This window comes from Neodiprion lecontei, chromosome 2 (assembly GCF_021901455.1).
Source record: "Neodiprion lecontei isolate iyNeoLeco1 chromosome 2, iyNeoLeco1.1, whole genome shotgun sequence".
Lineage (NCBI taxonomy): Eukaryota > Metazoa > Arthropoda > Insecta > Hymenoptera > Diprionidae > Neodiprion > Neodiprion lecontei.
The window spans coordinates 29224886-29513243 of record NC_060261.1 but is presented as its reverse complement, the minus strand read 5'-3'; the positions used below and the strand labels follow the sequence as shown (position 1 = coordinate 29513243).

Sequence of the window (288358 nt, the reverse complement as noted above, 5' to 3'; positions counted from 1 at the left end):
ATACTGAATTGAAATACGAAACAATTTTTTGAATTTATTCTTTTTAAATGAAAGAGTTGAAATGATTTGTTTTTTGGGGCTTTGCATATACAGGACTGGAAATATCAACACAAGAAAGTGTTTCATTTGTAAGTTTTTTGAGTATGTAGATTGGAATGAATTTTATATTTGAATAATTCAGACATTTTTGCACACAAAATGTATCAGGTGTTATTTCTTTCCCCCACGACCAGAAGTGCTAAAAATTCGTGACAAGGTTTCAATTTGAAAAGCATGATAAAGTTGATCAGCTTGTTTCTTATAAATAGTAATGCGTGAAAACCAAAAAATTGAAGTATTTCCACATTTCAGTGTACACTATAAAAAATCCGAATTGCAGTCAGATCAAAATGTTGAGCTTCAAAAAAAAAGAAAAAAAATTCTACCCGCAAGTTGGCGGATCGGCCCACATAACATCTACGTTACGGGATCATTCACAGTAGGATCTTGCGACATATTCCGTTTTTCTTTCCCAATATCTCAATGCCCACGCATATTGTTAAAAATCCGCGAGATGTCGTTGCAGACATTCGAATTGCAGGATCGTGATTAGCAGTGAATTGTGGATGCAGGTCGCGTCTCAAGATTCGGCAACAGTGGAATGGTGGGTGTACGGTAGGGGGGAGGCCCCTCAAATTATTGAGAGATTTGCTTTATTGTTAGTCTCAGAGTTGGCCTCTCTGCTTCTTCGCTCGCTGCAAGCCTCTATTATACATACGTATGCTACGCGTATTTTTGCACATACGTATGTACACTCGGGGCAATGAATCTGAGACGGCTAGTTTTTTACACTAGACAGTTATGTTGGCAACACAGAGACACCTACAGCGCCACAGTCGGCCGAGCGGAAACAAACTCAATCTCAATAATTGAGAATAAACAAAACATAACTCATGACCGTCGAATCTATCCTCAGAATACCGCGGGTATAATGACTTATAAGATTGTCAGAACATCAATCTAAGGTTAGATTCGACGGTCATGGGTTATGTTACGTTTATTGAGATTGCGTTAGTTTCGCGCTCAGCTGACTGTGGCGCTGTAGGATTCTCTGTGTTACCAACGTAACTGTCTAGTGTAAAAAATTAGCAGTCTCAGATTCATTGTCCCCAAGTGTACGTACAGTATTCCCAGCTAATGCCTACTCGCTCGGTCGTTTCGCCGCGGCCGCGGCCGCAAGTCAAGTCGAGTCGTACATGCACACAAGTCAGAAGCAACAACTTGTACACGTGTGTTTTCATACACGGTTAATGTCCGCCGTGTATATAAGTATAAATGCGCGCGTGTACGTGCATGAGGTACACGTACGTGAAAACGACCCTGAACTTGCCCCACCTAACAGACGGCTGTATATGTATACCATACGCGTTCATTATGTTATTATGTATAAACGCATGCCATTTCGTGGTCAGGCAATGCGTCACGACGATAAGACAACGATCAGAGTCCCGAAATCACTGAGTTTTTGCTATCTATTTTATACATACACACGCACGCATACATTTGTACGTTTGGAATTTTTTACATGCATGGATTAATTATTATTAAAGCTGTGTGCACAATAAATGGAAGGTGATAAAAATAACAATAACGAATCGATAATACTCTGGGCACTGAAGTTGCAGATATGGAAATTATCGTCCGAGCATGAAATTTTTTCATTTATTTTTTTACACTCACCGTCATAGGATGTATGTCTGAATAATTATACATTTTCGGGTAGATGGAAAATACAAATTGTTGATCGAACCTGCGTGATAAGCTGTTCAATTTCGCCGCAAAAAACAAGTAACACCCGCAGTGTGATTTGCCTAATGTACCAGTTATTTTTTTTCTTTTGATTTTTTCGCGACACACACTTAAAAATACTCTAAAAGCTTCGTCTCTCCTGAAGTTTGCTCTATATCGATAACCCCGCAAGCGCTTTTACAAATATCCGATTCAAATCTGATTGTAGTAATAAGTATCTTTCACACTACCGTCATGATATAACGCATTTAAAATAGCCCGATTTCTAAACAGATTCGTTCGCCCGGCATTGGAAACAACTTGTGTAAATTTCGAATCATTACCGTACGTTCAGATCGTTGTGTTGAAAATTAGCATGTCGTTTTAAAGTTGATTCTATACGTGTCATACGTCTCCGTGTAAATACTCTGAAACGTCTGTTGAACGGCAAATTTAACAGAAGCTTGATAAATTCAGCACGATTATGATCAGGTGTAGACAGACTTTTCACACATTCCGAATAAAAATTTCAAGTTTCTGTGTTATTTTATTGCGAAGCAACGGAAGATGTGCAAGTCATGCAAGAAAAGACACGTGATTACTGTCTTGACTTTACCTCGCGTTAAACTTTGCGGTAAATACATACGCGAGAAATTTTTAGGGGGCAGTCTTTATTGGTGTGTATTTTTAGACACCTCAGGTTCGCTAGTATATTTATAGAACGTATCGACAGCCTTTCACCAATATTTAATAGTATGAAATATGTATCACAGTTCCAACTAGAAAGTAGTAAGCATATAATTCATAACGATATTACAAACAACAGGAAAAAAAGAAAAAAAACAACAAACAATCCAGCCGCGACACTTTCTTATTTACAATCATTTCCCCAATCGTTATCATCGGCAGCCGTTATGCGTAATTATGCTTAATCATTTTTAATCATCGTAACACGTAGAAGTACAGTAAAATAAAAACGAAAGTATCAGCTTATAAAATGCGAACTTGTTCGCTCACCTTTGAGACTCGGCTTGTTCGCATCATCGCGCCGAAGCGGTGCTTTGCTAGATGGCAAACGACGAGGAAATGCGAACATGGCGACGCTGGCCAACAGTAGCATCGCCGAAACGAGTACCAAACCTGTAGAGGATGAAAACGTGCCGTCGTTAATCGTCGATATTACGTGTTTCGTATTATCTAGATAATTTTATTTAACAAATACCATAATCGTAAATAAATTCAATCTATCTCTTATGTAATAGAAATAACATCGGTCGAGTTCAACTTTCATATTCACTTAGGTTAATCTGATATTTGTCTTTACCTTTATTTACGGTATAAAAATTAGATAAAGTGCTCGCTGAAACGTAGGCGGCGCTAATCGGAGTCAAGATACTAATGTAATTATTTAAAAATAAATAGTTTCAGAAGAACATGTTTCCGAAAGGAACTACGTTGAAACAAAGGATCGGTGAAAGATATTTCCTCAAGGTGAATAAATATTATTTAATCTCACGGAAGATTTAAAGGTTTTAACACACCTACAATTTCAGGGTGATTCAACGAAAGCTTGAATAGATTCGACAAGGAAATTTTTTTTTCGCCTTCAATAAGAAAATACCTTGCTAAAACATCCCGTTTCTCTTATTAAAATCTCCCGTTTTTACGTTTATATTTTTGATCATGTAAATTAAACTAATGATAATGTTATATTTTACCAGAGAAATTATTTTACACGTTACCTAAACTCAATTTGTATAATGGAAAATCTCATTTTTATATAGCAAATAATAGCCGTAACTTTGTACAACTCTGTCGATAAATTACTAGGAAACTTGCGAAACTTTCGCTGTATCATTAAAATCAAATACTTGGAGTTAAGAACAGAGAAAACTTTCGTATTTTTACCTATATATACATGCAGTACTTTACGAAGCATTCGCATTATATACTATATACTTAAATGAATATAAGAAGGCGAGGAATTGTTCGCTGAAACGCTAAATGCAGCTCGTAATAAAAGAGGAATAAACTTACCGAGCCACCAGGCACCCACCCATCGAGGATCTGAAGGCGTAATTTCCGGAGTTACGGACAAATCTGCGTACAACATTGTGCAGAGCGATCCAAGTATAAAACCGAGAGCTGGTCCGAGTATTCTCACGCCGATTGTAATTGCTGCAATTTTAGTAGAAAATCATAAACTTTACCTTTTGAAAATTAGTAAAAAAAGACACGTGACAAAAATTTGCAAATCAAGAGACACTCGCTGACACTGAAACGTATATTACAATTACATACTACAAATACATATAAATCTTCTGCGTGACAAGAGAAACAATTTTCAGACAATATTCGACAATCTTGAGGTAAAATAATGATGAACAATAAGGATACAAATAATTAAAGAAGCAAAAAGGGGTGTCAAATTACCAAAATAGAGAGGACTCTCTCTGCTAGCAACGTTGTCGTCAATATAAGGAATCCCAAGAGTGTAAACGGCCGTCTGGCCCATTCCAACACCGAGTAAAGAGACGAAGAATATAGCCAAAACTATCGTTGTGATTTTGCTCTGTATCCTCCGTTCCTCTAAGAAAGCTTCCTTGCAGTAAGTTGAGGACAGATTCCGCAACACAGGCGTGGTATCCCTCGTCCTGCGAACGTGTAATTATTTTAGTATAAATATAAAATGATCACTTTTTTTGTTTCAATGTTTCTAAGCGGTGCCGTTGCGCTAGTTTTTAATTAAAATTCGGAATCCTTTGCGATGGAAGAAAAGTTGAAAATCAAAGATCACAAGGCAATTAGAACTTGGATGACAGTTACACGTGGAGGTATATCCATACGTGCGCACGTATAAAACATCCACAGTTATAACTGCGAGGGTCGGAAATATTAATTAAAATTAGAAGCCAGACGGTCGGTCAAAGGACGGTCAAATAATGGTCAGACGGGTGTATTATTAACTGTTATGCTTAAACGACGTATTAAATGTACCTTATACACAGACATAATATGTATACAAGCGAGGTCAGAATTGTTCAGAATGCGCATCCCGGGCAGCATTTCTGCATATCTTTTATACCCGTCTCCGTGTTTGTCTTACTACATGGGTAAACTTTTATCAATCGTTTCATTGTATATTATATGTAAATATATACCAAAATATATTCCACACTATTATTATTCATACGGTAAAAGTTCGTTGTTAATAAAGTTGACGCTCGTCTTCACGATTCGACTTGCAGTTAATTGCATAACATATTTGTCAATTTTTGTTTCTCTTGCATATTATATATAAACAGATTATCGTACTAGTTTGCCTCATTTTCGTATTTTACTCCGATAATCTTAACGTAATGATCTCATGCCGTAAAAATGTTGTCCGGGATTACGAGAAAAATATCTAATGACTTGTATCTCTTTTTCCACTTTGCATCACGTAGAAAAAAAAAAAAATATCAAATATGCTTAAAACAATAACACATACATGTATATTTACGTCAGTTATTCTAGGAGGAAAAGTATGAATGACGTTCTTTCCGTATTTTACTCACGTGTTTGTATCCCATGGCTCCTCAAGCTTGCACAAGTTTGGTGGAACGGGGCCGGTCGTGTGAAGCATTTCATTTTGCCGCATGAGTTTATCGCCGAATATGAAGTGCGGCATGGAACAGGAGAAGGAACTTACAGCGAACAAGATCATCCCCCACGCTATCCATTTAGGCCTGTGACCTTGACCCCCGTAATAGGTCAGAAGAAGCGACGAACCGATTTGCCCGATCTCGGTTGCCGACATTATTATACCCGTAGTTTTCGACTGTATTTGGAACAACTTCTCTATTGTCGTTATTACAGATACGAAGTAGGTGTAATACATACCCTGGAGGACCTGAAAATTTTACAATTACACCGATTTTAGATAGTTGAGAAAATCGAAGGTCGACATTTTTTCCTCAAACTTCGCTTGCGCATCTCTTTTTACCAATTTAAATATGAATTGGTAAACATAAGTTCAAAATCGTATTTTCGTTCGGCTCGTTGATTGGTTGAAACAATTTAGAATTTTTTAAGAGAAATCGACATCATTGTTTATGTAAATATTATACTGACAATTCATACCATCAAAAATCAATTTGCCCAAGAACAGAACGTAACGAATGTAATGAAATAATATTTAGTCAGACCGTACAATGCTTCCAGGATGCTAAATATACCCAACTTATCCTCGTATAATTTTCAACACAGAAGCTTCTATATACGTATACGTATGTGGTTCAAGTTTGACCCGAATAACTTTTTCGTTAAAGGCTGCTGAACTTTCTAAATCACTATTATTTCACAATTTTTTCTGTTTCGCAATTGCGTTGAGATTGAAAGGTCACATGTAGCAACTTTTTGAGTATATTGACAAATGTCAATGAACCTGCGTTTTGATTATGCAGGCAACACGAAATAGGATTCATGACACAAGATCGGCTTTAAGGTTGCGTGTTTGCTATCCGGTTTCTTAAGATGTCAACATATTTCATCTATTCAATAACCGCCTTCCTGCGTAAGGGTACCCGATGTTCATATTCCCTTTCAAAACCCTAATTTTCAATATCATTCCAACAATCATAACCAATGATTGGAAATTTTGAAACACAATTCGTCGCGTTTAAAAGCAGAACGTAACAAAAACAATTGGTCAACATATTACACAGACGTCTTTGTCTACGTCTAAGGGTACAGTAAGAGAAAAAACAAGCCCAAAACTTTTGAAAATTGCATCATGCGACATATTAAAACCTCAGCAATTAACCCCTAGTTTCTGTGAATTCAATACAGTAAAAAGCGTGGTCTAAATTTGTTTTAATTTCTCCAATTTTTACTATCACCGATGTTACATTAATGCCATTACGCTTACCCAGGTGATACAAAAGATGACTAAGAATGCTTGTTTCGAAGCGAAGCACTGCATCCACTTAGGTGTAACGAGACTTCCCCATCCGCAGCTGACATCTTCGTCAGAAAATTCTACGGTGTTTGTGCCATTTGAATTTTTATCACCAGCCTCTGGTTTGCCGTTAGAAACAATTTCGATCGGTTTTCCATTCGGCATAAGTCCGTTGTTGTTGTGCTTCGGTATCGCGTTGCATATAACACCGTTACCCGGTCCACTCAACAGTTTTGAACTCGGTGATATTATCGTCAGCGAATCCACCGCCTCGTTCCCCAGTATCTGCCCGTCCCCGACCGCCATTTTCGTTATCCCCTTTTGTAAAATTTTGCTTTTCTTTTCTTCTTTCGTTCCTCTCCTTATTCTCCTTCCCCCTTCTCTTCTCTTCGCCTGTCTCAACTACGGATCTTGGTAAGGGTCCACACGCTAACCGGCTCGTCTCTTCAGTCTGCAAAAGATAAAAAAAAAAAGATTGCAGATGTTAAGAATTTATCAACCGCCACATGGTCGTACAATCAATAAAAACATTTTACAGGTCTCGTATGCTAGAGAGGTTGTAAAATTGCGTTTGAATATTTTAATATAAAGAGAAAAACAATTGAAGTGAACTGAACAAAGATGAATAAAAAAAAAAAATTGCAAATATCCACCAGTACAAGAATCACTCTTCCGGATCTCTGTGTTTGTGTCGCGAAGATAAACCGTAAGAAAGGACGCGATGGGAAACCAGTTCACTTTCATTACTACGGGTAAGAATGACCACTTTCCTGTTTTCTACGCAGCGAAACTCTATATCACATACATACGCATCGATCGGATAGATCATGGAACAGGACTGCCTGCAATTGGAAAAGATAGCAATTTTACGCATTCACATTACGTGTAATGCAGGGGAAAAAACCGAAATTAGTTTGAATAAATTTAATTGCTATTAACAGTAAAACAAAAAAAAAACAGTCATCGATTTATACTATTTTCAGTACACGATACATGCACGTCAATTTATTCAAAAGCATTACTGACAGTTCGTTCCAATTTTTCGTATTACCGCGTTTTCGTTACATCTGTATACCCTTAGGGGAGTCTTTTTTGCATCAAGGAGGGGAGATAGAGAAAAAAAAAAAAATGGTAAAAGAAATCGGCAGGAACTAATTCCGTAACGGTGTAACAGGTCGTATTGTCATCGTCGTTATTCCATCAGCTGTAAGCCAAGTGGTGTAAGTATGCAGAGTAAAAAGCGCAGGCAGCGAACGTCCATCTGTCTCTCTGGAAACAGTCTGAAAGAGTTGGTCTAGGTCGCTCCTTTCACTGTCCTACTAGCGTCTCCTGGTTAGCGGCAGCAACAGCAATAGCAACAGCTGGTTACCCTGCCTCGTGTACCGTCGCTGATCCCCTCCCCCGCACCAAACGTCCCGATTCTATGAGTTTATACTATCAATTAATAGGAATCGATCCCCGTAGTTGGATTCTGTATTGATTGGTAAGTGATTGGATTGTTTATCGGGGGAATCTGATATTGTTGAGTAGCAAAATCAAGATGTCAGCACCAAAAGTGTGAAAACAACAAACCGTGAGAATTTATTCCCCTGAAGAACAGCTTTGTCGTGAAGAGGAAACTTCGAAAGTGGTTATGCGTGTGGAAAGGTGGTTTGACTGGAGAAATTAACGATTATTGTAATTGAAAACATGACAGGGGTTATAGAAAATCTAATTACGCGCAGATATTTGTTGCGGATAACGTGAAAAACGGTTTTGAATGGTTTCGGACGGTTTTAAATCCACCTCGAACTACTTCTAACTGATTTCAAGGAAGTTAAAAACGATTCCGAATGGTTTCAAGGGGATTTCAAACGATTTCAAGCGGTTTGAAAATTAATCAAAGCTGTTTGAAACTGTTTCAAGCAGTTTCAAACGATTTTGAATTGATTCCCAGTGGTTTTAATTGGTTTCAAATCAATCTCAAAAGATTTTAAATTGGTTTCAAATGATTCCAAACGGTTTCGCGTGATTTCAAACGGTTTCAAGCAGTTTGAAAATTATTCGAAGCTGCTGTAAACTATTTCAAGAAGTTTCAAGCGATTTTGAATTGATTTTGAGAAATTCCAACCGTTTCATGTGATTTCCGAGAGATTTTAATTAACATTGATTCTCGAATTCAACGGACGAACAACTTCTCGGGTAATTCTAGTCAACTCACCTCGCGTTTTGTCAAATTCTTAACTCCTTCGTCCGAAGGAAGATCCTAATTTTTCTAACAGATCACTCAGCCTAGTTTCCTATAGATTAGTTTCCGACCTCGTAACTTTCGCGAGAATTTTATAACATAATGCAACCCTACGAAAATGAATGAAAACATAAGGGAATAAATATGGCGTCCACCTGATATCCGGTATATCGCAGCCTAATACAGCGAACCTGCAACTCTGCAAAATTGTGTGTCAAGTGATCGCCAAGTAGGAGTACAAGTAGCGCCGCAGAGCGAAGGCGAAGGCGAAAAACGTGCGCGGTAAAAGTCCATAGTTCAAAGATAGGAGGAGGCTAGCTCATGCAGCTGCTGGGTCGTTCGCATACGTAACTGCAGTAGCAACGACAACTAATAACATCGCGGTGGGGCAAGGGTGACCCAGTTAGTAGTGCAGAGAAGAAAATTCCTACTCGTAAATGGTATAAACGATCATACGTTTTAAACGACGACAATCGCTACGGTAGAAGTATTACGAAATGGAATGTGATCGAGTAACAACATATTAATCGGCCGCATTCGTAGCTGCCGAAATGTATCGTTCAGCCGAGTCGTATTTGACGCGTATTTTTTCTTTTTTCGATTCAACGTTTGTTAGCAAAGATATAGCCAGTCGAATTTTCACGACGTCACAATGTCCACGTTGTAGTATAACTATATCTATAAAAAGAAAAAATACGTCTCAATTGTTTTCCGACACTTGGTCCGACGGACCTGACGGAGAATTTTTGATTCAACAAGTCATTTTGCAGGTTAAAAAAGATTTAAAAAAAAAATTACCCAAATTTCCCGGTTATTGCAAAAAAAAAAAAATAATCCCTGACCTTTTCACAACTTTTGTTTACGTGTAAAGAAATTCCCTGATTGTTTCATGATTGCCAGGTCACGCAATAAACTCTGATAAACAGAGCAGAGTTCAATGTTTTCGGCATGATATTGAAAATTTCAAGTTGCCCCCTCCAAAAAAAAAAAAAAATAAATAAATAAATGAATAAATAAATAAAAAACCTTGCGACGAGCGACTGGTACTAAACCGAATATAGAGAAACGGTAAAGGAACCTCTTGCGTTGCATCGTTGCTTGGTTAAAAAAAAAAAATAAAAAAATAAACAAAAAAAAACATATACAACCGCACCCACACAACATGTGAAAGCAATTATTATTATTCCTCTCGAAGATGGTTCGGCCAGAGAGGGCTGAATAATCGTAGAGAACAGCATTGGTAGTAATTTTCAACTAAATCTGCAAATAGCTCCAAGTCACGGCCTATAAAATTGTCCTTTAAATAACCTGCATAGCTTGCTGTGCAGCAGCATCAGTAGTGGCGGCAGCAGCAGCAACGGCATCAGCGAAAGCTTCCAGTCGTCTTTTAGCTACGCCGTTTGCAGATGCAACGCTCGCCTCGTCGACCGAACTCGGAGACGGTCGGTCTGCCTCCCCTCGCCCCTCCCCCCCGACCCTCTTTTCGTCGCCACCGGATCGACGAGCAGCTTCGGTTTCGACCTGCCGCAGCTCGTCGTGTGGTGCACATCGCCACATACGCACGTGGGGCACGTGTGCATCGCGACGGTATGAATGTGAACGGAAGAGAGATTGAACTGGGTCAACGAGACACGCTGCCGGCGCTTTTACGTACATATCTGACGGTATGAAATGCATTTATACAAGACGCGCGTGCGTAACAAGCCTGACAATTATATGCGTGGGTGTTTGAATAATCATATCGTATACGCATACCCTATATTTAAATATGAAACGAGTGAAAAAAAAATAACTCGCCATACGCGTAGGTTCGATTCAATGCCCAACTAGTTATTTAAATCATTCTTATTGTTGTAGGTATAGGTTAAATACGAGAATCGTAAACAGAGTTTCGGTATTCGGTGGTTCACCCTGCCGCCGATAGGCGGTTCGCTCTCTCGCGGTCGAATCGAGTTGACGAGAGGCTGGGTTAGACTGAATTCTGGCTCTTTACAGTCGGTAACTTACCGACGCATTTCATCAAACGGAGCGAGATGTGAAAACAGATTTTTGAGACGACTTTGTAAGATGTACGTTTTGAGAGTTCGAGACCAGACTGAGAAATGCGAAACCTTTTTGGTGATTAAAGAATCCGTGGTTTATTAGTTTACTGATCATGTCAGATGGGTTATAATGGTATAATACGATTGAGGAATGGATTTATGATTCTTCATGATTAGCTATAACAAGAGCGAAACGATTTATTTCTAAACGCAAACGAATCTTCGCTATTTTCTTTTCTTTCGTTTTAATCTTTACCGAATCGCAACATCCACCAACATAAGGCAAAATAAATTTTTCATCAACTCGCCCGAACTCGACGAGTATAATAAAATTATAAATACATAAACAATTGAAAATTGTACGTATCAGTTGATCGTGTGACCACAATACACTAAGAAACTTCAGCACATCGTAATTTGTACCTGTCGCGAGCGTGTTGAAATTATCTAATTAAACAGCTGCCCGGTGATATAACAATCGAACAAATTCGAAGGTCTTTAAACCTCCAACAGCAGTTACACAGTTCTGGCGAATCACGGAAGTAGCAATATCGGGGTCCCGACTCGTGTGACGAGGCGGATTTACAGAGTGTGCAAGCCAGTTTTTCGACCGAGCTAAGACAACGAAAATAAAAAAAAAAAAAAAAAAAAGAGCAACGAACAAAACCAAAACGACCAAAGAGAATTGGAAAGAAAAGGATCTCGCAAAAATTTGGCACCCGGGGGGGGGGGGGCTCTCTTACAGCTTTGCAGATAGTCATCGAATAATGATTCCGGTTGCTTTCATACACACACATACCGGCCCAGAGGTAGACAAAAAATTGCCTGCAGTCATCACGCATGCAGTGAATAAATATATCTGTATACGTGTTTTACAACAGACATGTATTATACACGTAAATACGTATTACGTTATACACATACCTATGCATACGTATATTCGGCAAGAGCGTTTTTACTTTTGACGGGAGGATGACTAACAACAGAGCCTTGGGCGTTTGCCATTTTTCTGTCTAGTCACCGGTCGCCTCGCCGCCTTCTTGCTGCACGCTCCGATGGGTTATAATACATACGTATATGTACGTATAACAGCCTCCGATCTCTGAAAATTGGCCAGGTGTTCCGCTCTGTTCGAAACCGGGTGACCCTGATTATGGTCGGTGAATAAAAGAGGTAAAAGTAAATTGAGAATTGAAGAGAGAACCAAAAAGACAACGTAGTTTTAATGCTTTTATTTTCTTGTCTTTTTTTCGCATTTTTTTTTTTTTTTTAATTTTTTTAATTTTTTTATTTGCTTATTTTTATTTTCATTTATTTATTTTTTTTCTTACCCCACTCAACTCCCCTTCTCAACTCGGTTCGCGCCCGCATGATCGACGCGAAACAAATAACTACACACATGCACGTTACATGGGAATATGTGCGCACAGTATTTTACAGTGTTTCGTGAGTGTATTGTACATATAGATATTATAGACGCGAGAGTGTTAAAATCCGCCATTTTTAAACCGCGAGAAGAAAGTTTCGTATTTCACGATATATGTGGTATACTATACGCTGCATGTAGGTACGATATATAACCTATATGTTATTGATGAGGCGAGAAAAATAAGAGATAAGAACAGGAGGAAAAAGATTTATAAGAAAAAAAAAAAAAAAAAAATACATGTCGTTCTGCCGTCTCCGTACCAAAATAGGTAACTACATACCCACACACGACGATTCGTCGCGCGATTGAGAGTCATCAGTTTTTAACCGGCCGTATCCAGATATGAAAGATTTTTATTTTCATTTTTTATTATCTTCTTTTTACACCGAGTCCGCCCGACCGATCGGGGCTGCGGTCCTCGATCTGCAAAACTTTTAGCCGCAAGCCTTTTTTTTTTTTTTTTTTTCATTTGTTCATTCTTTCGCGATCCGAGAAATATTCGCAACGCACCGCGGAATTCGCCACATTATGCATACACTGAGAAAAGTTTAATTAATTACGAGTTATTAGAAAATTGTAGTAAAATCTATACCGTTACAATAAATCGTTTGAAACGTGTGGTCAGAATTATCGTAAAATATTGTACGAGCGGTTAAAAAAATTTGTTCTCCACTTTGTATCCAGAATTATGTTATTCGGTTACGGTATAAAAAAAAAAAGGAAATATTCAAGTACCGTTGAAGTTAAAATCAAATGTATACAACTTTTTTTTCCTCGCGATTCGTATGTTACAAGTAAAGTTTACCCACACTACCCATAAAAATTAGATAGTGCAACAAGTACAAATAAGAATAACACACGTGCAGTTAGTATAACCCGAAAAAAATAACGCGTAATAGAGTTGATGTGGAAATTTTTATCTATCTGTATCAAATCGAATGACGAAACGCTCGTAGTAGCCTCGGGGTGATCGAATACCGCTATAGACACCCGGTACACCTAAGACGATCAACGGAACGGAGAAAGTACGAAAGTGTATCGCCGTCGTCGTCATCGTTTGTTGTTTTATCGGCACGTAGAGTATGTACCGGGAGCACGTGAAGTTGCAGCCGACGGACGACTTATCTCGTATCTTGTTATTAATACGGACCTACGCATATAAATATTCTTGTTTCGATTTTAAACGGTTCTTCGTATCCCGTTACAGGGTTCGTACGGTCGTTTGGTATCTGAAATACCCTGAATTTTCCAAGATTTTTCCAGTAACTTTCCAAAGAATATGCAGAGGCTGATTAGTGACACTATTATCAATACGTTTAATATTATCTAGTAACTATCGTACCGTCTGATTATCGATTTACAAACAATAGCCTGTGATTGCCTTTTTTTTTTTTTTCTTTTCGTTAAGATCGACGGTACTTTTGTAAAAACGAGTTCACTTCTACGACAGACCCAAAATTCCAGTCTTACGTTTGAAATTCCCTGACTTTTCTCGTTTTTTCAGATTTTCCCTGTGCGCACGAACCCTGCAGTGATTACAACTCTGTCCGACCATCGTCAATTGTTTTCAACAATTTCGGTCTCACTTACCGATCGATCGTTTTATTCATCGTCCAACGATACGCTTTGCCGCGTATACGTTTTATACACCATCGGCTGAACATTGATTCCCTGAATATAGACCTCAGTGTTGATTAGTTTCGATCGATCGAACTTTATTATTATAGAGTTCCATTTACTCATCAAAAACGTATCGTTAAATCTTTTAATATTAACAGGGTAAACCGAGTTATTGACAATGCTCGATCGATAGGAGCTTGAGGTGAATAGTTCTAGTCTCTGTATACTCGTAAAATGATGATTCTTGACAGTATGATTTTAGCAGTTGCACGTATAGTCAAGAAATTTCGCCATATGAGATGCAGCTGCAGTTTGTTAAGAGGTACGGTCATTTTTTTTCATTTCTTCTTCTTCTTCTTCTTCTTCTTCTTCTTCTTCTTCTTATTATTATTATTATTATTATTCCCTCAGTTAGCAACACAGTAAATATAAAGTGGCGAGTCGGGTTTGCGCCGTTGCGCGTTCATTGCCGTACATGCATCGGCGTTGTCGCACGTCGGTGTAAAAACAGCCGGTCTTTTCCTAACGCTTCGCAGCATCTTCGCGACAGTTGCCCTTGTCGGTATAGACAGATGCATATAATCTCTCGAAGTCGTTGCTCCGCCGACGCGAGATGAGATAGAAGCGAGTGACGTGTGTAGGTAAACGTAATAAATGTGTGGGTGCGAATGTAGGTTTAACAAATAATAGTGGCTCGGCACACGAGATAGATTAAGATAGTGCCGGCGGTGCGCGTACGTTACGAAACTTTAAGGGCAGAGCCGAGTATCGAGGCGAGAGCGAGGAGTAGGAACGTGATATATTTTCGGTGGCAGCCGGGCGATTTCACAATGTTTATCAAAACGTTGTGGATATGTTCCGATTAACGAGCTGATCTATTGATTGGGAGAACTGAAAGTGTGGAGTACAATTAATACCACGTCGTTAAAGAAGCTGGTACAAGTGAGCAATCGATACATCTTTTTCGCTAATTTCATTGCGAAATAGTCGGATCTCGAGGATTCATCGGATTAATCGTTAGCAACAACCTTACCACATCTAGAAATAATATGTTTTGGAATCTGGTAACCGGAGGAAAAAAAGAAGAATTTTGTTGGATATTCGGTACGTCACAGTACATATCCTCCGGATCAAAATTCTTACGGACGCAAGTCTCAAAAATTAGTAGTTTCCGAGATACAGGCTTCGAAGGAAAGGAGTCCAGATTTTTTCGTGACTTTCATGAATTGTAAAGCATCAAGGGGATTCGAAATCAAAAAAATCACTCAACAAACCGCACGTTTGATTCTCGAGAACAGGCAGGAAGCTGTCTGTGATCGATTCCATCCGTGAACTCGCCGTTTTATCGAAAGAAGGATCAACGTGAGATTTCGTGTAATAATCGACTAGTCTTGTTTTTCACGCGTGTGCGGAGTCTGCGAATCGTTTGTGCTGTGAAAATAGGATAGAAAATATATCTATCGGGACACAATCCAACGATCGAACCGTGTTCGCACACTCTTACACATGGGGGAAAAACGAAGGGGTATAAATAAACGGAAACCGCATTATTGACAGAGTATCACCCTCGTGGCTGTTGCAGTATTGAATGAACTTGCTTGCATGGCCGAGTATGAGAAAGTTCGTTGGACGAACAGAGTTTATACAAGAGTAGACGGGTTGTAAATGTTTCATTACACTTGTGCTTGTATTTTGGTCCGTTGAAAGCTTCGGAGACACTAAAAAAAAAAAAAAAAGAATAAGAATAACTCTAATAAAGAAAGAAGATTCAGAAAAAACACTATTAGTCACAGGTATTATTTTTGTCACCCGTACTGCACATATTATTTTGATAATACAAAATCGCTATCCTGCGATAGCTTTCAGGCATGCAGCGCAATGCAGTGATCGAGTCATGTTGCGGGGGGCAGGCGGGGTTATCGTAATGTAAACAAAATTCTAGAGATACGGTGGCCGATGATACGAGAAGGATAAAATAACGAGCGTGCACAACCGCGTGATTTTGTTATTAAGGCCACGTAGTATTCCTACCTTTACCGACCGAGCAAACTCACCCTCACGATTCGTTTGTCGAGTAAACAAATCAACGAGATCGGTTTAAATTCCGACAATGCATCGTTATTTCGCGGTAGAATTTAAAAAAAGTTACTCGTGTTCCAAAAATTATGAAAAAAATGTCACGTTTTCTGACAGGTATCGCTATTTTCGCATTTTTCGGGAGATAATGTACACGGAAGCGAAATCACGTAACTGTAATACGTTCCTGGACGAACTGCCGTCAGTCGCCGGATATAAGTTACCGAAGTGCTACTTTGTGCTGCGGCAACTGAGTGAAGTAAGGAACAAGCTAGCCGAGCATATTTTGTTAGCTAAATTATTGTAAATAGTATTTCTCGTTTGCTGTACTGAAATATTGCATAAAAATATTCGCACGATGGCTAATTGTACTCTCGGTTGTTTTCAGAATTACGAAAATTCGCTCGACCGTGAACTTCGTGGCCCCAGATATGCGGGAAACGCAAATACAGTAAGACGTGGTCAGAAAACCACAAATCGTTTTGTTGATTTTTGGTATATCAGTAACGTTACCGAGTTCTGTTATAACAGAGCGCTGCACTGTCAATATTTGAACCGATTCCGCCCATTTATTTATTTATTGATTAAACGAAAAATAAGTTTACTCGGTCGATAAGAGTAGGAGTAATTCATGGCCTTAACAACAATTCTTATTTTGGACAGGCTTTGAAGAAGAGAAGAATTAAGAAATGTGTGCACGCACCGCTGCCGAAAACAATTTACCGTGTGAGCACGAACCATATTTAGGCTTTTGATAAATCTTCCAAGATTTTTATCTCAACTTTAACCCGTGCCGACAACAGGGTGAATTTTCCCCGTTTGAAATACACATGTTTCGGACACGTTATAAAAGTAAAAAGCTTCAAAAAATAATCTACACTGAGAGAAATTTTTAGTTCCGGTTACCGCTCAGTCCTTAACAACTTTCATTTCTTACCACAATCGAAAAATACAGTTCTAAGTACAAAATGAAAATTAGTTTTCTAGCTGTTACCGGAAAGTCTAGTATCCGTTGCTGTTCTTTCTCGTTACGATCACTGTTACTAGATTTTCCTGCAACCGTTGCGAAAATTTAATACTCGTCCAACAACAAATTGACGTTAAGGCCTCGTTTAACTAAAAAAGTAGAGCAAACCGGAGTAACTGATTTTGCGTTGCAATTACCAAAAAAGGATCGATAATACCTCGTTTTTCGTAATTCCAACAATATTCAAACAGTTTTTTTAACGATACCTGTTTTACTGAATTTTTCTAGTTACTGTAACAAATGAAATTTTTCTCCGTGTACCTTGTTTTATTTTTTCTACAATTCATACCACCATCATCATCATCATACCATGGAATCTCCGTTAAGAAATAAATTAAAAAAAAAAAAGTTAAAATAAAAAAAAATAAATAACAATCGATATTAGGACTGTACGATAACGACAAATAAGAAGATTCCGCGCCTGTGCCAAGTGCCGAGGAGCAAGGTGACGGACATGAGCACCGCTCAAGTAGGTATAGTCAGTAAGGATCAGCTGTTTCCACGCATCGTCGGCGAACGATGGAGGGCGAAAGTAGTCTTAATTGTAAGTTATAGTGGTAAAACGACACCGCGGCGTGTTATATAGTTACCAGCAGAAAACACGCGCTCTATTGCGCACGCCTTTAAAGGTATAATCCAAAAACGGAGACTCCAATGCGAGAAGAAAGGAACGATCGCCGATATAAGATACATGACGTATCCCTTTCGTCGTTTCGTCTAGTTTTTCTTTTTTTTTTTTTCTTTTATCCCCCTTCTCGCTCTTCTCAAGCTTCTTTTGTACATTTTTCACCGCAGTTGCTGTGTGTTGCTCCGTTTAAATCGCGATCGATTATATATTGTTATGTAGATATGTACACACGCACGCACGCACGCCCTTTCTATCAGAAAAGAAATCACCTCAAGGGCCGGTGCCGATAGTGAAAGTTATAAAAAAAAAAACAGCCAACCGAAATAATAATTATCAACATCAATTCGTGGTACAATAACACTTTTTGACATCATAAGGATTTTCTACTTGACTTTCAACTTTCAAACGATTTCTTCCTGTTTATTATAATGTGTATTATACATATCGCGTGTCTAATGGCATAAGGTGGTAACCTTATTTTGTGACCATTTTAGTTGCCAAAGGATGTATAATTCTTTTTTTCTCGACAATCGCTTTGAAAATGATCAAAACTTACGATTAAATCGAAATCAATGATTTGAACATACAAAGGCAAAAGGTCGTATGTTAGGCAGATACAACCGTTTTCTATCAATAAGTAGATGAAAAAAAAGATGAAAACAGAAGATCGTAACGACTATGATTTTTTTTATTTATACAATCGTTCTAGAAACCATTGAAATGCATAGATGAATCGAAATCTGCAAAGATTCAAAAATAATAATAATAAAAAAAAATAATAATATAAAAAACCAGAACATAAAAACAGAAAGTTGTAACCGCCAATTTCGTTTCTTTTTTTTTTTTGGTAGGCACAACTTGATGGAATTAATCGACTCAGGTTTTTATGGTTGAATCGGTAGCAGAATGTAGTATTTACCAGTACATACGACCTTTTGCTATTAATTAAGCTGTTGTTTAATTTCACCGTTTCTGATCGTGTTTTCACGATTTAAGCTTAGATGCGATAAAATAAAATATTCACGCCTTTTCGGTTTTTTTAAAAGTAAAAGGTCGTAAGGCGGCGCTTACGACCTTACGCCATTAGACACACGATACAGTTAATCGTATGATAATTCTGCATGCCTGTATCGTAATTGTCCGAAATTGTCTGTCGACCATCGCGGTACAGGCATGGTCTTAAAATAAACTCTATTAAAAAATCCGCACGCACAACAACTGTTGTCAGGGATAAATATAATACCAGACAAAGGTAGTTACGACAGTAAGAAATACAAGAATGCAAAACGATACACTCGAGGATACAACAGTTTTTGCATATTGTAATTGTTGTCTATAAGACAAAATCGGGTAATTTATATTTCATCATTTCATTCTCAATTCCATAAAAAGAACGCAGGCCATAATTAAAATGTTAATAAGATCGCGACGCGTGTTCGCTCTCATCCGATTCGCGAGTTCCGATATCTTTATACTCGAGACAAAATATACCTAGGTATTTTTCATTGTCATTCGAAGCAATTTCGAAAGTTCCTTTTACAATTTTTCGCAATTCAAACGCCAAACTTTCGGAAAACTATTATAAAAAACTGGTAATCTTCATCTGTTTTCGCTGTCACATACATTTCAAAAATTTTCATTCAAAATTCGACAGAAAACAAAACGCGAATCGCGAATAAAACGAAAACAAAAGAAGCGGACACCGGAACAAACCCTCGGTTTTATCTAAAATATCATCACGGTTCAAAGATTCCCGTATTATATGCGTTGTAGGCATCACCTGCATATGCGCACGTATAGATACAGTATACATGCGTACATATCCGGTGTAAATGGATCCCGAGAGAGGCACAAGTCAGATGCAGCTGTCCGTATGATAATCCTTTTCGTTTTGTCGAATGGGTAAATTCTCAAAAACTGGTTTACTGGTTGCAGGAGTCGAGCCATTTAATACTCTCCGAGGTCTTACACATCTTTGACCCTTTCAAGTCCGATCCACGAAACTTCTCGGATCCCCCGATAATTTACTATATCTAAGTAAGTGTGCGTGTATATATATATACTTCGCGTGTAGAGAAAGAGAGGGAGATCTAGAATCAAATTTCAAAAATTAAAGATAGTGGATCCAATATGGCGGACGAAAATTTCAAATCAGATCGAAGCCGGTGAAAAAAAAACCCTATGCAGGGATTTTCGGGGTCACTGATTGGATTCGCTGTACTGAATTTTCAAAATCTAATATCAGATTCGTAATCAGCGACCCCAAAAGCCTCCGGACGGAATTTCATCTCCGGATTCGATCGAATTTGAAATTTTCATCCGCCATATTGGGTCCACCATTTCGAATTTTTTAACATCCGATTTCAGGTCCGTGATCAGCGACCCCAAGAATTTACAATTTATGTAAAACATGTATGATATATATGTGTGTAGAGGGTTAACTTTTTCGGAAATGAATTATTCCTCCGATATTCACGTTATTTTTCAATCAATTTGTTTCTAGCAATAATAATTCACATTATATCGCGACAAACGCTCTCGAGTATTGAAAACCTATTATCTATACTGTCAGAAATAGCAAAAATTCGCAAAAAAGTATGCCGAAAAGTTCTCTAATATAAAAAAAAAAAAAATTAATTAAATAAAAAATAATTTAACAAGGCGTTATAAATTGATACGCATATAACACAGTTTCTCTTACGGGAATTACATAATAAGGATGTTGAACTTGGTTTTTTTTTTTTTTTTCCAGACCACAGATCTGACGCAAATAGGTGTAATAACGTATTCCACTACGTCGAGAGGAATCAAATACGAAGATAATCATTCCGCCGGTGATTTGAAAGTTGCTAGTTAAGTTTTGTCGCCTCTTAAACACGCATACTTATATATTATACCTTCTACACCGTACATCCGTACGATACGTGTGACACCACCTAAGAATAAACCTATGTTAACGCATACACGGAGGTCTATGAGAATAAATTAGTCATCGGAGGATGGATACGCGCATCGTTGGGACTGCCTCTCATTCATGGTTTTCTCTTCGTTTCTTCGCCGCTCCGAACAAACAGTCATAAGCACATGCGACGTAGCGAGGAACTTGTACAATTGTACCTTGGGCAACAGCAGCGCCTTCGTAAAATCTGTGGGCGGACCGGCGATTTAGTTGAACTGGCGAGGATGACGCGCGGAGGAAGGAGAAAGATGAAGGAGAAGGAGATGGGAGATAATGCGCGTGTTTGTGCGACTGTATGTTTGTTCGAAGAGACAACCGTTTCTGTAATGTAAATGTACACGGATAGTTATTTGAACTAGATTTTGTCATCGCGGTGTAAGTAACGCGTTCCTATTAACGATGACAAAATGTTTCTGGTATATTTGATAGCCAAGTCGTGTTGAAACAGCCTATCACAGAATGGAATGAACAAATTGTCGTTGCAATCATCGGATGATATAATCGATCAAACGACGAGGTAGAAATTCGTAACGTTGATGTAACGATGCGTTTTTCGCGGAGTTAAAAAAATTAAAAACATTTTAGGATTGCATGAAATTTAGTTAACCGTATTACAGCATCAACGTACTCATATTTCGCAAAATCTTAACAGTTCTTTCATAATTATTCTCAAGCAGACTAAAATGTGAGGAGCAACTTTACAAAAATACTGCTTTCGGCAAAAGAAAATGAATTAATAATCATTTACATTAAATGTTCAAGTAACTTCGATTAATTACTGTGAAAAAATATTTCTTGATAAAGGTATATTATGTATGTATACATTATGGTGGTCCTTATTTGGGGGTCGGAAAAATTTTCTATGGCCCACAGATCTGTTCCAAACCATTAAAAAAAATCTGTGCAAAGTTTCAAGCCCCTGCTTCAACTAGAACACTTGCTTCTAGTCTCCGCAAGTTTAAATGTAAGATGCAAGTAGTTTTTACAACGAGTTGTTTCGTTCGGTATGACTTTGGTATAAATCAAGGGACCGATTTGAAACTTGGCAGGGTTGTTGCTTATATGATGATAGAGAGAAGCCGAAGAAATTAAAAAATTTCATCATAATTTTATAATGTATTTATTTTTCCACACGATGTCATTATAAGCAATAATCTGCGAAGTTTCAAATCCGGTCATTAATTTATACCAAAGTCCGACAAAACGAAATAACTGATTTAATGTAAATATATTATACATTGTATATAATACGTATAATTGTATGTATGTAATTGTTGGATAAATAGCACGGGTGTGAAATAAAATATTCTAGTTGAAACAGATACGTTCTGTAGTAGTAATTTTGACCGAAGACGACTTCTTCTTCTTTCAATCTACGACAAGTGTCCGTAACTTAATATTGCTAGTTTAACAAGTTTTACAATTAGTCGTTAGACTTAGCGCATATATTCTTGCATTTAGCTTTCTGACGCTTGTTTTGAGAATTTCATTACGAGGTGTACTCAATTTATTGAAAATTGACGGTTGTTAGAGCGTGTAGAGAAACGGGGCGAAGATAATCGCATCGCTGAAACGTATGTGTCGTAGATATACGAGTACATCGCATTAACGCTGCGCAATTGGGTAGTTTGAAAAGAAGTAAGAGAAAAAAATTTGTTCAAAGTGCTTGAAAATTGTCTGACGAGTCAATGACCTGGCAAATATTATGTTTCTCTCTTTTTGTTTTTTTTTTTCATCTCGTTAGGTCAATTTAGATTTGCGGTGAACGGGCGTTACACGCGATGCTGCGACGACGAACGACGTGCACAAATCTACAGAGGTGAATTACGGGTAATTTTGTAGATTCAAAAATTGGTCTAGCCGCTTTATATATACATCGTCTATGATACGTAGACACTTGAGCGAAATGAAATAACTTTCCATAGCCGGAGTAGGTATGATATGTAACGCTTGCTCGAATATTCTACAAGTTCCCGCCATTTGTAGTGCTTGAAAGTAACTTGCGATGAAAATTTTATAAGATCTAATAATTTTCGAATCGGTTTAAAAAATTAGAAAGTCAATTAAAATATGCATTAAGAGTCTTTCGATTCTTGAATAAATTCCATTCCTCGGTTTTCAGGGTCGCTGATCGTGAACTTTACGCCCAAAATAATTCCGAAGGTAGTATAACTTCCGGAATGGTTAAAACTTCGTTCAGATAGATAGGTCCATTGAATTTCATTTCAAACGGTTCTCTCTCCCGTCTCATTGTCTCACGTCTGAGATAGGCGTTTTCTAAATTGCACATTTATCCCTACCTCTACAATTTTTTATTCAAAATTCGATCATCACCACGTATCATCGTGCTATTTGCCACGCCAATAAGGAGACACGTTTTCGTAGAATAAGAAAAGTGACGGATGTAAGTCATAAGCCAGACTGAGGAGTAGCGGATTTTTCCAATCAATCTTTCTCTCTCTCTCTCTCTCTCTCTCTTTGTCTCACTGCAAAATACTGTTGTTTTAGGCACGATTGTAAAGCTGAGTGCCTATTAGATTTGTCACGAGGAAAAATGTGTCTTCGAAGAAACGAATAAAACAAATAAATAAAAATTCTCTTCGTCAACTTGCAAACATGTTTCCACCGCCACGGACCGCACACTTGTTTGCTTTCTAGCGCATTATTTCAGACATTCGTAGAGTCGGTTGATTTACATCGCTTGAGAATTCTGTGAATATGAAACTTGACAAACTTCCAAAATCTCGGGTTTCTCGTCTTTCACTTACATACGTTAAACTTCTGGTTTGTCACGGCGATACGGAACTATCTAAAGATCGATAATTTCCAATGTGTATATTTACAAAAATGGATCTTGGTAAAAGCATTCGGTATCGATTTAGTATGACGTTAAAGCTTATACCGTTAATCAGGAGATTGGTGAGTTTCAAAACCAATACTTTTTCGTTCATTTTATTACGAGATATCAAATTCATTTATTCAATTTATCAACTTCCCATATTCGTAGGCTGAAAAGAATTTCTTAAAAATCGAAGAAAAAGAATACCAGAATTATATAAAACAGTCTAGATATCGACTTTTCATTTTAAATCACTTTGAAATATTGTTTTATTACTTTGGTATTGGTGAATAGTTAATTTTCTTCATAATTGTACCGATATTGATTTTACACAGCGATATTGAAATTACTATTTTCAGATAGAGACTAATCTGTTTCAGTGAGTGTGTAAAAAAAAAAAATCATCAGCCCAACTAACTAAATCGCTGTGGGATGAAATTAGATAATGAACCATTTTAAAACGATTTAAAATGAAACATCAATATCCAAGCTTCGTTATACAATTTCATTGTAATTTTTCTTCAATTCTGAGAAAATTCATTTTAGATTACGATCATATAAATATAATGAGTTCCTAAGGTTTGCCCATCTCGTAATCAAATTAACGAATAGTTATTTCAGGATTGTCTGATATTCGATAAACCATAAAATGCTATTCAAGTATAAATGCTATTTAATACTATTTAAGTGATATGAGTTAGTTTTGTAGCATTTATAAATTAATAACATCATTATTTCAAACGGTTCGATGTTTGAGGGACACTCGGAAGATTTTTCAATGTTCTTCGAGAAAAAAAAAAAAATAGTCGGTTTTTTTGAAACACTCCAATATATACTTGTATTTTACAATGTCGAGTAGTTACATACACCGAGAAAATAAATTTTCAAAATGAGCCAATAGTTTCAAACATACATTGCGTCGTAATGCTGTTAAAAATTCGGAAAATAAAAATGACGTGTACCTTAACACTAGTTGCGGTAGAAAGCAAAACTTTTGTAGACCAGCGAATATTACATAATATTTAAGAATCGCCGTTCCAGCCACGCGCACACGCGAAATTCGATCGTCTCCTACAAGTGGTTCGTACATGTTTCAAATATTTTTCATCCAATTTTCATCGGCAGGTGTTTTTTTTTTTTCGCGCGTATTAAAACAAAGCCAAGATATGAAATGCGCGCGCATGCGCAGCTGGCGAATCGGGATCAGCACACATCGGACGTCGCGCGGCGATTTCGCGCCTAAATAACAAACGACGGAGGTACAAACAAACGACGAGGTGGATGCAGACACGCACACCTGGTTCTCAGCCGCCGTTTGTTAAAAAAAATACGAATCGTAAGACGTGAAAGAAGGAACGATTTGAACATACCCACGTTATACGTAGGCAGATACTACGTGCACACGATGCGCGGCGACGAGAAATAGATGCACGCGTGCGTTCGTGAAACCGCGGAGTGTCGAGCTAAGCGGCCGTAGCCGCAGCGAGACTATTACAGAGTTTAAAAAACAAGCGAGATCACCTTGAGACGCCTTTCTAAAAATGTCAGGACGGGTCATCGCGCGCGCGCCCGCCGTCGGAATCGCTCTCACGTGTGTTTGCAATATAACGTGTGTGTCGGTGGGTCCAAAGGTGTAATAAAGAGAGCCGAACGACAAACGCCCCCCGATTCGCATCGTCGGCATGCGGCGACAAAATTTCAATCTGCGCGCACCTTTCGACGAAGCAAGTACGAAGAACGGAGGGAGGAAATTCGAAACAAAATTCGATCCCGCCGTTCGATTCTCCCTCACGTGTCTTCGATTCGGGAGTTCCCCCGCAGACGCAGGCGAAATATGCAATCGCTCCTCGCTTGTTTCGGGGAATATCTTGAGATATACGCGTCAACGAACACGCGTGTTTCGTTGTTACCATCCACCGGTAACGTCGGTCCGAAAGGGTTGACCGTAATGACAATTCGTTGCATCCGGTAAAACAACTTTCGGTTTTTGTTTACCGTCCGGCTGCGCGTGAGATGCAACGAAATTTCAACTTACTTGACATATCGTCGTATTCATATGCATACCTTTGGCGTACATGAGCTATGTGGACACACACACCAATTGTACGAAATTGGATTGTTTTCCTCCCGTCCCGCGTCGCAATTTATTACAACCGTCCAGATTGTTCCTCGCGTATTATTAACACAACGGATAACGTTTCTCTCTTTCTTTTCTCGTTGATCTCACTTGCTGCTCACTTTGCGTTGCCCATACCCTTTACATTAATGCATATGTGATAACACTTGACACACACACACACACATACACATCACAGACACAATTACGCACTGTTCACTGCGGTAAAAGCGTAGACAAGCACCTATTTACGATATTAAACTCTCCGCCTTACTGTTGTTTTACATACGCATGTACGTACTGACCGAACGAGAGCTCGTTGTAATTAAGTACACGATTAGAGAATCGATTCCGGAAAACGAACAAAATCTTCGAAATACGATAACCAACGACCTATTGAATCGCTACCTTCTCGCATCAGTGTTAACCGAACAAATAAATTCCATGCAAGTTTCCAACGGAACGAGATTTCAGTTCGTGCTACGCAGAACGGAATAACGTGGCTCTCGTCGCCCTTCGCGGAGTACGTCCACCCCCGTCGATTCGCGGTGAAAATGACGGTGTTGTTATTATTATTATTATTACTACCTTAATACTCCTTTCTGACGTGGTAGAAACGCGGTTAATCAATTTTTCATCAATACAACATAAAGAGTCACAGATTTGTAGACGAATGCAATACCCGCAGGCACATGTTTGTTAACAAGTTTTGTTTTCAAACGAAATTGCAACGAAACCGAAGCAAGCAAAAACGGCAATTCAACGATTAAAAAAACTAATAGAAAGACGGCACGAAGAGTGCGAGAGTGTAACAGCAAAGATCTCGAGCAGCGTAGGAACCCTCGCTTTTTCTATTCTGGCATCGGTCAGTCGTACGTAGATTAAAAACTCTCGCTTGTCGTCTTTCGGGTCGAGGGATAGCAGAACGAGAGGCCGCGAAAGCGCGGGCAGAAAAGCAGATACTCTCCGTTCCGCGGTCCGCGCGCGACTGCTCGATCGGCTCGATGCGATCAACGATGCGCCTCGGGAGTCGAGACTCGAGTCGGAGGCGTCGCGACGCAGTTCGCGGCTTGCCGCTCCGAATTCCCGACAACGAGACTCCGCCGCGGCTATGCGGGCCACTCTTCGAACCTCGGGGATTGACGTCTGCCGCTGCCGCTGCATCGTTGGCCCATCGGCGGCGCCCACAGCTGACCTCACTCACTGGAACCAGAGGCTTCTTCTTCGAGTCGACGCATTTGCCTCCCTCGTCGTTTTCTTTCCATTCTCGCGTACACTTGGTACCGGTGATTCGACCGGTCGGTTGCGTTGGCAACGCGGAATTAGCCCGCGGCGACACCGCCGGCGAGTCGCGGAAAAGGGTCGATCTCTTGTAAACGTAACATTACCCACGGACGTAGAATGTAAATTGAGAATACGAAGTTCGTGAGTCACGGGTTGTGTCGTGTTTACAAAGATTGAGCCTGTTCGAACCACTGATCTCTGTACCAACTGGATGGGTGGACTCCTATGCTTCCGGCACACGGAAGATTGTGCCGACTAGAAAGCCCATAAATCGACACTAGCGCTGCAATACCCGAAGTCAAACTGACTGGTTACGTGGGTGATAGCTTATCGGCAAAAGATTTAGTCACGTTAACCAATTACGTACACAGTGAACCACGTGATTAGTTAGATCCAGTCGGGCTATCGGAGCGCTGGTGCCAATTTCGTCTGCTTCTGATCGACTCGCGCCAAGGATACCGAGGATATCAGTAGTTTGAACCCATGACCATTAAATCTAACCAGAAAAAAAATAAAAAATATATGAAACTCTACCGTCGTCGGTTGTGTAACGTTCGTAAAGATGAGGCAGTTTCGCGGTCGGCCGGCGCTGCTGCTGCGGCTTGATTTTACGTTGCCAAACTTACCGAGTGATTGAAAAAAATATCTATCTCGGAATCACTGCGACCTAGTGTACGTATTAAATATACGTACAAGCTTGTCGTGTGCTCACGAGTAATGATGTACGTTAGCGCGTTTCACTTCCGGTTTTGCCCGAGAAATTTTTATTTTATTTAATTTTTTCTTACTTTCAAGATAACAACTCGAGCGTGATTCAATGGCCTCTCGAGTCTCGTGTAGGTACGAAGAAAACGGATTGACGGATTTTTACCTACGGAGTATGGTACCGCACAAGTATTGTTAGATATTTGCAGCCTTTCGAGGTTTTTTTTTTTTTTTTTTAATTTTGATTTTAGAAGAAAAGCCGGAAGTTGGCGGTAGAGTTAATTGTACAGGCGCAAAGATTCGTTCACTTTTTTCGACCTACAGTTTCGGCCGGAACTGAACTGCAGTGGGTTTCTTATTTATAGCCTAACGTGTCGAATGCATTTCGTACCCGTTATCCTTTTACGCAATCTTCCAGTGCATACGGTGCATACCGTAGTTACATATTTCAATGGCTCAAGTTTATTGTAGACTTTCTGCAATTTTCTGTTCAGTTGACGTTACACCATAATTTTACGTTGGTAATTTTTTTTTTTTTTTTTTCAATTTTATTTTTCGACGTACGAATTTCTCTCACGTTTCGACGGATGCTACGACGTGACGGTGCGGTAAAAATCCCAAATCACGCTATAAATGATGGATACACCTCTTTTATTGACAAAAAGTCGAAAGTGATATTAACTATAGAATGCGAAATAAATAAATAAAAAAGCGTCACAAACAATAACCACGTATCAATTTATTCACTTTCAATACAATTTCAAAGTCTCCGTTTATTCATTTCTTCATATAAATACACACACACACGCACACAATTTTTACGCAAAAATCAAAAACAAAAACAGCAAAATGAAATACACAACACAATATCGTCAAGAACATATGCATATATACAAGAAACCTATTTACGATGATTATTGTTCCTAGTATTTGTTATGCCTATCTGTATGGACATGCACAATAAAGAGAATATTGATCGTAAATATTTGTCGTTTTACTATTTTTTCATCCGTTTATTTTTGTTTGTCTTTGTTATCAGTGATAACAGTTAAACAATTCGACAAATCTCATACACTTTGTGCCAACAATTTTATCTCGAAGATTGTTAGACCATTGTAAAGAAAGTTATCCTACAACAAATTTCCCAATTTTCAACGATCTTTGATCTGTCAATAAGACGACCAATATTATACCTTAATACATGGTAGAAAAACAACTTTTACTTCGAATGCACGCAGATATACATATGTGTAAATTTCAAGCCACGTATAATGTACATGTATACATATATACATATAATGTATAACCGACGAATTGATTTAACATCAGCACATAAACGAAACTGCGTTTATCAAAGAGAGGGGGAGAGAGAGAGAGAGAGAGAGACAAATAAAAAAAAAAGAAAAAATTTTCTCAAGATAAACCAGTCCTTCGAATATACGTGTATAATACCTTCGGATAAAAACCGGTTATTAGGGCAATTGAATTTACACGGTGTAGAGACGGACGCGTTCTCCGCTACGCAGTTACATATGTGCATACATGCATACATACATATATGCATAGATATAACGTTCACGTACGTGCCTAACAGATGGCGCGGTTGCGTGAACTGATCGATCGCAGTTTGTCGATTTTTTCTTACTTTTTCGCCTCGTTTTCTTTTCTTTTTTTCTTTTTTTTTTTTTATTTCCCCACGTCTTTCGTCAATTATTATTAATGCATCGAAGCTGCGAGACAGGCAACGTTGTGCTATATAACATACGTAAGACCCGTGTTGCAGGTATAGGAATCGTTTGCACAACAGGTGCGGGTGGGCAAATTGATGTTTAATCAAAGCGGGTGGCGCGGAAACGAGCAGAACATTGACTCGGATTATTATTACGAAAGATGAGAAGGGGATTCGAATAAATCACGAGGCGTCTTGCGTGACTTTTCAACACCGCGGCGAAACAATTTTGTTCTCCTCGTCTTTCGACTTTTTCTCATACCGATAAACCGCGTCGTTTTGAATTTCTTCCTCGCCAAATTCATGCTAGAAATTTCAACCTCCTGGACAGAATTGATACCCTGATTTGCATGAAGTTTTTTTTTTTTTTTTTTTTTTTTTTTTATTTTCGACTGTTTTACAGTTCAATCAAATGCAACGCACTAGTTACCATCACTAAACGTACAACAATCGAATACTTAATATACCCGTTTCAAAATGACGGAAACAAAAAAATTCTTCCAACAGCTAAGATGAGTCTGTTTTTAGTGAAAAGCTTCTTCAGGCTTGAGAGTATCATACACGTTATAACTCTTGAACTTTGGAAGATAAGGGCAAAAAAAAAGTTGCAGTATCAAGGCCAGCTATACGATCTTATTCCAAAAAAAAACCTAATTTTAAGGTTATGCTGACCTCTCCTGACTATTATAATTGTTGAGGAAATTTTTGGCAGCACCGTTTCATCTCTATCTCAAAACCGTAAAACTTTCATCCGTAACAAATTTTCCTGTGAAACCTGTAAAATTTACCGAAACATTCAACGATTTGACTCAAAACGGTACACCCTGAACATATACCAGCTGTGTATGTCATGTTTGTACTAGCAAACCGTCGCTGCTCCGCCCGCATCCAAATTTGACGTAATAAAATCGAAATTCTATTCAGATAAAACAATCTTACTTAACGATGAGAATATTTGAATGTAAATTGACATCACCTAACCTAACCTAACCTAACTTAACCTAACATAACGTAACCTAACATAACCTAACTCAACCCTCTATCTGTAAGAGTTCCAAGTTGGGTTAAAAACATCGTTACATTTCCAAAATCATTGTTCCGATTGTGATGAAATAAAGTCCAAGCTCTGGACATACGTTGTAGCTATCCACAGAAATAAGAATAATCAAAATCGGTTCGGTAGTTTTGATGTTATAAGCTAACATACGTGAGAAGAACATCGGGGGTTTATGTACATATATCGCACCCCCGGAACAATACCGAATTAAGTCTAAGAATCCCAAAATATGACCGTGTTTGCGGTATATGCGGAAAAAAATTCTCTATTGAACTGAATAAAAAAGTCGATTTTGGGATTTTTAGACTTAATTCAGTATTGTTCCGGGAGTGCGATACGTAGAGGTGGACATGTATCGTGGAAACTATTAAGACGCCGGTTTTAGGTATTGATCGGGGCGTAAAATAACGCGTGTACGACACCGCGGAGAAGGTAGTCGGTAGGTGGTGGGTGGGTGAGGTTGCGTAGGGGAAAGGCTATGCGATTTTCCCGGTCAGGTAGTAGCTGCTGCTGTTGTAAACTACGTTTATAGATATTCCGTAGCCGCTCGTCGGGCGTTTATAATGTGGTTATACCGCCTTCCTCGTTCGCTGTCACGACTCGACGACGTAAGTAAGTAAGCAAGTAAGTATTATACGGGCCGAGTCGAAGCTCGGACTTGGGAGCCAGGACACGTGCTGTGTCGAACATCCTAGTACACGTTTCACCTCCGCAAACCTCCGACGAGCCGAAGAGCCACGCCTACAGGTGTCGCGATCAGCGCCGAGCGAACTTTGGATGAATGAGCTTACACCGTCCGAATAGAAAGTTGGAACGCGGGAACGGAACCGATTGAAGAAGCAAAGCAATGTCTGATCTGCGCTGATTGAAGCAAAAATTTGAAAAAATTGTGGTTTTTAAAAATTTTTTTTTTTCATGAGAACGTGCTAAATAATTCAACTCTGGTGATTTTTTATTCTTTCCTATCAAATCAGAATGTTTTCACCGCTCATTTCTTCTCTCTATGCCAAATCCCCACAATTTATTTGACAATCGTTCAACGAAACTTGCAATTACATATCGGAGATGTTGATTCATTCGCGTTCATCGTCACTGGCGTGGGTATAAAATGGAGTGGAGATTTTTTCAACGGTTTCTCATCTTCTCCTAACTTTTGATACGGACGGTCCAGCCGATTGATCGGCCTTAACGCGTGTCGCATGCCTGCGAATATGCAGACGTACTTTCTTTCGCACACTTAAATGTATCCACCGCGACCCGCGAACTTGCGACGTTCGCGAATTCAGTTTCGCGGCGATGTGAGCTTCATGTCAATGTTCTACAGTAGAAGCTCGGCGGCTCTCCGCCCTACGGAATAATACGGAGACGGGAATTCTTGGGAATCGTTTCATGCACGAAACGGACTCGATCGATGTGATCGAGGTTCCGAACGTTCGTAAGTTAAACGATAAATCAAACAAATTCCAGGACAAAATTTTCTTCAACAAACTTTGCACAAATTGATCTACGTACGAATTTAACGATTCGTACTAATTTTGTACAAAATTATCTTACATGGTATTGGCATCTTATATATATATATATAGTCTATGAAAATTACAAGTGAATTTATTGTTGTTTTATTCAGTCAGTGCCGAAGAAAAAAAAATTTTCTTTTTTCAAAATTCAAAAATTTATATCTTTTGAAAGAAAAAAAACCCCATCTCAAAAATTTCAGATTCTTTTGAGATCAGTTAGAGGTACTCCAGAAAAAAATTGGCGGGAAAAATTTAATGGCGGTCATCGATTTTTACAATGTTGTAAATTTCAAAATTCTGCAAAAAAAACGATTTTTTGAAACATTTTTTCAAAAAAATTTTTTTTGGTAGCTTCGAGTATCCCTTTGAAAATCTATCTCAGATCATTGGAGTAATTATAATAGTTTCTGAGATCTTTGAAATATAAGTTTAAAAAACAGGAAAAATAGTGGAATTTTAAAAGTTGCATAACTTTTGAAAAAAAATTTTTAATTTTTTTCCTTTGGCAGAGCTTCTTTGTATGATGAATGAAAACTTGTGACCAAATTTCATCCAAAACAAGAGGGGTCGAGTACAACCATTGGTCGATTTGACATGGACTGACCCATATATATAGCATATCGCGATCGAACTTCGAACAAAAGGATCGCTTGAAAAGTTTTTCGTGATAAGATTAACGAGTTTTCCGTTCTAGAACAATATTCGAGAAGTTTAGGCGCCGGATGCTGACGGAACGCATGCCGTAATTAAGATAATGATATAATCGATTAAATTATCATGGTTGCTGGATTTCAGATCACTGTAGAAAATGCTGATGAAACGTAATTTTCCATCGTAATTCAACAATTTAGATACCTACCGTATAATTACGCTTCTCAAGTACATTATTTAGAACAATTACCAACAAGTTACTTTTTTTTATTATTTTACCGAGAGTAGCGAGCAATGTTTGTCAAACTATGATCAATTTCTGTTTAGAGCTTCGGGTTATTTTATAATCCGTAAGTAATTTCCGAATGCATGCAGGTACAAAATCACTTCGTTACATACGAGTTAACACGAGCATAGATCCACACTTTAATGTTTGTGGTGTATACCTATAAGCAATATCTATTCGTAAGTGCGATAGATTTCTTCAACAAATATTAGTAACAAAGATTAAGATTTTTATACAAACGATTAAATTTCTTTTCAAAAAGTTGAATGACCGAAGAAACCAAAAAAAAAAAAAAAATTAATAATTAAAAATTGCGAGAAAAGAAGGTAAGTATTGTCTTTCAAGAAAGAGAAAGAAAAAAAAGGTAGATCACGTTCGTAAAAGTTGGATATATGGTTGAATTTCAGTCCGCTACAAAAGTGCAATATACATATACATTACATATATATATGTATACGTGTGTATCAAGATATAATACATAAGACCCGATTGCGCGTCACACGTCTCATTAATTAAACATATATGCGGACCGCATACGATAGGTTCATACATAGAACATATCATATGCGAGCGATTTACTGCATCAATCAGCACATGTGTATAAAGGTATGTATCTAAACTGTATGTATACATACGTATATACGCAGGTATACATAGCTGGAGCATTAAGCGTATTTGCCAGAGTCCCGTTACGGTACAGGTTCACCGTCAGAATGTTCTATTGACCGAACGGTAGATTAGAATACGTACCTATCGCGTGCAAGAGTGTATTTTACACGCATGTCGAGCTGTACCCGCAGCGTGACACACGCGGAGAGAGAGAGAGAGAGAGAGAATTAAAATGGAGCAATATGCCCCCTAAGGACAACACAAATGCGCTGACTATGTGCGGCTCTCGGTGAAAGAAGAAAAATAAATAAAATAAAATGAAATAAAATAAAAATAAAATAAAATGAAATAAGAATAAAATAAAATAAAAATAAAAATAAAAAATAAACATATTGCAATATATAAAAAATATTTAAATTAAATCTGCGCTTGTTAAATAGACTACGCTAATCAGAGGAACCTTACCAAAACTAGTCAGCTAAAAGCTAATCCTACAAAGCATATATATATACATATATATATATATATATATATTATATATATATATGTATGAGTTATGCATTAAGTATCAACATATTAAATTACATTAAATTAGGCAAAGGTGGCATCAGTTAGCAATTAAACAGTATTGCTGGCCAAATATTCCCTAAGTTTTAGCCTAAAGACATTCACGGAAGATGATTCGCGAATTGAGGTAGGCAATGAGTTCCAGAGGACACAAGCCGATACAAGAAACGATCTTTGGTATACGGTTGTTTGGTGTAAAGGAACAAAGAGAGAGAGAGAGAGTGAAGCTGGATGGCGTCTGTTTCTCAATGCAACGGTGTCTGGGAAAATCGATCGATCCCCGGGACACGTACGTGACTACATACCGACGGAGTTTGCCCCCATAACTCATCCCCCATTCCCGAAAGACGAGGACTCTGCGACGACGCGTTTCAACCCCAGTAGCAGAGCCTGTTTTCCCGGCAACGAAGGACCGAGCTTCTAACTCTGGGACACATTGAAGTGGATTGGAGAGATGGGCAGAAAAAAAAAACGTGCTGGGAAGAAAAACGAGAAAAGAGTAAGAAAACGAGAAGTATAGTCCCAGGGAGAGACAAAGAGAGGTAGAGAGAGAGAGAGGGAGGGTGGCTGCGCGTATTAGAGGAGAAATTTGATAGGGTGAAGTACAAATGGAAAAACGTTTCGATGGAAAAAAGAAAAAAGAAAAAAGAAAAAAAAAAATAAATAAATAACAAAAGAAAAAACGAATAGAAGAATACGAAAATGTGTCGGGTGAATCTCGAGAATGGTAAAGAAGACGACGAGGTCTGATATCTAGTATGCGTATGCGCGGCATGGGAATAAAATAGAAAGAGAAACGACCAAGTATTCCGACCTGCACCAACAACTCGACTCGACTCGACTCGACTCTCGTCCACATTCAAGCAGCGGTACAGACAGGCGGTAGGGATGATGCTTGGGCTGAAATTAATGTCATTATAACCCTTCTTTCTCTTTCCGTTCTCGCTGCGTCGCCATTCAAACTTCTCTCTTTTGTTCGAATCCAAAACACCAGTCCTATGTTATGATGTATTAACGATATCTAGACATTCTTGCATGCACGTATGTATGTACATATACTTACACCTACATAAGGAACGGGAACGGTGCAGCTGGGTTGCATACGTCAAGAGAGAAAGAGATAAGAAAACTTGGTAATGAAAGGAAGAGAAAAAAATAAAAAAATACAGAGAAAGTGAAGAAGAAGAAGAAAAACAAAGCAGAGAAAGCAATTAGAACACGTAAATCCCGATGACGAAATTTTGAAGGATGATACTTCAGGAAAGTTGAACAGTTGTTGGAACTTCACTAATTCATTATCGTACGAAGAGAGAAAAATGGGCGGTTGGGCGATTTTATGACGTTATAGGAGAACGTTTTACCCGTAAGACGGAGGTGATGCTGGTTCGAAGTCGCGCAGCGAACTGACAGCCGAGCTTCCCCCACCCCGTCGACACTCGCTTACCCCCACCGCCCGCTTTCCCAATTGCATTGAATCACGAAGCGCTTTACTCTGTGCAACGAGAGAAAGTTTCCGAAAAACCGACCACAAAATGTAAACATTCCGACTCCATGTCGGAACCCATTTTTACACTATGCATTTATATTCATTTCGAGAGAATAAAATATCGAATATATCGAACGCAAAAACGTTCCCGAGTGATAAGAGATTCTGTTTTGAAATATACAACTGACTTGAACGAACAAACAAAAATCGCACAATTTATCTTCCTTTATTCTTCATTGAAACGTATAGCCCATTCAATTTTCGTCCTATATATAATACAGCATTGAACGAACAACGCTATTGTTGGAAAAAAGAAAGTACATGCACAATACGATATACGATATAGAGAATACGGCTGACGGTTGATTGCCAACTATTTTGTTATCGAGTATAATTAAGTCTAATCAAATCCTCTCTGCAAACGCCGCGTTTATTAAATTGGTAATAATAAGGCTCTCTCTTAGGCACTCGGCAAGTTCATGCACATCTGTATACTATTATACGTTTGTACAACACGTGCACGAGTACTTTTGCATACGTACAGGGTGATCTGGATGTTTCGATCGCAGAAATTTCAAACCCGATATGAATATGTGAAATGTATTTTGCGTGACGCAGAAAGAACCAAAGGCACGAAGAAAAGAGACGAGATTGAAGCGGAAAAAAAAAGAAACGATATGCAAGAGAGAACACTGCGATATTTTAATAATTGACTAGTTATATACGAAACGAGTATTAAAGGAAATATGCTTTGTATACGAACCGATCGAGATAAACGACGGGATATAGACCCCGAGACATTCCTGCAGCTAACCCGGTTTTATCGCTGCTTCACGGCCGCTGAAACAGTGTAATTTAGACAGAGTGTAAAAACAGTTAGCAAATTGCAGTAAAAATTGAATGCAGCATGCATGTGTGAAAATATGACAGAGAAATGAATTGACAGAGTAGAAAATGGAATAAACTGATATTGGCACAAATTTAACGTTTTGTTTAGTCTCTTTGTTTCGAATGGTGACACATGTACGTATATATTTGCGAATTGTTTTGACAGGTTGATGGATGCGGCGTAACTAGTAAATTATGACCAAGCTAATCGCAAAATGAATAAAATCGAGTGACAATGATTCACCTATCAATTATTACAAGTCAAAGACCGTGTTTAATATTATTAATTGATTAATATTAATACAACAATTGGTCGATTTATAATCGTTTGAGGTATAATAATTCGTACTCGAGACGCACGAGAGATCAAAATTCATTCAATACCAATCTGACATTGAAAAAAAGCACCTGCTGCTCTATTCCGGATGAAATTTTACGCTGATTTGGTCGATCGGCTTGCACTTCTAATGCTTTTTACATTTTAAATTTCGTCCGAAAGTTGAGCGCTCAGCGACATCTTGTGACAAAATTATGTCGTGTTTCAAATAATTAAGATATAAACTAGACATTATATTCTCCGACGTACGGAATATCTACGGAAAATCCAATCGCCATACAATTTAAAACTCGTTAAAGCATTCAGGATTCCAGAGACAACAAATTTTAAGGAATCTAAAATTTGTCGAAGAAATCAATATAGAAATTTTGTATAAATTTTTCGGTAACTTTTCGCGGGTTTCTAATAACTTTCAAATAATTTCAGTAAGAACGATACAACAATTTTTTGTTTGCACTTATTCGACACTAAAGATGCGAAAGTTAAAAAAAAAAAAATCTTGTCCAATTCCGATGAACAATAGCATACACTTTATCCATAATTGAATTTTCCACGAATCGTATGATAAATTAAACTTCAGGCAATCATAATATATCTTTTGTCGATTCGTTGTTTAATTACTCTTAAATTATAACGATTGTATAACGTATCAGATTTGTTTTTATCGACTAACGAACCCGAAAAAAAAAAATCCGTCTCACAATCAGAAGATATACGGATGAAGGGAACTTATTTGTTATCAGAATGGGACGAACTATACACGAATTTTACGGTGATGTAATAACGTAACGTATTTTCTTCGACACTGTTGATGATAACGTGTTTAAAATTGAAATTCAGTCTTTTAAATTTTTTTTTTTTTTTTTGTTCGCATTTTTTGAAACTCCGTTTCACGCACTTCACTCGTCAAATTTTCGACGCGACTGTACATCCATCCCATAGATCCGCGGGGTTTTGACGGAGTCACATGACTGCCGTTCGTCGCAGACATGGTAATAAACAGGTTGCAACAGCACGTTGCAGTTTTTCGCACTGTTTATGCACAAGCTGCTGGCATTACATACTCCATTATACATATACACATATACCTACCATCAAGTTCATTCAACTTTCATTAGATCTAATACACGCGCTCTCGAGAACACCCTTCGTTTCCGACGAGATGCAGCGGCAGCAGTAGCAGCGTTATTGATTCATTTGTTTGAATTTTTTTAACATTTATTTCTCTCGTGTACGATTATTTTTTACTTTCTTCATTTTTATTCAAACACTACATTATTCTCATCAAGTCACAACCTAAGTTTTCAGCTTCTATCCGCTTTCAGCCGTATTTTTTTCTACTTCTTCGCTAAAATATTGCCTCAGTTACAGGGAATACGCAAACGGTGAAATAAACGTCCGATCTATTCTACACTTTCCTTTCTCTCTGTAAGGACGAAGTAAGTCACGTTACTGTAACAATGCGTGTTCAAGAGAAATCGTCACCTCGCACCATTGAAATCGTCTGAAATTTAGTAAGCCATGATAAACGAATCAGACCAGAATCATATTTATAAAAGCCAACTTCTTGAAAGTCATTCACACGTTGCACAGTACCGATTTTTTCCTCATGTTTCGTTACCTCAACGTTACTAACTTCAGTCTCGTTTCTCTCTGCACGCACCACGTTTTTGTTTTTTTTTTTTTTTTTTCCTACATTCCTAACGAGAATCGAAAGTAAAATTTCGATCTCCAGCTAAGAAACAGTTCCGGCAATTGTAATGACCGAATGAACAAAATGTTAGAAAAAAAATTACCCGGTATAATTTTTCTTTTTTTTTTTTTTTGTTCTAAATTAGAAGCAAGTTCTTAACGAGAATTAAAGGCGTCGTCACCCCGCTTACAGTGCAGATAAGTGCAAGTGCGCGAAGTGCAGGTATTGCAGCGTATTTAAACGCAGCGCACGCCTGCAGGGAGAAATGCTAAACATAGCACGGCCGATAAGAAAACAGAATTTGCGACGGCGGTGCTTCTGTGTGCCAATTTAAACGTATTACGAACGCATGCGCCGTTCTTCTGCGGTACAACGTACATAAGGGGCATTCCAGGCCAACTCGGTAAACGTTTGACCATAAAATTATTTTATTTCACCCAAGATTTTTTTTTATGTTGGTTCGACCTTTGAAAATCGTCCATAGAAATTTTCGGTCCATTTCAAAAAACCTTAAAATTGATTTCTGTAAGCCTGTGAAAAAAACAAAAACAATCCCGTTTCCGAAATAACATATTTTCACGGAATATTCAGAGTGGTAGAAGATTTTTTTCAATGTTTTTAACCGTGTTGTTTTCTTCTTCTATTTTCATACCCGTTCAAAATCTATTACAGCAAACCAAAGGACCGGAGAAACAATTAGAAAAACAGTAATCAAATCGGAAATGCGGTATGTGTTATAATATATTTGAAACAGGATTGAAAATAGTAAAAACGATTCAAAAAATACAAAAGGTAATTTGAAAAAAAAAAATCTTTCCACCCTGAATCTTGCCTGAAAATGTTATACATATTTCGAAAATGTTGTGTGTGTTTGTGTTTTTTTTTCCCCTGCTTCATAGAAAATCAATTTGGTTGTATTTGAGGTTTTACAAAATCATTGGGCAAAGACGAGTGATTAAAAAAAAAATTTACATCATTTTCACAAGTTTTTCAGGGATCGTAATAACCTGGGATAAAATCCTCGGTGAAATGACAAAAAACGTCATGGTCAAAAGTTTACTGACTTAGCGCGGAATGTCCCATATTATATAACAATACGCACCTACATTCGTCTTACGAAACGTGCGATGCACGTGGACGCGGATTATACGCATAAGGTAAGTGTTTGTTACATAAATTATTCACATGCATACGTACATGTACTCATATATATATATATATATATATATATATATATAATAATAATGTGTATTAACAATGAACACAGACAGTTGTATTATGGCTACGTACGCTTCGGGCGTAACGCTGCGGCAGTTGCATTATTATTATTATTATTATTATTATTATTATTATTATTATTATTGTTGTTGTTGTTGTTGTTGCTGTTGTTATTAATCTTACTATTACTGTTGTGGTTGTTGTTATTGTTATTATTATAGGTACACGTCGAACGGCGCAAACAGGCATCGCTAAACTAACGTCTGGCCCACATTGGCATCCTCGCCCCCTTGCGTGTGCGCTCATTGTCGACTTTAATCAATCCCATGTAACACATGCTGTCTCGGCAATTGTTCCGCGTGTTGTTTTTCTTTTAAGGATGCATCGGACGTTGGTACAGACAGGTTGGAAATTTGCAGACGAGAGAAAAGAAGACGACGAAAGTCCTGCAAGTACAGCAGCTAATCGACTCGAATCTACGTGTTCGATTTAGGGTGTGTCAGTTTGACGATTCTTTTTTTCATACAACGCGAGCGTGTTTTACGCGTTCTACCACGATGCGTGTTTTTCTCGTACACAAGTCAGTCTGCGAATGCGCATGCGCGGAGTACTGAAAATACAACTTTCAAGCCCTAGGGGTTGAAAGTAGTCCTTTCTGCACTGCGCGCATGCGCTGTCGCGAACAAATCTGATATTGAGCGATTGCGTTTGGTCCGAAAAAACTGAGTTAGTCTCCTCGTTACACAATATAGTATTTTCTTACGACACCTCAAATTGTTCGTATTCAAGAACGTTGCGAAAAATAATTGAAAATTGTGAGTGAGTTTCAACTTTGAACAAATTAGTACCTACCGTCACTGTATTATTCTAATAATTTTAAAGTTTGATTCTAATTAAAAGTAACTCATTCTATTCCTAATTGGAATTCCTTAAGGATCGTCTGAAGTAGATTTTTTTTCTACGACCGTCGGTTGGTAATATAGTGAAAAAATCTCGACCGTAACGTTTCGTTTGGATTTCAAGAGAGCATAGAAAAAACAAATAAAAAAAGTACAAAAAAAAAAACAGAGTTTAGTCGCGTGAAAAAAAAAAATATTATTTATTTGTTCAAAATTTTATATCGTTTAATTTTACAGTAAAAAGAAAAAATAAATATCTCAACTCGTCGCAAGCAAGCAAACTTGGCTCGACGGTTTAACACATTTAACATAAATGGACAGCACGCAGTGTATAAAATAAAAAATATAACTGAATTTCAAACAGGCCGGAAAATAGTGTGAATAAGAATAAAAGATATAATACATGAAAGTGACGGTTAAAATGATTATCTAGTTTGTTAATGTTAACTTATTAAAAATTGATTATCAAATCAGGATTCGGTTATTTGAGTACACTTTACGGAATTTTGTAGTTTTGTACAAATTTAAAATCCATACGTCTCCTTCGACGTATCGTTAGTTTTTTTTTTTTTTTTCTATTTCCACAAGGACTTTTTTATCCAGATGAATTTATCCGTACAGATTAGCTTCGGCGGCACTTTTTGAACCTTTGCTTTTCGAACGTTGCCGAAAATGTCGCACAACTCGGTCACGTTGCAACGCGGTATTAATTTAAAGAGATCCGCTTTACTGTTCTTGGAGGGGATATAAAATCCACACCAATCCTCGCGATTTTTGTCATTCATCGTTTTTCCCCCGTATATCCGTGAATCATCGTATCGTTGACGAAATCGTTGGCAAAAATGACCGCAACGAAAATCCGTCTACGACGCAATATTGCGTTTATAGACACGATCGTTTACCGCCTGCGGAACAAACAAACAAATAACTCGGCGCAACTTCTCGTCTACGTCAACGTCTCATTTCGAAGTGGACAAACTGCAGCCAAAGGATCTAATCAATTTGTTTATCATTTAGAACGACATTCGATCAAGTCTCTTCGGTACGTCTACGCGCCGCTAAGTCCTGACCTTTAATTTGGCCCAATTAACGATTCTCATCGATGAAAATACGCTATCTTATAATAACGCGATGATTCACGTAACTCGAGTTCCGTATAGATAAATGTAGAAATTGTATTTCTTTGGTGCAGTTCTCTCCCCTCCCCCTTTGAATTTATCTATAGACCATAGTTTCCGTTTGTTGGAAATTTGGCGATTCATCGGGTATAAATGAAATTCGCAGAGCGATGAATTGATATTATCATACGACTATATTTGAATGTCAATCACGTTATTCCGCTGTATACGCTCAGTGAATTTATACGGGGCACGTTTTTGCATTGCGCGATAGTTCTCGCAAATAGAAAATACATGTACGCGTGTATCAATAATGTATAACATTTATTTTTTCTTACTCCGTATTTCGAACGTTATGCGGGATTCGGATCGGCAGGAGAGTAGGAAAAAGATAGAAGCAGGAGAGAAATGTTAAAGTCAAGATTGAACTGCGCTTCGACTTCGCATAATACATATATTTTTAAACATGCATTATTCAAAATTTACTTGTGACGTCATTTATCACGCTCAGGTTAAAAAAATGCTGTACCGTTCCGTGTTTGTAAACTGCCGGAATGATTGGACCGACGGTTTTTTCATAAATTCTGTATTGTTTGTCAAACCTCTTGATTTTTTTTATTAATTCATCCGGAATTAAATACATCCTAACCGGATGAAAAATTTCTATCGATTGCTGTCGTGTATTATTAATTTTTTCTAATTTTTGTGTTTCACCTGTTTTGTAGTTTTAATTCGTTTTATTGACCATAGCGCTGTGATAAATCGACACAATTTATAACTGATCGTGAGTAGTTCATAAATATCCTGAGTTTTTTAGGTAAATTTAACACATGTAGATTCTCGATAAAGTTTGGTAAAAATATTTTCTCTACAAAAGCTCGAATTACAGATCTATTAAAATTATATAAAATAAGATTATTTACGAAAAATCAAGAAAATTCAACGTCGATTTTATTTATACTATGTATATATATATATTTCATTATGTATGACATTAAAAAATTACATAAATAAGTATGAAATTTGGCGCAGAACCATCTTGATTCACATTCTTTCACCTATCTCTATAATCTACCTTCGGCATTCAGAGTTATTTAAAATTTACAATTAACCTCGATGTCAATTTGACGTTTTTGGTCTAGTTTCCGCTTCTTCCCATCCACCTGCTGTAGTTTTTGCCAACTTTTTTCAGAGAGCTGTATATATATATCGTATCAAGATACGCGGCAAGGATCGTTTCGAATACAGATGGCTTAAGCCTTAGCCAGAAACGGGGTAAATTAGAACGGCCGTGAACTTGAAACTGAGCTGAGTTAAATCCGAGGTATATAATCCGCTGTGGATATTCGCCTCGTTTCTACGAGATCTTTCGATCTTCGATCTCGTCCGGCGGTTGCTGCAATACTTCTACGTATTTTCGTCTCTCTGGTACGGATACGTTTGACATACAGTTGAATAGATAAGATCGGAGGATATAATAAATAATCAATTTTATTCCGATTTTTTATCGCAGAGAATCCGAACTTTCGTATTCATAGGATCAACGCTCCGCGTTCGCGGATATGAAGAAATACGATTTTTGTTCTATATCCCGATATTTGAATCTTTCATCGAGCCTTGTTCCACGTAGAAAAAAAAAAAAAATAAAATAAAATGTAATTTAAATATTGCATGTCCTGTTGTGAATATATGGACAGCACTTTTGTTTTTGTAAGTCGAATCTGCATCGATTATTGTGCTCTACCTATAAACATATTGTAATTCTTACCATCGGTTTCGTAACTCCTATTATCGGAATTGTAAATCTCGCCACAATTGCTGTAGATTTAATTCCAAAAAAGTGCCGTCTGCGCATATTCGTTCAGTACCTGTAACGTTATAGAATCCAACGATTTTTTCCGTTTTTCTTCCAACTCTTCTCAGATTTTTTTCGTGCCAATCTTTTTTGCAGGTCGCATTGTTTGCACGTATCATTATCACCGTGATATGATATTAACCTCGTTCTTTTTTCCGTTTTATCTCTTTTGATATTCAAATATTCATGTTTTTTCCTTTACAACGTCCTCGTTATTGCAACTTTCATTCCTTCATCCGTATAATATACATAACACATATAATTCGATTTTATCAGTGATCTCTCGCGTGAATATTAATTTAATTTCAGGCATGCGAGAATGAAACACGCGAAGGTTCTTTGCCCCTTTATACATTGAAACGTACATATGCGGTTGGCATAATATACATCAAGGTATACGTACAGATTACTCGCACGAGTAAATGTTATTTTAAATGTACGACGAACTTTTGAATTATTGATAACGCGGCAAGACCGATCAGCGACTTTATATTCGGGAATTGGAATAAATAAGCTTTTGCGTCGTAACTCGATATGCAAATTTTCATCTTATTCCTTCTCTCGTCCGTCTCCCTCTCTCTTTCTCTCTCCTTGTATCTACTAACCCATGCATGTAATATACAGGTATGTACTTACGTACCAAAAGTAAACGTTACTCTCTTCACGTGTATCTATGTACTTGGTAAATTATACTCTAATTTGGTTTTTTTTTTTTTTTGTTTTGTTGTTTCTACAATTCATGTAAATATATTACGTATGCAATATATGTTACATATTAAACTCGCGTTCTAGTTGTTATACTTTGAAACTGCTTACGTAAGGTGGGTATAAATTAAAGGTAATTAATACCCTTGAGGATAACGCTATGTGTAACCTATATATGAATAACGAATATGTATATGAGAAGAAAAGCACATCGAAGAAAAAAAAAACGAATCCCTCCTCCGCGGCTGAGATGAAAAAAGAAAGAAAATATTAGAAATAAACTAAAATAAAAAAAAGTACACCGAGCATCGCGTCAATTCTACTATAGATCGAGACACGTTGCGGGGGAATTTGGGATACATATGTTCAGTCTAGACGCGAATGGTACATATGTAGGTATACATGTGCAACAAGATCAACGAAAGAATCCCATTGCAGTGTCAAGAGAAAGATGACCGAGTCTGCTGCATGCGTCGCGTCGTTCGTACTAATAAAAGAAGAATTAACCGAACCGATCCGAGGACGGGGAGACGAAGTGAGAAGAATACGAGCAAATAAAAATTAGGTAAAAATGACGTCAAAAATGTATAAGCGTATCGGTTGTATACATATTTCAACGAGACGTTCCACGACAAATCGCCGACGTTTCGAACCTCGCTTGTATTTCAAATTCGAAAGTTTGAAATTTCAACTTGGTGCCTGTCAAATATTTGCCATCGTGTGACTGGTCTCAAACGATCGGCAAACGAAATGGAATTTTAAAAAGTGATGATATTAAAAAAATATTCTAAAATTTCCTCAATTTCTCCTGTAATTTGTTAAATCGAAAATCGTCATTTTCCTGGCGTCTTTTAGAATTGAAATAATCAACTATAATTTTTCATCCATCGTTGTAAATTATTTTTTATTTATTTTCAAGTCCACTCATCGTCTATGTTAATTATATTGAAATTTTTCATTCGAAACTGCATAATCACGTGTTATATTAGGTATATATCTAGGTATGCTAAGCAAGTGTTTCGACGAAACTGTAAAAATTGGAACGCAAATAAATCTTCGAGTCATCGGAATCGAAAGTTTTCCAGAAACTCGACAAAATTTCCTTACTTCCATATTCGTTTCCCGTTGAATAAGAAAAAAAAACCCCCGACTACAATATTCTACATTTTCAGTCGGTGCAATTCTGTGTTATAATTTTGGTAAAAAAATATACTTTTTTGGCAAAATTTTTTTTGCCAAACGTAGATACTCGACCCAATATAAAATTAGTTCCATTATTAATGTCGCGACACAAAGACACGTTTCGCGTGAAAGGAAAAAAAACAGTGGAATAAAAAAAAAAAAAAAAAATTTCGAAGTAGCCGTACTTATAATGTGAAAAATTTATCGGTGAGATTAAAAATTGCGCGAGGTACAATAAAATCATACCCATAGATTTGGCGTGGAATGGCCTGCCCCCACGTGTTTGTACGCGGTGACGAAGATTCGCGTCGAAGGTGGAGAATCGGGCGCGACGAGTCGGCGAAAAAAAAAGGAAAGAAAAAAAAAAGGAAAAAAAAAAAAAGGAAAGAAAAAAAAAAGGAAAAAAAAAAAATCGAACAATACAGGGAGAGAGGTAGGGGATGCCTGGGGGAAAATGGAAAGAGGGGAGGATACCTTATACGCCGGGCGTTTCGGGCGGTGTTTCAACGTTTGAACATGTCCCGAGGTCCCCACCCACACCGGGATAACAGCAGGAATAGGATTATGGGACGGGACAGGTTAGAGAAGAAGCAAGAATCACTTGATCTCGTCCCGGGTTCCTGGGTTACACGGAGAGGAAGTCGGGGGACGACGAAAGTGAGAAGAGGGAGGTACCGGGATGGGGATGGGGATGGGGTGGGGGGGGGGGGTGGTGGGAGAGAAAGGAGAGACGGGAGGCGGCAGACGGCCTTGTCGCGTGACGTCACCCCGCCGTCTAGACAGGGCCCCCGCAACTATAGGTATACCTATGTATATAACGCAAGCGAATACCCAGGACTGTGCAACGACGAGATCGCTTCGGAACGCCGGCGTACGTACGAACTTTTCGATAATACGAAGAATCGGCGGAGAAGGAGGAGGAGGAGGAGGAGGAGGAGGAGCAGAGGCGGCGAAGAAGAAGAAGAAGGAGGAGGAGGAGGAGAAGAAGAAGAAGAAGGAGGAGGAGGAGGAGAAGAAGAAGAAGATGAAAACAAGGACTAATCTACGTGACGAACGAGACGGCGCATACTTCACGCCGTTTCACACCTCGTGCTCCCCTATCGCGAACCTTCAAATTTTCACGCTTCGATTCATAGATATATATATACATATACTATACATGTATATACATATCACCGGAGTAATCCGGGATGCACGCTTGCGATGTCACGTCGTATTATATTAGAACCAAATAATTCGCAAATCGTGATGCAAAGAAATAAAAAGAAAAAATAACCCGTAACAAGAATAGTCCAACAAAAAAAAAAAAAAAAAATAATACATAGCAAAAGTAACCCGTGACAATAATAAGCCACACAAAAATAACCCACAACAAGAATAGTCTGCACAAAAATAATCCACACAAAAATAACCCAAGACAAAAGTAACCCGTGAGAAGAAGAACCCCTCACGAAAATTTAACACCTGACTAAAATAACCCGTAACAATAATAAGCCACACAAAAATGACCCATAACAAGAATAGCCCACATAAAAATAACCCGTGAGAAGAATAACTCTGACAAAAATAACACGTGTGAAATTGGATTAAATAAAGTTAAATTATTTGTGAATTTTTTATCATGGGTTATTTATGACGGGTTATTTTTTTACGCATTATTTTTAGGCGGGTTGTTAAGGTCGGTCACGATGTCGTTGGTACACCTTAGCTAACGAATTATAGGTACTTGCGAATTTTCTGTGAGAAAAAAGGACAAGAAAAGTTATTACAGTCATTTCGAAAATGAAAAATTTGACTTTTCACTAGATCTCGGTGTTTCAAGGACGAGAGAATCACCTCCAACAATTTTCGAACGGACGTCTGGATGTGCTCGAGCAATGTTTTGCCCGACTACGTCTCGACGACAGATGGAATTTTAATGGTTTTGGTTTTAATTGACTCTCCATTTGAAACCGATTATCTTTTAGATCTAATCGGTTCAGCAGTTTTAGAGTTATTCCAAGAACAAGATCAAGTAAAATATAAAAATAACAATACCAGAAGAATGGATCAACTAATATTCGTGATTATTTTAGTCTCAAACGACGCTTAGTTTGAAACGAAACTTAGTTTGAAGCTCATTAAATTTTGAAATCGATCGTTTCGACAATTTTCGAGTTATTCAAATGACAGAAATGGAAAAAAAAATTAATTTCTGATGTTTATGAGCTCGAAACGCATTCAAGTGGAAACTTCTTCTTTGGCTGGCACGTCAAGGTCGGCCAGATTATCCACTTGCGTATTCGGCTTAGTAAAAATGCTCTCTCCGCAAGGATTCTTGGGTAATTCAAAATTGTTTCAAATTCTCAATATCGTACTGTAAACATTGAATCTAACTACACCCGGTAACCAGAAAACTATTGAAAACAATCGACAGCGAGAAAATATTTGAATCCGGTTGAATTCGTTTTATCAATCCTAAATGTACAAATTCAAACAATAGCTTGGACGTCTAGTTGAATCTGCTTTCCATACCAATCGGTGGCTAACCGTTACAATGGATTGGCTGCAGGTATTATTGTTCCAGTTTTTACAGGATCCCGCAATTATAAATATATCCTACAGAGTATGAATCGAAGTGTTTGAATAATTATATTTCGAACCGTAAGAAACCGTTGGATTATTTTGTCCGAGATTGAACTAGATTAAAAAATATAAGATACCATTATAAAACGATGAAAGCGCTGATGTTTTTCACCAATTCACACGAATTTAAATCGTTGCAGTGTTAGAACAGAAACGAATGGTAGACATTGAATTGTCCACAACGTATTGGACTTTATTTCAGATAATTTCCAATTCATGGAAAAGAATCGAATAGGAACATGTATAGATATGGAATTGTACAGTATAAATTGGATAGAAATGAAATTGCGTTGCAGTTCAAGCATTTAAAAAATGTAGTGAAAAAAGAAAAAAAACTACTTCGTTGTAAAAAACATTCGAAAAAATAAAACGATTAATTAAGATCATGCGATCAGTTTCCTTGCGTCGAATTCGGATTGGTGGATATGAAAACGAGTATGTTTTTACGCTTTTCAATCTTTTTCCGATTACTGGTTTTATACCTATTATATGTTATATTATACACTCTAATAATTACCAATGAGACATAAAATTAAATCTTTTTACATGAGAACTTATTTTCTATATGAGATCATTTTCTGTGGCTTAGGATGCGACTGAACATAATAGTCAAACTGTAAGTATAACAGTGTAGATTTGACGTGTAACGATGCCTTCGTCTTTCACACTATTGTATAACGTATATTTATAATGCAACCTCCACGTCAAAAAAATATCAGTAAAAATTCACTCGGATTTTATCATGCAATTCTGCAGTTGGTAAAGTTTGTCTAGTTACACGGAGTAAATTATTTAGAGAACTTGGTGTTATGAATAATTGTTACTAATTTCGTAATTAGACTGGAAATGGTCAGAAATGCAGTATCCTTGGATTAAAATGACAGGCTGAGGAAAAATCTTCGAAAAATTTCATTACTCTTATTGGATTTTTTGTTTTTTCAGAAGCAGAGGGATTGTAATTTCTAAGCGTACACATGTTGTACACGAGTTTATTGAAAAATCGAGCAATTGTTTGAGCGTAGACATTGCCTTCGAGTTTGCAAGCAAACATAATACGAGATGTGGTTCCCATGTAAATGTACGAATCGCGCAATTGCAGCTGGATACTTTTTCCAAGTATATCACATATCCGTCCGCAGTGACGGAGTGATAATACAAAGTAAGAGAGAGAGAGAGAAAAAGTGGGATGAATAACGTTATTTGTCACAGGTCAATAACATTCGGAAGGTGGTGAAAGTCTGATTGACAAAGATGTAATCTGTCATGTATGCATAATATTATACCTATATCGATATGTGCGTGACGCAGGTAAAAGGAGACGATTTATTCAAAATTATACACATACTCGTGTCGTCGAAACGCACTACTTACTTATACATGCTTTCGAACGGATAACGGATAAACGTTAAAGATCACGCTACATGCAGCAGATGTTGCGAAAAACGAAACGGATGTTGCGTACGCGTTCATTTTTTGACATTCACACACCGTATAATTTGTAATTGCGTGATTCTTGGGATTATTTCGGAATTTATTCGCGCTCACCCCCAAAAAGTAATAATAATAATAATTTTTTTTTACAATATATAATTTTGAAGTAATTAACAGTTTACCTAGAACAAAAAAAAATCAAAAAAATTCACGCATTTTTCCATGATATAAAATTCGACTGTTTGGCGGAAAATTTTTTTTTGGGTTTAGCTTGATTTTTCCTGCGTACAACATGATTACTTTTTAGGGATGAGTGCGACATCGCCTAAATAAGAACCACCCTAACAACAAGTCAGGCATTTAGACGATCTTATCACCTTTTTGAAATGAATTTGTAATCAAAGATGAAAAATAATCTCAATTACCAACGATCATTACAAAGTGAAAAGATATTATTTGTGAAAAGGAAATACATTCGAATATATAAAAAGAACAACTCTATCATCATCACGATGTTCGCTATGAAGATTTTAATAATATGACGTCAGATTTGGGATTTTAGTTACAGCATCTACCAGCTTTCACATTTTCTTCGTGAATTGACAGAGATGATTGATCTTCTGCAACTCCGTAATTATTGGGTATACATACATACATATACATATATATATACATATTATACATATGCTCGATACTTACGTATGCAAGGCTACCCGAGGCCAGTAATAAGTATAACAGGCATGATATAAAATAATAATATAATCAATTTGTCGCAATTTGAGGGCCAAGGGCAAAACTCTTTAAAACGTTTACAACGGTCATCCACCTTATGCAGACAAGGAGGAGTAATTCGTGTGTCGCGGGAATATCGCGAAGAGCCGTTGCAGCAGCCAGCAGTCGTACGTCAACAACCCTTTCACTTGCGAATTAATATACCTACGTCCATTAGGCATGCGTGATACATATATGCGGATATGTGTGCAACTTAAACATGGAGGGAGACACCGCACCTACTTATATTACAAATTGCGCCAAGTGTAGACGTGTATCGGCGCCTAGGGACTGCACTCTCTATTTCAAAGTGTAAGTAGTGTACGAGTAGGTACCTCGGAGTACTAGGTACACCCGAAGCGTTGGAATCCGAACCCCGCATCTATTCGTACAACTTTCAACTATCGGGTTGGCAGGATGGAAAAATTCACCGTCGATTTAATAAAAATATAAAAAACTGTGAAAAAAGAAAAATGCCACATTGTTAATCAGCTCGACACTGTTGTGATCTGCGAAGGAAGAAGCGAAAGAAACTCGCGCAGCTTGGAGCAACTGCGCAGACTCGAAGTCGGTGACGTCACAGGACACTAGCCAACGAGGAGAAACGTGTGGAATAATTTTTATTTTGACATTCGACGAGTCTCTCCAGAATAGAGAATAAAAGGAGTGTGAAGTTAAATTGAAACCGATTCTTCTTCAAATTTCTTCTTTACCAGTTCCATTAATTTCCACAACATTTTGGGATGCATTTCAGACGTTATTTTTCACACGGTTGGATAAACAGAGTCTTCGGAATTATATACAAGGGCCATTCAAATGATAGTCGTTTCTATTCAAAGTCCACCATTTATTGACGCAATAGATATCGGATATCGTAGTAAATTTCCGATGACGAGGTTTCAAATTTTCTGTAACCTCAATTTCGACAATTCAACTGCATAATTCATCCCAGTTGGTATTTATGGGAATACTGACTGATGGCATTTCGCAATCGTTCAAAATGCACGCCTAAACCGACGAGAATAAAGACGTTACATAATCAACGGTCATATTTTCATTTTTTTTTTTTTTTTCTGTTTTTTTCATCCTGTTTTGTCATCTCCTCAACCCGAAACGTCAAAATGAACGAAAAACTTGCGAAACACAAACATCGTCTTATTTTTCATAAGAATCTATACACGCAGAGACTTACACGCGCATCGAGTTGAGCGATACCAAATTGGAAAGATTAATAACGACTCGCGTTACATGTAATAAAATTTGACCGAGGTGCAGCCGAATTGAAAGAGAACTCGAATCATTTGACAGATGACGAATCGTCGGGTATATTTCAAGGATCGATCAATCTCCAGCTGCAGCACAAAAACGGTGCCGAAGTTGACGATACTCTTTGCTCACGGTTTGATACTTTTTCGATAAGACTTACGTAATCGCGTACGTACAACGTTATATTATGTGTACGAGCGTAGATAAATGAAAGAGCAGCAGTCATCCACGTGATTGTATACCGCACGACACATCTGCATGTAATATCGATACGCATCTGCAGCGTTCGTTAATCCCAAGAGTTCCCGATGCAAACACGTGTGTACATATGTGCACAGCCGCGTCGACAACGGCGATATTTTCCACGTGTGTACGCTTGTGTATGTGGGTGCTTTTCGAAAGTTAATCGATAAAATTCCTCCATCGAATTCAAATTTCACCGTACAAGGTGACACCGATCTCTCAGGGATCGCCAAAACCTAGTTGTAGTCGTCGTCGGTCGCTTCGGGCTTGTGAAATTCACCATCGAAAGTATTCGCGTCTTGGCTCAACCTGAGCAACGACCTGGACACCATCCCACACCCAACGTCTAGCCTCACTCGCCTAGAATCCAGGGGCGTACCAACGGTAATATAAAGACCGACCTCCAGCACCGTGTTTTCTCCACCCCCTCTCCCCCTGATTATCCGATCAATCCGAATCACGGGTCGGATTTCTCAGTCCGGCAACACTCGAACGCGTCCACGGCGTCAATCGGTGAGGTGAGAGTTTCGCGGATCGAATACAAATCCGATCGTTAAACAGCAGAACGTCAATTTCAATTGGCGGCGAGTATGCATTCTGCAGGCAATGATGATCGTTTGTGTAAATTCGCGACGGCCTGCATGTAACGTACAAAGTGAAACGGCAGTCCGAATACCGTCGCTGCAACAACGTCGTTTTATTCCGTCCCACAAGCCGAATCTTTGCACGAGTCTTGCCTCTAACAACAAGTTAAAATGGCCCTGGCATCATACACGAAGCTGAGAACATCGGCCAAACGTGTTCAATTTTATCCTCATAACTCTATACGAATGTATACACTGTTAGAAAATTCACGGTGTAAATAAAAGTCATCGTCGGTGTAAGTCGATCGATTCTTGACACCAATTGCATGGTTCTCGAACCAGCACCAAAACGGTACGTTCAACCACCGCATTTCCAACAGTGATATCGATGGTCCAAGATGATCAGACAAAATTTTGACGTCCAGATTTCGCTACCCAGTTCGAACGAACGTTGGAACCTTTGGCTTCTGGTTCTGAGTTCTGGCTTCAGCCTCGTGTGTTATACGACATACCGGAGTGAATAGAACGCCGCGTGTAAGAGGCTACTTACTAGTAACCCAGTCTTTAGTATTCTTCGTACGTTCGTCAGAGCCCGGTGTACGTAGCTATGTGCTTCCTCGTTCTACGTAGAGTCCTACCCACGATCAGCTATCCCTGGTTATCGAGTGTTACACAGCGGTGCTCTCTCTGTGTCTGTGTGTGTGGTAGACATCTTGAAACCAGGGAGAAGGGTGAACCGTGTATTATACGCGGCTATTCTCTCGCGAGCATCGCGTTTCAAACTCTCTGCGAAATCTCCGTGCGTTGACGATAACGCGGTTTTATTGTACCCGCCGCCCTCTTTGCGCCAGACTTTTCAAGTGTAATCGCTTCGCCTACAGCGTGCATCGTCACTCGGTTGGAAACGCGCAGTATCGGTGGAAAAATGAAATGGTTCAACGAGTATGAGCGGGATGAAATTTTTCGTACATTCATGTTTCAGGAAAAAACTTATCTTGGCCTCTTGTACACTTAGGTATACCGTCAATGACGTATAAGATTCTTTCAGGACTCATTTCAACCTAACTTTAACAACAAATTCACCTTCTTTCGTGAAAATTAGTCAAAAATTAGACAGATGTTTACGTCGTGAGTTAAAATAGTCCAATTTTTCTTTGAGTTCAGTTTTGCTCAAGCACAATTATCAAATATGTCAATAAACAATTCAATTTTAAGAAACTAACGGAGGTTTAGGATTAGCCATTCTGTCTCAGCGTGAAAGTAGAAGCATCAATTTGAAAGAATCAACTGTTTCTCTATTATAGTACTTGTTTATATTTTTCATAAATTTTACACAAAATTAAAAATCCTCTATAAAACATATTCTTCGTCACTTACATTCTTTTCTCACCGACATTTTAAAGAATCGTACGTTAGTGAGGAATAAAATTCCCGGTTTGCCTCAGTTAGACACAAATGATAAGAAAAGATTTCCACTTATCGTCACGGCTTTCCCGAAAATTTATGATGCAGAATTACTTGCGTAATTCTTCCAAGATTTCAGGATTCCCAAATTGCAATACCATGTTTTCAGCGTCACATTGGTAAAACGAATATAATCTTTATCTTCAAGTGCAAGACGTGCAGCTACTTTGAACTTTTAACGAAACTTAAACAAAAAGGCTGTCAAGTTAAAATTGCGGAATGCAGGAAGTAAACAGGTGTTTAGCTTTCAAACCGAACTGCACAAAGTACGATAAGAATTCTCAAGCATGTATTTCCGTACAAACTATTTCCTATAAACTTCAGCAATTAATTTCCAGGTGAAATATTTCGAAAGTGCCGCAGACCAACGAAGTTTGGTGTTTAACGTACAACGGAACCAGAAATTGCTTCAGAAAAAAAAAAAACGAAGAAATTAGGAAAAATACAAAGCACCAATTACAAATACGCGAATTTATTTGCTTACTTCTTCGTGCAGCGATTATACAAACGCAGAAACAGTGGTGTAACTAACAACCGGGTTACCTGATGTGAATTTTATCGATCAAGTTATCTTTACCGGGAAAGAAACATGCGAAAAATGTTTCATCCTACTGTGATAAATTTAGGTGGCGGGGAGTGTTTGAAACGTGTAATTGACGAATAAAAATGATTGAAAACGGGTGAACAGAGTCAAGTTTTAAGCTCTTGGCATTCTCGTGACGTCATCACACGGTATTTAATGATAAAAAAGTGTCAAATCTGGTTTTAGTAATGTGAGAGAATACAATATCGCATATACATTTTACAAATTGTTGTTTACGAAGCAAGTTATCCTTTTGAAAACATACGTAAAAACGTCACGCGACAACCCCAATTAGTTCAAATCATACGTATGCCGTTTAAGTTTAAATAAATTTTGCAGATCCGTTACGCGTCCGAAAGGTGGATTATTTCTTCGAATGGTCGACGAATCCTCTCAGCTGCTTACGGGCGAAAAATTTGCGAATCGTTAATGCGAGAGATGCAGATGTTGGGTGAAAATGGGGCCTGGAGGGCGTCGCACCTCAAATCCGAATGGCGCACGCGACCGGCTCGGGCGACGTGACACCGATTTTTTTAATTTACCGTACACACCTGATACAGAACTTGCGCAACGCGTTAACCGGTATCTTCTTCTCTCCTCTCCTCTCCTCACCTCTCCTCTTTTCATCTCTTCTCGGCAGTGCGACGATGGACCAATCGACGCCATTTGCACTCACGTCGCGTATCCACGCGTGTCTCTTTTCCCCTGCGTGTACACGATAGGCAGAGATACGCTTTTATCGTGCTCGTGTATACATATATATATCCATTTGGACATGGGCATGTGTGGATATTATCTATACGCGCATACCTCGATACCTTGAGCATATATGCAGCGTGCTACACGTGTGTACTTTGGCGGTATTCCCTTTGACCGTGATGCTGATGCTGAATACTTATAACTGTAACTAATAGACGATCGATAATCTTTATTAATAATCAATCCTTCGGGCGACGTCGGTTACTCAACGAAAAATTTTCGACCCGAACTAACGAGAAATGACGTACTCCGTATAAGAAAGAGTGTTTTTATCTCTCCTTATAACTCTTTAAGGATGCATTTGAAAATTGCAGATGAAATCAAGGTTTCGTAAGTCAAAAACATTTATCGACGAGCATGACTAGGGGAACAGAAATTTAAAATCGCTGAGCAAACAGCTTGGTTGTTTAGCATTTTAATTGAAAGATTGCATCATTTTTTTCGTATCTTTTAATTTGCAAATCGCATTGTTCGTCTAGATTCAATAGATCGGAACGTACTCTGAGAAAAATTTTTAGTTACATTTATAACTATTTACATTTCTTACCACAATCGAAAAATATAGTTCTAGGTAGAAAATGAAAATTAGTTTTCTAGTATCCGTTACTATTCTTTCTCACTACGATCACCGTTACTATATTTTCTTGCAATTGTTGCCAAAATTTAATACTTGCGCAACGATAAATTGGAGTTAAAGCCTTATTCAACTAAAAAAGTAGAGTAAACCGAACAAACTGATTTTGTGTTGTGATTCCCAAAAAATGATCGACAATAGCGCAAAATGGTTAGGCGTACCTCGTTTTTTGTAATCCCAACAATATTCAAACAGTTTTTTTTTAACGATACCTGTTTTAATCAATTTTTATAGTTACTATAATAAATGAAATTTTTCTCAGTGTATATCCAATTTTTTTGCGCGTCAATCAACTCAAAATGAAAAGATTAAAAAAAAAATTGTTAATCAAAACTTCTAAGGAGCAATATACTTGAATTCAAATTGATAGAGGTAAATTTGATACAAACGTTTAATAAATAAGTTGACAACGAAAAAAATGATTATCGAAAATTTCGTCTAGAACATTTCCTAATTATCAACTAATTTGTTTTTATTTTCATTTTTTTTTCTCAATCATTTCAGTTTATCCGCAATTATTACAAACTCTGGTGAATTTTTTTCAAGCCTCATTCAATTTTTCAAGATCGTACCAACGTTCATTTTTATTGAAAAGTAGCAATATTGAATTGACCCGAGCGCTTGGGATGTAATTAAAGGAAAAAAAAAAATATTTTTAAAACCAATACATGAAAACAAAACTGGCAGATTTTTTTTTTTTGTGCTTTTAATTTCCGTTTTCGTTACTTCTTTACACAATATACGATCACCGATGAATTATTCGGAAATTAGTTTTCTCCCTTTGGCACGAATCGGTCTAGCAAAAGCTATAAAGCTTCGATTGCACGCACCGAGGCTGCAGCCGCTGATAACTCAAGCAGATTGTTATTAATTACGTGTTGAACGTGCGTGCATCGAGTAAGTGGCCGATACGCATTAATTAAACGTCGCGGCGGTGTACATTACACGTAGAACGTGCAGCTGTAAGTAGGCTCGAACCACGCTGCTGGCATAACTTATAAAGCAGGCAATCAATCGTTGCGTCTACTAATCGTAGCGAGCCAATCTGTAGTACGAATCGATTAACCCTTACACCGCACGCCGGGGTCAAAATGACCAAGCGAGATTCCATATAAATAACATAAAAAACAATCCGATTTTGATCCGAGTTAAATAATGAAGTATCTTAAAAATCGTTGATTCATTCTTTTTCCAAAAATTCAACTTCAATCACTCAATTAAATACCTTTTTTCGTCGCGCAGTATCTCCGTATATTTTTTCTCAAAATATCTTTGTCTTCGGAGTTATTTGGTCAATTTTCAGCTTAAAATATTGAAAATTTAGTGAGTTATGATCTTTCGAATGAAATTACTAATTTTCCGACGTTTGAATGTTTCATCATACATTTTTTTTCTTGTTTTTTTTTTTTTTTTTATCATAATCAAAAGTTCATTTTGCTAAAGATAACTAATTTCCCTTGAAATATAATAGCTAACGCAATGATTATTGCAAATTTCAGTTCGGCTGACTATTGCGCAATTGAAATTGAGGATAATAAAAGTTTTTTTACGTTGCATTTTTCTTAAATTTACTTTCCTAACAATAAATAACACTCGAAGCATTTTGTAATTCTCCTCTTCGAAAAGAAAAAAAAAGTAAAGAAATGCCACTTACAGCCTTTTTTTAATTCTCCCCTTCAATCACTTAATTTTAAATTATAGTTAAATATTCCTGTTTTGTGAACTTTGAATGATTCATAAAACAATTTCCTTGATAATTTTTGAATTTTGATTGAAGTGCAATCGGATGAAAAAATATGTCTAAACAAATACATGACAAAAATAAGGTTTGAAATTTCAGCGAAGGCTAATTAAGTTGAATCTAATTGAAAACTGCCTCGTAGTCTAGTGAAAAGAAGTTTTAAACTCTGAATTGACTGTGAATAATTTGTCGTTATAAACAAGGACTGCGGAGATATTACATTATTGTATTTTTGTCCAAAATATCAACATGAAATTTAACCGATTCTAACGAACAAAGTTTATTTTACTCATTACTGAATTTTCTAAATATCGTCTGAGCGAAATTTCATTACGCTTTTGTGAATTGGTAAAGAAAATCTGATATTTAATATAAAATGTTGATAAATTATTTTTATCTTAATCAAATCGTAGGATAATTGGTACATTATTACCATCAAATTGCGAATAAACCTTTTTTTCACTTCTAAAAATTAGAAAAATAAAAAAATTTAATTACAAAAGCTGTTATTACGTATAACTGTATAATACTACGTATAATTTGGAATTGTTATTACGCATAAGAAGAAGAAAACAAAACACGGATACGGAGAAGATATTCATCAAGTTAAATAATATTTATTCGACTGAGTAGCCAAGAATTTTAAAACGTGTTTTCTCAAACAGTTGAAAAGAATTTAATCTGAGATAGTAGATCAGTGACGGTCGTTTCCATCAGCTGAAACGATACATCAATTTCATTTAACAGAAAAATATACTTAAAGCACCAGGAAAATTCCGAACTAGTTCATCACATCCTTCATTGCTGTTAATTATAGGTACAAATTTAACATTAATAGTTGATTTTAATCAGCTTCGTGGAATTGTTTTTCCACTATTTAGGATGACCAAAGAAAAATCGTTACACAAATGAGAAAAATAAAATCTGATTGAAATCAAACGACGCCAAATGAAATCAAATTACTGGAGGAAAAAAATGTCCGTTCCATGAATGACGACAAGAATTGCGCGTAATTTTTTGATTTATGATTAACGTATCTAATCTTTGCATTCGACCTGCATTATCGCCACAAGAGTGTAATCTACCTATAAAACTCGTTCAACCATGAATGATATTTCAAATTCATCACGTTGAAGTTAGTAACGTTATCGCACCGCTTTATGCTGAGGAAAAACCGTTATTTCGGGATTTTGGAATTGTCTGAAATTCGGTAAACCGTATTAAAACAAAACACGCTCATATTTCCAAATCTTGGTTCCTTAAAAATCATTGTAAAATTAAAAAAAAAAAAACAAAATAAGGATTTTTTCACTTTTTGTCCAATTTTTTGGAATTCGATACAAGCATTTTTGGGCTAGATCGATCACATCTTTATTCTCTAAAAACGCGGAAAAGAGTCTATCGATCTAGCCCAAAAATGCTTGTATCGAATTCCAAAAAATTGGACAAAAAGGTAACATAACTGTCAACATTTTCTGAGAATTTCCGATTTTTTAGCTGATAATTACGGCAGCGGTAAAAAAACGGTTAAAAATTTTTTTTAAATTCGGACATTTTTTTTTAATTATTTCGAACCAAGACCATTAAAATTCGATTTTGCCCTTCTTAAGGACAGGTCTAATATACATATAGTGGAATTGAACTAGGTACACATAGAATAGCTGCGTGGGAGGATGACAATGCACCCGCGGCCTCGTACTCGATACCAACATGACGCGCCTGTTCATTTTCACGCACGCGCTTCAACGCGAATATATATAAATACTAAATACATACCTATATTGTACAGGTATGTATGGGAGATTTCCATGCCAAATTGGCGAGACTTTGAAAGTTGACATTTTTGATTAGGCTGAAACTTGGCTATCTTTTTGGATTCTGTGAAAAAAGATTTCTAGATTTTTTTCAAACTTTTCTTTATCCCGGCACATTCTGTGACGAAAAATGAACATTTCGAGGTTTCATTTGGAATGGAATTCGTATTTTTGCTATTTTTTTTAGAAAAAATTATTGTTCTTATGATATTTTGTTTTTTGTATAATTGATTTCGTTGAAAGTCACGAGAAAATGTACCATTCCACAGTCTTACGTTAAAAAATAAATCTGAAACAAATAGATGTTTATTAATTTTTTTATGGTTTTTAGGGTCGAGTCGATCATATGAGAAATTACGAATAAAGTCGAGTGTGGTCAGGGTCAGAAGCTTGCGTAATTTGGCGCGGAATGCCCCATACTGTTACACAAATCCACCTGTATAATTACACACCTAAAACGTCCATTTGTGTCTCTTTTAAAAATACTCCTTCAATTTCGTCCTCTTTTATACATACAGGGCATCCCGCGTCAAATCAACCAGAGTCGAACCCTCTTGAATTTATTTCGCAATTTTTTACATCGTCCTTCCAAGTCTAATAAGTACCGAAACTTCGTTTCAAATTTATCCCACCAAATTTGTTCTACTTCCGATTTTTAAAAGCAAACATTTTTAAAAGTAACAGATTGTCAAAAAATCTGACAAAAGATTTAGTACTTTTTGGTATTGCAACAACGATATCAAAAGAGGTCGAGGGTCGTAGCCCGGTCGATTTGGAATGTCCCATATGCATATAAAATGGGATGAAATTGGGAGAAAAATTTTGGATAAAGAAAAACGAACGTACATTCTCGCTTATACCTACATGTATTATATTATTATAGAGGCAGATTTGGAAGTATGTAATATACAAGGAAAGCAGCGACGTCAGCGGCTGCAGCATAGGCTGGAAAGCCCTGCTGCTGAATCCGGTATCCAGAAGGTTAACAAAATCAATAACATGGCGGACGTACAGGCCGAGCTGTGGGGGTTGGGCTTTTGGGGCCGGGGGTAAGTCGGGCATTGACCTTTGACCGGGGCAACTGCATTTCTCCCAGCCCCATTTCTCCCGCAAATCTAGCATACAAGGTGTGTGCGATATGGATATACCTTGGATGCTTACCGAAGTTGTTTCGTATTAAGGAAATGTTTTTCTCTCTTCCTTTTTTTGCTGGAACAAGGTCCGAAGATCAGTTTCAGCCGAGTTACTGGATTTCCACCTCAAGTCTAACAATAAGGTATTAATGTTACTCGTTTAAGGAGGTGCTTTACAATTAGTCCGTTACGACTCCCACATCTTCAAATATCGAAGTCCACGGTATCTCAAACGTGAAAAATGGCTTAACAGCCCTATTCTAGACGCAATTTTCCAACAAAAATACATTCACATTACGTTTATTTTCATTTGATGCAGAAATAACGAAATGGCATGAATTCGACGATTTTCCTATTGCCATTTCGGAGAATCTCTGCAATTTTTTTATTTCTCCATCAAATTAATATGTCTTGAAGTGTTTTTCTTCAGGTTTGCGTATCGGATGGGGCTGTTAAGCCCGTTTTTTTTGCGCCTGAGATACATGGACTTGGATTTTTGAAAATATGTACTGCAACTTCAAAATCTACCCGAACATCTCCTTCAGTAACGTGTGAAAATAAATATTGGTACACTCGTTCCAAATTCTTTACCGAGTTTTTCAAAACAATCGTGTAGTACGGTTTTATAGTTGGACTGGATACGTTCTAATGTAGGTAATAAATAACATTTTTATTTTCCCAGATATTGGAAGATCGGATTCAGTCCACCATTTTGGCCAAAAGTTAAAAAATGTCCCCATTCTTCTGATATCTGGTTTTTGTTTGCTCGAACGTAAGAAGAAGCTACTGTGATTTTTCAAGATATATTTCATTATCCTCGCTTTATTTTTTTATTATTTTGAAAAATTATAAGAAAAATGGGATGATGGGCAATAAAAATTATAATAAAAAGTATATGGTTTTATTTTACAGTAAAAATTAATTTTGGACTGTATAACATGAAAAACAAAAAAATACTGTCCCCATTTTTTTAAACATTCCACTATACGTACACACATTATACACATTCAAAAAATTCTTTCGCATATAACATATAAAAAAAATATAAAGAATTCTTAATAAGCCTGGCGCAGTTGTAAATTTTCTAAAAATTACGTCTACTTTCGGGTATTTCCAATCTGCTCATTCTACCGGGAATTAATTCTTCCGCGCATCGGTCTAATAAAAAACAACGAAATTGCCGCAGGATATTATAATAAACAAATTTGAAAATTTCCACCAAGTTATCATACCTACACGATGCATCGTACAGGTATTCATACACATTAAGATCGGATCGGTAAATTGTCACTCCATACACCTTGAATTATACACAAGGGTGTGTACAGAGTGAATCGCTGACGATTGAATAGTTAAACGCGCATGCGCTAAAAATTCAACAGCAATATCAGTTGTTTCGTCATGGCGACCAACATTTTTGAGGTTACATGCATCGTGGCGACCCCTGTAATCTGATTTAACGAATGTTGGTCAACCTGAAAAAACAACTGCTATTGCTCTAGAATTCTGGCGCATGCGCATTATGGTAAACCGTTCAGTTGACGTGAATTTCATTGAAAAAATACAATAGAATTCGACAATACTATCGCATTGTACGGCCAATTCCCGCCGTTACCTCAGATATTCGTTAATTCAATCGATATATATTGAAGACAGGCGATATTTTGTTTGCGCGCATGACACGCGCACACACATGCGGTCGTAATATCGTATGCTTGCAGAGTATGTATGTATTCTCTTCTAAGAGGGTATAATATTGGCTGTGCGTAAATAATTGAGGATGTCTCTCACGTCTAAGTCACAGTTAGAATATTAATTATACGAATCCATCTTTCTCTCTCCCCCCCCCCCCCCTCTCTCTCACTCTCTCTCTCTCTTTGTCTCTATCTCTTTCTCTCCGCCGTTACATTTCTGTGCAACGTATCCGTCTGTCTATCCGTGTTCTCTCGTTGCTCGCCAATTTGCGATGTATTACACAAATACACACTCGCACGTACAGAGAATATGCCAATACGCAGTTTCAACGATTGCGTAACTCGCAATGCGCCTCGTCCTCTCGCCTTCGCGTTATCTAGAATCCACCGTGTGTCGGTTTATCAATTAGAAATACACCATACTATACGTGCGCGATGACGATTGAAGAATGAGACGAATGGAATTGCGAAAAAAGCATTATACGATTAGGATCGAGAAGCGGGTTGATTTAAATGATACGTAGCAGGAAAAAATCAACAATTAAAAATATTCAAACGTAATACAAAACTGTAACGAAACCAATCACGATTTCAACTGTAATTAAATCTATGATAGGAATGATGTATTGAATTACATAACTGGCTTGATATTACGCGGCATATGTAATATATTACGTCCTTTGTTGACCTTTGACCTTGAATAACTTTTGAAATTGTAGATTTATCGTAAAATGATAAAAGATCTTCTTTCTAGACCTTTCAATTCCCTACAAAAATACCCTCCGGTCTTATCGGTCCACTAATGCGTTGACGAGTTATAAAATTACATAGTTAAAAAAGAAAAAATTTCCCATGTTAATGAAACGGGAAATAGGAAAGACCCATGGCGCACCTTTGAATACAAATATCGAGAGCTCAAACTTGGTCAGCATTCTTTTTTTGTCAGTTGGAAAAATGTTTTCAGCTTGAATTTTGAAAAAAAAAAGATGGTCGATTATTTTGACAGAGTAATATATATATACAAATGGGTGAATAATAATTTTTCATTCCCGGATTTTGTCCAATCATTGTTACATCGTGAGTATGACGACCATAAATTGATTGTTAATTTTCTGAATTCCCCGAGTGTAAATTACGTACCATACAAGTTTTACGTATACAGATATTTATACATAATGCATATTAAGTTTGTATACGTAAATAAATTGTTTGGTCAATGATCTCTGCAGTAAGATGCGAGCAAAATTTTGTATACTATTCGGTACATTGAACTGTGTACGATATTTAATAATTTATGCATGACATCGGAAATTTTTAATATCCTTTATAATATTATAGCAGTGGTGTATTACAGGAGATCGGCGTTTATAACCGAACGTGTTAAGCCCCGTACCATTAAAAATAATTAAACACATTTCTTAGAGAATAAATCCGGAGTAAAGAATGCTTTGGTGAATATTTGAAAACTTAATTGCGCACTAAATTCGATCGAGAATACGGAATAAAAAGTCGGTATATGATTGAATTTGGCAGCATATAAAATAGTTTTACAAAAAACAATTTTGCAACCGATTTAACTGAACGTTAACTAATTTCGTCGTGGCGTAGAATTTCCTGTACAACCCGATGCTATAATAATTCATGCACTAAAAATAATGAGTAGCAAAGGTAATACAATAATGTGTCAAAATGCCGATTTTTGAACGAACCTTTTCTAAAAAAAAATTAAAAAAAAAAAAAAAAAATGGTGCTACCAAAAACCGTGTGAATAAACGGTTACTAGCTAATCGTAACACGTAGGACAATATCCGTTGTACAACGTGCAACAAGGTTACTTGTACACGTATTTTCTTTGTTGCCAAAATCAATGGATACATATATACGTATGTATAATATACCTATACGTATACAATACGGATATGATTGACGACACGTGTTGGATGCTAAGTACTTTGTCTTTTTATTGGTACATTTCTTTCTCCATTTTTTCACCTTTAATAATCTAACGAACAGACGCGATAAACTAGAGTTTAATTATATAAAATCCGAGTACCGTGACCGTGAAACCGAAAATACTATAAAGAAGGGAAAAAAAGTAATAAAACTATTGGAAAAAAAAACAAAAATAAAAAAAAAAAAACAAAAAAAAAACAAAGAAGAAACAGAAATAAAATAAAATAACAGTCCAAAACCTCGCCGTCGCTTTTACGCTATGATAGTTTTTACACGGCACGTATACATAACGCGTGTATACATATAATAGATAGTAGTAAATCCTTGCATTATACAGGTTGGACTAGGCTAGAGATAGATAGAACGTGTGCCGTTCACCACAGCTGACGATCATCACTGGCTAGCCGAGAGTATTTTAACAGGCGTAAATTGCATATGACTCAAAACTGAATTAGATGTATTTTTCCACTCGTGTGTAACGCTGTACATACATAGATGTAATATATACATATACATATATAAGCCTGTAAATGTGTATAGATATTAAAATATATATATACCTACATGGTAATCAAAAACACGAAGTGATGAGAGCGAGAGTGAGAGAGAGAGAGAGAGATAACGATCGCAGCTATTTTTGGATTTTCGCAACTGACGTCCGATTTTCGACAGGGAAACGCGTGTTTTTTATGTGAGCAGGTGATAACAAGATGATGAACAAATCATCGATTAAAAATGTAAGGTAATTTTTTTTAAACTATTTCTCCTAATCCTGGCTGAAAAGTTTTGTTGCGGATTCGAAATTAGGCGAGTTCGAAACGATATGATATTTTTTTTTATTATTTTGGTTTGGATTTTAAATTGTAATCGAAATTTTTTAACGAGACAATGAAATGCGGTAGTTGAAGTGAAAGAGAAATAATCGAAATAATTTTTCTTCTTTTTTTTGACGTCTTTGATCTCGCTTATATCCAAAATATGTGTTCTCTGTCTAAAATCAGACGCTGCTTGCAAAATCAGAGAAAAAAAAGAATGGCAAACTTAAAAAGTCGACCAATATCAATTCATCTTAAAAAACCCTGCTTGAAAAACTCCCCAAATTTTTTATAAAACTTTATCTCGTATCTCTTTTCGTTACCAAAAAATATTCGCGTAGGACGATTATTAAATGAATCACGATAATGACGATTACGTTGACGGTGGGTAATTCAATAAATAACAGTCAGGTATAATAAACAGATAAATATAGGGAAATTAAAAATTTTTATAACAAAATTAGAGGACCACCTATTTCAATTAAAAAATTCATAGCTAAAATCCACGTTGTAATAGTATAATAATAATATCCCTGTATTCGCATACTGGATCTTGAAAGATAATTTACGTCAAATTAAGAATCAAACGTTTGTTTTTGTCTATTATTTTCGTCGTTAAAATTGACTCGTTTTTTCTGTATTTAGAAACAACCTATACATTGTGTATATATATATATATATATATACGTATACCTATATACATAATAACAGAATGAGAATCTCCTGAAGTTTAACTACCATAACGCGTTAAACGGTAAATTTGATTAATTAAATTATCGACGAATCCCGGCTGGTTAATAAATTTGTAATCAAATTCTTCAGAACACAGTGTATGCGGTTGAAAAAGTTTTAACAGAAAAACATTATGAAATAGAGATTTGACATAAGTATTAAGGCAATTGAAGTTAATCGAGTTTAATCATCTAATAATTAAAACGATATTTATACCTACCTAAGTAGATCGCCGTGATGAAGAAAAAGTTTAAGACCTAATTTACTTTAGTCAAAGAAAAATACGTATCATACAAATTATTATTGAACCTGAGGAAGTCGCGTAATCGTTTTACACAATGTTTTCTTCTTCTCTGTCACGTCAGTAAAAAATTATTTGAACAAATTTGCAGATTTTCTTAGCGAATAAAATAACGGGAAAATAATTTACCTGATACGTGAATGTTACACTTTGTGTGAGCATGTCAGGATTGAAAAAACAAAACATGTAACGTTTTCGAAAGTTTAAAAAACATAAATCTCCCAGATAACAGTTTAGTCATTTTTATCGATTTTCCAGAATTCCTAATCGAAATTTGTCCATATAACAGTCATTAGCATACGTCGATTATTCTAGACAAATTACGATTGCATGTAGGATAAAATTCCAAATAAACGAAAATATTGACCGTCGTTTAGAGTGTAAAAATTTTTGGTGCATAATCGTACAATTCAGAAAGGTTACATGTATCATGTATTGTTCTTCAAAATCTAAAAAGTATTCCAAATTTTTTGCAAATCTTTCCAACCCTCTTGACGCCCCCATAACTCTTCAAATCATGATATTTTGACAGTGAATGCGCAATTTACGAATATTCTGAAATAAAATTACATATATTCTAGAGCTAAAATCAAAATCAAAGTGAATGGGCGAAACGGTAATTTTTTTATCAATTTTTCAAACAATTAATAATTTAGAGAAAATTAATTTTGCTGTTTCTTTTGAATTTTCAGGGTTCAGTACATCTTTCCTGGTACAACAACTATCAAAATTCAATCAAAATTCAAAAATGAAAAATCAAAATAATTGAAAATAATTATTCACAATTAAAATTTTTATTTCGAACTTTAATAACAATGTCAAGATAGTTGTTATATTTGGAAAGATATATCGAATCCTAAAAATTGGAAAAAAAAATAAAATTACTAAAAGAAAATAAATAAATTATTAATTGGTGCAAATCCCAGCGGGTGAAGGTCAGGCCCTAGTCGAATTGTCGTGGAATGCTCCATACACACAATAAATCACACTCGAAACAAAAATGGATGATTGATAAAATGAAAATATTTTTAATAGGTATTTATTTAATAGGTTGGCTGCAAGACGTACATCATGCTGATTCAGCGAAACGATTCCTCACACACGATGTGCATGGCAATTATACGTATTACAGGCGGCAAGGTAGAAGGAAAAAAGGACAGAGATGACGGATGGAAAAAAGATGGCAAAAGAAATATACTGTCAGTAATACATGTTATATAAAGCGTATATGTAAAAATACTGCATGTTGAACACAAATTTTTGTGTAAAATTATATGGGGGATTCCGTGACATCTCGATCAACATTCTACGTCGATGTTTCAGATTGGCTTTATAATTTTTTCTAATTTTTTCATGGAATGCCTCATATACACAATATACAATCCATATTAGAATATATATATATACACGGATGTAGCGTGGCATGATGCAGGTATCGTTTAAACACACGACAGGTTGTGTTTAATGTGTAAAGGCAGTCAGGCAGCAAGTAGGTATAATACATAACGAAATCGTTAAAATCTTGGGTGCGGCATTGAATCAACTGTATGCTAAAATCGGTATAGTGCGAAAGGAACGCGCCGCCAATTCCGCGTGCGCTAGAAATCCGCTATTATTGTCATCGCCGCAACGTTGTACGAATAGTTAGTCGCTATTTACATAAACTTCTATGCCTATATTTTTATATATATATAGGCATATTTCAATTTATATATAATACCATACATGAATACTTTTACACTGGATATCGCGGCTCAGTTTTCGCTGTTTCTTTTATTTTCCCTCGTGTTTCTTTCGCTTTATTCCCGGCTATGTTGGTCTTCTAATGATAGATCAAAACTATACATGTAAAATAGATCGATAAACAATTTAATTACACCATCAGATTTTTTCACTTACACGGTTTGTACCTATAGGTTTAAATTGAATTGTGTATAAATATATGATACGTCGATTGACTGACAAATTGACAAAATAATATTCTTCATTTAGAAACTGCACTTCGGCAAAGTTTGATTGATAATTAATTTCACTAGGTTTGGAAACTTTCCTACAGGAATAATGAACATACACTAGAACGCATCCAATTTTGGTAAAAAAAAAACGTTCTCAATTAGATAATACAATGTATATTCTCAAATCTGATTTTACGATTTTGTAAGCTGTGTTTACGCTGTATATTTTTGGTCAAATTTTTTAAAGCATACGAAATCTATAAAAACGATAAATTGAGTCGTAACGAGCGTGAATCATTCATAACTCCCAAGCCAATGATATTATAAATACCACTTTCTGCAAGGTCTTGAAAATTTTGTGTGATCTTAGTTCGGATTCTCGCAAGCTGACAAAAAAATCAAACATTAACGGCTTTGAATTTCAAAACGGCGAGATATCGGGAAACATAAAAAAAAAAAACGAGCGGAGTTAATCGAAGAGAATAAAAAAAAAAGTTGCAAGTGTCAAATGGTTAAAAAAAAAAACATTTTTTTTTATAAAATATTGACTTTGGCGCGTAAATACTTGAAGAGGTATTTATTTATTTTTTTTTTGTTTTCATTTTTTTTTAACGTGACACCTACATGGCCTTTTTCAATTCTCCTCTTCAATTGTATTTGGGATTACTGCGTGCAACCACCAAATATTGAAGAGGAAACAAAATTGGCGATGGTGCATGACCGTTCGACGCTCTTATAAATAAAGCCGCAGGGAATTTCCCACATACGTTATTTACATATTACGTACTTTCTTGACTATCCGTTAATGTACCTGCATACGTATACGTACCGTACATACACGAAGCGAAACAAAGACGAATACGTTGGCAAAAAATTGAGAAGAGAGAGAGAGAGAGAGAGAGAGAGAGAAAAGAATCAAGTGTAGTTTAGATTCTCGGTCACGGATCGGGATAATCGCGGACATAATAAACGCGAAGACGAAGAACGGAACCCGAACGGCGTTTTCACCAAGTTGCGAAAGGCGGTGGCGTCTGCAAGTTGTATGATACATCATACGCCCGTATACGTAAACTCGAATTTGCCGTTCGCGCGTACGCCTATGTATTGTGTGTACATGAGTGGTGTTTTTTTACCTACGTACAGCTGAATCGGAAAAATTTGAATATAGAAAGCTATTGGGCACGTTGACAGCTGCCATTTGTATAATAATACCGCGTCGAATCGACTGTTTAAACGTAGTCCGTACTTCCATATATCCCGTATGCACAGACCTGTCACATACACTTGGCCGCGGTGATTCTGAGACGGATAATTTATCCGACTACTCGGTTACGTTGGCAATGCAGAATCAACCCGCAGCGCCACCGCCGGCCGATCGTGGCACAAGCTTAATCTTTGTAAACGTTACATAACCTATAACCGCAGAATTTTGTATTATTGAGTTAGATTCTACGGTCGTGGGTCAAACGGGTTCAAGCTTTGTAAACATTGCGCAACCCATGACCGACGAATTTCGTATTTTCGGGATAGATTATACGGTCATGGGTTACGTAATGTTTACGAAGATTGACGCTTTTCGCGGTTGGCCGTCGGTGGCGCTCCGTGCTGATTCTTCGTTGCCAACGTAACCGAGTAGTCGAAAAAATGATCCCTTTCACTGTCAGAATCACTTTGGCCTAGTATACATATGTGCGTATTAGGGTGGTCCTTATTCAGGGTGTTGACGAATTTTTGCCAGACCATCCCCCAAATCAACTTCAAATAATTCGAAAACAATCGCCTAATTTTTTCAAATTTTTACATCGAATCTAAGATAGTCCGCATTGTGATCGAAGTTTCTCATGGAAATTAACATGCGTAAAACTTTTTTTCTCAGTATATATTTTATTGCAAGAGTAATAATGTTCCAAATAATCTGTAACCGCGAGGTTTTGGTGAGAATTAGTGCTACTATCTGGGAAAAAATACACATTATCGTACGAGGCAATCTAGACGAATTGCACAACCTCGAAACCTGACTTTTTTTTTATTTAGAGGAAATGCAATTCGTCTAGATTGCCTCGTACGATGATGTGTATTTTTTTTTTCATATAGCATCACTAATGCCGACTAAAACCTCGCAGTTACAGATTTTTTGGAACATTATTACCTTCACGACAAAATGTATAGTGCGAAAAAAAGTTCTTCTCATGTCATTTCCACAAGAAACTTCGATCACAATGCGGGCTATCTCAGACTTGCTGTAAGAAACTGAAAAAATTTGGCGACTCTTTTTAAATGATTTAAAATTGATTTCAGTGTTGGGGCGGTAGAAATTCGTCAACACCCTAAACAAGGACGACCCTAGTACGTATAATATGTACAACTAGTACCGGGACAATCTCTTAAAACTTGAAAATCAACCGCACATGCGTCAAATAATTCAATCTCATTGGTAGGCGAAATCTTCCCGCAGCGATATTCTTGTCTGCAATGCAGGCGGGCCAACCTACGCAAAATGTGTACGTTTGAATTTTCAAAGAGCATTAGCATTAAATTCTGACCGTTCTTTGAAGAATCAACTTTCCGACCCAATAAGAAATGCTTCCCGAACCTTTCCGAGTCACTACTTCAATTATTTGAAATTCTAACCTCGAAAATTCGTATCAACTACATCGCTGCCAGAAATAGTTTGACAGCTGAAACTCGGGATGGCCAGCCTGCTCGAACAGCCGATAAAACTCAGGCATGCACGGTTGTTTTTCAAGTTTCAACAGATTGTCCCGGTATGTATTACGTGTAAGCAAACGTGGACAAACAGAGCTTACCTGTATAATAGCTGCATGCGTACAAAACCGCTTGCTTGGCGTTCCAAATTGATTCCGATCAACCGATCGATAGATCGATGGACGGATTCGAAACCTCGCGCGAAAATAACGGCCGATTATATAGCTACAGAAATTGGAATACGCATCACGTTCGTATGATACGATATATATATATATATAACTATAATACATGCGACATTATACGCGCCGGCGCTTTCTTCAATTCTTATATACCGATGTTTTTTACCGCGTGATCATTGTCGCGTATATTTCAATATAAAATAGCTCTTTTAACCTCGCTTCGCTTATTCGTCCGCGTCGTTTCGTGCATATGCGAGGTGAGAGTTTTTTTTATATCTCGTTTAGTCGTATTTTTTTTTTTTTTTTGTCTTTTTCCTACGGCGCACCATTAACGGGATGCCGCTTTTAGCCTACATATTCTCACTCGCAAAATTTCCCATACCTGCTGTCACCGTTTCTATATATGGGGCATTCCGTGACATCGCGATTAAGATTCTACGCCATGTCTCAGATTGGCTTTATAATTTTTTGTACGAAAGTAAATGACGAAAAACGCAATCGTAATTTTTTTTATAATTTTTCGACCCAGCGTATCTGAATTATGATTTAGAAACGAAATATAAACCCATTTTCTAAACTCAGAATAAATTCAGAAAATTTTTATAAAATATAACGTTATTTTTGACACCTATTAAAAGATCTAATAGGTGTCAAAAACTTTATTATACTTTATAAGATTTTTCAAATTTTTTTTTCAGATTTTAGTAAGTGGGTTTTTTTTCAAATTTTTAAATCACACTTCAGATACGCAGGGCCGAAAAATTGGGGAAAAAATTGCGATTGCGTTTTTCGCCATGTACTTTCGTACAAAAAATTGTAAAGCCAATCCGAGACATCGGTGTAAAATCTTGTTCAAGATGTCGTGGAATGCCCTATATACGTATATGCCTATCATACAATATGTATTTGGGTTTCACCCGCCTAAACACGAATACAAATTGGAATGCAAAACACTGCGGGAATAAGTGCGGAACTATGAAATAATTTGGCCAAGAAACGAGTACAGAAACAATCACACAATTAAGCGGTCAATTCAATTCCTTATTCATTCATTCGAAGATATTTGAAAACCAAAAATGCTATTTGTATTTGTATTATAATTATGCAGCACGAATAATCGTTTATAAGTACAGTTTCCTTCCTTGTTTTAACACTTGTTTCGGAAATAGTCGATCGGACGAATCTGTCTGTTCTTTTTCATTATCATATTATACGAGATAAAACTGAAACGAATCGGTATAATAATTCATTGAAATGTTCTTGAAAATATTTCAGGAATATTAAATTTATAGAGTTTTAGAGATAATTGTTATAATCCCTCTTCATTAAACCCAAAGAAAAATTCCTCAAAACCTGAACATACGATTCGGAAATTAAAAAAATCAATTCAATCTGCATTAAAAACCGATCAAAAGAAATATCATTTATTCAAGTATGTACTTTGCATCCGCGTTTGAACCGAATGAGATAAAAACAGTTAATGGCAAAATCCGTTACGTTTATAATAATTATAATGAAAAATGAAATCAAAAGACTGATTATTCTGCGAAAAACTGGTAGCAAATATTCGTAATATTTTCCAAGAATTGTGAGAAGACGAAGAGGAATAAAATCATTGCGGTCGTTTTAGCGAGAAAAAAGCATACCTATACGCGTAAACCTGTAAAGCGACCGTAATAATAATAAGCATGCTAATTTATACCGCATCTAAGGCTGAATTTCTTTCTGTCTGTCCGTATGTTCGCTTACAATTACAGAACTACTGAACCGATTTTGATCAATTTTTTTCTGTTAACAGCTACAACGTCTAGCCAGGTTTTAGGCTATATTTCGTTACAACCAGATCGATACTTTAGAATATATAACGATATTTGTAGGCCAAGTCGGAACGGGATCAAACGCTTACGCGAACGCTGACTAAACTCTTACAAATAGATAGAGTAAGGTTGAGTTCAAGAGTTTTCAAGGTTTCGACGAGCTGTAAAAAAAAGATCACATGTCTACGTCTAATAGTTTTGCGACGAGAAGCAATTTGGAAATAATATCTAGCGGAGCATAAGTCAAAGATACGTCAAAGGTCAACAAAGGGCCTTAAGTAACAATTTTTAAAAGACTAGATTTATCATAAAATGACAAAGGACCTTTTTTGTAGAACGTTCAGTTGACGAGTAGAGGCTTAAAATTTGACACCGATTTTTTTCTAATTCATCGCAATGAAAATTTTTCCGACCCCTAAATAAGGATCACCCTGTAACATACATATAGCATATACATACGTACAGGTTAGCAAAAAGCGCGTCGATACATCGATTACACGTTGAATAAAATAATTCGTTTATATACAGGTACTGTAAACCCGTTGTGCGTCTATAAATAGTTCGGCAAAGCCACGACGGAGTGGTGGATAGGTGGATAAATATCGTGTTTAGAAGTGGAGATAAACTTTGGTTAACTTCAGACTTCTGGCCCGCTATCAGATTAACATAAGCTTGGCGCTAAAACGCGGCACGCGTTCTCGGGCCTGGCGAACATCTCTCGTGCGTGTCTGCGGCCGCTACTACGCAGCAAATCGACGATGTATAATTCGAGCCGTAACGACACTCGAAAAAACGCGAACAGTGTACACCTATAATAGATTGAAACAAAATCCTGCGATACGGAGTAAAAAACGATCATCATCATCATCATCATCATCATCATCATCATCATCGTCGTCGTCATCGTCGTCATCATCGTCATCATCATCATCGGCGAGGGTCTCCCATATATACGTAATATCGCAATCAGGTTCTCGCGTGGCGAATGAAGTCCTGTTTCAAGAGCGCGGCTGAAAAGATGAGCCGAATTTCTCATTGCAAAATGCGACACAACCGCAAGTGCTCCTTAAACGCAGTCCCAATACCGCAAGTTTCCTTAGACGATTCTTGGCAGTCTGTTAGCTGTGCTAAATACACGCGTTGTTGTTACGTAACTGCACGTTGTAGTATGATCATAATGAGGGACTCTTTTCGTGCGAAATTTGGCTCGTTCAACGATTCACTTGTACATATAACGTATATGAATATTTAATATTTTACTACAGAGCAATCAGACAGATTTATCAACATTGTTACTAGTATTATTATTAGGTTATTGTATGACAGCAGTGTTAATTTAGGATCGATATAGCGTCACTCGATCTATTATTATACCTATAATGTACAGTTCATCGTGGATAACTTCAGGAAATAGTCAGAGATCTGTGTGTATAACAATGTGCAATATATCTCTGCAGAATGAAAACGTTTCGATATTAAATAGGTAATATGATACTTTCGAAATGATTAAGTGAACTCTAAAGATTCTTTAAGAATTGTCCGTATCGAAATGATTCATGAAATTTTATTGAATACCGTGCGTGAAAACTTTCATCTCTTAGTTATATTAGATCTTTTGAAAACTTAATAATATGAAATCTGACGAAACTTTATATTTGAAATCTCATTAACAAAATGCGTTGAATCAACAGTATGAAAGTCCTATTGACATCCCCTCAAATTTGATTCCTCATCTGTCACGATTACAGTAACTATAAACTGTTTAATTCAAGTCTTCCCTGTTAAATTCATGCATGTATAACATTGATAATCATACGTGTGTTATGAGTCGCAGAACGGCTATCAAAGAAAATCGTTACAAACAAGAACACATGTTGCATGCAAAGATTCCGATAAGCTGTGTAACGGTTTGTAGTAAGTACTGCATGCAGTTCCCTTAGCAGTCTACAGGGCTAATTTCTGTCGATTCAAATATCAAATATCTTGAGTTTGAAGCTCGAAACTCGAGATGCAAATATGAAGGTAAAACGGCAACTCGTGGTAACCGGTATGGACAAATAAGACTTTCGTCACGGGTTCGCGACGTTATTGTAACGAAGCATTTTCGGAATGGTTCGTTATTTACTAACTTTAGAATAGTCTGATAATCGATAAATCGCAACATAAAATTAGCGAACGCATATATTTCGCCAATTCAACCCCTTCGAAGTTGTTCCGAAGTTCCAAATAGTACAATTCGCGTTATTATCTTTCATCCCTGCGAGTCAACGAAAAATAATCATATTGAAGTTATCGTCACGATTCATGCTGAGGAGGAAAAAGCGTTACTTGTCGATTTTAGAATTGTCTGAAGTTCAGTAAGCCGTAACGATACGAAATATACTCATACTTTGTAAACATAGTTCCTTAAAAATCATTTTAAAATTAAGAAGACAGTGATTTTTTCCCGAACGTTTCGTTACGATAACGTTACCAACTTCAACCTCGTCTAAAAATAATAATAATTGCTATCTTGTGCAATTTTCCCGTGTGCTTTCCCGGACACCGGTAAACCGTGGCAGTTTTATTATTTCAACAGCACGTAATCAATTGTGCTTACAGGCACACATGCGCGATAAGGCAAGATTGCGATAAGTTGCGGACATGCGTATCATCGCATGTGGTTGTATGTTTACGCCGGCGTTCGACTTAGCCACCGAAGCTACGAACACAAATGTCAATCGCAGCGTATCAAATTGCAGCTCATCCAACAACAACAACACAACAACAACAACAACGACGCGAGGAGTCTCAGTTGTTTAGCTCCATTCAGGTACAAAAACGAATATTAATTTCGACCTACGAACCAAAAGTCTCGGCTCCGATCTAGGGCAACAAGCATGCATATACGTTACATATGATTAAAACATACATATACTCACGCAATTAGTTTTTATTATATCCCGGGTCTCCGTCGGTCCCGAGAAGGTGTCCGGACGGGGGAAACCTCGTCGGGGATTCCAGGGGCTCGCTCATTCACTAGTCGTCATCGTCATCGTCGGTCCAGCTTCCTTTCTAGGTGGTCATACGACGCGAGGAGACCGTATCATTCCCCTGAAGTTTCGCGCGACAGGATCGACGGCGAACGGCGGTTACCTTCAGAGCGTTCGGTTCGAGCCGTCGCGCGTCGTACTAGCCAATAACTGAGCACAGCAAATGCGGCCGCGAGGGCGAAATATTGTAAACAAATGACGAAAGGGGGGAGAAGATTATCCCTCAGATCGTTAAGCGCCGTCAGAGTATCCGAGAAGGTTCTGCCAGCGGCTCGGCCGTCGCCGCAGCACTCGTATGACATCTGATCCGGAGAGCCAGGTGCTCGACGTTCGACGAGCCGAGTATTTCTGATAACAGTTTCTTATCCGGACGGCTCGGCTTCCCCCCCCCCCCCCTCCCCCCCCCCCTCCTCGTCCACCTACCTCGCGATTCTCTCAGGCTTTGCTGCCGGCCGGCTATTAGGCCTCGTGACGTATGACTGACGACTCTGCCTTTCGGCCTGACGTAGAATTGATCGGACAAACACGCGACGGCGATACGGCCGACATTGATCCTCTGCGTCCCTCTTTTTTTTTTTGCGCTCGTCCGATCGGAGAAAACTGCCTACGGCTCGAGGCTGCTCTGCGAGTTTTCCCTTTCGACTGAGAGAGGTGAAATAGAATCTTGTTGATTCGCCGTTTCGCCGCTACGCGCCGCCACTCGACGGTCTTTGGTGGTCTCTGGTCCCGTTGAGAATGTTGGAACATTTGACATTGCAATTTTTACATACTATGATTTTCTTTTTCTAATCGTCGGTGTGGGGGCTTATTAGTAACCTAAATTCAGAATTTTTTACTAGATTCCACAGTAGCTTCGTTATCCATCTCGAATTTGTGGCAATAGTGGAATAGTATTGGCAAATGTGATTCGTACATTTTCAACCTTCGATTAAAAATGGTCATAACTAATCCCGAAGGATATATATTCAATTCTCTACAGCTTTGGTTGTGACAATTTTTTTTTTTTTACAACGATCGATATCTACTGACTTGAACCGTAAATTCAAGACGGCATGCTGGAGCTGCTGTAGAATTCTGGATTTAAACCATCAACAACCCCCCCCCCCCCCCCCCCCCCCCTCCCTCTCCGTCCCTCCCTCACCACCGAACGATGATTAGAAATACAAAATTGCGGCATCTAAAAATTGGAATTTCAGGTTTTCTTTTTCACATTCCGACTCGGCCAGGTCGAGACACACACATTCTACGTCTCCCACTTTCGAAATGATGGATCGTCTGAATCAGAAAATTAAAAAACAGGAAAAAATCTGTTTGAAAAATGTCCAGCAATGTTATTTGCGCCAATGATGGTGAACGGGATCGATATAATGTTCCTGTTATTTAATATAAATCCGAGAAAATTCGAATAACACAAGCCAACAATAGGATCGACAACTTAAGAAAACGCTTGATAATTAGAACGTTCGGAATGATTGAACTTTGGCGTTTTTTGGCTGATTACAATTTTTTCGGGCCCATTTCTGCTTCTGGCCAGATTTCCATAAATTGTCTGAATTATATTCACGAACATCTGTTGTAGCCTCGGTTGTACCGTGCTTACACAAATCTATTTTCATTCGCTCTGGAGGTAACAGATTGTAAAATTATTTCAATCTCTGGAGGTCTGTACAGTGAAAAAATTTATCTTAAAGACATTAGAATCTTGTTAAAAACATCAGGGTACAATCATGATAAAACCTTTCTCAAATTGTTTATATCTTATTGTTAGCTTGTGTTGCTCGAATTCGCTCAGATTCATTTCTATCGCATATTTACAGATGCTATTGCATTCGTGTTCAATATCATTGGCAAAAATAATATTGTCGGAGATCTTTCAAGCGGCTTTTTTCTCTTTTTCCAACTTTTGATTGAGATCGATTTACCGTTAATTTACGAAAGTAGTCGATCGGTCAAGATTTATTCTTAACTTTCAAATTAAATAAAGAACAATCGAATGCGACTCAATTCGACGGGACGTTTTTTTATACCGAGATGCGTCTTGAATTATCTATAACCAAGAAGGTCATTTTCATGTTGTCTAAAATTGAATATATCAAAGGCTAAGCAGAATAACGTCGTATTTCAGAATTTGTTTCGTAATCGTATTTCAAGGTAAAATTAGGTTCGTGAAATTTTCCGAGGTTACACCACTGCTGGGTACTTATAATTTTTAAAGGAATAGAAGTGCTACTTAACTTATATAATTACTGATTATAAAATCCAAAGAAGCTGAACTGGTTTCTTTCCAGAAACCAACCAAATCGTAAACCTTATTAAGGGTGACATGCGTTATTACATTAAAAAGAGACGATGACAATCATTCAGTGAAAAAAAGTTATTGAAATTATTTTTGTTTGACGTTAGTTTTTAACATAATTAATTAATAAAGTCATTTTATAACGAAACTGCTATTTATAATTTGATGAATATAATCATTTAAAATCACAGTTAATAACTAATTCATAGAACAGAATGAATATTACCCATAAAAATAAAACCAATTTTTCACTGCGGAATTGAATTATAATTTAGTAACGTAATGTTAATTCTCGAATACGATGTCGTTTAAACAAATCCTGAGGTACGATGTTGTTCTGCTCAGCCGTTGAATGATGCAGAGAACATATTTTGCGGCATAATCATGATTTCCAGATCCGAAGATCTAAATGTTAATCGTTTGACTATAAGTATGCGGCGAGTTACGGCGGAGTGTTCTACACGAGAAGAAGATTGTTTTTACTACTCGCACATGACGAACCTGGCCTAAAATTTTGTTTCTTCCAGGTCGCTGATCGCGCTTCTGATCTCAATGTTCTTGTAAAAATAATTACTTTGCTGTAAGCTTCCGATCGATGAAGAACTGTGCATTGCTATATTTCCCATTCCCCCTCCTTGCGGAAAATACTTTCTAAAGTTGCACTTTCTAGCACAAAAAATCGACCGATTCTACAGCTCGTTCTTTATCGTAGCCAAATCCCTTAGCGGGATTTTTTATAAACATGGGATATTGCAACTTTGCTTGAAATAACTCAGTTCCGTGTGAAAAAGTCGTATCAATTGACGTATTTCGTGATCCTAACGTACTTTTGAATGTTCTAATTATTTTTTGTAGCTGATTTTACTTCGTCGTTTTCGGAATTGCTGGCAAAAGAACTTGTTACTCCTAATTTATGCGATTTCGCTATACACTGATTGTAAACAATCTTTTACGGTCATAAGTTCATAGAATATAATTAAATGAAGCAGAAAAATATTTTCTGTTGATTTGCAATAGTTTCAATCTTGCTATTTCATTTAAAAAATGTCTGTCTTCATTTTTGTTATTAAGATTTTTAAATTGCTTCGACATTAGCATTCTGTTTTTTATTCTAAATTTTCGATCATACCCGGTAGCATTAATTTGAATTCAATGCGTAAACTAAGTAATTGATATGCACAGACTTTTCTCTGTCTAATTTTAATCCCTCGAAATTTATTCGCATTCAATTTATGTTCAGCAAAATGAGAGATGGATCGTTTGGAGGTGCGTAATTCTCAATTATTAATGAGAAAAATCATATTGAACGGCATTTTTCGTTTTTATTTCGATATTGATACCACTAAATAGTAGTTACGAATTACAACATCAAAAAACTTTTATTTTTTAACTGGATGAAGAAATGACAAACTACCTTATTTGTACTCAAACACTTGAAATTCACAAGTTAAATTCGCAATTTGAAAATTAATAGAAAATGAAACAGCAGTTCATTTTGTTTCGTGATTGAAATTTTCATCGTCATTAAATATCACGTCGATTTTACTGGTTCAATGCCACTTGTTTCAAAAACCTGTAGCAATCTACTAAAAATAAACACACTTACTGTTTACTAATGCTAGAAACTAGGTTATAAAAGTGGTTTTTTTCTACACTGTTCTTGTGCGTGATGCATTAAATGTAACACGAATTAGGTGATGATTTATAAATATGCAATATAAAATCATTTTATATTTACAACAAACTGCAAACAGTGCAGTAGAGAATAGGATCGGGCTTATCATACCTCTCGCTTTGATAGGAAATAACTTCACACAAGTCAGGCAGACACTTACATTTGCCACATAATTGAACCACTCATGATTATGCAGTAACTGCCGCATTCACAGTAGCGATACTTTGTAATTGTTCAAAATATCACTTAAATTTCTTAACATTACGGTTTCTTTTCTTCGTTGAGGTTGTACTTCGTTTTCAACTTATCGATTTCCTCCATCTTCTTATCAACGTCGACGCGTTTAAACGCCTTGTTACTTTGGTAATACAGTACCACTAGGTAACGGTTACAGACATTGAAACCACTCAGGTGATCGCAGGCGTTTTTTGCATCAAAGATATCTTCATAAACCACAAATGCTGTTCCTCTCGTCTCTGCCGTATTTCCTCTGCAATCAAAAAAACTCAAATTTTTACACTCGTGTCCAAATTGCTCTGCATAATAAATGCACGTATATCTCAAGCTCATTTTCAAAGACTGAAGTTATTGCCACATGATAAACAAATTCGTAGTTCCACTAGTTCCAGCGAGTACGGTAGTAGCAGTGAATTTCGTTCTACCCCGGTATTGATAATAGCTCATCGCCATGAATTAACAGAAGCAGAATAACGTGGATAGTATAATTTTTTGAATATAAAAATGCAGAACTTTTTAGAACAAGTAGAATTAACATTAAATGAGGTTAACTTACACTCTGATCTGCCGTATTGCTCCGTATTTACCAAATATGTCATACATTTCTTCAGCGGTGATTTTGTACGGCAGGTTTCTTATATACAAAACTCTGTTGACCTCTGGGGGGAGCCGAACCTTATAAATTTGAAAAAATAGTTTAAAACAAACACTTAATACTATCAAGGTAAACGTATAAATGTAAGAGAATAAACGTAGGGATTGATTCGGAGTGAAAGTGAGGTTAGGAGTCGAAGGAACGGAAGGTTAGAATTATTCAGACGGTTATAATTACGAATTTCCTCAACAAGCGTTGTATACTCACGTTGGCTCGCCGTTGTAACATTGCCATCGTCATGATTGCGGTGTACTTGAGTCAGGTTCAGAGATCAAATTAACAAAACTCAATAATTCAACTCACAGAGCTTCGAAATCAACGACTTGTCAGAGCGCTGTCCAAATGAACACTGATGAACACTGTCGCCGAACGCAAGAGCTTCGGTCAGCGGTGAGTCGGCGTTGCCAGCCCTCTGGTGGCAACAGGTCGTACTCGAAGTGAACCTTTGTAATTTGCTGCGCGCGCAACAAACTACAGAAGCATAAAGAAGCAAGTCAAATACTCGAGATTTGTGAAATATATAACAAGATGCGCCATAATTTTTAGAGGAATAATTTCAATTAGAGTTCAACCAATGCCTGTTATCAGCGCCGGCAATTTTTGTGGGCATGGTGTGGCGGAACTCGACACCTAGATCTTGCACCATGTGGAAATTCCACACCCTCAACGTAGCGATTTTTTTTTTTCAGAAAAATACATAATCAAGTATCACACGATACTTATTTCAGATAATTAAAAATCCAAATGCGATATGCATTTATCTTAAATATATTCGAGTTCCAATTTTTACACCTACCATACTTGGGCCAGTCAAATAGGGCTCGATTTTCATAAAAAGCCTAAAAAAATTTCCCACAGCTAGCAATTTTCAGGGTAGAGGCGTTACATTATTCCAATAAACATATCTTGTTGAAATTTTGAAATCTGAGTGCTACAGGGGGTGGAAAAATTGTTTAACCGGCAAAAACGGCAAAAAATCGAGACGTCGAAACGGTTCCTCGCTTACGGTTTGAACGAATTTGAAAATTTCTAAAAACCGAAAACACGATTTTTAGAGGATATTTATTTGAATACGTCCAAACGAATTTTTTTATTCTATGTTGACTACAATTTTGTTATCTTACCCCCCCCCCCCCCCCCCCCAAACCCCCGTTCTAGCCACGTTAATTAAGGGGGGAAACCAGTTTAGACCGATCGTAAAATCGTCTTTTTGTTTATTGCATGAATCGTTAGTATAACTATTCAAGAATATGTGGTCAAATTTTCAAAGCAAAATTCCCATTAGTTCGAATGCAATGAGCACTTAAGTGACCGCCCGTCGGTTCCGTGAAGAAGCGCACGGTAATTATAACGGAGCGGTCGCCCAGGCCCTTCTTTTCCAGCTACCTGCCTCAATACCGCTGTGCTATTATTGAATAATAGAATGACGCATATGAGCAAGAAGAGGGATTGCTATATGGTGCCAGAATAGCTGATTAACCGGTGAGCATTTTCTATAATTAATTACTGCCTTGAATTTCTCGTTTTCGCTACATTTTATTTCAAACGCGTTTTTCTCGAAACGACTTTTCTTCGACTAGCGTACATTCTAGCTCAAAAAGTTATTGATCAATCGTTCTGAAATTTGGTGTAGATATTCTTTATTCAATTCCACGTAACATGAACCAAATTCGGGGATTATATTGTTATTAAAAATATATGTTTTTATGCAAGAAAGATGAAAAAATATAGTATAAAAACATGACATTGTGTTCAAACACCTCAAAAACATGCAATTTTCAATTTGTTTGATCAAAATTAGGTTCATATTCTTAGAAAATATGTTTTTAATGAAAAAAAAATCCTGCTGATTACGGATAAAAATTGCGACGTCAGGGATGTACGCCAGCCAAATGCTCGGATGGCAATCGCCCATGGACTGCACGCGGTAACTGCACTATTTCCGGCGGAAATCGTTTGAAAAAATTTTTAAAGTGTACTTGAAAACATAAATAAAATATCCTCCAAGTTTAAACAATTTGTGATTATTCCTTCCTGGTTAAAAAAAATCATGAAAAACAGCAAAATTTCGACCTCATAAACCGGTTTCCCCCCTTAAAAAGTTCACACCCTCCGCGACGACAAGTTTGCCGACGATGACTTGTATTTCACATCATCTGTGACACATTTCTACGCTTGAATTCGATCTAATGTGCTCTTCAATCGATGGTTTTGAGTAGGTGTGCGCGGTATTTCGGTAAATCGAATTTTTTTCGGTATCTCCTTCCTCGAAATGTATCGGTATGGGAACCTTCTATCAATACCAATACCGAAATATCGAAATTTCGGTAAATACCGAAGTACCGAAATTTCTGATAATCTAAATAAATATTCACATTATTCGTATTTAGTACAGTTCAATACAGATTTTTCTTATTCTTTTTCCGACGATATTTGTAGATTAAAGTCTACCGAAATTTCGGTACTTCGGTATTTACGGAACTTTCGATATCTCGGTTAACTGAAACTACCGAATACGAAACTCGTACCGAAAATCGGTATCTCATTTCCAATACCGAGCACTCCTAGTTTTGAGACACGGATTTATATTTGTAGGTGACTGTAGATCGAGAGTGGGTTGAGTAATGGAACGCTTTTTGACAGGTGACGCCGTGTTACCAATTATTATTCTTACCATACATGTAGAGGTTCTCATTGCGAAGATCATTCGGAATTACAGACGTACGGTATCAATGAGTTTCGTGTTTATGTAATAGAATAATAATAACTACAATAATATGGGCACGTAAAATTAAACGATGTATAGAATATAGATATGTATACACACGATATTATAACGTGTATGGCATTTGCGCATGAGTTAAAAGACGGCTAAAACAGAATTATTATCACTATAATTATTAACAGAGTCTAAAATAACAATCAAAACAAGTACACTGAATATAACTGAATCCGGACAGCAACCGAAATGGTCAATGTTCTGGAATACAATTAAAAACATTTTTTCATTATTTTTTTTTCTCGTTGATATTCAATCAAGTCGATCGACAACTTGAAGTTTCTGAACAATGCTTCTGATTTTCTATACATCCCATGCAAACAGGTTTGATGACTAATAGTCTAAGCAGGTAACTAATAGTCAAAGCACGTTGACGCCCCTCTCAGCCCATAAAAATGAGTCATCAAGCGCCGCTCTAAAGCCTGAAGAACCATTAGTTGCTGTAATTACGCACCGTATTGGTGTCCCTGATTCCAAGGATATATTCAATACAACCACAAACGACGTGTAAAATTCAGCTAATTCACCAAAGACATCTGCCGTAAATTGACAAGTTTGTATAGAGTAATATTTAAATTCTACCAACATTGTCATTGTCATTATTATTATTATCATCATCAGCATTATTATTATTGTATAATTTCTATTTGCTCTTTTAAAATCCTGAATGTAGATATTGCTAGTGGAATGAGAAAACGGCGGCATATTTAATATTTCATCTGTACACTCGGCTATTTCTTTGACCAAATGCCGAAAAGTAGATGGTCAACAATTTGGGTCGGCCGATATTGATTTAAATTTTGTTAAAAGCAGCTATATCAACACTTTGAACATAATCTTCGATAGCCTCGATCTGTTCTGTCAGCCAGTCAACTGAGACCTTCTCATCCTCGACTACAGAAGATATTTGCAGCTTTTGGATACCGTAGGCGAGTGGAACAAGTTTGGCTAGAAATCGAAAATTGTTATCTGTTTACTTTGATCCTATCACTGGAAACTATTTTCACAGTTCCAGTAATGATATACAAGCAAAAATCCTTATTTTATTTTACGTGGTTGTGTGAGAGGAAAGTAAAACATACCGGCACCCCAGAGAAGACCCTCTGTTTCAATTTTTCTAACTTCAGTTTCCATGACTTTCATATCAGTTTCGTCATCCCATGGTTTGACATCTAAGATGATATTTGATTTTGCAATGAGTGCGGGTTCTGAAACAAAAGTGTGTTATGAAATACCACTGCCACGGAAAAATTCAAACATGACAAATATCGTTAAATTTCCGATGACTTACTTTTTGATTTCTTAGCAGCGTAAGCAGCGAGACGTTCTTCTCTTACTTTAGCAGCTTCCTCATCTTCACCCTGTGATTAATTTTAAATAAAATAATAACAGCGGGAAAGAAATGGGGATCCTATTTAGTAAAAATTAGTGCCAACAAATGCAGTGCACAATGATGAGCTAGATGAAAAGCTTCTAGGTATTCAATGGTGAGGTATATATTTTGCTACAACGTAATGGGGAATATCTGGTGTACAATTTCCGCAGTGTGAGTACATTTACAAATATTGATTGAAATGTAAACAGTGACATACTGAATTCAGTTAATTTTGTTTTTCTGTAACGAAAAATTTGACAATTTTGCTCAATGACAGAAAACAACATTTATTAAAAGAGAAAATCTAAACTTGGCAGAGAGGGTGAAGATAAAAATTATAAAAAGAAACTGTGAATAACACTCAGACAATTATAGAATTCATTTCTCGAATTGTCAGCAGTTTCCTTACCTCTGAATCTGAGCCAAAGAGATCAACATCGTCGTCATCATCAGCCTTAGCAGTTGGTTTTGCAGGTGTCGGCGATGGCGGTTTCGCTGGGCAAATTGCAATCCTCATTGGATCAATGCCTGGTAGTCGCTCCTCCAGAATTTTGACACGCTCCTCTAGTTGTCGAGTGATGTTCTTAAGCTCAGCAACGACTGTTGATAAGACAAAGTCAGTTCAATATCCTTTCAAACGGATGGGATTTAGGGGAATGATGAGAAATATCAGTACCTGCACATGATTCTGTAACTGTAATATGACTTCAAAATATATGTTTTTTCTACTCACTGTTTTTGTATTCCTGGTTTTCTTTTTCCAAGGCAACAATGCGCGACCCATATTCCGAGCCAGATCCGCTTGTCCTTGAAAAAGTGTCAATGGTATCTACCTGTAATTGACAATGAAACTGAGTAATTGAAGGTTTTGTTCAAATGAAATGCAAGGATGATTTGAAAATTAGTAAAGTGTCGTGAAGTTTGTTCAGATTTTATACCGTGAGAATTTGATCAACCTAAACATCGCGAGGAGCTAAGAGAATAAGTGAGTAAGTATAGTGAAAATAAGCCTCTGATCAATTATTCATAGTTTAAAGTTTACTGATCGCCGTCAGAATCATGTGTTTTTATCATAAATGTAATACTTGATACTTCGATCTATGATTCTTAGTGAGCAAGAAATAAAGTACTCACACACTGCAAAGACTGTTTAATGTGTTGACGAATCTTGGCTACCTCATTGGCCAAACTTCCGCGCGCAGATACGTTTGGAGAAGATAATTGTGGCCCTCCCTGCATCGACGGATAAAAAAGATCAGCTCGAAATGCTAAACTACTGTTAGGGCGCAAACCAGAGCCAAATAATGAAACGTGAAATAGTAAAACAATCATCTACAGCATTCTACAGTGCTTGGTTCTAGTATTTCAAATAAATAATTTCACTATACATGTACTGTGACATTACAGGACAAACAACTGATCAACTTGAATTAATTTTGAATACATCTCATATTAATTTTAATTTATCGAGATACATAAATTATTCCGTTAAGTTTGAGTAAGTGATAAGAAGAATTTGGCAAGTATGAAGAATAAATACCGCTTTCTCAACTTTAGTATCATAAAACATTGATATTCAATTCAGAAATAGTTAATGATACTCAACCCATTTACACAGAAAACAATATGAAAACATGCTACCATAATTTTGACATATTGTAAATTTTAAATGTACAGTTGCCGTTCAAACTCAATAACTTTTTGGTCGAAATAGTTTTTATTTTGCTTTACAGTGAGAGGGTTGATGTTTCAAGCACTGCATGCAAACAGGACTCCGAAACTAATACAAATCTAATATCATGTTACCTAAAATAGAAATAATAACATAAGGACAATAATCTCTATTTCACCCACAGCACAACGAAAAAATTGGACAAAAAACACTTTTTGGAAAAACTGAATTCTGAAATGGACCATCTACTATCTGCTTAAAACTTCAATTGTGTTAATAAGTGTTGAAAAGAACTGCATTGTAATACACAATATATAATCACAATAAAAAATTTGGAATCAAAGAAAAAGTTTTCAAAGAATTTGTGTCGATCATTTTTCCCAGACCTCCAACGTACTTGATGTTTTTTTTTCCCCAAGTAAGCAGGGATTGAGACAATAAGTAAAACATTAACAGAAATTATCCCTTGTATTTGACGATATGAAACATTGATTCTCTAGGATTGAAATATCTTTAGAAATGAGAATTCCTAATAAATTGAATTATCACGTGAAAATGTAAGGAACAGACAAGGAATCGTAGTTTTCAAAGGTGTCTTCAGCAAAGGAGAAAACAATCGTATGCAAAAATGTCAAAATCAAATTTTAAAGGCGCAACTAAAGATAAATAATAATACGAACCAAAAAGTTGACTGTTATCTAAGATTTATCATGAATAGTCTAAGCTCAGGATAATACCTTGTTCGTTAATGTTGGACTATCTGGTTTTTTATCTTGGGTACTTTTTTCTTGGTCTTTTTTATTTGCATGTTTTTTATCAGCTTTATTTTTTTTTTCTTTGGCCTCCTTTGGCTTGAATTTGCTCAAGTCCTCTGCCTTTAAAACAGCATCGTCGATAGATTCTATTTTATCGAAATTCGTCGTATTCTCCATCCCCTTGACAGGCGATTTGTTCTTTTTAGACTTTTTCGATACCGTGTTTGATGGTAGATTTGGATTAATTTGATTTTGGACATTTTCAACCAGTGTATTATTGCAGTTAGTCCGAATTCCAGTACCGTTGTTAGTTAGTAGTTCGTTAGATTGCGCAGGCTATGATGTTAGCAAAACAAAACAAGACATTTACCATAAAAATGAAATTTTGTGAAACCTGTCGCTATTCAAAAAACTTCCTCAGATTTTATCTCAGCTTGCGGAATAAATTTTTCTTCACCAGTAAATATTTGAATAATAGCGATAAATTTCTCAAAATTAGTTTTCTACATATGCCAAAACACAATTTTGTTAGTTTTGTCATTGAGTTGCACCCAATGATCATCGATTGAAGCTGAATGAATTATTCTGTTCACACATCTCACCACCAGATATTCCCTAAAGTGTGTTTAGAAGGAAATGAGATGAAAGTATGTATGAAGTAATGAAAGCACGGATTACATACACAGGAGCAGAGATTTTGGTTTCATGTAACATGACATGGCAAAGGATGAAAGAATCGCGATTCCTAATGTCTCACAAATATGTGACAGACACTAGAGTCGTACAAAACTGAAAATCCAAAACAACTAGAAAATAAATGAAGGAAGAACATGAAAATGAAGATGAAACTAAAATGATAGTAACCATGACAACGAACTCATAAAAACTGCTATCGAGCTCACAGTTGATAATACTTCATCTCAATTCTATATTATTAAACATTATTTATCCTAAGCCATCCCTGTTATGCTATTGTTAAACAAAAAGTAAACATGGATATAAACACGTGAGAATATTACATTTGGGAATAAGTAGTTAGAGAGGCGTTACTTGTTGGATTGTAGCCGATTAAAATCTTGTTACCTTAGCCAGCCGTTCAAAATGAAGGCACTCGGCTTTATCGTACATCGGCTTCTCGAACCACACTTTCTCCTGGGCTAGAGGGGTTGTTGCCATTTTTATTCGATCCTAATCAAGATGATGGTAAGTTGCAAGATGTGAATGCTGGAACAAGATTGAATCCCATTTAATGTAAGGGACGCAATGTTTTCAGCGTTACTTTCAATTGCACTGGAGAGTAAATCGTTTGAATGAATGAATTTCTAATTTGCCCCTACAACATAGTTTGCCAGAGAAGATTTGAGAAGTGAGGATAAGAAATTGATGAATTGATTAGGGGAAAACGTGAAGAGTAATACAGATAATGGACTAGCATGTCAAAAGTGTGAGAGAGTGGGCTGAACAATTTTTAACACAAAAAATAGAGGCAAACAATAATATTACAATAATATTTATTGAAAAAACTATTGGACCAATATATAAACATACATGTCAGATGTCGCAACTTGTACAACAGTATTTTAAAACATTATCAATTTAATTGAAAATTGTATATACACTTATTTGTGACAAAAACATTGTCATAATAAAAATATAAAATTGAAACATATTTTAAAACTATGCATGTCATAACTGTATTAAGACTAATTCATCACTGACTGTGGTGAAATTCTTGTAAATCATAAAATGTATATATTCATCAAGCGCATGTTACAATTCGTCATCTTCATCGTCATCATCGGCAAAGTACTTGGAGGCAAACGGTTTCTTAAAAACCCTAGTAAAGGGTACCCGAAAATTAAGAGATTCAGAAACTTGATCAGATTCATCGAGTTTCATTTGATACGACATGAACTCGCCTAGCAATTTATCAATTTTGGTCGCTGAATCGCTCGGACAGACGCAAGGAACTATTTTATCTGGTTTAAAGTAATCGACAAAAGCTCTGAGCTCCTCGTAAGACGAGTGAGTCGAGTAGCAAACATACAATCGTTGTCTATTTCTTGTATCGTATTCGCTAATGCAGGAAGTATTTTTGCCCTTCCATCTCATGACCGAAGGCACGATAGTGAGTATATTTTCGTAATCAACATCGGATCTACAAAGGAGATTCTTTGTAGAGAACAGTTTCGAAGTGCAGGCATGAATTCTCGAATCTCTTCCATCTATAGTAACGATTTCGGCGAGCTCGGGGATCCTTATATAATTAGAATGAACCTTATCTTTGATGTGAATTTTTAAATTCAAAAGTTTGAACATTTCCATGAAGAGATACTCTACGCCGTATAAAGCTGAGCACTCGATAATTACCACATTTTTCGAATTTGGCTCAAGCCATTGTTTAACTGCATCGCAAATTGCCTCGCAACTTTCTAATCTGGATGGAAAACGAGGAAAATCTAAACTAAGAAAAGTTGTGTCCAAATAAATAGTGTCAAATTTTTTCGCCCGATTTTTTCCATCAATTTTATCATTCAACGGATTCAACTTCGGCAAGTCTTTTGGATTTATTCTAAAATCACCGCTGTATAATATTGTTTTTTCGTCTTTGCTGAAAATGAACATTACTGAACCTGGACAATGTCCAGCTGGCGAAGTTGATACAGTGAGAGAAGTTGCTAGACTTTCTCCACCTTCTGGTACCGTATATCGGATTATTTTCGGTATCGAAAGTTCTATTTCTAATATTCTATCTTCTGGCAAGCCAACAAATATACCCATCAAAAACGCCTTGCTTATTGGACTACAGTAAAGGTATGTATCGGAATTGATCAAATAATTGAAGAAACTGCTGCTCAAGCCTTTCATATGGTCGCTGTGACAATGGCTTAGAAAAAATGCCGATGACTTTAAGTTTTCTCCGTCAAAACGGTCCACAGAAATCCCTGGGATCTCAGAAATCTGACCAAGAAAAGTTGACATTTTATCTGCCTGATGCTCGGCATCAACTAGAACAAAAACCAAGCATCCAGTCAGCGTGATTTATTACTGACGTTTAATTCTCAAGCAGAGCGAGGGTGAATTCATCGTTTTTTTTGCATATGAAGATAAAAACTTGGTCATTGGTTCAATGGAATCAGCGCTCTTTCAACTTTAATTCAATTAAGACGGCAAATGCTTGTTGTTCAGTGTTTTGCATGATTACAGGTACGAATATGAATTATAAAATTTATGTCTCATAAAGAATCCATTTAATTTTCATATTTCTAATCAAATTCCCTAACTTCATCTTACCGAATCTGATCACTTGGAAATATCACATTTTTTCACGGACGGTTTAGAAAAGTTAGCGGAAAAATTATTACCTGCACTTTATGGGTTCGATCATTGAGCAGTCCAGAGCCATACGCACTTGAATCGCAACAGAATTTAATGACAGGTTCAATTCTAATCGGAATAGAGGCTTTTATGTGAAATTATAAGCCCTCTTAAACGTTCGTATGGTCTCAACGCACGGTTTACAGGTTATGTTTGATTGTTCGTCTCGCAAAAACAACGTTGACGAGAATAAGTGCAGTAAACTATTGAGAACGGAGTTGTTGTTGGATAAATCGCAGGCGACGATGATCTGTGCTAAATATCATTGAGTCATGTGAGATATCGATTCCACGGTTGACATATTGGGTAGGCATGCTATTCATCCAATCGTGTCATTTACGGATGTGCGACGCATCGTAGAAATTAAATACCAAATTCGGAACGTATGCTGGTTAAATTACACGCTCCTTGTATTCGTGTACAGACGATCTACAGATGCGGCGAATCCATAAACGTACGGTAGAAAATAAATACCTTTTAACAGATGTTCGAAAAGCGTGCAGTCGATGAGATGAACCGGACCGGTTCGGGATGAGAGCGCCGACAGAGAGCAGCCGGAAAACCGAGAAGACAGAAATGATGCTAGACCGAGAATGAGTCAAGTTATCTTCAAATTATGAATAACGGGTTAGCAGTTTCAGGCTGAATTTCAGCCAATACGGCATGTCTAAATTTGAAAAAATTCGACTGAGGTGAAAGTCCGGAACATTTTTAATCTCTTGGCATTGGCGCAAAATCCGAACAAATCTGTTGATTAGGGCCTGATTTGTTTACCATAGACTAACTATATTGAAGAGAGTCAGCCTTACGGAGATTTTTCGACTAGAAAAATTGAATGGTAACTAGCCGACATGACTGATTCAATCAGCGACGGATTATAACCGCTTAGCATGCGATCTGTAGCTTTGAATATATCATTTGCATACAAGTTTTGGGAAAGGTCTCTTAAGTCCTCGACGCGCTGTACATTTGAATGCATTTTCAGTACAAATTTTCGAAGTATCTGAAAGTTAAACGCGTGTCGGTAACTGACCGATACTCTGCTGTATTTAGCATCAACAAAACAGTGGATAATGCAAGGCCCATTTACCATAGCGAAGTGCGACCGTAGCGGTCGAAACTGAACTGATCGATAACGTTAACAAATTATATTACTCCAGCACGTATGAATAATTTATTTTCGAATTCCTTGGTCATTTTTCCCCCTATTATGCATTATGCTATATTTAATATCAAACTATGTAGTAAGATGAAACAATTTAAGCGAAGAAACCATCCGCGTAATTAATAAATCTCATACCATGCTGTTTTCTGGAAGTACTTTTATCATTAGTGGAACTGACGTAGGAATTGATTATATAGTACAGCGGCTGTAAACGTATATAAGTCGATTACAATGGATGAATACACGTCAATTTTTTTCAAACCAAACCGATTACATAATTACAATCAAGCGATACAATTCTTTTAATTTTGCCGTGCAGTATCAACTGATAATTTTATTAAAGAATTAACATATGTTACTGTGGAATTTAAGTTTCAAACGTATGAAAAATCTTGACTTTAAAATTTTCGAAACTCTCTGATGTACAGCACTTAATATTTATTATGTTTGAGGGAACAAGTTCAAGTATGTAGATAAAACAAAATCATTCCTAAAGTGGCGAGAGTTCCATAACAAAGAACTTCGTGTCCTTATCTTGTAAATTCGGTAGAATATATAAGAAATCAAATAATAAATTACAAAAGCACGAATCATCAGATATAGTAGATAATGATTCATATAGTTACAGTTGATGCATGATTTAGATATACCGCATTAGTTCATTATATGATGTTTGATCATTCGCGATTTTTTAATTTCTCATATCATTTCTAATATGTTGTTTCCGAATGGACGGAAATAAACCATGTAATAAATTAGACACTAAGTTCCTTCAAAATATTAGGTATATGTATAATTCGACTAATGAACATTTTCAGTAGGGCAAGCTGTGGAAATCTAGACTTTGTGACACGAATGTACCGTATATAATAATGAGGTAAAAATTTATCAAATTAAAACTGTTCCAGTTTCACCCGACACGATGACATTTGACGAACAATGCCACCGATACTGCACTGAGCAATGGGTATTGTCTGAAACTGAAACACACTTTCGGTAACGAATCATTGTTGAAATGGCGTCATCAAACTCATTTAATACTATGGATGGCTGCACCTCAAGTACCCGTGACGTCAAACGCGGCCTTAAAGTAAACCAACTTTCCATCATCTCACTCCAATCCTTATCATCGTTATTGTTATTATGTTTATCACGGTAGGCTTGCTTCTTCTTGTATAAATATACCGATATCAGACAAGCCACGTTCTCTGCTTATAACAATAATTCTGCTATAATATAGCTCGGTAGCTAGTATTATAAAGGATATGTAAACGTGTTACAGCTAATTTTGAGTCGATACACTGATTGTGAGAGAAATTTTTAGTTCCAGTTACCGCTCAGTCCTTAACTATCTTCATTGTTTACCACAATCGAAAAATATAGTTATATGTAGAAAATGAAAATTAGTTTTCTAGCTGTTACCGGAAAGTCTAGTATTTGTTATTATTCTTTCTCATTACGGTCACTGTTGCTATATTTTCTTGTAACTGTTGCGAAAATTTAATGCTTATGCAACAATAAATTGACTTAAAGCCTTGTTTAACTGAAAAAGTAGAGTAAACCTCAGAAACTGATTTTGCGTTGCAATTACCAAAAAAGGATCGACAACAGCGCAAAATGGTTAAGCGTACCTCGTTTTTCGTAATTTCAACGATATTCAAACAGTTTTTTTCAACGATGCCTGTTTTACTGAATTCTTCTAGTCACTGTAACAAATGAAATTTTTCTCAGCGTACGGATTCGAGTATAACAATTCATGAATTTAAAATATTCAATTCACATAAAGTACACTCAGAAAATTCAATCGACTAGATTAAATTCAATTTACATGTCTACGCTTGACCTAAAGTACTGTCAAAGTATACCCGCACTTCGTCACACATCACAAAACAAAAAACCAAATAACTTTCCTCAAAATAAGTCAATGTGCAATAAAAATGCGACAAGTTGAAAAAATCGTGTCAAGATCCTCGACTCGAATTATACGGTAAACACGTGTTGTTCCTTGGTACTTATAACCGCGTAAATTCAATTTACTTCCTTCAATTTGACAGCACAATTTTCCATCACAGGTCCGATCACGAAGCGTATAAATGTCCCGTCATCCTTGAAGCATATCAACATGTCCACAGTCTGATCAATGATTAAACCCGGTCCTCGAACGAGCCATCGACTTTGAGGCTCGGCTTTCGTGCGGCCGATGCGATGCTTTAGAATCGTAGGAACCGAACCGCAGCCCTGGAATCACTGTCGAGTGTCGAGGTATCTCGAGTGCGATTGTGCACTCGCGTAATGCGAATATGTAACAGATAGGAGAGGCATTCCGGCGGGATGGGAAGCTTGAGGTTCACTTTGGTTCCTATCCCGTCGCTCCATCGTTTCATCCCCCATTCACAATCAGTCGCTCTGTTCTCGTTTCTGAAGCCTTACGCTCCTACGAGCAGCTTCGCACTCGGAAATAAGCCCCGTAGCGACTCGGGTACATTCAGTCCTAGTTTTGAAAGGGCGATCATTCTTTCGGTGCGAAGGGCTGCGCGCGGGTACGGATATAACATGTGGATTTCATCTGGCTTTCCGGCTGCAGATATACCCGCAGGCGTTGCGCGAATCTAATCGGGCTGAAGGGAATTTGCCAAGACTCTGGGCTCAACCACGCGCAGAATTCTCAATATATCCTCGCGACATTGCCGGTGAATAACTTGCGGCGGGTTGGAACTTCTCATGAAGAATTCCGCCGACTCACCGGCAGTCCGTTGATCGGCTCTGGTATTCGTTCCGCGGGCCTGATGCCAGTTGCAAATTGCGTTGAGAAAAACACGGTTTTCGACACTTGAGCTTTTCATTTCCCATCTTAGAAGTGGCTTGTGCTTGAGTCGTTACATTACATGATCGCCAATTCCACAACGATCGATCAATAATAGAAAAGCTAAATCGAGAATAAGAAATTTTCGGAACCCATTTCATCACCAAGTAACTTTACGCGTAGGAGCTTAATCGACTTTCAGCTTAGGTGAAGCTTATAGGTATTGTACGTACAGGTCAACCTAATAATCCTGGAGGCGGCCGCCGGTTTCGCTGGCTCTTGGAAAAGATGTTTTTGACAGGTTCCATTTGGAAGTATGTATACCCACACACGCACGCGCGCGCAAAGGTATACCAGCATGTCTGTGTATTGGTACATAGAAACATTGACCTTTGATCTTTCTCGGTCCGCAGAAGCGTGGAAGATGAAGAATCAGCGAGGGTTTATACGGTAAAGCGTGAGGAGAAGCCTGGCTTCTGACGTTTTGAAATTAGTTGTAGGTATAAGATATTTTGAACAAAGCATATATTGTGATCCTTTTTACTCGTCGTGTTGCGCTTGAGTTGGGTAATTGGAAAATAACCGTCTCGTAGAATTCTGAAAGGTACTTATTTGAGTTTGCCGCGTTATAACTCATCGCACAGACTTTAGACTGTATATCCCTGTGAAACTTTGGGGGCAATAAATAACGCCGAATTTTATGTTCAGGCTACTACGAGAAATAACGGTTATTGGTGCGCGTTACATTCGGCTCAGGAAATTGAACGGAAATGAAATTTGCGTGTTTCGAACGCCGCGCCATCCGCGTTATGCTGATCAATTTCAAACCTTGCGGTTAATTCGATACAGCACTTCGCTTTGTTGTTCTGTCATAATCTTTCATCTTTCATTATACCTTCCTGTACTTTTTTAACTTCCCGCCTCTGTGTTTTCAGAGAAAAAAAGAAGTTATTGTAATCACCCCGAATGAATGTATATATGTATTTATGTATATGAATGTGTCTGATCAATTTTTTTGTCCGACGATATCCGAATAACGAGTTACCAGACTTCAATGATTTCGGTATCAATCGACGCGGCTTTTCCAAACTCGGAGATGATTAAATTTTGGCTTTGATCGGTGCGGTACTTTTTGAATTATTTCAATAACAAGTTTCCATAAAAACAAAATAGAAATGATGATAATTTGAAAAGAAATGAACGGATTCGAATGAAAATTGTTACCTTCCGGTTTTTGGGATCGTTGATCACAAATCTGAGATCAGATTTAAAAAATCCAAAATGTAGAATCCGATATGACAGAATTTTTATGTTTAATATTCTGATTTTGGTAGAAATTAGTAGACGGAGGTTTTTTTGGGTCACTGATAACGAGTTCAAGGTCAGACTTCCAAAATTTGTAATGTTGAATCCATAACAACGGTTAAAAATAAAAAAAAATCGTAATATTTTCATGTAATACGGTATCCAAGGGCTTTTGAATCATTAATCACGAACCTGAATTCGCAGTTCGAAATTCGGATCTGATATTAATGCTTTTTTGATTCGTAAACTTTGAACCTGCACAGTGTGAAAACGGGAAGTTCGAGGGCTGGTTTACGGTCAGCACAAAGCCGCTTGTTATTTGTTTATTATACGTCGCGCCTTTGAACCAAGCACACAGCTCTATAAGACTAGAAATATAGCGGATAGGGTATTTTTTTTTCCTTTCAATTTCCCCGCCTCTTTCTTCAATTCTTCGGAGCACCCGAGCAGCGGTAAAACAAACCCTTTGAAAACTCACGGATAATCGGGAATGCCGAAGAGGCGTTTCTTCTGCTCCGAAGCGTACCTACTTTAAACCGTTCGTTATAACGTTAGAAAAGGACGAAAACGAACTTCAAGATTGTCCCGAAATACCCGGCATTCCCTCGCCTCACGCTATACGAATCGCCAAACCCTTTTCCTTTTATTCTTTTCCCATTTTTCACTTGTTGATATATCGTTCAATCGACGTGCAAAGTTTTCTCATCGTGTGTGAGATAAATATGAATAAATTTTTCGATTGTGGTAAAAAATGAAAATAGTCAAGGACTGAGCGGTAAACGGAACTAAAAATTTCTCTGTGTACAGAGTTCAGCAATTGATTATTCTCGCTTCCACGATACAGCATTTTTTTTTTTCTCGTTGTTAAAACTGTCAAACATACAAGCGATTACAGCTGTTTAATTGATATCTTATCACGAAATATTACAAACAGTCAGAGACTTGTTGCAGTTGGACGATGAGCAATTATGCATGTATCATATACCCTGTGTACTCGTATATGTGTAGAGTTATTATTCAATCACCCCTGCGTGGACGGCAAGGCAAGCGAACCGCTCTGTGAAAGTGGATTCTTTATTGACGATTGAGTTGTCGGGGATGCTGAACGTGTAGGCAATAACTGAAACAGCTCACCCTTGACGCTTTGATGTTCGATATAGTGGCGTAGGGTGCAGGAAAAGCACGGTGGAAATGGCAGGGTGCCGAAAGTGCCGCGACCGCGTCATTAATTAACTAATTGCTAGGAGGAGCCGGCGAGGCTTGAGCCTTGTGACATAAAACAGGCACGCGGATGATGCACCGCGTCCTGTAATTACTGTAATTACCCGTATAGACTTTTAAACAGGAAATGCGGCACGTGTAATTCGATTCGCAGCATTGCAAAAAGAAAGTTACAACTATGGAAATTTATGAAATAAACTGGAAAAAGTTTTACGGAGAAAAAATTCTAGTAGTGATTTTTATCCCGCAGTCCTCAACTATTTACAGTTTTCACTTGCAATCAAGAAATACGGTTCTGGGTGCAAAGGAAAAATTACTTTTGTAGCTGTAAAAAGATAGTCTAGTATTTCGAAAGTTACATTTATTTTTTATTGTTATCAATTGTACTACATTTTCTTGTAAGTATTGCGACGATGAATCGACGGTGAGGCTACTGAATTGAAAAAATTTAATTAACTAAACAAGCAGATTTAATATTGCGATAATCAGCAAATGTAGTATTGACAACTATAATTATACCAAATAGTTTCTGGTAATAAATTTTCTTTTTATTTCAACAATATACAAACCGTTATTGTTATAATGATACCCATTTTACAAAAATTTTCAAGTAACTATAACATGAAGTTTCTTCCACAATCAGTGTGGGATTAATTTTCGAGTGTAATTTCATTTTTTAGACAAGTGTTTGAACGAAACTTAAGGAGTGAAAAGACTTCTCGAAACCGTACAAATCTATCAGAATCGAAAGTAGGTGTATGGAAATCTTTGAAATTTTTCTATCGGATTTCAAATTTCAAAACTTAACGCCTTGTAAAGTTTTCCATCTTATTTCTGTTATTTTCGGTTGTTTAAAATTTTTCAATTCCACCGATAACCGTACACGTCTACCCTTTAATCTATAAATTTTCAAATGTTAGATCTAATCTTGTAGGCGTTATCTTGAACTTTTGTAATTCTCTAGTCCATCTGCGAGTCGAATAATTCTTAAATCTGCCAGTTCTTTTGTAACGAAAAATTTTCTGAAATAGAATAAATGTTACGAATCCTGCTACTCGCATCCGTACAATAACGGATCGTTATTGGATTTCCCGAAGTCCCGAGTGAATACATTCAGTTTCCGAATTTCCCGATTTCCGAAAAACAAAACAACTCAATCCTCACTTTGAACACCTATATTTTTCGGGTGAAATCCGCACGTGTCCCATCAATCTACGCGTTACGCTATTTATTACCGACTGCGCTGTCCACGCTCGCTCGTTAATCGCGAAACTGGGATTCACGTTCGTACATATCCATCCCAGATTCCCAGTCACCCGAGGCATGGATACGAGTATTTATTCAACCGGGATAAATTCCCTCTCACTACCCTCACGCAACCAGGCTGAACACACGCGTGATGCGCGTAGGGGTAATAATGAAAACGGGAAAAGGGCGGAGGGCCTAAAAATCCTTGTTTCGATCCAGATTAAATGTCTCTTTGAAAACCCCTAACAGCCACTCAAAATTACCCAACAAATAGCCGAGCTAATCGTTCGGAGAATGTTTACTCATTTTTTGCAAGAGAAATCTTGCTAACGGAAATTAAAACGAACCGGTAAATACGAAATAAATTTATCTTTCAAAATTTGATTAGGTATGATAAATCCCAAGGTCTCAAGATGATCGTGCAAATAGCACGATCCGTGCATAAATATTACTCGAACATCCTTTCTGACGATTTATGAAATTTTTTTTTTTTCTAACTTGACTTTGAAAAAATTGGCACCTTACATGTATAGAATTGAATTTCCGACAAGTTGTAAAGATTTTCTCAAGCCTAAGTTGAATTGCTCCGAATTAGCATTCTTTATTTTAGAACATTAACGATCTGCTCTTGATTGAAAGACGACTTTATATATTGAACTTGATAACGTATTGGGCTAAGAAGTAAAGCTTCGTACAGTGGGAAATGATTTCTAATTAAACCGATAAACGAAAAAATAATTCATACGATCCCGCTACGAATATTTGATTTGCATACTTCCCGCGGGGTAAAAAGCGGTAAAAGACAAAAAAGTTAAGTTTAGTCATGCAGAAACTAAAACCGAAGGGGAAAAAGAAGGAAGTTAAAATGTTCCGAAGCCCTCGCGTTTTCGTGTAACCCTCGCCGCGAATTCGGTGTGGTGAAAGTCTGGCGGTCCTCGGGATAGTGTTTTCGCACGATAATAGGGAAAACGAGGATGGCTGGAAATGGTAGTGGAGCAAGAATGGGCGAAGAGGAGAGTAGAGGTAGTCCATTAACTCGCCGAGAGTTGGTCCAACTCTGACAGCCACACTGGCCGCGGCAGCATCAGCGCAGAGCCACCTGAGCTGATGAGAGAGGGTGGCGGGGGTGGAGTTGGTTGGATGGTATGGACGAGGTTAAGTTTCTTCTTCCCATGAAAGTTCCAAGTGGTTGCAGTACGTACTTCCATTTAACTATAACAATAAGGTAAACGGAATGCGTTGTACGGAGAGACTGCATATTAGACGCTTTCAAATTAGAGGAAAATATTTTACACAACGCGAGCATGATTTACGCGGTTTTTCACGCGTGTTTTCTGTGCACGAAGTACCCGTTTCTATGACGGTCGAGTGAGTCTGCAAATGCGCGTGCGGGGAGTAATGAAAATACCACTTTTCAGACCTAGGAGTCGAAAGTGGTATTTTCTGTACTGTGCGCATGCGCTGTTGCGGACAAATCTGACATTACGCGACCCTAACCTCAATTTCATGCTTCGTGAAAAAACGCTTAATATACTCTTGGTATGTAAAGAATCGTGCGCAACAAGGAGGAAACGGTCTTTTCGCCTCGCGGATTTGCAATATTCGTCTTCTGCTCACCCACGACTCAATTGCAAGCTTACGCTCGACCCGAAAAGACCGATTTTGCCTCCTTGTTACACGATATATTATTTTCTTGACGGAACAAGGTCTAAACATGCGTGTTGGCGGTAAGAAAAAACCTATCTGAAAATAGAATTTTTTACTCAAGTCTTAAGAGGTGTCTCATCACAGTATGTGATTTGTTTTTGTTCAAATTATACGTATATCGTATATAATATGCACAAGAAGTTCTTATCTCAGTTTTTACGCAAAATTTTTAACAATACTTGCGAGTACGTTCCGATGTGAATACATCCGCTAGATAATTGAATTATTTCCAAAAATGTTATCACCTTTTTTTGCGTCTACAAAAACAAACATGTTATTTTTTGGGCTAAAATAAAGCTAGTCCACAGCCAAACGGCACTAAGGTAAACTGTAAGGTAGCTTTTAACTTGAGCTGAAAATCATGTATTTCAGAGGGATATTTAATTCGGCGAAATCATTGTTTTAACAAAAAAGTATTGCTCCAATCTGAATCTGTTTGAACAGCTTTTTTTAAAAAATATTAATGGGTTTCACTGTTACGTGTGCAGTCGGTTAGTCGAATAGAAAATTTATTTCTTTCAAAATTCGACACGTGTTCACGTCGTCTCAACCGCCGAAATCGCCGAAATCGCCGAAGAGACAGGCGTCGCGATACTGCATCACGTATGTGCTCAAACGTTGTAGACGCGTGTGCGACGGTCGTGTTTTATTACAGACCTCAATATTTCATGGCCGGGTTTGATACGAGGACACGAAATATCTTGCCGTCGGAAATAGAGGGCTTGGGGTGCTCGCTGCTCTAATTTCCGCTTGGGTTGTGGAACAAGGAGAAGAATAAGGAAAAAGGGGAGAATAATGAAAGATAAAAAAACCGCGTGAAGAGAGGGGGAAAACAAACAACACCGAAAACGTCAACAGCGGCACGTCGAGACGACGAAAGATGAAGAAACCGGAAACGTGCGTCTTGTCTCGACGGAATGAAATGTGATGAACGGGAAGGAGGGTGTGTGCTCAGCCTATGCCGGAGAGTTACAAGGTGTATTTTGGCCGTCTTTGTACGAGGATTGAGGATACGATAAAGAAAGCCCTGGTATGCAAAATATAGCATTTCAGCTGTGCCCACGCGTATGTTGGTAAAAAAGCTTTTTTACACCTACCTGGAGAGCTCGTTTTTCGTAGCCTCTGAAGTAAACTGCTCCATTTCTGCACAGCGTGGTAAAACGACGTTGCCGCATGCGCACAGTTAAAGTACTCGATTTTAGACACTAGGGCTTTATTTGACGAATGCGCACTTTGGAATAACTCAAGTTTACGTACTGTATCGTTGATTGGAGATACCTAACCCCAATTTCACGTAGTGTCAGAGGTACCGCCGGTGTTTCTGTAATCAAACTTTTCTTCGCACGTGTTAGAAAAATAGCGTATTTTATACGTGTGGATGACTATATCTGACTCGTGTGATTGCAATACTCGCTTTTACGGCTTACGCTGCAAACTTAACACTCGTCGGAAATCATCCACTTTCCGCACTTGTGACACAATATAGTTTTATTTTGCGAACAGCGAGAGAATTAAGATACAAATTTTAACTGACACCGAACATCAGTTTATTCTCGTGGCAAGTTATGAAGCTTAATCTTTTCTGGCATGCATCAGACGTCCATAATTGAAGATAGCCTGGCTTTTTATATCCCCACGTCAATCGGTGCAGTCGATGATTAATAACTCCAATTGAGTTTCTTTGGAAAGCAATTGTTCTAACGCCAGTGAATCGGCATTTTTCCAATCATTTGTCCAAGTCGTTTTGCACTGTTACCTTTATTTTGAAATTCGCGAAGAACGCTTCTTCTAGACTTTTCTCACCAGTGTTTCAAGTTTTCATCAACTTTTCTGAGATGCCTTGACTTTCAATAAGCAACGCATAGAAGCGTGCTATGGAGTGAATATAACAAGTCTACAGAATACAGTCCGCACCCAATGTTATAACTAAAAAAATATTAATGTATGGGACAGTCGAGCTCATGTGAGAGGCTTTTCTACGTATGAAGTAAGTATACATCACTGACTTCAACGCGTTCCGTGATTTTGGTTCCCACGACTTAAGCTCTGAGTTTATACGTAATCCTGAATTGTGTCCCACGTGAAAATGTTAGCTACTAAGAATGTATGAAAATCAAAAGAAAACAATGTTCGGGTGTTGAGTGTTATTCCTGCAAAATGTATCTATCAACGTGTCATTTCATAGCTGACATTTTTTCATTGGTTATAGTTATAACATAGAAAATTTTATAACAGTAAGATCGATGACGTCATAATTACGGCTTACTTATTGTTGGAATTAAAAGAAAATGTGTTGGATTAAACTATTTAATGTGAGTATAATTGTCGATACTGTATTTTCTGGTTATTGTAATATTAAGTCTGATTGTTTACTTGTCTACATATTTTCAATCAAGTTTAAAGGTCTTAACATGAATTTACAGCAGCACTAGTAACACATAGGTATTAGATTCCGGTTACAGCTACAAATCTTATTTTCACGTTGTAGTCAAAACTAAATTTTTCGGTTATAGTAAAATATGAAAATAGTTAATACTGTATAGTAACTAGAACTAGAAACTTGTTTCGGTGCACGGTGTTGTATAAAAAAAAGGAGTTTACTTCGAACTAGAAGAACTTCATTTTCAGAAATGAGTTTCCTCGAAAATATCTATCGCTTTGTAAACGCGAGTGATGTTTTAATTTCGTCAATCAAACTCCGTGAAAAACAGCCGAATCCGTGATCGAACGTTTACGACCAAAAATTATGTTGGTCTTAGCACCGATTCTCCCAAGTTATTAAACATTGAGATTAGTAAAAACTTCAATCACCTCTGCAACGCACCATCTTTATACACAAAACAAAAGCATGACATAGCTGAATAAGGAGCATAGGCCGTTATCATTACGTACGAACATTACGAATGTTCCTAGGCTTTACATTCCGCCCACCTGTATCGATGTTTCTTTTAAACCTTCGAGTTATAGCATCGCCGCCCATCAAACCTACAAGCTTAACTCACCCGTCCAATTAGTCCAAAAAGCCCGGCGAGTTGGACCCAAAAAAAGCCCGGGTTCTTCCAGCCTTGAAAGAAAAACCGATCGAGCCACGAACGAACCGGGTGTGTCTGAGTCAGTGAGTGAGGGAGAGCGCGAAGCGGCTCCGCCATAATAAGATCATATATATTCGCCGAGAAATATTAGATGGAGGCGGTGTGTACAGATGTACAGGGTGTCCTGTAAGGGCTTTTCGTTTTTCGATAAAATGTGAAACTCTGGGCTGCACCGTGGGTTTTTGAACGCGTAGGATCAATCCAAAGTTTGCCAATTGTGACTCGCTGCAAAGACATCGGCAGTTGAGCAACAGTGGCGAACCCCGCAAAGTTTTCGATAGTTGAGTTAAGTGATTGGTAAACTTTTAGATCGGTCTGCCGTTTGAAAACTGTCGAAGAGACGACCTTTTTCCCGGGGACGAATTCCGTGGACATGAGACGGACTGTAACGACCCTTCGAGGGGAAGCGGTCGGTAAGAAGATTACGTAATTGCCGGCCGAGGTTCTTTCTTACGACTGACGTCATGGCGGCTGAACGTTAATCTGGGTCGGTGATACAAGACTCGTTTCTTCAAGCCCGTTCAATCCGCGATCAGATAGGAAAGCGTCTAGTCGAGCGGTCAATTTTGTTCTACCCGAGTGAGCTTTCTTTGCTTCCTCGGGTTCACAACCATCGCAACTTTTCACCCCGGTCGCTTCGCCTCTTGCTGTGAGAAGAAGTTATAGGTATTATATAATTACACGTGTCAGAGATCCGATGCCGAGAACGATCCGCAGATCGATCACTCGAAGCCTTGGAAATAAGGTGAAATAAATATGTTTACCATTTACATGGAGCCCCGGGCTCGGGCGTCAAGGGAAACCATTAAATTCCTTTCAGACAGGACCTGCCTGCTACAGCCTCTGAAGCGAACTCCACCGGGAAGAGACGCGCCATCATCAAACGGCAATTTGACCAATACGTTCGGCTCTTGTATTGACACGACATATCGACAAATAAAAAGCCATCAGAGCCTCCCTGACCGGCACCTGTTTGAACACAGAATGTTGGAGCCGATGGGACCACCTTCCGACTTCAGACAGTCACAATGCCTGTTCGCATCGTGCTCGACGTCAACGTATAATCGTCACAATATTCTTTCAGCGAGATACAGACGGTGACGGTGCTTACCTTACCAAATATACCGTGCAGGATTACCAGTTATTTCATTCGTCTCGAAAGATGAAATGGTTTCGTATTACCATAAATCCTACTTTCTCCACTCTGGCGGTATCGTTAATGTTCAAATATCGCAAACAATTTTTGTTGTGCGCGTGGATTTGACTGGCTTGGGAGTTTGATACACTTTTAGCTGGATTAAATTTTAACAGGAGTAGAATCATTGGCAAACAACCAAGTGAAAGCCTGGTTTTAAGACAAAGACTGATCCCGGGATCGATAGCGATCGACGCTGAGTAATACCTGCGTCTTGGGAAGCCGGAGGCGCAATGGAGAGTACAGAATGCGCTGTGCACGATAAATGATAAGAATATATGTATGCTTATATAGGTATGTAAGCGGATATGCGTTCCATTTTCATGAAAAGCTCCGATTCGCGGCATTTGAAAATTTTCGTTCCACACGCTCTCTTCAAGTGTTTAGCAATTCAACAGTAACTTCGAGCAAGTAATGAAAAGTTATTTGAAATCATGTGAGATCATAAATCGTGAATGAACGTAACAGTTGAGGTGATACAAAGTGATTTACACTCATACAGAGTTATTTCAATTCCCGAGTAGAGTTTACTCGAAGTCACGTGAAGTCAATCGGATATTCGTCAAGATTTTCGCAACATTAAAGCAAAGCATGGTTAACCCCACGATGAGTCGGCAGCACGATGCATGCAAGACGTAACCCAGGTCATAAGTCAAAAGGTTATAATGTAAGATCGAGAGGAGGGCGCAAAGCTGAGCGAAAAGAGATTGGTTTTCTCTCCCGATTCACCAACCGAAGGAAAGTCGTTAAAACCGTTTTTAAACCCGCAGGCGTAACTTACCGAAGGCCGAAACTTTTGACCGTGGAACGAGGTTCAGGCTTCGGAGTTTAGTTCATCCCTCTCGGAATATCTCTCCAAGCAGTTTGACGTAGCTTGAGCTAGGGTCACGGGGTCAGGCAAGAGTACAGAGGGAGAAAAAGCGAGCTAGTGAATAAACTACGAGGACACTGACTCGGGCAAAGAGAAAGAAGTGGCGAAGTGAACTTGAGCTCAGCCCGGCTCCATGATGTGCGATATGCAACGGCTCCGCCGTTTAACTCTCGAGATCTCGAGATTCAACCGGGCGAAATCGCTACTCGCACACCTTTTCATTTCTTCCAGCCTGTCTCCTCGGCTGTAGTTTCGCTTGTCCTCTCCCTTGACTCTTTGACACCCAAGTTTTCCGCACCTATTCACGTCTCGGAAACACAGTTCGCGTGTCGTCGTTTCTGAGATGGGTCGGGTCGGAACGGCTGCGAGAGAAAATTATCCTTCGTAGCATTCAAAACGGAGAATCCCAAGATCGGTAAGGATATATTCGAATGCTTTCAATTCGCGCAAAATTCACAAACTTTGGAACCTGTGTCCCGATTGGATAACTCTGCGTGTCCTGGAAGCTCTAGAAGTCATTAGGCGTACCAATCAACGTTAAGAGCTGGTCAAATTAACTCGTACTCGGATTGTCGTCAGCAAAAAACAAAGTCAACCGATCGGAGACTGATGAAAATCGCGTCACCGAGGCCAATATTGAACTGCGTAATCAACAGTGTACAAGTTGACTGTTATAAACTGACGTTTCATCGTCAGAAAAATAATCGAACGACGCTTTAAAATTTCAACAACTACCGTGTATGTTATTCATTCTATCAATTAACTACTGCTAAAAGTTCCGTACGCGATATCTAGTATTCTGTTTTTCGTGGGTTGATTGTCAGTCATTCAGGTTACCGGTGTTTAATTAGTTAAACAACAGTCGGTGTCTCAAAGATTTCTACTTTTGACAGTAATCGTGCGTTCGTCGAATAACCTTCATTCGCTTGGCTCGCGGCGTTAATTTTTCATGGTAAAACACGGCGTCCCTCTTTCCAGTTGACCCTGTTGGCTCGCCCGCCATCGGAGAGCCGCGGATATTTACGTCCCGGGTGAATTTGATTTTGGAAAAGCTTTGAGACAAAGGACGCGGGGAAAGGGGTTGGTAATAATTAGGGAGTCCTGCGCGTGATTATGTGGCGTTAAAATGATCGGCGGTGGGGGTGAAGTAACGTTGCACAGGCGAGAATTTGTGTCCCTTGCACGGTTAACGAGGTCGCGGTTTATCAGCGGCGCTTATTACGCTCTCGCTCTTTAAACTTTGGGCCAACTCTCGTTACACCGGTACCACATCTCTCCATTTCGCCCTTTTAAACTGCCTTTTAGACGTCGTCGTTTCATCCTTCTCCTTTTTCCTTTCGGTCCGATTTTCCTAATCTCCTTTAGACCTTGTTCTGGGTCATACCCAAAATACCGAATCGCTTCGTTAAGTTTAACACTCTTAACGCCTCTGTATATTTTTTTCAAATTGGACTTTTGCTGCGCTAAACGGTTATTCAGCGAATTCCGCATCCAACCAACCAATATCGGCCTGTCTGTACGATCGCCTGTTCTCTCGTGTTCCCTCAATCGTCGACGCGAAACGTTATCCGAACGAATTATATCTATACACGAGTGTATAATACCCTGCAGTATTTTTATGCATCCTTTAAACTCCGTTCCATAAACTCGTATCCATCTTCTACAGGAAATTGCGTCCGCGAAGGTGTGGAGAATTATTATCACGTTTGGCTATTTTACGTTATAACCTTGGTGGAACTTTATTTATTTTTTGCTTCTTTGTGCTAGGCTACAAAAATTTCGTAGACTAACACGTTTTCATAAAATTACACTACCTTGAGTACAAATTTTCAAAAAAACAATTTTCTCACTTTTGTTTCTGAGACGAATCATTCAAATCTACAAACAAACAACAACTACGAACAAACAGATTTACAAAATGTTATTCATCGATTTCATACACTTTCAAGTATAGGTACCTGTACCAACCAGAAGCTAATCATGTCCTCGAATTCTTGTAAAAATTTCAGAAGCTGTCCACACGGAATAAAATATGCCTCTACAATCATATCGAAAACCGTATAATATGCCTACAAGTTTGATTAATCAGTCGATCGCGCTGATAATGAACACCTTTGCTCTGTAAACTTGCGAAGATCATCGTCTTCGCACCGTGTAACATATACACTGAGAAAAATTCTATTTGTTACAGTAACTAGAAAAATTCAGTAAAGCAGATATCGTTGAAAAAACTGTTTCAATATTGTTAGAATTACGAAAAACGAGGTACGCCTAACCATTTTGCGCTATCGTCGATCCTTTTTTGGTAATTGCAACGCAAAATCAGTTTCTTCGACTTACTCTACTTTTTTGGTCAAATAAGGCTTTAACGTCAATTTATCGTCGCTCAAGCATTAAATTTTCCCAACAGTTGCAAGAAAATACAGCAACAGTGATCGTAACGAGAAAGAACAGTAACGGATACTAGACTTTCCGGTAACAGCTAGAAAACTAATTTTCATTTTCTACCTAGAACTATACTTTTCGGTTGTGGTAAAAAATGAAAATAGTCAAGGACCGAGCGGTAACCGGAACTCAAAATTTCTCTCAGTGTATCAATGCAGCTAATCGAAGAGAAGAAAACAATGAAAGAAAAACCGAGACAACCGAAACGAAGCGTGTGTCTAAAGCGTTGGATAAATTTCCGTTTTCTCAAGTATGTATAACTTTCTTCTCCACCGTCTGGAAATCATTCGGCGGCAACTCGCGTTTCGAATTTGGTATTTCGAACCTCTCTCACGCAACCCTCGACCCCTGCCCCTTTATTTACCTCGGAGAGCATCTCGTCCTCGTCCTCGTCCTCGTCCTCGTCGTCTTTCTCAACCCACGCATATCCGCCACCCCACGTTTCGCGGAGAGAAGAAACTGGGCGGCTGGGGGGTGGGGACGGGGGTTCGGGGTTCGGGGGTGTTCGCCCCCTTCGACCCTCTTCGCTCACCCAGTTCCACCCTCTGTCGCGCAACGCGAGGCTGCCGCCGGAGCAGCTACACCCTCCGGAGTTCCAGAGTTCGCTAGGCCGGCAGCATCAGTCGGTCTTGCGCCCTCTGACGGCGAGGGTGGCTAGCTGTAAACGAGAGCGAGGGAGATAGATAGGTAGCGAGAGAGAGAAATAGAGAGAGATAGAGAAACGCCCGTGGAACAAAACCGCAGTGCGTTTAGGGCAACGTCAAAAGCAGACGACGCGATTCGCGGCTCGGCACGCGTTAAGAAATGTTCGCCGAAACCACCAGCAGCCTGGTTCTCCACCCACTCGGAGAGCCGCGATTCCGATCGCACTGATCGAGCCACCGCCGAATGCGGATCGTCCTGCAGCCTCGCAGCCGGTGAGTAACGCCGTTCGTTTCTCCTCCGGGACGACTCTCGATCATTTTTTCATCTCCATCGAGGTGAAATAACAGTCCGACGATTTGACGGACGCTCGGTAATCGCGACGAGAGAGAAGGGAAAACACGCGGAAGAAATTACGCGGCTTACCCTTGTTTTTTACAGGGGTAGTTTTTCACGCTTCGCTCTTCGTCGCGGCTTCTATCGGCATTCTTCGTCCGCGTACAATGCGATCGTTGCCAGGCCGGTTGTTTACGGTAAGACCGGACCTCGAGGAGCACGGAACGTGTGATGAAAACATGTGCGGATGGGTTAAGAGTCGTGTGTTTCGTTTTTATAAACGCCGTCCCTCGTCTTTTGAACACTCTTTTTGCAGGATGAGAAGCATCGTGGTTCTCGCTGGCGTTAATTCGTTGTCTCATTTTTACTCGGCCCACTTTTTACCCGTCCCTGGTTTTCTCTTACTTTGCAGCTCCTTTGCCCTTTACACGTGGATTCGCCGTGCTTCGGTGCTCGCGATTAGCTTTATACTGATGAAAACGGGCCGGCTTTTCATCGGCCTGTCCGGATACGCCTTTTGTCGTTTCTCTGACACAGAGGTCTCGACGTTTTCGATTATACTCGAATTTTTCATCTTCCAAACGAAACATCCGATCCGGTTTGCCCTTTGAAGATCTTCGTCGCGAAGCTGCCGTGAAAAAGCTTCGGAAAAATAATGATGTGAAAATTCCTGTGTTCCGAGACGTTTTTTTTTTTCATTAAATTTATTCACCGTATTTTGTTAGGATGTTGCGGTAATTCTTTGACTCATTGAACAATAATCTACTCCTTCTTTTATAACGTACTTATACTTTAGCACGTAATTTCTTGTAAAAAGAATAAACGATGTTTGTTGGTAGTGGTAAATACCATAAATAACAAACGTTGCTCAGAGTATTGCTCAAAGATCAAAGAACAGAGAATAAAACACGAATAGTCTATAAGATACACGTGAATTAAGATAATCTTCAGTAAATTTCTGTGAAACCATTAAGCGGTTTAAACCTGTAGTATGGAAATAATGTAACATTTACCACACATTCCAACGTTTGAATGACTAAATCCTCCGGCAGAGTTACACACTCAAAATTAACGTACGTGAAGTAAATTATAACCTTGCAGCGTTTAAACACACAATTTCGGCTGTAAATTAAAGCCTTGTGATTTTCACCAAAGCCGCAAATTAATTTATTTATATAGTTATAATTGGGTAACGCAAGATTTTAATAAAGCTGGTTTATTACACCGCCTGGTAATAAACACTCATTACTGGGTGTAACAAAACAGAAAATTACGTTGCGCTGAGTTTCCTGCACTGCAGCAATTAGCGAAATGTTGTAAGTAAAGGTTACGGTGTACTGAGGAAAATTTCATTTTTAAAATTGACTAGAAAATTATAGTGAAACAGGTATGGTTAAAATGATGGTTGAAATATTTTTAGAACTACATGTAATAATATTTTTCAGTTCGTTTAGTTTAATGCATCATTTTCAATTAAACGCGCCCTCAATATCAATTTATTGCCGCGTCAGCGTCAAATTATCGCAATAGTTACAAGAAAATATATTACAAGCGACGATAATCAGGGGAAACAGCAGCATCAAACAGATTTTTCCATTACAGCTGCACAACTCATTTCCATTTTGTACGCACAGCTATATTTCTCGGTTATACCGAAAAGTAAAAACATTTAATTACCGTAAAGTAACCAAAATTCGAAACTTCTCTCGGTGTGAAATTCAATATTTGTGTACGTTCCCTCTTAATTATGCACCTGTTATACATATACAAAAAAAAAAAAAAATAAATAAATCGATTAATTTCGTCAGTTTGTTTCGTTCGTATTTCACGTCTTCTTTTTTTCATCCAATTTATGCAATTGCGTGAATTTGAAATTCTGACATCTCACCAGACGAGTGAGTTATAATTATTAGCCAAAGGATATTTCACAGCACCCATCGGCGATGGTTAGCGGAAAATTACGCGAACAATATCTCGAGGGATAGGCAGGTACTTCGGATCAAAGTAACGAGATGGATCGAGATTCGGATCATGCAGGACGACTGGCTTTCCGCACTGCTGATCCAGATCGCATCGATCATCAGAGGCGAGGCTTTGATCCGGTCAGTTTCTGGGAGCTCCTTTCCTCCCCGCGAATTTCCCACTTCTGAGATTACGTGGCTTCTCCTCTCTGATCCCAAGCCGAAACTCTCGAGTCCCCTCGCAATTCCCTTGCGGCATCGATTACGTCGTCGGAAAATTATACTTGCATTATAAACAGCGAGTTTCCACATTCCGGTGTGTCAACACGCTTTCCAGGGAGTCCGTATTACCGAATGGATGCTTTTGGAAGTAGGAAAAAAAATTAGAAAAAAATAAAATAAAATTATGCATAGAAATGTTATCACCGATTTTCTCAGTCGGGAAATCTGTTGGCTTTCATTTTCGATCACGTAATTCTGGAAGCTCGAAAGGAGTGCAATGTCGGGAAATCTCGACGAAAACATATAAATAACATATACGACAAAGTATATATTTAACTTTAATCTATTGGAAAATAAATGTTCTTGCTAGTCGATGATTTTCAGCAACCTTTCCAGGCAACGATTACGTTTTTTCAGAAATCTTCGAGAGTATTTTGCTCGGTCGATCTTGAAGAGAACTTTGATGCAATCGTAAAAAAGAGACGCGTCTTGAATCAAAGAGTAGGTAAACACTTTTTAGTTAAAAGAAAATCGTAGAAACGGGAATATGGAATGGGGTTGTATAAAATTGAGCGAAAATTTCAACTTGTACTGGATTTGGAAGAGAATCTTGAATCGTCTGTTTGGAAGTCGCTAGATATTGAATCGACTTGTTACAAGGTAATACGTAATAAAAATCAAATGGATCGACAAATATGAAGGATGTTGATTTTTCTTCCTTCGGGATTTATTCTTCATCTTTTTCTACAACCCTTACGCTGTATACCAAGGACAAAATACCTCCAGGCAATGTTCACCGTAAGTTCCATACGAAAAACATAAAAAATGACCCGATTTGATGAAACGTAAATAATGAAATATCGACAAAACCATTGTTTTATTCGTGTTCCAAAAATTCAACTTCAGTTACTCGAATAAACACCTTTTTTTTCAAACATCTGTGTCTTGAAAATTACTCGGTCAATTTTCAGCTCAAAACACTTGAAATGCAACAAGTTACGCACGATGAATACAAAATCCATTTTCGGGTATTTTATTGTTTGATGAATTTTAAAGATAACTAATCCACCTAAAAATATAACAGTTGAAGAGTATCCCAAATTTTTTTCAATTTATTCGAATCGATATCCCCATTTCTACACAATAATTTTCAACACGTTGTAGACAAGAGTTGCTGCAGCGTAAGGGTTAATATACCTACTTCCCTTACACGACGAGCATTACGACTAGTCAGACGAACCGGCGGGTTAACCACCTACGAAATCTTGATTCTAATCTCGCTAACCAATTCGCAGTGAGTACAAAGCGCGAGGCCCTTTTTGGTCAATATATGTCTCGTGGATGTTTGTATATGTAGACCACGATGGTGAATTTTCAGAGGGCGGTGGGGGGGGGGGGAGCAGGACGGAGGATAGAAGAAAAAAAACAAAAAAGAAAGAAAAAAAGAAAATAAAAATGGAATATAATATAAAAAATAAAACGTCGTTGGGATTTACTTGGCGATATATGGGAGTATGGAGAAAACGAGGTACTAGAGTTATATACGAAGGTGTATGCTCGTATAAGGAAGAAAAATGAGACGCAAATGAAAATTAAAAAAGGTTAATTAACAGCGCGTTGTCCAACGGTCAGGGAAAAACCGGGACTCCCGGGAATTTCAGTGGCCATCCAGTCACCTCCAGAGACATTTCTCAGCGACATATTGCTTGGTCAAAGGGGGCAGCTGACGCTCGTTTATATTCTCGTCGAATTTAATATGCACTGCCATGCACTTTTTGCCGAGGGATCAACGGATGCGCGCGGACTTTCAATCAAATCCGAGTTTTTATACACGCGTAATGATAATACTCGCTGTTAAGGTAAAAAAAAATGGGAACAAATGACCGATAAATGATCGGTAGGTATATGCTTTTGATCGTTTGACAGAGAGAACTCCTCGGGTCATTTGAATTCCAAATCTATGTCCAAGGCGGTTGGCCATATTTAAAAAAATCACGAAAAATTTTCACGACTCACGACCAAGTTTTTCACAGTTATTCCACAATCGAAGATGGAACCATCCCGGCATTGATTGGACAATTTACTTAAATTTACACGCGGCGTTTCGCAGCTCGATTTTCAGAGGGTGCCGATCAACCGCAGACGAATAATTGGCTGATAGAGGATGCAGCAAACAGCTTCGCAATTTACAGGGAAGTTAATTTTTCCTCTGCATTCTTCACTTTGTTTTTTTTTTTTTTTTTTCTTTCTTCTTCTTCTTTTGCACTCTCAGGTTACGTTGCGCCTGTTTTCGATTTTTTTTTCCCCCACACTTGCGCGAATAAATTGCAGGCTAATACGTCCGACGTCTTCTGTTTCAATGTCCATACTTGAAAATTTGCGTGAATGTGTTGTATCAATTTTTCTTTTCGCTTCTACTTTATTTCTGTGCTTTTGGCGAAAATCCTGTAAGGTCCGCACAAATCCAAGGTCATTCGCATTCGCGCAATCAGTTTTCAGCCGCAGATTGAATCAGCGAAAAATTCCCTCGCCTTTCCTCTTTGTCGCGCGCATTGTTTATCACATTCGTTAATTCTCCAATTCAACGCCGTTTTCCGCCCTGCGTACTTTGATAACCGCGAGTCTACGCGTCGAGAAATTTCCTCGTTTAACATCTGCGGCTCGTTTCGTATGCCCACCCAGGGGTTGAAAAAAAATTGCGTATTTCATCTGGTTGGAGGAAAAATATTGGCGCTGAAGAGCAAAAAATGTGCAAGAATTTTGAATTTTCTATTATAATAAAGACACAGCGCTTGCGATGTATTCTTTGCGTTTCTTACCTCGACGACATTTTCCCCTCGTTTTTATACAAAGTCGCGAAATTATGCGGGCTGAAAAATGCGTGTACGCGATGATTATCACTCTTTTGTTAAGCTTGGGGGAAATTTTTCAGAGACGTGACTGGAGGAGAGAAAAAAACTGGAAAGAATTTTTCCCGCAGAGCCGTACAAGTGACAAAAGCTTTCGCTGACAGATTTCCACGTTCTCTTTTTTTCTTCGCTTACCTTTTGCCAAATAATTTTCGTTACGTGGGAAAACAGTTAAGATAAAAATTTTGTCGCTGGGATAAGAACCTGGTGCAAAAAAAAAAAAAAAAAAGAGAAAAGAGAACCAACACTCGAGCTTTGATACAAGAGAAAAATGTAAAAAAAACTTCGAAGCGTTTTTGAGCATCCGCCATCTTCGAAAACGAAAAGATTGTGATTGGTCCAAAGTATTTCTACGTAACGAAAGTCGCGCTAAAATCAAACTTCGCGTATCGAACACGCGGGACATTCTCTGGTTCCGTTAATGAGATTTCAAATCCAATTACAAGGCAAGAGGGAGACTGTGAATTTTGCCTGGAATATCCGCAGATCCTTTGAAAAAATCCGTAAAAAATACCCTCAGGTCTGCCATGCAGCTGCTCGAAAATTGTTAAATGAATTCCGCAGTTTTTTTTTTCCCCCTCTTTGTTCCTGTTTGCGACAGTTTTTGGTTTATGTTCAGCCGAATCGTATAGCAAAGTGGTGGAAGAGAATTCTTTCTTCTTTTACGTGTGTCACAGGATTAATATATCCTTTGTAAAAAAAATATCGCCGTGTGCGAGGACAGGTCCAACATCAACGTTCAACGTTAATAGTACAGGACGGAAACTGGGAGAGACGGATGATGATGGAAGAGATATGAAGAGAGAGAGAGAGAGAGAGAGAGAGAGAGAGAGAGAGATGGAGCGGATGAGATATTATTTATTTGGTAAGCTTTTTGCTCTGCTAAGGAGAATCATATCCGTTAAAATACGCAGAATCTGATACTGTGGAAAATTTTAAGGTACAGTCACTTTTTGTGAAAGATATTTGAATTGCTGTGAGGAAAAAAAAAAATTTGATTCGCGCTTTGGCAAATTTTCGTGTAAATTAAGAAACGATATTTATACCGAGAATTTTTCTCGCTTCATACATCGTTTCAAAATTTTACATTTTTTGATTTCCAACAAAGAGAAATCTTCCAGTCGCTGGTTTATTTATCCGATCATAAAGCTGACGAATTTACGAACATGAATATGGATGAAATGCCCGTGAAGCGAGCCTTGTTGCTTAAATTTTTACTTTCGTATCCCATTCGGGCTTATCACATCTGCATTGATGCCCGCTAGGGTGAAAAGCTTACTCGAGTGACGCGCCTTGCGTTGGATTGAAAATTTGGATAACGTGACAAATCCGATCACATCCGAAGCGCATAAATTACCGCCTCGGCTCCGTATTTCGCAATCCCGCATCCCATGCCGCTGGGAAACAAAATATGCTAATTTTAAGATTTTCCCAAATATCCTAGAAGATAAGTAGAGTCAAGAATTTATTTATTCATGCTAATTCGAAATTTAAATTTCAACCGTAACTCTTTTTCCCCTCTTTTTTACCACTCCTTTTCTCACAGCCTGGCTTCGTAATAATTCTTATCTAAAACGATCGGTACATGGTCTTGCTTGGGTTGTGTAAAAAAGAACGAAAAATTTTCATTTTACAATCGGTTTCAGTTTGAAATGAAAGAGAAAGAAAGGAGAAGCATTTTCGGCAGGATGTTCACGTTCGCGTACCAATGAATAATGACTTAAAAAAAAAACGACCGAGTAACGAAAACTCGATAGTTGAAAAATGCGCGGCACGTTTCATTTCGATATGGATTTTCATTTTGTCTTTTGTAAGAACAAGGCACAAACCTGCTGTAATTGAATTCGATAATTTTGATATTAGCATTTGAAATTGGACGTCAGTCGGTATGGAACGAATTGTCGTCGTTCCGATGACGCGTGATTTACATAATTAGTTTGGAAAATTGTCAGCTCTCCTGATATTTACGTCGGTGTAAATCAGTCACGATACGTGTCCGATTATCGTGGAAAGTACAGCGCGGTTTTACTTTTTCCAATTTTCTCTCAGCCGGATGAAGAAATCAAAGAAGACATTCGCACGCGTTCGATGATCGAATTTATTCCCTATAATAAACAATCCGCTGGCAAAGAGAAAACGAGGCACACACATGATTTCGTATTACATATATATATATATATATATATATATATATAAGAAAAGCAGAAAGAAAGCACGTCGGGAGCTTCCCTTCGATCCCTTCGTTGTTTGTTGTGATTTAGTTTCGAGAAGAGCGTGGGTACACCAGTTCCAATGTATATTTTATTTCTTCTCAATTTCTTACTTTCCTTCTTCGAATTTTCAATCCCTCTACACGATGTCCAAATTTTTCTTGAAAGAAAAAAAAATGCCCAAAGGGCAAACGAGCTCCCTTCTTGCATGTATAACATCAATCGGAATTGTTTTTCCGTTTTATTGTCGTCCCGCGCAAGCTTTTTGTCTCAAGAACCGAGAGAAAAAAGACAAGGGAAAATGTCGGGGTAAGGGGGAAAAAAAAAAATAAAAAATAAAAAGAATCATCGAGTCCCTTTTTCTTCACTCTCCCCGAGATAGGTAGGTATACGTGATGTTAGTCGTCGTTTTCACAAAGGCCACGGCTTCTGTCCCTCATACAGGTCTCATGGGAACCCCGTAGATTGCCCATACACTGCGGGATCAAATTTTCCACATTTATTCCAGAAGACAAATGATTCCTTCATCCCCTTGCTCCTTTTCTTCTTTCCCCTTTAGGTTTCCCATTTATTTTCCTTTTCCTTATTTTTTTTTTTTTATTATTTAACGCTCGTCTCGCGGCTTCTCCGCTCTCATTTTCGTAAATTCTACTCTGCAACGTATAAGTTATACCTATATACGTTGGATTCGCAGTCGATTAAAATTCCGCCCTTGCCACCTTGCGCTGGACCTCCGAATCAATCATTCTATTTTTTGTCCGCGCATTATCTAAATTTGGTTGAAAATTCCTCTCCCTTTTATCCTTCGTCCAGTGGGGCAAACCTATTCATTACAAACTGATACAATTCATCGTTCTACGCGTATACGATTATACCTGTATACAGTATACGGTAAAAGGCACGTGTATTGTGTGTGCCTGACGAATAGGCTTTATTCGAAGGGTAGTGAAGCCACCCCGCGCATCACGTCGTTTATTCGTTCGATCTCCCCCGCTTGATTTTGTCCGGTTATCGTAAAATTGCTATTCCCTCGTTATTCTTTTTTGACGTTCATATTTTCGCAACGTTTCTTGCAATTCTTTTCTGATTATTTTCACTTTTTTGTGTGATTTTTAATTTTACAGGTAGGTGATTAAAACACGCAACTAAATCTAATCTAAATCAACCAGGATAACTTGGGAGCTTATTACGTGATTATATTTATTGAGTTGTCACTTTTAAAAATGGTGATTTCTTTGTTTTTGTGTTGAATATCAATCCAAACAAAGTGATTTCGACAAAGCTTACTAGTATAGGTTTGGGCTTTTGAAAAAATGAAATTCGTCAGGAAATGACTACGTCGTACAATTTAATGCAGGATCCACGTTTCTTCCATTTTTTTTCACATCAATTGAACGTTATTGAAATTTGATCAACGTGAGAATTGAATTGTATACCTATATGTTCTGTACGAGAATCGTCAAGTATCAGCCAGTGACTGTAAAGAACTTTTCCACTTTATATCAATAGAACGTGTCCGTCATAAATATATATGGCATTTCACTCGAAACTCGAAAGTCAACTTCCATATATACAGGTATACGCGTTATTCAATTACGTCCAGAAAAACATATTTGAGTCCTGAGGGACGAAATGGGGAGTATAAAATGGGAAGGATGTGACGGTTTATTGACGACGAGGTCAAACTAACGTGGAGGCCGGAAAGACGTGCCTCGGCCTTCCGTCTTTGTTTTTCTCCTCTTTCCCGTTTCCTATCCCCTTTCCCTTCCGCTCGTCCTCCTCCTTTTGCCCTCCGCCGACGGATTTCTCAACGCTGCTTTCTTAAGCGGCAATAAATTCGGCTTATGGAAATTCTTAGGGGGATGGTACCGGAGGGTGTTGGAAAACGGCAACAGTGGGTAGTGGAGTCACCCGGATTTTGTTTGCTGGTTATTTCGGATTTGTAATACCCGCACGTATCCATTCGGCCTCCGTGTCGGGTTGCAGACACGTTTGGGTTCCTGCACCTTCCTGAATACGTCCTCCTCTCACATCGCGAGATATATATAATATGTATACATATATATATATATGTGTGTTATTGCAGCTCCTGCACGGTGGCGGATTAAAATTAACCTCTGCCCTGCACGGAACAATTTTAACCGGTTCGCTTCACTCGTTGATTCGGAATTCCCACCGACGGAGTCGGCCGCCATATTGAATTTCACCGCTGAAATATGGGGAGGCATTTCGATCTTCGAAACAATTTCACGGCTGTGATATCCGCTTAAATCATACCGACTGACGGGCGATCGCTTCCTTATTCTTCGTAGAATTCAATTCGATTTCGTTTTGAATAAATCAATGCGTAGAAGCCGTTGAACCCTCGCCGAAATATGAGCCGCCCGTCAGCATATGGTTATATGCGATAACGCGTGCCAATACGGCGAATTGTGTCGGTATTGGTTATTAAATTTCAGTGTGAAACTTTCGCCTTTTAATAAGACTTTTAAAACATTTTCCCGAACTATCGAGAATCTGAAAGAATTAGAATCGGGTGCTCGAACAGTATATAACTTCGATAAACGAGGCGAATTTCCCATCGTGAATGTCGCAACTCGACCGTCAAATTCCTGCGGCGTAAGAGTGCAAAGAGGACGAGAAAAAAAAAAGACAACACGACGGGCTCGAAAAACGTTTTCCGTTTTTCGATCGCGTGCGAGGGCCCTGAACCTAACCTAACCTCAACCCCGAGACCTTTTGCGCGCGCTCCCGTGACTAACGGGAAGATAAAGATGGCGTCAATTCCGGGGATCGGGGTACATAAATTCTCGGACAATATTGGCAATGAGCCGGGGAACCGGAGGTGAGCGGGAGGTCAGGCGTGGCTCCATATTGTCTAAAATATCCAGCCGCGCGCAGTTGCGCCTCCATAAACTTTATCAATTCCTCACACCTCGTGAACGCTACGACTTGTATACCCACGCCTCTGTACACGGATCTACGCCCCCGTCCCGCACGAGCATAAACTACGCTACTCGACGACGGAGGGAACGGGCCGAGTAATCAAATGCAGATCATTTCCCTGGTAAACTGCAGCGCCTGCCGAGTACAGGTTCGTTCTACAGGATGATTCATGCCCGAGTGACGGCTTGGATGGTGAATCGAAAGTAGATTCCTCGAGAAATCTTTGCACACCAAACTTATTTTTCGGCAGGTTCAACGACCCAGCGATATTCGAGATACGCACGCATCTTTGAGGTTAACCAATCGGAGCGCGCCTCGCTGAGTCACGTGACCGATGAAGCGTCACGTGACCGACCAAGCGTCACGTGACAGGGTCACGATTGGTTGACTCCGAAATCGTCTTGCTCCTAAACGGCGCTATCCTCGAAGCTCGCGCAAAGGAATTTAACTTCAGCCTCGATATTTTTCGGGAAAGGCACAAACGGTGGAATTTTTCGAATAAATCCAAGATTGAATACGACAGCATTGCTGTTCGGTGGGGAAAGTTTTCAGAGGCATTTTTTATCCCGATAAAAAAGTCACTTTCATCACTTTCCCGAGATGAGATGCCCGTCACCAGTCTTGGATTCTGGATCCCAGAGGACCGGATGCTCTGTGGATACACGTCGAGTGACACAAACGAATCACTCGTGAAATTTTTATCAAGACCTTGCAGGCTTTGCTTGGACGTCGTCTGCTCTGCAGTTTAGCCGGATACTTATTCAGCGACGAAATAACGTTCGAGTTCTATCTTCCCTTAATATCCGTTTCTCGTGACGATTTTTCGCTTTCGTTATTTGAAACGTTTTGACGTGCTCTAACGTCAGCTGTTGAAAAAGCTCTCTTGAAACAAGACGGGATTCTGGTATTAGCTTTTCACTGCCTTTCTCCTGCACATTGGGTAATGTATTACATTAAATTTGCAGACAAATGACGTTTCCAACGCTCGGATCTGCGTGTGAGTTTTGTTTCACTGGACCGTTTTAGTCAAGTATTAGCGAACTTCGGAGGTTCGAATATGATCAACAGAAGTCGTATGAATAGTACAATCGACTCTTGATAAACGAATTTGAAGTTTTTCGGCGAATTTTGTTTGGAGATAATTTGCATAAAAATGACCATTTTTTTTTTTTCGTTGAACAATTATTTTTATTTTTATTTTTTTTTGCCGTAAAAACTTTCGCAAGCAAGTTGTTGATACAAGAATCGAAATTTACCAATTACCTACAAAAATTACTTTCTTGAAAATCTTACAGACTCATCGTTTCGTCGTTCAAATTGAAAATTGAATTGAAAAGTTTTCACGTATTTCGTATTCAGTGCCTGTTTTCTTTTCATTTGGCAAAAACAACTTTCGACAACATCTCAACGCACACAGTCTGGTAATTGCTAAATCGACTTGAGTCAAAACTTCGTGAATTATCGAACATCAATTAACCCCAAAACAAGTCAACTTTTCATAATACAAGCTCGCCGTGTTCGGCACCGTTTTATCCCCGTTCCCAATGCCTCGGCGTTATTTTCCTCCTTTTCTCATTCTCCGTTCACTCGTCTCCGTTTCCGCCGTCGCGTCGGGAGCTTTGTTACTCTCGAACGACTCACGGCGACAGTCTTTCAGTCATCCCCCGACCCGAGAACGAGACGGAAAATGGAGGAAAGAAGGCAGCCAGAGCTAAAGGTGAGAAATAAAAGGCGCAGACCTACAGCTTGAGCTTTTATCTTTTAAGCTCTGTAAAGTATAGCTGGAGACTGGGACAAAGGCGTCACCGACTAAGTGTTCCTGCCTCTCGTTCTCCTTCCTCTTTTCTGCGCCCGGATACATGCGAGCCAAAACACGCATAGGGTCTCAACTGGATTCTCTCGAATTCAGCGTTATTATTTTTAAATTTTGAAAAAATGTAACGCGGGAACATTGGCGAAGGCATCGAAAACAACTGCGACCCGTATAACCGATTGATTAAAAATTGAGGATGTAAAATACAACGCAAAGGGTGAAAGCTTTTGTTAGGTATATAGCAAAGCTTATACCTTTCCCCCTTATAAGAGGTTTATAAATTTGCATCCGGAGTAAATGAACGTCGTGACTGTCGAGATTTTTTTTCCTTACTTCCCCATCTCCCCCCTCTAGCTCTTTTCATCGCGTTTCTTTCTCTCCGTTTCACTCGTTTTTTTCCATTATTTTCTCCGAGTTTGCAGGAGCTGAGCAACGCGGAGGAAAAAGAGAAAGAAAGAAGGGAAGAGAGAGAGAGAGAGAGAGAGAGCGAGAGTCAGGAAGTGACAAGCATCTGTTTAGACAGGTTTCCCCGCCCTCGCAACCCCCTTTAACGAAGCAAACGTCGTGCCACTTTTACTTTGCGTCGAGAATACTAGGGGAAAATATTATTGCTCGGCACCCCAACGGCAAGCAACCACTTCGTTTCGACTTTGAGAGAAGGACGTTTAAACGCGCACTTGTAGTCAACAATGCAGAAATCGTGTTAAACCTGGCTAGTCGCGGGTGACAAGGGGACCAACCACCGACGTACGCGATGAGGGGTGATTTCCAACATGTATATGTGTGTGTGTATTATATGCCGGAAGAAGAGAGAGAGAGAGAGAGAGAGAAAGGACGAAAAAAATCTCAACCGAGGGCAGCGCAGAGAGTAAAATTCGACAGTTAAACTTCAACTCGTCGTTTTATTCCCCTCACGGTACAAATTTAGTCGGTATTCAATTTTATTCTCCGTGACTGCAAATTTTTTCGTCATCTCTTTTCTGCGGTGTATAAATCCTGCGGCTTATTTTATCAGAGACTCGCAAGATGTAACATCAGGCATTTAATTTCCTATAACGCGACGAGCAGTATTCGTTGATATATTCAATTGCAGGAAACGAACTTTATTCTACTATTCTTTAGTCATCGTTGACAAAAGCTTCGCTCGTCGAAGGGTGAAGGAGAGATTAAATGAATGTAAAACTAAAATAAGTAAATAAAATAACGTAACAAATGATTAAAACGTGACCTAAGTTCATTTATATTTCGTACGAAAAATAAATTACAATTTAGCCACCCTGTTGCGCGCGTAATACCGTTTCAGAAATATTTAACGAAATTTTTAGGTTGTTTTGGCTACAAAAGCTCGCTACGTGCCAAGCAAATTCTGTTGAAAGTCGTTAAATTCTGTTCTGCATAAAAGTAATTGTTGTACATATGATAACAACTACATTATCAAATTGAAAATTCTCGAAAATCGGGTTTTACCCAATCCCGCATCCCTATCAACGGTTGTCCAATTTACTCCATCGGAATAACGTATAACGAAAATAAATTTCATTCAACGTATCAAGTATAACGGGAGAGATGTTTTATCAATGCGAATAAACGCGGTTTTGCTTGATAATACGAATTATTTCTCCGAGTAAAAAGACCATTTATTTTGTATAATGTTACATAAAATTGAGTAAAACAGGTATCGTTAAAAAAAAACTGTTTGAATATTGCAACAGTTGCAAGAAAATATAGCAACAGCGATCGTAATGAGAAAGAATAGTAACGGATACCAGACTTTCCGGTAACAGCTAGAAAACTAATTTTCATTTTCTGCCTAGAACTGTATTTTTCGATTGTGGTAAAAAATGAAAATAGTTAAGGACTGAGCGGTAACCGGAGTTAAAAATTTCTCTCAGTGTACGTCCACCGGTACAACATCAGCTATTCGGTATCTTTCCTCATCGTTTGATATTAATATCTATCTTCCCACGAAGGGTTCACCATGTTTCGCATCTGAAAAGCAGCTAGGCGGGTTATTGTTACACAGTGAATTAGGCAGATGTACGGAGACATTACTCATTGTCAGTCATAAGACGACAGGAGAGTAGTTGAATTGTTATACCCTAGTCGGCATTTCGTTGCTGCGTTAGCGAAATACCGAGGCGCTGTATTATCGCTGCTTTTTCACCTTCCCGGAAGGGGGAGCGTAGGCCGGATGTCTTGTTTTCCGCCACGTTTCGCAGAGTTTCCGCAGCGGGTTTAATCTGCGCTTCGATGTCTAGCCTGCAGCTTCGAAATCGCGACACACGCGTCACAAGGAGAAGTACAAACACGTAGCGCTGTTCCAGATTCTCGTTAGTATTTACGCGGGGATGATTTAATTAAATACGTGCTTGAGAATTCTGCACGGCTATGCTCGGCAACCTCTCGCAGCCACCATCGTGTCATGATAGCTCCGCACAATAGCTGTATACGTATAATACCTGGATATGAATACAGGATAACAATTTGACGGCGTAAAGGGATGTCATACCCGATATTATGACAAAGGGGCAAAGCGTATCGGAAACAATGATTATTATTCGTCGATAATGCAGTTTCGTTGTGCTTGAACGCACGGAGAAAGGGGTCGTTGAATTTGTCAGATATGAGGGAAGATATGTTTTTCAATTCGAAGTATAACCGCCCTGACCGATTCAACGTAAAAGAGATCGAAAGAATAATTTGCGTCAATGTTTGAGACCGCATTTATTGAAATCAACAAAATTCACCACCTTCAAGAACTTTTGCAAATTTTTGTGCCTGTTGCTTTACGCTTTGAACTTGGAATTATTTCCGTTAACCGTGCTTCGCAGAACAGAATATAACGTGTACACAAGCAGACTGGAGTATTTAATATTTTCAAATATTCAGTACTTCATTTACCTGTTTCCCTTCTCTCACCTACATCAGCTATTTGCTCTACATAGCTTCGCCGGGAACCTCACAAATATTCTAACGTCGTTCGAGATAATTAGACTCGGAGGAAGTTAAGGGGATGAAAAGTAGCTAGAGCTACTCCGGGGCTTTAAATATATATTATCAAGGTTGGTTAACGGAAGTGAATTGCAATTTTATTATTATTATCGTTTGAATTTCTTCTCGCTAAAAAGTTTAACTGTCCGATCATACGACCGTTTATTTGATCTGAGAAAACTGTCAAGTCACTGACTGTTGGCTGATTAATTAATAACAAAATCGTTAAATATAATGATTCGATAAGAGTTCATTTAAACATTCGTTTTTCATAAAACTGTACTTACAACCAAATCATTCACTCGCGTCAGTCACTAGATTAACGTATTCGAGTTGTTGTTCATTTGAGTAACCGTATGGTATAACATTGTAATAAAAAATGGTCAATTTTTTTCATCCACTTAACGCTGAATTTCATGAAAAACAGCATTCTTCTCACGTACACATATTCTAACGTTAAAAAACCATTGCCTCCGAGTGTAAAAGTCGAAACTTGATTAAACCGTTAGAACGATAACAAAAGTTTCCGCGTAACATACGGGAAACCTCTGATAACGTTATTATCTCACAGAATTAAGAAACCGTTGACGGGTGTGCTTTTGCACGCCAACTGTAACGCCAAGCGGCAGAGGCGACGCGAGTGCGTCCGAGTTGAAGTGTAACAGGATTAAAAAAAAAATAGAAAAAAAAACTCAATAAAAAGTAAATGAAAAAATGAAAATAGAAAGGAGCGGAGCAAAGCAGGATATTTAATTGCGCGAATTTATCCAACTCGTTGCAGCGGGTGGGTATATATAAGGTATAATAAGAGGCCCGGCAGCGATAATGCAAATTCCGCCCGCGAACGCTCGGCAAACATTTTTGCATATTCATCCAGTCAAGTGCCTCCGGCTGCAGGCTGCCGTTGCTGCTGCTGCTGCTGCTGCTGTTCCTAGTGCGGCCACACAGGCGCCGTATAATTTCCGTCCCCGTTGGGCGGCGCCGGTCGATTTCGCCACTCTTATTGCTATCGCTTCGTGCACCCGTGTTATATTCGCGACTAGGACCTGCACCCCTCGAACCGCGATTAGCTTACCCTCAAACGGGCCTTCCCCTTTCCCCCATCTTCCGCCCCGCCGCCCCTTTCTTCCCCCTGGACAACCGCCGACATTCAATTCCCGCGTAATTGCAAGCCGCTTCATCCCCAACCCAACAGTCACCGTTTCTTCCCGTTCCCGATTTCGCGACAGGCGTAATCTGCTGCCGGAATCGCGATTGTCGAGTCGCGGGTTTAACTTATTTTATATGACGCGAGCGCGCTTAACCCGGTTTTTTTACACAAAATAACTGTTTCTACGACGGTCGACAATGCGCGTGCGCGGAGTATACTGGTAAAAATACTTTCAAGTCCTGGGAACTGAAAGTGGTATTTTCTGTACTGCGCGCATGCGCTGTCGCGAGCAAGTCTGACGTTAAGCGAATCTAACCTCAATTTTGTGCTTCGTGAAAAAACGCGTAACATATTCTTGTTGTACAAAGAATTGTTATATTCGTCTTCGGCTCACCTGCGACTAGTATTGCAAACTTGAGCTCGTCCCGAAAAGATCGAGGCAAACCTCCTTGTTATACGATATCGTATTTTTGCCCGAGTTACGAACTCCGCAATTTTGCGTTGTTTCAACATCGCGCTCACGGGGGAAAGCAAATATCGGGATTAACTATGCAATAGGCCTTGGAAAGTACCCTGAAATATTGACGGAGGCGGAAAAGAATGATAAAAAAAGATTGTGAAATGATACCGCTGAACGGGCATCGAGCTTCAAATTGACGTGTCGAGCTCAAGAAAATTAAAAATATAGAAACCCATTGAAGGTAAAAATAATCATTTATTCAGAACTACGATATTATACACCGTCACACTTTTTTTGTGTTGTTTGTAATTGAAATTACCACAGGTTTCGTATTTCTGTTCTCTATACCAGAGAGAAGTTGTTTTTAATTGAATCAAACTGTTGGATCAACTTTCTCCGAGTTACCGAGTTTTTGTTACGCATGATAACTTGTGTCATAGGATGCTCGTCAACGTTAAAAAACACATTTTAATAGCAATGTGGTACAGAGTTAAACTCGGATTTTTCGATCATGGTTACTCGTACCATATTTCCTTGTAAACATTACGATAATTTGATTTTGGTACAAGAATAAATTGGCATTAAGGCGTTATTTAATCCAGAGAAAATTTAGGCAAGTACTTGTATCGTATTTTTTAAATTAATTTTAGCAATATTCGTCCCATTGTTTCAACGATATCAAGTTTACTGGAATTTTCTACCAACTATAACAAATGAAATTTTTCTGAGTGTAACCAAACGTAAGGGTGGATGGATACAAGATGCACGTTTATTGGATACTTCGCGTCGTACGATACGTGTAACTTTAATCATGTCATATATTTCGAGACATTCTTATTCCGGTCTATATAGATTCATTCGAGAGTAGGCGACGGGGAATCCCGAGGGGGCTTTATTCACTCGAAAATATCATATTCGAAGGGTATATTACCGGAGGGTGCAGAGAGGGGAATTTTAGAAGCCTGCCGCAGGATTCGCGTAATAGTGACGTATTAACCGACCGTGACTAGAATATCGCATTAAAATACATGTAAAACGAAGACAACGCGAGAGTTCGCGGCTCGAAATTTTTCACGACCGTCTCCTTCGCCTTTCGTAGGTGTCCGAATCTGACGGAACATTTCAAACTAATATCTGTTTCATATTGTATAATAATAAACCAGGTCTGTTAATTTTATCACGTTTTACGCGTTGACGGGTAAAAATTGATTCATTGTCGGTGTAATTATGCAACTGAACTAAATTCGGTTTGATCGAAAGAGTGTCAAAACAAAGTAAAACTGGAAATTGAGTTATTCGTATTTTGTGAATTATACTTGAGTGTCTTTTGGTAAAACAGTCATGTATTGATAAACAGATTCATAATACAATTCAGTTCTATGGATTGTAATAAATTCTACAAACGTACCGGGAGAGTCTCTTTAAATTTGAATATCAACCGCGCGTGCGCCAAATAATTCAATCTCATTGGTCGGTGAAATCTTCCCGCAGCGATATTCTTGTCTGCGATGCAGGCGGGCCAACGTACGAAAAATGTGTACGTTTGAATTTTCAAGGAGCATAATAAGCATTGAATTCCGACCGTTCTTTGAAGAATCAACTTTCCGACCCAATAACAAATGCTTCTCAAACCTTTCCGAGTCACCACCACAATTATTTGAGATTCTAACCTCGAAAATTCGTATCGACTACATTGCCGCCAGAATCAGTTTGACAGCTGAAACTCGGGATGGCCAGCCTGCGCGAACAGCCGATAAAACTCGCGCATGCGCGGTTGATTTTCTAGTTTCAAGAGATTGTCCCGGTATATTATCACGATTAGGAATTTTTTCAAGTTCAAGAAGAAGAGGAACAAGTTGAAAATAGATGTATACCATGGTCGAATTTTTCCTCCTCCTACACCGGCGAACCAAAAACCACTTGATGTGTATTAATTTAGTTTTAGATTTTTACGAGCTGTTTCTAATTCCGGGATGAGGAAAACGCGCGTGTCCACCTGCCTGCGGCGACGCGAACTACTTGATACGCAAATCGCATGGTAATCCCGAGGAGCTTGGAATTATGGAGAACAGGGTGTTCGCTGATCGTGGAAATTCTGAAATCATGGAATTATGACGAGGTTCGGTCGAGTATATGAGGATATAACAGAATCTGCATTGCGGTAATAATAAACTTGGAAATGGCAAGAAATTTTCCCCGTCTCGATGTACGACATATTTGAAACTTACCAAATATCGAATCTTGACACAAATTCGTACAATAGCTGCGAAAATTCGACGAAATTTCGTTGAAATTCTACCTTCATTTACTATCTTCATTTAATAATATATAGGTCAGATTTTTCACAATTTTTACATTCTAATAACAAGAACAAAAAACTTCAAACTTATTTGACAGAATTATCACAGAATTTTTCCACGTCATAATTGGAAACGACAATAATTTATGAGAAACAAAAAAATGTTCAATTTTATTCTACGTCTTTGTTGAAAAAGCAGATCAAGAATGAAAATAATAAAAAGACAGTATTTGCAAAAAAGCGGTTGCAAGCATTGCTTTCTGATTTTTCCACTATGTTACTGTACTGCAGCGTCAACACTCTCATTCTTTGAATCATCGTTAGATTTTTGTTTTAACCGACGCGACGGCTGAAGAAAATGAACAAGATAAAACGATAATGTAGATTTATAGAAAAAAAAAAGAAAAAAAAAAAAAACAGATTGCACAATTTTAGGGGGTTAGGAGGCAACGAAGCGTGCGTGATACGTAAAATATACGCAAATATAGCCATACCTCTTCGGTAAACGGACGCCTGTTGGTGCTCCGACTTTTTGGAGCACATTAATTAGTTTCACGGAAACGGGGCTTCCGGCATAAAGCGGCGTAAGCTCTTGAAGCTCCTGCAGGCTGTGCAGTAGATAGCTGTAGGTCGGGATCCAGGACACAGTTGGTAGCGGACATTCGTTTTTCTTCAGGGATTTATAACAATGCGGTAATAAGTCAGACGGCGGCGTGCAAAATATAAAGCCATATTTGTCCGCGGGATATCAATTCTCAAAATGAATAGGAGTTTGAGACAGAGACGGAAGAACGTTTTTTATTTATTGATCTTTTCATTCTCAGGTTCTACTTGGTAATAGTAATAGTAATTATTATTATTCACCGAATTCTAATCGTATTTTATTAGTTTATTTACTATTTCAAACTACTCTGTTAACCGTGACGTTAAATTTCAAGCCGAGCTGCAAGCTTCCAAGCGTAAATAGGCGCGCTTATATCTTCCCAAATCTCCCTGCACTAGGTACGAAGCACGAGTGCAGGTTAAAACGTAAAAAAAAAAAAAAACATTACTCGCAATCTACAAAGAATAGTCTGCCGCTCAGTAATTGCAGGTTAAAGTCCAACTACACCAAGTGGCTGGGTGGTAATTAAAATTTCATTTCGACTTGCTGTGGCATCACGGGTGCAATTCTCATAGATCGAGGGACGTTTGTAACGTTCTTCGTGCTGATCGTTACTTATTCCCTGTGCATTGTTGAATTTAGGAGTTTTCTTTTTTTTAATATTCTTTGTTTTCCCTTTGTTTCCACACGTGATCAATTTTCGTTATTAAATTTCAGGCACAAAGTGAAAGTGACAATATAGAACAAACTGACAAGCTTAAGCCACAAAGTATTACTGCAATATTCACCTTTGTCTTTTCTCTTTTTTTCTGACACACGGTATAAGGGAATATTGGCAGCGTTGTGCAGATTTTTTTATACACTATAATTTTGGAAGAATTATCGATCTACGGAATAAAAAAAAAAAAAAAAAAAGAAAAGGATATCGCACCTTCCCGTCTTATTTATATTTCAGTCGCTGGATCATCGGCAACCCTGATAATTCATCTGCAGAACTATACCCGTTTTAAAACTACTGTAATTACAGTTAGCTAGTTAGCTAGCTAGTTAGTTAGTTAGCTAGTTAGTTAGTTAGCTGGCTCCTGCCTTCTCACAGTGATAATAACAATAGCGTAAACATCAGTCGGAATGATAGTAATAGTGGTAGTACAGCACGCTCGGTATAATTGTTCAAGTTGAGAGAAGATATTTTGGTGAAATTATTTCACGATGGGTTGTGTAACGCTTTCACCCCCTTCCTGGATTACTCCCCTCGCCCCGGGTTAATTAGTCTTGACGAGATACTCGCCATTCGAAATCGTCACGCTTGACGTGCCTCACAATCTATGCAAACGTAAGCGTAATAATTAGAAATGAAAAATTGAACCGAATAGACTTAAATTCTATTTATCTCTATAAATATGTTTATTAACGATTTTAATCAACGAACGTTTTAATTTCTTCAAACTGAGACGAATCGATTATTTTTCAAACAAAGAATAGATTCTTAAGTTTCGATTTGTTTCAATACGAAATCTTTTAGAACTCGGATCCGCTGATGTGTGGTTTGAGTTTTTTTCTTTGGAAAAACGGTATGTAGATAGTTGATTATAAAACAGTGACAAAGTTCTTTGCATATTTATTTTCTTCCTTTACGGCACGTATTAGAAACTTTACACCGACTGTTGATGAGATAAATTACAAGCATCGCACGGGTGGAATTCAATATCTTTGATAATACTGATTAAAGAAAATCTGAGAGCAGCAGGATATGAAATTCAACCCCAAAGGAGGAATGTTCCCAATTCTTGTTCTTGTGTAAGCCTTCGTATGTATTTAAATAATTATCACAGGTACATTCAAAATCGTGATTATATTCATTCTTCACTTAGGAAGTTCGAGTTTCAAATTTCTAAAGCAACGACAGCGTCAATTTCGGTGTTATCCTGTAAATTGTGTCGAAAATATCGTTTCGAGTACAACGAACGTAGTGAAAGAATTGTGGATTATTTTTCATACTTCAAAGTTTGAAAGAATCGTGATAATAGTATCTTTTTATCGGTCAACCGTTGAAGTTGTTTTAAAAATCACTGAAAAATCGAAACTTATTAATAACTTTACTACCAGATAGTCGTACGTTGAGTATTTATAAAACTGTTATATTCCTGAGCTGCGACGATATCTTAAAAAAAAAAAAAAAATGAAATCGACAATACGAGAATTATAAACAAAAGCTCAGATATCGATGGTCCGTTTCAAATTACCGTAAAATTGTAAAGCGTCGAGTCGACTCGTTCGATTCCATACTACGACAGCTTATATTATTCAAAGGACTTTGTTATCTACAAATTCACCTGAACACATTTTCTCATCACATTGGCATAGTAAAACACTTCATTTTAGAAAATTACGCAGATATTGATTATGATAAATAAATATCATCGACATCGAATTGACAGCCGAAGAAAAAAAGAAAATCTGTTTCAGTGACTTGGTGGAAAATATACTTCCGAATAAAATAAATCGAACGAGTATTCCGAGTATCCAACAATTTTAAAACGACTTGAACCGAAAGAGAACTCGAGTATTAAATATTTTTTCATTTCAAAAGAAATCCTCGTCGCTCACAAGTACAATAATTTCATAAATACCATACTGTGCACACATCTCGTGTCAATCAGGATCGATGAAAATTATGTATTTCTGTCCAATCACCGTCATTAAAAAAAAATAAAACTCAGCACGATGAAAAAAACCTCTCGATGCCCCGTCAATATCATACTTGATCCTCCCTGCGGCAATACCGTGGAAATCAGTCGTTGGTTTTTTGTCCCGATTTTCGTAGACTAGACGCGTCCCGGCCAACATCTTGCGCCGACGGTCGTTGATGACGGTAAATGTTCACTGGCTCTGCCCCGGTCGAGGTTGACGCAAGTTTTGGCAATTTAACCAATTACCGAAGCAAGGGTTGGTTTAACCCTGTGCCGACGGTGAAGGTGTGTAATACCGCCTGGAAACCAGGGTTATACGTATACCTACCAGCTTTTGGGATCGCTAATTGTAGATAGACGTTCCCGATTTACCGGAGATCGTTCCGATGATATAATTCCTCTAGCTTCTTACCCTGATCAATGTCCAATTATCTAATATCGTTTCATGTTTTTTTTTTTTACTTTCCCGTTATTGTTAGTTTCATGGATTTCTACATTATACACCGCGAACGATCGTAATACGAACGCGGTTACAAATCTTGTGCCACAAATCGCATTACTGCTGCCCCTTGAGGGTAGTCATCAGTCTATTTTGCATACCAAATACATTTTCCGGATAAGAGTAATTTTTCCTCAAGGGTTTCTCCAAAGTACCTTGGAACAATCGGATTTCATCGAGAGGAATTCACTCATAGATATCGGGTGTGAAGCGATTGTAATAATTTCATCTGATTAAAAGTGATTTCAAGCAATTTTTTAAGAAACCTCGTGTAATTTCATACGATTTCAAGCGAATTTTAAAGTGATTTTATCCAGAGTAATTCGCTCATAGATCGGGCGAGAAGCGATTACAATAATTTGAACTGATTTCAAATGATAGTAAATGATTTCAAACGATTTTTCAAGTAATTTCAAATGATTTCAAGTGATTTTTCAGGAAATTTTAAGCGATTTGAAACGATTTTAAAATGACTGCTTTCCAAAGTGTTTTGCGATTTAAACAAGTGAATATCGCCTCAGATTTCATGCAAATTGAAATAAAAATTTCTCAACATAAACAACAAAGAAATTCTTCGTTTTCGGTTCACCTGCAAAGTTCTGCAATCATTTTGATACGCACGATATATTTCTTTGATTAGAAATAACGTTTATCTTCTCTCTGAGAATAGTGAAAAGAAAAATTTAATTAATTTGTCCAAATCGCATTCAGGTAAGACACGGAGATTTGTTTCAACAATGTTTGATCTTCTACCAAAGTTTCGCGTTGCACCCGTATTGAAATTGAAAGAAATTTTTTTCTACTCTTTGGTACATTTCTTGCGACGTGACGGGAGGAAAGCAAATTTTGCTTAAACTTTCCCAAGAAATCATGGCGAGCAAGTAATAATATATTATTTCCTGGTAAAGAAAGATTCGCGTTGGTTGTTATACTGCAGTACACTGGGAGAAGGAAAGTTTGAGTTCGTTAAATTTGTGAACGGTGAAGAGACGGGCTGTGCTGCGAGAGAAAAGTGTTGAAAAATTAATACCTTATGAAAAATTAATATTAATGGCCTCAAAGAAACGAATAAAAATATGTTGATTTAATATGTTTCAAAAATGTTCATCAAAAATCAGCTCGATTAAAAAATTTCAAGAGGTCGCTCAAGACGACAATTTGAAGACAGAAGAAAGCAAATTATTGATATAAATTTATGTAAATGAACTTTTATTCTTTATTAGAACTATTTCTCACATATTATTGTCGATTCGATTTTATTACTTTTTTTTTTTTTTGTTTTTTTTTATCGAAGTTGACATCTTAAAGAATAGAAACGAAGCGCGAGACACAAGAAAAAACACAAAGGCAATTGTTTACATAAATTTATATTAATAATTTACTTTCTTCCGTCTTCAAACTTAATTAGAATTCTATAAAGATGACAAATAAACGATAACCGGTAAAAATTAAACAAATTTAGAGAAAATTTGAAATTATGAATATTCATTAATCAAAGCACAGTAGTAATAATTGTCTTTGTGGTTTTTCTTCGTGTCTCGTGCTTCACTTCTGTTCTTCAAGATGTCAACTTCAAGATAAAAATTTAAAAAATCTTGATCTACCTGTATAAATTGATATATCGAGTTGAAATTTTCATAATATTTATAATTTCAAACGTTGAAAATAATAACATGACGAGAATAAAAATTGAAAAAAAACAAATTCCATTTTTAACTATTTTGGAATTTTTTTTTTTTAAATCTCGAGCGACCTTTTAAAATCTTCTAATCGAGTTGATTTTTGGTGAACATTGTTGAAACATGTTAAATCAGTATAGTTTCATCCGAGAACGAAGAAAATAAAATAATCGTTTCTTTGGGATCACCAAAGTATGAAGACAGAAGAAAGCAAATTATTCATATAAATTCATGTAAATGAACTTTTATTCTTATTACATCCACACACCATTAAAGCGCAAAGCTCGAATATGTTCCAGATTTTCTTCATACCGGCGCCTACTTTCGTTACTTCGACGTCTTGGTATCTGCAGCCCTAATCTTAATCGCGTGAGGAAGTAAAGCGGATAAAAGCGCGTGGAAAGCGGAGAGAAAGGGGAAAAAAAATAAAAATAAAAAATTGTGAAAATCGTAATACAGATTCATCCGTGACTCGGTGCAGTACACGGGTGTCCTTACCGAGGGTTCGTTGAAAGAACGAGCATGTCAGTTTCTCAGATCCCCCTGAATCCAGATATATATCCGAAGAATAATTGTCAAGGTTTCCTTTAAAACCAGAGATGCTCAAAACGGCTACGGCAGAACCGGGAATCACTTCTACCGGCAAAAAGCGTGCCTTATACTTACGCCGGCTTCGTTCTTACCCTCCGGCGGTGTTGCATGGAGAAAAATGAGCGAGAGAGAAAGGGAGAATCTACGCAAAGATCGGGAGGGAGATAGAGAGAAGAGAAGAAATAGTACCATTCGTTATTTTTTACCCGTAACAGAGAGACGATATCATTCTTCTCTGACTGAGAAAATAACCTTTCCATTGTTGCCGAAGCTCCGTGCAAGCCGCGGCATTCCACCGATTCGCAAAAATATTTTATCTGGTTTTTTTTTTTCTATGATTATTATTGTTGTTGTTGTTGCTGTTATTTTTTACATCCTCTGTAGAAGTTTCTTCGTTCATTTCTTTCGAATCTCGTTTATATTTCAGCGATTACTCGTGTCCGAATAAGTTGTAACTTTTTCCGAGGATTTTTGGTCCTTTTGTTGCTGCACCTGAAAATATCTCCATTATTTCACTATCAAAATTTTCGTTGACGTATTTATTGAACACAGGCTTGATATTTGTATCGAGAAAATCCTCCTCTCGTAAGATTGCTCTTTTCTTTCACATAATTGTGCGAATCTTTGAAACGTTGATCGCGATTACCGCGGAATCGGGGTCACCAAAAAATACGATTAAGACTGATTTGTTTTTTTTTTTTTTTGACAATTAGATTGGTCTTGTATTTTGTATAAATGGGAAAGGAATCCACGGATAGGGAACTGAGTTTTAGTAGTAGCAATGAAAAAATTAATCGTTAAAAAAAAATGCAGGTATAAAAAACGGTGTAAATTGTGAAATTCTATAAAACAAAATTTTTATCTTCTCTGAAAATTTATAAACATTCATTATCCGACATGCTTACGACATTTTTGTCCTTTGCGACCCTTCTGCGATTCTTTCCCGACCACCAATGCAATGATCATCATCATCATGATCATAATCATCATCATCATCATCGACAAGTATCCAGATCCCTTCGTAACTCGCATATTCACGGCAACGTGCTACACGCATACACACACACACCTACATCCACCAATTAGAAGTTCTTGGTCGTCGATCCCTTCCCGGGGGATCCTCCCAGTAATTAAGTTAACATTGAATTGTACCCCTTGAGGGAATAGAAGCCCGTCTGGGAGACATTGGTCAGTCTCTCCTCACGCGCCTCTCTATTTCTCACAATGCAGTGCTAATTCGATCAACGATTTCGCCTCGCGGTTTAAATCTACCTCCTCCCCCTCCCTCTCTTACTCCACGGGTGAGGGTTAAAATCAGAATGGTCAGAATTCCGAACGTAAATGTATCGAAAACTCGCAATCACGAAAGAAAAAAGTGGTGAATCTTCATTAGGCCAGAAATAATGGAAATAGAACATAAAAGTATCGAAATTTGAAGTTGTAGAATTTAGATTACACAACTGGTGAAAATTCCGAAAGGCCATTAGCAGAATGAGGCAAATGCGATTGATCACAAACGCAAATAAATATCCTTCGGATGGTTCGTAAAGTAGAATTTTCATCTATTCGAATTCATAAATGCGAAGGATCAGAACGGTTAGAACTCCGAGTAGTGATCTCAAATAAGGCTCGAAATATAGAATTGCTGTATATCAGAATCGTCAGAATAAAGAATCGCAATATATCGGAAAATTCGATAACTCATGTCATATTAGAAGCCAAGAAATATAAGTTTGTGGTATCAAAAGTCGTATTCAATCTTTGAACGAGCTAAAAATATTGCAGAATTTGTTTGACTCTGTATATAAAATATTTTACAAGTCAAAATAGATTAGTTGGATAGACTCGGAATGTGAAATTCTGGTGTTAAGCCATCCATACGGTTACTTTCGGAATACCGATCTTTCCGAATTTTACGATTCTGAATAATGACCCTTCTACATTCTGGATATCTGTTTTCCGCCGTTTCTAGCACGATCAAGTTCTAGCTTTTATTTTTATAACATTTGGACATTTGTGAATATGAAAATTTTCTAAAAATTCAGTCTCTAGAATATTGACTCTGTACGTTATTAAATTCCGCATCTCTGAATTCTTGGATCAACGTTTTCTGAAGTAAGTGGGTTCGGATAATAGAGCCCTCTGCTAAATACATTTTAGGTAAGCTGCAGCTTTTTATTGGGAGCCATTCGGGACTTAAAATTTCTGATAGTATCTGTTCTCTCATATTTTTTATTCGAGTTTATTAAATTCCGAATTCCGACCGTTCTGACTTAAGGTTTTTCTGATTTTTCACCCCCACCCCCACGCCACATCAGGAAAGCTAGATAACTTACCGCCGGCAGGGATGCGGATGGGAAATTTCTCGGAAACGTAAAGTTGGAAAGAGTGGCGGAGCATTCGCAAGTCGTCCCGACGCTGCTTGCAAGGAAAGCACGCGGCTTGCGACGGGTTATCGGGCGTATAGCTACACTCTGCAGCTATTCAGGCGAATAGGACGTGCATACAGGTGGCCTATTCGGAGAACGCGGCGCTTGGGAGTTCTGAAATTTCCCGAGAAACCGTGGACGTCGATGTACATCCGCAGTCTCGTCTTATACAAGCCGCTCTTCGTTGCTGGCTGTTAATTGGTTCGTTTGCTCCGCGTCCCAATGGTCGAGATTCCGATATGACGCCTGATTGTCAGTTTCCTGGCCTCCGATAAGAGAAAGTGAGACGTGATATCTTCGATCAACGGAATCTCAATTAGCGGGGACTTATTGCGTCTCGATTTGCTTCAACCATCTTACGGTATGTTGAAACAACTTTATTCGACGTGATTCGTTAGGTTTCTACGAGTATTTCTCTGCGTGGAGACATTCGCGTTCATTCAATGCTCGATCTTCGTTCGAATGAACGTTTCTCAAACCGTCTGTCAACGATGTTCGTCGATTCTTTAAATTCATTTATATTATACACACACAGATATATACAGCTTTATTTGACTTCGTAAAACTTTCTACGACTCGGATACTTCATTCTTTATTACTTTCGCGAAGCGGTTATATCACAGGTCACTCATTTCGTCAAGTTGAACAGAGTTTTATTGAATTTATGAAATTATTTGCCAAATATATCGTATCTTATACACGATATACGTAATAATGGTATAATGAAATTAGTGAAGTTTTCTTCCATTTAATAAGATTATTTTTCGTTTCGCAGAAGCAATTATGAGCAACAAAGTTTTTCCAAGTCATGTGACACAAAATTATAATCATGTTCAATGAATCTTTTTATTTTCACCTGCTGAGTCGACGAGGACAAAAATTTTCCTTTCAAAAATAACTTTTGATTGTCCGTTGTTTTTTTTTTTTTTTTAATTTTAGAAAACTTTCTCTAGTCACGATTCGACGTGACGTTGTTTTAAAACAAACGATCGAACTGTTTTTAATTTCTTTCTTGGTATTTTACTGCAAATATTAGATAAAATATCGTTCATATTGCAGCTTGCTTGTTTTCACAAACACTTACGTGAATTGACTTCATCGGTGAGGTGTTGGTATGAATAATAATATCCATTAGTGGTTATAACCAGGGTGGCTACAGATCTTTGGGAAACAAATTCCATGACATTTCCAGGTTTTCCCTGGACCTAAATCCTAGCTTTCCCTGACATTTTCGCAATTCTAGTAATTTACTAAAACCTAAATCGGTCAGCTCATCAAGTCTATTATATTCGATTCAAATTCAATTCGAATTGAAGAAAAATATGATGTATAAAAAAGTCAGTTCAAGCCAATTTGTTTTCTCAACGATAAAAAGTGTTCTCGTTAGCTCAAAAAATGATTTCTAATTCCCATTATAGAAAACTGATATTTTCAGTTTTTTCAACGTCCAAATTAAAAGTCCCCTGACATTTCCAGGTTTTCCGGGTTTTCGAAACGTGCGGTCACCCTGCATAACGAATGTCTAAGAATAACAGGTAGTCGGACGAACACACCGTTCGGTGAAATTACCAACGATGATACAAAAATCCGGAATTAAAATATACCAAGAAAAGACGAAAAATAAAGAAGAGATACCGCGGATGAACGAGGGAACAAAATTCGATGCTTGAAAGCCGCGCTCCCTTGGCGCCTGTGATACACGCGGTAATTTGCGCCGAAGCTTGCGGCTATAAGCTCGGCTGAGAGGGGGGCGAAAGCTCTGTTCTCTGTTCTCCCCTGAAACGCAAAACGCCGTGGGTGATTCTGGGTGCCTGGTATCATTCGCTATCCCGAAACCCACCGCGGCCCGTGAGAAAGGTGAATGGGTGTGTGTACCTGTCCGAGAAATGACTGCGGGGCAGAGTGGGTTAAGCGCCGGAGGCGGGCTTATTGTTCGCGTTTCTAGCCTCTTGTTCAATTACCCATTTCCGCCGCCTCTCCGCGCCGCGTTTTGCGATCTCTCATGGTTATTCGAAATTTCGCGTGAGGTTTGGAAATAAAAATGAGCGCCCCGGGCAGCAAACGAGAAGAATAAAGTAGAGTACCACGTTCTTCGGTTAGATTGCTCCGGTGAACGCTAACTGACAATAGTATATTATCTAACAAGGAGGAAAACTCGGTCTTTTCGCATCGAGCGTAAGTTTGCAATACGAGCCGTAAATGAGCCGAAGGCGAATATTGCATATCCACGATGCGAAAAGGGCGTTGCCTGCTTGATGTACACTGTTAAAAAGTTTTTCTACGGAACTCCTTACACTGTGTTAGAAGTTTTATTCGGATACGGAAGAGCGAACTCACCACACATTTACCGTGTATTCGATTTACGAACGCAATAAATTTACTACAAAATTTAGTGAAATCAAATTACTTTTTTTTTGTCTTTTTTCTATAAATTTTAGTAAAATCAAAAAATTTTCATTGTAAATTTCAGACATGTGCGTAGTAATTTACGTTGCTGCACTGAATTTGTAAATTCACACCTCTTTTGTGCAGTAAATGTGTAGTAAATTCACAATCATTTTTAACAGTGTACACGATTTTTTATATAACAAGAGTATGAGGGATAATCTGTGTACGGAAAACACGAATGGAAAATAAGTATAAATTCATTTTATCCCCGACTCGACCGTAAAGTTAAATTTTTTTACCTCAAAAGCGGGACAAAAGTGACATATTTTTCCCCAAAACGCATTTGCGGCAAATATGAGACCAATTTAAAAGTCTGAATTTTCGAATAAATATTGCGGCCGGAATTGAGTCGGAAATGAAGTCCTGTATGTAACACAGGAATAAAAGTTGACTATTCCCTTGGGTGATCACTAACCTTGCAACCGATACGCGGGAATAAGCTTCGACTTTATTCCCGTGTTACATAATGTACTGTTATCTTCAGATTCTATTTTTGCATATGCCAAACAGAGATCGTGAAACAGAAGGTGAAATTTCCTTTTCACAATAAAAAAAAAAAAAATAAAATAATAGCCACGGTCTTGTCAGAGAAAATATAATTTCACTCAACATGGAGAACATATTTTGTTGCCCCTATTTTTGGCGAAAGAAATTAATTATTTTCCATTATTGTTTTCCGGATAAATGCTAATCGCATTATGTTAGCATAAAAGTTTAGGTACGCATCGGAAAGTGGAATATTAAGGACGAGACGGCCGGATTTCATACCAAAATACGTATACAAGTATATTATATATAGGCGAAACCCGCATTGTTGCCCTGGTGAAGTAATTTCCAATATTGCGGCCGATAAAAACTTCCCCTTGATGCCTCTGTTGTCGGGGTGGTAAAGAGAGACCCGTCAAATTCAACGTCATTCAAATGGAAGTGCGGGAAAATGAAGATAATAAAATACACCGGGAGAGAAATAGAGGGATAGAGAGAGAGAGAGAGAGAGGGATGAAAGAGCGGATAAGCAAAATCAAGTTTCGAAAGGTTTAATGGGATTTTAATTGGTTTGAACTTTAGTCAAAGATTGTCTTCTTGATTGGGGGAAAAAAATTCAATCCCACGAATATCGAAGCGAAAGCTGAATTATTATTATTAAAAAGTCAATACTGTCCGTCCAATTTCAGTCAATTACCGGTAATCTTATTCGTCAGAGTCAATTTTCAAGTATATCTCAAGAATTTCCGTACGTTGATTCAGAAATTTTTACGTGCAATGTAAAAATCATACTTTACAAGCAAACAAGGAAGCAAAAAATTTCTATCGTTATCAATGTGATTACATCTGATCCATGATAATTAGCCGAACAATACGATTTTGGCTATCATCAAGGAAAAAAATAAAACAATTTACAAAAGTATCGTAAAAACGAATACCAGTATTAAAATTCATGGCAACAACTTCAGTAATTTCGCTTTCGTAACCCCGGTTACATCGTCAATTTGTTTTGTCAACTTCTTTTAAAAATTTGGGCCATAAAAACATTGCACCAGAAACATAAAACGGAAAAACGCGTTACCCTCGTTACGAAAATATTAAAATAGGTGAAAAAAAAATTGGGGGTGAGGTGTGCTTTGGGAAGGGTGCTTCAAGACTCGCCGTGCTACGTTGATTATCTCTGATGTTCTTGTATACATGTATACGTGTATTAAGCATAGTTATATAGCTAGGTCTATGCGGGGGAAAGAGGTAAAAGATAGTAGGTAAAAGTTTGGCGTGACTTAAGTTCGGGATTTTGGAAAGCTTTAAGCTCGAAACCTCGGCCGCGAGAAACTGTGTCGGCTAGGAGGCTGCACAGCTGCTCGTTTATCCGTAGGTATATATCCCTATGTATGCGTGTACATACATACACACACACACACACACGTACCTGTATAACGTATCTGTGCTCCCTCGTTCAGCAAGGGCGGTATTTTATAATACAAGGAGCGAGTCTTTAATATTCATTCACCATATCTCGAACTTTCCTCAATTCCTGAGGAAGCATCAGCGGATCCTCGTTATTTCTTTTGTGTCTTTATGGAAAGTGGGAAATATATGCGGAGAAGAGAAACTGGAGCCAGCTGCAGCGAGTTGAAAGAGTCCGAGTAACGATTATAAGCGATTTTGGGAAATGGGGCGAAACTTGGTCGTTTTGCATTATTTAAATTGAAATTCGTCGGCGGTCCTTTTTAATGCCGTCTAATTTTTATCTCCCGCGTAGGGGCGGGAGGGAGGAGTGAAGGAGATGAAGGCCGGAAGGGGAGGAGAGAGGAAGTCGACCCGGCCTGTCGTAGATCAGAAGGCAGTGCCTTTGCTCCGGAGTGAAGGGTGGAAATAGGATTAATTTCCCTCTTTCTTTGTCGGACCCGAGCGGCATTGGGGTCTCGGAGAAAAACTTTATTGCCCAGAACGCGAGCACCGAGGGGAGAAACCGCGGCGAGGCGGGAAGAGACGTGAAAATAATCAATCAGAGAATCAAAGAAAATGATGTAAGGAGTCCCCGCGAGGTCAGAGGGAAGGGTATTACAGTTCGACATAAAGAAATCTTGAGGAAATATTACCCCCGTCTCTTTACGATCTTGAGCAAAAAGTATGTCAAAGTCCCTGCAGAGCGGGGCCGAAAGAAAGGCGGTCGAAATTTGCTGGCCAAAAATCAATGCCTTTTATTTATTTTAAAATTTCACTATTAGAGATGGCTATGCATCGAGTGAGTGTCGAATTACCGAATGCGAAAATTAGTAGAGTTATGGAGAGAAAATCTTACAGATTTAAATCACTTTGAAACGGTCAAAAATATAGTGGATTAGTTCCATTTCACCCTACGATGGCTCATTTACTTGGAAGACATTTATCCAGTGACTGTATTGAATGAAATTTTTCTCAATGCAACCTTTTCAAATGAATTTCTAACCGAAAAGGAAAAGTTGTCGACTAAAATTACCCGAATTACATTCGGTAGACCTACGATAACTGTAACTAGGGTAGTTTCGTAACAGAGTTTCCTGATCTTTTACCTGCGGGATGAAAGTTGCGGCAAACTTTTTATGGCGATTGTCGTATATGGTCTGAGCTTTTTTACCCTCAAGTAGTCAGGCAGGATCGGCAGTTTAGACTTTGGTCAGAAAGAAGTGAGCGCAGGATGACGTCATATGGAGAAAGACGTTCGCCATCACCAAAACTCGGACAGGGTGCGACGGTATAACCGGAAACAGTTTTACCCGAATTATGCAGAATTCTCGCCTAGAGAGAACTTGCGGCAAATTCATTCGCGAACTTCCGATATTGCGTCCAGCTTAATTTCAAGCCGATTTTTTCCGACTTTTCGCAAGCTTGTCCGCAGGAAAGTGGGTACATTTTTTCCACAAATCACATATCCAACTGGCTACACACGATCTTTGGGCTCGTTTTTAACCGAAAATTTAGCTTACGCGTTGAAAGTCACAAGGGACCAAAATTTGGTACCCTAAAGTGTGTCAGTTAGTGATCGAATGCTCGGGTATAAAGTACGTCGGTTTAGCGCCCATCACTCGTATTTCAGTCACCGTCGCAGGTGAGCTTCGAAACTGTACGAACCTGTCCAAGTCGTCCTGTTATTTGTGGTGAACCGATAAATTGAGTAGGTGATTTGTCGGGGGCGAAGGACGATAGCTGGAAGAGAGACAAGGTAGGAGCAGCACCCAAGGGAAGATCCGGTGTGGTTTGTTATTTGTTGGCCGAGGGAAACTCTTGTTTTCGGAATAGGTATTTGGATCAGCCAGACTTTTAGTGGCTCGTAAATATGTCCCTAACCAGTGACCAGACTCTGCCCGAAAATCCCTGGATCCTGAAACTAGTTTTGAGCTGACACAGGAGTGTCGCATCACATCTCCAGACTTCGGCAGTTTCGACTATTATACTCTCATTAACGAGCAAAACGTTCGGCTGTTACTCGCTAACGATTTGCCGCGTGAAGGGTATACGTGTAATTCATTGTGGTACAGCAATTGCCAGCGATTGGAATGCAGGACTCACACCTTGGGCATTAACGACCCCCCCCCCCCCCCCACGTGTAGGCGCGCCTCAATTTTCTCATGTCGCAACCTGCGGTACGTAGATCAATATTTAACTCCAAGAAACGGCTTTCCAATTGTCTCCGATGTTTTGACCTACGAGGTTTTCTCGATTCATCAGTTCTCTGACATACTTGAGTCTCTCAACGTCTATCGAGTACCTCCTTAACCCTGTTCGGCCACAGTCGATGACATCGGAGTTTCACTGCCGGTTACCAACGACTTTCGCGCCATCATTGAGACCAGGATCTCGGTTCCAACTTGATGATTTTCGGAACTGCGTCAACGGAGTGAAAAGCCGTTAAAGAAACGTCAGTTCCTCAATCCCGCAATCCCCGAAGTGCCTACATTCCTTTTCAGACGTGTGGGACTTCCCAACTTGGCTTGTCTGCAGGTTTATGGCATACGTCAAGGGAGGCCGTATAAAAAAAGTTAGACTCCCGTTCCACCAATTTCTACGCGCCTTTCTGCCCACCCGCTAATGCTCGGAGCTTTCGTTCCCCAACTTGACGAGTTGTTAAGTGTTGCTAACTGCACTTGTACTCCGGTAAAAGACATAAACCACCAGAATTTCCGCCTTGTATTACACTGTAACAAATGTCGTGTTGAAATTTGCTCAGTGTGGTCTGATATGGAACAATTGTCGTGGTAAATTTGGAAATATAACACTAGGCAGTGTCATATTGACTTGACATGAAACAGTGTTGGATCGACGTCGAATGACGATGGTCTGTAGAAGTCGTCGTGTATCGCGATGAACGTTTCAGTAACGGATTTGGGGAAACATCGGGCTTTACTCGCGCGTATCCATGTCCGAATGTACACGTCTAATCGGAGAGAATGGGGAGCATGTAAGTTCTTGGGAAAAGTGGCCCCGGGTATGGAAGCCGGCTGTACGATTTTACCGGATAAACGGATGGAGCTGGGCTCGCGGCTTGTACCAAGGAAATAAAGTTGGGTCTCCAATCGGGTTCTTTCGAATTGCAAGTCAACCAAAGAAAGTGACAATCCGGGCGGCCATCTCCCATTTTCCGACAATCTCCCCCCTATTTCTGCAATCTACTTCCCGGACCTTGTTCCCTCGGGATATCCTTCTGTCCCCGTTCACCCTCCTCGATTTTCTTCAACCGCAGACTGTGACCGCGAAGGACTGCACGGTTTTATCGCGTCGAGGAACAGGACGTCCAACCTTTCAGTCCCGAGATCAAACCCGGCCGAATTTCATCCCTGTACTCGGGGATTGTCAATTATTTGATCGAATCATCTTTCAGCTTCGAGATTATATCCACCTTCTTTATTCACTCCATGGAGAGTGAAGTCGTTCCGTCATCGACAATATTTCATCGGAGGAAAAATTTTCCTTACAATCGTTTATAGATTTTTTTTTTATTATTACTGTCTATACAACGTGTGGAAATAATTATTCATCGAACATCATTGGAAACAAAATGTGTCAGATCGATACGTCGGGTAAACTCCAAACTTTTTCTAAAAGACCCAACGTTTCAACTGTGATCAAAATTTGTTATTGCCTATTTCATTGTGTAAAAGTCTTACGAAAATTGTGACCTTACGAGTTTTCTCGAAGAGTAGCAATTTTTTGACGTTATGTGAACCAATATCTAGGAACTTACCGAATGCGAAAATTTGAAACAGGTTGAAAATGCTTGTTTTATAAAATTTTTGTTGATATCGAAAATTTCGTGTCAATTAAAAAAATCTAGAGTTTCATCGATGAGTTACCTTAAAAAAATGTTGAAGCGTCAATATCATTGATAGAATTTTTAAAGATCGCTATGAAATCTCGTAACGCGATATTTACTGGTCTATTGGATATTTTCTATTTCGGAATCGCTTTATTGCCAATTAGGATTTGAAAGAAACATAATATGAATTTTTTTGCAAAATATCTTTCTCAGGACTAATAACCAACTTTTATCAGAAAGTAGATGGTTGATTGGAATTTCCACAGCTGATATATGTTGAATAAGGGGATTACAGCGAATAACATGGGACGAGAAATAAATGACAAGTAAGATGAAGAGGCGTGGTCTGAGCTTACCAAATTTGCGAGGTAAAAATCGATACAGCTTGTGACTGACGCGAAAAAGGAAAACTGTTTCTGGCCAATCCGACGAGTTTCGTTTTCTCCGTCTCATTTTTTTTCCATTTTATTTGTTGTAGCGAGACATTTCGTGAAACGGTTAAATCAATGTACACGTATACAAAGGTGCGGTGAACGAAGCAGAAGGGTTCACGATGTAGAATTATAATTTCAACGGCTGAGGGGTCAAAGCCTGATTAAATTAGGGGTATCTTGGTCACGCGTTAGTCGGTATTTACCGTATTTCAATTCAAACTCACTCGGACGTTTCGAACGAGCTGGGGTACCCAACGTTTGGTTTCTGCTACAACAGACACAATATCCGTGGTGCCTGAACGTATCGCGTCGGTGTACCTACCTAAAACACGATGAATACCCCTACAAATGTAATTCAGCTTCCGGCAAATAACGCCTACCATTTACGGTAGACTTGACCCTCGCGTTTTTGGCTCCCCCAAAAGCTCCCCATTCCCTGCAACCCCCCCGGAAAAAGTAAACAAAGATGAAAACGATTAAAAAAAAAAAAAAATTAAGGATATAAAAACTGACCAACTCCCAGTTACCACTCGCGTGCCCTTCAATGGGTACGAAATAATCCAGATCTGACCATATCGACCACGTATTACTCTCCCCGATATGCGAGGGTCCCACTATTTCCACCCCTCAATTATTCATTTGTGCAGCTCGGTTTTGCAAAACGTCCTTCACGATTTTATTTTTATTTACGAGAAACTGAGACACGGTGAAATTTTTTTTACAGTCATGTTCGGATCGTTTGAAAATGGATACGAAAGACATTTTACGAGATATGGATTGAAAACGGAAATTTAGATTTTAAACTTGTTCGAGAATTCCTTACGTTCCTATCGAAAAATAGGGCCCGATTTTTTTTTTCATTTTAATTATTCTCAATCGCGTCTACGTGAGACATGAATTAATTTGATATTTCCGGAGCGTCCGTTTTCTAAACTCCGACAAAACAATCAGATGAATACAGCAAAATATCACACACTTCTTTGGCCGTTGTCGAAAATGGGGTTTTCAAAAAAAGTTTTTAAAAATAATAACTGAAATGAATTTCAGATATTAAAATGAAGAAAAAAAATGTTCAACAATGTGAGTCGAAAGTATTTGGGAATTAAAAAAGTACCGAACCACCAACGAAACAATTTTTCAAAATTTCGCTCCCGGTATTGGGGGAAGAGGAAAAAAAAAAAACGGACGAGAAGATCGACATTTCGATAAAGTCCGAACCGATCGGAGCCCCTCGAGCCTTATTCGAGTATTTCAGAACCCGACATTCCAATTTTGCGGAAAGCGTAACTCCGCGATAAAATAAAAAGTTCCCCCTTGCAATATGAGGAGAAGAAAAATACAAAAAAAAAAATTGAAAATTCGAGTACAAGCCTAAGAATTTGAATATATGATCTACGATAGTGCGGAACCTGGCACAAACACATCTAGGTAAAAAGGGCGAATAAGGTAGAGGAGGAACGGTTTCCTGGGCCCCGAGGTACTCGGATTTCGGTCAACTCTTACGACCTTTACACGGCTACAACTTTTCGCCATGAGGGAGATGTTATCGCGCCTGAAAACGTCTCGAGGATGCGCAGCAACACCGGCGGAAGATCGACGCGGGAGTTGAAATAGTTGCGAAAGTGTTCTTTGGCCAGAGAAAGAGAGAGCGAAGGAGAGAGAGAGACGAATAGATATGGTTTATTTTATCCATGACAATATTGGACAAGCTTATTGCACTGAGAGAAATTTTTAGTTTCGGTTGCCGTTCGGTCCTTGACTATTTTCATTTTTTACCACAATCGAAAAATGTAGTTCTAGGTAAAAAATGAAAACTAGTTTTCTAGCTGTTACCGGAAAATTTAGTATCCGGTACTATTCTTTCTCGTTGCGATCACTGTTGCTATATTTTCTTGTAACTGTTGCGAAAATTTGATGCTTGCGAAACGATAAATTAACGTTAAAGCCTTATTTAACTAAAAAAGTAGAGTAAACCGAACAAACTGATTTTGCGTTGCAATTGCCGAAAAAGGATCGACGATAGCGCAAAATGGTTACGCGTGCTTCGTTTTTCGTAATTCCAACAATATTCAAACAGTTTTTTTTAACGATACCTGCCTTACTGAATTTTTCTAGTTACTGTAACAAATGGACATTTACAAAGAAGGCATATAAGTAAGGAAATAAAAAATAAGTCAAGTAAAAGACAGAAGGCAGGCTTAAATTAATTAAATTAGAGACAAAAAAATAAACTAAAAGAATAAAAATGATGGTTGTAGGTCGTACACTGACGATGACGGAAATTTCTAGTTATGGCGATTATACCCTTCTTACAATTAGCCACGATTCTTATTTCTCAACATAATCGAAACACGTGGTTCTAGGTCCAAAATTAATACGAATTTTCTACCGGTAACCAAAAAATCTATTACTGTTGCTATTCTTTTCTATCACAGTCACTCGTACTATCTTTTTCTCATATATCGCGATAATTTGATACTGGAGCAACACTAAATCAATGACAAAATAATAATAGGTTGAAGAATAACGCAAGTATCTAAACAAACAGATTTGATGTTGTAACAAGCAGAAAATATATAATACAGTATCGACAACGATATTGGGATTGACCGTTTTTTTTTTCACTTGTGGATTGTAGAAGCGTATACATATTATTGAATATGTTTAATTAATTTACGTTACACGAGTAATTTTAAACCCCAATAATCACGATTTAGTTTCATTAAAATTAAAAACTTGGGTCACGCGGTGATAAAATGGCGTCGACAACCATGCTCTGACGTCGTGAAGACATTTTACCCGATAATCAGACCGAACGTTCACTTTCACCACATCTTCTTCTAATTCAAACCATATTCACATTCAGAGCGTTGTTATACGCCGATAACCATTTTACTCGGATTCTCTGCTGCATTGATAAAAAATGAAATTTCTCGGGGTGAAAACATGACCAGAAAGGAGCGGAAGCGTGGCGCCGGCCTTTCGCTCTTATACCTTTGCTCGTTCAGATAAAACCTGCAGAGCCTAGTCGTCCCGCGGTATAGGCAGTAAACTTTAACGATATTGAATTCGTACGACTCACCGACTGGGCTGCGCCATGGGCGCTATTTATACGGGAATAACAGCCGGGTTGTCTCTTCGTCGTTTCTGGTACGCCTCACGCGTGCTTGTCCCTCTTTCCTTTTCTTTTTTTAATCGTTATTTCTCCACTTTTCATATTTATTTTATTCCTTTTATGTATCGTACGAACATTTTTACACCCCTTTGCGGCAGATAAAGCCGATATTTATTTGTTTCCTGTTGTTTGAGTCGTTCTCTTTTACATATATTTTTAGTAGGCACAGTGTTCGAATTATTTTACTAATTCGAATAGTTTGGATTATTCAAATATCGAATTTTTTACTTTTTTAATGCCTATCAAGAAAATACAATTAGCCGAATCAAAGATGTGACTGTTCTTATATCTTTTTCGATGCAAAATGGAATGATTCAATCAAAAAATTGCACTTACTCCAAAACTCGAATTATTTCAAACGATTTGTCTGGAATTATATATGATTTCCATTTATTCGACTATCTTAATTTACCGACTCCTTCCTCGATCAGGTTCTTCCTTTCACACCGATGTAAAATCGAAGCTCGTTTTAAGGTCGAAATTTGGTCTGTAGAGGGAAGATTTCAAAAAAACATCACACTTTATAAGCACTAGACTGTATCAAAAAGATCGACTATTTGTTTTTTCAAAATTCAATTTGCAAATAACTTTCTAAAGAACAGATTTATCATAAAATGATAGAAGACTTTTTTTGTAAAGCATTGAATTGCCTACAAAAATACGTTCTGGTCCTATTATTGCACCAATGAGTTGACGAGTTATAAAATTCCAGATTTTAAAACAAATTTTTCCCATGTCATTGAAATGGGAAATAGAAAATCGCGATGAGGCATCTCTAAATATTAATATTAAAAGCTGAAACTTTGACAAGATCCTTTTTTCCTTGTTTCAAGTGATATTTTCGACTTGAATTTTGAAAAAAAAGTTGTTGATTTTTTTTATACAGTCTAATGAGCAGGAATATTGAATCAAGCGTGTTACAATTGTCTGTACGCAATTTGGAAAAACCGCACTTTCCCTGGAAATAAACGAATTAAGCTTTAATGGGAAAATCGATATAGTGTGTTCTTTATTTCTGATGTTAAGGAGAGTATCGAAGTGCCATCGGAGTCTTGGAGTGGCCTGGATTACGGATTGAATTTCAGATAAGGGAATAAGAAGCGGAGAGTCTTTGGTCCGGTGGATTTCGAGGGCGAATAGCGGCTTCCCCTCCTAATTCCGTAATTATTTTTAATTGAATGTCGAGTAAACCTTTGATTATATCCTTCCTAAACATTATACATTAATTCGAGGATTCAATTAACTACGGTCGGTTAAACAACTCGTCCTCTTAAATCAAATTATAGTCACTTATACGCATATATTTGCTCAGCCGTTTCGTTCATATTCATTATTTTGCCGCGTTGTTGCGACTGCAGGGGAAATTTTCACGAGAGGTTTGAAAGGGATCGTCACGAGGAGGGAAAAAGAACAATGATCGTTTGTTTTTATCAGCAGCTATCCAGACGAAACGGAGCAGCGTTTCTACCTTTGACCGTATCTCTCTCATGGAGAATCGTATTACCACCATAATTCAAAATTATATCACATTTATCGGCGCACGTGATAAATGTTATAGGAAATTGTACATCCACATAATTATCGGGTGGAAACAAGTCGCAAAAAATTTAACAATTGGTAGTTTTCAAATTGACGTTCCACGCACTGGGAAAATTTTCATTTGTTACGGTCACTAGAGAAATTCAGTAAAACAGGCATCGTTAAAAAAACTGTTCAAATATTGTTGGAATTATGAAAAACGAGGTACGCGTAACCATTTTGCGCTATCGTCGATCCTTTTTTGGTAATTGCAACGCGAAATCAGTTTGTTCGGTTTACTCTACTTTTTTAGTTGAATAAGGCTGTAACGTCAATTTATTGTTGCACGAGCATTAAATCTTCGCAACAGTTGCAAGAAAATCTAGCAACAGTGATCGTAACGAGAAAGAACAGCAACGGATACTAGACTTTCCGGTAACAGCTAGAAAACTAATTTTCATTTTCTACCTAGAACTATATTTTTCGATTCTGGTGAAAAGTGAAAATATTTAAGGACTGAGCGGTAACCGAAACTAAAAATTTCTCTCAATGCATCATTATTAGTTGGGATTAATTTTTTTCACCAATTTTTGCGATTAATCACGCGGCGAAAGTTTGTTTGGACCATAACGCGTGACTAATGCCAAAAGGGCGTACTACAGCAGTTAGATAGGGATCCATGCCAAAAGGGCGTATAAAAAAATTTTTTTTTGCCATTCGACTTAAAATCACTCGAAACGTAAAGATCTGCAAAAAAAAATTTTTAGATGTACTAACGCCAAAAGGGCGTATCTCAAGATACACGCCCTTTTGGCTTTAGGAAATTGCCGGCCTAAAGCCAAAAGGGCGTATAAAAAAAATCAAGATTTTTCAAAATTTTGAATAAAAATTGCATATTATTGAGTAAGGAATAAATTAGAAATTATTATCAAAAAAATAATACGCCCTTTTGGCTTTATAACTTGAGATATACGCCCTTTTGGCTTTGAAAATTTTTTTTTCATTTTTAGGCTTAGAATATATTGACAAAACGATTGGCACAAAAAAAAAAATTATACGCCCTTTTGGTTTTGAAAAGCCAAAAGGGCGTACAATTTTTAAACGCCCTTTTGGCATTAGTCACGCGATAAATGTATGCATTTAAACTCAAAGTCGCTCCATGTATTCCCTCTCCTTTTCCGTTTATGAGCAAAACTTTTTTCCCACTCGATATGATTAGTCACCGAATCAGTGATTATATCCACCTTCAGAGATTGACAGAGCTTTTTGTTTATACCGTTATTTGTGTTCTTTCTATGTTTTTGCAAGTCGATTTCAGAAGGAGTTATTTGTTGGCTCGTTTTTCTTTCCCTCTTTCCATTCAACTCGAAACTGGTTATGATGGATTCGAGGGCTCAAGATACTATTCTCGGCACCTCGTTTGAGAGGGAATTATGAGACAGTAAAGCTCAGGCTTGCAGACGCGACTTAGGAAAACGGTTTTTAATGGCATTTTATCTGCAGCCAGAATAAGAGAAGAAAGCTTTTCTCTGGAAAAATAAATTTCCAAAACAATGGTATCGAAAGCTCAGAGATTGACTTGAAAATATTTTTAGAGTTAAAAATAATTCTCCTAACAACATATTACCTTTGCATCATTATATTTGACAATTCTCTGCGTCGCTTTGTTTTATCTTCAAACATAGATTTTGTTTTCGTATACGTTTAAACACTGTAAACCGCTTTCAAATGATTTTCTGACGTTGTTAGTTATTGGTCGCAATCAGTGAACCGAAATAACAAACGCTTGGTGTCGGATTTCCCGAAACTGATTCGTTTCTGAAAAGCGGTTTGCTTCAGGCTTAGCGTAATCTTTTTCCGTCCCTTCGTAAGCAAGCTTTCCTCAAATTGTTCCCGGAAATCTCATTCCTCCTGTACTTCCCGACTACTTTTTCTCGTTGCTGGGTAGAGAAGTAAAAAGTGAAAAGGGAGATGAGGGGAAGGAGAAAAAAAAAAAAAAAAAAAGCAACACCGATGGAAACAAAGACAGAGAAAAGGAAACGGCGGAAAAATAGAAACACGGTAAGAAAGAGAGGAAAAGTAAAGCTGCCGCCAAGAGCTTCGCTCCAAGCGATATTAAGCTCTGAACGCAAACTCGGCTACCGGGTCTGAGTCACCTACTTTAATTTTCACTGGCTGATTAATCATTCCTTATTCTGCTGAACCCGCAGACGGTGAAGCGTCGTCGAGTATAATTATACGTAGTACGTACACCAGTACGATAGCGGTTACTGAGAAGAACAAAAAAAAGAAGAAGAAGAAGAAGGAAAGAAAAGAAATAAATGTAAAGAAAGAAAAAGCTTTCGCTTTAAACTGCGTGCAGCAATTACCACAGCCTCGTTTGTTTCCACAATGAAAAGACAAATTTTTATCTGCTTTAGTCACAAGAAAAAGGAACAAAAAAAAAAAATCGAAAAAATCTTGAGATTGAATGAAAATATAGATGCAGTATTTTTTGTAACAGAATAATTACGATGAAAGTAACTTTTGCTATATAAGACTGTTACTAGATTTTCTTGTAACTGTTGCGAAAATTTAATGCTTGGGCAAGAATAAATTGACGTTAAAGCCTCGTTTAGCTAAAAAAGTAGAGTAAACCTCGTAAACTGATTTTGCGTTGCAGTTACCAAAAAAGGATCGACGATAGCGCAAAATGGTTGCCCGTACCTCGTTTTTCGTAATTCCAACAATATTGAAACAGGTTTTTTAACGATGCCTGTTCTACTGATTTTTTCTAGATACGGTAAGAAATGAAATTTTTCTCAGTGCAAAGTCAATGTTATTATATCCGTTTTTCCGCTTCGACACACGTGGCTTGAGCTTTTTCCGCGACATTTGTCGGCGTGTTAAGTTTCGCACGCGAGCAAGAAAATCACTTACAAATCGCGTGCATGCAGCGCGGTTCTACACAACATACCTTGTGGGTATAGGTATATAATGGGTTTGCGGTGGAGTTTGGTTGAACCCGGTAAATTCTCGTTAAAGGGATTGAAACTCGGTTCACGGGACGTTTCTTGCTAGCAGTTCACTAGGAATAAGGGGAAGACGAGGTCAGGCACCGCGTGTATTCTCCGCAAACAAGGAGCAGGACGCAGAGATCCGAGAAATTTCATCCCCTTCCACCAAACTTTCCATGGACAAGGGATGCGACGTATCGGGATGGCGGCGGGATTCGGATTCCTCAAATGTAAGACGAACATTCGCCCCACCAACCTCAATTAGCGATCTAATTACCGGCACATTGTTAATCCTTAGCAAATGATTAAGAGCGGGTGATTTGTTTTTTCCATAAAACAAAACAAGAGTTTTAACGTGTATTTACCAACGGATTTTTTTTCATCGAAAAGAATCAGGTACGTAAGAAACTGAGAAACCTGAAATTCTGCGACACATTTTACTTCGATATCGTTCTTCAAAAAACGGACAATTAATTGTAAATGTTACATGGAATTGAATTTCTCTGGGATTCGTGATTACGGACAGATTTCAGGCTAATTTTTATTTGTCGTGTATGTAACTAATAAAAAAAAATTCGGATCTCAACCAACCCCAAGTTCAAATTATTCGAAGTGGGATTTAAAAGTGTTACAGTACTGCGAGTATACGAAATATAAGAATGATTAGAGAAGCGTGAAGAAGCTGAAACAAGAGCGACGAACGAAAAGAAGAGAAAAACATTAAAAAAAAAAAAAAAAAAAATGAGAGAGAGAAAAAGTTGCAGGGCGTAGCTGAGTGCTCGTGGGTGTTTGTGGTGTCGGCCACGGTTAAACAAGTCCGGCAGAGTGACGTTGGACGTAGGGGGATGATTGAGTAATTCGAACCAATGTGGATAAGCTTTTCGCGTTTTCTTTTTCACCTCCCCTCAACCAACCCCTGCGTCAATTTATTTCTATTTTCTGTCCATTCTATTTCGACGATGCCTCCGAAGGGCGCAAGACGTGACTCTCGAATCAATTGTAGCATACAGGCTTTATCCCGTGTTTGTGTTCTATCATCCCCTCTTGTTCTATTCATAGCATAGGTGTACGTACAGCAGGTATATACATCAGGCTGTATACGGGCGGACAAACCCGTTTGTTTTCCGCCCCTCTTACCTAGTTTACTCATCTCTCGAGAAGAAATATTTGTTCTCACCCTTGGCTCAATCTCTCTCTCTCTTTTTCTCTCTATTTTTTATTTTAAGTTTAAATTTTGTATTTCTACGCTATTGAGCTGTTAATTTATACTTCTGGGTTCGCTACCCTAGTATAATAAAATTTGTTCTATTCTATTCTATTCTATTCTCTCTCTCTCACTTTCAATCGTTTTTCTCGGGTTTAAAATCTGTCCTTTGTACGGACGAAGGGAAACGAGAGAGCAAGTTCGGGATAAATAGGCTCGAAGTAAGGGTGGACGAGGTGAATTAGAAATGGAATTGGAGGTATAGGCCAAAAAACAAACCTTTTATGCATCATGTTTTTCTATTCAAATTAAAGTGAAACTCGAGTTTACGGCTCACTTCAATTATAACTCGTCATATATAAGGCGATATTCAATTCGTCCCTGTCTTCTCCCTCTCTTCTCTCTCTCCTCCTCGTTCCGCGTCTTGGACCTGATCTGTTTATGGAACCCTCGCGCTTTCCATGTCCTACGGAAACCTCCCTCATCTCCGAGGATCCCCCGACCATTGTCCTCAGGAAATGCTCTTTCCGCTTGAGTTGTTCACCCTTTGCACCAATTTTTGTATCACGCATATGCGACGTAACGATATACAAACGTTGTCAATAATTTTCGAAGGATCATATACGGGGTGAGGCATTTAAAGTCTTACAGAACAACAGCACTCGACTATTGATCATTTTCAAAAAAATTGTCTATAGTGGCGCTGAAGCTACGATAAGGTCAACTCAACTTTTTTTGAATGGAACCATGTATTTTTTTGTTCAATGACATTATTACTGACTTTAAGACGAATTCAATAATCCGCAATACAAAGTCATTCTAGTCTCGCAAAGTATGAAAATAGTCGAAAAATCGAATCGAATCGAACCGGAATAATCGTTTTCAGAGAATTCACTAACATTCGTTTGGGTCAACCTACGGAAGATGCTCGAGTGGTGACCTTCGACTTGTAAGCACTCGTTTATTCGCTATTTTCACTTCTTACGACACCCGTGATAACACACATCCACCGGCTGCTCTGTAAACACTTTAAATGCCGCACCCTGTACGGTTATTACATGGTTTATCCAATTTTCATAGAGCATAAGTGTAATTTTTTTTAATTTTTAATCATTGCACCGATCCGGATTTACATTTAGTCGAAAATTTGGGGTTTCGAGTCAAAGTTGAATTTTCTATATTTTTCCTTCGTCGCTTCTTCAAAGATATGAATTTTCCGCGCTCGTGAAATCAATTCATCGGTGTATAGAGTTTGCGGGATAAAAGGGAGATGTAATTTCGAGGGATGAATATTCACAATGGCAATTCAATTCACGATCGTCATTGGGGCCGAGGTTATTGTACATTCTGTGTATATACCTATGTACGTACGTACAACGTACATATGTACACGCGGCTAGGTATTTACTCAGTTGAGATTCGCCCGAGGGTGACAGGATTGGAAAAAGTTAATAATTGGAGTTATGCTCGAAATTTTATAGTGAATACCAAAGGGCCCGTCGAAGTACATAGCGTTCATACTTACACGCACATTCACGCCGCAGCCTCGAGTCGTAACTTTTGTTCAATTTATTACTAAATCGAAGATCCGAGCCTCTCCTTGTTACACTCTTCGCGGGTACCAGGAAATTCACACCGACTCCGGCAACCCTCCGCGAATAAGTTTTTCTTTATTATGTTTTTTCTACGTGTAAACCGTGGGGGCTGCCTTCGGAGCGAACCGTCAAAGTTAAATAACCGCCGTAAAGCACAGCTGTCTGGAAATCCTGTTTTCATATTTTTCAAATTTCATTTCATCGATTTTTTCTTTTACGACGCATCCCGATTAATCGTCTACGCTTCGAACCGATCCAATTTTTTCCCCTTGCTACACATCCGAATTCATTACTCGCCGTTTCGAATTTTTTTATACAGATTACACACATGATACTATTCTTTCTCATTACGATCACTGTTGCTATATTTTCTTGCAACTGTTGCGAAAATTTAATGCTTGTGCAACGATAAATTGACGTTAAAGCCTTGTTTAGCGAAAAAAGTAGAGTAAACCGAACAAACTGATTTTGCGTCGCAATTACCAAAAAAGGATCGACGACAGCGCAAAATGGTTACGCGTACCTCGTTTTTCCTAATTCAAACAATATTCAAACAGTTTTTTAACGATACCTGTTTTACTGAATTTTTCTAGTTACTGTAACAAATAAAATGTTGACAGTGTATGGAGTTTTCAATATTTTGAATAATAAATTTAAGGAATAGTTTCTTTGATCATCATATAATTGCAAGCCAAACGAGTTTCAGATAATCACTTGTATTCAAATATTTCAAAGACCTCGCTGTTATGGAGATTAATGAGTTGATATTTGATACCTTCTTATTTCATTTGTTTATACCGTATAGTTTAATAATTAGACTTTATCAAATTTTTATATTCGAAAGCTACTTTGATTGCCCAAAAAATTCAAGAAAAAAAGAATTCTAAAACTGTAAACAAAAGAATAGTTATCGATTTCCGATAATTGAAAATCACTTTAAAATTCTTAAAAATCAAGTAGATTCGATCGATTTCACTCTACAATGGCGTAATTATTTCGTTTCGTCATCTGTATTTCACATATTCACTGTAACAGCTGTTTTTTCATCAGTAGGTGGATTTAACAGGGGTGCTTTAAACAATTTATTAAATACTGACATCAGCGGCATGAAAACTGTTGTAGTGGAATTGTAGAAATTCGTATTCTGAACGCAATAAGTCATCGTCAAATAAAATCTAACAAATCCATCAGATTTTAAACCATCTCAAACTGATCCGACATAAAAAATCGAGATACGTAGGCGACCGTTTATAATTTGCATATTTTCTTTACTCGCCGTTTCTATAAAAATCCACCTATCCTTTGGACATGACAATTTGATAAATTCTTAACGGGTGACTAGTGAAAAAAGCAAGGAAAAAAGTATCGACTCTTGACTCGCCAAGTTTTCTAAGCTGTCTTTTTTACTCTGTCTGCAGAATGCTTGCACCATCGTTGTAATAAAAAATTTCTCTGTAGTTTCTATTACTGATTCGTTTGTTTCTCTCTCGCTCTCTCTCTCTCTCTCTTTCGAAAAAAGGTTTTTGCTGGAACTGCAGGGTTGGCCATTTTCGTCAATCTCAAGTTTAGATCTCCTCGAGTCAGGTGGAATTCAGTCGAAACGTGCATAATGCATATCTGCATTTCAAAGGACAATCAGCAGTGCTATTCAGAGCTAGTTGGGCCGAATGCTCGACTGACATAGTTGAGCTCTCCATCGTGCCTTTGCCGTGTCTCGGTGTATCTCTGTTTCCACGGTACTCGAGAATATAGAGACATAGAGACACAGATTGGTTGCGAGTTCGAGGGAGATTTCAGAGGGTCAAACATTTCCATTATACAAATATGGAGCGCAGACGTGGTCCTTGAGGGATGAAACCTTGATGGCAACAGACCCAGGAATAGGTTAGGTACGTGCTTTACATCGCTTCTGTATTATGCAGCAGGTACATGTCCGTGCTTTTATCACAACACAAGTCCGCGTCGCGTACGGATGAAAAGATTGGTGTAAGCTCACCAACTGCATGACATTCACCCAGCCTCAAATAAAATCCGCCCCTTTGTTTTTCCGGCTAGCATTATCACCGTGGGGTGAGTTGATCCGGTTTTGTACGGACAACGCTTTCGGAAAAATTATATGCCGAGTTTCGAATACCGGAATCGCGATTTGCGCGAAACTCTCCCGAGCTCCCTGACAATAAAAATAATCAACGTATAGCCAGCAATAAATACGTGCGTATGATCATTTAAAGCATGCATTTTTCCATTTTTCAGTACCATTTTTCACAACCCTTAATTTTTATTATATCCCAATTTTTCGTCGTAAATCTGATAAACAATCTTAGAATGAAGAGAAGACGAGGATTCGGTTCAGTTTTTACACAATCAAAAGGCAATAAAAACGTAGAATATAATTAGATATAAAATGCCGGTTCTGGATACAGATTCATTTACCGACATTTAGCCAAGACACAAACCCATTTCTAGAATGTTCGTGTAAAGTGTCGGTAATGAAATCTGTATCCACAATCGGCACTGTACCATATATGTTTACTGAAATACCGGGGAAAATTTATCCTCTGTTTTTGAGCAAGAATCTTTCGATTACTCGCCTGAATTGGACGAAATGTTTTATAAAAATCCTCTACCTTTCGACGACTCTTTGTCTACAAGTGTATACGTATTACACTGGACAAGTATACATTCTACGTGTATACAGTCGACGTATCAAGAGGGTATTTTCCAATCGGTTAACCCCGACGCAGCCTTGCGCGAGTAGACATCTGAAGTTGAAATTTTAAGCACACTTTAACCTGGATCTCCACGACGTACCGGCTGCCTTATAGTCGAGGGATTTTCCGCGAAGTTGCCCCTTTCTAAACTGGCATTAATTTCGGACGAATGTAAAATACAGATAGGTATTAGTATTAGTGTGAAAGAAAATCACCTTGCCTGACCTTCGACGCCTTTACTCCAATTCAATTTACAGAGTGAGCAATTGAAGTAGGAACGATTTTTTTTTTCTTTTATTTCTACCAATTTCCACTCCGATTAATATTTGCAATTGGCTGTAAGTACTGAACGCAAAACCGGATCTTCAAGGTAAAAACTGAAATATTTCGTATTGAAATGCACATATCGAAAATGAATACACAAAAAATGTACATCTTGAGAAGTGCGAAATCATCTTTAAGATGCATGTTGCAGCATAAAAACGAACCATTTAGACTTTGCCCATTCTCTCTAAATTTTATGAAGCGGAAATGTAATCGGTTTGACGAAAGTGAGACTTGTTATAGAAAATTTCGAAAAAACATTTAGAAAGTAAGGCATTTCCGACATTTTTATTTTTTTAACGAGCATCATAAAAAGATCACTCCTGTACCTCGGTTCTCACTCCAAAAGAGTCTTTTCCCTCCGTAAAATTTAAAGAGATGATGGTTATCTTTTATTTTTTGAGCATAAAGAAAAAACAAAAGACAAAAAAAAAAACTAGCGAATAAATCGAAAAGAGCGATGTTCGGATGTTTATCGAGTTGGCATGGAAAGCCCGACGATGTAAAACTATCGCTATCGAAATTTAAATTATCTTCCAGCATCTTGAAACTCCGTTTCAAAGTTTTTGTCGAGTCAGTCAGTCAGTCAGTAAATCAGCAAGTTCCGGCACTCGGGAACAAATAACGGAAGTGACTTTAGCCTGTATAACCGATGCTTGTGCGCTGCGGTTCTCTTCGAGAGAACGATAGATGGCGTAGTAAAATTTGTGCGAAATTCACTTGGCTCGACTATCATTCCAGTGGCGGAGAAACTTTCGCGAGTAGGTACATGGAGCGGAGCAAATAGCGTAATTGCAACTAGCGAACCAAAACTGAAATCCCACCGCGCGTTGTCTGAGACTCCGAGAAGAACAAGCGCCAGTCTCGTCTCATCTCATCACATCTCATCTCATCTCATCTCATCTCATCTCCACTTGCCAGACGTATACAAGAGGATCCGGAGCCAGCTGTCAAGATAATCGACCCGAATGATTTAGCCGCCGGAAGCGGCAGACCAGGCATAATTTAACGAGGTCTAGCTTTCTGCTGCTGTACCTTGCGTATATGTCTAATCGCCTTCCCCGATCTCCAACTATTTTCCTGCCCTTCCCTCTTGTTATATCGAATTTGTGATTGGGAAAGAGAGCGCGAAAGGAGCCGAGGATCGTACGATAAGGTCTCGGTCCTGTGCTGTGGAAGTATAAAGTCTCGTGATTCCGCTACGATTTTTTCAGAGAGATGTGAAAAGTGTTTGCCGAAAAGTAAATGAAAAGTATGTCCCATTCAAATGAGTATGGAATACTAAATTCAAACGCTCAATGATGTTCTTCAATTAACTTGACAAGTACATTTTTCTTCTGTCAAATTCGAATCACCGGTTTTATTTTCAATCTTTGTTTCTTTTTGTTCTATTATCTTTTTTTCAAAAAACCGATTGAGTTGTGTATAATAATAAGGAATCTGGTAATGGTGACCGGAGATAGACTTCTAAAAGCGTCAGATCATCTTATTCAGACGGAAAATAATTTTTGTGACGAAAGATTATGATAATAAATGTACGAAAGAAATAATTCGATTTTAATCTTGCAAATACAAATCGTTCAATCAATTCTTAGCACATGTTAGAAATAACCGAATTAAAATACCCATAAGAAAAGAAAAAAATCGAACTGTCAAACACGAAAGAAGAAAGAAAAATAAACAGAGAAATAGAATTTCAAATCGAATTTGACATAACTTACAATAATTACAAGAATTTTCCGTTTGAATTGAATTCATCGTGATTCCGAATTTAATAAATTCATAAGCCTCATCAGTTTTTATAATTAGTGTCATTTTATTATATATATATTTTTTTTAATGGACAAATAATCGTTGTTTATACGAATCATTATTTTAACTGAAACACATCAATAAAGGTGAAATGTCTTTATTCGGTGCATTGGAAATAACATGTGGCTTCATTTTGGAGTATTTTATTATGTTCCAGCTAATCCACTCGTTGTGAAAAGTTGTAGCGACACCGAGACAAAATTTCCAGTTACAGTTACCATACAATTCTCGACTGTTTTTACTTTGATCGCAACAGAGAAAAGATGAAAAAAAAAATACAAATCTGCGTGGCATATGAAAACGAGTTTCGTAGCTTTAACCATGCAGAAAATGTAGTACACATTGGAAATTACGATAACTCCACCAAACAGTAACTTATACCAGATTCTCTTGTAATTCAAACAACATTCAAACCGTTGTTATAACTTCATCAATTCGACTAGAATTTTCTAGGGACTATAACGAATGAAATTTGTCTGACTACAGGAAGAGAGAACGATTTGAATACTTTTCTTACCGCACGAATGAAAAACTTGGGAAGTCCATTCGCGAAACTCGAAGAAATCGAGGTCGATATCTAATTTCGATAGGGGCGAATTTCCGTCCCCACTATCCGCACGTTTTTTGTAATATGAAACCGAAGACACAGGGTTTAGTATCCGGCTGCCGTCTCGGCTCGACTTTCAAAACTTGGAGGGGATTATTCGGGGTCGAAAAAGCTCGCGATGCATAATAACCTCGGTTGGGTTGAGCTCAAGGCGACTCAAAGGGTTTTTGGCTCATCCCTTATCCGTCTGCCTGCCCCGCACAATTTTCCCACGACACGCGACGGAATCGAAGAAGAAGTCGGCCTCTCACCGCCACGAATGTCTAAACCTCGAATTCGAAACAAGGTCTTTCTGTCGTTATTTCTGGCCCTTTTTTACTCGAAAGAGAACCGTGGAAATAAAATTTTATCCGCAGAAACGAAAGAAGGATGAAAAATGGAGAGAAGAAAACTACGATGCCTCAGACATTCGTTTCTTATTCAAGATTAAGAGTAAAATCCAGCTTCGATTATGGTTGAAAAAAAAAAAAAAAAAAGAGAAAGAAAAAAAAAAACGAAATCGGATGAAATTCGTGTTTCGCTTTTTTCTCCAAGTTATCCCCTAAATCTCATCAAATACCAAATTCTCTCATCTTCGCGGGTTTTTTCGCCGCATTGTCAAGTCCCGCGATGTCTCCTCGATTCGGTAATTTCCATAACCACCTGATCGACATCCGTTTATACTTCGCACGTCAGTGACGCGTGGAAAATGGACAACGGTCAACAGAATCACACGAGCTACTGGCCACTGTGCAAATAGAGGGCGCGTCAACTTGTGACGGGGATTTCGGATAATTAAATACGGATTGGAATTAATGATGAAATAAGAGAGCCGCGCGTTCCTCTCCCTCCCTCTCTCAGGACTAACAGCCACAATTGATGGGGAAATAAATAAGCCCCGGTAAATATAAACCGTTTAATGCATCCAGCGAACAGCAATTCTTACGTTTTTTCCCTTTGTTTGTTTATTTTTATGTTTTTCATGTTTTTTTTTTTTTTTTTTTGATGGTATTGCAAAGAAACTTTTCCACGAAATTTCGAGGTTTACTGAGATTTAGTTTTGTAAAACGCCCGACCAACGTGTTTCGACATCAATATTATCCCTGGATAGGTATTATATTCGCTGTTGTTTTTTTCTTCACGCTGATAGTTCCTTCTTATTCCCTCTTTTTAAACATTATTATACGGATCCTCGAATACCATAGGCATAAATTTAACATACTTTGAGCCTGGCATTATCATACATACATACATATATTCATGCATGGTGGAGCGTCTGAAGTCGGTTGTTTATTGCGCTCATAATCTTCGGTCACTCTCTTCCCTTCTTTTTCATCGTCTATCTTCTCTCGTCACGCGTAGTTTTCTTGTTTCTTTTTTCTTTTTTTTTTCATGAAAAACTGCGAATTCCGTCGATAAATTTAACCGACTCGAGCGTCAATCTGTCAAATATTCGCATCTTATATCGGATCTCTTCATCGCTGCGAAAACTCGGAACGCTGCTGAAGATGCTGCGACATCCGGTGCTGGAAATCGGCGTTACGATCGTCGGAAATCCTAGCTTTAAAACGGATGAAACGGTCCTACGAATCGGTAATAAATGGCAACCAGATTCCGGGGAGTTTTTCGCCAACGTGAGTTGTAAAAAGTTTTCCTTTTCGCTCGTCGATGTAACGGAAAATTCGATTATCGGTATAACGAATATCGTGTTCTCAGGTTAAAAATATCTGCAACGATCTACCCCACAGAATTTACTGGCGAGTAACTCGGACGGGGTTTCTAATCGTGAAAGATTATCTTCGGCTGAAGAGTGCCCTCAACTCGATGCTCGTCCCGAGGTAAACTGGATTCCCACAGCCTATTTCCCTTTCCTTCCCTTCCCTTTCCTAGCTAATCCCTCCGGTTCTTCGATATTACGCGATCGGCTCAGTGACGACCAGCGAAAACTAATCAGCGTTAGTGGGTGGGCAGATAGGCAGATAGGCGGGTTACTTCACCGGGTGATTACTTCCTGAGCTGGGTAATAAAAAGGGCGTTTACTTATCCCACGAAGATAATCTTGTTAGGGATAATCCCGAGTTTTATTACCTAGTTACGTATAAGGCAGCAAATTTATCCACACACACACACACAAATAGGTATATATATATATATATATATATATATATATTAGATCGTTTGAAATTAAGGCAATCTATCCGTACGTAGGTGAATAATTTTCTTGTACTTGGAACGAGACTTGAGCGGTAGTTTTTCACCGTAAAAAAAAAAAATTCCCTCCAAGTAACGGGTTCTTAGCTCAAGACTCAGATGTGGGGGAGGAGATTTTTGCACAATTTCGATAGCATTGAAAAACAATTTTGCAGATGGTTTTTTAATGGCAATTACGCATCTCTTAGACTCGATACTTCGCGAGGATTTTTAATTCAGCAAACGAGGCGGTGCAAAACTTGTTTTGTCAAAAAAAAAAAAAGAAAGAAAAACCATAGTCCTTATGTGTGACCCTCAACATCGGTGATTTTATATATTTTTAAGTATGGAGTAGAGGGTGAAAAAAACACCCTGATACGTATTTTTCAAATTCATATTCAATTCGATTTTTCTTACAGTAACTGGAAAAATTCAGTAAAACAGGTATCGTTAAAAAAACTGTTTGAATATTTTTGGGATTACGAAAAACGAGGTACGCGTAACCGTTTTGCGCTATCGTCGATCCTTTTTTCGTAATTGCAACGCAAAATCAGTTTGTGAGGTTTACTCTACTTTTATAGTTAAATAAGGCTTCAACGTCGATTTATTCTTGCACAAGCCTTAAATTTTCGCAACAGTTGCAAGAAAATATAGCAACAGCGATCGTAATGAGAAAGAATAGTAACGGATACTAGACTTTCCGGTAACAGCTAGAAAACTAATTTTCGTTTTCTACCTAGAACTATATTTTTCGATTGTGAAAAAAAATGAAAATAGTTAAGGACTGAGCGGTATATAACCGAAACTAAAAATTTCTCTCATTGTACTTTTCAATTGCTTGTTTCGCCAGTAGCTTCTGAACCACAAACTTGTCCATTTTCATCTTGGTCTCAAAGTCGTCGTTTTTTAACAAAGAATTCATGAAAAAATTTAAAACCAATCGATCGGGGCTGTTCATTCGAAAAATTGGGTTTTCGTGTTTTTTGAGACTAGCAAAAATCGAACCCATGGTCGAAAAATTTTTAAACTCGGTGAAAGACGATTTTTTTTCACCCTCTAAAATCTACATCACAGTTGGAAAAAATTTTAAATACATTATGCGAATTATTTTTGTGCATTCTCTTGCGACGGCAGTCGACGATATCTTATAAGCTATTTGTCTGTAGGATATACGTGGTAGCAGACGAGCCGAGTTTGATAACAGTTGAGAAAATTCTCGAAGCAATAACGATCAGCGATTCGGAGGAAAACAACCCCTCGGATAACCAGGACAGCAGTGTTCCCTCGGATTTAGTAATCGACGAACCGCCATCAACCGAAAGTCGTTATTCGACAGAACCCCTGATTTTGTCCGACCTCGATATTCTTCGGGTATACGTTATTATGTACCTAACATATTCACTCGTAACAGAAACCTTGACTGTTTTGCACTGCATTGAATTCAAGTCTTTGAAATTCGACGCTGTGACAAATTTTCACGGTTAAACGCAGCGTAAGATTTGGTTTCTTCATTTTTTCTTCAAGTCATCTCTCCCAATGTATCAAAACACATAAAATAGGTCCGAAAAAAAAAAAACAAGCCGGAAGAAAACTTTTTTCGCGATACTATTTATCGCCATGAAAAGGAAAGAGTCTGTCAATCTGTCGGAGTGAAATATTCGAAACTGACACGACTTGACAGCCGAGTGAAATAATTGAAAAAGAAAAAATAGCAAATTAAAAAAAAAATACATACATAAACTAGGAAAATCAGAATTGCTTGTTTAAAAAAAAGTAATAATGACGAAAAAGTATATGTTTGTCGGTAAAACATTGAAAATGGATTTATTTCCGGCAGAACAGGAAACTCAAATTGAACGGGGCATGATAATTTTTCACGCCCATCACTCGATTGTAAAATCCTATCAGTTTCAAATATTTTCATCCAGCCTTTTCCGAGATCATCGCGAAAGTTTGTCGGACAGACCGACGGACTTTTCACTTTTCACTTTTCACGGCGATGAAAAGTACCGTGAAAAAACTGTTCTTACGGATTATTATTTTTGATTGAATTCAAATTTTTTTTTGCCACCCAATTCCGTACGTTCGCAAAAAAAAAAAAAAAAAACAAATTCAGGTGTAGATATTTCTTAACTTCCAAGCAATTGGAAAATCTGAGACTCGAAAGAAAACGGCTAAAATTCTTAGGATCGACAGTTTCAAACCATTATTTGTTTATGATACACGAAAATTGGCAATATCGTCCCAAATCATGAATCATATTACAAATAATTGTTAATCGTGCTTCTCACCAAGCATCAACTTTCGTCTGCGATACTTTAAACCTTGCCGTCTCGTACCAGCTTGCATAAAAAAATCGATCAAACCCTGATGGAATTAAACGAAGAAGCTTTGTGCTTGTACAGGTAGAGGAACGTAGTTTGCAGTTTCTATGGGAATTACGTCGCGCAGCCTTACTCGCAATTATCGTTAGTTGACGCCGTTTTCCCAGTGCATACATGCATACCCATAATAGCGTCAATATTCGTCCTCATTAGTGCCTCGTGTCTACAGCATCTATTCCTGATCGTTCCACCCCGTTCAGCTCCTCGGTTTACAGCAAGACGCCCGAGGCTGTGTACACACGCGAATACGAGGACGTCGACAGGAAACTGAAAATTCTCACGAAAGGTACCCAACTGCTAACGTGTATATGGGTAATTCCGCGCCGAATCGACCAAGGTTTGACTATTGACATCTTGGACTTGGTCCGCGATTTTTTGCAATGTTGTCCCAAGTCTAAAAAGCACACGAATCGTTTTTGCCACATTTTTTCCGAGTAAATTTTGCAGAAGTGATTTAAAAATCAGGCGTCAGATAACAATTTTGAAAAAATCTCACGCGTAGAAACAAAATATTTTCAATTCCAATTTCTCCGTTCACACATATATTGTCATAACGGTGATGTTTTCACTACATTTTCGCATCATTCGACCGTCATATGTTATACGAATTGCAATTTGCGAAACAAGTTTTCATCTAGAGTACGTGAAAAAATTTCGATTTATGATTTGGCGGAGTAAAAAACACGAAAGTATGAAGAAATAAGGAAATTTTTTTTTACGTAGGTATAAATAAAAACGCGAACTGCCCGACAAGTTGGAAATCGATGGAAATTTAGCTACCTATTCATAATCAAATGGGGAACCGAAATTCTCTATCTGCCTAACGATGCGTAAATTGCACAGAAGTTGTACACACAGATACGGTGTATATATATATATGCGGACGACACACGGGTTGAATTTATGCGTGCGTGGGTGTAAATTATGTACGTTATTCCACGCAGCCGGGCAAAACTTGCCGCCGCATTGGGATCAGAGAGAATTCGCGATCCATTAGCCGAATCGATTTATGCGCCGCAAAAGTGTAAGAAAGAAAGAAAGAAGAAAAAATAAAGAATTAAAAACACATAGACGGAACAATCGAAAATGAAAGAAAAAGTAATGGATGAAAAAAAAATTGATTAAATATACGCCATAAGTTGAAGAAAATTCATTTATTGATCAAATATTCGACGGGATGAACGCGGAGTTTCGTTAGCTTTCGGTTGTTAAAAATTAAAGCCGTTCGCGATTTGAGTAGCATAACACCTTCGGAAGGAGGTAAATTGGAAAAGTTTTTTTTTACATTGGTTATATTTTTCATTTTTGATACGAAGGGAAGTTGTGAACTGATTAAAGCCTTCTCTTTTCGAGTTCTCTTCCTTTCTTGTGTAAGGAGAATAATGTTCGTCAAACTTCCCGAAACCCTGTCGTCAGGTTCGCAATTATTATCGCAAGGAGTAAAGTATACAATGTTCGTCTTGCCGATTCAGCGATACATCGAAAATTGTTTTCTTGAGAAATATATGCTTGCAAAGTTCGAGAAAATTGATACGAATGTTGGGTAAGAAATGTTTATACATTATTTTAGGCTTTCCTGAAACAAAGAAAAAACCCGATCCGGAACTCTTCGTCGAACTCCCGAACCTCGAAAAAATGGAAACCCGGTCCACGAAGGCCAAAAAAACCCAATGATTGCCAATTGTCGTTATCAAGCCAGCTCTGACTGTATTTCTGTTTATTCATATTGTCGTAAATAAACTTTCATCAGTGTTTGAAATAATTATTAATTCCGTAATTTAATGTACCTGTTAATACGGTCAACTTATAGGCTATCAACTCGGTGAAAGTTCCAACTACTTTTAATCACAATCGCTCAGAAATCGCATGGAATCTCATGAATTTGTTTAAAGTCATTTTTAAACTGGTTGGTATTGATTGAAAACACACCTTGAAACCGTTTGAATCTCCTTTGAATTAGTTTGAAATCAGTTTGAATGAGCTTCGAATCAGAAGAAACGTTTAGAAATCGTTTAAGCCTCTGTGAACGGGTTCAAAGCTGCTTGAAACTACTTTGAAATAGTTTAAAACTCCTTAAAACCGGTTTGAAACACCTTCGAGTCATTTAAAAATCACCTGAAACAGTTTGAAAACCATTTTCAATGTAACGAAATATTTCGTCACTTGATCCGCGAGTGAACAGCACCTCGTAGATAAAATTCAGCGGTATTTTTTTAATCTCGGTAATTGGGATAAATTTTCGTTTATTGCTAATATTGCGATAAAATTTTACTCCGTGCTTTAGCGCAAGATAATAATTTAATACTTTCTGTTTCAACGTACCATAGAGTGAAGATGTTTTCTCTCAATTTCATCCATCTTATGAACAAACAAATTACACTCGAAGTTATGCGTGGGTGTAATTAAGATGAATTTTAATGGCACGATAAGAAAAGTGAGAAAAACGCGCCTCAAAAACAAGGTAAAAGCAAAAACGCTTTCATCGGGATTACTTTTCCTTATCCGTTTTCATCCGCTCTATTTCCCAGCGTGAAAATATTCAATCATCACCGGATTATAGGAAAAAATCTCCTTATCAATTTCCAATGTTGGTACTATAATAATTTTATTCAATCTGTTCTCCCGGCTGAGCGAGCCGGATGAGATATTAAATGTACGGGTGTTACACACGCCTCTGTGTACATATTTGCACTGGCCTGCCCGTGGGGGTGAACCGAAAATAAATAATTATCCCCGACTCAAAGTTTGTTCAAATACGGAGAGAGTATGTACGACGGGTGGATGCAGGGTGGATATGTATGTACATTTGTTTCAAGTGTTTGTTGCTACCCGCCTGAGTGCAGCTGGTTAATTTACCCGTATATATAATAAATATATACGTATATATATACATATCTATGTATGTATACGTATAATGTATGTATTTACATTCAGAGACTTGTATATTGTTGTTATTATTATCATCAAAGCAGAGGCAGAGAGACCGGTGCTGCAATTTTAATCTCGAATCTTAATTGCAAAACGTCTCGATAATAATTGCGCCTTCGCTCTTAGTGGTAAATTTGGCGGAACCTTGTACAAAACATTTACATAGAGGGTGGGCGGAAGAAAAAAAAAAAACAACGGGACTGATTTGAAACGTGAATTAAAACCGAAGTCGTTGACGGATTTCGAGAAACGTTATTTTGCTTAAGACTAGAAGAATGAATCTTTCATGTCGCGTTTGAAAATCTGAAAAATATTTAATCGTTCCTGAGATACACGAGTTTTGAAAAAGTCGCTGGGAGACTGAAAAAAATTCATTTCAAAGAATGTTCAACTTAATTTCGATCATAAATTATGATTCGAGGAATAATTTATTTTGGTTCGATTGATTAAAAGAAAAAACAAAAAAAGAAAAAAAAAACAACGTACAAGACTGTGCCTTTCGTTTATTTCGTTGATTTTTAATACATATTTCAAAGTTTTCTAATAATCCATGTCATCAACGCGAAAAAGCAAAGGGTGAGTCGGATTCAGTTCTAAGGTTCAACGTGTCCATCATTTACGGTTATTACTGCCAGGAACGAGGTTCAAGTTAGTAACTTTATCGCAACGAAACATTCTTAATTTTACAATGATTTTTAAGGAACTAAGATTTCGAAATACGAGTATGTCTTGTATTATTAATTCGGAAACGGTTAAATAACGGTTTATCCTCAGCATGAATCGTTACTATAACCTTACTAACTTCGGTACGATTTCCAGAACTCTCCTACGCAAGGATGCAATATCTTGTGCACTGAAGAGTAAAAGAACAGGCCACGTAACTTGAACTTCCACGGATCAGTGGAAAATTCTCTCCCACGACTGAAAATATCATACTCTGTGTAATTCGCCAATATTGAAAAAGTCAGCCGTAACGCCGTGTCGAAAAATCTAAAAGGTTGGTTGGTTGAATCAATTTTGGTTCTCGACATCATTTACATGACTGACTCTATTGATAGTGGACTTTCTTGACAATGTCCCGAAAACGGAATTTTCAGTTCGAATCGCGCGTTTTAATACTAATCTTATGAGAAACGTTTCGTGTCAGGTGAATAAAATTTTGGCGAATTTGTAATATGCAAGAATTAATATTCGAATCACGGTTTCAGATGGAAATTCAGTTCGATATTCTTTAATATTCGTTTTTTTCAGTCTCCCAGCGACTTTTTCAAAACTCGTGTGTCTCAGCAACGAATAAAGAATTTCCAGATTTTCCAACGTGAAATGAAAGATTTGTTCTTCTATTGTCGAGAAAAAAAAAAACGCGTTTAGATTTTATTGACGTTTCAAATCGGTGCCATTTCTTTTGTCCCATCCTGTATATGACACGCTTTACGTGTGTAAGAATTTCTTTAAAACTACTCACTCAAGTGTTGATCGCGTTCAATTTTTTCATCCTTCGTATTTCATTCTTTATTTCTCAAAACGCCGACAGTTGCGTAGAGCATAAAAAATAAGAAACAAAGTCTCTCCCAAGGTATATGAAAAATTCTAGCAAACTAACTGCGATCTAAATTTATATTCCGTACTGCATTCGGTCTTGTGTTTAAAAAACCGGCGGTGATTTAGAATTTTCAGTACAAACAAGTCTAATTTTATTCATTGGCTGAACAAATTCGTGCTCAGACATTGTTCTGAACATTTTTCTCACCTAGTATAAAAACATTCAATCACTTTCTTCCACAATGTTTTAGATCCCGATCGTAATATTTTCCACGATGATTACGGCTGTAGCATTTCCAAAAATAACTCGTCTGTTACGTTTCGTCGAAATTAGTGTAAACCAAGCTTGAACCCTGCCTGTTATTAATTAATCAACTAGCGTTAGGCAATAACGATGTTTAATTGGTTAATTTTCAGATATACCGAGGAAGCGATGAAACGGTAGAGCTGAAATGGACAAGCCGAGTAAAGAGTAAGTGAGCTTTGGCAAAAAGATAAACACCTTGGTCTGAAATGCCCCTTGATATATCGGGATTCCGAAGGGGCGAAGGCGTGAATGAATCACCTCATTAGGCTCGACTCTCTCCCCGCGCCTATACCTGCAGTTCTACTAATTGTAAGCGACAGATTTATACAGCCGGGGGAGTGGGGGTTGAAGTAGAATAGAGCTTCGAGAATTAGGGGTTGACCGATGAAATCACCGGGACCGTGAAACGTGGCGATGATCACCGATCGTTAAGCGGGTGTCTAGCCATTATCACCGCCGAAAATAACCGTTTCATATAATACTAGGAAAGAAATAAGGGGTAAAAACTGTCGAGTAAATCGGTGCAATTTTGCCAAATTGAAACACCCAACGGTTACGGCGAATTTCTAGTTCGCGTATAACGGTTTGATAACATCGCATCGTCTTGAGCAACGAGGTGTGAGAAGAGAAAAACGATCGCTGTCAACGCGCAGTCTAGACCGTAACGAGTGCTCGTCAAATTTTTGATGGTTTGTTTCTGTTTTGTGCGCGTGTGTTTGTGGGTTTTCTTTTTTTTTTTTTTTTTCGTTTGTTTCTCGTTACTTATCATACCGCGATTATACAAGAAGAAAGACCCCGAAAGTTAGACTCACTAAATTAAATTACACCGAATTATATCGCGCCGTGAACTAGAAGTTGAATTCAACGTCCCGAGGGTTTATAAAGGGTGTAAAAACAATAAAGTGCCGCGCGAAATTTTGTTCTGGAATTTTGGAGGCAAAAAATATCGGTTTCTTTTTCTATGTATAGATAGATAAAGGATCGCTCTTTTTCTCTCTTTCAATGAAAAAAATTATTATTTGTCCTTGACGGTGAATTTGTTGAAGAAATAGGTATAATTAAATTGAAAATGAGAAGGGGGAAATTATTGCGAATGTTAATCGTAAGGAAATTCAGAGTGGATACGGTTCGTGAAAATTTTCAGTATCCCTACGTGGAAGAATTCTGGAATGAACGGGACTCTGAAAAATCACCCACACGGATTTTATTTACCGCCTCTGCTACGTATACGCGTTTTTCGTCCCGTTTCGATGTATTTACTGCATCAATCTCTTTACTCAGAATCACTAGATAAAAATCCAGCTCAATATATTTTAAGAAAATCAACAACAAAAAAGAAAAAGAGCAAAATTCAACATCTTCGGATGGGAAAACTTTAGGTTGCCTTTGTGTATAGATTCTTTCCACTATTCTTACGATTTCGATAAATAAATCGGATAAAAAGTCACTCTCCTTGTTCGCGTTATCAACTTTAGTGATCCTTGAAAAGAATACACAAGGTCGAATAGGAGGGTAAGGTAGAAAAATTAGATGGTAGAAATGTTACGATACAGAATTTTAAAAAACGCGATGAGCCAATTCATACAATTTTCATACGTAAAAAAGCCCGAGTGTAGAAAACGAACGAATATGAAATTGTAAGAATTCTTTCCACTTACTGTTTCGGATATTTTCATCATTCTCACGATTATAGAGGTTTTGAATTTTGTACGACTTTTTTACTTTTCGATCGTGCACACTAAGGTTGTTTTATTTATTTTTTTTTTTTTTCTCTTCTTTTATAAAAATCCAACATCGCGACCCTTCCATTTCCCAATCTTTCCACACTCTTACCTCCGGCGGCTATTTCATTCGTCCAAAGCTCGAGTAAATCCATCAACATCGTAAAATAAGAATAATCTGCAATCTCCGTGAGCGGGTCCGCCGATGTTTCTTCCCCGCGCATTCATCGGCATCGCCGTCCTTATCCCCGGTGATAATCTTTGCGATCCGTTACGGGTTCTCAGACAGTATCCTTATACGCCCGACTCGAGACCAGAAGGAACCTATCAGCTCCTATTATTATGATAATCGTTTAACGGAAAGCGGGGGTGGATTTGACGCGGGTCAAGCTCCTGTCATTCCCCGGCCCGTTAATGTCCTCCAGGATTCGTACCGCTCATTGCTTTTCCTTCCAACGTACGGATCGCGCTTTCCGCACCGAGATTAATGTTTGTTTTTATTTGTTCAATTTTTCATTCCGCATCGTAACCAAAGAATGTATTTTTCTACCCTAAAAAAGGTATTGCTGAGACATGACAAGCTTATGCCTGAATATTATGCATCGTGATTTCAATAATATTTAAACGTGTATGTTCTAAAGATAGCCATCTTTTTTTTTAATTCTCTGGTTACCTTAACGAATGAAATTCTTCTACGTTTACTTTTCGCAACAAACTGACCGGGGTGAATTTACTAGAAGAAATCAGGGAGGCTCGATTGCCTGAGTGCTTGACGAGACGAGAACCTGAGATTTTTGGCTTTCCGCCCGTCAAGATGCGGCGCATTTTTAAATTCAGTTCAGAAGCCCGAGCCGTTCTGTACTTGAGTTATTTTTGAAGCGAGTGGAGCCCTTCGCAATAGACTTTTCAGGGTAATTATTTCGCTTTGTTGTGTTCTTCGGGGCCGTTTTTATCTTGAAGTATTTCTTTCTTTCATCCAAATCTGGCCCGCTGACCGTTTGAATAGTTCATTATTCTCCGCGATGGATTTATTTCAGTTTACAAGTATCAGCGATTCATGCTATAAATTGTTAACTGAAAATAAACAGATGGCCAGTTTTAAATTATTTAACTCCTGACAGGCAATGAAGGTAAAATTTCCCCTCAAAATATCTTGTACTATTGAAACAGACTGTAAGGATTGAACCCCTTTCACGTGAATTTTTATTTCTTCAGTTCGACTTAATTACTATCGTAATAAAACCATTATATGGAGAATTGTTTAAACTTGAACGTGAAAAAAAAAAAAAACTCCTTAACTTTATTAGAAGCTGAGATATTTAAAATTAATTTCTACTGTATATTATTTACACTCATTGCCACGAGAGAAATACGGTTTGGATGTTTGCCTGTCAGTTGTTAATTCTAATCGTAAGTAAATCGGTTGTTAGAAGGTTAGAAGCTCGCACGATGGTTTTCCGCGATAATTTGTTGCATCAGCTTAACCTCACACTATTCGTTTATATTAATCCTCAAATATCGAGGCGAAGAATCCTTAAAACCGTGTAAAAATTGTAACTACATATATCTGGGTCCACTTCTATGAAATTTACTGACTTCATTCGCTAAAAACTTCGATAACAGTTCAATTGAACTCAATGTACGTACCTCAGAACATCTCGAAAGCAATCGTCAAGATGATTTTTACACAGACGGTTGCTAAATCAACAATCAATACCAACTTTTTCATTAATTTCACGAAAATATATTCGCACATTGGTCATTGAGTATTGATCACATTCCGATTCCAATTTTACGAATCTCTTAACGCGAGACTGTCTCGTAATAAAATTGCGAAGTTTGTACAATCCCTAAAACTTTCGCAAAACGAAGAATAAAAAAGTCAAATCCAGTCCAAACGCGAATCGGACAAAGCACAAGAGCACACCAATATCGCGGATGGAATAATCGCAGTAAACAACTAACGCAAAATTCAATTCAACGACGTGAAAAACTCACCAAAGCTCATCATCGATGCCGTGTAACCGAAACCATCGGACAGTTAAGCACGAGTCAACGACGACGTCACAGTTGTCATCGCGTATCGTGTCATCAGACTTCACAGAGCAGACGCGTAGGTACTAATTGTTTCCACTCGTTGTACAAGCGATGTTTCGCATCAGCCGAGTGTTGTTAACCCGAGGGAGTGTGTAGGACGTTGCACAGTCTCGCACACCGACACAAGTCGCAAGCAAGAACCGGAAATGGTATTGACGCCTTTGTAGCCACGGTGTGGAATGGCCCACTCGACGGTCTGGAGTCTAGACCCGATACTCGGGCACTTGAGACTCTAGACTCTGGAGCGAACTGAAAGGTGTTGTCAAGTGTCATTGGGTTTGTAAGCTCCGTCAACATCCGTTATCGACAACGACGCGCGACGTTGTCCTCGTCGTTTTTTACTTGGGGCCGAGTCGCGGGCTCCTTTCCGTTCTTCTCCTTACTTTGCTCAGACGAGTGTCCTCCTCGCTTGATCAAGCGGTCTTGGCTTGTTTTCTTCACCTTTTCACCCGTTACTTATCCAGCGAGGAAGAACGATTTTCGAAAAGTGTACATCGAGCGAACGGACCTTGAAAAATGACCGTTGACGGGAAATTATACGCAATGGGTTATTGATTCGAGATTATTGCCAAGGTCCTACTTCTACGAAGTATTCGACAAGACTGACGAACTGAGGCGCTGAACAAGAATCGGTTATACATTCGTACGCGTACGCGTAAGAGCGTTATACAAACATAAACAGTCCAGGTTCGATGTATCGTCCTTGAGCTGAGAGAAATTTCTAGTTTAGACATCGTTTATCGTAATTCCAACAATATTCGAACAGTTTTTTTTAACGATACCTGTTTTACTGAATTTATCTAGTTACTGTAACAAATGAAATTTTTCGCAGTGTGTATGCAACAGGGATTAGTTTTTCTACACACACCTTTGAAGTAACCATTCCTATACGAAATTGCTTTTGGAATTGATTCGCTGCCCGGTATAACAGTCATTGGAGAGAAATTAGCTATCCAGCTACAACTTTCGACAATTTTAAACATCATCCTTTTCAAGCTGACGTTAGGTATACCAAACGCGATTGGTTTCGGACACGTTTTGTGTCAGCTCGATACCTCGTTGTGTCTCCGAGTATAGAACACAGTGTTGCAACACTCGTTCATCTCCTTTCCCATTCCCTTTCTCCGCGCCATGCTGTGCCAATTTTCAGGATTAACGAAAGTGCCGTCAGCTATATGTGTACGTATACCTACGCGGGCAAAACATCCGGCGAGAAAGCTCAGGCTGCTTTTCGTTTGTTCGTACCGTCGGGGCTGAGAGAACACGTGTGTGTGGGTGTTCCCCCCTTTCTCCCTCTCTCTCTCTCTCTCTCTCTGTCCCTGGAAAGGCTTCTTTTTGTGGATTTCCGTGCAGCCCGGAGGCATTCAACGCGTTTTCTCGTTGATTGCGATCACGCGGCGTGAAGCTTCAGGAGATCAATTTCACCCTCTCTCCCTAGCGATTCTTCTCAAAATCCCATCGCTGCTTCGAATTTCACTATTTCACCCACTGTATTGAATTGCGCAGTTTTAAAGAATCTTGTGAGAGAGGGTTGAAAAAAGTTGGATTTAGTAACAAAGAAAATCGTGAAGGGGGCCATTCAAATATCATGTCACCCTATTTTCCGTCATCTTAGACCCCCTCCCCATCGTCACGGAATTTTTTACCCCCCTCTCAACACGATGTGATCTACTTTGTTCTCGCACTTCCTCCTCTCCTTCGTACAAATCAAAATTTGTTAACAATCCGACGGCTAACGTTAATTGTCCGTTCAAAAAACAAATAAATGCATGTGAAAAAAGCGTGACGTGACATTACGAGGGTATTCCCCCCTCCCCTCAACACTAGCCCCCAGAGAGCGTGACGTAATATTTGAACAGTCCGAACCAGGCTCAGTTGATGAATCGGATTTAATAAGCAGAGTAAGCAACATCGAGTTGGTATAGCCATCTGGAAGGAGAATAATGAAGTATAAAGAAGTGAGAAAAAGGAAAAGCAAAAAGCAAGAAACCGGGTGAATAATTTTTATCCGCGAAGAAAATTCTCGCAGGATAATTTTGGGGCTGGAGGCGCAACGGCTGACAGGCATGAGTAATTAAAAGCTCAACTCGTGGAAGAGTTCGGGGATAGACGCCGGTGTATAGAAATGTATATAGTTATAGAAAGTCGAGGTGTGGGCTTGCAGCTGTGTCTGGTGAATTTTGGATCTTCTCCACTTCTGGAGGCATACCGGAGGCCAGGAAGAAGGCCGAGGGGCGTCGCCGATGCGAAAACTTTCTCTCATCCGAAAGCATTTTACCTACTCGGTGCTTCAAAGGGCTTTATCCGAAAGCGCTTTTAACCAAGCTCTCTAGTTCACCGATAAACTGGCTCTCGCAAATCCTGCGAACCTGCTGAGACGACGTATTCTTCTCCTTCGCATGTCCCCGAAGGCTTCTTTTTCCACTCTCGTTTTCATCCCTCCGTGTCCATTGTCCGAGAATATCGCTGCAGCCTCGTGCGTTTTACATGTTGTAATGAAAGACGTTATTCTCGATCGATCTATTCGATCGGAAAACCATTGTTGAATTTTTTTTTTTTTTGAAAAATTACTAAGATGTTTTACGAAAATCGCGTTGACGATGTTTTAAATGATTTCCGAAGGTTCGCAAACAACCAATGATTCTACGACTGAAATACGGGAGGCATAGCTTCTTTAAGGCTTAAATTTCAAACTCAAACAGTGATCTAGAATTGTATTCAACATTTTTCACACGATAACTTCGAAACTGTTTGTACGTTTTTGAAGAAATTGGGTGAATATTTTATTTTGATACGTGGTTTTTCAGTACATAACTAAAATGCTGGAATGTCCGAACTAGACTACCTCGATTGTAAATTGAGAACGTGCTGAGATTCGATGAAACTACGAAAAACGTACTTGAAAAAGAAAGTAATCGGACGATATTATGAGTTTTTAATTCCGAGGATAGGTATAAATGTCTCGAACCCGTAAAAAAAAAACACCCAATTCTTTTGTTTAAATGAGTCTGTCACTGCTTGTTTTCTCGAAACTCGTAAATTCACTCAATTAGTAAAAATACCTATAAAGTATGAGAGGATTGAAGTCTGCTAATTGGCAATTAATTACTGTTACATGGATGTACCGGTCTAAAGTAAAAAAAAAAAAAAAAAAACAAGTATTCAGAAGATTTCTTCTCTTCATATAAAAGTATCCCAATCCCAATTGTTGTACACTTAAGATAAAACGAAAGTCGAAAAGATAAAAGATATGCGATCATATTTAAAGAGTAAGAAGAATCAAAGTTGAACGAAAATGCGAAGAATAAATAGGAAAAAAAAATGTTGTGTTACAAAACGGCGATAATTTGCAAGAGTGAACTAAATTACCAGAGAAATCCAAAAACTGGATGCTGACATGGGAACAATGAGAAAAATTCACTAAAACCGGTATCGTTAAAAAAACTATTTAAATATTGTTGGAATTAGGAAAAACGAGGTACGCGTCACCATTTTGCGCTATCGTCGACCCTTTTTTGGTTATTGCAACGCAAAATCAGTTTCCGAGGTTTACTCTACTTTTTTAGTTAAATGAGGTTTTAGCGTCAATTTATCGTTGCACGAGCGTTAAATTTTCGCAGCAGCTGCAAGAAAATCTAGCAACAGTGATCGTAATGAGAAAGAACAGTAACGGACACTAGAGAACTAATTTTCACTTTCTACCTAGAACTATATTTTTCGATTGTTGTAAAAAATGAAAATAGTCAATAACTGAGCGGAAACCGGAACTAAAAATTTCTCTCAGCGAATAAGGTAGAAAGAAGAGTTGGAATCGAAGTTGAAAAATTATATAGAATGAAAATAAAACAGCGACCCACCTCATTTCGGTACGACTTTCGGGCGCGAGAAGTTGAAATAAACGAGGATAGCCACGCGGTGCGAATGGCAAGGATCGGTCGAAGCAGTTTTTGAGTGACCCCCACGTGATGGAGGGTATAAATCACTGCAGGCCACAACCGCCATTGCTCCGGTTTTATACGCCGCCTGTATGGGGTTATATGGGTGTCTCGGGATTATAGATCGTCCGATTTACAGCTGCCCCGCAGCAGCGAGGAAACGGGAGAAGACAACAGAAATAATTACGATCCAGATAATATAACTGGGCCTCCGTGGCCTGTAACAGGCATCCCCGTTTCGCCGTGTTGCTCCGTCTCTACCCATCTTGAACGAGGCGACCCGGCTAGTTTGTGGCCTCGAATTATTCCGTACGCGTTCAACGTTGAGGAGGGGTGGAAACCCCGTAGCGACGGGTTCGCCAACATTTCCTATCTGTCGATATACTTCCGCAACCCACTGGCGAAATATTTCCTGCAATTTTTTTTCCCCCCCTCCCAACCCTTGGCTATTCGTCCGGCATTGATTGATAATCGAAGAATCGAACGGGGTGCGCTGTGGATTTGATCGCTTGGTGATATTGATGAGTTTGGAAAGAAGAGCCGGAACAACGTGCGGGTAATTGTTAATTTTGTGATACATTTCTGTTTAACGACATTGCGTAACGGGTGCTGGTCATTTTTTTCTTTCATTTGTTCGTGGTATGGAAAATAAGGAATCGACTACGAATACAATTTTCACGTCAAGCAAGTGCAAGATTTGCTGTGGAATATATCGTGACAACTTTTTGAAACTTGAGAAACCGATCGCTTCGACTCGTACAGAAATTTGCGCGTATGGATCGAAGGGTGCAAAAATAAGTAATTATCAGTGTACCGAAATTGTGTTTTTCGATAAGTCACCACGTAGAATAACTGTTTGCTTGAAAGTTCGTTTGACCGAACAATCTTTCATCCGTAAGATTATTTTTGCCGAAAAGTAGAAATTCCGCATGAATGAAGCCAAGAAACGAAAAAAATTATTTGTCCGAAATCGAAGATCAGAAGGTGCCAAATCTCGAACCGCAGAATGCAGAAGGACCAGAATCCCAAAAGGACGAAATGCCGAATATCCTGAGAATTTGGAATTTGTAAAATTTGTCAACTCGACGCTAGTTTTATAAAAATTATGTCATTGTGTTAGACTGTCGTCTATGTCATCAAAGAAAAAAAGAAGGCAAAGGAAAGTTAAGCGTAACGCCGTCTATAAACCGCAAATGGGGATGCTGAAAAGAATAAATGTGTTTCTGACGTCTGGCAACCTTTCGGTATTTTGTCGATTCTGTCTCATTGGGTTTCGGGATTTCAACCTTGTATTGTTTGGTCAGTCGTTATTGATAATTCCGGATTGGTAAATTATCGAAAAAGGCACGAGTCCGACATCGAAAAGTCAACTTTTGACTCTCCGATATCCTCGCAACTCAATATTTTGCCCTTCGTAATCTTGCCGATTCTTAAAAATACATTTCGATATAAATTTTTTTATACATTTTAGCGTTCTTGATTTTTATTTTTCTACGAGACGACTTTTCGTATCCATGGTCTTTCTACGTTTTTAACTGTCGGTAATTTGACTCTCGGGGATTTCGTCCCGTCAACTTTTTCCTCTGTCGCATTTTCGTATACCGCCCTGAAAAATGCGGCGGTATCGCGCCGATCGAACGATTTCTCATCTGACAATGACTCGGGGACTCGGGTTGTGGGAAAATAGGTAATCATGATATTTACGTCTTCCTTATCTGGGGCTTCGGGTCAACGGGCCAACGGCGGAGCTCGTAATCTGAACATCCTTCCTTTTCCACCGTAAACAACGAGTCTGGAATCTGTATTGCATCCGTTTTCATTTCCTCTCATAAACCCTGTACTATGTCAATCCACCGTGGTCGTATAGTTATTTGCGCATTCTTATATCCACCCGACAGTAAACCCTTGTTCCGAGGAATTATAGTAGCAGTTTTACGTTTCAGAAATTGGATGGATATTTTAAAGGATCGCTTGCACGTTCGATTTTAAACAGTTTTCAAAAATTTTATTCATTTTTACGTATGGCGTGGAGTGTAGAAAAAAAATCATCATTTGCCGAGTTACAAATTTTTTGACAACACAGGCTTGCAGTAAAAGTCAAACCCGGTGAAAGATGTTTTTTTTTGTACACTCTACACCATAATTAAAAATAAAATGAATAGTCGATGGTGAGGGTCGTAAATAGGTCGGTTTGGTGCGGTAGTCCTGGTATACTCTGATTCAAAAATTTAAAGTCTCCCGTTGCCGTCTTAATTACTTTCCAGTAATTCGTAAGGAGATGGGAATAAAATAAAAATGAAGAGCTCATCAATTAGAAAGTTACGTCAAAGTTATGAAGTTACGAATTTATCAGGTTCAACGAGGTTCCAATCTGAGATCAAAAAAGAGAAGAAAATGAGAGAGACAAGAAGAAAAAAAAAACAAAAGAAAGAAAAAAAAGAAAACACCGCAAGAAATCTTCTTCGTCGGGGTGTAAAATTAATTATTCAATATATCAAGGATCCCTCGCAGATCGATATCATTCACGCTCGTTTATTACACGATATCAGCTTCCCCGATTCGATAACTTTTCAAAGAGATAGAATTACATTCAGTGCGAAGGGTGTACGGTTCGGAAAAACAATGGTAACTTTACCCCTTAGACGTATAAGTTGGGGGCGGGCAACCGCGCCAGATCTTATCGAGAGATTGAAGATACGAGAACGCGGAGTGCGTCAAATTGATCCCTCTCATAAATTTTACATTCTCCCTTTTTCACCTGCTCACGATCATTTCCGAGTTCGTTGGTTTTTCGTCGTTCTTAAAACCGGGAATTCCGGTTTCTCGTTTCGATCCATCGCGTGGCACAAGCACGGACAGAACTATGAAAGTTGAATTGGTCCGATAAGAAAGTTAGGAAATTAGAGATATGTGGTTGAATATTTTTTAGAAATGTCATTTGCGCCAGTGATGATAAACACGAATGAAACATTATCCCTGCTATGTGATGGAAATGAATTTGAAAAGAGGGCTTAAAATTATTGCGTTAAAAATGCTTCAACTCTGGTCGTTTTGATCCGTTTTTCATGTTTTTTGTCAATTTATTCTCGCCTGCAAAGAATTTTATAAACAGTTTTTTCCAGAGCGGATAAAAGTGGGTTTCTGTTAATACGGTGCAACAAATGTTGGTCAACAACTGAATTTGCGCGTTATAACTAGACTGTAATGTAAGATTTCTTGAATGTTTTTTAAACAAATTGCGGGGATTTGTTCATGGAGCAAACTGAGCTCAAAAACATTACGATTGTATAAAAAAACACTGAAACTTAATTACTTCAAACGTATATAATTGGAATACTTTCTCTTGAATTGTTGATGTCTTATTGTTAGCTTATGTTGGTTGAATTTTCTCTGCAGATTCTGCATTTCATTGTCAGTCATATTTCAGAGATATCGTGCCATTCGTAATCACCGTATAATTTATAATCTAAATAAAATATCGACACTGATAACATACCTCGTAATCTTTCGAACTATTTTTTTGCTTCTTCGCCTGACTTTTGATTCAGATTGTGGACCTCATTGACCCTTAAGGATGTACAGTTTTGAAACAAAAACGTGATGAAACAGAGCTTTAAACAGTGTCATTGAAGCTGATCTGGTTAAATTCAACTGTAAGAGTTCGGAGGAGAAAATGTGAAAACACTGAAGTTAAACTATGAACACTTAATCTCATTATTACATGATTTTTCACCAAAACAATTCGTATCGTTCGTCTGCTTTTAACGAAGAATAATTGATTTTATCCGTGAATGAATTATCCATATACCGTCTAAGTTAAATTGTGATTAACAGTAACTAAAGTATTTCTCGTTGAATCGCAAGTTTAAACTCTGGAAATAATTACGATTGCATAAATCCGAACACTTCGCCAATTGTTTGTCGTACAAATTTGTACGGAATTCGTTATGGAACAAAATGAGCTATGTTTTAATAAAATCGTTTAAAATCTAAGTATTTATCGTTAAAAAAAATAGTGGAACAACGTTATTTTACAGACGTTGTTAACAACGAGGCTTTCACAATAGAAAATCAGCGTCGAAACGGTTTCATCTGCATCGCGGAGAGTCTGTCTTGATCTCGGAGGCAGACTGGCGAAAGGGGGCCGGTGAGTTTTAGGAGGAAAGCTTATCTCCAGTGCAAAGATCGCTCCATGGCTGGTCGGATATGATGATGGCTCGTCAGGCGCGAGTGTAGATGCTAATGATAAGCAGTCGTCGGGGGCGAGGAAGCGAGGCGTCGAAAGACGGAGATGGCTGCCTCGAATTAGATCCTCCCTTGGCGCTGCTGGACCGTTAATAACAATCATTCCTTTGATCCGATCCCGCCTCTGCGCTCGTCCGGCGCTAATTTCCCCCGCGCCTTCGCCTCTTGCCCCCACACGTTCGTCATGTCGAGTTTTTGCTCGAAAAAAGCAGCAGACTCCCGGCTAATTTTCCACGTTCAAAGTGTCGAGATGTTCGGGGGCCAGCGGACGGAAAAAAAATCATACTCGAGCTTTGAACGTGAAAAGTCAAGTACCAGAGAGAGAGAGAGAGAGAGAGAGAGAGAGAGGCGAGGATTTTTTCTCAGCATTTAACATCGAAACCAAATTATTAAATGATCACTTTTTCAATTGAATTTCTAAAATTACACGCTGCAATTATTTCACGATCTCATTTTTACCGTGGGCAACTTGTTTTTTACTATTCGACCAATGCTTTTCTCCCAGCGATGAAAAATTTGTCAGCTTCGAGAACATTTAATTGATTCCGTAGATCGTTGATAATTTATAGATTTCGGTGTCGAGGCCAGTAATATCTGTAATTTCTTGGTTCGACCTGACATATATTTGATAGATTGTACGAAATTAGGGTATCAGATTTCTGATTATTATTGCACGCCTTTTCTGTATATATTCAAATTAAAATACATTCATACCACTTGGAGTGTTCTAAGTTTGGAAGAAATTCTCAACGGAAAAACAGCCCGGAGTTACGAGTGCGTGTGGAGAAAGAGAGAGAGAGAGAGAGAGAGAAAGAGAGAAAGAGAGGGAAAATACTCTCACCTCGAACGAGAATTGAGATATACCCGAAAGGTCGGACACTGACGATTCTGAAATTCCGGCAAAACCGCGCCCTCCAAAATATGGTCCCATCAAGCGAAACAACTTGATCCTAGCACGGTTTTACTTTATAGCCATAGGACGTAAGCTACTTTTATGGAATTTGGCCGGATGGGCGGATTCACTTTATGGATTTCGGGTGGCGTAACAGCCTCCCTCCCCCCACCCCCTCCTCCCCCGCCACCCCTCCCCCTCACCCCGCGCCAAAACAGTAATCGTTGTACGCCGAAACGAGGCGTCGGGGATGAGCTGTTTTTGACGCGTTTCAAACACGGCGGGGTGACGCCCCTGCAGGCGGGTGTATTGTCGGTTAAATTGACCGAGGGAACAAAATCCAGGATCCGTAGGTATACGTATAGAGAGCGTTGTCAGCGTCGCGCGGCTCACACGTGCGTGAATGTAGTTATTTACGGCGTTATATACGGTTTAACCTGCGAATTTGGCGGCCTCCTGTATCACCTTCCGGTCTCATTAATCATTCTCATCTTGCTCCGAGTGCGGCCTACTCGCAACACTCTCGCAACTAGAAACTCGCAACTCGAGACTCGCTACTCCTCGGCTTTCCCCGTGACTATCAGTTAGCCTCCAAGCCTCCGAGATATAACAGGTACGTACCTTAACAGGTGCCGGAGACAAATTGGCTTCGTCAATTCTGCAGCACGTGCGGCTACCGCGCGCTACGCGACATCTACAAATCAAGTTAGCCGGAGAGACTTGACTCTCGGATGTACGTACACTTGGGGTCAATGAATCTGAGACGGCTCATTTTTTACACTAAACGGTTACGTTGGCAACACGGACACAACTTAGAACACAGCGGGGATAATGACTTTTCATATTGACACGTCAATTTTAAGGTTAGATTCGACGGTCACGGGTTACGTTAGGTTTATTGAGATTGAGTTTGTTTCGCGCTCGGCCGACTGTGGCGCTGCAGGTTTCTCCGTGTTGCCAACGTAACCGTCTAGTGTAAAAAATGAACCGTCTCAGATTCATTGTCCCCAAGTGTACCCGTACTAAGAGACGCACCTACCTTGCAGCTTGTGCCTGACCTTTGCTAGCCAGTCGGTACATACTTATTTATATACATATACATGTATGTATACATATTGCGAGGGAACGAGGGGAATAAGTGAGCGGAGCCTGAATTGGCAACTTTGTTAGCGCGGTTTATCGCGCGCCCTTTTATTGCGTAAAATTTTTTTCCTATTTCTTCGTACGTACTTTACCGTTCATTTTCAGGCTGCGTTATTGCGTCCTTCTTTATTCATGCTTCGCGTCTTAGGCCGGAAAAGTCTGAGCCGAGAAACGTGTTTTTGAGATAAAGGAAAAAAATGAAAAATTTTCCAATATCATTTTACCGGAGCATCGCCACCTCGTGCTCTTTTGTTGTCAGCTCGTGTAGCCAACGAGGATGGAACGAGACTTGCAACCCCTTGCGAGACGGGAAACTGCTCTGTAGATAATACATACTTTTAAAACTCGTCGCACTTGCAGGATGGAAAAGCAATTTGACGATAATGATTGCTCGTAATGATTCCCGGGATCGATCCTCTCACACTTTTGATCGAGCCTTGCTCTAAGATTGCAAGACAAAATTATAATAACGTTAGAGGGACGGTTCCTCGTTTCATAGCCACGGTAGATGGGAATTTTTGGAGAGATCAGAATTCCACAGGGTTTTGGGTTATAGTTTAGGATTTTTGGAATCGTTGACCAGCATTTCTATCGGATCACTGCAGGGGTTTTGGATTTTTTATGGGTTTTCGAAAAATTTTATGGGAAATTCCATGGGGTTCCGAGAATTTTTATGGGGTTTCAAGAAATCTAATGGGGAATTCTATGGGGGCTTGATAATTTCACCTGTTATTGATATTCAGACCCCATGGGGAATGATGACTGGCGGGGGTTGGGAATATTTTCATAGACGTCACGGAAACCCATAAAATATTGTATGAACACGAGATAACTCACCTCGACGATAAATTCTCTTACCAAATCTTGCAATACCTTGGGTTTTTTCGGTTTCGCGGTATAATCGAGAGGTCAACAATATGTGCAAACGAAGTCAGTGATAATGGGAATTCCAACCGAGTGAACAATGCGACGAGTGTTAAAAATTCTCGCGATTAATCGAGGTTCGACACATTTTCAAAACCTTATATCGTCCGAAACTATATTCATCTATAATTCAGTCCATCGGTGCGTTGGGTGGGCAAAGAAGTTGATTATACCGCGTAAAATTCTACGTATTTGACAAGAATCGCCTATTTATGTACGTGAGTAAGCCGAGTCTCCATTATCCAGCAACTTACCGGTGCTCCCGTTCCACTTTGTCAACACTAAATAAATCTAGCACCCTCGCCGTGTTGTTAGACAGAATGAGAGACTTTTACAGTCTCGTGCTGTAGCGAATTTAAAAGGTTGAAATATACGTTGCCCGGTTTCTGAACGTACATCGTGATTACCTGTCCAAATTTCTCCCCCGTAGTTAATGTTAGTACAACGCGTCAACGGTGTGCAGTATTCCTATTTTTCACGTGAATATTTTAACAGAGATGTAGAGAACGGCAGGGAAGGGAGACGGGATTATAGCTTTCTATTTTTCTTGGTTGAAAATGAGTCTTCCTCTTTATTTGGACGGGGTGAAAATCGCTTGCTTGATGAATTGATTGCAAGTCAATTTCGCTGTCTCTTTTTTTACCAGCCAAAGCAATTGGAAGGTTTAATAGATTTTTAAAAAACACGCATTTTTCAATTTTACGCGGAAAAAAAACAATAACACTATTTAGACAATTAGTTGGAACAAATATTGCCACAATTGTTGAACTGAAGCATGTTTGTATGCAGTATTTTCGTTGTTTCTGTACAGAAATAAGTTATTGAAAGTAAAAATATTTCATTTCAAACTCGAATTTCATCACAGCGGATAAATATCGCGTGTGAATTGGATGTATACGCTGCAGCGGGGTGTGAAAGTGTTAATTCTTTTCTCTTTCACTCTCATTTTATCATTATTATTTTATTTCATTTTTTCCATTCTTCTTTGCAATTGATGAAATGCGATGAAATTTCCATACCTATCCATACAGAGGCGTGAGGTGTTTTTATATCCTTGTGTGAGGCATGCGGCAACATCAGCAACACCCGATACGCTCTATTTTTTAAGTTGTTTGAGGTCAAAGGTCAACAAAAGACCTTAAATAACTTTTGAAATAGTAGATTCATCACAAAATGACAACGGACCTTTTTTATAGAGCGTTCAAATCCCTGCAAGAATATATCTGCGAATTTACTGCACGACGCATCGTTAGTCAGTTATAAAAATCAGAAGGATCAAAAATCATTTTTCCCACGTATTATTCTTACGGAAATTACAAAAGTCCGATGAGCAACCTTTAAAAGTTAATATTAAGAGTTCAAATTTTAACAGACGTATTTTTATACTTATATCAAAAAAACTTTTGATCCTCTTTCGACGAATAGAATTTTTTTTTTCTGTTTTCCGAACCACCCAGGAGGTGAGGGACGAAAATATCGCCACAAGATCGAATCTGTACGTTTGTTCACGTTATTGACCAGTCGTGGAAAAAAAATAAATAAAATAAAAAAAAAAAACAGTACACCTTTGGGTAAACAATTTTCATTCAAAACACTTATACCTTATTTTATTCAAATTTATCCACCGTACGAATACTTTAGTCCCTCAGTGTACGTACGTGACGCGCTTATCGATGTGTAGTTTGATTAAAAAAAAATTCACACCCTCGTGCGTTTCGCTTTGAGAATGACGATCGTATCGGGTCGGCAAAGCCTGGGCATAGTTCACGGCCATAGCCGTCCGTGTCGTCGTCGCTGCACGTTGGCATGCATCCCTCTGTTCACACCCCCCACCCCCTTTAAAACTATCACACAAACGCTGTATCGGCTCACCCACGCTCCTCTCCACGCTTTTCCGCCATATATTAGTAAAATTTTTCAATTTCCCACAGCGCGACGGAAGAAATTTTTTTCCCCACGACAAGCGCGGCGTGCATGTCACGTATCTCCGATGGGGTATTAAAGTGTGGGCTGCAGATCTCTCCTGCAGCAGAAGGCCAGTCAAACCCGTTCTCGCACTTCTGTATATCACCTCATTTCCGTACGACTTGTGTACGCTGTATATATGTATACACCATATATTTACATCTGTGTGCGTATGTACAATATAGATTTTCACTGCAATATCCCCGGCACGACCGCACGATATAACCACGCGAATTTGCGTTCAATCATAAATAACTCGGAATCGTTGTCCGTGCAGGGTGAGAATCGGTATTCTCGCATAGCCGCGTCGTCGGCTATATAATAGGTGAAATTCCAAAAAAATCCACCAACGCGAGATGAAAAAACAAAAAAAAAAAAAAAAACATGTCTTGTTTCGTTGCATGTTCGATTTTTCGTTTCAAATTTGAGAATTTCGATTCAACTTTTCCACCATGCAGATCTGTGTGAAATATTATGAGTTTCCTGTCCCCGTTTCCTATTTCCGTATCCTCTTGTTTCGCTTCGCGTACGTGTGCGAAGAGAGCGGGATTAGTATTCGCGATTTATCATCCCGAATGAAGCTTGGTGAAATATCACATGTCTCGCTTTTCCTGCAGATCGAGCGAGTAGGGAGGAAGAGTTTAATTTATTAAAGAAAATTGTAGTGTGGGATGGGAGACGAGTGAGAGAGAGAGAGAGAGAGAGAGATGCTAAATTAAAGGGCGTCGAAGAGTCGGTGGAGAGAAAAAGAAAAATTTCTACCTGTCTTGTCTTTAATTCTCAACACCGAACTACGCAATTGCGCGCGTAAATTTATCTGTAACGTACATACGTATATATATACGTATATTCATCCGTGACTGTATCCACGTAGGACGTTTTATTCCTCACGGAATACGAACATTCCATCCATTTTAATTCCAACGGATATTGGCACCGAGTCCCAGTCGGCCGTATATAACGTATCCGTTTCACCTGTATAGGTATATAAACGTAACTTGTATACATCTCAATACACACATGTGCGCAGATACAGTGCACTGCACGAGTGTGGTCGAGGTGCTTCGTAAAGTTCAGACAGTTGGATGGATAGACCGGTATTTCTCATTGTAAGCAAAAAGTGTACCGAATTAAAACGGAAAATTATCTTTGGCCATATCAGTGATGATCACGAAAATAATTGATTCCTCAATTTTCATTTTCATCCTTTTTCCCGGTTGACCGGATTTCGTGCAAAAATTACGTCGCGTTAAAAATCCAGGGCCAAAAATTAATTGATCTTTTTTTTTTGATGTTTCACCGTTCACCAGAGTCTCGAATTTGAACTTCTTAGTGATAATCGGTATTGAAACGAAGCTTTTTCAATAATGGTATAACAGAATAAAATAATCCCGACACAGCTTTTGTAACATCTATACTTATTGGCATATTAAAAATTATTATATTCAGTGATTAAGGATGCATCATTGGTGTGTATAATGATAACAGTAAAGTTGAAACAAATAATTGTGAAAATATAATATTAGTTAATCGAATCGAGTTGAATTCAAACAATGTTTCATTGGCACAAAGGAAGTAGAAAAAAATAGTTGAATAAATTCTCTACATATCGCTTGGATTTGATTATGCTTAGCGACGATGAATTTTTATTAATTCTTCTACGTTTTTTTTTTTTTAATAAATCGTCGGTTTATCGCAATTTTAAACTAATAACAATTTCATGTACCTGCGTACCGTATTTTTGTGATTCACTAACGAGTTCCATGAAAATATCTGCCTCAGGCGATTTGTACGGAATTTATGTACCCATATAATGAGTTGCGAATCCACAGCGATTGGATGAATAACATGCTTTCGGCGTAATGACGTTATTATGATTGCGCTCTGTTGGTTGAAAATTGCGCTGTTCTTTCATTTTTTATTTTTTTTTAAATCCGTTTTCAGTCACGTGAAATGACTGTTTTAGTCAAATACCGCCTACAGATATGAGCCGAAGTTGGAAAACTTTTATTCGGTTATTATCGTTTTTTCGTTTCAAGGCTTTTCCAACCAGACGACGAGTAAAAATACGAGAACAACAAACAATAGAGTTGATTGAAAAATTCCAGTCAGCCAATTGGGTATTTTCACATTTGAAGGAGGTCTTTTTTCGTTACCATCGCATCTCTAACGTATCTCAAGTCACGAATTCCTGCAAAACAAACGATTTTACAATTCATTGGAAATTTCAATTTTCGAGTAATTCCGCCGTCACCCCACCGGCTGGAAACGTTCAAACAATTTACGTACAAACAATCGAATGAAAATTGTTTTCATCAGCTGTTTCCCAGAGCTTGCCGATGTTTCAATTTCAAATTCCATAAGCCACGTACCTACTCCATGGGTGTTTACGGGTTAGCAGCGAGAGTATGGCGAACGTGTAAGCTGTCCCCTTTCTCCTCTTCTTTTTTTTTTTTTTTTCCATCTTTAATACATGTGTAAATAATGCACGGCTCTAGATGAGCGATAGTTACGCACGAGGGGAGGATTTTGAGTGGCAACAAAATCCACCGTCTATCAGCGGATGTGTTTCAAGTGATTTTTCCCGAACGCGGAGGATGCAGGCAGAGGTTTACCACCATCACCCCCTCTGGTTTATTCATTCCACTAGATTTGTCATCCCCGACGCCGAAGGCGGACGGTTATTTATTTTTATGTATATATATATATATATATATTTGTGTGTGTGCGGGCTGTTTTAACAATGCGTCAAAAACAACCTTCCGCGATATTGCGTACATAGAAGGAGAGACACTCCCGGGTTTCGCGTGATAACGGGCACCGGGACCGATATGAATATTGATTTCCTGTTTCTCACGCCGTTTCCCACCCCCCGTAACGTCCCTTTGCTTTCGCCGTAAGCCTGAGAATACCTACGCATAATATTTCTTCGCCCGGCGACGTTACTCACACTTCGAGATATCCCGGAGTTAATTTACAGCTTATTCCGCAGAGCTCAAACACGCGGACAAAGTAACGAAGAAACCTGCCGAGCCACCCTGATTTCTATTTCATTTTATTCCGCATATATTTACCCTACGAAGTATGTTGTACGTGTATTTGTTATTTACTCGGGAGTCTTTGATGTAGGTACGGAAATTGTACACGTGCTCAGAGATTTCGCTCATTACACAGATTTGAATCATTCTATCGGGAAGAACTCGTAATGAATACAAAGTTTAAGGAATACTGGAATTATAGGAAAGAGCTCAGAGATATCGATGCTTGATTTTAAATCGCATGAAAAGTGTTATAAATCTGACGGATTCGTTAGATTTCAATCCACGATGGCTAATTCTTTTACAAAACTAACAACTATCGTCTACAAGGTTACTGAAATAGATTTTCTTTTCCTTCGCCAGTCTGTTTAACATTTCCATTTAATATTCAACAATGCCAGAATAATGAAAATAAAAAAATCCTTACATCAGATTCGTAAAAATTAATCAACTGAATAATAGAATCCGTGTTAGAATGACTTCGAAGAAATTAACTAGGTTATCAACAATTTTTAATCGATTTGTCATAAATCATCGACATCCAAGCCTTCCGGTATTTCAGATTTTTACTTTTTTAAATAGCACTTCACACCTCACGAATATAACAATTTGACGTATACTGAAAGCGAGTCCATCCGGTAATAAAATAAAAAAAAGTATCGATTTTCAGAGATACGAACCTCCTTAAATCGAAGATCGTCACACTTTTATACCCAACCTGTCTCCAATTTGCTGCAAATTACGACGCACGGCTATCTATACGGCAATAACTTTGTACAGAGTCGTTTAGGGGGATGAAATTCTGTTTTATGTGAGAAAGTACAATCTGAGGAAATGAAAAAAAAGGAGAAAAGAAAAAAGAAAAAGATAAAGAAAAGGAAAATGAACGAAGAGAAAAGGGAAGAATAAGCACGCTACGGCTACACCGTATAGTTCTATATTTCCCGGGTTATGGCACCCCCGGCCATCCCTACTTGAATCGTGCAATTTTTATACACCCTGCGTACAAGAATGCCTCCGCCTGATCGCTTACGCAGGCTGGTCAGGCGTCAGGATGGGTATAATGGGATCGGCTGGAGTCCGCGTGTTTTTCTTCCGCGGGTATCGAAGAGTGATACCGAAAGAGCCGCGGGGTGAGGGGGGTGTATTTTTAATATTTAACGAGATGCGGATATCGTCGAATTTCCTTTTCAGGTACGATATGCAGCATTATTGCGCACCGTTAAAATTAAAGAATTCACATCTCATTTTACGTTTCAGGCTTTCCAAATAGCCGGCGTTATTCTCAAGCCAGGTCATTCACGCCGAAGATCCAACGCCGTTCGAGGGGTGGCAACGAAATCACGATCACGTGGCGGGAACTTAAGCGGGGTGAGTTTGATAAACGCTTTTTCCCACTAACGCAAAACAGTTGATCTTCGACCCAATTGAAAAGGTGCCAACTTGTGGATATATTTTTTTTTTCTCCTTCTCTTTTTTTATCACAATTTATACGAGACTTCAATATGGGTGTTGAAACATTTTATCCAGCAATTAATGGAGCTAACGTAAAGGATTTTGAATTTTTTTTTTTTTGATATTCGAAAACGTGCCGTGAGATTCGCAGAAAAATATTTTTAAAGATTTTTTATCATCACTTTCTACGATGTCTTAAAAAGCAAATTTTTTTTTTATCAAATTTCTAAGAACTTGGACAAGATTTTAATGATTATCGAAGAATTTCAAAAGATTCGAACAAATTGTATAATTTAATAGATTATATTTTGATGTCGAATTATTTCGACGGATCTCAGATTAATTTAACAAGCATAAATGATCTCATGAAATTTCAAACCGTTCGGAAAAATTTAACTGTTCAATGTACTAGACATTTCATGCACTGTTTAAAAATTTTATATACGTCGATGTTAATTCATTTTTAATCGCTTTAAAATGACGGAAAATTTGGTATATAAGATTGATTTCCTTTCACGATGGCTTATTTTATTTGGAAAATTATTGAAACACCTTTTTCTTATCACGTAGTACTTGATTTTACAAAATTCCACTGATATCGATTATGATCATCAGATGACAATATCGAATTGACTGCTGAATGCGACTTTTAAACAACAATACTTTGAATGACACGAGCAAACGAAGAGTTAAACCGATTAGATTCTCAAGTTTTTCAATGATTTTCCAGCAATTTGGAACGGAGTATCGATATTTAAGCTTTTGTTTATAATTCCAGTATCTTTTATTTTCATATTTCGAAAGAGTTTCTCATATTTCCCGGAAACGACAGTATTTCTTGATAAAATCGTCAAACATTCATCCGATCCATTGCACGTCCTACGATTACCGCGGGTAAAACCTGCAGATGCGTTATCATCTGCCCGGATTAACGTGAGGAAATGCAAGCTAACGCTGGTCGGTAGATGTAAAGAAAATTACGCCCCCCATAGATCGCATTTAAATTGGAGAGGGTGATTAAAGTACCAACCCTTCTCTCTCCGAGCTTCAGGAGCGAGTTTTGGTCCTGCAGTATTCGGATGAGAATGGACGCGAGTTCCGGCAGCGACCCTCCCGCCCATTCAAATTAAGTTACTCATTTATACCGGGCACTTTGTTAAAATCCGAAACGGTCTGCTACATGCACGTGCCCGAACGGCCGAGAGAGATAAGCGAACCTCCGCCGGGTCAATCCTGATCCGAAATCCTCGGAATGAAACTTTTCGCAGCGGCGAATTCTCGCCTCGGGGGAAATAAAGTAAATCTGATTAATTTCACCTTGGTTGGAAAGACTTTTTATCAACTCTTTCAGTCACAGAGGGATGCTCAGTGTCCTACCTCAAAAATTTACGTATTCTTGTCACCGTTTATTGTTAATTCTGCCTTCAGATTTGCGATCAGCGGCTCCAAAAACCCTTGTGTAACAAGTTTCGGCCAGAATCATCAAATTTTTCTAGCTTTTTTGATTTTACGTCCGCCATGTTGGATCCGGCATCTTGGATTTAGTGATAATTAAATTCTGACTTCGGATTCGTGATCCGCGATCGCAAAAACCCTCGAGTAACAAAACTCAGGCCAAAATATTGAGTGGAAAAATGTGCGAGTGAAAAGGTTCGAAAGGAAAAGATCAGAGTTACGAAGATCGAAACATAGGATTCTCAATTAGTATAAATAACGGGCAAAATATCTACGTATCATAATGACGCGGAAATCAATGTTTTCCCAATTTTTGTATTCTCAAAGATTTTTATTCTCCGTAAATGGATTGGGCGGAACGTCGTGCGCGGTAAATATATAAGTAGAAAATTTATATTTCTTCGTAAATTGTTACAGTCAATCGAAGTCAGAACTTTTGAATCAGAATTTCAAATGAGCGTAACGAAGATTTTTCGACAGAAGAGAGGGGCTAAAATACAGACATTCGAAATATACAGCAATCAGAACGTAAATGTCGATAATGCAGAAAAGTTCAAAGTGTACAAAGTCAGAATATGTAAAGAATGGTCAAAATGTGTGAAAATTGTGAAATCGTGATTGAACTTGAAATTATCATCAATGCATACTTTGGTTTTCTCAATCTTGAGCGAATTACGATTTTTATCACTCCTTTAAAAAAGATAATAAACTATAAACTTCTATATGTCTTGACGATTGTCACACGGTTGATAATTTTACAGACCGTTGTAACATCATCCTAATCTCTTCACTTGAAGAGCTTCTATTTTGCGATTTATCTACATTTCCACCCTCACCCCGTAACCGGTTACCTTTTGGGTAAAAAAAAAACGGCGAATGATTCGAAAAATATAAAATCACGAAGCGACTTGAACCCCTCAAAGTTTTCAAACATATCTTGCGATAAAAATTCTCCCTCACCTAGAGTTGAAATCTCGTAGGTCATATTATTGAAGTTGATTCGAGGACTTCTCGAGTGCCTTTTGGTTCGGTTTGAAAGATGCGGGGTGAGTAAGTCAGTCCCTTAAGCAGTAATCGATTTGTGGATTTTGAAAGCCATTCCGGTAGACAGGCATGTATATATCAGAGAAGATTTGAAGATCTTTCGCCCGAGCGGAGACAATCAAGGGCGGTAGAGAGTGACGCGATCTGCCCTGATGATACAAAGTCGTTGGAATCGTGGATAACTTCAACCCCTACATAGAAAATCAGACACACCGCATTACCCAGCCGCTCTTCTACGCTTGTCTGATTTTTTTTCTTCTTTCCTTTTTCTTCTCTCTTCTCGTCAAAGAGCGAAAACGAAGAGAACGAACGAATGGAGGAGGGTGAAATAAAACCCAAACGATCGGATCGAAAAATGACGGATTACCGCCCCCGCCCCCCCCTCCCCGTCAGTCAGAGATAAAAGCTTCCGGTTATCCAATTCCCCGTGAAAGTCACCTGCGCTCAACTGTCGCTTCGATTACAGAGATATGTGTCTGGCCTCCCCTGCGTCCTTTATTCGCTTCGCGTGATTATTTAAAATTGGACACAACAGAGGGATCTGGTGTGTTTTTTTTTTTTTTATGGTTGACAATTTTTTCATACATCAAAAAAGAACCGAAACGAACAATGAACGAAAGAGCGTAGAATCGAGGTGCAATATTTTGCCACTTTTTCAATATTTAAAGCTCGATTATTCGCGACACTTTCCTTCGGAATGAGCAATGAAATGGAATAAAAATATTAGAGAAGTTTCGACGAGCGGATAGTGATTGTAATCGTTGAAAGTGTGCAATAACAATTTTTTGACACGATCAGTACAGATATTCGATTTTTCATCTGTTATTATCTTAAACTGTGAATTAGAATTTTATTTCGACTGGTTTTTCGGAAAAATCGCCCTGAAACATGCCTTTTCGAGGTTTTTTTGTTTTATTTTTGGAAATCTTATCAACACGTGTAACCATATCAAGGATTTTCTTTCAATGGTGAAATTTTCTCGTTCCTTTCATATTTTCTCGCTAGTAATACATTCTGCAAAATACGACCCATAATAATTAGCATTAACGGTCTTTTCACGATTCAGTCGATCGTGGCTGCGGTTTAAATTTTTACACCAACTTATTCTACTCGTAACTTTCTTACGACTGCATGTAAAATAGTCTGATGTTTGCGATGAAATTTTTCTCAACAATTGAGTAGTTAAAGAAGAATCAAACGAAAATATGCAATTTGTCAAGACGCGTGCGTTCGAAAATTGTGAAAAAGCGGTTATTATGAATCGAATAGTCAAATTCGATTCAAAATTAGAATCAAACATTCGGAATAGTTCGAATAATTCGAATAGCCCGAATAATTCGAATAGCTCAAATGATTCGAATAATCATAATAGCGAGAATTATTCGAATTGTTTGGTTATTCGACGATTTACGGACCTCAAAAATCACTGAACGTTATTTTACACTGAACACGAAAATAGCGCAGGTAATTTAATAACGATTTCGTAATTAGACAATGAAATCGGTAAACAGTTGAACTGTGAGCCAATTTATTCGAAAAATTTGAATTACCTGAAGAATTCGGATCGCTTGAAGATTCGAATTATGCAAAAAGTTTGATTTATTCAGCAAAGTCGAGTTATTCGAAGACTCAAATTATTCGTCGTTTCGAATGATTCGCACACCCCTACTGGAAACTTCTTACAAGATTTCTGGTATTTTAATTCATCCTTAATAAAGTTTGAAAATCATGGATAGAAATGATATAAGTATCAAGGACTAGTGTCGAAGTAACGATAAATTTGAGGTCACTTCCAGGACTCCGTAGGATTATTGCGAAGGAGTACTGGACACCCTGATCATCTACGTACAATGCAATGACATAACTTGGGGTAATTAATTACGGTGAAAACGTGTTTGCTCGCCGTGTACCGTATAAAGTGTAGACCATCTAACCGTATACTTACGGCATAGCGTAATCAAAATTCCTCGAGTTCCGCACTGTACGCTGTCGTCAAAGGATAATTACAGCAGTCTGAGTGTACGCGCATCCTGCCTGCTGCGTGAAATATTTATAGTCGTACAAAAGCACACCGGCGGGTAAACCGTCGGTATTACATCCACAGTCTTGCCACAAGACGAGCATAAATCGTTGGAAGAAAAAAACGTATTGTTGCCGGTTATTGTTGTTATTTTTATTAGATTTACCAAGAATTCCTCGTGACTCGTCCGGCAATTCCGTTGCGAGCATCTCGGACTCGCGGCCTTTAATCCCGATTCACTTCTCATCGTCATTAATTTCTGCGTCCCCGTAAGCTTGCGGAACGGACGGAAGAGACGTCGCATAATTCATCTCGAAAATGACGCTCGTTCAACGTATTTAATCCGAGAGTCGTGTTTTCACGTGTAGAATTATTTCTCGAATCGTGAAAAAGGCTCGTCGAAAAAATACAAATTCAGCATCGAAAATTACTCTCTTTCGAACAATAAGTAGAAAAAGTCGGTCAGCGTCATTTCCTCGATCTGAATTAATCGGCAATTTTTTCCCAATTATATCCCCATCGATCGCTCGCTGACTCACGACGAAACTGCGGTAACAATAATAGGCACCAACGATTGTTTCCCTCCGAGGAATAATTGGTTGATTTGGGTACGGAATCAGCCGGGCATACACGAGAGCCACATACTGTGCGGTAATCTCGGGTGTACAAGGTACGTAAATCCGAGGGGTGAATATTCGAGAAATTCGTTAATTTCCTCACTGGTGTGAGATGCTACGATGGCTCCCGTTAGGGATCGTCTCGATCGATTAACCCCGAAGCGGATCCTGGAGAGCAGACCGAAAGTTGAATCCTTATCGTTAGTCAGGCATCCTGCTAAAATCTATGGCTTTCGCCGCTTTCCTGCAGCCTCATGTGCTGCCGTAGACTCTATAAAGGGATTTATCCTCCAGCACTTCGCCCCGCCCAAAACCCTTTCCATGTAAGTACGGATTTGCGAGATCCTATTTCAATAATGCATCCCTCAATTCCCCGCTACGAATAATTGATCAGAGAAGAATTTCGGAAATTAGAATGACACGGATGATTCGCGCCCTCGAAGCTTATCGCAAAATTCACTGTCCGGAGGAACTTGGTTTTGTCTAATCAATATTTAAAAAAATTTTCAGCCTCATTCGAACAAAATTTCAACCGAGTATCGTGAAATTATCAGAAATGCCTTTCGCTGCGGTCGGTATTCCAAAATGGCGACAAACCAAAGTCTTTCAAGGCGATTACTCTGTACCGGGACCGAAATCTTGGGAAAAAATTTACGGACTGATTTTTTGCCATTGTACCACGTACGCGAGAATTTTTTCAGAATTTTTCGTCAACGGAGTTAAAATTTATGCGGTTTCAAAATCGCGAGGTGGAACAACGCTCACCGTGAATCCGGAAATATATCCGATCAGTTTCTGACGAAGAAGTCGAAACCTTGGAAGATGTTTGACACTGATACGCGACTGGAAACGTCTGAGAAAAGCCGAGTAACATATTTTAGTGAAAAATGTCCTGTTTCAGCGTTGAGCCTGCTCTGCGTGAGGTCGTCGTCGGGCAGCACCGCGATGCTGGAGGCCCCACCGGGCAGCCACGAGGACCTGGTCGAGGCTGCTAGGATACCGTGCACACAGCAATCGGGTGAGTACATCAATTTGGATTATTTTTCTAGTAAAAAACCGATTCGAACATGGCAGCGATAAAAAGCGAAACAATGAAAACCGGGCGAAGCTTGACCCGGGACGGCTTTTAATCCGGATAAACAAGCGTCCGTCTACTCGTGTCGCAGCCGTTTTTAAACGGATCAGCTTATAAAATGAACTTTCGAGCTTTTGACAGTGAAGTTCGAGTCGCGTACCTGCAACGCTGTGTAGTTAAATCCGGTACACAATTTGCGGCTTTGGAAAGACTTTAGCATCCACCTATACGTCCGTGTTCTCGCGTATATAGAGTGCATACACACGGCACAAACGACGCGAAAATCTACTCGCGGATTACGCCGCAAGCACTGCGAATCCAGAAGCGGTATATCTGCTCAGGCGAGGCTAGCTGTAGCAACGAAGCGAGGCTTTGTTAGCTGTGTGTTTAAATGCGAGATTAGCCAAAACGCCTATAAACTTTACTATCAACGCTAATTCATCGCGCGAATAACTCGCCTCCTGTTATCCTTCGAAAAACTGTCCATCAAAATATTCGAATTCCGTATTTATTTCCATTCTATTACATCCGTCAACGTTTCGGACTGTAAACTTACTTACGTGTTTCAAATAATCAAGCCTGTACCATTATCTAATCAGTCATAAATTCGCTCCAACTTGACATTCCCGCAAGGTTCAATTAACAAATTATGGATCCTGAGTTCAACTCTTAATTTAAATCAGTTTCAGTCTGATTACAACCAAGTTAATGAAATAAGTCGAAACAATTCTGAATTTCATTCCTCTTCCGGAGAGACAAGTCCCGCAGCTCGAGTCTTGATCCTTCTCTTCCTCAAGTATTACAGTTTCTTTTTCAAACAGATTACAATTGAAAGAGTAACCTACAAATTTGTTTTTCATACGTGAAAAAACATCGTCAAACGGTAGAAAATTCTAAGAAAGCGATTTTCGAATTGTGCGTTCAGAATGCCGATCTCCGATTGTGTAAAAAATTATCCAATAATCTCACCTCCACTCTGATATTAAAACTTCGAATTTATTCCCACCATTTGTCCCGATGCTTTGGGTTAGAAAGAAATGGCAACCAGCCAACGCCTCGCAGTCGTAATTCACCAACGACGTGTGTACACCACATACGTATCTACGAATACACACCTATACAGTAAATACCCATTGTATAGGTATACATATATGTGGAGAACACCGGCCCTATTGATTTTTAAACAATTTATAAGCTTGCTCCAGGAAAGGTACCAATTTTCATTTCTTCCTCTCTTTCATTCGATACCTAGATTTATTGTCCGAATAATTAAAATACACATATTTCCTCGGTATGCAATCAACGTCTGTTTTCAATAATTTATTTTATCAAATTCAAATCAATTACATAAATCAGGGGTAAAATTCTTTCATATCTGTTGAGCTTGTACGCAAAAAAAAAAAAAAAATCCTGTATTTTCATCGTTTTTTTATCCTGACCGTTGAAGATTTACGATATTTAAATCACATATTTCGAGCTTCGTATAATTTCGGGCAATGAAAAAGGAATGAAAACGAACAAAAATAAAACAGAACAAGAAAGAGAAGAGGAGGACAGTGCGATAATAATAATCAAAAGGGTGTGTATTGTAGTAGCGGAGAGAAAAAAAAAGATGGCAAAAAAATGAAAAGCAAATAAATGAATGATATAAATGGAGGGGGGGGGGAGCAGTAGCCTTCGAATCTAATTGAAACGTCACTTGAGACTGTATGGAAGGATTCGGGGATCGTTAGGCCTTAAATTACCGTAGAAATTAACCTGCAGCTCGCCTTCACGATGAGCGCGTGGCGATGAATATTCATATCGCATGAACCGTTCGAGGAGGGGGTTGAAAATGTGTCGAGAGTGGAGAAACAGGGTCGAAGGAAGTGCGCGAGGTTTGACGTAACGAGAGAGAAAAAAGAACGGGTAAAAATTTTTCCTTCTTCTTCTTTTTTTTTTTTTTTTTTCTTTTTATTATTTATTTTTTCTCTTCTCTCTCTTTGGCAGAACCGGAAGGTAAAAAGAAAAAATTCATTCTCCCCGCCTCTGGTGCAGAATCACTTTACGCGGACGTAGTTTGAAAAATGCAGAGCTCCGTTCTAGTCGCGATGCAACCATAATGTAGTATATTATAACGTATACACGTATGTACATGTAATATCGTATGCATATGCATTTGCGTAGGTGGTTACCCGTGTACCACCTTCTACTTTATACCTTGGTGGGGGCGGGAGGTGAGGGAGGTGAGGGAGTGGGGGGGGGGGGGGGGGAGTGTCTCGCGAAAGTAAAAACTTTTCCTTCGCCAGCGAGAGGATTTATCGGACGGACGGTGAGGCGCAGGGATGGAAATCATGTCGCCTTACCCCGAAGCTCAAAGTCGATGCTGTGTGGAAAAAAAAAAAAAAAGATCGGGAGAAATAATAAAAAATCTTCGTGTATTTTTCACCCGCCTTTTTTTCTTCTTCTTCTTCTCTCTCCATTCTACTCGTTCTTCTTCTTTCTTTTTATTATATTACTATTCTTATCATACGAAAAGGGGGAAGAAAGTTTGGTCATTAAAACGCCCTGAGCGGAGTTTCCGTGACGACGATACAAGGTGCAAGTCCAGAGGAAAGGATTCTTTTATTCTATTTTTCACTTCTTTTAAACACCGCGAAACTTGCGTCCAGATTTCAAAAGTTTCACTTCTGTTCACCGGATCGTTCGTTTTAATCAGCAAATCATCCGTGCGACTCTCTCTCTCTCTCTCTCTCTCTCTCTCTCTCTCTCTCTCTCTCTCTCTCTTTCTCTCTCTCTCGCCATCTCTGTCACTCGCTATCTCTATTTCCATCCCAATGCGCGTCGTAATAATTAGCACACGAATACACCTATATACGAGTATATTCGTAGGCATATAGCCCACCGCAGCGGTTTATTTCAACGAGGAAATTCGCCCTTTCCGGTTCCCTTCGTCATTAGGCTTATAAATTTCAAACTATTTAATTCTTCGGAACTACCCAAGTTCCGTCTAACTTGTCTTGTATATATACACAAGTATACAAATATGTATATGCCTGCCCTGAGATGGAAGGGAAAAGTTTTTATTGGCTCTAGGAAACCGCTTCTTGAGTTTACTGCTGGGTCGGAAAGAGAAAAAGAGAGAGAAGGCGAACGACAAAATTCATTGTTCAATTTCGCTATAATTTCTAATCCCATCTTGAATATCTCATAAATCAATCGAATTTCGAAAATCTCGCATACATGAGGCTGATTCCGGTGTAAAGTAAATTTTTGAAATATTTTTCCATGAAAATATGAATATGAAATACAAATTCACATATTCTGAATATATTTCACCGTATCACGGCATTTTATAACCGAAACATCGATTCTCTGAAATTAGAAATAGTAAAACGAATAAAAGTTTCTAAACGTCTCGCAATTCGGCATTTCTCGCACTTCCAAGTTTCTACTAATTTCAATAACATCTGTAAGTGAACAAAAAAAAGAAAAAAAAAAAAAAAACTCATCGACCTAAGAACGTGAAAATTGAGTATTGCCTTCACGAATAAAAAAATAGTCATCAAAGTATTTTCTATATCTTGTTACAACGTCACGATTCGCGATTAAAATATCAAAAGTTAGTCTTGCGAATCTACAGAGGATACGAAAATGGGAAGAAAATTGACGATCTTATTCAAATTGCGCACAACAGCGCGATGTCGAAGAGCGATAATTTCCGCAGGTCGAAAATGGGCAATAGCCTCGAATCTAATGGCCTGAGGAGATGAGAACGAGGGCAGACGGGAGGGGGGGGGGAAGATGGCGACAATAACTCTTGGACCGTTCTTCGTTCGATGGTCATTGACCCAGGAACGATATACATACAGTTTGTCGTCGTTTCATGAATTATTTAACGACAGTTAAGTACCTCTCGGTGTATTTGCTTCCAAACCGAGCCGAACTCTGCGACCGTCTCACTCGATTTCACCCCTATCGACCTGAAACTCGCGCTGAGCTCAGCTACGCCAGCTGCGATCAACCGAAACCTATCAAATTGTCCCTCGGACCGGTCTCTTTCACTCACGGTACGGTATAATCGCGATTTTTCTCTCTTTCTTGACAGTGCGATATTAGAAAAACGGTCGAAAAGGAACTCCGGGTTCGGTCAGGTTGAAGCTGTTATCTTGGAGCTTTTCAAAATTCATTGAACAACCCAAGGAAAAAGAAACGAAAAAATCGCTACCATTTTTACAAATGGATATTAGTCTTTGAGAACAAAACTGACGGATCGATCGCTTAAACGTTACAAACGGACAAATGTCATATTTCAAAACACTAGAAGAAAAACCAATCGGTCACATTTTTTTTTTTTTTCCCTCGTTATACAAAGTTAGCTGAGTCTTGTGATGGATAATTATTGAATTATGAATCGGGTCCAAATCTTTCCCGTATTGGCAGGAATAAGCTCTGCGTAAAAAAAAAAAAGAAATAAATAAGAAAATAAAGATTACATAAAAGCGAAGAAATTCATTCTGATTTCAGATCTCGACGCTATGTTGTACGGCTACACAAACAGTATTTACGTGCTGGACCATGCGCAGGAATCGTTGCCGGTAGGTGATCAGAATTTCTTAAACAATGTACGTATTCTGTAACAATAAACTGTGTTGAAATATGATTTCTAAATTATATCAAATCGTCGGGATCGGTTATTTTTTTATTACAAATTTTCTCCACGTCAGGCATTTGCTTTCACGCTTTGACGGTTAAAATAAGAACACCAAGCTAGGGATGTACGTCTGTTTATGTATATAGGTAGTACGATCATATCTCGGTAATTGCTATTAAATTGGTAATAATTACAATTGAAATTAATTATTCCGACGCGGATATCACGGATTCTCAGTTAAAACTGTAGATATGCGTTTATACGCGAAATATATACCAGTACAAATTGGAAATCAATTTGCGTTTGCATACTACATTACATAACTGTATGCGTGCGAGTGTATACAGACATATTTGTATCGCTATTAGCCGTGCGCTGGGTTTTAATTGAATGAAATTCAATTATAAATTTAATTGAAACTCGTAAAATCTGTGTATGTAACGCAGAATATTAGGATGGGAATATAACAACACGATGGCAAATGCAGGATTGTATCAATTTCACCGAAACACAATGCGCGGCTTGACAATATAATGCAGTTGTACGTAATAACCAGCCTCGAGTTTACGCCGACGATAATTAATACACGCTTTTATTAAACCGGTTCTTGACGGACGTAATTTTTTATAAAATTGCCAATTACACACGTGGTGTGAAATTTTTGAAAAATTGAAACAGCTGCGCGATGAATTTCGGAAAAATTTAACTCGCGAAAAATGTGCCAACTATGTGTATAATGATTGATTCTCTAGCAAAACTTATACCCGATTTATACTGTTAAATTTTAATGATGTCGTAAAAAGTTATAGAAAAGTAGACATTTGAATTTCAGAAATCTGATATACCAATTAACGCCTGAATGGTGGCAGTTGAAAAGAAAATTTGTACTTGCGAATCAAAATCGTTTATACTCATTCATTTTCTACCTCGCGTAAAGAAGCAGCAATTAATTAACTTTTTAATAATTCAAATCAGCGACGTCTATCAAATATGAATAAAACGCGACAAAACGGTAATACTTATAATTTACATCAGCTTAAACTTGCAATAATCGGTACTTCACAAGTTTGCCGTTAGGCATATTAAATTCAAATTTATATTTTCACGTATTTTTCGAACTTAATGTATGTTCAAATCTTTCTCGAACGACTTCAATATTCTCACAATATCTCCGATCGTCGTTCAGGAATCCAATTTTCATTAAAATCCAGGGGCGGGGTTGAAGTGCCGAAGGAGCTTAATTCCGAATTATTTGGTGACGAAACAAGTGAAAAAATAAAGTATTTACGAAACAACAAAGTTTCGAATGGTTGGAAAGCCGATGGCTCAAAGTTCCAAAATGCAAGATGCCGAAAATTCAAGTTCCGATAAAGTAAAATTCAGAAAGTCAATATACTCACGCAACGTCGTTTACTTAACGAGTTGGTGTAAAAAATCAGAAAAACTAAAAATCAGAATGACCAGAATTCCGAACGTAAGAATATCGAAAATCCAATACAAAAAAAGATCAAACTTGTGAAATTTTACCAAGTCATAAATTCACAGAACTGAAAATATTCGCTTGGTCGGAATTACGATGTTCAAGATTTTAAAATTTTCTCATTTTCGCAGTTTCGGAACTTGAGCGTCGGTTTTCGTACCGTTCGAAACTCTGCTGTTTCGTCCAAGTTCGATTTCTGTACTTCAAGTTTCGCCACCAAAAAATTCAGAGTTTGGTGCTTTCGGAACTATTGAAATTCGCAATTTCAACCCCGCTCGAAAATCGATTTTCTTCGACTAAAGACCTCCTTTTCAAACAACAAGGTAACGCAGAGGCTGCGTCATCGCGAAACTGCATGGCCTGCTTTTTGCGGGAAGCGTCGATTAGTTGGCCGTAACAATTAGCCCTGGAATCCCAGGATCATTCGTTTATCTTGAATCAACGTCCGGGGTCGCAGCGATCACTTGCCGGTAGGAATTCGCGCATCCGTTATTATGCAAATAGCGTGACATTAGCGCAAGAAATACAAGTGTTCATCGAGCTAGCAATCGCTTTAATTACCAATTAAACAGCTAACCGCTTCTTGTTATTTCAAACTGTGAGGGAATCGCCGAATTTCGTTGCCCAAACTAACGGCCGCGATTAATAATCCAACTACTTCCTACAAACGCACACTGAGAAAAATTTCATTTGTAGTAACTGGAAAAATTCAGTAACACAGGTATCGTTAAAAAACACTGTTTGAATATTGTTGGAATTACGAAAAACGAGGCACGCGTAACCATTTTGCGCTATCGTCGATCCTTTTGTGGTTATTGCAACGCAAAATCAGTTTCCGAGGTTTACTCTACTTTTTTAGTTGAATAAGGCTTCAACGTCAATTTATTCTTGCACAAGCATTAAATTTTCGCAACAGATACAACAAAATCTAGCAACAGCGATCGTAATGAGAAAGAATAGTAACGGATAAGAGACTTTCCGGTAACAGCTAGAAAACTAATTTTCATTTTCTATCTATAACTATATTTTTCGATTGTAGTAAAAAATGAAAATATTTAAGGACTGAGCGGTAAACGGAATTAAAAATTTCTGTCGATGCGGGAAAAATTGCTTTAGCACAAAAAAATTTCACAAATTTCGAGGTAACTTTTTTCTACGTGTTTATCAAAAATTACGATACGATAAATTAATGAAATTTACATTCATTATAGAAAACTGTCAAAAAATGATTTTACTTGTCACAAAAATACTCATAACTAACAATTACATTATTAGCTCTAGGTCATTTCATCATTTTTCTCAAAACTTTTGATGAACAATCAATCCCAATTTTTATTACAGATTTGAAACGATATGCATCGATGAAATTCATTTCTATATTCCTTCATCAATGAACGAAAAGTTTGCACATCTTATTGTACAAAAACTGTTTATTTATTTATTTATTGATTTATTTTTTTTTCTTCGTAAATATTTCAAAACTATCCCGTCACAGAATTTCTCTTCATAATATTTGTCTTCAAGGAGTAATTTTTCTGGTCGCGTAGCGTCTGGGCTTCCGGAAACCGAACAAAGTGGATATAAAGAGAAGTTGTGAAAGAATGAAAACCTCTCTGGAAAATTACTTCTAGGACAGAAAGGCAGGGATAGGTATACAGTTTGACGGACACAGCAGAGAGTTAGTACAAACTCTTTTCGCGTTTTTCCTTTCACACGTGCGGTCCTTTTTTTTTTATATTCTTTTCCCTGCACCAATCCTTGCACGCTTTTACTCGTAGCTCCGTTATAGTTTTCACATCTGAAAAAAACCACTCTCTCTCTCTCTCTCTCTCTCTCTCTCTCTCTCTCTCTCTCTCTCTCTCTCTCTCTCTTCTCTCTGTTCTTCGGCAAACATTTTTTCCATCGTTATTAAAACCCATCACGATTTATTTTCACTTCGAAATTAAAAAAAACTGTTTCCAAAAGGGAGTACGAATTTGTTAGAAAAAAACTTTCAACCTTTGATCATTTTAATTCGAAGTCCTGCGTCGTGTCGGAATTTTTTTCGAAACTCCTTAATTTCTCCACGACTGCTGGACAATTCATTAAATTATTAAATTTAGTTTTCGACGTTGCGGAAAAAATTATCGGGATATTGGAAAACTTTTGATTTATTATAAAGAGAATAGAAGTGAAGATTATTCTTGGAATTTGACAGTCGAAAAAGATGTTAATGGGTGATCAATGTGGAAAGAATTTTTTATGATCCGTCACAACATTCCAATTTACACAGTGATTTGCTAATTCGAAAGAATAGGTATTACAGTGAATGGGAAATTTTTTTGTTGAATGGTTTTCACACTGCATCCTTAAAAGTAACGATCCGAATAATTTCATTTTAATTCATGTATCGTGCATCATCTGATTCTGTGTTACCTTGGAAGGAAATTTGTTTTTTTTTAAATATTTGATAAACGGATAGATCAGTGAAATTTCCGAAGAAAAATAAATCGTCATAACGCCACAGAAGAAATGTGACTAAAGTTCGGGGCGTTAATTTAAACGGGAATTTATAAATTATTACCATTAAATCACAAATTTTTTAACTCGTAGTTTCGTTGAAACGGGCATTCGTAAACTGTAGCAAAAAGTACGAAAAAATATAGATACAAGCACAATGAAACAACGAGTTTCTTTTTCGTTGTCATCGTCGCGAAATTAACGAAAAGTTGTTTCTCGCACAGGTGCAAGAAAGTCGTAGACGTGAAAAATGGAAGAAATAAGAGAAATGATGGAAATTAGCGGTTAAGCTTGAGTTGACTGTAAATTGGATGGGAAAAATAATTAACATCGTTAATTACCGATCGCAGGACATGGACATGCTGCAGCTATTCGCCTCGCCGGCGGGAAGAGCGTTGGTGGTGAACGAAAGCCAGCCGAAAGGTTCGATGCTGACTTCCTGCCTGTCGCGAGAATCGTCGTCGAGGTCGAAGAACAGCTGCAGACGAGCTTCGGGAACGGGAACCGCGAGTGCCCCGGCATCGCCTCCTCGACACCGGAAGTCCAGCGCCGAACTTTACAAGGAAGCGGCGGAGATACTCGGACTCACGTGCTCGATGACTGACAGCTGTCGATGCATCGACTGCCAGGTGAAAATGAGGGGATGAAAATTTTGGAAAACGCTTAGCGACAATTTTTGGGTGCAGGGTGAAGAAATTTGGATAGAATAATCAGGTTTCAGAAGGTCATTGTAATAGCGGATTTCCAAATGTTTAACAGTTGGTCCAGATTTCACGGTATTTTGAGTTTTAGAAAGACGAAGGATAGACAACCGAAATAGAAAATCAACGTATCGAATAATTTTGGTGGGGTGGATGTAAAAAAGTGGAATGATCAGAAAATAGCAGAGTTGCAATATCGACGGTTTGAAAACTTGAATATCTGGATCAGAGAATTTTTAAAATTTTGAAAGTCCGTCAGGTAAAAATGACGGGACAAAACGTGTTGAAAACTTTAAACGACAATTTTTGGATGCAGGGTGTAGAAATGAAGAAGATTTTATTAAATTTTGAACAGTTGTCAAAATATACGAAACCAAAATAGAAAATCAACGTATTGAGTAATTTTAATGGGGTGGAGGTAAGAATGTAGTAAGATCAGAAAATAATAAAGTTACAATATCGAGTGTTTAAAGACTTGAAAATCTCTTTGATACAATTTTTAAAAATTTAGAAAGTCAAAATATAGAGCAGTCAAATGATAGAAAGCTAATTTATATTAAATCGTCAAAATGAATACGTGTTTGGTTTTCTATACTTTACATTCCCGGTTTTGATTTTTCCGTCTCTCGACTTTCTACATCTCGAAATCTTATGAATTTGATTTTCCCGACGTTGAAAATTCGATATTCGGCACTTCTACTGTCTTATGCTTGTATGCATCAGGTGGTTGTGAAAAACGAGAATAGCCGATTGACAGAAGAACCAAAGTATCAAATTTTCAGAGAGGCAAAAATTTGATTCGCCGAGTGATCGGAATGTAGAAATTCCAAATATAGAAAATTGAAAATAGAGAAATTGAAATAGAAAAACACAAAATATGGAAATGTGAAAAAACATAAAGCAGCAAAATCTATAATATTCCATAAAAATTAATAATATAAAGTAATATAAAGTTCCATATTCCAACCTTTCTATAATTTTGGTTCTTTACACTTCGACCTTCTACATTTTTGGATTCAGCAAATCGGACTTTCGCTTCTTTAAAAATTCTACATTCACAGCCTACTGACTTTTTGATCTTTCTATACTTTTCCCCCCACCTGTTATCTTCCTCATTTCTCCGTTTCTCATCGTCTTTCATTCGCAGAGCAACTACTTTGACTGCGAGGAGGATTACGGCGACACGAGAACGGAAGTCGCCGCAGGCACGCCGATTCTTCACGCTCTTTCGCATCCGCTTACTTGTACCATTCAGTAGCCTCTATATGTACATATTTATATTACATTACGTAGTAAATTTATTATTGCAATTTACCCACATTACGATGTACCGTTTATCCCGATTATCTTCACGGCGAAAGCTGCAGCTTTACAGAAGTATTAACGAGAAAGTGAATCGAGCCGTTTATGAAATGGGGAAAAAATAAATTAACATTCCATTGGCCTAAGGAGATTATTCACGGAAATTTGTGCGATTAGTTACCGATTTTCTTTCTTTCTTTTTGTTTTCGAAATTAAAACCAACAAAAAAATTCACCATCTTCCATAGGACACATTTTTTATTAGTAATTCTTCTTAATTTTATTCGGCAATTCGTTGGACTAGATATCTAATACTTACTGGTTTCAACGACGTAAATTATTTACGATTATGAGTGAAAAGGAGAAGTGAAATACTCAGCTTTTACGGTGAACCTGATCGAATGGAATCTTTCACAGTTTATATACCTACTTATACATACACGTACGTATTAATCTATAACCGCAACAGACTTGAGGCGAATGAATAATTAATTAATCAAATTATAACTACGTTACGTATTTCCAGTCAATGTTAATGTTGATATTACGAGAAAAATTGCCGGAGGTGTATGACTAGGGTAAAACAAACGTGCGCATAAACTGTAGGTAAACGAAACCTGCGTTATTGTGTACTAGATAGATTAAACTTGTACGGTAAAAAGAGGAAACAAAAAAAAAAAAAAAAAAGTACGTTTTACATTTTGAAAAGAATAATAATATTAGTAATAATGAGAAAGCAGGAGAAAAAAGAAGGGAAGAAAAACAGCCGAGGTCTGTTTCGTATTATTATGTTAGAGATTAAAAAATTATAACGATAATGTTAACGATAAACGTAACGTGAAAAACGCTTGGCTCAAATCGGACGAATTTACCCCAATCACAGATATGCCAAATTACGCCAAAATTCTTTCTTTTTTTTCCATTTCACTAATATTACATACAATAAAATAGTATTATATAATATACACATATATATACGTACATACCTACGATATTATAGACATACTTACAATGTACTGTATACTTGTGTATAATAGTTCTAATGTTGATAAGCAGAAGTGGAATAAGGAAGAGAAAAACGATGCCGTATATAATATAATATATATATATATATATATATGTATGTATGTTATACATATATGAATTTACAAGTGAATATAACGTAATGATATACATGATATTGAATGTATGTTTTACTATAACAATAATAATAATAATAATATTAATAATAATAACGACGATGATAATGATAACAATAATAGAAATTATTTTATCCACATAAACCTGGATAATTGCAAATACTTGTGTGTGAAAAAAATTCTGTTCTTTCGATAAACATGCGATTAAAAATGTTCGGTTATTTACCAAAACTTGATGCGTTTAGAAATATGGTAATAATTTCGAATGAGGAGAATTGAAAATTTCATAAAATTGTAAAACTCAACGATTTTTCCAACGCACTTTACAAAGTTACTGAAAATTCTTGAGATGTTTAAGAAATTCATTTTCGCTTCTTGATCAGGTCTGTAAAGTCAGCAGCGATTCTTTGAAAATCGATAAGGACTTAAAAATCAGCATGCGAATAGACGAGTAATATAAAAATAATGTTATAATTGAGCAGAGAATATTGAAAAAGAAATAACAACTCGTGAACGGCAATATTCGCACGGTGTTATTATGCAATGTATAAAATACATTTTTCGTTTTGTTAAAAATTGAAAAAAAGAAATTCATAAGATTTTCTCAGGCCTCGTTTTTATGTGTACAATACATCAAAGTGTTTTCCGTAAACTTGGAGATGACTTTGCACACGAAAATTGCAAGGTCCGCAAATAAATATTCCAATATTAGGTGACAATTAATTACCACTGCCAAAACAAACTCAATATTAATCGGTACTTGAAATTTCCAACATTTCTCTCTCTCCCTTTTGCCTTCCAGATTTCTCTTCTTAATGTTGAACGCGTTGAATGTAGATTCAATATTTCAATTTGCAAAGAAGTAATAATACTTGGTACGATCTTATATTCTTATATCTTAATGATTATGCAGATCTCGCGATTTCGTGAAATGAGACTAATTGAACACACAGTCGAATTGAGAAATTGATCAAGTAAAGGGAGCAAGAATAATAGGCGAAAAATTATTCAGAAAAATAAGAATTTTAAAAGAATAATTAAACAAATTGTATACTACGTATCTACATAAGTGGAACATTGTATCACCTCGACGGTTAGTTAAAATTAACTTCATCGGATACCATGGACAAATGATGCGTCGAAAAAAAAAAAAACAAGAATGGTCTTTAAAGAAACGCAAAGAAAATGGAATGATTTGAAATAAGAACTCTGCCTTCCGCCACCCTGAATGTCGAATATAAAATATGACACAAAGAAACAGAAAATCAAGGAAAAAAGGCGATCCAAAGCGAGAAGATAATAATAAAGATAGTGAAATATTAATCACAATTGTTATATGATAACTCTGAATGTAATTATTATTATTAATATTACTATCGATTATAACGACAAATAAACTTGATTTGTTTCGAAAATTGAATAATTTATGCGTGTTTGTTTTCGTCCCGCGAGTGTAACCGTAGTAAAAACAGTTTCATCGGAAAATAAATAAAAGAATCCCAATTTCTTGAAAATAAAATTCTTGGCTTTTACGTTAATTTTCTTTTAATGGTTGTTTGTCTTCGAACTTTCGCGATTAGGTTTAATGTGAGGGACGACACAATTTCACTACAAATGGTGCAAAGTAGTTCGAAATCGCAATACATAGAAATACAACGGTATAATAAATACGATAGTACACAGAGGGAAAGGAATTCTTGATACAACAAAACAGATTTTGTCGGAGTCCATTCGCTTCAGTCTAGTATCCCTTATTCGTTCCAAATACGATCACTTCAATTCAACAATTTCGATTTAATTAGTTTCTCAAAATGATTTAGTCAAGCGAATTCCTTGATTCAAGAAAAGCTCTTCGTGTCACGATCGAGTGAAGTATCGCTTCGAGCGAACCTTTTCCCGTGTTTCCGACATTGAGTCGACTGAATATCATTTCATTTGAAGTTCATGCATTGTTCCTCGAAGCCGCACGTTCGTTGACAGAAGCAGTTGGTTACTTCAAATGTAATAAGTACATGAATCCAGCCAGCAATGAATTCACATCGGTCGAATTCCATACTTTGTTGATCTAACCGGAGCTGGTTTCGCGTAACTGGTTGAATCGGTTACACTTATTTGTTAACAAGGTAAAAGAAACACCGCACGGCGTGCTTTGAAACAGGTAGAGAACGTATTCATCGTGAACATCGGTATGCTGGTACTGAAAACGGCCACTAGGCGGCGAACGTTCTCGCTACGGAAGTAGGTTCGGAGATAGATATAAAGCCGGGCTGTCAACCGGCAAGACCAGTCACGGATAACGTTGAGCGTATACTATCAATCAGACCTGGTACAACCGAAGAAAGCATAACGTCAAGTTTCGAGTGACCGAGAGTGATATTGACTACGAATAAACAAAACTGATAACGCATATTCAATTAATATTTCTGCACATACAACAATCAGTTTGCCGGTTTTAACCCAATTAATATCGGGTGACTCTCGCGAAATTTAAAATTAACAGAATTGCAAGTGACACAGTTCGTTCAATACGTGCGGTTGAATAACCCTAATGTTCAGTTAATGAAAAAAATTATTTTAACGTCAAATTTCATTGCCTGTTTCAACCATTGAACTTTCGTGTTAACTAAACGTGTAATAAAACAAGCTGAATTTGTTTTAGTACAAAAATTTAATATCGTTGAAAGAAAACGATTACGGATTAGTCATCTCGGTAACACATTGTTTTTTACACAAAATTCACATTGTTTCAAGGAATTCGCGTTGTGTTATCTTGAATAAATTTACAGTCAGCATGATCATTCAAAGGCTTTGATTCAATTCTATATTAAGTTGTCGCAAGTATTTCGTCCGAGAAAAAGTGTTACACAGACAACGCATATACATTTAGGCCATGTTTATTGGTGCTGTTCTTTAGGGTTTACATCGATTTTTTGAATAATAATACTTATTTTCTACAATAACAGACCGGTTGCCAAACAATTTTTTAGATCAAACTTCTACTAATACAGCAAAAACACACACACACATACACATCAGCGTACGAACACATTTAACATTTCAACGCGTGTAGTTGTTTTTTTTTTTTTTTTTTTTTTCTTCCAATGTTCGAAAAATAGAATATAGTAATGTTCGTTTGATTTTTAAAAAAAAATCGCCATTAGTGATATCATCGCAAAGGCAAACATAGAAGAACAACTTTTCGATAGAAATTTGGCTGAACCGTGTTAGATTTGAATAGAAAATCATATAAATAAACTATATTTTCAAACAATCAATTTCTTTGTCAATTGTAATTCGGATATTTCGTGTAACTGACACATCGGGCTGATTTATATCTTACGCGCACACATATATCATATAAATACATAATGCAATAACGACGACAATAATGATAATAATAATACTTATTACTGCAAATAGTTCATACTCGCAATAATTTCGTTACTTTGCCACAAATCCGTGTCAAACGTGTCGTGATAAAAATACAAGAATAACGCTCGAGGAGCCCACCGATCGTCGCAAGCACGGTACGTGGGTGAGTAAATTTAATCATTTACGTTGAATATTGTATATATGTATGTATGTATATAACACAAGACGAAGAAAACGAATAAATTGACTTGCAAACATTGCACTTTTTCATCTGAATAAAAATTGATACGACACAGATTTAACGTCTACAAATTTATTGTTATTATTATACACAATATTCAAATTCTTTCGTATCGTTCTATTTTATATATTACATATATATTTATACGTTATCGTAATAGTTTTCATAACTCTAAAGAATGCATAGTTGATATATAATATATATACACACGAATGTTAACTCGCATATGTGTATATATATATATGTATATATCTTAAGTCTTAAGTCGTTAGTATATAAAACTAACCGCGCGCACATCAAGATTATTTTTATTCTCATTTTTAGTATTATATTGATTTTTTTTTTTTCTTTGTCTTAAATCGTTTCTTTGTTATTTTATTCCCCCTTGTTTATTTTGTTTCATTTGTTTATTCGCCTATTTGGTTAGTTTTTTTTTTTTTTTTTTTTCTCCCTCTTCCATCGAAGTAGGTACAATTATATATAATATGTATATCCCGAAGTGATGACATAAAACGAGCGACTCTCGCCTATCTCGATATCTCTATTTTTGTCTTTTTCTTATTTTTTTTTTTTTTTTTATGTTTACTCTGCTTTCTCTCAATCCTTCGTACAATTATTAATCAGTCTATTATAATTAGGCGGCATAAAATTCATACCGCGAAATCTCTTACAATACTAAAATTTTTATTCTCTGAAGATGTCGATGTGTCGGATTCGCAGTTTTAGATCAAATGTCCGATACGAATGATTTTTAATTAGCAAAAAGTAAGTAGTGTAATTAAACCAAGTAAACTTTGAGACGTACTTGATCGTTTTGTTTTTAATCGGTTTCGGTGAACAAATGACAAACGATCCGAAAAATCAAGAAAAAACGTACGTCATTTGAATTGGTTTTCGGAATACGGTAAAGGACTTGACATCTTCGTACTTTTTTTTCTTTTCCATGAACATGCTGGTTCAGTGTATAGAAATACATTATTATATACCGTGTGTGCGTGACTTAACAGTAATTTGGAGACTTCCTATTCGAGTAGTTTAAATTAGGTTTCTAATAATCCCCTTCCCCCCCCCCCCCCCTACGTTTCTTCTCTCTTTCTCGTTTGTTCTAGTTTTGTTTTTATATTTCCCGTTTGCTTGATGAACCGATATACGCATTATTACATATAATATTCTGCATATACATATGTATGTACAAGTTCAGGCAGCTCAGATGGAGATACTTTCATTTGTTTCGAGTTTGATTTCCCCAATAACAATTTATATTCTTGGAAAATCTGACTTTATAAATACCGACTGTTTTATACGTATAGTACGTATACGTATGTTATAGGGCATTTATTAAACACTTTGTATTTTATTATAGAATAGTAATACCCGTTATATGTGTATATCCATACACGTAATAATAAGCAACACGTTTGAAAAAAACAACACGTTAATATTTCAAAAAAATTATTTTCCTAAAAACGCAGAACAGCTGGACTTCTCCAAAAACATCGTCAGGCGTTATAATTTTGCATCTATGTTTAGGCATGAATAAAAAAAAAAATAAAAAATTAAGAAAGTTCGATGAAAGCCGTTCAAAAATTTTTCCCTTTGTTTCTTTTTTCCCCCGCAGTTTCATTTCTCTTTTTTTTTTTTTTTTTCTTCTCAACTCTGTCAATTTTTGACCTTCCTCTTCGTGTAGCCCGATAATCGAATGGAAAAATTTAGGCCGTAATAATAGCTGATCCAGAAAGTGGAACAACGATGCGACGAGGACGCCGGTATAATTGCTAATCAAAAAAAAAAAAATAATAATTTACCGTATCCTTATTTTTTTTTTTTTTAATTTTTAATCCGACGTTTAGTCGAACGGCTTTATACACCTATAGCGAAATTATTCAAAAAGTCGCTGCTGCACGCGTAAAAAATTAAACAAAACCACACATTTAATAAGAGAATTTAATGAAAAAAAAAACAATAACCATGTGGTATAATATTACACGTATAATACATGCACACTTTTACAAACTTATATTTGCGAACCTCTGAACAGATGAATTTGAGATAAGTATAAACATTAAATGGTTCTCCTTATTTCATCATCTCATTTAAAAACCTTTGAATCGCAGCCTATTTTTACGCGTAAAAAATTTTCAAAATCCAAGAGTTCGTGTACAATATTGTCGATCTTAATCCCATTTCCACTGTAATCAATTCAATTTCATTCGAGTTACTTTCAAACATACATCTGTCCAAGAGTTTCGTGGCAGCCTGTCGCAAAGGTGTGTAGATAAATTATCAATACGATGTCCGTGTAGAATTTAAAGCTTGACAAAAATTTCAGATTTATAATTAACAACGCTATTACTGTTACCTGCAGTGATGCGCGTGATCCCATTTTCAGAAATTCATCATTTTCATTAGGTATTAGGTAATGCTTATGTTTATAAATTTATACCGACGGAGATATTTTACAATCTTTACCTGCACATACGATTTCCATGCACGCGTACATAGATATTTTTATTACGTTACACAATATATATATATACATATATAAATATGTATATGTATACATATATATATATTATATGTTTCAATATGTAGGCCTATGGTTGAATTAAAATATGATGAATATTATTCCACAGTCGAAAAATTGACAAATATTTTCAATATAATTGTTGACTCGTTTGTTTTTTTTTTTTTTTTTTTTTTCGTACGTACGTATAATTTATTACATAGTTATATTCGTCGTTTATAATTTTTCTCGATATTAATCTTTTTGTTTCTTTTGTTTAATTTGGTTCGTGTCTTTGCGATTGTTAATACGTGTATGTTTCTATTTCTTATCGCACACGTAAGTATAATTCTAATGAATGGCAAAATGAATCAATCTTTCGAAAATTACACATCTAAAATCATTCTTTGTTAATTACCCAAGATCGTGAAAATTTTTTTTAAATCCCGATGTTTCTTTTACCTTAAACTCCTATCGTCTTTTAACCGCGAACATATTGAACGATTGTTTTAAAAACAAATCCAATCCATCCAAACGCAGTGTCCAAATATTGCATGTAACTGAAAAAATTGTTGGACGACAAAAAGTATACGGAAAAGAAAATAACAAATTGACAAGTTAGTATCCGATAGAGGAGTAATCCTTTCATTCAGTCATTCAGGTGCGAATTGCAAGATCAGATCAATAAATTCGGGAATGAATGACGACACGATTAGAAATCGCAACCTAATCAAGGATTTCAGAACCATTTCATTTCATTTGGCTATTTTTAGTTTACAATCATACTACGTTGTTTAAAAAGATGAAAATAATAGTAATAATAATAATTGGCTAGTTACTATATAATCGTCGTCATTGTAGTTGTTGTTAATATTACTAATTAATTAATATTATCATTATTATTACTCTTATTCGTACTGCAGCCTCATACCAAAAATATCCATCTCACTCCTCGGGCGTTTCTATTTCATTCGTGAACCGAATTACAGAGATCTCGAGGATTCAATCTACGCCGTATCGATCGATTAATAAGCTGTCGATATCGCGGTATGAATATCCCATTTATATAATCGTACAGGCTGTACCATGCATCACTTCCGAAAGGAACATCGGCGTCCCGGCGCCTAAACCTCCGTCCGTTTTCTCCTGCTCGTCTCTCTCGTATTCACAATCGAAGTAATGGCTCTGGAAGAGAAAAAGTTTACTTAAAATTTAGGCGTGCGTTTTCGGGCTGACGATAAAATGGGTTGAGAGGAAAAATAAATTTACAATTTCAAAATTTTGCGTTCTCGAAATGAAGAACGTTTTACAGGTACCGTGTTGTACGTACATAAACTGAGGAAAATTTCATTTGTTACAGTAGCTAGAAAAATTTAGTAAAACAGGTATCGTCAAAAAAACTGTTTGAATAGTGTTGGAATTACGGAAAACGATGTACGCCTAACCATTTTGCGCTAACGTCGATCCTTTTTTTGGTAATTGCAACGCAAAATCAGTTTGTGAGGTTTACTCTACTTTTTTAGTTGAATAAGGCTTCAACGTCAATTTATCGTTGCACAAGCATTAAATTTTTGCAACAGTTGCAAGAAAATCTAGCAACAGTGATCGTAATGAGAAAGAATAGTAACGGATACTAGAAAACTAATTTTCATTTTCTACCTCGAACTATATTTTTCGATTGTGGTAAAAAATGAAAATAGTTAAGAACTAAAAATTTCTCTCAGTGTGTATTAATTGGCAAAGAAATACAATTATTCGAAGAAATTTTTCATTCGGAAGATCGCTGACAGCGAAAAATATCCGTCAACTTTTATTTCGTGGATTATAATTTTAGCCTGTTTTTAATATTTTAACTAATTATTTTTACTATCAATTTTTTTCTTTTTCTCATCATTTCGTTTTTCTTTTTTCTTCCACTCGAACACTTATTGCAGCGTTCTACAGCTTACCTGGCAATCAAAACACCGGCACTGATCGCTCATCTTGCACGTAATACCCCATTGCTTGGCCACAGCTCTGTACAACTCTTTACTCGACTTGTGCAATATTTCTGGACCCTTTATCGGTGTTCTTCCACCCCGATCTGTATAATAAAAATTCATACTCTCTTTTCACCGTTTTTCTAAATGATTCCGAGTTTGGAATAAGAACGCATTCGCATAAATTTACGATTGGCTGGTTAAAATATTAATAATAATAATAACAATAATAACAATAATAATAATACTTGACGTTTTCAAGAAACCCATTAGAAAGTTTTTCGATTAAAAAAAAAAAAAAAATAAACAAACAAATGAAACAAAGTGCGTGGTGAAAACATTTCTAGAACTTTATGGTTTGGTGGTAAGAAAAAATAAAAAAAAAAATCAATAGACTTTCAAACTTTTCATTCAGAGACGTTAAATTCCGGGAGTAATCAATTCGGGCGGTTAAATTTATAAAAATACTGATTATCTCCGAAACAACAAGGACTTTCCCTGATTAGTTCATTATCTTAAAGTTCTTCAAAAAATCTCGAGAGATAAAAATTTTCGGTGGTTATAATAATTGAAAACAGGCGGACGGTAAGAATTTTACTAAACAATTTTCCGTACTTGATTATAACGAGAAGAGCTTGAGTAAACTTCAAACAAGTTATATCGATACATTCATCGGCAGGTAATTAATTATCGATACAAAAAAAAAAAAAAAAAACCATTCCTCAACTGTTACGATGAAAATAACTTTGACGCTAATCAAAATTAAGCATCCACTTGAAACGATGATATATGTCAGAAATCAGCTGTCAGCTGTCTGATTTTCGATTATATTATCAAATCTCAAACCGTACCTGTACCGCCATCCGGTATTTCCTCTCTCTCCCTGTTATTTGCTGCAGGGCGAATTTCATCTTCCGCATTATTTGCCGGCTGTCCAACGGCCATTCTCGTCTGAAATGTTAGAAACAATTTTTGTACCTTTTTCATTCCCTTTTAATTTTTTTTTTTTTTTTTTCGAAATCACGTCAAATGCCGCGGACTCCGCAGATAATACAGAATTATTTTTTTTCACCGGTGGGTCTCGGACTCAACGCTTCGTTATTCGTGCCACGTTAAGACGTGTTAACATCTTACACGCGCGATACACGCATGGTATAATATGTGTGAATATAATTACTTCTTCGAGAACGTGCTCGTAAGACGGAGGCGGCGAGTTTGGCACAAGAGGTTCGTTCCTGGAGCAGAGAGCGTTTTCATCGGCGGAGCCGGGCGTCTCGTCTATTCTCCCGTTGGAGTTTACCAGCGCCTGAATGTTGATTGGCTGCTGATTATTCGCGTCATCGCACTCGACGCTGCTGCTCCGACTTCCGTCGTTTCCCCCGCTCGACGACTTCGACATCTTTGAAAATCTTAGCTTGAAGGGCGCCAGTTTTGATGATTTCCGGTCTCGGCCAGGGGAGAACAATTACACGTCTAATTCCTGCGTCCAAGAGGTTTTTCCTTTTATCTTCCACTCGTCTCCCCCGATTTTCAACACGAGCAAATACCTCCAACGTTCGCTGTTCGAGACATTAGTCTGGGCAAATATTTGTATGTTGTATATATGTATACATATATATATATATATATGTATATATCGTTACATATATACGTAACGCTATTGAGATAATATTGATCGAATAAAGGTGGATTTTCGTATTGTGTATAATGTATGCATATATGTATATGTATGTACGTATGTATAAATGAGACGGTAATAAACTGACGAAGGTGGTAAAAGCGACGAGTCCTATTTGAGCTTACTACCGACTTAGGATCAAGTGTGGTTTCTGCTTTGCCTTTTCCTACATGTATATATATACATATAATATGTATATACCATATATGCGTGTAAAGAAACCGTAGAATCTGAAACAAATAACGAGATCACGTGAAATTTATTACACCATACGGATTTTGACGTCGTTAAATGGGGTAAATTAATTTTTTTCCAATCACTGCATGTTCCTCCCGATGAAATCAATTCGGATGAGAAAAAAATTTCGCATAAAACAATTTCGAGTCATTTAATTTGAACGGTGAGGAATAAATTGTTCTTAAAATAGGGTTAAAAATGGTTGAAACGACATTTGCAACGCCTATTTTAGATCTGTACGTAAGTGGACCCAGTAACGCTATAAATTTGTTAAATAGCATGAAATAAACGCGGTATCGAGTAGTCAATATCCTGTCCCGGAACTCGGTTTTGTCGTATAGACCGGAAGCTTCTACGTCGATATTTCAATAATAAACAACGACTTCCGGTAGGTAAATCTGAGCGTAAAACATTCTCCTGCAACGAACGAATAAATCTGATTACGATTCGAATTTACTGCCATTCCGATTCTCACCGTTTTCGATTCACCCTCCCTCGTTATAAGCGGTGAAAAAAGTGAATGAAAATTATCAGAAGGGTGTGGGAGCGGTGTATATATGTATATAGATGAGAAACAGAGGACGTGACGAGCGGTCGAAAACATTATCCAAACATTCGAGTATCGAGTGGATGAAATAAAAAAAAATTGAAAAATATTTTCAACCGAACGACGAGCCGGATTTTTTACTGTTTATAATCTTTGGATATCGGATGAAGTTGAAGCGGAATCGGGACGCGACTCAAAGACGAAGCTGGGGCAGCATCAAAACAGACGAGGCGATTACCTTATTGATCGCGAGGTGTAACACATGTTTCACAGCCCAGCACGCACTAGGCTGAAATTTTTCCTAAGGGGTTTCGGCTAAATAGGGTGAATAACGAAAACGTGGGGTGTAAATATTTTCACCCGAGGTTGCGGAGGGCCTTGATTTAAATCAGCTACTTACGATATCGGTCGACTAGGTTCCTCGGCCGGCTTTTTCTTCGGTGCTTTGGTTCGATGACGATCCTTGAGGAGCGTTGCTGCGCGGCTCTACCAACTCTGCAGGGCGGCTGCCATATTAAAACTACACCAGCGCTCGTCGCGGAGCTTTTTCACAACCGCGGAAGGGTGCCCAACCCCCGAATTCACTCCCTTACTTCGTTTCCCGGTTCCCGGATTAAGGAACGTTTCCGATTCCACGAGTAGGCGGCATCTTCGTGGCAAAAATTTACGCGATTTCATTGTATTCGGATGGATCTACATGTTTTATTCGTCGTGTGAAAAAAAAAAAATATCTCATCTTTCCGAATATTGAATCCATTTTTAAATGTACGTAACATATATCGCGGGTACTGCCGAAAACACTTTGTTTTTCATTTGCAGGACTGTATGCATGCAAGGGTTCAAAAAAAATTTTTTTTTTTTTGTGTAAAAATTAGTACGACCCCTGAAATATAATTGAATCAGTACAAATATTTGAAGAATATACCTAGAATTTATGCTAATTGTCAGAAAATTCAAAATTATTCTGGAATATTCTGGGAATATGCATTTTTATTCTTTTTTTTTTTATCTATTTTTTGAAACTGGCTCTTTTTTTTCCAACTGGAGTGATGATATGTAGAATCAATTTGAAGAAAATTTAATACTGTCACGTGATTCGTTTTATTTGCGTAATGTAAAATTGCACATGCCTACAATTTACATGTATTATCGTTATCGAAGGTAAGATTATTCTGATTGAATCGTGTCGACTGCGAAAAAAAAAACTTCAACGCATATAAAAATGGGAATTTTTTTCAACCAGCTTTTTTGATCACTATCGTTTTTTCGCCGTAAAATTTCCGATCGTGCTTGATTGTAAGGATCGTGTTATAGAAATAGAAGTTGAGATAATTTTTCTATAATTCTACCTCCGTTTAAATTTTTTTTTTTCCGATATTCTTATACCTATTTGAAAACCTAGCAACAGAGAAGTAAAAACAAAATGAAAAATTATTTCGAAGAGTAATACATTATAAAGTTGTTGATGAAAAAACAGAAGCTTAATGATTTTTAACGAGATACTTCGTCGATATCACAATATGCAAAGCTATTTGCAAGAGACTCGAATGGCGGCAATTTATGTAAACGGATTGGCGTACTTAAAATACATTTTTCATACCATAAATTTAGACCAAGATAAATCCAACGTGATCAATAAAAATAATTTATTACCCGTCGTTCGCAAAATATTGCTTATGATAAGTATCAGTTCGGCAGGCAGGATCTCATACGCTTGATATGAAATCGGGACGTGAACTATATTCCTCTTTCGTCCACATATTTCTCTTGCATTTTTCTCATATTTTTTTCGTTGTCATTCTTTTTTTTTCTACACGAAACAACCTCGCAGATTTTGTTTTTCACAAAAAAATAAAAGTAAAATTTCTCTGCATTCAACAAATAAATCACTATATTTGTGCCACATTATAATTTCTTGGGGACTTTTCTTTCTGTTCGCGATGATGAATTCTAAGTAACAATCGAAAGAACGTTTTTATTCAATTCAAAAACTTGCCTCGTTGGGATTAATATCTCAAAAATTAAATTACGTAAAGTCCTTTTTGTTTCGTCGTCTCGTTTTTCTTTTCTTTTTTTCCTATTTCCGAAACACGCGAGTGTGAAATTACTTCTAGGTTTACTTGCCAAAGATTCTTGATTACCGTACTTGAAATTGTGAAACGGATGGATCGAGTTACGAGCACGAAATTTTCGTCTAATTAATGCAGTTTCATCAATCTTCGGCAGCTCCGTCATCTCGAGTGCTGTTCTAGACTCAGTGAGTCTTGTGAACTAATGTTATTTAATAACTCAAAATTCGTTTCGAAATCCCCTCGACGCTTTTTGGAACGATCGTAACAAAAGAAACAATGAAATTCACGAAACCTCAGATACCAGTGGCAATTATTCACCGGCTATTCCGTGCCGATCACGCACCGAGTTTATAATGAACGACGAAGTCTGGATTAATCTCATCCCACCGCTGGCACCGATCGTTACGGCTATCCGAGAGTGATAAAAGTAAGACGCTCGTTTGCAGTCGAATATGAAAATGTTTATTCCATCGCGCCGATTTTAAAGAAACAAAATTTTTTTCTTCACGGATCATCAATCATCCCGAGACTGGACGCGTCTTCGTTTAGATGAAATAAACTTCACACATGATTCGATATAATTTTGTGAAATTTACAACAATGCTTGTTCACATGTAGTCAATTTTTTTCGACAATAGCACCAAATCAATGATACTCAATCGTCAAGATAGAGACATACGTTTCAGGAAAGTTTTGGGTCTGTTGAAAGTTCCGGACCATAACTGTATTTATAAAACAAAAGTTGAGGTATCGATGCTTCGTTTCAAATCCCGTCAAAATTTTTGAAAATCTAGTAGATTCGATTGATTTTATTCTAGAATGGCTGATTTTATTAATATGGATTTTTACTCAACCCATCGCCTCAAACAGGAGAAAAATATGTTATATATACATATTACGGAAAGCCTCTAAGAAAATCTGAGAAATTGTAAAGCTTAGATTATAATTACCAGACCAGATCGTTCGCGATTTTTCATTTTAATTATCCCTGTATAACTCCAGGGTGGCTATCCGTCTGGAAAACCGGGAAAACCGGGAAATGTCAGGGAATTTTGTATGTCAGGGAATTTTTTGGTTGGTCAGGGACTTTTTACAGAACTCGCGGATTTCAAAAGCTTTGTCCATAAAATTGAGATGCTATCACCGCATCGTCACAATTTTTCTTCTCTTCTTATTGACGATTATAAGCTTAGTTTCTGATTGTCACATGAATTCAGTAGTAGGAGCAGACATCGGTTTGATTTATCTATGGCCGTCACTGCGTGCGGAGACGCAAGTTCACCGACGCCTAATGGTCTAGAAAAAACGAAGCCTCAGATTTTTGGCAATAACTCAAAAAGTAAAAGCGCTAGCGAAAATTTTAGAAAGATTCTTAAAGAGGAGGAAATTTCCAATAAAAAAGTAGAAGCACCCGGAATTCTATCTTCAGTATTAGTAATTTTAATTTAACGCTGAACTCAGGGCTCTGCGCAACTGTTACGGCAAAGACGCGCCGCGTCCAGACGGTACACCGCGTAAAATAATTGTTTTGCTGTGTTAAATATCAATTTAAAAATTTGGATGAATTGTGGTGTATTCTTAACGCTTAAAAGAAAAATGTCCCGTTGGAAAAAAATTTTTAAGTTTATTTCTCAAAAAGTTACACATTCGTTAATTAGTCATAATTCTTCGAACCTCGATTTTCATTGCAAACAGCATAAATGTTCAAATAATAGCTCTAAAAATATTTCGCTTCTTGGAGCCCCTTCTTGAATATATACTTAACAAGACCAAGCAAATGGAAATTTTCATTTTTTGTCAACTTTCAAAAATCATAATGAACGGAATGAACAACTTTTAAAAACTTTTATAACTTTAATATATTTGGCCATACTGTACCTAGGTTACTATAGTTTTTAGTGATTTCTGCACAAATTGTGCATCGAAATGTTAGGGAAAAATAATGATTTTAGTCAGGGAATTCCGTGAGCGGAATCGAGTGGCGACCCTGAACTCGCTTATACTTACATACAGATATTATGAAAATTTTTAAATCAACTACATTTTTTCGAATTCCTCAAAAAGGCTGTTCGTATCTTGCGTCTAATACCGGAAACACATAAAAAAGTTTAGAAGAAATTGAATGATAAATTCCCTTGTTAGCTGAAGCTCAATTTTTATACGTACATAAAATATGAAAGAGGGGTAAATCTTTCACAATAATAAATAAATAAATAAAAACACCGGTAATATTTGAGGCAAAAAATGAGAATATTCTGTTAAATTTTTGTCACTGATATAATCGCAGAAATGGATTATTTTGCAGTACCTAGCACTTTGTTAGTTTTTTCCCGTTTGCACACGTATAAGAGATTCGATTGCGGCACTGATCAGCGTTGCGGGGTGTGCTGAAACGAGATGGCTGAGAATCAAGCTGATTATTAGCGAGCACAGGATTCATTGACAAATGATTTAAGCTCTAATCTCCCACACCGCAAAAACATCCTACAGAGACAAAATCCGCACGGACGATAAGAGAACAGAAAATAATTGTCAATATTGTTCACCCAGGGCTCAGCACGCAGCTTTGTATAAATTTTGTATGCGGTTGCAGAATACTGATCGAGTGAATCGATCGCGATGAAAAACATTTGTCGCATCGTGGTGAATAAAAGATTTTTTATACACTATATAGATCAAAATTATAGCCGCATACTGGTATTTGTGAAAATTTGATGAAAGCTCAAAGCTGAACTAATCAAAATGCAGGTATAAACATATTTTTTCACTTTTGCAAAAAGTTTTCCAAATTTTTAGAATTATTCGTCGTATTTTTAAACCTAACCCTTCTTCCACTTTACCTTGTAATTTATATTCTCAGTAATAAAGTAGAAGGCAAATATTTCTACATGGGGATGATAAAGTATAAAAAACCAAAGATAGTCACTCACGATTGGAATACAGCTGACATCTGAACGATGTTTATGAAAAATCGTTTCGAATGACTCGCAGGTGAAATTTGAGGCACGGAAATTTCCGCCGTGGTAAAGAAACCGTAACTGAAACGCTGCAGCATCGATTTCTGTACGAGGCCCCAAACCCTTCCAGACTAATGTCCGAGGCAAAAATCGAGGTAAAAGAAGACAGAGGGGGGTAGAAGAAAAAATGGCAAAAAATGAAAAAGAGGAGCGCTGTTGCGCCTGTATAGTGCGGGTGCTCATTATTCAAGCTTCGGTGAGCCCGGGTCTTTGTCTTACCGATTCATGAATTTGAAAAGTCCATTTAAACGCCGAGCCACCTTGTTTCGCTGCAAGCTGTTCAGATATGACAATAATTAGCCGGGAGCTTTGCGGCCAATATAATATAACATTATAATCCTCTCCCCCCTACAGGGTACCGATTATGCAATAATTCATTTAACGTTAAGTGCGGGATAATCTAAATTACGTAGACCGGGAGAAATTTTCGGTTTTTGTTACTGTACAATCCAGACAACCAAATCAATTTTTTGCCATAACGGAAAAATATATTTCTGGATAAAAATTTGGAAATCAATTTTGTGGGGTTGATACGGAAGATACAGAAGACACGTGTCGATGTTTTTGTTCATTGCGGTCACTCGGATTATATATTTTCTGTCAATTATCAACGATTTAATGATATCATTGACTCAAGACAGTGAAAAGAAATTTCCCCGATCTCTTTCACCGTAATTGGTCTGATGAAACACTTCTTTGGGTTTTGATTAAATTTATCAAAGACCGAAAGATGACGAAGATGAAGTTACGACAGATATTATAAGGAGAAGAAAAAAATGTTTTCGTAATTGAATAATTGATCGAATTAATCAAGGAAAATTTTGAGGATAGTTGCGGTTTGGGTAAACAATTTGTGATACAGTCTATCTCATTTCAGGCATTTATTTCGCTCAATGTAATGCGCAAATTAGGGGATACAATCACGACTCTTGAATACCTCATCGTGTATCTGGAGACACGTAATGGTCGACTCGAGATAACACGCTTATTTTCATAATGTACATAACATGCGATTGCAATTATTGCACAACTTCTTTAAATCAGCGAAACGCTGTTGCGGGAATATCAAGGAAAAAATCAGAAGTATTCGTGTACCCATTTGTTATGTATTTAATTAGAAAATAATTAGAATCTTGATTGCTATTCAAGAGATTTCACTCTATGACAAAACGAAAAGGTCAAGATGAAATAGTAAAATAGAATTGAATTTTTGGCGAAAGTTCGGTTTCTAATTTTCGAATCGAGTTTTATATATTTATTTTTTTTTTTTTTTTCATTCGATCATCTTGATCCACTTTCATTTCTCTCAAATTTGTTATATCTTTTTCCATGTCTGTAATGAAAATTTTCGAAGCACGCTTGATCGACTTATCGTTCCACCATCGAAATACGACACGTTAAACGATGCGTTGCTTTTCTTTTCAGCCCTGTAAATACGTTGAAAATTTAAACTTTGCGAGAACGATCAGAGGAAATCGTGCGCGAAGAGTTTGAAAAGAAAATATGTCAGACGGCTTAAAGATATCCTCTTTGAAACGTCCTTCGTGAAAATTTTATCATTTATTTCGTGAGGGCTCTAAAAAATAAAATGACCGAAAATAATAATAATAATGATAATCGACATTGCGTAAATTCTTCACAAAGAATCGAAAAGTAGGGCAAAGTTTTGTAGAAAAAAAAAAAAAATGATATGTTTGGCAGCTCAACTTTGTTTACTTGTCAGTTAGAAGTGAAATATTTACCAGCAATAAAATACATTTGGAAGAAGCAACGCATCGAAGCTTTCAAGTAACCTGTACAGACGTTTCACTGCAAACGGTGATTCAGATTTATCGCCCGAGACTACGTGAGATGGAAAAATCAGCGAGTTGTTCACTTCCATTTTTTATTCGAATGGTTTAAACCGGACGAGTCAATTTACCCGAGACATGTTGCATGCAGAGATTTTTACGGGTTCGGGAATTTCGTTCTGTATTCCGGAAACAGGAATTTTTTTTGTAATTTTCTTGTTTGCTATGAAAACTACACGGAGGGAAAGGAGTTCTTGAACCAACAAAAAATTGATTTTGTCGGAGTTCATACACTTGAATCTAGTATCCCTGATTTGTTCCAAATACGATCACTTCAATTCAACAATTTCGATTTAATTAGTTTCTCAAAATGATTTAATCAAGCGAATTCCTTGATTCAACAAAAGCTCTTCGTGTCACGATCGAGTGAAGTATCGCTTCGAGCGAACCTTTTCACGTGTTTCCGACATTGAGTCAACTGAATATCATTTCATTTGAAGTTCATGCATTGTCCCTCGAAGTCGCACGTTCGTTGACAGAAGCAGTTGGTTACTTCAAATGTAATAAGTACATGAATCCAGCCAGCAATGAATTCACATCGGTCGAATTCCATACTTTGTTGATCTAACCGGAGCTGGTTTCGCGTAACTGCTTGAATCGGTTACACTTATTTGTTAACAAGGTAAAAGAAACACCGCACGGCGTGCTTTGAAACGGGTAGAGAACATATTCATCGTGAACATCGGTATGCTGGTACTGAAAACGGCCACTAGGAAGCGAACTTTCTCGCTACGGAAGTAGGTTTGGAGATAGATATAAAACCGGGCTGTCACCCGGCAAAATCAGCTACCGGTAACGTTAAACGTATACTATCAATCAGACCTGGTACAACCGAAGAAAGCATAACGTCAAGTTTCGAGTGACCGAGAGTGATAACATATCTATTTTGGAAAATCTTGGAAAGTCGGCTTCTGTCCGTCATTTTGAACAATTGGTACAAGAATTTCTGATTTTGCAAATATCTATATTCTTGCTCCAACGTAAAGAAAGCTGTGATTACTTTCGAAGATAATTTGATTATATTATTAATTAAAGTATATTAATAATTGAATAAAATTACAGTATTAATTCAAGACCGAACTTAATAAGTTATTTTTGAAAGTTCCGTGACAAAACGGTAATACGTATATTTCCTTACATCTAATTTGAACTTACAAAAATCGTATGCTGTGAACCGCCTCTTAATACTTGAGTAAAAAATCCTATGACCGATAAGAATATTTTGAAAATAGACGCTTTCGTATCAATGAAAATAGACGTTCTTCCACCAAAGAAGAAGAAACACCTTCCTAATTCAAAGCAGTCTAACCGTATCATCTTTCAGGTCTCCGATACCGTCTATTCCGTATTTTTCGAGTGATTTGAGCATCTCATTTCTCAATTTCCACTGCAAAGTGAAGAAAAACTCGCGTGTAAAAAGTCTTGAAAGAGATCCAAGAGCTGAAGGGTGTTGAAGCGAACCCAGCGGAACGTCGGAAAAAAAGGTAAGAAGAAGGAAAATGTGGAAAGACTGGAAAATAAAATCATCGCCTGTCGTGAAAACGGATCCCACGGAAAACGATGAACATAAAATATTATCACTGTCGCGATTTAGCTGTTGTTGTTGCTGTTGTTGTTGTTGTTGCTGTTGTAATACAGGCACGCATGTACCGCTCCTACGTACACACGTACGTCTCCAAATATACCTGAGGACACACGAGTCTTGGATTTTCTCTATTTGCGGGGATGTTTCGCCCTCCTCGAAGGGCGGCGAGGGGGTGAAAGAGGGTGAGAACCGGTAGCCACCGAGCGGAGCGCTAACGTTGGTAAAATCGATGTGAAACGGCGGGCGCGCAGTTCTCTCACCTCGGTTTTCTCCACTGGAGTCAGAGCCGTCATTCCACCGTTCGGTTCGGTCGGGTTCGGGTTATTTTCACCCTTAACGTGCTTTCGCCCCGACCGATACACGCTCAGTTCGCGCCCGAACAAATCACGTGCTCCTCACGCCCCCGAAATTCAAAATAGCAAGCTTTGAAAAGCGGTAAAAATTGCCACGTTGATGCCGATGCACCTCGACGTACTTGAATAATCTCCCACACAGGTAAAATCAATGAAATTTTACACTTGTAGTCGTTATTTCATCCCGCAATTTTTCTGATTTCCCGTGTTGGTTTTTTCTTTATTTTTTTTCATTTTTTTTTTGCTTTTTTTTTTTTTTTTTCTTTCTCATTCTCGCACGAAGTGTTTGGACGCGAATATCGTTTCGTTCCGGGTAGTCAGAAATCAGCGTACCGATCGAATTGGAAATAAAACGTGCACTGGTTTCTTTTTTTTTTTTTTTCTTTTTTTTTTTTCCTTCACAGTGACGAGGTAACGCAGTTACACGTTGATTTGATGAACGATGTAACGATTTGTAGAAGGGTCGTTTTTCGATTGACTCGCACGAACCGGGAATTTTATTACCCCATCATTGCAGCCGCGGGGGATTTACTCAACCTGCAACGTTTGATTGTAATTTTCACCACTTACGTAAAAAACATAATACGTAGATCGAACGTCTAGGCATTAAAGTGAATCGAAAATTTATCTTGATGAGGATGATAATTAAGTTGTACGAGAAAAACAAGAAGAGACAATAATTTTTGAATTCGAAACAAAAGTTACCTTTCACTTGTAACTAAACGACTTTACAGAAATCAATCGAAATGATAAAAACGCCTTCACTTTTTCACGCCAGATGCAAACCAAGCAAATATAATAAAACAAAAAGCTAAAAAACACAAGTACTTCGCTGCACAAATCACGTATTTTATAATTGTTGAAGACTCAAAAGTTTGTTGTTAATCACAATCAGAACTTTAACTATCTTACGCGACGCGGTTAAACTTTTTTCGCTTTCTTTTTTTTTCGTCATCGTTTCGTTCGAAAGGGGTTGAAGGAAAAAAAGTACCTAATTCGTGCAGTCGGACGATACGCAGAGAATTTTTCACCACCGCGGCATCTTTTTAAGTTCCCTGATTATATGTATACGTGAACCTTTACAGTTGAAATTCGAGTTACTGATTTACTTATTTTACAACTGTCACTAAAGCTTTTTCTCCCGTTAAAACAAACCGTAAGGTAGAATAATTTCAATACAATTACTGCACACATACACGCAGTTTTATTTAACACCGTATGAATTCGCAACGTCTTCTTTTCCCCTCTCGCTTTGACACGATGTTCCGACTATAATCTACCGATGAATACATCCTTAATTAAAATTCATCGAGGTCACAAGCTTTCGCTCGAGATAGAAAGAGAGAAAGAAAGGAAGAAAGAAAAAACAGAGGGAACAAAAAAATTCGTCTCGGTACAACCTGTAAATACGTTTACGACGTTAAGAAAAGTTATCGAAGCTGCGACAACAGGGATAAATTTTAGAAAATATATTCAGTCATTCCCACTCACGCGTTTTTATTATTACAATCTACTCACAACTCACTCCTTATATACTTATGCTTTTATATATTTTGAATTAATTTTATTCGTTACGACGAAAACTTTTTTTTATGCATGAAAAAGTAACACTTTGTGTATTACCACATTTACATACTACGATATAGATATAATAGATTCAGGTACATTTTTAAATCACTCCATAATGATTATCATAATGTCTTAATAATATTAATGATAGTATTATTATTATTTTCATTGCTGTTGTGATTATCAATCTTGCGGTAAAAAAGCCGTTATAATTATAATACACGTTTGTAAAGCTGCGGTGAAAAAAAGCTCGCTGTCTAGTGGGGAGAGCAGGAGAGAACGTGTTATAATGATGATGATGATAATAATAATGACGTTTATAATGATAATGATGACGATGTCAAGGGAAGATTAAAAAGAGTGATGAAAAAAAAAAAAAAAAAAACACGAGGCGAGGGGAAAAAGCGAGAAGACATTTTTTTCGCGTTTTTTTTTTTTTTTTTTTTTTCCTTCATCTCATACCGCGCAAAGCAAAAACGAAACAAGTGATTGATTAGCAATTAAAGTGCTCTCACTGATTGCGAGATCTTCGGGTGTCGCGGTGTAATTATAATTGCAATTAAGTTTCCGCGTCTTGTTTATGAGAGAGGCGCTTTGACATTTTACACGTGTAACTTGTCAATGCATGTGTGCAAAGTTATTTCCGCAGCTCAAACGGATACGTATACAACACCGAGGTAAAAACGAACAAACAAACAAACAAACAAGCAAGCAACAAAACAGAAAAGTAAAAAGAATAATAAAAAGAAAAAAAAAAAAAAAAAGACACCTCGCAACGTCCCCGGGTGACCCAGATTCCAGTTGTTTTTTAATTGTGAAACCTAGTGCATCACGAAGCTGTCCATTTTTTTTTTTTTTTTCCTTTTCTTTCTTTTTATCCCACACCTTTCACGATTTTCGACTTTCCAGTATTTTCTCCGCGTTATTTCTGCGGCTTTGCATTTCATTATTCCACGTGCAACGCATGTCTGAATTTATCACGCGTGAATCGGCGGTTCGAAATACCCAAATTATCATTACCACGGTTAAAGTTCCCAGCCTCCTTGTTGCCTCCTTGTTGCCAACCGTTGCCTTGCGGTATTTCGCTGATTCAAACTCGTTTGTTATACGACTCGTCCGGCAATCATAAATTTTTGCATTTACATGGCTCGCGTAATTCGAGCTTTATTCTACACTTGTAGATGGGCGGGCACTAGAATTTTACAACCGTTATATAATCTAGCTCGTTTATTTTCATGCGCACATCTCGAGATTCTCTTAATTTATCATTTCTTTTATACAGCCGTACAAGATACTGCATACTACGCGTTAAGTTGGCGATACTGCGGTATAAAAGCTCTCGCAGTTGGTAAAGAGGCGGTTAGAGAATTCGGAATTGAGCTTCCACTTCCTGACTTTAACGAACTTCTCTACCTCTCTCCTTTGGTTTATTGAAATTCTCATTCCTCACCTTTCCCTCGCCGACTGATGAAAGAAAAAACATTTCTGCTTTATGAAAGTTCAAAATATCGGTTACGATTCGTGTATTGCATGACATTGTGTACGGAATAAATTGCGTAATATTGAAATTTTATACACAAGTCGCAAAATGATTTTGCAAACTAAACATATGCTTGACAATTTTACGAATTCTTTCTTCGCTATTTTATTCTCCATTTTCCTTTGGAAATGCCGTTTTTTCACCATTTTCAACTGTTTATCCGCAATATTTTTCGTATTTTCAACATATTTCTACCTAGCTATGAATTTCGTTTATGCGCTGCTGACCTGCGTAGCTTGTTTTTATTGCCGTGGAAGAGAATGCTTAACGGACTTCATTGTGAATTCATGGCTTGGGGAATGAATTGATTAGATAGGACCAAACCCAATTTGAATGAAGCGTGATGTGGGTATAACTAATTCAAGTGAAAACAGAACAACTAGGTTTTAGAATCATTTTCTCAAATCGTTGACTTATATTCGAAGTATAAAGATTTCACTTTTAGGTAATGAAAAATTAAAGTGTTTAATCAATGCCTTAACGGCAATATGGATGAAAATTTCTTGGAACTCGATAAAAAATTTCGTTGTAACAAAGATAAACGATAAAAATTTCACAGCAAATAATGTGTCTATTTTGTTTCACAAACAGAATCACGAAACATTTTCAGAAAATCAACGATCGATGTATGAAATTATTACGAGAAAATGAAAAAACGTAGTCTACTACAATCGAGCTTGCAAAAAATTTTGCGGCAGAAAACTGTTGAATTGGAGGAAAAAGCTTTGAATCGAATTTAATATTCCGCGAATAGAAAAGTCCATCATACAGTTCCGTTGAAAAACAACAGTGCAACATTTTTTTCTAAGTAAAATGTATGTGTGACCCAGACTACACGATTTATGCGACGGGTACGTGAGGAGCTTTCGATTTGTGCCCCAGACGTTAAGCTCCGGTTTAACTCCTCGCCAAACTTGTCCAGTCATGCAGAGTTATCATTCAATTGTTCATTCGGGTTGTGCAAAGGTCTGCATCGAACCATCTAAACCCAATCTCTTCGACTTATCCGCGAAGTCGGTTGAATAGTCGAAAGATCGAATCCCAAGTCAAGAAAACTTTATATTTTCTTCTTCCTTCTTTAGTTCCGAATTTAATTTAGGGGAAATATTGGATGTATAATCAATCAGCGAATAACTGTGAGAAAAAAAAAAATATACAATTATCTTACGAAATAATGTAAATGATATATAAACAAAAATAAGTAAACAAATCGAATCCGAAATTGATGAAATCGAGAAATCGACCAGACTTGCAATCTGGTGTAAAAGAAACGCCCGAAAGTTTGAGAAATCTTTCGAATATTTGGGAAATCAATGAAACCAAGTACCGAAAATGTCCGCCAATGTTGTAAGAATATTTAAAAACTTATATGAAATATTTTGGTTTGATGTTAAATTGTGTAAAAATTTTCACTAATCCAGTGAAATCATTTTGAGTCCCTGAAATTCTCCTCAAGTTTTATATAACCTTGCAATATAATATTTACAATTAGAGAAAAATTTCCGGTTATTTTCATCCTTTATTTCGAATTCCTGCAAATGTTGCGAAACGTTTTAAATCGCGTCACTGGTTTACTTGATACAGAAATAACGTTTCCATCACGTAGGTACTCGAGTATTGGTTTAGACACGTTTTTTCCTCACTCTCTTCTTTCTTTCACTTTCCTTTTTCACTTTATTTTCTCTTCATCGATTACGACCCGTCCGACAGAAAGATTTTTGCTATATTCTATTGCACCTGGTGGCATCTAAAATCAAGCGAGCTTTCATCAGAACGTACAACTTCAACGGTTTTTTACCGCCAAGTCAAAGTTGACCGCTGTGGCCATGCAGAATGGGCAGCTGAATCGAATTTAGAAGGTAGAGTGCCTACGAATATTTTAAGAAATTTCGAAACAAGTTCGCTCGGCTACGATTCGACTCTTCCAACCGCGAATCTTTTTCTATCGCACGATTTCATTCAATCTTGGTTTACAGTTTCTTGATACATTTTATTATGCGAAACCGCCCCCCTTACGGAAAAAACTCAAAACCGAGAATTTGGGGGTGAATTCGTACCTTAAAATTTTTTCTTATGGGAATTTAGCCTTATACATGAGTTGGGGATTCGAATTCACCCCCAGGTTGAGAATTTTTTTTCATACGTGTCCTCGCCTTTCAATCCGAGGTCGACGCAGTGGACTTTAAACAATTTAAAACGTAATTTCCAATCTGATTGACCTAGATTTAAGAAACAGCAAAGATTTGGCCACAATGGTTTCTTTTTTGGACTCGTGATAGTTTGGCACAAATAATATTGGTCGAAGCGACCAAAACAAGTGGGAGAAAAAGCTCTGACGAATAACAGTTCGTAAAACAAACAAATCCGTAAGTTTTCGGTTAGACGGCGATAGCAGCGTACAGTATAGCCTAAATTGAAATCGATTTAAAGAAATCGAATGTTGGCTTTTTTAAAACTCTTCAGTAGCTCGAAGAGGGTTTAACATTGAAAATGAAGTTGTCGTTATGGTTTTTAGATAGGTACAATCTGTACGATGAATGTTTTAAGAATCCAGCCGCGTTTGGAAATTTATCTCGAATTATACAATTTAAAATATGTTGCAACGATGATAAAAAGTGAGAATGAGAAGAAAGTGAGTGTCGCATATGGGGTTTGATCAATAATACGAAAGTTGGTTGACCAAAAATTCATCCTTGTTATTAATTTTGTTACGCACCAAGAGAAATTTGCAGTTTCGGTTACTTTTCTCAGTGCGTGATTGCTGTGCATTGATTATTTATTAAATTGTTGTGTCTGTGAGCTACGAAGATAACCTCGTTAAAAAATACAGAAATAGAGAATACTGGTATTAGAAACAAAAATGGTTGAAAATCTAATATATTCGTTAGATTTTACTGTACGATGGCATATTTTATCCGTCAGAGTATTTTCAATTCTTGAGCATAATCAATATTGGCGCAAGGTTGTACAACTAAAAACCTAAATGTTAAAAAAAAAAAAGAAAATTAATTTCACAATAAATAAATTTGTAGAAAATAGTCTTCCGAATAAAATATACTATCGTAGAGTGAAGTTAAATGTCGTCTATACTATATTTTTAACAATTTTGAGCGTCAATATCTGAGCTTTTAATAATTTCTGTATTTTCTACTTTTGTATTTTAAAATAAATCTTTGCAGCTTAACAATATAGTAATCGGTCAAATACTCAGTCTACGATCAACTCCCAATGAATTGAATGAAAATTATCGATTTTTCACCTACGAAACTTCTTACTAATTTTGCACGTAATTCGAACCACGAATGATTCGAACCGAAATGATTATGTGCAACTTTTTTGATTACCAATTGCTTAGAAATTATACTCGTATTTCAACTCTCGAAGTGAAAAATGGTGGTCCAAGTGGCCACCGTAGCGGAACAATACAACTGATGAGAATATAGCTGATTATTAGTTGGTACAAGCGAACGATCCGTTGACCTAGTTTGAGGTCTTCGCCTCAACAACGCAACCTAAATTCGCGATTTCCTGCATCCCGCAAACCGCCCGTCACATTTCCTGCACTGACAATGAGAAAAATTTCATTTGGTACAATAGTTAGAAAAATTTAGTAAAACAGGTATCGTTACAAAAATTGTTTGAATATTGTTGAAATTACGAAAAACGAGGTACGCTTAACCATTTTGCGCTATCGTCGATCCTTTTTTGGTAATTGCAACGCAAAATCAGTTTATTCGGTTTACTCTACTTTTTTAGTCAAAAAAGGCTTTAACGTCAATTTATTGTTGCACAAGCATTAAATTTTCGCAACAGTTGCAAAAAAATCTAGCAACAGCGATCGTAACGAGAAAGAATAGTAACGGATACCAGACTTTCCGGTAACGCCTGGAAAACTAATTTTCATTTTCTACCTAGAACTGTATTTTTCGATTGTGGTAAAAAATGACAATAGTTAAGAACTAAAAATTTCTCTCAGTGTGGTCCGCCATTTTATTTATTTATTTACATTTCAATTCGTATTCCAGCGAAAACTTTTTCTTTCATCGATCGCATAATCAATATCAATGCTACCGTTTAATAAAATGTTTAAAGAACAACCTTGCGAGGTTTGAATTCCCTAGGAAACTTTCCTCCTACGTTACCGCTGCATCTTCTCCGTATTCTGATTTTTATCCCCGCGGTAAACACGCCAGTCACGTAAATATCCACATCTATGCGAGGTATAAACGTGGTTGATACGGTCTCCTCGGTTTTTTTCCTCTAAAACTGTGAATAATAAAATATCCGCGGATCATATCAGCAGCGTAAGTGTTGGAGGGCGTATCGCACCAGCGGGGGTGAAAAATATCCAAGCGCATGTATGCAGGGAGGGTTGAAAATTTTACGAGACCTGAGAAGCGTAAGAACAAAACCGCACACTCTGCATGAATCCGCACGCAAAAATTGTACATTTCGCAACGTGAATTTTGTTTCTTCGTTCTTTTTCTCTGGTTTTTCTTTTCCTTTTTTTTTTTTTTTTTTCTTTTACGTTTCATCATGAGTAGAAAGGGTGGAGTCGTATATGTATATGTGTATATATATGTATAAAACAAGTAGATTTTCAGTGAATAATAAAATAAATCGTCGAAAATCAAGTGTTATTTTATTCAGAATACTCACCACCGACGTCTATGTATTCACTATCTATGTACGCATGTGTGTACAATTGTACATACCTACATCCATATACAGTTATCGTAAATTCTCGTTCGAACATTTCGTTCCAATTCAGTTATATTATACAGACGGACAGATAAACATTTATACATATATATTATATACGCTATGAAGTTGTTGCGTAACTGGGTGAAAAAGTTTTGTCTGTGTAAGTAAGTAGTTTTTCCCATCCGAGGATTCCGAAAGCGAGATATTTCCTACTTTTCTTATCTTCGACGACTATTCGTCTTCCCGCAGTATTAGTTTATATTCTTGCGCGGTAGTGACTATGTTTTATACACTTTCGCTGTGTAACCTGATTCTACTGTTTATTACAGTCAATCTAATTATATCAGGGGAATTTTTTCTTCTTCTCCCTCCCTTACATATTTCATTCGTTCGTTGAGTCGTTCGTTCTTTCATTTATTCATTTGTATTTTCACCGCTTTCCTTTCATCCACTATTCGTTCGACTTTCCAGCCTCTTTGCGAAAAACTAATCAAAACTCTCGCTATTTTTCATCGCGTCGTAAGAAAGATTGTCATTTTTTTAGCTCGTCGTATTTATCACGCAGAATCCCAAACATGTATTCGTTTTTTTTTTTTTTTTCTTTTTTCGAACTGATATATATATTGACAGGTTCACCAATTAATTGTGTAAAACGATCTGGGGACAAAGTTTCGATTTTTCGATATTTTTTGCAACGTACGTAAGATTCTGAAATCCTGCAAGCTTTTGATATCTAGCTATCACGATTTAGGAAAAAAATATCGATCAACTTTTCGCCTTTAAACAAATTGATTCTCACTATCGAATTTTCACCGTAACATTATTGGGAAAAAATAAATATAATCCAAGGTATTTTCAACGCAGAGAAATCTAATCTTTTTGACTACGGAAGCCGTTTCAACAAAAATTCACAGTAATCGTAAAAAACACAGTGTTTCATAAGAAACAACTTTTTTCAAAGTCCTCCAACCCTTATCTGAAATTTAACATTACGTGAGAAAGTTCGCTGTTTTAAGTTTCAGCGAAAATTTTTCATTCTATCTACATTTCTGTGCGGAAACATGCGCGTTTGTCGGTCTCGTAAAAACTGACTACGATTAATAAAATTTAAGTCGAGTGAGTAACCGTCGTAAAAATGATAAAGATAATCTTCTGGAGCAGATTTTCGACGAAACAAGTTATGCGGTATCGATTTCTTGCTCCGCTTCTCCTTCTTCTTATGTTTTTTCTCTTTATTTCTTTTCCAGTAAAAAATTCCGGAGCTTTCGCGTCCCGACTGGTTTCAATTGCTCCATATTGTATATATACCAATTATTTAAAGCGCATTGTGCCGTCAAGTTGCTACTCCCTTTTTCTTCCTTTTTTTTTTTCATCCCTCACGCGGTCCCTTCTCGCTCGAAGAATTCTCAACTCGACGAAAGTAAAAATAACATTTCTTATTCTCCTTATTCTTCTCCTTGTTTATCTACTTGTTATTTCCTCCGCCGCTCTGTGCAGTCGTTACGTTTCTCCATATTATTATTGTTGTTATTCCGTCTATTTTTCTCATATATTTTATTATACGATATACTTCAAGAAGCCGAGCGAACTTGCAGCGTAAGTTACAAGTCCGAAATGAATTGGAGCTGGAAAAATATACCGCATATAATTCAGGTTTCGAAAATTGTTTACTTCTTTGTTATCAGCCGGGCTCGACTGGTGGAATCATTTTTTTAACTAACCGAACAGCGTCAAACTTCATTTTCTCCTTTGATGCTCCATCCTCAGCTCCGATTCGAAAATATTCCGATCAAACGGCGATAAAATATTACGGTTTATCCAAAATTGTTAATAATAATTGATCGGTACGTTGGTTGAAACTTGCGATGAAAACATGTTTTTTTTTTTTTTTTTTATCCAAGTCAAAAAATGACAGTTATTGTTTGGATAAAATTTCCCTCGACAAAATTCAATAGCTTGTTTGAGTTTTTGATTCGGCATTTTTTGTGTCGAGACTTTTTTCTGACCAATCGCGATGACAGAGTGGCAATATATATGTAAATTGTAAAGGGGTTAGAAAAACCTTATAAAAACGTGATTGTAGGGGCTGTTGTATTGTAATATAATATGGTAGTAGCTCAGTTTCGTTACAGCAGCCCATCTCACTCTGAAAATATACATTTTTTTTCTCGAAGAAAAAAATTTGCCTAATAATATACCCATTAGAGATTAAATTGCAGCTGGTGAGATTATTTTTTGAATCAACCTTTTGAATCTTAGTGATAAGTATTTTCACCACTTATTTTATATCCATTTTTTGTATATTTAGAGAACCTTTCACCATATTTCTTTGCGGTTTTTTGCTATTTCTCATAGTACACCAATAGGCTTTGATTGCTCGAGAGTATTTATTCCGATATAATGTAAATTATTATTGTTACATACAAATTGATTGAAAAAAATCGTGAAAATTGAAGGAATAATTCGTTTCTGTGATGGTCACCCTTCTACACGTACACATGTTTTACATGAATCATAAATTTTTGGGGTCGCTGATTATGAATCTGAAATAAGATTTTGAAAATTCAGTATGGCGAATCCAATCGGCGACCCCGAAAACCCCTGAATAGAGTTTTCTTTGACCGGATTCAGTCAAATATGAAATTTTTGTCCACCATGTTGGATCTGCTACCTTGAATTTTATAAATCTGATTTCAGATTCGTAATCAGCGACCCAAAAATCGTAGAGTACCATCTTGTTATAAAAGTTGACTCAACACAATGATGTGTGACTCAAAGGGTTGAATTAATTATGGTAAAGATTCCAAAATAATGTCTAAATGTTTCCGAATCATCCAGCGAAAAATGACAATCAATTCACGCGACTTTAACGGCTCAGAAATTCATCGAGATATTCGTAGACTGCAATATCGGAATGTTCGGCAGATTGAATTTGGTAAAAATATTTAAATATCCAAAAGTTGGGATTTAAACTCGACAAAAGCTTTTGCGAATTTATTTCAAGACTTACAACAGCCGACAATTACCAAATAAGAAAAGACCGTGGAATTGCTTGATTGAAATCGGGTGAAAATGGTCGTAACGGGAATTATGAACGACGAATTTTACGCAACAATAATTCCCACGCGATTCTGCCTGAAGTCAAGTAACGAATTGCGTATTTAATAACCGAACAAGCATTGAGCGGAGTAATTATTACCATATAATGGTATACGATTTATTAAATTTTCAACTCTTATTAAGATAATTAATATTAAATTGTCGTTGGAACTTCATTGCACAAAATCTCTCTTTTTTTCTTCGTCTCGCATTATTAAACATCCGCGAAATCGTACCTGTGACCGTAATTTTCGTTCCGAATTTTCGAACCTGTCAAAATTACAATAGCCTGCAACTAATTCCAGTGACTGAAAATCCGTATTTTCCATATCAGATTTTTCTGTATAACACTTATTTTAATGCCGCCGTATCTTCTACACCGCAAATAGTTCAATTATTATAACAAAAAAAAAACGTCGAACCGTTGAGAATTTGAATATTTTTTCACACGAAGGAGAAAAATTCTGAATCGTAAAAACGGTATTTTACTTTTCAAGCATTTAAAATAACAATTATCACCGCGCGTCGCTTAAAGGGTTGTCGAAGCATAACGAATACTCGTGAATTTTCAAGTGCACCGGGGGTTTAAATAGCCCGGAGAATAAATATCATCTCATCGTGGTTTGGGGTAGACGATTCAATATACTGTACATATTATATGTATACATACGTATATAATGCATCACGTACATACATACTTAGAGCGGGGGAGTAAAACCAACCCGTTGTATAAGGCAGGTCTTTTGTTAAAGCCGGTAACGGCAAGCAATTATTTGACGTACGGTCGTAAGAAAATACCTTTTGTATAATGCATACTTAATACAGACGTATATATGTTTCACTCCATGGCAATGGCCGTTGCATAATCCAGAACCACAATGTAAAACCTTGCGAACCTTCGGCACTGATGTGGAAAATGAAAATCTTTGCAATACATTAATTCGCGACTCTCGATTTACCATTTTTTCTTAAACCGTAGCTCCAAACTAATATCAAAATGATAATAGCAATATGAAACATAATGACAGTGTAACGGCTCGGCGGTGAAAACGCAAAATAAATAAGATAATTAAGGTATATATATATATATATATATATATATGAATAATTTTCAGATAATTAGTTGTCCGAATAAGAGATACAAGGATATCAGGCGTCAATTTTTTTTTTTTTTTTTTACGAAACGAGTTTATAATTTGAACAGAAATATTTTAACCGGTATAAAATTGGTTTGCTTGAAAAATTCTGTTTTTGATATATATATATATATAATATATATATATATATATAATATATATATATATATATGTTATTCACAAAACGTGTGAAAAGTTAAAAACGTCAAGAAAACAATGGGGATGGGCATGAAGAATTTGTTTTGAACACACGAGAAAGAAATAAAATTTCCTACTTCTTCAAACATGATTTTCTGAACTTTTTCAACTTTTCACATATTATCAATGGTACATTAAAAAAAAAAAAAAAAAAAATCAAGAATTTTGTATAATTTTCTTGTCATTCAACGAATGAGGTTGATGTAATAATCGCGCACGCTTTCGTGACATATTACGGGTTTTTCTTTACACGTATTAGAAATATCTAATTTTCCGCACAAATTTCATTCATCGCAGATTTCATTCGCTACAAATCGTCTAGTATTAATATACTGTGTTTGTTATATACAACGTTGAAAAATCAGTGTTGAAATTGATCAAATTTTATACTCTTCAATCATATATTGTTTTTTTATCGTTAAACGAGCGAGGCCTGCTTTTCAAAGTTTTTTTAAAGGTGTTATTGCACTCTTGCAACCGTTCATCAATTATCAAGTTCCGTTCGTTACGGATTTTCTACCGTGTTTACATACGCAAAGGTAAAATGCGAGCGCGCTTGCGCTTAATATTTCCAACCGGTAGTCTATGTACGTAGATAGGAAGGGTACAACCTCCGGTTCCACGCTGTGCATATATATATATATATAAAATTATATATAGATGTAAATTTTATATATATATATATGTATATATATATATATGTGCGTAAGCACTAAAATCGGAAATTGTTTTGAAAACAGAGCTTACGCCAAGTTTACTTTCGCATTACGCGCGAGGAGCTGATTCCCTGAAAGCGACGGTGGGGGTGGAGAGGCCTAATGTTATAAGCCACTGTAATATTCCGTAATCAAAATATACCCTATAGACAGGCTATACAGATGCCCCACGTTGATAGCTTGTTATCCAGATATATATGCCAAGTTCCGCTGAATCAGCGCGGGTTCTATGGTAATCAAATTTACCGGTACGTGATATCTTGTCGTCGATAAAAAAAGAAAAAGAGACTTAAAAAAAAAAAGGAAACCCGTATATGTACTTACAAACCTACCGTTGAGCCATATAACTTTGTTTTATTAGTTTTATCTTGTTAAGTTTCTTTCATATCTGATCCTTTCGTGGTATAGAATGGTAAAATTTGTTGAATTTTTCAGCCAGAGTAATGAGAGAAACAGCGCATAGAAAACGGCAGTTTGGTAATGTTTTAACGATCTGGATTGAATATTTGGTATTATATAGCTGGGTATTCGTTCATACCCATGGCTTCCTTTTTTAATTACTTTTTCTTTAACTTTTAATTGCGGTAAAAGTATTCGAAAGACCATCAAACTTTTTATATACAAGTTTAGATTGCCGAGATGGTTGATGCCTGTATATTTCATTTCAATCAAATGTTGCCGAGTCTTGAACGTTGTAAAGACGTTGATGAAAGGCCTCAAAATTACGTCGAAATTTAATTACGACGATTCTCACGATCTTCAATTCTGTTCCATGTATATAATAAATAATGCGACAAGATAGACAATATTTACTTTCATATTTTACAACGTCAACCATGTACGATAAAAATCAACTGTTGCGGTGAGAGAAATATTGAAATCATTCGAAAAATCGTATTATATGTATATTATAAAGTGCCTATCTGAATTATGGTGAATTTTTCGTAGGTATATTATATGACGGGTTATTGCGTAGAAAAGTGTGTTGCAGGCGATTTGGTACCCTAGAATGATAGAAGCGGTAAAAAGTTACGTACAGCTATATGGAACTCAACAATGGCACAAAACTGTACGACGACAGATACGTATGATTTTAATAAGATCAATTTTATAAAACTTTATAAAGTTAGGTCAAAAAGTAACAAAATTACTCAAATAATGCACACATTCATTTGATTCTTTACATGTTATTTTTCACTATCCTTATCAATAGCATAAATACGTGAGAATCTTTCTTAATGACTGCACAAAATATATTTTAATTTATGTGATTACGAATTATATTGAAACAGAATGATTTGCGACTTGTTGGATTCAAAATTACCAAATTAGCGCAAGTCTAAGTCTCGTCTTCGATTAGATGGATCAAAATCTTCATCTTCATCTATTATAGTGACTTCCTGAATATAAATAACGAATATGTTGGAATTAAAGGTGGAATTATAGCCATCAGATAATTTTAAATACCATTCAGCATCATTCAAATTCGGACCGCTTTGACAGACTTCAGTAGCACCAGCATCGTTTAAAATCGCATTAAATATGATTCAGACGTTTTAAATGTCAGCTACCGAAGACGAACTGTCACATCCAAGTCACAAATCACAATTATGCGAGCTTTTCACTCGCAATGAGCTTGCAAAATAACTACGTGAGTGACAACATTTATTCCCTAGCTAATTAATTTTAGGATATTATCTCGAGTCAGTCAGCTATTAAATAAGATAAATTGAAATAAACACGTTTTCAATGAGCAAACTCAATCAAACTGCCAGTGCTGTCGTCTCGGATGACTATTTCAACTTGATGCGTTTTCACAAAATGAAGTTGTCCGCAACTGAAGCTATCGGTATGCTTCTATCAACCAGCCAGTTATATATCAGTGCACCAGTTGAGAATTAGCTTTCTCAGTCAGATATTAATAACGACCTGTCACATTATCAGTTTTCAAATTGATACGTTCTCTGATTGTGAGTAAAAAACGGGCATTCAGCCAATCAGCAGCCGAATACGCAATAATTCGTGCAAAATTTTCCATATAATAGTAAAGGATTTTTAAAAATGGGGCGGAAAAGCGTAAATCCACGGAAATAAATCTGTCTGAATTTATGCAATTCAGAATACGTTTTATCGATCGATATTTGTCTCCTAGTTCAACATTGTAGGTATTTAGGAGTGCGACCATCGCGAACGAGATAAATGACGATTAATAATACATCTTAAGACATACTTTCGATTCTCGAAATGCCGTTGGATTTCGGTCATGTGTATCTTGAATTGCATAAATGCAGGCGAATCTCAGTCACGCGTATCATGAATTGCATAGCTGCAGGCGTATTGCGTTTATGTGTACCCTGAATTGCATAAATGCAGGCGTATTTCGATTACGTGTATCTTAAATTGCATAAATTCAGGCGACTTTGAGTAAAATTCACCCCGAATCGGATAAATGCAGGTGAGAATTTACCTTTACGAGTCAAATTCCCGATGTAGCAGTTCCACGAAATAATTCTAGGTATAATTCGCATGTATATTATAAGAAATCTGCATCTATGACTACTTGTATATATATACATATAAAAATACGCGCGTAGGAAGGTTGCGGCAGGTAGATTTTTACTTCAAGTATCTATGTATTACAAAAACTGCAAACTCGCCCGAGGGTTTGATATACAAGGCTTGTCGTTCGCGGGAACAATAACGCCGTCTAAAAACATGCAACCCTCTTCCCGCCGTCCCTCTTTCTCTCACCCCCCTGCCTCTCACTTTCTGCACCTCTTTTCTCGAGCAATTTTCCCTCATTCCATGCCACCCTTATCCTTACCCTTTTTTCCCCCCTCCTTGGAATTAGCCCGCAAAGGCTTAAAACTCCGTCGGTATCCCACAGGTAGTATGCATGGTGCATGTTACACGGGTCGTGACTCTTTGTTGTACACCTGGCGACGCTACGTGCAGTAAATTCCACTATTATCGATCTCAACTCCTCCACGGATAGACGGAGGGGATGTTGGGAGTACACTTCAACCCTTCCGACTCTCGACGCCCCAAAGAAAAACTGAAAGAGAATATACGACTTATAATATAACTATGTGTGCTAGACTGTTTCAGATTAGGGCAATGTATATTGTTTTTTTTTTTTTTTTTTTTCCCCTCCTGGAACGGGGTATAAACGTTAGTTTTTGCAAAACTAAAAATCCTCCCGAAGTGGAGGCAGTATTACAGGCAAAAACTAATGTTCAGACTTTATTCCACAAAAACAAATAGAAAAAATGTTACCCTAACTTGAAACAGTCTCATATATATAATGAGACGGTTTCAAAATCTGCTCTAAAAATCGTTCAAAAATAAAGTTCTTATATTCAAACTCTTCAAATGAATCGAAATTCGTGCACGGCCAAGTTTCGATTAAAAGTTCAGGTAAAAATAAAAAAATTTTCCCTAATAAAAATCTGAATTTTTCTCAAAATCTAAAATTCAAACTCTCCACTGAAAAGCATCGACGGTGTGAAAAAAAAAAGAAGAAGCATTCTTCGGCTAACAATTTGAATCTCGCGATGAGAAATATCTTTTCTATTCTCGAGAATCAACCCCGAATGGTTAGAAATTCAAGTTTGTTTCAGTGATGCACAGGCTTCCCATGGATGTGCGACGATTGACTTTTGACAAACGTCATGTTTTCACGATAAAAGTTTCTCCGTACCGAAATTATACCTATAAAAAGAGTTATCACAAATTATCGTCAACCAAAAACAATGTCCGACAAACGTATAAAAAAAAAAGAAAATTGTTTTCCCCACTTTTATTTTTTACAGTTCCTTTCATTCCAATTTCTTTCTTTCGTTTTTTTTTTTTTCTTTTTCTTATCCAAATTCCGAAAGTTTCTTCGATTAGATTTTCCACCCATTTTCCTTTCGCTCTGCTTCACCGCGACTGCGTTGCAACCTCCGTACCCAGGCAACGGAGGTAAGAGAATTCCGCTACCCTGGGTGAAGTATCTGTCGACATGGACCGCGACCCGGGGCCGGGAGGAAAAGGTAGAAGGGAGGGTGCTACGGAGTTTGACCCAGATCTGCCATCGGGTGGATGCCCTAGCGTCACTGGACCAGCATGACCTCAATAGATCCACGCCCGGTTACCGAACTACCTATATGTGCCAAATCTCCGATAGGTATACCGCTAAGTAAACTCTGTCCCCGATTCGCTTTTAGGGTAAAATATACCTACTCCGGGTATTTCCCTATACCAACGACGTTATTAGTTTCTGCAACCTTGCAGATATACCGGCGGCCAAGCTATTCGTTTCATATAATTTGACACGGTAAGAGGAAAAGATTTAAAGGATCGATATGTATCACGTTGCACAAGACATTATTTCAGTTCTTTTTTTGATTCTTTTCTTTCTTTCCCACGTGTTCTTACAATTTTTTAAACAAATCGCAGCAGGAAAGAATAGAAATATCTTTAAACTGTTTGAAATCCGTCAGATTTAATTAGATTTGAGTAGATTAATCGAAGTCTATTATTGATAATCTTTTGTTCATTTTTTCAGATTTTCCAAATTCTCACAAGGTTGTCATAATTTTTTTGTTCGTATTTGAATACGTCTAAATGTTCGAACTTGAAGCTGAAATGTCAGAGAAGGTTTCAGTTTTTTTATTAGTCACTGTATTTCGCTTCCTTTGTCAAGAAACTTGGTCCGTTCGTTCTCACATCAGCGGTCATAAGGTCGAATTTATACATATCTTCGTCTACTTGTTTAAGTCGTTTATGTGACAAATATTGCTGATCATTACTTGTCAATAGCAGGATTTATACGAAAATAACAAATAAGAATAAAATAATTATCTCATTCAATCTCGCGAGTTCGATAAAATAAAATATAGAACGGTTCCCTAGTTGCGTTTTTCTCGCGATATGTGATTAAATTTGCCGAACCTGTTAATGCGGTAGGGTTCTTCTGTATTTGTTCAATTCATTTCTGACTCAAACAGACTTGACGCGCCCGAAGTTAAGTCAAGTCAATATCTACCCCCAAGAGAATCGGGAAAACTTGTTTTTTCTCAGGAGCAAGGGCAGAACTCAATAAGCGTCGAAAGTATTTTTATTTGATATATAAAACCGTCTTTTGCCATTCGTCTCTTCAATATTTATCCTTATTTTCCGCACCTGGTGTCACTGTTGGATTTATTCCGCACCCACTGAAATCAGAAAAATTATCCTCACGATAAATCGTAGCGGAAGTTTACAGTGAGTTTCACAGAGAACGGAAAGTAAAAGAGAGAGAGAGAGTGAGTTTTTCGATTTATTTACCTTGACTTGTAACAAGTCGTACGATACAAAAACATACAAGTATCATACATCAAAAATTAAATTAAAAATAAGCACATACACTGTTCGTGAAGTTGAAACCGAAAGATAGAGTGGAACTGCAATTAATAGTAATTAGCACGTTCAGATCGTTATCACATTCTACATACCAACAAATTTTAACAATACCGTAAATGTTCACAAACAATTGTCTGAATGCGGGTGCAGTTAGAATTTTCCGACTGGCTTGAATCCATGCTTACAATCTAGATAGTAATTCTATCTAAACGAAAACCAGAGAGAGAGAAAGAGAGAGAGAGAGAGGTGCAGATGTTACCCTCAAAGTGGCACCGAAATCACGGCAGAACAGCAATGAGGGTAATTCGAACACAATCATCCCCCTCGGTATAATATATATACACACCTATACAAATAAGGCGTGCGTGCGTGCAGCCAAATTAACATCTCACCGGTTTTCCCAACGCCTCGCGGCTGCGTTAATACCTGTAATTTAAATTAAACCGTACGACTGGGTAACCCCTGTCCTTTTGCCTATAGATTGCATAAAATTACCAGCACGTCATACGTATATGATGAGTAGATAACTCGACAGGTGCCAAAAGCCTGACGTGTATCCAGAGAGCGAGATTCGGCTACCTTAAATCTTGTATTTCCTGGCGTTATTCGGAAGATAACGAAACGAAGCCTCATTTTTCAATTAACGTAAGACCAAAACAATTTCATTCGTCCATTTCAAACTCATAGATATTTATGGATTCTTCGTCGATCGAGTGAATTAATGCACCTAATTGAATGGATTGGTTAATTTTTTTTTTTTAAATTCGAATAGTTTCACGTATTAGAGAATAAATCATTTTCCCAGGGGCCAGTATAAACAATGCAGCTTTATGCCGGCTCACAGAGGATGAGATGTTATAAGAAAGAAAAATGAGAAAGGACTTAGAGAAAGAGACGAATATTCGTCTTCTCGAAAATCTGGAGATCCGGTAAAGCCGATTTGTCTGGCGGAGAAGATCGCCGGCATAATCTATGCCAAAAGTCGCGTAGACGGTTGGCAAGCAGCGAGGGTTGGACCTGAGGGAGTTATCTGGGTGAGGAAGGGTGAGAACTCGATTAATGGATTCCGTCGCTCCCAGTTCCTGATTGTCGTTGTCAGAGACTTCGAAGTTTTTTTTTTTTTTTTTCTTTTCAAAAAAAAAAAAAAAACCGTAGGAAAAATCTTATCCCTCGCCTCTTCTTTACCCTCAAGGGATAAAGTTTCCACCACCGACACGTCAAACTTTCATCCGACGTCGAGGGTGTCTTTCAGGTATCTGCCACGCAGATGAAAAACACTGGTCATGGCTTCACTCGCAACGTTTACCATTATATTATCCTTTTTCTTTCTCTCTCTCTCTCTCTCTTTCTCCCCTCTTTCTCCCTCTTTACATTTTTCTTTCATTCCACAAGAATCGAAGTATTCACGGAAAGTAAAGCATTCGGAATGAAGATCATAGAAATGAGTACCACTGAAATTTGTATATCTAGCTTACTGACGAAGCACCCTAAAGATGGTTATTCGCTTATTTAGAAAATAAATTATCCCTCACCTCACATTGATGAGAAATTTGAAAAACCGGGGACTTTGGGATCATTATTTCTGAATCTGAATTCAGAATTTTGATATTTCAAATTCCGGACACAATTCTTACGCAAATGCGAGAAATTGTTGTATTCTGATGAAATCGACTCGCTGGATCGGTTAATTACCATTTGTTAATCTCGAGCGCAGATACATAAGTAGCGTTCATTTTCAACTCTCGAATGTTGAGTTGAAACCCGTAAATATCAGCCACTTCAAAAGCCGAAAATTTCTGTTAATCGCGAATCTGACGGCAAAATTACGAAACTCGGAATAGTGGATCCAATGTTATTGCGAAGGATCGTCGTACAGTGCGTAAAAAAATCGATATCACAAATCTAACTTGATTTCAACGAAAATTGTAAAACAACTTCGAATGATCAAAGAATCTATAAGTATGTTAAATTTTTATTGATCCGCCAAGTTTATAAAGAACATTTTTTCTTTTCATAAAAAATAACTCTGCCCAAAACCCCTTAAAATGATCTCTCACGAAAAATTTCACGGTCAATTCTTAATACGGCAAATTTGTTGTTAAGCAATCGTGATGCAAAAAAAAAAAAAAACGAGGAGATAGTTTTATTTTTCTGCAAGAGCTAACTTGCTGGTTTCCCATCACGATTTTTAACCAGCGTGTAATTTGTCGAGGAAAAATGAAAATCCCTTTTTCACCTTTCAGATTTTCACTGCTTCAATAATGCCGAATGAAAGTGTTCCAATCTGCGGATGCGGAGTGGCGTTGCAGGAGCTGCCAAAGGGTCGAAACGGGAACATGATCCCAAGTAAATCGTGCGGGACGAGTCTGCAGGCTCCGAAGACATCGACGAGCGTCCCGAAGTGGAAGAATCGGGGCGAAGAGGGACAACAGGGCCCAGCATCGGGGCCCGGAAGTGAGAGCGGAGGGACGAGTTCGGTCGGCGATCAGCAATGGCGAACGAAAAAGCACAACGCGAAACAGGGAAAACGGCTGAACTCGTCGAGGAGAACTCGAAGCGCTGAGAGACCGGACTCCCACTATACTTACATAGGTAATTCAACCCTGGCTCGATTAGCCGCCATTGCAATTAGGGCCGAGTAGCTGAGCTGTTGCGCTTAAACCTCAGGGATTTAACATGTATATCTATTCTTGTACAAGTTTCACCGTGGAGAACGGTTTAGGGATGAATGGGCCGTGGTATCGTCTTAAATACAAGTTAGGAGGAGGGAAGAAACCGCTTAATAAATCTTCAGCGGTGTTATTTGCGCCAGCAATTGCGAACACAAATTAAATAACTTTTCGTCTGTTTAACCGTAGAACTGTAGCGTTATTTTCTTTTTTTTTGTTTATTCCGATAACTCTGGGTAAAAAACATCCCAATTTCGTGAGTTCCATCTCTCGGGTACGTCGTATAGTTAAGGGTCCCATAGGATCTCATTTTCTTCGTTTTTTAATGAAGAATCACGTGGACGAAAAAACTTTTTGCACTAGTTCCAAAAAATTAGTTAAACGTCAGTTAGAAAGGGTTACAAAAACGAAAGCTGTTCTCTTCGGCAGAGAATTTAAATGAGATTTGGATGTTTTTTAACCCCACGTTACCGTTCTGGGGTTAATATTGACGAACCTCAATATATTCGAATAACACAAGCTATGACATCAACGCGTCGGGAAACAGTTTTAAAATTAAGACGATCAGAATTATTGAACTCTGGGACATGTTTTTTTTTTTTTTTTTTTTTTATCAATTCTGTGGGTTTTCCAACCTACTTTCTTCGCGAAAAAGATTTCCGGAGATCAACTGAAATTTGTTTCTTACAGATGGTTACCTTCGTAGTCAATAAAAATGAATTCGTCTTTGTATGGTGTAACAAAAGTTCGTTAACAATTACATTCGCGGGTTATAATTATACTGTAACTTAGAATTTCTTGAATAACTTTCAAGACAATTTGTGAGGATCTGGTTAGCGAGTAAAATAATCCCATATACGTTAGCATCGGATTAAGACGCCAGAGTCTAATCATTTTGAATGTTTAAATTATAAAACCTTTCTTAAAATTACATTATTTTATATCACATAACTCATGATATTTGAATTTCCTCAAAATCATGTTTATCACATAACAAGGATGTTATTCCGTGCATCATTGGCCCAAATCACATTACTGAGGATTTTTTGAAACCTTTTTTTTCTTCTAGGTGATCCTTCAATTGCAGTAAAAAAAATTGTTTCTAACAATTTTAGATTTTCCCATTCGGATGAAGCTGACTTTTTAAACACATCACGTTGCATGTAATATTCATATTGATCATTTTTTTATGACCATCAATTTAATCAGTATAACGCGATGGTAAATAGGAAAAACTCTCAGTTCATAGTCGAAACAGAAGTTAAAATATTCTAAAAACCAGGTGTCATATGATTTTCAAACTTCCAGCGCTCGTTTCAATTTTATTTTTCACCTTTGTTTTTTTTTTTTTGTTTTTTTTTTCATCTCTCTTCTACACGTGTCGGAAAGTAATTAATTACTATCCTCTCGCTCTGGGACACGTTGTTACGTGCTCTATGCATACTGAACGTGTTTTCTTACATATTAATCACGGTTCAGGACCGCAAAGATATATGTAACTAGATACGAGGAATTCCATACGAATCCGACCAACGTCTGACCCTCACCATTTTCGATTTTGTTCAAACATTGTCATGCAAGTGTCCCAACTCTGCAGCAGTACCCTGAATTTTTTCAAACTTTTCATTCAACCAGTCAATTATTAATAAATATTGAAAGTGAATTGAAATATTCAAACGACCATTTGTAAATTCTCGGAAGATTCTCAAAAACTGTACTTTCTATCCTGAATATTTCAATACTGGGACAATTTTTTTTTCTCTTTCTTTTACTATTTTAATGTTTTGACTATCTAAAAATTGTTTAAACGGTCTGGAAATTTACAAAAATTTCTCAAATTTTTAGTCCTTTACTTTGAACATTTCTAGACCGATTTCATCATAAAGCGATTTGAAAGATGAGAGTTTGAAAATTTTCCAAGAATATTTAGACAATTTACGCAATGTTTAATTGATCAAAAAAAGTGAAAGTAGTGAAAAAAAAAATAAAAATTAGAACAAAAACCGGCCCATCATGGTTGAAATGTTTGGAATTGAAAATACAGTTCTTGACAATTTTAAAAATGATCGTTTTTAAAATCACTTTAAATATTTATAAAAAATTGACCGGTTGAATGAAAAATCTGAAAAAATTCAGGGTATTGTTTCAAATTTAAAAATTGTTCTCATCGTCAGGAGTGATTGATTTTTTCTCCGTCTTTCCAAATCTTCTCTATTTTGATCGTAATCCAACTTTTGTTCTGGTAAATTTTCCTTCCCTCATTTTCCCCCGTGTAGTTACGACAGGTTTCTTTCTATGTCGATTTCGGAATTAGATTCGATCGAATGTTGCGTGAGAGTTGGTGTCTGCAACAATGCGTGATAAATTGTCGCTGAAAGAATCGGGCAGCGTCGATCTCTTTCCTCCGAACGGAGGGAAAATAAAGAACGCTGAGGTTCTACGGAGGGTGGATTCGTCGGTTTATCTCAGGTCGGAACGAAACGTTTTCAGACTCAGGTTCAAGCATCGTCGGCGCTGGAATCCGCGAGGATGTTATTCCCGAGGCTTTGTACGCCAGCATCAATGGATCCCCAAACAGAACTGCCAATCTCAGCTCATTGTCGGCCAATAATCAAACCAACGGACAGAATAATCACTCACAGCCAGTTTACGCAATTCCCTCGATGACGTCACCGCCGCCTACTTACGACGTCGCAATGTGGCAGGTCAGTGTGGTTTTGAAATTTAATCGATTCGTTAATCAAGAGAGGGGAGAGAAGGAAGAAGGTAGAAATCCACCCCTGCATCCGAGAAAAGAGTTTACTTACTTTTGACAAACGTACAAGTAGCGCTCGGAAGTATTTTTACAAAGATAGTAATTGGGTTCATTGGATACAACAATATAAAATACAAGAATCAATGATATTTTTTATTGAAAGATACTCGATGTTCTACATAATTGCAGAAATTTAACTCTCGTTAGTTGAAAAATAACGTTGAAACAAAGAAAAACGAGAAGAATTATGGATCGAAATAATAACGAATTTCATATTGTTGAGATACTTTTGAGCGCTACCGTGTATTTGACTATGGCGAAATAAATGTTTCGTTATTGTTATCAGATTTTAGTTACGCCAAATACGACTTGTTAACTGTTAACAAATTTCTATCGATCATTACTCGGTTCAACTGAAATTTTTAAACAATAACAAAACATTGATTGTCGACATGTCCAAATATATGTTTGTTAACAGTAAATAAACTCTTTTCTGAGTGTACAGCTTTTATACGCATGGGAAATTTTGTCTCATTATGCGATGATTATTAATTGTTCTATTAGACACGTAACTTAAATATACATTATCGTACAATTTGATTTCAGAAAGTATATTAAACACATAAATGATTACGAAAAGATGCCCAACATTTTTTACTTCCAACGAAATCATATTTCGTTAACGAATTTTCTTCCCACTGTGTGAATTAATTGTTTTTTCCATTATTACAAAGTTCCGTAGTTGGAGGAAAAAAACTTTGCTGAGTAAATGTGACTGATTCGCTAATAAATTATACCTCTGTTGTATTTTTTTTATTTTTCTTTTTTTTTGCCAGTTTTTAAATTTGTACGTATAATGTTTAAAAAAAAATGTAATGTTTCATCCTATAACGCGACTTATACGTGAAATTTTTATGCAAATTAAATATACCTATGAAATCATAGCAAGAACTCATTATATTCAAAATAATTCATTGCTTTGATTTGGTCGGATTGAGGATATCTCAAAATTGATTCGAATCCGCATTTTTCAAAATTTTGTAGAACCCAATTATAAATTTGTCTTTAATTTTAATTATTTTTTCAAATCATCTGCACCGTGTCAATTGACAAAACAGGATAACTATCCAACGAAGACTGAACTACGATGTCAGGTTATACATGAAAAGTTGAAAACTATCGAAAAATGCTGTCAAGTATTTCGATGGTGCAGATTTTTATTCTACAAATGATCAAACGAGACAGGAACCAAAAACGGGGAAAGTTAATTCTGCGCTTGAACTTGATTCATTAGCTCGATAATAAACCACGTTGCCAAAGAAATTTATATTTTATTCCACTCGGTTCACTCCGGGATTAAGAGATAAGCTGAACCCATCCTGCGTTTATCTTCACGAAAATCGGCGAATTCTACGGGTCTGTAAAATAAAAACTATACCCATCCTATTTGGCCTTAAGGAGGTGCCCTTGTCGATTTCGGCGGTCTCGTATATATCTTCAATTATCGAAGTTCACGTATCTCGAACGCAAAAAAGAACTTAACAACCCTGAACAAAAACATTCAAATATATTTTCACTTAACGCGGCATTAAAAAAATCGCATCAATGCAACGAATTTACTATTACGATTTCGTAGATTCCATGCCAGCTTTTTTTTCTACGTCAAATGAAAATGTATTTGAGTGTTTTTGGTCAGAATTGCGTATAGAATGGAGCTGTTGAGTTTTTTTTTTCGCGTTTGAGATACGTGAACTGCGATATTTAGAATATATGCACGAACGTCGAAATCGACCAAAGCACCTCCTTAAGAAGTTTGACTGGCCAAAAATTGATAGACACTTCAATTTCTATCAATTTTATTACAAGATGATACAACATCGAATATTCTTGAGATTATTGTAATCGTAAGATACGAAGATCCTTAAAATCCAAAAATAGAATACACCGGAATTGGAAAACAACTGCAGGATTCGATACCGATGCTTTATTTCGAATCGTTTCGAATTGTTTGAAAATCTAATAGATTTGATCGACATCCCTTTGCGATGGTTAATTTTAATCAAACGACTAATATCTCCAAAGTCACTGGAACACAATTTCTTTTTTTTCAGCACTCAATTCTATTCTGTTATTTATTATTCATAATAATAAGTAAAAAAAAAGTATTCCAGTCAATATGTGGCAAATAGTCTTGCGATTAAAATGACAAATCGTAGAGTGAAAACGAAAAAGTTCACTACATTATTAACCGTTTTGATGCTGTTTGAAATGAAGCATCGATATCTCAAGGAAATTTTTCGCTTACAATGACAGTATTTTTGAACAGATCTTTGTGGATCACGATTATAATTATTCGATATTTATACGACGTTATGACTATGTAGTGATAAAATTAATAAAAAGTATCGATTTTCGTCCCACCAACTTCCTCAACACACGTATCCGAAGTTTTTCTCGAGTTCTACAGTTATTTCATAGTGCTTCACCCTGCAGGTTTTCCCTCATTAGAATTCACACCCAATCTTGAATCACGCTATTTCTGATCTCGCAACTTCGCTACTAAAAGCTAATTTATTTTATGTTATTTCGTCATTAACGCGGTGTTTGTACAGGTCTGGAGAAATATTTTTGTTGAGATATCAAACTGTTAATTCAACACAAATGTAGATGACATATTTTGTTCAATTTACAACCAACGGTATAATAAATTTTTCTTTCTTTCTTGTCATCAATCATCATACACTGAATTTCTATTATTCTAACGAAAAAATTTCGACTAACGCAATTTTCTATGTCAACGGTAAATTAAAATGACTAAAATTTCAAAGCTTTTCTTTAAAATTTGAACCATCAGCCAATTGAAATAGCTTGTAATACATTTTGCTCACTTTATTTCGATCGTGGCGACAGAAATTGTAACTTATAATTCTAAAAGTTGGGCATTTTTTCTTTCTGGATTTCTTTACATTTTCGTACCAAGGGTGTAAGAGAAAGTATACAAAGCCAGTTTGAATTCCGAAATCGTCTGAAGGAGAAAAAAAAAACCATAACGCGATTTATTCAACTCTTACAACGTATACTTGATCCTCGGAAAAAAAGAAATACCAGCGAAAAATGAGCGAATAGGGTAAAACGAAAACACATGACATGCAGACACGAAAAGCAAACGTAAAAGTGCGTATAATTGTGTACATAGCGTATTCTTCGCCAATCTCCATTCTCTCCACGTCTGTTTTTCAAACCTGTCAAACACACTCGCATTTTTTTTCACCAACTGTCGATTGTTCGCAACTTTTTTCAGTGCTTCGAATAAACATTCGTTTTTCAAGGTTATCAGTAACTATTCTCAATGATGGAATTGAATTACTTTTTTTTTTTTCGAAACTGATTGCAAGAAACTTCTGATGAATCGTATAAAGAACATTATCCGGTGGTAAAACGACAATGAAAATTCTTAACCTTTAATATATTATGTTTCATTCAAAAGTATATTCTGGAACAATTCAATTTTTATAATCAATGCTTTTCCCAAACACTGCTTATCATAAATCATTACCGAATCGAAAAACCGTACAAGCATCTACATCGGTATAACCGATTCTAAAATGTACCACCAAACTGAATCATATTTCTCGAAACCGATATTAAATTAAACAAGACAAAATGTAATTTCTTTTTCAATTTGATAACAGCACAAAACTATTGTTATTTAACGAAAAATTTTATAATCCCTCCCGCAAAACGTTTCAAACAGTTACTTTATTCATATCTTCCTCAAGTCTAAAAAGTCCTACACAAAGAACCGATCTGAAATGAATCTGAAATCCACGAACGAAACAACTTTGTTTCTGACCTTGGAATTGGAAAAATGAATGGTATGAAAAATGTAAAAAAAAAAAGAAAATGAAACGAGAATGAAATGGAAGATGATTTGAAGGGTTAAACACATCGACTGACTCTGTAGGGAATGCCCGATAGGCGCGTAAAATGCCTCTCGAATCGTTTTCACCCTCTGTAAAATACATACCTATACATATATACCTGTTCCGAATATAAAATAAATATACATGTAATACATATACGTATGCATGTGTATATATATACATACATATGTACACGTATATATCAAATTATACACGAAGCTCGTATAAGAACGGCGTCACTTAATGGCTATACGGGAATATATCTGTTGGAATATTATAACGCGGAGGGACACTTACGAAGGGCAGAAATGCCCTGAGGATATGTCAGACTAAAAAGGAAATATCTCTTCTCCGTTTTCTTTTCAACATTTTCTTTTTTTTTATTTTTATCTTTCTCACCCTCCCACTCGCCTCTCTTTTTCTTTTATCGCTCCACCTTTTTTTCATCTTTTCTCTTACTCTTTTATATATATATATTTATTTTATTTTATTATTTTTTTTTTTTTTTTTTGCCACGCAGCGACGGCTGGGCTCCCTTATTGCTGTCCCCGTATCTTGTGTACAGGACGAGGACAAAAATGGGCGGTCAGATTCAATTCGGTTACATTACATCGCCGGGGTTGAGAGAGAAAATTTCATTTCACTGAACGGGGAAGATTCTGGCTTGGTGTATATATATATATATACACAAACCTATATGTGTATGAATCTATATGCTCAGTGCTCCACATACATATATGTATTTCATTCGCGGTTTGCCTTCAGGCTACGCTTATACTTCTACACGGCATACACGCGATGTAATATACAAGCTACATCTTATAAATAATAGAATTTTCGATTTTTCAAAGAAATAAAAATCGTATAACTAGGTGTATTCGATTCTTGTTTTATTTTTTGTTTTGTCTTTTTGCGTTCTTGCTCGTCTGGACCTTCATCTCGTTACCGAATATGTCGTTCTGTTTTAACCTTATAGTCCGTCGATCGGATCAAACAGTCGAGAATTTTATCGTAGAAATGAAATCATCCGTACGCCTAAGATTGACCGGAGAGCTGGACGTTTTTTTTTTTTTTTTTTTTCATCAATCGACACCCTAAACACGAGTTCGAGAATTGATCGTACCGATTATATTCTGAATTGCGTACTTTCCAATCGATTCGAGTAAGCAAAACTTCACTTCTTCTAACAACAAGTCGCGTGTTACATTCACTTTGAGGAGGGTAGGAATTGTTCAGAGTTTTAGCGCCCGTTGAAGTACTTTCGTGAGGCAAAGTTAAGTTTATAAATGTCCTTTTGAATTTGAACAAGTTGTATGCCAATTAGATTGTTAATGCCGACGGTTTTGTGGGGTTTTGTATAAATGAATTTCCAAGGACTTGAGAAGAAAAAGCAAAGCGCGATGATTAGACTGTTCCAGTTCAGGGCAATGTTTTTTTTTTTTTTTTGTCTCAAACAAGATCCAAGTTAGTTTTGCCTAATTAAAAGTCCTGCCGAAGTATCAGATTTTCAATTCAAGTCTAAGAGGAGCCTCAAGGAATTTCGTTTTTTTCTTGTTCAAATGATGTGTGAAAAAAAAATCGTACTTATCCTCCCTTAGAACTTGTTTTAGCAAAAGAAAGAAGAATATCGCCCTAATACGAAACGGTCTGATGAACCTTTCATCGGACTTTGAGGCGATATTGTAAAATTGCATGTAAGACTATTGAAAGTGAAAATATTGCGCGTAATTTACGAATTTGTACTTACGATAACGATCATAATGTTCAAGTTCATAAATTTACCGTAACGAAACGTTAAATTCCACAGAAATAAGCATCCAGCAATACCTGAAAGGTATTTCGTAGAGGCTAAAGCTGAAAAACGTGTATAACCTAAATTTTAATAGAAAGTTAACTGCCTTTGAGATGATTAAAAAATCTCAACGTAGATATTAATTTTCACAAAAAGTTTTGTTAGATTGGGTGGGGTACAAAAATGTGAAAAACCAAAACATTCGACGGGCCGAAATCCTGAAAGTCAAATTACCGACAGTTAAAAACGTAGAAAGATCATAAACACGTAACGTGTTTGCAAGTAAAAGTAAAAATTGAGAACCCAACAACGTATAAATAAATATCTACAAAAAATTTTTTTTTGCGAATGGACAAGATTACGAAGGACAAAATATGGAATTAAGAGAATACCGGAACTTAGATTTTTCCATATCTTAACAGTCTGTGCTTTGTTCACTCATAATGCGGACTGTTCTGAAAACACATTTTCATATAATATAGCGTTCAGTTAAAAATGAATTTTTAGGAAAAAATTTATTCTACCGAACAATTTATCTGAAATCCCAGCTTCGTTCCACTGATAATTAGTTGCTTCAAAAATTTGCCTCGCAAAAATTTGGGGTTTCAGATCAGTCGACTTTTTGGTCTTTCGGGATTTTGGCATTATCCGCCGTCATTGATTCGACAATTGTCTCCCCAAAGTGAGCTTGGACACCGTAATAACGAGCTTTTTTTCCCACCAGTCGGGACTCCCGCCATCCTACGAGGAGTACCTCAGCCACAATTACCCTATAAATTCGCGTTCCCACACGCCGCCACCGCCGTGGTCAGACTCGGGAAACGGTCATCAGCAATCTCGTCGAAATATTTTAGCGAGCCAGCCGGATCTTCGAGAGTACTTGAACCAGCTCGCCAAGGCTCACGCCCAAGTAAAAGCTCAAGCTCTGCAAGCACAGGCGCAAAATAATAATCATACATCCGGACGGCTCCATCAGCAAAGGGTTCAACGCGAGTCGACAACCTCGGCCTCAAACCTCCAAGTATCGCGGGATCAGGCGGTTGTCTCCAACCGAGCTCGAACCAGGGTTTCTAGGTGAGCTCATTATTCCACTTAATTAACAAAGTCCACAGAGCCTCGTTAAGCGAGAGCTGCGACCGTGTTTTTTTTTTTTTTTTTTTTTTTTTCCTTCACAACTTGTTAAAATATAACATAAGTTTTTCGGCATGATTGGCGAAAAGATAATTCGGCTCGTTAAAAATTTAAGAGAGCTGTCCAACTGAGATAATTAGACAGATATCGGTTGGAATAATTCGAAAGCAATTAGCACGAGTGGTATTGAAATTTATTCAAAATTGTTGCAGAGTTTATGTAAGATAACTGATCACATTTAGGTATTATGTGTTAAACTCGCTCCGAACCATGTCCGTTGTAAATAGTCGTTTTAATTTAGATGTCACACTTTATCGTTAAGCTGTCTTTAAATAGCTGATTCATTTGTACGAAAGGGTTCGAAAATAACCAATTATTGCACGGACTAAAGATGACAGTCTCGTCGCAATTTTAAGCTTTGAAATTTAAAAAATGGTCTTCAATTGTTCAAGTTTATGGCACACTCAGAGAAAAGTTTTCGCTTTTTTGAAGAAAATTAATTTCTAGAGGCAATTTGTAGAATATGGAAACACAATTCCGTTTTTGTAAGTACCAAAATTAATGAAATAATTGATCAAATAATACTTTTTTCGTGGTATTATCAAAATATTGAATGTGATCTGGGAAGTTCAACCAAATCTCTCCATACAGTTCGCTAAATCTATTCGGTGGATAAAGATTAGTAAAATTTATCAAATCGTGAGAGCTACTAATTGATTACCGCTATCAAATAATATTTTACATCGTCAATCTGTAAAAATTTGTGCTCAGGTGAGAAAATATTCTTTTTAACGCGTTAAAAATCCTTTCTCGCACGGAAAGTAAGATGAACAGTTATTAATAAGGGCTCCAGAAATTTGTCTGTTAATCTAAATAATTCGTGGTCTAATACCACTGAATCAGTCCACCAATTCACAACAGCATATTTCTTTTTCGTTATTTGATGTGGCACTTAATTCGTATAGCATAAATCGCAATCAAACGATCATTTTTTCACTTAAAAATGGATCCGATTTCGCAATCGCAACAGAACGCTGCCAAACCTTACCTTGCGCATTGCTAAAACATATTATTTTCTGCGCGCTATAAGATCAGCCAAACTTTTTGATTACGTGAAAACGATGATTGGTCGCATGTATATTCGCCCTGAAATTTATTTGCAAAGACCAAATTTTGATCTGATTTCGATCGCACGTTAATCTGGAAGTCTAAGTATCAGAATAAAATAAAAAAAGTTGAAAAACGCGATCGTTTCCAATAAAATAAATCCAGTTCAACAACGACTCAACGTTTTCAAAATTGTGCAATCGTTGCTGCGAAGATGAAACTGCAGCGTCTTTCATGTTTTACCTTTTACGTTGTACGTAGGTACACCATAATTTCGATAATCGATAGGTCGATATTAATTTCAGATCTCAGAGTGAGAGTCGTGCGCGACAACAACGTGTCACAACAATGTACGCGGATGCTGCATTTTGTATGGAAACAACGGCGATCCAATCGGCTTTCGAACACGGCGTCGCATTTTGCAGCTTAATGTAAATTGATCCACACCGGTGGCGGATGCAAGCCTAAAAGCTGTCCGTGCAATTCTACAATTATTATACAATGCGCAACTTTTTTTTTGTTTTACATTGTACGACGAAATCGCTGTATACAGTATATATTATACACAATATGCGTAATATAAAAAACGGGCTAATCTGATCGATAAATCGATTTGGGGGGGGGGGGTGAATTGCTTCCTTTCGAAAATTCGTTAATCTTCCTTTCTGTTTCTTACACCTCACATGGAAAGTGTAACAGCATAAAAAAAAATCTCACAAATCCGATATGTTTGCTATATATTTTATACAACTTGTATGACTTTTTCCCCCAGAATTTGATTCTCGACGTCTTTAATAATTGTCCGATTAGATTTACAACACACAATGGTACTTTCGGAATATCGTGCCATGATTTTTTTCCCTGTTTTTACTCACGATAATCGTAGAGTCGTTTTTTATCTCCTACAAGTGTTCCTTTTAAACGTTGAGATTTGTGAATAATTTTTTACAACATACGCCCCTTCTGCCTCCAAGATTCATGGATGGAAATAACGATTATACCGAAACAATTATATCCGATAATCCATGATGTATAACACAATTACACCTACGTTATGATACCTATAAAATTATATTATATAAATGTTAATCGAGTAAGCATATTATAATTATATAATTATATTTGATATAGAAATTTACATAAACGTTTTAGACGTGCAACATAGACTGTCCTAACGACATACAAAACATACAGTAGCGTGTAAATTTGATGTTGACAAAAATATTGAAGATATAAAAAATTAAATAAATGAAAAAAGAAAAACAGACAAAAATATTAGATCGAGTAATACACACAGCATTCGTATAATTACGAACGCAGATTCATCCATTCACGATTAGAAATATCAATTATTATTTGACCCACCAATTTCGCTTCGGTTAATTAAAAATCAAAATCGTTAAGTGAAGAAGAGTGGAAAAGAAATTACTGAAATTTGTGCACACGGAGATAAAGGAAAGTAAATATCCATACATGTTTCAGTTCAAGCCTATTTATTGTGAACTGTAATACAAAGAAAATATACTATACCATATTAGAATGTAAATAGAATTTAAGCAGTATTGTGACGAGTGTCGCTGATAGAGATACATACTGAAATACTGACGATGAGATACGTATAGCTGCTTTTTCTCGTTTTATCTGTTACGTGAATAAATGCATATTATTCGTTTGCAGAAGGTGCACTGAAAACTTACCAAGCAAGCTTGACAAAATTTAACATAAATAATTAAATGACGAGAATGGATACGTATGTATTTCTGTAAGCGACATTCTAAAGCGTAGAACTTTCTTTGGAATGAAATGAAAAATTCAATTAAAGACCGTCAAAGAATGATGACATCGAAAAGCAATAAGAGAAACATACATAGTAAGTTGAATATACGCAGCGTATATAAGAATTAAGTTGTATAAAGATATAAGAGCGCGGATTATGATACGCGGTGGCAAAATGTTTACTTAACCCGTTTTAGAACGTGAAGAAAAACGGTCTTTCTCGGGTATAATAAAAGTTGTATATATTTAAGTATACACTGAGAACGGATTTGTTGAATTTGCCAAATACGACGAAAGAAATGTGTTGTTAAATAAAATATACTTAGTTTCACTCGATAAACACGAGTCATTGTTCTGACCATTTTTTTTTTTTTTTGTTGGATCAAACAGCATTTCTTCGAATCAAAAAAATATTTCTTCCGCCATATTTGGTATAAGCGTTCATCAAATTATTTATACCGTACTTTGTAAATATTCAACCGTGCCAATTGACAGAGGTTCATTTCAAGCAAAAGTTCAACGCCATGATTATATTATACTCCTCTGATATTCTGAGGCTTGAAAAATAAAATATTATGTAATCAACGGAACTTTGTTGAAACAAATGTTTCAAACATGTGACTGAAGTTAGTCAATTAGGCTTCAATAAGTACAAAGGCCTCCTTTACGTGAATAATTTTTTTCAACCAGATAAAGTTCGACAAATAAAAGAATTACGAGTCAAAAAGCCTTTTTATCTATTACTTCGGACTTTAATATGAAAGTCAATCGTCGGATATGAGAAACGGTTTCAATTTTAAAAGAAATATTCAAATTTGAAGAATGCCTCAGATAAAAAAAAAAAAAAAAATTACTCTTAGTTACGTAATTGCGTCTACTGTCGTTTGATGCAAAGTTGGAAATTTACAAGTGAGACAAGTATCTCAATGTATAAGTACGATATTTTTCGACATGAAAAAGATTGAGGTATACAACCGAGCGGTGAGAGTTGATATATCTTCAAAAGTTGATTTCTTGGCACTAACATGTAACGAAGTTATGCAATGTACACAGAGAATAGCGGCGCGTTTTAGAATATCGTATAATTATACAAATTACTAAATTTAAGGATATACTGCATAAATATTATCGTGAACTCATTGTACTTCATAAACTACGAAGCAAAATACCGACACAATTAGCACTGCGTCGTTATAACTACACGTTATACCTACAAATTTACGTTTACGTATTTGTACGTTCTTGAAAAAATCTTGACGTACAAAAATATGTTATCAGTCCTTTATAATCTCTGATAATTTCAAATTTGTAAACTATGACGCGGATAAGAATGTCAAGGCTTTCTTTAATTGCTGCAGTAAAATTGCTGATTATTTTCAGTTCTGTTCATTCAAATTTGTCACATGAAAACCGTCAGTATTAATTACAGATTTTTCCTAAATATATAGTTAAGTACCTGCATACAAATGCGAGCAAGAAACATAATTAAACAGTAAATGTATAAGTATTATATTACACACGTATAATATATAATTATATAAACATATGAAGAGATAAATGTCGTGAATTATTATTCTTAATATACATGTTGAACATTTCAATGGAATATCTGACGATATGTTATTATTACTATTACTAAATAGTGAGAAAACTTATTATATGTTGTGTAAAGATTCTAATGCGGACCATGATCAGATAGACTTATGCTATACAAATACGAATATAAGATATATGTAATCGCGAAAGTAAATATACGGATATATAAAGCATTCGCGACGGTATGGCATCTTCTTTTCATTTTCGCCTGCATCGTCTTTGCGGCGTGCAGAAGTAGGGAATCCGCGATTTTAAAGAGAAAAAAAATTATCTCACGTACGATAATTTTAAACAAAGTTAGAAAAAAAATCTTACAAGGAAGGTATCCGAGATCGATCTTTCCGATTTTAATTCTTTTGTAATATGTTATAGTAGACATAAAATTGAGAGACGCGTATTTTTTTTTTTTTTTTTTTTATCCGCCACTCAACACTTTAGGGGGATGAAACCACCCTCTTGAAGTGTTTAATGCCGGATAAAAAAAAATAAGTGTCGATTAGTTTTTAGTCTATTATGAAATATTACAAAAGAAATCAAATCTGAGAGATCGACCTGGTGCACCTTCCATGTTAGTTCCGCAACGATTATATATTCCTCATAATTTTTTAAAAATTTTTTTTCCTACCTGGCACTTTTTACGACATGATGTCAAATTATACGTGCATATATAGAAGTGTTCCATGTTAAAATTAACGAAAGTAAGTATGTGCGATTGCATATTTGCAGCCGCGAGCAGTTCAGAAGAAATTAAGCCACTTCCGATAATATTTACGCGATTCTGCACAAATTTCAATTAATAATAAACACTAATGCTCTAACTATTGACGCAGACGTACGCAGCACATGTAAGCCACGTAATAGAGATAAAATTATCCTTTAATGTGATATACAAATGTTTAGTGATTTAGAAAAATATTGTATGTTGTCTGTATGATACATGTTTAGAGGACCAAATACATAATCTTCCAGTGTGATTTTTGAATTAGCCATTTTTTGTTCCGCGTTCCTTTTTTATTTACCCATTTTATCTTCAAATGCACTTTGAATATTTCAACTCCATTTCTCACGGATCTTTGAAAATGTTGTAATCGATCAATCCATTCTGTATCTCGACGTAATTTTGCGGGCGGACTTTATTTCGCACAGTCATTCTCCGAGCAACGAACCAAAATCCACGGCTTGAAAATTATTAAATTTTCACCGGGGTGTCAAAGAGGTGGATGAATAAAGTAACAAACTCTTAGCTGCAAGGTTTGAGTTTCAGTTTATTCAATATGCCTTATTTCTAATACAAGTGTTCGTGTGTTAGTGTATTACTTCTACTCATACACATACATTATACTACTAATGACATAATGTATCAAATTGCATAAATAGTGTATTATTTCCGCTAGTATCGGAGTTAAAAAAAAATATTGTTCCACAACGAACGAATATTATTGGCAAAGCCGAAAATTGTCGTGCGCTTGCGCTCCCTCAGATGTTCCAATGGTAGAGTTGAGAACTTATTGCAGAGCATCGGAGAGTTACCCATTTCGACATGATGCTGGCTGCATTCACGTTCCGAGTAACTCAGTCTTCGCAATGGTAAGCCCAAGCCAGTACTTAGCCTGTGTGTACTTACCGACTTGTAGGCGATCCAAGAAATTAATAATGAGAATGAAATTCTTCCAAAATTCGTAGCAATACAGTGATTTAATTGAAGTGTAGGTACCCGAAAAAAGAATGTATGCATAGATCATAAATAATAATAGATCAGATGTAATAACGATACAGAGACCAAAAAGTATATATATGTATACCTATGCGGTCCGTGTACGATATGAATATATATAATCCATTTACGATTAATACGTGATGCATACTATAAATTTTATAATTTTCCAAGAGGAAACTAGATTATCTACAATGAGACGGCTATAATATAGAAATTTAAGAATTATTCATTTTGAGATGGGTTTCTATTCGACACGCGCTCGATGAATTCCATAACATTAATATTCATAATGATTGCAACAAGTTTCATTTGCTCTCTCGATCTTGTTTTTTTTTAAATGAAATGGATGCTCTGTGTATGAGACAGTATTCAACGCAGTGTCCTGATTTAAAGACCTGAAAAAGTGACTGTCGGCAATTTTTTTTTTTTTTTTGATAGGAAAAGAAAGAACGAAACTTCTTCATACTTCGAGTGGATTTTAATACACATCTGGGAGATACGAGCAAAAAATTTTATCATCCAACTGTCGCAGAACGGCAGCGTTAGGAGCTGACGCGTTAACTGGAGAATATATCTTTAGACAACGGCTGACCATCAAAGGTCCTAGCCACTTGAGTCTGGAATCGGCGAGGAAGGTAAAGTGCGTATTTCTTGTCCAAAATGTAAGAACTAAAATCATTATACATCATATCTTATCATCATACGTCATACATCATACATCATACATAGTATTGAACTTCGAAACCAAAGTTTGGATGTTCGGATGTTCAGAAAGTCAAAATTTTTTTTCTCTCGACGTCTTCAATCTATAGTGATCAGCTAGCCAAATTCCTCAGTCTGGAAACAACCGCGCGGTAGAGCGGACGTGTGAGAATCGCGCTCCGCAGATTTCGAGTACCGGGTTCTCTACCTCCTGGATTCTGCGCTCCGGGTCCGTTTCGTGGTGCAACTCGAGTTCCAGGAGTAGCGCTCGGTAGTTTCTGCGCTCCAGGTCCACTACCTGTTGAAACTCGACTTCCAGGACAAGCGCTACGTAATTCTGGCTGTCCAGGTTCTTGACCTGGTGATTTTTGACCTTCCGGACTAATTTTCAAGTTTACAAGTTTGATTATTGAAAACGTCATGTTTTGTACCATCAAACCAAAATGCATGTTTCAGATAACACTTTGAATCGGAAAAAACCGAGCGACCAGGACCAACAAATTGCAATTGGTGAGTGTTTGGCATTATATAGGTACATAGGAATAGATGACAATAACGTCGTTCAATTAGAGCTAAAATTGCTGTGGTTAGTGTATCAGATCTGTTAGCACTTAGCTGGTTGTTCTGTGGTATTTTTTGTGGAAATTTATTATCATAAAATCACAATACGTTATACTTACATGCATCTGTAAACGTGATTTGTAGTATTATATAGAAAAAATCTTACGAGCAGATTCGGTTTACGTCACATGCGCGAAGACGGTGTTCATTCTGTATACTGTGAAGCCAATACCAGAATTTTTTGGGGAGTCATCGTATCCCAGTCTCCCCTACAACTGTGTTATGTGTTAAAACACTGACAACGAGTAAGCGAGCGCACGAGCAGAAAAATCAGTTACACTAGGCATCCGACCACGAGCGAGCTTTAGCGAGCGAGTGTTTTAAATCTTGTTATTTTTAATTCGCGCACCATTCTATTATCGGTGTACCAAAATAACCCAAAAGGCAGTGATCTCGTGTTAATTGTCGAGCTCAAAGGTAAAACTTGACGATTTTTTTCTTCTGAAAGAATATGAATGTGATTTAAGGTATTTTATGAGTTTCTTAGTTCATCGATGATGAAAATATATGTCAATTCGAAGTAATGTTAGTTTTTACGTTTCAGACAAAAATTACGCACTCCATCTTTCCGGCCAATTCGAGATTCCAGCGACGAGGTGCTTCGATGACCAACTAATGACTTCGCCATTTTGCGACAATTGATGGTAAATAAATTTTTCTTGTACTGTCCAAATGTGAGTTGAACTACACTCGAAATTTTAAAAAGCTTCGTTAGTTATCTCCCTATAAAAAATAGCCGACAATCAACGTTTCGCTTGGAACTTATCGTATTTGATTGATTAAAAAAAAAAAATTTATGTACTTTTACCGATTTTTCATATGGCAGCATTTAAAGAATCCGGTTTCCTCTTTGAACCGACATGAAAGATAGTTTTTCTCCATTATCTGATTTCATTATTGACCTTTTTTCGGTGTTACTTGAAATTTAGCTATATAATTATTGATTGCTTTCAGCTTTTAACCATTTGTATGCTATAATAGTACGAAATAAATAATTGTAATCAACTATTTTCATGTCAACCAATAAGAAAAAGCTATGTTACTATTTGTGCACGGTGAGCATAACATTTTAATGATATTTAATGGCAATTGTAATTATATTTCATCTTGAAATTTTTCAAACTTGTCATGCTTACAGTAAATTATTTCAATCCATTTTTCGCCGAAGCCCACATTTCGTAGCTATCAATGCGCTAGAGAAATTTCTATAATTTCTTATAATTTTCTCATAATCTTCTTAGTCAAACCTGTATATGAAAAAAATATATTGATCCTCAGACAATATTTTCCACGTGTTGTAATACTGAAATTATTTATTAGTATTCGAGGTATGACCCGAGGTGGTTGGCGGTGGTCGGAAGTGTTTAAGGGAGGTTGCGGGGGATCAAGGTGGATGAGGAGAAGGACGAAAAGGAGGAGGAAGAGATAGATAAGGAGAAAAAAGTGGACGAAGAGGACGAGGATAACGAGGATTTCTGCACTGTGAGTATAACATTTTTATAATATTTCATGGCAATTGTGATTATATTTTATCAGTAATTTTTTACACTTGTCATGTTTACAATGAATTATTTAAACTCATTTCCCGCGCAAGTCCAAATTCTGTATCTATTAATGCGCTAATAAAATTTCTACAATGTTTTATAATTTTTCCATAATTTTCGTACAATGTGTCTATGCAAAAATTACATTAATGCTTACACAATATTTTTAATGTGTTCTAATACTGAAAACATTTATCAGTGATCGAGGTATAACCCGAGGTGGTTAGCCGTGGTCGTTAGAGGTGGTTGGCAGCGGTTGGAGGTGATCGGAGGTGGACGAGGAGGAGGACGAGGAAGACGAGGATTTGTGCTCGGTGAGTAAAACATTTTTATAATATTTGATGGCAATTGTAATTATATTTTATCAAAAATATTTCAAACTAGTCATGTTTACATTAAATTATTTCAATTCATTTTTCGCGCAAGCACATATTCAGTAGCTATGAATAAGCTCATATAATTTAATATATTATTAATTACTTAATTAATATTCTTATAATATTTGATGGCAATTGTAATTATGTTGTATCTGAAATTTTTCAAACTTATCATGCTTACATTAAATTATTTCAATTCATTTGTCGCGCAAGCACATATTCAGTAGCTATGAATAAGCTCATATAATTTATTATATTATTAATTAATTAATTAATTATATTAATCCTTGAACAGTGTTTTTGATGTGTTCTTATACTAAAAATATTCATTACTATTCAAGGTATAACCCGAGGTAGTTCGCGGTGGTTGCGGGTGATCGAGGTGGGCGAGGAGGAGGACGAGGATGACGAGGACTTGTACACTGTGAGTATAACATTTTTATTATATTCATTAGAGTAGGAGTAGGATCAGGAGTAGGAGTAGTGGGAGTTGAAGTAGAAGTGGTAGAAGTCGGAGTAGGAATAGGAGTAGTCGTAGTAGTAGGAGTTGGAGTAGAGTAGGAGTAGAAGTAGATGTATGCGGGGAGGGGCGGGGAGGGGATATTATCATATCAAGTTATCAGTAATAAGCAATTGCGGGTAAAATATTAGCTTACTTTTGTAAGTATTTATGAATATAGCCTCTACGAATATTCATTGTTGGTATATAAGGTCTGGCAACGTACCTACTTTCTGTAAGAGATGTTGAAGATTTTCAACACAATTATGTTTCAGTTCTGTGCCCCACCTATAGTGATCCACTAGTACATATCCTCCGACGTGACATCGCTCCGCTACGTACGAAGAAGAAAAGATTTATTAGGATGCAAATTGCTCCTCTCTTCTTGCCATTGTGCTTTCAGCCATTGTTGTGCTGTGTGTTTAAAATTTAGGACAGTATATAATATAGAATAACAGGTACAGCTACGAATACAGCACTACAATAAATCTTATAGAAATGAGCTCTCATTGAGATTTATCTGTATTTATAACTCGACGCGAGAAGGCAAAAATCAATGTAATGCCGTCTGTATGGTAATTGGACTCGTATTTGCACTACGAGAACTCGTTGGGCATTTTGCGGTGAAATTTGAAAAATTGTTGTACAAGAAATTAAATAACTATAAAAATGGATAAAAAATATTATCTCTAATAGTGAATGTAGCTAATACAGCTTTAACCGTATATTGATTATGTTAATGATCTATTGTGACAAGATCGGAATTAGATAAGCTCCCTAAATACTCTTTTCTAGTCTATTAATTTATGTCATGTATATGTAAATGTATATTTCTTCAGTTTGTACAATCACTGCACTAGGATTACCCTTGCCATGTTTTATGGTGCGCTTGTGTAATTTGTATATTATTAACCTTACGTTTTACTCCATTTGCGACAAGTTGTGAGTGTTTATAATTTCTTGGCAATTATTTATGTACATGTATGCGTATATATGTATACGTATACTTATGCATGTGTATATAAATATATACACATATTTAAAACTAGACTTTTACAATAAACACAGAGGTCTTAGTATATTCACATACGGATTTCTGTGTATAGGTGTACTTGAACTAAAATATCCTTACCTCTAATACGGATTTCTTCGTAATTCGCATTTGTTTTTGTAACCCAATGTCCTACGTATAATGGCAAAAATCGAGATCCAACTTAACTGAGTCTCAAAGCCCAGTTGACATAAAAGCAGCTGTTTGATAGAAATTATAGTTTGTAGTTTACACAGCCCATTGCATGATATTTCATTATAAATACATATGTTTCAATGTATTTAGGAATAATTTATCAAATGTACAGAGGTCATGTGCAAATAATAAATGAATTCGACCGCAGTTTGATGTATTCATTGGAGCTTTAACAATAAATTTAAGCTTTGTTACTTCTTTTATTTTATTATGGATAATCAAAAACATTTCCGACTATTCGTGCTGTGGAAGCATGGGGATTAAACCAAATGTAGCAAAAGATTAGAAACAGTGTATGTAGAGTACGGGTATTTTTCTAATAATGCAAACACGTGCCGCTAGCTTAGTTTTGACATATCTAGAATACCACGCCTTGCGAATTAGCTTTCCAGACAGAGATGAATGATGAATTTTAAGGACTGCATTATCGTTGTTGAATACTCTATGCTTCATGGGAAAAGAAAATCTGTAACGATAAAATTGATGCACCGGATCGTCGTCGACTTTAACTTTTGAAATGTCCTACCATTTCCGAACACCTCCAACCATCCTATCTACCTATATTACTAGATTAGCTATGATATGAAAAGAGAAGTATTCTTCATTTCGAAATAGGATTTTATTCGACGCGCGCTCGATGTATTCCATAACATTAGTATTCATAATTATTCCAACAACTTTTCATTTGCTCTCTCGATCTTGAATTTTCATAGGCATAGAATCGAAACGCTGTTTTAGCTGGTCGTAAGTGAAGCATCTGCGTTGGGTGGAGGAGCAGAATTGTTTTTCGAAAAGTATTCGGATGGAAAAAAATTCAGAGTAACTGTAATACATCACGGATGCGCTAATTTTGAACGAGATGAAATGGATGCTTCGTATATGAGACAGTATTTAACGCTGCGTAGTGGTTTAAAGACCTAGAAAGGTGATAGGGAGAGAAAGAACGACGCTTCTTAACACTTCGAGTGTATTTTAACGCACATTTGAAAGATACGAGCGAAATTTTTCATCATCCAACTGTCGCAGAACGGCAGCGTTATGAGCCGACCCGTTCACTGAAGAATATATCTGCAGTCAACGGCTGACCATCGAAGGGACTGGTCGCTTGAGTCTGGAATCGGCAGGAGAGATAGAGTGTGTATTTCTTGTATGAAACGTGAAGACTAAAATCATTATACATCATATCATATCATCATACATCATACATCATACATCATACATCGTACATCGTACATCATACATCATACATCATCATACGTAGTATTACAGTTCGAAACCAAAGTTTGAATTTTCGGATGTTCGGAAAGTGACGTCACCAATCTAAAATCGGCTAGCCGAGTTCCTCAGTCGGGTAACAACCGCGCAGTAGAGCGGACGGATGAGAGTCGCGCTCCGCAAATTTCGAGTACCGGGTTCTCAACCTCACGGATCCCGCGCTTCGGGCCGCTACGTATTTCGAGTACCGGGTTCTCAACCTCCCGGATCCCGCGCTTCGGGTCCGCTACGCGGTGAAGCTCGACTTCCAGGATAAGCGCTCCGTGGTTCCTGGTTCATGTTTACAATAAATTATTTCAATTCGTTTTTCGCGCAAGCCGAAATTCAGTAACTGTCAGTCCGCTGATAAAATTTCTCGACTTCCAGGATAAGCGCTCCGTGGTTCCTGGTTCATGTTTACAATAAATTATTTCAATTCGTTTTTCGCGCAAGCCGAAATTCAGTAGCTGTCAGTCAGCTGATAAAATTTCTCGACTTCCAGGATAAGCGCTCCGTGGTTCCTAATTCATGTTTACAATAAATTATTTCAATTCGTTTTTCGCGCAAGCCGAAATTCAGTAACTGTCAGTCAGCTGATAAAATTTCTCGACTTCCAGGATAAGCGCTCCGTGGTTCCTGGTTCATGTTTACAATAAATTATTTCAATTCGTTTTTCGCGGAAGCCGAAATTCAGTAACTGTCAGTCAGCTGATAAAATTTCTCGACTTCCAGGATAAGCGCTCCGTGGTTCCTGGTTCATGTTTACAATAAATTATTTCAATTCGTTTTTCGCGCAAGCCGAAATTCAGTAGCTGTCAGTCCGCTGATAAAATTTCTCGACTTCCAGGATAAGCGCTCCGTGGTTCCTGGTTCATGTTTACAATAAATTATTTCAATTCGTTTTTCGCGCAAGCCGAAATTCAGTAACTGTCAGTCAGCTGATAAAATTTCTCGACTTCCAGGATAAGCGCTCCGTGGTTCCTGGTTCATGTTTACAATAAATTATTTCAATTCGTTTTTCGCGCAAGCCGAAATTCAGTAACTGTCAGTCAGCTGATAAAATTTCTCGACTTCCAGGATAAGCGCTCCGTGGTTCCTGGTTCATGTTTACAATAAATTATTTCAATTCGTTTTTCGCGCAAGCCGAAATTCAGTAGCTGTCAGTCCGCTGATAAAATTTCTCGACTTCCAGGATAAGCGCTCCGTGGTTCCTGGTTCTTGTTTACAATAAATTATTTCAATTCGTTTTTCGCGCAAGCCGAAATTCAGTAGCTGTCAGTACGCTAATAAAATTTCTATAACTTTATAATTTTCTCATAATCTTTTTGGTAGAATATGTCGATAAAAAAATTATATTAAACCTCACACATTATTTTTGATTTGTTCTCATGCTGAAAATATTTATTAGTATTCGAGGTATAACTCGAGGTGGTTGGCGGTGGTCGTTGGAGGTGGTTGGGGGTGGTTGCGGGTAATCTCGGTGATTCAGGAGGACGAGGACGAGGATTTGTGCTGGGTGAGTAAAACACTTTTATAACATTTGATGGCAATTGTAATTATATTTCATCTGAAATATTACAAACTTGTCGCGTTTACAATAAATTATTTCAATTCATCTTTCGTGCAAGCACATATTCAGTAGCTATGAATAATCTTGTACAATTTATTATATTATTAATTAATTAATTGGTATTCTTATAATATTTAATGGCAATTGTAATTATATTTCATCTGAAATATTACAAACTTGTCACGTTTACAATAAATTATTTCAATTCATCTTTCGTGCAAGCACATATTCAGTAGCTATGAATAATCTTGTACAATTTATTATATTATTAATTAATTAATTGGTATTCTTATAATATTTAATGGCAATTGTAATTATATTTCATCTGAAATATTACAAACTTGTCACGTTTACAATAAATTATTTCAATTCATCTTTCGTGCAAGCACATATTCAGTAGCTATGAATAATCTTGTACAATTTATTATATTATTAATTAATTAATTAGTATTCTTATAATATTTAATGGCAATTGTAATTATATTTCATCTGAAATATTACAAACTTGTCACGTTTACAATAAATTATTTCAATTCATTTTTCGTGCAAGCACATATTCAGTAGCTATGAATGATTTTGTACAATTCATTATATTATTAATCAATTGATTAATTACATTAATCCTTACACAATATTTTTGATGTGTTCCTATACTAAAAATATTCATTACTATTCCAGGTATTACCCGAGGTGGTCGGAGGTGGACGAAGAGGAGGACGAGCTGGACGAGGAGGAGGACCAGGCGGACGAGGAGGAGGACGAGGTGGCCGAGGAGGAGGCGGGGTGGGTCGTGGGAGAGGACCTCTCCTCTCCTCAGAGGAGGGGAGGGGGAGGGGGAGAGGTGGGCGGGGAGGGGGATGGGACGGGACGGGAAGGGAAGGGAAGGGGAGGGGAGGGCGGCAGGGAGGGGCCGGGAGGGGGAGGGGGAGGGAAGGTGGGTGGGTGGGAGGGAGGGAGGGAGGGAGGGAGGGAGGGAGGGAGGGAGGGAGGGAGGGAGGGAGGGCGGGCGGGAGGGCGGGCGGGAGGGAGGGCGCGGGCGGGGAGGGGGGCGTACTGCTCTATTAACTCTAACGGGCTCGCATTGACATCCGTCCGCCACTCTCTCTCTCTCCCTCCCTCCCGCCCTCCCTCCCCCCCCGCCCCGCGCCCTCCCTCCCTCCCGCCCGCCCTCCCGCCCTCCCGCCCGCCCTCCCTCCCTCCCTCCCTCCCTCCCTCCCTCCCTCCCTCCCTCCCCTCCCCCTCCCCCTCCCGGCCCCTCCCTGCCGCCCTCCCCTCCCCTTCCCTTCCCTTCCCGTCCCGTCCCATCCCCCTCCCCGCCCACCTCTCCCCCTTCACCACCCCTCCCCCTCCCCTCCTCTGAGGAGAGGAGAGGTCCTCTCCCACGACCCACCCCGCCTCCTCCTCGGCCACCTCGTCCTCCTCCTCGTCCGCCTGGTCCTCCTCCTCGTCCAGCTGGTCCTCCTCTTCGTCCACCTCCGACCACCTCGGGTAATACCTGGAATAGTAATGAATATTTTTAGTATAGGAACACATCAAAAATATTGTGTAAGGATTAATGTAATTAATCAATTGATTAATAATATAATGAATTGTACAAAATCATTCATAGCTACTGAATATGTGCTTGCACGAAAAATGAATTGAAATAATTTATTGTAAACGTAACAAGTTTGTAATATTTCAGATGAAATATAATTACAATTGCCATTAAATATTATAAGAATACTAATTAATTAATTAATAATATAATAAATTGTACAAGATTATTCATAGCTACTGAATATGTGCTTGCACGAAAGATGAATTGAAATAATTTATTGTAAACGTGACAAGTTTGTAATATTTCAGATGAAATATAATTACAATTGCCATTAAATATTATAAGAATACCAATTAATTAATTAATAATATAATAAATTGTACAAGATTATTCATAGCTACTGAATATGTGCTTGCACGAAAGATGAATTGAAATAATTTATTGTAAACGCGACAAGTTTGTAATATTTCAGATGAAATATAATTACAATTGCCATCAAATGTTATAAAAGTGTTTTACTCACCCAGCACAAATCCTCGTCCTCCTCCTCCTGAATCACCGAGATTACCCGCAACCACCGCCAACCACCTCGAGTTATACCTCGAATACTAATGAATATTTTCAGCATGAGAACAAATCAAAAATAATGTGTGAGGTTTAATATAATTTTTTTATCGACATATTCTACCAAAAAGATTATGAGAAAATTATAAAGTTATAGCAATTTTATTAGCGTACTGACAGCTACTGAATTTCGGCTTGCGCGAAAAACGAATTGAAATAATTTATTGTAAACAAGAACCAGGAACCACGGAGCGCTTATCCTGGAAGTCGAGAAATTTTATCAGCTGACTGACAGTTACTGAATTTCGGCTTGCGCGAAAAACGAATTGAAATAATTTATTGTAAACATGAACCAGGAACCACGGAGCGCTTATCCTGGAAGTCGAGAAATTTTATCAGCGGACTGACAGCTACTGAATTTCGGCTTGCGCGAAAAACGAATTGAAATAATTTATTGTAAACATGAACCAGGAACCACGGAGCGCTTATCCTGGAAGTCGAGAAATTTTATCAGCTGACTGACAGTTACTGAATTTCGGCTTGCGCGAAAAACGAATTGAAATAATTTATTGTAAACATGAACCAGGAACCACGGAGCGCTTATCCTGGAAGTCGAGAAATTTTATCAGCGGACTGACAGCTACTGAATTTCGGCTTGCGCGAAAAACGAATTGAAATAATTTATTGTAAACATGAACCAGGAACCACGGAGCGCTTATCCTGGAAGTCGAGAAATTTTATCAGCTGACTGACAGTTACTGAATTTCGGCTTGCGCGAAAAACGAATTGAAATAATTTATTGTAAACATGAACCAGGAACCACGGAGCGCTTATCCTGGAAGTCGAGAAATTTTATCAGCGGACTGACAGCTACTGAATTTCGGCTTGCGCGAAAAACGAATTGAAATAATTTATTGTAAACATGAACCAGGAACCACGGAGCGCTTATCCTGGAAGTCGAGAAATTTTATCAGCTGACTGACAGTTACTGAATTTCGGCTTGCGCGAAAAACGAATTGAAATAATTTATTGTAAACATGAATTAGGAACCACGGAGCGCTTATCCTGGAAGTCGAGAAATTTTATCAGCTGACTGACAGCTACTGAATTTCGGCTTGCGCGAAAAACGAATTGAAATAATTTATTGTAAACATGAACCAGGAACCACGGAGCGCTTATCCTGGAAGTCGAGAAATTTTATCAGCGGACTGACAGTTACTGAATTTCGGCTTGCGCGAAAAACGAATTGAAATAATTTATTGTAAACATGAACCAGGAACCACGGAGCGCTTATCCTGGAAGTCGAGCTTCACCGCGTAGCGGACCCGAAGCGCGGGATCCGGGAGGTTGAGAACCCGGTACTCGAAATACGTAGCGGCCCGAAGCGCGGGATCCGTGAGGTTGAGAACCCGGTACTCGAAATTTGCGGAGCGCGACTCTCATCCGTCCGCTCTACTGCGCGGTTGTTACCCGACTGAGGAACTCGGCTAGCCGATTTTAGATTGGTGACGTCACTTTCCGAACATCCGAAAATTCAAACTTTGGTTTCGAACTGTAATACTACGTATGATGATGTATGATGTATGATGTACGATGTACGATGTATGATGTATGATGTATGATGTATGATGATATGATATGATGTATAATGATTTTAGTCTTCACGTTTCATACAAGAAATACACACTCTATCTCTCCTGCCGATTCCAGACTCAAGCGACCAGTCCCTTCGATGGTCAGCCGTTGACTGCAGATATATTCTTCAGTGAACGGGTCGGCTCATAACGCTGCCGTTCTGCGACAGTTGGATGATGAAAAATTTCGCTCGTATCTTTCAAATGTGCGTTAAAATACACTCGAAGTGTTAAGAAGCGTCGTTCTTTCTCTCCCTATCACCTTTCTAGGTCTTTAAACCACTACGCAGCGTTAAATACTGTCTCATATACGAAGCATCCATTTCATCTCGTTCAAAATTAGCGCATCCGTGATGTATTACAGTTACTCTGAATTTTTTTCCATCCGAATACTTTTCGAAAAACAATTCTGCTCCTCCACCCAACGCAGATGCTTCACTTACGACCAGCTAAAACAGCGTTTCGATTCTATGCCTATGAAAATTCAAGATCGAGAGAGCAAATGAAAAGTTGTTGGAATAATTATGAATACTAATGTTATGGAATACATCGAGCGCGCGTCGAATAAAATCCTATTTCGAAATGAAGAATACTTCTCTTTTCATATCATAGCTAATCTAGTAATATAGGTAGATAGGATGGTTGGAGGTGTTCGGAAATGGTAGGACATTTCAAAAGTTAAAGTCGACGACGATCCGGTGCATCAATTTTATCGTTACAGATTTTCTTTTCCCATGAAGCATAGAGTATTCAACAACGATAATGCAGTCCTTAAAATTCATCATTCATCTCTGTCTGGAAAGCTAATTCGCAAGGCGTGGTATTCTAGATATGTCAAAACTAAGCTAGCGGCACGTGTTTGCATTATTAGAAAAATACCCGTACTCTACATACACTGTTTCTAATCTTTTGCTACATTTGGTTTAATCCCCATGCTTCCACAGCACGAATAGTCGGAAATGTTTTTGATTATCCATAATAAAATAAAAGAAGTAACAAAGCTTAAATTTATTGTTAAAGCTCCAATGAATACATCAAACTGCGGTCGAATTCATTTATTATTTGCACATGACCTCTGTACATTTGATAAATTATTCCTAAATACATTGAAACATATGTATTTATAATGAAATATCATGCAATGGGCTGTGTAAACTACAAACTATAATTTCTATCAAACAGCTGCTTTTATGTCAACTGGGCTTTGAGACTCAGTTAAGTTGGATCTCGATTTTTGCCATTATACGTAGGACATTGGGTTACAAAAACAAATGCGAATTACGAAGAAATCCGTATTAGAGGTAAGGATATTTTAGTTCAAGTACACCTATACACAGAAATCCGTATGTGAATATACTAAGACCTCTGTGTTTATTGTAAAAGTCTAGTTTTAAATATGTGTATATATTTATATACACATGCATAAGTATACGTATACATATATACGCATACATGTACATAAATAATTGCCAAGAAATTATAAACACTCACAACTTGTCGCAAATGGAGTAAAACGTAAGGTTAATAATATACAAATTACACAAGCGCACCATAAAACATGGCAAGGGTAATCCTAGTGCAGTGATTGTACAAACTGAAGAAATATACATTTACATATACATGACATAAATTAATAGACTAGAAAAGAGTATTTAGAGAGCTTATCTAATTCCGATCTTGTCACAATAGATCATTAACATAATCAATATACGGTTAAAGCTGTATTAGCTACATTCACTATTAGAGATAATATTTTTTATCCATTTTTATAGTTATTTAATTTCTTGTACAACAATTTTTCAAATTTCACCGCAAAATGCCCAACGAGTTCTCGTAGTGCAAATACGAGTCCAATTACCATACAGACGGCATTACATTGATTTTTGCCTTCTCGCGTCGAGTTATAAATACAGATAAATCTCAATGAGAGCTCATTTCTATAAGATTTATTGTAGTGCTGTATTCGTAGCTGTACCTGTTATTCTATATTATATACTGTCCTAAATTTTAAACACACAGCACAACAATGGCTGAAAGCACAATGGCAAGAAGAGAGGAGCAATTTGCATCCTAATAAATCTTTTCTTCTTCATACGTAGCGGAGCGATGTCACGTCGGAGGATATGTACTAGTGGATCACTATAGGTGGGGCACAGAACTGAAACATAATTGTGTTGAAAATCTTCAACATCTCTTACAGAAAGTAGGTACGTTGCCAGACCTTATATACCAACAATGAATATTCGTAGAGGCTATATTCATAAATACTTACAAAAGTAAGCTAATATTTTACCCGCAATTGCTTATTACTGATAACTTGATATGATAATATCCCCTCCCCGCCCCTCCCCGCATACATCTACTTCTACTCCTACTCTACTCCAACTCCTACTACTACGACTACTCCTATTCCTACTCCGACTTCTACCACTTCTACTTCAACTCCCACTACTCCTACTCCTGATCCTACTCCTACTCTAATGAATATAATAAAAATGTTATACTCACAGTGTACAAGTCCTCGTCATCCTCGTCCTCCTCCTCGCCCACCTCGATCACCCGCAACCACCGCGAACTACCTCGGGTTATACCTTGAATAGTAATGAATATTTTTAGTATAAGAACACATCAAAAACACTGTTCAAGGATTAATATAATTAATTAATTAATTAATAATATGATCAATTTTATTAGCGCATTTGAAGCTACTGAACATGTGCTTGCGCGAGAAATGAATTGAAATAATTTGTTGTAAACGTGACAAGTTTGAAAATTTTTAAATAAAATATAATGACAATTGTCATTAAATATTATAAGAATATTAATTAATTAATTAATAATATAATAAATTATATGAGCTTATTCATAGCTACTGAATATGTGCTTGCGCGACAAATGAATTGAAATAATTTAATGTAAGCATGATAAGTTTGAAAAATTTCAGATACAACATAATTACAATTGCCATCAAATATTATAAGAATATTAATTAAGTAATTAATAATATATTAAATTATATGAGCTTATTCATAGCTACTGAATATGTGCTTGCGCGAAAAATGAATTGAAATAATTTAATGTAAACATGACTAGTTTGAAATATTTTTGATAAAATATAATTACAATTGCCATCAAATATTATAAAAATGTTTTACTCACCGAGCACAAATCCTCGTCCTCCTCGTCCACGAACGACCACCTCCAGCCACTGCCAACCACCTCCAGTGACCACAGCTAAACACCTCGGGTTATACCTGGAATAGTAATAAATATTATCAGTATAAGAACACATCAAAAATATTGTGTAAGGATCAATATGAATCATTAATTAATTGATAATAAAATAAATTTTATTAGCGCAATTATAGCTACTTAATTTGTGCTTGCGCAAAAAATGAATTGAAATAATTTATTGTAAACATGACCAGTTCAAACACTTTCAGATGAAATAGAATCACAATCGCCATTAAATATTATAAAAATATTATACTCACTGTGCAGAAATCCTATTCCTCCACGTATGCCTTGTGTTCCTTGTTTTCCTCCTCCTTGTCCTCCTTCTCCATGTCCTCTCCTTGAAGTCGAGTTTTGCCGGCTGGTCGACCTGGAGCGCAGAAACCACGGAGCGCTTGTCCTGGAAGTCGAGCTTCACCGCGTAGCGGACCCGAAGCGCGGGATCCGGGAGGTAGAGAACCCGGTAATCGAAATCTGCGGAGCGCGATTTCCATACATACCCTCTACTGCGCGGTTGTTTCCGGACTGAAGAATTCGGCTAGCTGATTTTCGTCTATATGGATCGATGACGTCAAAGGAAAAAAAAATTTGGGTGACGTCACTCTCTGAATATCCGAACATCGAAACTTTGGTTCCGAACTTCGATACTATGTATGATGTATGATGTATGATGACGTATGATGATATGAAATGATGCATAATGATTTTAGATTTTACATTTCAGACAAGAAACACGCGCTTTATCTTTTCTGCCGATTCCAGACTCAAGTGGCTAGGCCCTTTGATGGTCAGCCGTTGTATAAAGATATATGCTTCAGTTAACGGGTCAGCTAATAACGCTGCCGTTCTGCGACAGTTGGATGATAAAAATTTTTGCTCGTATCTTTCAGATGTGTTTTAAAATCCGCTCGAAGTTTGAAGAAGTTTCGTTCTTTCTCTTCCTATCAAAAAAAAAAAAAAAATCGCCGACAGTCACCTTTTCAGGTCTTTAAATCAGGACACTGCGTTAAATACTGTCTCATATACAGAGCATCCATTTCATCTCGATCAAAATTAGCGCATCCGTGATGTATTACAGTCACTATGAATTTTTTTCTATACGAACACTTTTCGAAAAACAATTCTGCTTCTGTACCCAACGTAGATACTTCACTTGCGACTAGCTAAAACAACGTTTCGATTCTATGCCTACGAAAATTCAAGATCAAGAGAGCAAATAAAAAGTTGTTGGAATCATTATGAATATTAATGTTATGGAATTCGTCGAGCGCGTATCGAACAGAATCCCATTTCAAAATAAATAATACTCATATTTTCATATTATAGCCGTATTATTGTAGATAATCTAGTTTGGCTTTTGGAAAATTATGAAATTTATACTATGCATCACGTACTAATCGTAAATGGATCATATATATCAATATCGCACATGAACCGCATAGGTATATATATATATACTTTTTGGTCTCTGCATCGTTATTACATCTGATCTATGAATACATTCTTTTCCCGGGTACCTATACTTTAATTAAATCACTGTTTTGTTACGAATTTTGGAAAAATTCATTCTCGTTAATAATTTCTTGTATCACCGACAAGTTGGTAAGTACCATAGACTCATAAAGATAGACTAAGCGCTCCCATAAGATAAGTAATGTACTGAATAAGTATATGTACTGAAGCTTACATATAAAGGACAGAGATGTGTCGGGAGCTGCTCTCTCTTTTCAATCGGTTTCATACCGGGAGACAAGGGCGCAGTGGAAGTTTATAGAAATAGATATAGGCCCATAATTTCTCCTCATTCTCCTCTGCCGCCTCGATCGCAGCCACAAATATCGTCAGAGAGAGAAAGGAGTACTCCCGGCATATTTCTGTCCTTTAAATGTTTTGCTTCAAGCGGCTCATAAGAGCGCTCAGTCTATCTTTTATAAGTCTATGGTAAGTACACACAGGCTAGTCGTAAGTACTGGCTTGGGCAGCCCCCTGACACGAGCTGCTAAAAGTGGTTCGCATAATGTCCCTCGATTCTGCCGCCAATCTCCACCACTAGTGGCGCTAGTAGTTGTCTGACGAGAAGGAGTTGTCTGAAGACTGTGCTACTCGAAAGGTGAATGCAGCCAGCATCATATCCAAATCGGTAACTCTCTGGTGTTCTGCAATAAGTTCTGAACTCTACTGTAGGAACACCTCAGGGGGCGCAAGCGCACGACGATTTTCGGTTGTAACACCAAAGCCATTAGGGCAACTGTCTTTATATTCATCAATCAACGGGATAGCCCACGTGCCTACAAGCCCACTTTGCGCTCCGTCCGCAAGTCCGAGGGCGAAAACCAACCACGGGTGCGTTCCGAAATTAGCTGGCAGCGCTCGAAACTCCCTAGGACAGAGGCAGAGGTACCCGTGAACTCGGTAATGCAAAAGAGATAAAAGATCGTTGACAACACTGGAGCTAATATCGGAACGCACCCCAAGTGGAGATCTCAGCGCCCAGGGCTGAGCTCAGAAACCTTACCCGAGTGAACACGGATATCATACTGTCTCTGTCTAACACATGAGATTAAACAAAGACACAACGATACCCGAGTCACTCGAGTAAGGTTTCTGAACTCAGCCCAGTACATACCTGAACGCTTGTTAGCCAGCATTTTCAGTTTTCGTTCTGAAAATCGAATTTAGATCAACATTTGGAGATAAAAGGAGTTAATACGAAACCCTTTTCAGCAAAAGGAAACAAAAACAACGACTTTCACTACCAGCAGTGAAAAACGGAACAACGTCGCAATGATGAAAAGTGGATTTGATATTTCTAGGGAATTTGTAGGAACTTCTAGGAAATCTGTAGGGATTTGTATAGATCGTATGGATCTTGTGAAAGCGTCACTGGCCACTCCCGGCAGCCTGCCAACTAGTACAGTGAACCATTAACGTGAACACGTTCTAGTTAACTGTTTCTCTGTTCACTTTGCCACATTGAAATCTGTTCGTTGGCTCTTTGAGCAGAAGTATTAATAACACGGCGTTGACCGTCGGGGGTGATCAGATAGGCTGGATATAATTTAATGAAAAAATAATTTAAAAAAACAGGAAAAGTCCGTGTAAACCAATAAGAATAGTAAAATAACGTTAACTCGGTAAAACAATAACACGCCAGCACGGGGTCGAAGGAGAGATCGTTTCCCTGCCGTCGCGAGGAGAAAAGAAAAGAGTTTAAAAAAACGCGATATCAGCTAAATAAAATAAGAACACATATCAACTCACGTCAAAAGTCTGTTTAATAAACAAATACATATATTTTCCCCCCTCCCCTCTACTGCGCTCTCTTCAGGTAAGCCAACAAGAATCTACACACATCTCTTCGAAATCGTTATTATCCGGGGGAAAGAGGCTATCCGCCTACATATGTAACCTAAGACAGACAACGTGTGCAAAGACAGAGGCTCGTTTAGAGATGTTCCTGGAACGTGACTCTAACCTTCTTATCTAGACGGTGGTCGGGGAGACGAAGGACATCCTTCGCTAGTCTTCCTGTATACCTACATACCTCAGTTTTCGGACCGTGGGTAATACAATTTCTCATTGATGCACATTGGTAACGATACCTGATACTTAGGGTACGCCAGATGTTAGAACTGTGCTCGTTCCTTGTACGCATTCAGTCTGCATTACAGATGACGCTAGCTTCACCACACCCGATTCTTCGTCTTCGCTCAATATGTTTTGTCGATTGACTTATTTTTCTTTATTACATTGCAGAATGGCTCGTGGACAGCAGAAATTACAATCTCAAGCCAAGGCTGCCGACAAGGCGGCTAAAGCGAAGAAACAGCAGGGTCACAGCGCCAACGATCAAAAAAAGGCTGCACAGAAGGCTCTTGTTCATGTTTGTGCCGTGTGCAAGGTGAGATATCAAGCGAAGATAAATTTGCTCCCTCTTTGCTGATGGTAAAATGTATTTTGTTTCAATCATTCGTCCCATTGTAAGCATTGATTCTTGTACTGCAACATAGTATTCTCCAATCCTGAAAGACTTGCAATTTAAAAATATGGATACTATTGAGGTTCGTGACATTAATGCAAGAATGTGATTCTAGAAAAAATTGTTATTTTACAATTTTGGTACTGTCCTAGATTCAGTCAGGCGTATTGAGTCAAATATACTTTCATTTTAACAACTTAATTCACTTTCAAAGTTATATTAAAGGTGCAAAGTAATAATTTTTTGTTAATGTTTCGTTAAGTTAACGATACCTACTTCATTCTCGTGAATTTAGAGAACAGATAGGGTCACAAATAAAATAACTTATGAAAATAAGCAGTTAATTACCAATCACTTTGTGAATTGTCAGGTATATTAATAAATCAACCTGTAATGGCAAAAACATCATTAAAAATTAGTATAGAATTGTAAAAATGTCTCATCAATGATCAAAGTCATAAAGGATGGAGAACTGAAATCTCGATAAATGGAAACGATTGCTCTGTATTTCGTTTAGCAAGTTACATAGCTCAGATATTATGTTGCATGAGGCAATTTACTCGACAAATTCAAAGTATTTATATTGGAAACTCTAGCACTCGGATACACTATCTGGTGGCGATATTCAACATCTGAGCAAGTAGGTCAAATCGCATCAGCTCACTTGGACTATGTACTTGTTAATGTGCAAATTTACAAATTTGTTGTAATGAAAGTTTCATATTATATTTTAAAATTACAAAAACAAAATGTATTTTTATAAAAATACACTTTTCTACATTTGTTTATGTACAGCGTGACCTACTCACTTTAGTACATATTTTCACTGCTAGGTGCAATTTCTCAAGCCACGCCTCTGCCAGAGATCCCAATAAAAAAAAATCACCAACGACTGAACTTGATTTAATAACGATTTTCCTTATTGCCCTTTTTTGTTGGATACTGTTTCAGGCACAAATGCCGGATCCAAAAACGTACAAGCAACACTTTGAGAACAAGCATCCGAAAAATGATATGCCCGAAGACTTGAAAGATATATGAGAGTAAAGCTTCACTAATATTGAACACGAGTGAGAAGAGAAAGTGGAGCAGAAGACAGGGGTGGTGGTGGTGGAAAAAAACACAGTCGAGAACAAGCCAGTTCATATGACTCTAGCTCACAACGTGATAAATACATTATATACTAATTTGTTTGAGACTCGTCAGACAAAAAAAAAAAAAACGACATAGGTAGACTACCTAGTATTTGGACAAGGAAATAAATAATAAAATTGAAAATAAAACTGCGTATCAATCACAATCGACAATTATCATATTTATATAGCTAAATACTTCACACTATCGTTCGTTACGATTTAGACTATCTCTATCACTTTCTCTGTCCCTTTCTAAACTTGTAAATCATCATTATAGTCACCTTGTGCACAAAAATATCCCGTATGTAACATTGTCATTGCATCACATTTTAATTACGAGTTACAATTTCGAGCATTATTGTATGTTATATAAATAGAAATTCATATAAACATGGAGGGTGAATAATTGTTTTGACAAGAGAATGATAACCACAAGAGATGTTGAAAATTAGGAAAAAATAACTGGCGGTAATTTATAGGTAGATAAACAGATAGATAGATAAATAGATAGTAAATGTATAATTAATAACACGTGTGGCGTGCAGCTAGCATTTTTTAAATTGAAGATTTTAAAATTCAATTCAGATCCACAGAATTTTCAAAGATACTTTATACAGCAGGCATCGCTTTCCAAAAATGCATCTAGGGAAATATCACAATCTGTTTTTATCACGCCAACAGAAAATGTAGATCATCCAAGTGATCTCCCAATAAGCGAAACTAAAAGCATAATAAAAATTGCTATAACTGGATTAGCAAATTCCAACTACATGAAAATTTACAGTATTAACGATGATATAATTTTCACGGACAATATACTTTTGTTCCACATATTTCTTTTTGCTAGAAATCAGTATCGCTCGAAGCCCTCGAAGCTCTTGTTTGACGAAAGTAAAATTATAATGCATAATCACATCCCTGGATAATTATTAGATGAAAATAAATATATTACCTAAGTATAGGTAGACGTATGAATGACTATTTATTTATTTATTTGTTCATTTTTGATTATAATGTTTATATTCTTTTTTTTCTACAGTTTTTTCTGCTTCCTATAAATGCGTTCGATTCGTTTTATATTAATCAGTTCCAGTCCCTCCAATAGATTAATTATTATCGGTGTTTGAACGAAGATGCGCGTAACGAGTAGGGAGTAATCGATTTTCATAGTTAGACGAATAAACGTGAGAAAAAACCATATTGAAAAAAAATATTAAATGATTATCATCGACATCAAACCGAAATTAATAACATAATAATGTTAGCGGAGAAACCGTTACAATAATATTTTGTAAAAAAAAATTTCGTAGACATTGAAGTTTAACGAAATTATAATCTTAGCACTCACGTTATTCTACTAACTATCCAACGTAAAACTTTAGGTGAGGATAAAGCACTTATTACATTATAAGTGGAAACGGTTACTATATGCATAGCTGCTTAATTAAACTATAATTATCATCGATTGGTGAATTTTACTCCTGATTACACGAGGACACACTTCCCGAAATTAGTTATTATTACTGAGCGAATTAAATGAATGTAAACGAAGCGAGTACTAGTTTCTTATGTGCCAAATCACGGATTGAAACAGTATTAAAGATGCCGATTATGTACAATTGTAATTAGTACTCAAGTACGATGAAAGTTTAAACATGCGGACTACGTAGTCAGGAGCAAAGTTCGCTCCACTTTGATAAGCTACGGTAGCTATAATAATAGGTATATATGTACATTAGACATTGGCTTTCGTTATAATAATAACAATTGTTACGGCTATCATGTTTTGTAATTATTAAAACGATTAAAACTCTTTTTCAAGAAATACGTATATCTTTATTGTCTTAATATACATTAATTATGAATCACGGTACAGGGTTAAGATCGTAACACGACACAATTTTCGTTTGCTTTTTCATTCTTTTTTTTTTTTAATAAATTTATGTTTCATTCTGTTTTTGAAGATAATTTTCTTCGGTAATTTTTTGATTCCTCAACCATTTTTGTTCTTGTGCATTTTACCTATGCTGTTTTTGTTTTCTTGGTACTTTCATGAAAATAAGATCTTAAGGTAAATAGTTTCAACGATGCAGAAGAGGTTGAAATACAAAATGAATATCTAAGTTATTTTTCTGATGAATTTAAAAATTGACTCAATCAAATTCTGATTCAATTCACAGTGATACCAACACACACACTCGATACTCCTAATGGAAACAAATATGGACAAAACAATCCACTTCAAGACATATTCACAATATTTACAATAGACGCATGTTCACACATGCCGAAAGGTTTCCTTGAGTCATGAATCATTTATTGTTTGTACAATAAAGATAAATATCGTAGCAGCCTTTCTCCTCCGCCCCAATGCCATTGTATACTTGTTTACATTCTGCATGGATAAAACGTAATTTACAGAAGAATTACTGCGGCTACGGAAATGACGCACTTGGTAAACAAGAATTAAGTAAAAGTAAATAAGGAGGCGTGTGAGCAGGGCTTCTTTAAATCCAGTAAACAATTCATAAATGGGGAATGAGAAACTTAATTTCGTGGATTATTCACAGTTTCGATTTTTACCAACTATGGTAAACTTTCGTGTGTAAAAATTCTTGCTTGACACGTTTGAAAAAAATGGAGCATCTTAAAATAATCAGATCGTATTTTTTCTCTTCCGTGACGAAGGATAATTACAAAAGTTATATGCAATCAAATTTCACTGGTTTCCTTTTTTTTATATTCTATGTCAAAAAGGAGATGGACGTATTTTGTCACCTGCTGCTCACTTCGTGGGAAATTTATGTAATAAAAGTCACAACGTAATTTTTTTCGACCTGTTGAATATACTTCAACTTCGTCTTAGTTAGAAAAGAAAAAAATTGATCAAAATATTCT

The 288358-nt window shown here is 37.4% G+C and overlaps 7 protein-coding genes and 2 long non-coding RNA genes across 26 annotated transcripts in view; 5 read left to right on the top strand and 4 right to left on the bottom strand.

The window, feature by feature from the left end:
* Window positions 1-76033, bottom strand: part of LOC107227081 (solute carrier organic anion transporter family member 74D) — a 96206-nt gene extending 20173 nt beyond the window's left edge. The window contains exons 1-7 of one of the 9 annotated variants that reach the window (XM_046732695.1): window positions 75580-76033; window positions 36324-36400; window positions 6677-7157; window positions 5325-5659; window positions 4201-4421; window positions 3805-3945; window positions 2785-2907 (exon numbers count right to left, since the gene is read on the bottom strand). In XM_046732695.1, coding sequence (XP_046588651.1) covers window positions 2785-2907; window positions 3805-3945; window positions 4201-4421; window positions 5325-5659; window positions 6677-7012 — 1156 coding nt within the window. In that variant the 5' untranslated portion in view covers window positions 7013-7157; window positions 36324-36400; window positions 75580-76033. Of the gene's footprint in view, window positions 1-2784; window positions 2908-3804; window positions 3946-4200; window positions 4422-5324; window positions 5660-6676; window positions 7158-11899; window positions 11921-24515; window positions 24538-24923; window positions 24945-25617; window positions 26753-36323; window positions 36401-75579 lie in introns of those variants that run through there. The other 8 variants (XM_046732693.1, XM_046732694.1, XR_006903039.1 and 5 more) reach the window with 8 other exon arrangements.
* LOC124293121 lies at window positions 14282-20664 on the top strand. The gene is made up of 3 exons (XR_006903043.1): window positions 14282-14346; window positions 19691-19792; window positions 20508-20664. It is a non-coding gene; the product is annotated as an uncharacterized LOC124293121 (long non-coding RNA).
* Window positions 76034-79288: 3255 nt separating the features above from the next.
* Window positions 79289-80935, bottom strand: LOC107219776 (splicing factor 3B subunit 6). The gene is made up of 3 exons (XM_015658107.2): window positions 80761-80935; window positions 80455-80573; window positions 79289-80151 (listed from the first exon to the last, which is right to left on the bottom strand). The coding sequence occupies exons 1-3, from the start codon at window positions 80791-80793 to the stop codon at window positions 79923-79925; spliced, it is 381 nt and encodes a 126-aa protein (XP_015513593.1). The 5' UTR covers window positions 80794-80935; the 3' UTR covers window positions 79289-79922.
* Window positions 80936-83186: 2251 nt separating this feature from the next.
* On the bottom strand, window positions 83187-91263 carry LOC107219779 (probable elongation factor 1-delta). 3 transcript variants are annotated; one of them, XM_046730810.1, is made up of 9 exons: window positions 90987-91138; window positions 88218-88358; window positions 87117-87470; window positions 85842-85940; window positions 85441-85540; window positions 85117-85307; window positions 84624-84693; window positions 84415-84540; window positions 83187-84280 (listed from the first exon to the last, which is right to left on the bottom strand). In XM_046730810.1, exons 2-9 carry the CDS (start codon window positions 88308-88310, stop codon window positions 84126-84128), a joined length of 1188 nt encoding a protein of 395 aa, XP_046586766.1. In that variant the 5' UTR covers window positions 88311-88358; window positions 90987-91138; the 3' UTR covers window positions 83187-84125. The 3 variants fall into 3 exon arrangements, with proteins under 3 accessions (XP_046586766.1, XP_015513598.1, XP_046586765.1); XM_015658112.2 differs by lacking the exon at window positions 87117-87470; XM_046730809.1 differs by lacking the exons at window positions 83187-84280; window positions 84415-84540; window positions 84624-84693; ... (2 more) ...; window positions 85842-85940; window positions 87117-87470 and having other exon boundaries at window positions 88332-90142; window positions 90987-91263.
* A 16874-nt stretch (window positions 91264-108137) lies between these two features.
* Window positions 108138-210499, top strand: LOC107219773. Of its 2 annotated transcripts, XM_015658104.2 has the most exons (7): window positions 108138-108481; window positions 170045-170099; window positions 191155-191265; window positions 197387-197503; window positions 202067-202137; window positions 206523-206801; window positions 208021-210499. In XM_015658104.2, the coding sequence occupies exons 4-7, from the start codon at window positions 197431-197433 to the stop codon at window positions 208129-208131; spliced, it is 534 nt and encodes a 177-aa protein (XP_015513590.1). In that variant the 5' UTR covers window positions 108138-108481; window positions 170045-170099; window positions 191155-191265; window positions 197387-197430; the 3' UTR covers window positions 208132-210499. The 2 variants fall into 2 exon arrangements, with proteins under 2 accessions (XP_015513590.1, XP_046587019.1); XM_046731063.1 differs by lacking the exon at window positions 170045-170099.
* A 2829-nt stretch (window positions 210500-213328) lies between these two features.
* On the bottom strand, window positions 213329-220447 carry LOC107219774. Its single transcript, XM_015658105.2, has 6 exons — window positions 220271-220447; window positions 219288-219316; window positions 218586-218984; window positions 218260-218359; window positions 217379-217512; window positions 213329-216614 (listed from the first exon to the last, which is right to left on the bottom strand). The coding sequence occupies exons 3-6, from the start codon at window positions 218805-218807 to the stop codon at window positions 216492-216494; spliced, it is 579 nt and encodes a 192-aa protein (XP_015513591.1). The 5' UTR covers window positions 218808-218984; window positions 219288-219316; window positions 220271-220447; the 3' UTR covers window positions 213329-216491.
* An 8218-nt stretch (window positions 220448-228665) lies between these two features.
* On the top strand, window positions 228666-264817 carry LOC107219777. 2 transcript variants are annotated; one of them, XM_015658108.2, is made up of 5 exons: window positions 228666-228889; window positions 249338-249686; window positions 252254-252468; window positions 258958-259307; window positions 260777-264817. In XM_015658108.2, the coding sequence occupies exons 2-5, from the start codon at window positions 249356-249358 to the stop codon at window positions 260904-260906; spliced, it is 1026 nt and encodes a 341-aa protein (XP_015513594.1). In that variant the 5' UTR covers window positions 228666-228889; window positions 249338-249355; the 3' UTR covers window positions 260907-264817. The 2 variants fall into 2 exon arrangements, with proteins under 2 accessions (XP_015513594.1, XP_046587393.1); XM_046731437.1 differs by lacking the exon at window positions 228666-228889 and adding an exon at window positions 245771-245877.
* Window positions 264818-266533: 1716 nt separating this feature from the next.
* LOC124292748 lies at window positions 266534-269330 on the top strand. 2 transcript variants are annotated; one of them, XR_006902654.1, is made up of 5 exons: window positions 266534-266772; window positions 267428-267527; window positions 268204-268365; window positions 268627-268741; window positions 269146-269330. It is a non-coding gene; the product is annotated as an uncharacterized LOC124292748 (long non-coding RNA). The 2 variants fall into 2 exon arrangements; XR_006902655.1 differs by lacking the exon at window positions 266534-266772 and adding an exon at window positions 267198-267300.
* A 13918-nt stretch (window positions 269331-283248) lies between these two features.
* On the top strand, window positions 283249-287285 carry LOC107226261 (zinc finger protein 706). Of its 5 annotated transcripts, none has more exons than XM_046731079.1 (4): window positions 283249-283673; window positions 283833-283904; window positions 284102-284246; window positions 285276-287285. In XM_046731079.1, the coding sequence occupies exons 3-4, from the start codon at window positions 284103-284105 to the stop codon at window positions 285363-285365; spliced, it is 234 nt and encodes a 77-aa protein (XP_046587035.1). In that variant the 5' UTR covers window positions 283249-283673; window positions 283833-283904; window position 284102; the 3' UTR covers window positions 285366-287285. The 5 variants fall into 5 exon arrangements, with proteins under 5 accessions (XP_046587035.1, XP_046587034.1, XP_015522507.1 ...); XM_046731078.1 differs by having other exon boundaries at window positions 283833-283908; XM_015667021.2 differs by having other exon boundaries at window positions 283249-283904.
* Window positions 287286-288358: the final 1073 nt, after the last annotated feature.

Bases quoted from the DNA above. Each gene is read 5' to 3' on its own strand.
- LOC107219773 (XM_046731063.1), top strand. From the start codon at position 197,431: ATGCTGGAGGCCCCACCGGGCAGCCACGAGGACCTGGTCGAGGCTGCT. The intron at 197,504-202,066 runs GTGAGTACATCA...TTCTGATTTCAG, and splicing joins ACCGTGCACACAGCAATCGG to ATCTCGACGCTATGTTGTAC. The intron at 202,138-206,522 runs GTAGGTGATCAG...TACCGATCGCAG, and splicing joins ATGCGCAGGAATCGTTGCCG to GACATGGACATGCTGCAGCT.
- LOC107219777 (XM_015658108.2), top strand. From the start codon at position 249,356: ATGCCGAATGAAAGTGTTCCAATCTGCGGATGCGGAGTGGCGTTGCAG. The intron at 252,469-258,957 runs GTCAGTGTGGTT...TTTTCCCACCAG, and splicing joins ACGACGTCGCAATGTGGCAG to TCGGGACTCCCGCCATCCTA. The intron at 259,308-260,776 runs GTGAGCTCATTA...TATTAATTTCAG, and splicing joins GCTCGAACCAGGGTTTCTAG to ATCTCAGAGTGAGAGTCGTG.
- LOC107219774 (XM_015658105.2), bottom strand. From the start codon at position 218,807: ATGTCGAAGTCGTCGAGCGGGGGAAACGACGGAAGTCGGAGCAGCAGC. The intron at 218,360-218,585 runs GTAATTATATTC...CTAACATTTCAG, and splicing joins ACGAGCACGTTCTCGAAGAA to ACGAGAATGGCCGTTGGACA. The intron at 217,513-218,259 runs GTACGGTTTGAG...TTTATTATACAG, and splicing joins AATACCGGATGGCGGTACAG to ATCGGGGTGGAAGAACACCG.
- LOC107226261 (XM_046731079.1), top strand. From the start codon at position 284,103: ATGGCTCGTGGACAGCAGAAATTACAATCTCAAGCCAAGGCTGCCGAC. The intron at 284,247-285,275 runs GTGAGATATCAA...ATACTGTTTCAG, and splicing joins ATGTTTGTGCCGTGTGCAAG to GCACAAATGCCGGATCCAAA.
- LOC107219776 (XM_015658107.2), bottom strand. From the start codon at position 80,793: ATGACGATGGCAATGTTACAACGGCGAGCCAAC. The intron at 80,574-80,760 runs GTGAGTATACAA...CAAATTTATAAG, and splicing joins TGTTACAACGGCGAGCCAAC to GTTCGGCTCCCCCCAGAGGT. The intron at 80,152-80,454 runs GTAAGTTAACCT...TTTTGATTGCAG, and splicing joins GCAATACGGCAGATCAGAGT to AGGAAATACGGCAGAGACGA.
- LOC107219779 (XM_046730809.1), bottom strand. From the start codon at position 90,116: ATGTCAACTTTTCTTGGTCAGATTTCTGAGATCCCAGGGATTTCTGTG.